Genomic DNA, 288,358 nt, shown 5'->3' with positions numbered 1-288,358 from the left:
TTTAAAAAGGCAGAATTTCACACAGCTCTCCTGTCACTTGTGCAAATTGATGTTATCCTAAAGCTGGATTGCTGACTGAATTTCAAGAGTCCCCTTTCCAACACTTACACTCTCCATGATCCCTCTTGTCTCCATCTTGCTTGAATTTCCACCCGAGTGGGAAGTGACCTTTAAGAAACTTCAGCAGGTGGGCAGCCCAGAAGACATTCAGTTTCTCCTTCCTTCTCAAAATCTTTCTGCTGCTCAGCCATCTAGTCCACTGCAGTTTCAGGGTAGCTGTGTGGCCCAAATGAACAAATCCACTGCCAGAGGCTCTCTACCTCGCTGCACTCCCAGCATCCCCAATGCCCAAGGCTGTCTCCCTTCCCCAAGGACAAGGCTTCTCTTCCTTACTCCAGCCTTGCCAAGAGAAGTTGCTTACTTTCCAGGAAAATAAGGCATTGCAAATGCATTCTGTGGCTGCAGGGCCAGGAGTCAGGGTTGAAGGCTGACCCCTGGTGAGGTGCAGTTGCAGAAGGGAAGATCAAGAGCTATGGAACAGCAGCTTGATTGAAGGAGGTTCTCCTCCCCCTCTGCTCTGCCCTGCTGAGACCTCACCTGGAATATTGCATCCAGTTCTGGGCTCCCCAGATCAAGAAGGACAGGGATCTGCTGGAGAGAGTCCAAGGGAGGGCCGCATGGATGATTGAGGGACTGAAGCACTGCCTGGTGAGGAGAGGCTGAGAGCCCTGGGGCTGTTTAGTCTGGAGAGGAGAAGACTGAGAGGGGATCTGATCAATGTCTATCAATAGCTGAGGGCTGGGGGTCAAGAGGGAGGGAACAGGCTCTGCTCAGTTGCACCCTGGGGTAGGACAAGGGGCAATGGATGGAAACTACAGCACAGGAGCTTCCACCTCAACATGAGGAGGAACTTCTTCACTGTGAGGGTCACAGAGCAGTGGAACAGGCTACAGAGAGAGGTTGTGGAGTCTCCTTCTCTGGAGACTCTCAAGCCCCATCTGGATGTGTTCCTGTGTGACCTGTGCTGGATTCTCTGGTCCTGCTCTGGCAGGGGGGTTGGACTCGATGATCTTTGAAAGTCCCTACCAACCCCTAACATCCTGTGATCCTATGATCCTAAGAGGCATCTCCTGGTGGTGCTGGGGATCAGCTCACTGTATCCTGTCTCTGCTCCTCTTCATCTCTGCATGGTGAATTGCTGTTGATGTTCCAGCTAGCTAGAAGAAAAAAGGTAGACAACTCAATTAGAGTGTTTGAAGAGACTCTTCATAAAGAGAGTGAATGTGGCTGAAGGCTTGAGATAGACCATATTCAGACCTGGATTTTACTGTTATTTTGCTCAGGATCCCCCAGTGCTTTCTATCTCCCTGAGCACAGCTGTTGCTGGAAACATAACAGTGTTTACCTTGTTAAAAGCAGCATGTGTCAGCTGCAAGGAGGAGCAGAGTGGCTGTGGAGGCTCCTGAAGGAGATGTCCACCATGCATGGCTCTCTGCAGCTTGTAAGGTGAAGGAGAGGGCACCCTTGGCTCCATGCCTGGATGTGGTACAAAGCACTCTTGGCAAGTCATGGCCTCTTGATTAACCACAGGAGGACTGGTCTCCATCTTCCCTGAGGAGGGCTAAAAACTAAGCTGTGAAAGCACCTTACATCACTCCTTTGGCAAAGCAGGGCTTTCTTCATCTGCTAAGGAAGTGTGTCTAACCCATGAAACCTTCTGATCACAGCAGATCTGCTAGGCAGGTCTTGGCTTTCTCTGTGATTTTCCAGTGTGATGGAAATCCAGTGATTTTCCATCCCCATGATGGTGTCATTTGGCTAGATGGTGGCACCCATGATGTTTTCATGGCTAGATGAGAACATCATAAATGACAAGCCACCCACAAGAGCTATCCTGGGTTTCTGCAGCTGCATCTATTCTGCCCAGCGTTTCAATCTTTTTAGTCACATTTGTTTTGCCTTCAAAAATCATCTTTATTATGACCTTTGCTCAGGCCAAGTGGAACCAGCCTGAGACATGAAAACTCTTAACATATATCTGGTGATGTCAGCTCACACTTCTCTGCAAGCCTCCTCCAGACTGAGTCACAGCAAGAAAGGTTCAAAGTGAATAATTAATAGCATTAGCTTAAAGACATACTGCCAGGGGGCTGATTTATCAGGAACTGAGAACAGAGGGAATTTTCCTGACTGGTTGGTGCTGCCTTGTCTCTCTCCCAGTGAACATGCAACAGGATGCCCTTCCCATATCTCACATCAGTAACGAGCTTGAGATGGTTTTAATTTACAATCACAGCTGTGGTATTTGCTTCAGTTATTTCCTAGCACACGCTTTACACCCTTGTGCAGTGTTAGGTATCTAATTTGGAATTAAAAAAAAGTACACAAGGAGACTCTGTCTGTGTTTAACATGCTCAGGCCAAGCTGCCTTCTGGCTGGTGTGCATCCCAAAGCCTTGCTCAGCAATTGTAGATCCTCCAAAGTGATCCTAAAACCAATTGGAATACTAAGCTGCCTCAGTACAGTAAAACTCAGGTCACATGCTGGTTTTATGGCCTTCTGAAAAAGACCTTAGAGGCATCAAGTCCATTAGGATCTCCTGAACAGATGCCACACACATACCAAAACTTCTAAATGAGTTGTCCCTTGCACCAGCACCAGTCATTAACAGCTGCCTAGCACACCTATTGATCCATCAGTCTTTCAATACACAGTCCACTCCTTAGACTGGCTGCTCTCACAAGCAGCAAGCACTTCCTAAGCAGCTGATGCTCCTTTCTGTCTCTGCAGCCCTGTTGACTCAGAATGCCTCTCTATAAATCTCTTGCTCTGCCTTGGCTCTGAACAGAGTGGTGTCAGCAGACATCTGCAAAACCAGCTTCTGCTGTAGGTCCACTGTGAAATTTGTGGCACCACTCACAAGTGGCCAATATCTCTCAGCTGACTTAATGAGCTTCTCTTAAAAAAAAACAAAACAACAAAGCAAACATTCTGCTTCACCCCAAAGAAGCCTCTGATTGATGCAATCTGCAGCATTTGTCTCTTGTCAGCTCCTGCTTGCCTCGTGGTGCTGTGATAAATCACAAAGGCTGTGATGCAGGAGCTGGTTTCACTGCAGACTGAACCCATGGCACATATAGATTTAAACAGTTACTTGGAAACTTAAACCCTTTTTTCCCAGCTTTCTTAACAGAGGCATGTTCCACAACAACCAAAGTCTGCTTTCTCTCACACTTTGTTATTATCAATTAGCAGGGTCAAAGAGCTCCCCTTAAGAAGGTTTTTCCCCTTGGGTTTTAATGCCTCACACCAGTTTCTGTGCCATCTACTCTGTAGCAGTATACCTTCCACTTGCCCTTGTGATCCTCAGTATCTGTGCCCTGATTCATGGCTGGGGGCATGCAGCAGCAGCCAGATCACAGCACTTCCATGCAGAACCTGTTTTAAGGAGCTCAATGGTATCCATAAAAAAAAAAAAAAAAGAAATCTCTTGTCTCAGAAAAACACACACACACAAAAAAACCCACAGCAACTTGGTATTACAGTCTGCAGCTAAATCTGAAGCTGTAGAGACCCCAAACCAAAATGTAATCCCACTTTAGGGAAAATGGTATAATGTGTGCTGTAACTGCAAGCTTCCACCACAACAGCAGACCTGCAGAGCCCACCAAAAGGTGAACTTGTTGGTCTGTATTGGAAGTGAGGATTTGGGTAGGTTTCTTGAGCTGAAATTTCTTCTTTCCTTTAAAAGAAGCCTTTCCTTATCACTTCTCACCAAAATGGCAGTGGATGGACCTCTAGATAAGCCATCAGCTGAGGTTAGATTCATAACACAGATCTCTTTTCTCTGAGCTAGTGTTTTATTGGTGGATGTAATGCCAGTTTTGGTGCCCTCAACACAGGAAGGACATGGACCTGATGGAGAGGGTCCAGAGGAAGGACATGAAAATGATCAGGGGTTGGAGCAGCTCTGCTATGAGGACAGGCTGAGGGAGCTGGGGGTGTTCAGCCTGGAGAAGAGAAGGCTCCAGGGAGACCAAGCCTGCCAGTACCTGAAGGAGGCTACAAAAAGGATGTTTCCAAAGGCCTGCAGTGATAGGACAAGGAGCAGTGGTTTAGAGAAAGGCAGATTTTGATTGGATATTTGGAGGAAGTTTGTTCATATGAGGGTTGTAGAACACTGGGACAGGTTGCCCAGGGAGGTTGTGGATACCTCCCCCCTGGAGGTGTTCAAGGTGAGATTGGAGGAGGCCTTGGACAATCTGGTCTCATGGGAGGTGTCCCTGCCTTTGGCAGGGGTTTGGAACTATGTGATCTTTAAGGTCCTTTCCAGCCTAAATCATTCTATGAATCTATGAACCTATCAGTTCAGCTTTGAGGTCACTTCAGAGACACACAGGGTGTAGGAGCACAGTGTGAGCTTTAGCCTTGGAATTCCTTCAGCAGTCACAATCACACATCAAAAGGAGTTAGCCAAACTAACTTGGGTAGGAAGGGACCTCAGAGATCATCTACTCCAAAACCCCTGCCATGAGTCCCCTCTCAGCTAGACTTGCTTGCCCAAGGCTTCATCCTATCTGGCCTGAAAACACCTCCAGGGAGGGGGCAGCCAGACCCACTCTCAGCAGCTTGTTCCAGAGTCTCACCACCCTTGTACTTAAGAACTTCTTCCTAAGATCCAGTCTAACTCTGCTCTCTCTCAACTTCAAACCATTCCCTCTAGTCCTGTCACTTATGAAAAGTCCCTCTGCAGCCTTCCTGCAGGATCCCTTCAGCTATTGGAAGGCAGCTCTAAGGTCCCCCCAGAGTTTTTTCTTCTCCAGGCTGAACACCCCCAGCTCCCTCAGCCTACCCTCTCAGCAGAGGTGCTGCAGCCCTTGGAACATCTTTGTGGCCTCCTCTGGACTCATTCCAACAGCTCTGTGTCCTTCTTCTGCTGGGGACACCAGAACAGAATGCAGTATCCATGGTGGGTTTCTCAGAAGTGAAGCTTGCAAATGCAAAGCATTTTCTCTCTAGCTTGGGAAATGCTCATCTCTGTATATCAGCAGCTATGTACACACCTCCAAATGCACGTAATTCCCACTTGAATCTTCCAGCATCTTTTGTGAAACACAGACACATGTCCATCACAAAGCCAGCACTGTAGCTGCTTCCCCTTTTCTGATTCAGTGATTACATTGGAGGTTTTGCAACAGCTTGGGATTTGGAGCTCTCTTTGAACTCTTTATCCATAAGACCTCTACTACTTTTGGAGCCATTGCTTGCCAGATCTGCTGCTGTGAAAGTCTGCCACCATTCTTACTCCCTCTTCATGTCTCTGCCTTTGTCTGTATCCAGCTGCATTTTCCTTGGCTTCCCCACTTTGCCAAGCTGCAGGTATCTCTCTGTCTGACTTTCTTTCCCTTGTCAGTGTTTTGTTTTCTGTCTACATCTCCATCATCTGGTAAGGTTGCCAGCAGTCACTTCATGAGTACAGAATGAGCACTGAACTTCAAAATAAATATACTTACAGAGTGGCAGCAGTTGGTACGTATTTGCAGTCATGTTGTGTTGACTCCCAGACCATTTGTGAATGGTCTGAACAGCACAGGATGACTCAAAATGACCCTTAATTAGACAGCTTCTCAAGATCTCTGAGACCTTAGTAACTGATCTTCCATGGGGCTCCTTTTTCAATTAAAACACTACTCAGCAGTAAGGCAAAAGCTCAGTAAAATTTGTCTGTTGTCAAATAAACTCAGCCTCACAGGATGAGAGCTGCAGTGATGAACAGCAGTGGTGCTGAGCACAGACCTGCTGGCCATAAAAACCCTCTGGTGGTGCCTAGCAGTCATTCTGTGGTGCTGGTGATAAAAATCTTGTAACAGACTTTAGAGTTTAGTGCTCTGGGTTGTTGACAAGGATGTTAGACACCAGTCACTTCAAAATTATTCCTTACCCTTGATGAACAGAAATTATCCCTGCCTTTGGCTCCTAATTAAATCTGTAAGCCTTATCATCTATATTATTTCCTTGTTTCTACATATTAAATATTGGAATTTTGGTTTTGTTGTGTTTGGCTTTCTTTTTTTTTTTTGTTTTTTGTTGGGGTTTTTTGTTCTGCTTTTGGTTTTAGCCTGGTTTCATTTGGTTTTTGATCTTGGTTTTGTTTAAATCTCTAGTTCTTGCTTTCTTTTCATCAGAGCCAGATGGATTTTATGGACAATTATCATCTTTCTTGACTGGAAAATAGCAAACTTTCTAGTCCTCTGACAAGCTTCTCTGAAGGAAAAAAACCTCTCAAGTTTCTTTTCCTGCAGTGAGTTTCACAGGTTGTTATCTTTCACTTTAGGAAATCAGTGTTTTGAAGTGTCAGATACGTTGTGGGTTGAGGTTGTTGTCCATTTGACCACATAAAACCTACCAAGGAGGTGAAATCTGGGACATCAGTGAACCCTGATTGTAGTCCAGCAATTCATTTTATTCAGGAATGAGTGCTCCTATTGGCTAAAAAAACCCAAACCAACCCAAACCAAACCCTACTCTAACCCAACCTTTCTGTGCCAGTTTGTTGAGATCTCCTTCATGTGTGTGTTAAGTGAAGGTCTCTGCAAGTTGAACACTAAGATGCTGAATGTGCCAGCTGTGAATGTGGGGTGTGTAATGGATTCCAGACAACACCTTCAGCAAGTTTTGGTAGTTCACAGAATTACAGAATTTTAGGGGCTGGAAGGGACCTTCAGAGATCATCTAGCCCAACCCCCCTGCCAGAGCAGGAGCACCTAGAGCAGATTACACAGACACACATCCAAGTGGGTTTTGAATATCTCCAGAGAGGGAGACTCCACACCCTCCCTGGGCAGCCTGCTCCAGGGCTCTGTCACCCTCATAGGGGAAAAATTCTTCCTCCTGTTTCCATGGAACTTCCTATGCCTCAACTTCCACCACTGCCCCTTGTGCTGGCATTGGGCATCACCCAGCAGAGCCTGGTTCCAGCCTCTGGGCACTCCCCCTGCACATCTTTATCAACAGCAATGAGGTCACCCTCAGGCTCCTCCTCTCCAAGCTACAGAGCCCTCAGCTCCCTCACGCTCTCCTCATAAGGAAGATGTTTCACTCCTTTTATCATCTTTGTGGTTCTGTTCTGGACTCTTTCAAGCAGTTCCCTGAGGTCCTTCTTGAACTGAGGGGCCCAGAACTGGACACAATATTCCAGATGTGGCCTCACCAGGGCATAGTAGAGGGGCAGGAGAACCTCTCTGGACTTACTGACATCTAATCACAGCCCTTCTAATCCACCTCAGGATGCCCTTGGCCTTCTTGAGCACCAGAGCACATTGCTGGCTCATGGTCAACCTTCCATCCACCCCCGGGTCCTTTTGACCTTCACTGCTCTCCATCAGGTCTGTCCCGAACCTCTACTGCTCCATGAGGTTTTCTTTCCCAGGTGCAAGACTCTCCCCTTGCCCTTGTTGAGCTTCATTCCATTTCTCCCTGCCCAGCTCTCAGCCTGTCCAGGTCAGGCTGAATGGCAGCACAACCCTCCTGTGGCAGACACTGCTCCCAGTTTGGTGCCAGCAGCAACCTTGCTGCCAGTGCTCTCTGTGCCCTCATCCAGGTCATGATGAACATATTGAACAGCTCTGGTCCCAGTACTGACCCCTGAGGGACTTCACTAGACACAGGCCTCCAACTAGACTCCATCCCATTGACCACAGCTCTCTGACTTCCTTCCTTCAACCAGCTGCCATCCACCTCACTCCCTGATCATGCAGACCACACTGCCTCAGCTTCTCTGCAAGGATGCTGTGGGGGACAGTGTCAAATGCCGTAGTGAAATCAAGACAAACCACATCCACCGCTCTACCATCATCTATCCACCTGGTTATCTCCTCATCAAAGGCTATCAGGTTGGTCAAAACATGATGTCCCTTTGGTAAAGACATGTTGAGTGCTCCTAATGACCCTCTTGTCCTTGATATACCTATGGACAGTGCCAAGGATGAGTTGCTCCATCACCTCCCCACACGGCAACCAGGGACCTCTGGCAACGCTGACATGCTGAGGTTTGCAAAGCAAAACTCTTCAGTGCTCTCCAGGTACCTGACTTCCCACTGCATTGCCATTTGTAAATAGAGGTTTTTAACATCACATCCAAGGCACAAAGCCCAGAGACTTCAATAATGACAGTTACTTGCAATTTTGCCTGATCCAGCAGTATTTGATTATTTTCCTCCTTCACTGATTTCCTGCTGTTGGCCTCTAATCAACTGAGAAATGTTTCTGTCTGTGGTTTCTAGCTCACCAGCACAGTCTATACAGAGCTGGAGTTCAGAGCACCCATCTCCCTTTGTGTTGGTGATTCTACTCACCACTGGGAATAGTCTCAAGCTATGAATGCGTAGGTTTAGACAGGACAGTAAGAAAAAACTATTCCCAACAAGAGTGGTCAGGCACTGGAATGTGCTTCCCAGGGAGGTGGTGGAGTCCCCAAGCCTGGATGTGTTTAAAGGTGGTTTGGATGTGGTGCTTGAGGATATGGTTTAGGGGTGAGCTTTGTAGAGGAGGGTTCTGGCTTGGACTTGGTGACCCTGAGGGGCTTTTCCAGCCTGAATGTTTCTGTGATTCTGTGATTTCTGTGATTGCTTGCTGCAGCTATTTTTGCAGAGGAAAAGGGAGAGATCCCAAGTCCCATAGTCCAAACCCATACAAATTGGGTCAAATTTTAATGAGAGGTGGCCAGGCAATACCACAAAAAGCCAAGACCTCCAGATACCTGCAGCCCACATGTTCACCAACTCATCCTTGGCTGTTCTTCAGCTGAGCTCTCCTCCTGTAACTGATGCCTTAGAATCATAGAATTGTTAGGGTTGGAAGGCATGGAAGGCACCTCAAGCAATTTCTGAGCAAGTGAAACAGCAGCAAAACAAACCAGCATCCTAAAAAGCTGTGAACTGAATTCAGTAGAAGAAACTTTTCCCTTACAGTCACAGAATCATAGAATTGTTAGGGTTGGAAAGGACCTCAGGGATCAGCCAGTTCCAACCCCCCTGCCATGGCCAGGGACACCTCACACTGCAGCAGGTTGCTCACAGCCACAGCCAGCCTGGCTGCAAAAACCTCCAGGCATGAGGCTTCCACCACCTCCCTGGGCAACCTGTTCCAGTGTCTCACCACCCTCATGGGGAAGAATTTCTTCCTAACATCCAATCTGAATCTCCCCATTTCTAGTTTTGCTCCATTCCCCCCAGTCCTATCACTCCCTGACACCCTCAAAAGTCCCTCCCCAGCTTTCTTGGAGCCCCCTTCAGATACTGGAAGGCCACAAGAAGGTCTCCTCAGAATCTTCTCCTCCCCAGACTGAGCAGCCCCAACTCTCTCACTCTGTCTCCATAGGAGAGGTGCTCCAGCCCTCTGATCATCTGACCAGTTAAAGAATCTTTGGAATAAAGTCAATAATTACTTGTGGAAAAAAATATCTTCTAAGACAGAAGTGGAACTGCTTTCCTTTTTATTATTGCAAAGCTGTGTTCTCCACTCACTTGCTATGTAGTATTAACTACTTCTTATTAACCACAATCTTGCCTTTGAGGAGCACCACCACCACCACCATGAGCTTCCGAGATGACCTATGATCACAGTAGCCACTGCAGCCTCACCACTCTCCTACCTTGGCTGAGCAGCTGAACCAAAGCCAAGAGCCTCACAAACTCTATGGAGGTCTGCACTAGCAGCTTGGCTTTGGCCAAAGCATGATATAATAAGTGCCTTCCTTCAGGCCATGCAGGTGCCATGACTACAGAGCATCTTGAGTGCACTTTGGAGAGCTTTAATCACAGCATGCAGGCCTTTGAAATACACAGATCATAGAATCATAGAATCAACCAGGTTGGAAGAGACCTCCAAGCTCATCCAGTCCAACCTATCATCAACCAGGTTGGAAGAGACCTCCAAGCTCATCCAGTCCAACCTATCATCAACCAGGTTGGAAGAGACCTCCAAGCTCATCCAGTCCAACCTATCATCAACCAGGTTGGAAGAGACCTCCAAGCTCATCCAGTCCAACCTATCACCCAGCCCTAAGCACTCAACCAGACCATGGCACTAAGTGCCTCATCCAGGCTTCTCTTGAACATCTCCAGTGATGGTGACTCCACCACCTCCCTGGGCAGCACATCCCAATGGGCAATCACCCTCTCTGTGAAGAACTTCCTCCTGATACCCAGCCTAGACCTCCCCTGGCACAGCTTGAGACTGTGTCCTCTTGTTCTGCTGCTGGCTGCCTGGGAGAAGAGCCCAACCCCCACCTGGCTACAACCTCCCTTCAGACAGTTGTAGACAGCAATATTAACTAAGCCCAGACTTTCAAAGTACCTGAACAGCAACAATTCCACTTTGGGTGGATTTTTATTTATATAGGTATTTCTAACATCTCCTGCAACTTTAACACAGGTTTTTCCAGGAACACCAGGGTAGACCAAGACTGAATTTCTGATGTAATAAACAAAAAAAAAAAGTGAGTATTCCAGCCCCCTCCCCCCCCCCCCCTTTTTTTTTTTTAAACACCATAAAAGAAGAAAGAACAACAAGCCCATTTCCTCACCTTTTGCCGGTCTCCTTTAAGAAAACATCACTTAGTCAAGGCAACTGAACAAACGTGCTATGAATATTATTTCTCATAGACCAGAACCTCTCATGAAAATGGCCAGGAGGACTTCAGATCATCCTAGGTAGCTGCCAAAAAATGAAATAAAAATACACTCAGAAAAATGATCCTTTGGTGTTCTCCTGCCCTAACTGCCAGGCAGCACTGCTGTCTTCTGTGCATGTCCCTGGGACTACCCTAGGCACCTCTACTGCTATTTATTCTTACTGTCAGGCTAGGAGGAGAATGGGAGGCTTTTGCTTGAGAGAAGAATTTATTTAGCATATGTATTCTAGAAATGCATTCAAATAGGACAGAAATAAAGTCAAACATAACCAGAGCTTTCAGGGGAAAAAAAGAAAAAAGGAAAGAAAAGAAAAAAGAAGACAAAGAAAGGAGACATCTTCTTTGTGCCCAGCTATTTATCAGCAAAGGACTTTGTAACCTATTTTATTTCTGCAACTAGAAGACTTGTTTCAAAGTGCTCCCATTTAATTAGCTCACATGAGAGAAGCATGCAGCAGTTACAAAAATGCCCAAATGATGCCCATGCTCTTCTCTCCCTCCTTTGATGAATATGATTTCATTTCCCACGTCTCCAGTCTGATGTTCTCCCTCTCCCCCTCCGAAACACCTGTGCTGGTGGGCTCAGGATAGGATCCCTGTTCAGTGCTGCTGCAGAAGCAAAGAGGAACAGCTGGGCTTGTACATCCCTGATACCTTCTGGCAAGCGTTGTTCCACACATGCCCATTTCACACTTTCCTCTTCCCAACCTGGTGGGGGGTTTCTGAGAGCTTTTCACTGCCTTGCTGAGGGAAAACAGGGACAAGCATTTGTCCGTAGGCACTGGAGGGGTGATTTTCAGTAGCTGATAAGCAGAGCAGCTTTCCTGAGATGGGTGGCTCAGATTCATCCCTGGTACAACTCTGCTGGCTCTAATGGCTTTTTTTGTTCCACCAGGGGCTGAATTTGGCCCCATGTTGCTAGATGTGTGCAGATTAGAAAGGGAGTCGTTTGCTACAAGGGAAACAGTCAACATCTTATTTGCATCCATGCATATCAACAATGCAATTAGGGCAAACTTCTTTGAGAATTGGATTCAGATGGTAATTAAAGAATTGTGTTATGAATTTTAATTTGACATTAGTGGAGTAAATTATTCTGTATTGCTCTGTTCTAGCAGTTTGGGCAGAATACATTATGCTTTGCTTACTGAGACCTTTGAATTACAAAAAAAAAAAAAAAAAAAAAAAAAAAGAAAGAAAAAAGAAAGAAAGAAAGTAAAAAAAAGTGCCTAGTCCCTGTGTCCTTAGAATCTAATTGTGTGGAAGAAAATGAGTTGCATAAAACGTTTGCCAGGATTCAAAGTCAAACAGCAGCAAACATCATTCCTTTGATTCCCACCCACAATTTGGGGACTCAGTTGGGTGGGCTGGGGAGGAAACTCAGCAATAATAGCTAAGATGTCATCAAAAGTGAAAGCACATAAAGGTAGCTGCTTTGAAAAGACAGGTGAGGAAGAGACATTTAAGAAAGAATCAGTGTCAAGTTCTGTATCACTGCTGACATCTTCCTTATGAGGAGAGCCTGAGGGAGCTGAGGGCTCTTTAGCTTGGAAAGGATGAGCCTGAGGGTGACCTCATTGCTGTTGATAAAGTGCCCAGAGGCTGGAGCCAGGCTCTGCTGGGTGATGCCCAATGCCAGCACAAGGGGCAGTGGTGGAAGCTGAGGCATAGGAAGTGCCATGGAAACAGGAGGAAGAATTATTTCCCTGTGAGGATGACAGAACTCTGGAACAGGCTGCTCAGGGGGGTTGTGAAGTCTCCCTCTCTGGAGATATTCCAAACCTACCTGGATGTGTTCCTGTGTGACCTGCTCTAGGTGCTCCTGCTCTGGCAGGGGGGTTGGCCTGGGTGAGCTTTGGAGGTCCCTTCCAGCCCCTAACATTCTGTGATTCTGTGATTATATATGGCCAGCAGGTAGGACCTTAGAAATGCTGGGTGGACATAGAAAATCACATTTGGTCTCTATCATACATTTGAGAGTGCATTCCTATGTATCATAGACTCATCATAGAATGCCTTAGGTTGGAAGGGACCTTGTAGAACACCTACTCATGTGTGTGCACTTGTGTCTGCAGTTTTGAAGATCTGACCTCCTAAGAAGCACAACCCCAAGGTTTTAGCTACTTTTTCTCGTGCACTGCTATTGTGTCCAGTAATTAGGTGCTGTTCTTTGTGTCTCAAACTCTATGCCAGTAGTTGGCAGAGAGTTTTAAAGGAAGGGCAGTCACAATTCTGGCATAGATGTTTGTGAATGGAAGCAATGTAGGTACATGCCTGTGGAAGGAAAGGAAGCATTGCTTTTAGTAGCTGTCAGAGCAGTGTTTAATGGAGGCAATGAAAGTGACCCTCCCTGTGCAAGATGCTCTGCAGGTTTGCAGTAAAAATGATTCTTTCTCACAGCATTTGCCCTCCAAGCTGGTAAGACACAGGACACTGCACAGGGAGACCAGGGAGGGGGATGGCACATGAATCTCCTTGCTTCTACATTTGGGCCTCATGTCATGGGCATGGCATGCCAGGATGCTGGCAGGGGAGACCTATGAGGAGCTGAGGAAGTGGTCTGAGAGCTGTGTACAGGGAGATGTGAGGTTATGGTTGTGGTTGGACTCAATGATCTTAAGGTCTCTTCCAGTCAGCTTATTCTGTAATATCATTTGTCTTTGATCCAGGCCTCCAGGCTCCTGAATCAGCAGTGCTCAGGCACTATCAAAGGTTGTCCCACCTAAAGGGTCTAGAAAAAGCAAGAGTTAAAAAAATTGGTTGTGTTCAGCTCTTCCTTCCTGAAAATAAGTAAACAGTCAAACTGCCTTTAGAGGCTGGAAGATCTGGTGCCCATTCTCAGCTGTGATGCTGCTCCCCACCAGGATGCTCAGAGAGAGTTTGCATTATGGTGAGGAAGCAGCTCCTCTTCACTCCCCCATGTTCACAGATCTACAAATTGCATCAGGTTGGAAGGGAGCCTCAAAGGGCATCTTGTCCAACACCCCTGCAGCCAGCAGGGACACCTCCATCTGGATCAGGCTGCCCAGGGCCACATCCAGTCTGAGCTTGAATGTCAGCACGGACAGGGACAGGTGGTTGCCTAGCCTGCTCTTGAGGACTCTGGTGATAAAGATGCCACATTTAGGCAGTCCATCCCAGTATTTCACTGTCTTGCTGTTAAAGTCATCATTTGATCATATTCAATGGGCATCCTGAGTGCAATCACACAGAACCTACAGGATGGTCTAAGGATCAGGCCCAGCCAGCATGGATTCAGGAGGATCAGGTCCTGCCTGACCAACCTGATCTGCTTTTATGATCAGGTTACTGCCTGGTGGATGCAGGGCAGGCTGTGGATGAGGTCTGCATGGACTTCAGCAAAGCCTCTGACACCCTCTGCCACAAGAAGCTCCTGGCCAAGCTGGCAGCTCGTGGTTTGGTCAGATTCACTCTGAAATGGGTCAAGAAGTGGCTGGAGGGCAGGACCCAGAGAGTGGTGCTGAATGGTGCCACTGCCAGGTGGCAGCCAGGCACCAGTGGTGTCCCCCAGGGATCAGTGCTGGGCCCCATCCTGTTCAGTATCTTTATTGATGATCTGCATGAGGGAATTGAGTCCATCAGCAGTAATTTTGCAGATGACACCAAGTTGGGAGAAGGTATTGATCTGTTGGAGGGTAGGAGAGCCCTGCAGAGGGACCTGGACAGGCTGGGTGGGTGGGCAGAGGCCAAGGGCATGAGACTGAACAAGGCTAAGTGCAGCTTCTACACACTGGCCACAACAACCCCAAGCAGCTCCAGGCTGGGGACAGAGTGGCTGGAGAGCAGCCAGGCAGAGAGGGACCTGGGGGTGCTGGGTGACAGCAGCTGAACAGGAGCCAGCAGTGTGCCCAGGGGGCCAGGAGAGCCAATGGCATCCTGGCCTGGATCAGCAGTAGTGTGGCCAGCAGGACAAGGGAGGTTATTCTGCCCTGTGCTCAGCTCTGGTCAGGCCACACCTTGAGCCCTGTGTCCAGTTCTGGGCTCCTCAGTTCAAGAGAGATGTTGAGGTACTGGAAGGTGTCCAGAGAAAGGCAGCAAGGCTGGGGAGGGGTCTGGAGCACAGCCCTGAGACAAGAGGCTGAGGGAGCTGGGGGTGTTCAGCCTGGAGAAGAGGAGGCTCAGGGCAGACCTCATTGCTGTCTACAACTACCTGAAGGGAGGTTGTAGCCAGGAGGGGGTTGGTCTCTTCTCCCAGGCAAGCAGCACCAGAACAAGAGGACACAGTCTCAAGCTGTGCCAGGGGAGGTCTAGACTGGGTGTTAGGAGGAAGTTCTTCACAGAGAGAGATTTGCCATTGGAATGTGCTGCCCAGGGAGGTGGTGGAGTCACCATCACTGGAGGTGTTCAAGAGAAGCCTGGATGAGGCACTTAGTGCCATGGTCTGGTTGATTGCTTAGGGCTGAGTGATAGGTTGGACTGGATGAGCTTGGAGGTCTCTTCCAACCTGCTTGATTCTATGATTCTTTCTTGCAGCAGCTGAAGTCAATCAGGCCTTTTATTGACCAGTGAGAAAACTCTTCAGGTCCATTTCAAGTCACTGAAGCCACACCAGTCTCTACCAGCTTGAAGGTGCTTGAATTTTTTTGTTGCAGGGGAGAAGTGGAAGTAATTTTGTACTCTGGGTTTCCTGACAGCAAAAATAAGCAGCTAAAATTCCAGGGCATCATAGTATCATACAAAGGGCTGTACTTCCACTCCTTCTCCTTTAGATAGCTGAAGAACCAAACGTTTCACAAGGACTAAGCACCCTCACAAGAAGGAATTTCTCCATTATTGTCATTGTAGATTAAAATGTTTAACAGTTAAATAATCTTTGGATGAGGTCCTAACCTCTTGTTTGCATAAATATGGACTTGTTCAGCTGAAGTCTATAAAGCTATATAAAAATAACACCAGAAGAAGAGAGGATCCAGCCCAGAATATGTCAGCATATTCTCAGCTCCATGATATTGCCCAGCACCAGCACCATACTGGCTGGCCCCATATGCTTCCAAGTGTCCTGACAGAGGTATTTGCAACTGCTGCTGGAGCACGCAGATCTGTGCTACAATATGAACCAGATGGTAGAGCTATGTAAAATAATATCTCCAAAGGTACCCACTGCAATAACCCTCCCTGTATTCCTGTCTTTGAGGTAAGCTTACTACAGATGTTAGCCAGAGGACATACTAAGCTTATTCAGCAGATGTCTTCAGGGAAGGTAGATGCTTCACTCCATAGGAAATCAAAAATATATTACCCTGTCTTTCTTTCTTTTTTGTTTTTCCTTCCTGGGATGTGTGTGTATCTTCAGATGCTGTGTGCCAGCTCATCACGAGCCTGGGTGCTCCATCTTCTGCCAGCCAGCTGCAGTGGGGGCAGCACCCTGCCTGCTGTGGGTGCCATGGCAAGAGGGCAGAGCCCACAAGGGATAACATCTTCTGTCAGTGGCACAGCATAACAAAGTCTCAGCAGCAGCAGTCTGTGGCCAGCCTGCCCAGCTGCCCAGTCCTAAATGCTGCAGAACATTAAAAAGTAACAACAACAACAAGAGCAACAACCCTACCCTGTCCCTCCTCATTAAGCTTTTAAAGCTGCTGCTCCCTTTGTGGAATCACCACTCTGTCTCCTGGTCAATAATGTATGAAATGAAAAGCTCCTGTCCACCCTGAGATGGAAAAAAGGAAAAAAAACAAAAGGCAGAGAGAAATTTACAGCAACTGCTTAGTGCTATTTTTGGTAGTCCTGGGTTGATACCCAATAAAAACAAGTTGAAAATGGAAAAAAAAAGAAGACCAAAGGCAAGAAAATTAAATTAAAGAGGTGATCAAACATTTTAAAGACAGTTGCAGTGAGAGGGATTATATTTTCTCTTGCTTAATTTCTTTTACTCTTTGTCACCTGCTCACAAGAGAGCCACAGGCTGGAGAGAAAGCAATGCCTTTGTTTTGCTCCATTTCTTTTTTTTTTTCCCTTTCCTTTTTTCATGTGAATTTGTTGCTCCTGGAAGGAACTTGTCTCTGCTAGCCCCCAAGACTCAGCTAAGGAGTAAATGTACATCTTCAATCCATCCTCCCATCACTAGCAATCTCCTTGACCTATTAACCATCTCACTGTTAGGCTCAGCTGAAGCATCTCTCCAGAGGCAGAACCTGGCAGGACTTTTCACAGAATCAATAAGGTTGGAAAAGACCTCAAGGATCATCAAAGTCCAACCCGTCACCCAAGACCTCATGACTACTAAACCATGTTTTCTGACTATGTTCAGCACTCCAGGGCTGGAGAAATACTTTGCCCTATGCAACAAACACATTTATGTAGAGAATGGAGAATGATGAAGAAATCCCTTTTTAGCCCTTTCTTTAGGCACTAGGGAGTGGTAAGGGTTGGCAGGACAGGACAACTGAAAGAGGGCAAGTGGCATTTTCAGAAATAGGTTAAAACTCTGCTTAGCCATGATGGCATGCTGTCTGTCTCCAGCATGTCCTTCCTGCTGCCACTACCACTGAATGCTCTTGCAGAGGGAATGGCAATGCCAGATCCACATACAAAGCATCTACAAAATTAAACAAACAAGCTCCTTGAAGCCCTCTGCTAGGAGGACAGGCTGAGACAGCTGGGGTTGTTCAGCCTGGAAAAGAGAAGGCACTGGAGAAACATAGTAGTGGCTTTCCAGTACTTGAAGGGGGCCTACAAAAACGATGGAGAGACTGTTTGCAAAAGCCTGCAAGTGACAGGATGAGGGGCAATGGCTTCCAACTAGAGAAGAGGTTTAAATTGGATGTTAGAGGTAAGTTCTGCGCCATGAGGGTAGTGGAGCACTGAAACAGGTTGCCCAGGGAAGTGGTTGGGACCCTGTCCCTGGAGATATTCAAGGTGAGGCTGGACAGGGCTCTGGGCAGCCTGATCTAGTGGAGGATGTCCCTGCTGAGTGCAGAGGGGGTTGGGATGACTTTTGGAGGTCCCTTCCAACCCAGATCATTCTATGAGATTTCATTCACTTCCAGACTGAGCTAGCCTGGTTATTGTTGGTGTGGGAGGAATTTCAGCTCATACTGACACATTCCATGATGCTATGATTCTATGATGCAATGATTCTATGATGTTATGATTCTATGATTCTATGATGCAATGATTCTATGATTCTATAATGCAATGATTCTATGATGTTATGATTCTACGATTCTATGATGCTATGATTCTATGATGCTATGATTCTAAGATTCTATGATGCAATGATTCTATGATGCAATGATTCTATGATGCAATGATTCTATGATGCAATGATTCTATGATGCTATAATTCTATGATGCTATGATTGATTCTATGATTCAATGATTCTATGATGCTATGATGCAAATGATTCTATGATGCTATGATTGATTCTATGATGCTATGATGCTATGATGCTATGATTCTATGATGCTATGATTCTATGATGCAATGATTCTATGATTCTATGATGCAATGATTCTATGATGCTATGATGCAATGATTCTATGATTCTATGATGCTATGATTCTAAGATTCTATGATGCAATGATTCTATGATGCTATGATGCAATGATTCTATGATTCTATGATGCTATGATTTTAAGATTCTATGATGCAATGATTCTATGATGCTATGATTCTATGATGCTATGATGCAATGATTCTATGATGCTATGATGCAATGATTCTATGATTCTATGATGCTATGATTTTAAGATTCTATGATGCAATGATTCTATGATGCAATGATTCTATGATTCTATGATGCTATGATTCTAAGATTCTATGATGCAATGATTCTATGATGCTATGATGCAATGATTCTATGATGCTATGATTCTATGATGCAATGATTCTATGATTCTATGATGCTATGATTCTAAGATTCTATGATGCAATGATTCTATGATGCTATGATTCTATGATGCAATGATTCTATGATGCTATGATGCAATGATTCTATGATGCTATGATGCTATGATTCTATGATGCAATGATTCTATGATTCTATGATGCAATGATTCTATGATTCTATGATGCAATGATTCTATGATGCTATGATTCTATGATTCTATGATGCTATGATTCTAAGATTCTATGATGCAATGATTCTATGATGCTATGATTCTATGATGCAATGATTCTATGATGCTATGATGCAATGATTCTATGATGCTATGATGCTATGATTCTATGATGCAATGATTCTATGATTCTATGATGCAATGATTCTATGATTCTATGATGCAATGATTCTATGATGCTATGATGCTATGATTCTATGATGCAATGATTCTATGATGCTATGATGCAATGATTCTATGATGCTATGATGCTATGATTCTATGATGCAATGATTCTATGATTCTATGATGCAATGATTCTATGATGCTATGATGCAATGATTCTATGATGCTATGATGCAATGATTCTATGATGCTATGATGCTATGATTCTATGATGCTATGATTCTATGATGCTATGATGCAATGATTCTATGATTCTATGATGCAATGATTCTATGATGCTATGATGCTATGATTCTATGATTCTATGATTCTATGATGCAATGATTCTATGATGCTATGATGCTATGATTCTATGATGCAATGATTCTATGATTCTATGATGCAATGATTCTATGATTCTATGATGCAATGATTCTATGATGCTATGATGCTCTGATTCTATGATGCAATGATTCTATGATGCTATGATGCAATGATTCTATGATGCTATGATGCTATGATTCTATGATGCAATGATTCTATGATTCTATGATGCAATGATTCTATGATGCTATGATGCAATGATTCTATGATGCTATGATGCAATGATTCTATGATGCTATGATGCTATGATTCTATGATGCTATGATTCTATGATGCAATGATTCTATGATTCTATGATGCAATGATTCTATGATTCTATGATGCAATGATTCTATGATGCCATGATTCTATGATGCTATGATTCTATGATGCTATGATTCTACGATGCTATTATTCTATGATTCTATGATACTAATGATTCTATGATGCTATGATTGGTTCTATGATGCTATGATGCCATGATTCTATGATGCTATAATTCTATGATGCTATGATGCTATGATTGATTCTATGATTCTATGATGCTACGATTCTATGATTCTGTGATTATACTCTTGCTAAAGTGGCTTTCTTCATTGCTGGGGCTACTTCCCCTAGCCAGCTCCAGCTTTAGTACACAAGTTAGAAAATTCAGTGTGGAATAGCAGCAGCAAACATCTTCTTCACCTTATGACAACTCACAGCAAATTGGTGTAATCTACATTTGCAGCTACAGGAGATTTTGAGCAGAATTAATTGTGAATTACTTCTAGCCTAGTTATAATCTCCAAGACCATTTCGTTTTGGCAGTAGAAAGGAGCTGCACTTTCTGCATAAAGCCAATGCCTGTAAAACAGAAGAAGGCAAAGCATGATCAGTGTGGTGAGCAGGAGATAAAACAAGCTCCTTGGCACTGGGCAATGGCAGAGGAAGTCTGTTTCCTCCCTGATAGCTGGTGGAACATTGTTACCCTAAGCTGGGCTGGTTCTCCTCCCACCAGGCTGTTCATAGACCATCTGTCCATGCTGAAAATTATCAGGAGCATTATGTTGCATCTTCACTTATTAAAAGGCTGAATGCAAACTTTCCAGAGCATACAGAGTGTTACAGCTTACTGCACTGGAAACTTTATACCATTCTGCCTAGCGAGGCCCCTGAGTCTCTCTTTTTAATGCCTTGGAAATGCGACAAAGTAGAGCCAAGAAAGGGCAAAGCAAAACATGAAACTTTAAAATCTTTTCTCCTGTTTCCCTCCTTCTTCCACCTGAAACTAGAAACAAAAGAAGTTTGTACTTATATTGCATTTTCAAACCAAGAGCAGGACAAAACCTTTCCCACAAGCATTTTGTCACTTCTGCCTTTGAGGAGTAGAAAAACATTCAGAAGAAAACTACAGTTCTGGCAGTTTTTTTCTCAAGATCCCTGTCAAAACTTGCTTTCAGTAAAATGTAAACAGAAAACCATCTTCAGATACCATAGAATCACAGAACTGTCAGGGTTGGAAGGCACCTCAAGGATCAGCCAGTTCCAACCCCCCTGCCATGACCAGGGACACCTCACACTACAGCAGGTTGCTCACAGCCACAGCCAGCCTGGCTGCAAAAACCTCCAGGCATGAGGCTTCCACCACCTCCCTGGGCAACCTGTGCCAGTGTCTCACCACCCTCATGGGGAAGAATTTCTTCCTAACCTCCAATCTGAATCTCCCCATTTCTAGTTTTGTTCCATTCCCCCCAGTCCTATCACTCCCTGACTCCTAAAAATTCCCTCCCGAGCTTTCTTGTTGCCACAATACTGGAAGGCCACAAGAAGGTCTCCTTGGAGCCTTCTCTTTTCCAGACTGAACAACACAAACTTTCTCAGTCTTTCTTCATAGGAGAGGAGCTCCAGTCCTCTGGTCATCCACCTAGATAAGAGGTGAAATGCAATTCTTCCTGTTAATCTTTAAGTCTCAAATATATCCCCATGTATTAACACACTCTCTCCCCACTCTCAGGGCCCACCTTCCTTTGATGGGCAAGCTGGCAGTTCCTGCAGTAATAAGAGGAGGATGTGCTGACTTGACCCAGATCTTAGATATTCCTACAACAAAATGTAGTGGGTTGGGCAATTAGAATACTGCATCTCTTGAGTGTAGACTCACATTTCCATGTACACCTCCAAGACAGACAGGGGAATATAGAAAGAGTACAGAAATTGCTCCCTTCTGCTCACCCAAACAGAAAGGCAGCAAATGCTGGGCATAGGCTTGAGAGTTCTGGTATTCAGAGCAATGCTTCAACTATTGACTCTTATTAGTATTTTATAGTTCCAGAATTAAAATCTCTCACTACTCAGCAGCTTCATGTAACTGAAAAGAGGAAATCCAGCAAAATGCCTGTAGTAACTCTTGAGCAACTTTTTACAAGGGCAAATAGGTTTATTGAAATCTGCCAGTGATCACTTCGGAAAATGAACAACAGATCTCCTCTCTCTTAAATACTGCTTTGAAATATTCTGCTCTATGTAAAAATGGGATTTTATTTACATTGACAGAAGTGTTTATCCATTTATTACTTACCCATTTCACCCTCCAAAGTCAGGAAAAGACATATTTTCTGTAGCATAGATTTATAGATTCACAGAATGGTTTGGGTCAGAGGGACCTTCAAGATCATCCAGTTCCAACCCCCTGCCATGGGCAGGGACACCTTCCACCAGCCCAGGTCACTCAAGGCCTCATCCAGCCTGGCCCTGAACACCTCCAAGGAGAGGGCATCCACTGGGCAACCTGTGCCAGTGTCTCACCACCCTCACTGCAAAGAATTTCTTCCTAATATGCAGTCTAAATCTGCCCTCCCCAAGCTCAAAGCCATTGTCCTTCATCCTGTCACTTCAAGCCCTTGCAAAAAGTCCCTTCCCATCCTTCCTGTAACCCCCTTCAGGTATTGCCAGGCTGCTCAAAGGTCTCCCCAGAGCATTCTCTTTTCCAGGCTGAACAGCCCCAACTCTCTGAGTCTGTTCCTATAGGGGAGGGTTTTCCAGCCCTCTGATCACCTTCGTGGCTCTGCTCTGGACCTGCTCCAGCAGTTTGATGTTCCTTTTATGCTGGGAGCACCAGAACATGGAAGAAATCTTGTTCTGTAAGTATTTTGTTATGGACTTAACGGAGAACTCCTCTCTGTGGATAAACTTCCCTAAGGCTCCAGTTAAGGGTGAGGTTTTAGAAGGCATCTAGGCAGGGCTGAGGCAGTGCCTTGAAGGAGCCTCACTTTACTCTGCACGTGCAGGAGCCTGAGCAGCCAAGCAACGCCTGCAAAAGGCTCATCTTCCCTAAAGCCTTCCGTTTTTGCTTGTCTCCCAGATCTGCCACACAAGCAGATGTCTTTCTAAGCCAGCCTCCATTATTTTCTAAAACCTCCTGCAAACCCTTGATTGTGGTAGCTGTCAAGCCTGAAAGTGATTCAAGCTCCTTTGCCCTTTCCTTCGCTGTGTTTTGGGGTGTTACGTAAATACAACAGGCAATGTAAAATGCAGGTTAAGGAAGTCATTCTCAACACTTCTGGGGGTTTTTGGGTTGGGTTGGGGTTTTTTTTCCTGCTTTGTGCCCTGTGCTGGCACCCTTTTTTTTTTTTCTCCTTGAAACCACATTCAGCTAAAGTTGGAACATTTGGGGGTTTGAAAGCCAAAACAATAGGTTCTGCTGCGAGTGTTACCATCTTTGTCAAAATCAAGTATTGAATCAGAACCAGGATCCACCCAGGTTCATCAAAAACCATCCTAGACACATTCCTCATTAGGCATCTGTTTATTCCAAAACACAAACACACAGGGGATAGAATTAGATAACACTTTTCTGGCTTACTAAATGGGTTAGACTTAGTAAATATGGTACTCGATTTTCAACTGATTCTACCATCTGTCAGCAAACTTATTGCTTTTAGCAGGGGTTTTTCTTGTGGTAATTTCTAGGATTTCCCACCCCCCCCCTCTCCCCCCCCCCCCCCCTTCTTTTCATGAATAACATTGCCTGCAAAGTTTAAGGGAAAAGTAATACAGAAAAATGAATTAATCCACAAAATCTGAATAGCGCAGGCTGGGTTATAATCAGCAGGTACAAAGGGACTTGCAAATTGTGATTAACAAGCTGCACAGGGGAAAAAAAAACAAAACAAGAAGAAAAAGAAAAGTCTCATGTGTGGAAGAAACCTCATATTGTTTTCCAGGTGTGAATAAGTCCTGCAGTCAGCCAGAGGTGTGAATGGTGTGTGTGACATGGACAGCATGGTAGTGTGTGCATGGGCAGAGGCTGGTGTAAGAAGAGCAAAGAGCTGGGGTGAGGTAACCCACCCAGAAAACTGACTGCCTGGGACCCAATTTCATGAAAGTCTAAGCATAACATTTCTGCTGTGTTTTCACACTCAAAAAAAAAAAAAATAATGATCAATATGCTCAGGCCTGTTCTGATGCTAAGCAGAGGCAGAGATCATAGAATCATAGAATCAAGCAGGTTGGAAGAGACCTCCAAGCTCATCCAGTCCAACCTATCACTCAGCCCTAAGCACTCAACCAGACCATGGCACTAAGTGCCTCATCCAGGCTTCTCTTGAACATCTCCAGTGATGGTGACTTCACCACCTCCCTGGGCAGCACATTCCAATGGCAAATCTCTCTCTCTGTGAAGAACTTCCTCCTAACACCCAGCCTAGACCTCCCCTGGCACAGCTTGAGACTGTGTCCTCTTGTTCTGGTGCTGCTTGCCTGGGAGAAGAGACCAACCCCCTCCTGGCTACAACCTCCCTTCAGGTAGTTGTAGACAGCAATGAGGTCTGCCCTGAGCCTCCTCTTCTCCAGGCTAAACACCCCCAGCTCCCTCAGCCTCTCGTCTCAGGGCTGTGCTCCAGACCCCTCCCCAGCCTTGCTGCCTTTCTCTGGACACCTTCCAGTACCTCAACATCTCTCTTGAACTGAGGAGCCCAGAACTGGACACAGGGCTCAAGGTGTGGCCTGACCAGAGCTGAGCACAGGGCAGAATAACCTCCCTTGTCCTGCTGGCCACACTACTGCTGATCCAGGCCAGGATGCCATTGGCTCTCCTGGCCCCCTGGGCACACTGCTGGCTCCTGTTCAGCTGCTGTCACCCAGCACCCCCAGGTCCCTCTCTGCCTGGCTGCTCTCCAGACACCCTGTCCCCAGCCTGGAGCTGTTTGGGGTTGTTGTGGCCAATGTGTAGAAGCTGCACTTAGCCTTGTTCAGTCTCATCCCCTTGGTCTCTGCCCATCTGTCCAGCCTGTCCAGGTCCCTCTGCAGGGCTCTCCTACCCTCCAACAGATCAACATCTGCTTCCAACTTGGTGTCATCTGCAAACTTACTGCTGATGGACTCAATTCCCTTATCCAGATCATCAGTAAAGATATTGAACAGGATGGGGCCCAGCACTGATCCCTGGGGGACACCACTGGTGCCTGGCTGCCAGCTGGCAGTGGCACCATTCACCACCACTCTCTGGGTCCTGCCCTCCAGCCGCTTCTTGACCCATTTCAGAGTGAATCTGTCCAAGGCACAAGCTGCCAGCTTGGCCAGGAGCTTCTTGTGGCAGAGGGTGTCAGAAGCTTTGCTGAAGTCCATGCAGACCTCATCCACAGCCTGCCCCACATCCACCAGACAGTAACCTGATCATAAAAGCAGATCAGGTTGGTCAGGCAGGACCTGATCCTCCTGAATCCATGCTGGCTGGGCCTGATCCTTAGACCATTCTGCAGGTTCATGGCAGCAAATCTGGCAGCATGTAGTCGTGCTCCTGACTTTGGTGTAGTCACAGAATCACAGAATCATAGCATAGTAGGGGTTGGAAGGGACCTCTGTAGGTCACTGAGCCCTACTGCCCTGCCAAAGCAGCCCTGTGTCTTCCAGACACCAGTGCTAGAAAAAGTAAGAGTCACTCACAGAGACCCTGGCTGACCCACCAGGACCAAGTCAGTCCTTGGAGATGTGAGCTTAATTCTGTTATCCCCACTAGAAACAGTCCAGCACATCTTGTGCACACCTTGCTTGTTTCCATACAGCACTGCATGCTGATGCCTCTTCTCCTTGGAGCTTGTACAGGTTCCACCAGTTTGAAGGTCCAAGCTGTGTTGCTGTTGAGAAGCTTGGTCCGTTTTGCTAATTGGAAAGAAATCTTGCTCTCACCCAAGAGAATGAAAGTGATTTTCACTGTTCCCAGCAGGTTTCTAGTCTCACTGGTTTGTTCAGGAAAGATCTGAACTTTTGGAAGGAAGGGGTAAAGGAGAATGAAGATCCAGTGAGAAATGCTAGTGGAGATGGTGGCTTTAGCAGCGACTCTCTCCAAGGCATTCTTGGCACATGAGGATATTCCTCTCCTCCTCAGGAGACTCCAGCACCAAAACTCCATTGCCACCATTCCCCTCATTTGTAAGAAGAGGATGGTCTTGAGGGGGAGAGGGAACAACAGGGAGATCTTGTGCTTCCCCTCCCACTTTCAGCCAGTCCTGGTGCACTGTTTGTCAGACAACAGCACCCTGCCCTTTTTGCATTCAGAGTTTTAGGCCCAGTTTGTCTCCCTGACCAAAACAACCTTTCTAGCCCAGGAATAAACCAAGAAGATGGCAAGGCATGACTAAACCAAGAAGATGGCAAGGCATGACTAAACCAAGAAGATGGCAAGGCATGACTGAGCTGTAGACAGCTTATTCAGAGGAGTTAATCTACTGGGATCTGAGAAATTATTAATGGCAGGGAAATTAATTTGGAGAGGAAATGGCAGATAGTCAGAGACTATAGGCAGGTGCACTAAGCACTGTTGGAGCAGGTAAGCCCAAAGCTTACCTGAAACAGAAGGTATAAGAAAATGGTTAGCACTGGGTACAAAATACCAGCACAAGGGAGGAGTGGGAAGATCATGGAAATGATCATGGGACTGTAGAAAAATGATAAGAAAAGGCAAGGTGAAGAGTGGGCAGAGCTGTGAAGGAGATGTGAGAAGACATGTTTTGTATACATAAAGAAATAAGAGATAGCAGAAGAGGTGGGATGAGAGATAGAAGAGGTAATATATGGTGCTCCTTGATAGCTCAGGGGGTAATGGATATAAACTACAGCACAGGAGGTTCCACCTCAACATGAGGAGAAACTTCTTCGCTGTGAGGGTGACCTCTAACATCCTGTGATGCTATGATCCTATGATGACTCTGTAAAAAAAGTCTTCACAAAATGTGATGGAGAAATAATCAGATATTTATTTTCTATTAGAAAAAAAAAACCCAAAAATTACCATAATAGGGCTACATCCAGGATGAAGTCAACACAAGGAAGATATCAGAAGGCTTGAATTTACTGCCAGTATCCAAGATTCACACCCTACTCAGAAAAAAAAAGGGAGAAAGATAAATGCAGATATGTCAGTAAATGTATTGCATTAAAAAAAGCTTTAAAACAGAAAGGAAAAAAATAGAAAGCATCAAATATAATGCCTGCACTTTTAAGGAGGGATTTGATCTGACAGCAAGAAATCATTCTTCTTATTCAAAAGAACTCTGAGAAAAGTAATCAGGTGAAGATAACATTGGATGAAAGTGCTGTCAGAGAAAATATTGGGGAAAACTTGCAAGAGAAAGCTGTAGTGAGAGTTCTTGTTTCACTTACAGCAAGCACCATAGACTTAATAAAGACAGCAGAGTGCAAACCTCCCAGCAGGATGCCACGGCCAAAAGACCTCATAGGAATCACTCCTGGGTGAACAGGGAAATGGATAGTAGGGCTATGGATGGTAATTCACCTGTGTAGTTGGGAGGAGCAAAAGCATCACTAGGATGGGCTGCTCCTGCTTACTCCACCTGCGCTTAGAGGGGACAGTAGAGGGTTGGAGAGTGCTTAGATAGCAGGTACAGGGATGCTGTGAGAAGTGGAGGACATCCACTGCAGAGAGGGAGTGAGCAGCCTGTTCAGAAGCTGAAATGATCTTCCCATACTCCTAAACTTTGTAGGCCATTATGTTCACAGGCTCACAGGATGTTAGGGGTTGGAAGGGACCTCCAGAGATCATCGAGTCCAACCCCCCTGCCGGAGCAGGACCAGAGAATCCAGCACAGGTCACACAGGAACACATCCAGATGGGGCTGGAAAGTCTCCAGAGAAGGAGACTCCACAACCTCTCTCTGTAGCCTGTTCCACTGCTCTGTGACCCTCACAGTTAAGAAGTTCCTCCTCATGTTGAGGTGGAAGCTCCTGTGCTGTAGTTTCCATCCATTGCCCCTTGTCCTACCCCAGGGTGCAACTGAGCAGAGCCTGTCCCCCTCCCTCTTGACCCCCAGCCCTCAGCTATTGATAGACATTGATCAGATCCCCTCTCAGCCTTCTCCTCTCCAGACTAAACAGCCCCAGGGCTCTCAGCCTCTCCTCACCAGGCAGTGCTCCAGTCTCTTCATCATCCTTGCAGCCCTCCCTTGGACTCTCTCCAGCAGATCCCTGTCCCTCTTGATCTGGGGAGCCCAGAACTGAATGCAATATTCCAGGTGAGGTCTCAGCAGGGCAGAGCAGAGGGGGAGGAGAACCTCCTTCAATCAAGCTGCTGTTCCATAGCTCTTGATCTTCCCTTCTGCAACTGCACCTCACCAGGGGTCAGCCTTCAACCCTGACTCCTGGCCCTGCAGCCACAGAATGCATTTGCAATGCCTTATTTTCCTGGAAAGTAAGCAACTTCTCTTGGCAAGGCTGGAGTAAGGAAGAGAAGCCTTGTCCTTGGGGAAGGGAGACAGCCTTGGGCATTGGGGATGCTGGGAGTGCAGCGAGGTAGAGAGCCTCTGGCAGTGGATTTGTTCATTTGGGCCACACAGCTACCCTGAAACTGCAGTAATTTATATCCATGTTGTTTAATCTTGCACCTAGAAACATAACAAGAGACAGTGTGGGAGGCTGACACAAGTCAAATTCAAACTGGATTCAAACAGCAAATTAAAAAGTGTATATTTGTCACAGTAATGGTAATTAACCATCACAAACAAATGAGCAGTGGCTGTGGACTTATCACTTGAATTCAAGACTTAAAGTCTTCCTAAGAGACATGCTGTGACCAGATAAAACTCTGTAGTTCAGGTCATCTGAGCATCAATGGGGGTGTGGAAATGTGTAAACCTACGAAACACAAGTCAAAAGCCTGAAAGAATTAGCAAGCTTCCCATGTGGCATCTGCTGACAGGAGATCATGATGGAAAAGGATCAGTTTCTGCAATACTGTGCCCTGAAAAATGCTTCATGCCATAGATTAATCTGGCAGGGAACACAGAAAGAATATTGGAGTTCAGAATCAATTAATGGGAAAGGAGATTATTGCACAGTCAGTAGCTTTAATATTAGGGGCGAGGTCTGTTGTGTTTATTTATTAAAAGGTTGTTCAGTCAGGCAGTGTCCTTTGATGATGATACCAGGCTTGGAGAGAGGCAGTCAATAACAAGGCAGAGTGGATTACAGTTGAAGCTAGTGCTGATATACTACAGACAGCAAGTGAGATAGACAGATCAGTGTCTTGTAATTGATTGTAAAGAAATGTAAAGAGATGAAGGACTAAAAGGGAATGAGTATCTTCAGCAGGAGTAGAAGGAGGAGTGAGGGGAGGGAAAGGCTAAAAGAGAACTAGAAGTTGCACACTAATCCTTTTGACAGTGTTTATTGCAGCTGTTAACAAAGATGTAGAAAAGTACAAATAGCCTTAAGAGAGACATCCTTGAAAGGCATTTTAACAAGCTCACACCCTAAGCCCTGAACAGAGGTGCCAAACAGGTATCCTCCTTAGTAACACAAATGGTGCAGCATCACTTAGTGTCAACATAAGCTGAAGAAATTTAGCCCAGCATGCCTCACTAAGTGCTAAAAAAACCCTGGTGTGTACTTGTGAGAGCCATGGCTCCCATCAGTCAAATGCTGATGGCCAGACCTGGGCTGATGTCACTGCCCTATTGCAGTGACAAGAAAGGTTAATATGCAGAGTGTTTTGTGATGCCTTCTTTCACCAAATGGCTGATATTATGTTCTCCTGAAGTCTTGCTTCCTTAAAGGGCAGAGTCTGGCCAACTGAACCAATTGAAAATACACTAAGGAATATTTAGCATAGATTGTAGTACTAGAAGGGTCTGTGGAGATCATACTGTGACTTGTCATGGATTTCCTGGCAGCATCACATTTCATCCAGTGGTTCCTTCCCAGCAATTCAGCAGTCAAAAGCTGGCTCACGACTGAGAGCAGCCTGGTAGTGGATTTCAACTTCAATCCTTCCTGAGATCTCATAAGCAGTGAATCATAGAATCATCGAATCACTCAGGCTGGAAAAGACCTTTAAGATCATCGAGTCCAACCATAACCCAGCTGCCATGACCACTAAACCATGTCCTGAAGCACCACCTCTGCAGCTTCTTGAGCACCTCCAGGGATGGTGACTTCACCACCTGCCTGGGCAGCCTGTGCCAGTGCCTGACCACTTTCTCAGTAGTTTTTTCTCATATCCAACCTAAACCTCCCCTGGCACAACTCAAGCCCATTTCCTCTTGTCCTGTCTCTGGTTACTTGGGAGAAGAGAACAACACCATCCTCACTCCAACATCCTTTCAGATAGCTGTAGAGGGCAGTAAGATCTCCCTTCAGCCTTCTCTTCTGAAGACTAAATCACCACAGCTCCCTCAGCCACTCCTCGTGGATGCCCTCCAAACCGTTCATAGAATCAGTCAGGGTTGGAAGGGACCACAAGGATCATCCAGTTCCAACCCCCCTGCCATGGGCAGGGACACCTCACACTAGATCAGGCTGGCCAGAGCAGCCTCTTTGCTCTTCTCTGGACATGCTTCAGGACCTCGCTGTCTTTTCCATACTGTGGTGCCCAGAATTGAACCCAGTAATCAAGCTGTGGCTGTTTCCTTCTCATAAAAAAACCCACACACAGAGTCTGGAAGTTAAACCAGAAAATAATTTAGGTCCCTGCTATTTGCAGAGCTCCCTTCCATGAGCAAAGCATCAGTGAAAGCAACCTGAAGCATTGTTTCCAAACAGAAAGGACAAAGCTGGTGGCTGCACTGCAGGTGTTCCTGCAGGAGAAAAGTGTCCCTTCTCCAGGCATTGGGCTGGTCCCACAGGAACTATGGGGCAAATACTGCCTGTGCCTGTAACAGTGTGAGAGCTGAAATTCCCCCACACTGACAATAACCAGGCTAGCTCAGTCTGGAAGCAAATGAAAGCTGTATTTACAAGCAAACCTACCATCTATGATGAAATGTAATGAATATGTACAAATATACACAATTCTTAACATTTACAAATATATACAATCAATAGAAAAAGGACAACCAAGCCCCCTTTGCTTCCCTCAAGGGGCCTCCCCAAGGGGTCTCTTCCCCAACCAGAAGGACTCCCCAGACCCCCCTGGCAGAAGGCAGAGAATTAAGAAGCAGAGAGGCTGTTAGACTCAGCTCATCAAGGTCAGTGTGTTATCTTCAGCCAGAAAAGAAGAAGCAGCAGCCAGACAGAAGCCCAGCAAGCAAGCCAAGTCAGACTCAGACTCCGACTGCCCCAGATTTGTTATGAGTAGTAGTTCTTAAACATTTCTCTCTCTTCAATGGAAGTGTTTAGAATAATCATTATTTTGCTTTCTTACACCCAATAGTGGCTTATTTATATTCTTTTGCTTTCTCTGCTTGAACTTTGTGAAGAAAAAATTAAAAAGACAGTTTCACACCATCACAGTGCCCTGGGCTTACTGGGAGGGTGCAGAAGTAGTTCAGCCCTCACTGTCCTCACTGGTGAACTCCCTGCCTGGGACTTTGCAGGAGAGGAGTTAATTTAACTCCTTGTTTTGCCCCACCTCAAGGACCTTGCATCTGTTTTGTTGGGTTTTTTTATTTTATTTTCATCCTGCCAAACACAGCTTTTATTCTTGTTCAAATTATTTATCCCAACAGACTGAAACTTTCGCTCAGTCCCCTGCTGAGTTCCTGAAAGATAATGAACTAACTGATTTCTAGGTAATTTATGCATAAATTTATATACTGAGCTGTAGTTTAATCAAACTGCTTTGCCTTGTGTAGTATAATAGCAATATCTAATGAAAACATATGAAGTATGTGTTTCATAATTACCTCAGACAGCTCATTTCGATTCGCTTCCTATTTAAATCCCCAAATTCCTATCTTCTTGCATTGTAAACACTTTCCTTCCTATCTCATCAATCTGAGTTATGTAAATGATGTGTGTGTGGTGGGGGGAGGGATAGGGGACAATTAAATTTTCCCCTCAGTGTTATCAAAGGCCCTATTCTTTCAGAGCCATCTGACTTGGGTGCACACAAAACACACTTTTATTTTTTTATTTGACTGGAAAAAAATGTTCACATTAAGTCACCAAGAATGGTTGGCTGCAGTAGAGTGGTATTGCTGGAGCCAGGATGTACAGACCTCTAGATTAATTATTTAGAAGACTGGCATTAGAGGACTGCCTTTGTGATACTATACTATACTATACTATACTATACTATACTACACTACACTACACTACACTACAGAATCATAGAATCAGTCAGGGTTGGAAAGGACCTCAAGGATCATCCAGTTCCAACCCCCCTGCCATGGGCAGGGACACCTCACACTACAGCAGGCTGGCCAGAGCCTCATCCAGCCTGGCCTTAAACACCTCCAGGGATGGGGCCTCAACCACCTCCCTGGACAACCCATTCCAGGCTCTCACCACTCTCATGGGGAAGAACTTCTTCCTCACATCCAGCCTGAATTTCCCCACTTCCAGCTTTATTCCACTCCCCCCGGTCCTATCACTACCTGATATCCTAAAAAGTCCCTCCCCAGCTTTCTTGGAGCCCCCTTCAGATACTGGAAGGCCACAAGAAGGTCACCTCGGAGCCTTCTTTTCTCCAGATTGAACAGCCCCAGCTCTCATTGGAGAGGTGCTCGAGCCCTCTGCTGATCCTGGTAGCCCTTCTCTGGACACCTTCCAGCATGTCCATATCCCTCTTGTAATAGGGGCTCCAGAACTGGACACAGCACTCCAGGTGGGGTCTCACCAGAGCTGAGTATCATAGAATCATAGAATCAAGCAGGTTGGAAGAGACCTCCAAGCTCATCCAGTCCAACCTATCACCCAGCCCTAAGCAATCAACCAGACCATGGCACTAAGTGCCTCATCCAGGCTTCTCTTGAACATCTCCAGTGATGGTGACTCCACCACCTCCCTGGGCAGCACATTCCAATTGGCAATCACCCTCTCTGTGAAGAACTTCCTCCTGATATCCAGCCTAGACCTCCCCTGGCACAGCTTGAGACTGTGTCCTCTTGTTCTGGTGCTGGCTGCCTGGGAGAAGAGACCAACCCCCTCCTGGCTACAACCTCCCTTCAGGTAGTTGTAGACAGCAATGAGGTCTGCCCTGAGCCTCCTCTTCTCCAGATCACCTACTCCAACCCCTCTGACATGGGCAGGGACACCTCTTGGCTAGACTCAGCTGTTCAAGGCCTCATCCAACCTGGCTTTGAACACCCTCAAGTAGGAAGCATCCACAACTACTTTAGGCAGACTATTCCAGAGTCTCATCACCCTCATACAGAAGAATTTCTTCCTAAGCTCCAGTCTAACCCTGCTCTCCCTCAGCTTCAAACCATTCCCCCTTGTCCTGTCTCTAGACACCTCCATGAACAGTCCCTCTGCAGCTTTCCTGTAGGATCCCTTCAGCTATTGGAAGGCAGCTCTAAGGTCTCCCTGGAGTCTTCTCTTCTCCAGGCTGAACACCCCCAGCTCCCTCAACCTCTCCCCACAGCAGAGGTTCTCCAGCCCTTGGATCATCCTTGTGGCCTCCTCTGGACTTGCTCCATCAGCTCTGTGTCCTTCTTCTGCTGGGGACACCAGAACTGGACACAGTTTTCAAGGTGGTTTCTCAGCAGTGCAAAGTCAATGGGCAGAATCCCCTCTCTTGCCCTGCTGCCCACACTCTTCTTGATGCAGCTTAGGATCCACTTTGCCTTCTGGGCAAACCATATTGGTATTGGAGAGTACAGCATTGTGTTCTGGGGTCTGAGACACAGACAGTTTTTCATAGCAGAGAAGGAAGATAGAATAAAAAGTGAAGTAAAAAGATAATTAAAAGCTAAATTACACTGAGTTTCGACTAGTTTAGTAAAACTTCTCCTCAGCAGCCCAGCATGTATTTCAGCATCCACCTGCAGGGATGTGGATACATTTTTGCTGCATCCAGCAAAAGGGAAGTTGTAGTTATATGTAGTGGCATTAATACACCTAAGGAATCATAGAATCATAGAGTTGTTAGGGCTGGAAGAAACCTCAAGGATCATCCAGTTCCAACACCCCTGCCATGGCCAGGGACACCTCACACTACAGCAGGTTGCTCACAGCCACATCCAGCCTGACCACCTCCCTGGACAACCTGTTCCAGTGTCTCACCACCCTCATGGGGAAGAATTTCTTCCTAACATCCAATCTGAATCTCCCCATTTCTAGTTTTGCTCCATTCCCCCCAGTCCTATCACTCCCTGACACCCTCAAAAGTCCCTCCCCAGCTTTCTTGGAGCCCCCTGCAGATCCTGGAGGGCCACAAGAAGGTCTCCTCAGAGCCTTCTCTTCTCCAGACTGCACAACCCCAACTCTCTCAGTCTGTCCTCATAGCAGAGCAGCTCCAGCCCTCTGCTCATCTTTGTGGCTCTTCTCTGGACACCTTTCCAGCACCTCCAGATCCTTCTTGTGCTAGGGGTTCCAGAACCGGATGCAGTGCTCCAGGTGGAGTCTCACCAGAGCAGCGTAGAGGGGGAGAATCACCTCCCTCAACCTGCTGGCTATGCTTCTCTGATGCAGCCCAGGATGTGATTGGCTTTCTGGGCTGCAAGGAAAGGAGAGAGGAAAAGATATCAGCACTGATGCCAAGTCAGTAGAGAAAGCCTTTGTAGTAGAGTAGCTGACAATCTGCCATCCACGTAGCGTTCCTGCGTTGAATTATTCTTTGCTGGGGCTAATTCCAGGCATTTGCAGTATAAGTGTCACTTGGCTCCTTCACTCGTTTTTCCCAAAGACTACAAGTTGCACATGCACCATCAATGAAAGGTAGCTCTCTCTCTGACAAAACTGCAAGGAAATGGTACAAAGCAACCTGTTGCAACAGCAGAAAGATGAAGAGAGCTTAACCAAGAGACCACGAGCTCTGTGATAAGCACAGAGCAGCTGACAGGTTTCAGCAGTTCTGTTACATATACACAGAACAAAGACTTAGAGCAGCTTCTCAGCCAGGAGGAAGTGAGACCCTTTTAGACCAGCTGAAGTCTGCCCTCTGCTATCTGCTCTGAGACAAATATTTTGTATTGAGCAAAACAGGCCTGCTGGACCAGAGAGCAAAAGCACCATTTCCATCTGAGCATAGACATCTTCTGTGTATGAGCTTTCAGTTCTCAAAGGCAGGGGTTTAAAATCTAGAGCTGCCTGCTCCTCATATCTCCCTGATGTCTTTAATTGTGCTTTTTTGCCTCCTTACTTTATATTCTTATTTTTTTCTGAACACTGTATTAGTGGTAGCTTATTTCCTGGTCTGGATCCACTCCTCCTCCATCTCCTGTGGTCAGTGTTTGCTCCTGCCAGATCATGACATCACCATCCTTCATGTCACAAAACTGATGAACAGCTGCACCGCTTCTACTAAAAAAAACCCAACAAACAACAACAAAACAATTCAAAAAGGAACTAAAAAAAAGTTCTCTGTATTCAGTTCTTAGCAGTGGTATGTTTACAGTAAACCACAGAGTTTTGCAATGCTGGGAACAAGCAATTCGTCAGGGGAAAATTAACAACAGAGCATGGCAAAGTGCCTGTAAGGAGATTTTTATCAAGAAAGTATCATCCACTTCTAAATTGGATGATTCCTTCTAAAAATTGCCTGGGTTTTTCCTCCTGGTAAAGAGTTTCTACAGAGTAAACAGTTCAATTAGCTCCATTCCCAAGCTCTTCTGGAGGAGGTGTGGGTGATACAGAGTCCAATCTTGCAACGAAGCTCCCAGGACCGGTCGTGGCAGGACCCAGGAGTTACAGGCATCAATTTTGATACATCTACACTAACAACTCATTCATCCCCTGAATTGTGAGCTAAGTAGGAATAAATCAGACTGCAGCTCAGTGAGAGCAAATGTGTGTAGATGTCCCTTGTGTGCTTTGAAGCAAGACCAGGTCTGCAGAGGGGCCTGGGAAACCGCAGGCAACAGCCACAAACACCAATCCCAGACTCCACAGCAAATATGAACCTCATCAGCTGGCAGGTTTTCAAGTTACTATCAAGCTGGTTGGACATCCCCTCACATGCTATTTCTATCTTAAAATGGGGGTGCCTGCATGTTCAGCTCAAGCTTCTCACCCACCCCCAGACTGCTTTGCTGCAGTCTTGGAGAAGCAACATCCTCCTTCGAGCTGACAAGGTTGCTGTCTTTCAAAAACAGCAGAAATATCAGGGCCTGGAGAAGTCTTTCTGCTCAGGAGCAGTGAAGTCATTTGAAATTCTTGCTAGCTAGCCTAGGCAAGACAACCAAGCAACAACCTGGAAAAAAAGCTGGAAGTGGGGAGATTCAGGCTGGATGTGAGGAAGAAGTTCTTCCCCATGAGAGTGGTGAGAGCCTGGAATGGGTTGTCCAGGGAGGTGGTTGAGGCCCCATCCTTGGAGGTGTTTAAGGGCAGGCTGGATGAGGCTCTGGCCAGCCTGATCTAGTGTGAGGTGTCCCTGCCCATGGCAGGGGGGTTGGAACTGGATGATCCTTGAGGTCCCTTCCAACCCTGACTGATTCTATGATTCTACGAACCTCTCCTTTCAACTAAACGTCCTTCCAGCAAATCACTCAGGGTGGGAGAAAGTGTGAAGAGCAACACTGAGGGAGGATGAACAGCAGGAAGCAGGTTACCACGAAGGGAAGAAGCCATGAATGTTAGTTTGTGTAGTGTGTGTGCGTGTTGTGGAAACAGAGCTGCTGAGTGCTGCCTGCCATTCCCAAGAGAGATGTGATTGTACAGGAGGGGAGGGGACAACAGGGGACAGGTTCAGAGGAAGATATGCAAGCAGAGCTGTGACCATTAGGCCATAATTCCTTATATCCTGGAAGCAAATCTGGTATTCCTCAGCAGCATTCCTTAGTTGTTGAGGAGACAGGTTCTGGCTGAGAAGGACCCATCTGTTAAGGCTTGTCATGCCCAGCAGCCTGAGAGAGGGGAGGCTGCTGGGGGTCCATAGCCCCCGGAGCAGCCAGCAGAGAGGCTGGGCATCTATTGCCCATAAGCTCACTGTGGTGGGTTGGAAATTCCCCCCAACATTAAATTGCCAGACCAGCTCAACTGGAAGCAAATGAAGCTGTGTTTACAAACAAAACTACCATCTAAAATACAAAATGCAGTATGTACAAAATATACAATATTTACAATATTTACAGCTATTTAAAATTGATAAGCAGCACAAGAACCCCCCTGGACAAATCAGGGAAACGAATAGCTTCCCCTTCCCTGCTCCCAACACCCCTCCTTGTACACAACAGAGGACAGAAAGTGCAGAGAGTTGTTTGTTAGACTTAGCCACAACAAAACAATTCAGCCAAGGTCAGCAGAGCCAAGCAGAAGCACAAGTTAGAGTCTCCCAGAGTAAAGAAGCTGAAAAGAACAAAAAGTTAGTTTGCAGATCTAAGTTTTCTGTTATCTATCCAATGGGGTTGTTTAGAACTCATCACTGTTTTCCTTTCTACACCCAATAGTAATTTATTTACATTCTACTACTTTCTGTTCAAGATCTGTGGAAAACTTTCCAGGCACAGCCTGAAACTACCACACTCATGTACACACCATGCATGTAAAGAGACCTGTGACCAGCCACATGGATCCACACAGAAACACAGCACTCAGACACAAGCAGCACCACAGCCTCAGCCTCTCCCCCTCTCTAGCTGATCAGGGTGACAAACTGTTAATGGAAAACCCAGAGCTATAACTCTGTACACACCATATGGATCCCTGTACCAGCTGGGTCTAGACGCTCTGCCCTACAAGTGTCCCTGGATTCCCAGGCTGCATCGGTGCCTCTGGGATGCTGTGTGTCATGAGCCTTTTATCCCATAACCCAACAGCATCCTTCTGTGGCAGCAGGCCCACAGGAAGGGTAACAACCCCTTCCCCTGAACGAAGGCTGGCTCAAGGCTGGGAATATCTGTGACACTCATAGAAAGGATTCAGCCTTCCTGTTTCACTATGCAGGGGGTCTGCCAGGCTGCTTACAATAGCTAATATTTCAGTTGCCTTTTCTAAAGCAAGACTGCATGCAAAACAGCCTCTTAAAGCAGCATGAAGCTTTAAGACACTGAGAAACATGAGAAAAGCAGCTCAGCTGTCACTCTGAACACAAATGTTCACATACCTGTCGTCCCTTGGCAGCAAGGCTTTGGTGGCCATGATGTGTTGACTGAACTGAGCATTTTCAACCAAAAGCATCCAAAGACAAGGGAGATCTCACACTCTGTACTAGTGCTTCTCCTGTGAAAATGAGCAGCTGGGTACTCTCTGACTGCCTCCAAGCAGAAGGCAACTTTATTGTGGACTCATTTATTATGACATGTCAGGGAACCAAAACATGAGAGAGATAATTGTCTCAGTGCCTCATCTACAGAAAAAAACTCCAGTGAGACTTCACCTGGCACAGACACAGAGGACACAGAGCTCCAACACACTTAGCTTTACCAGTTCTGGTGCTGGTTTCACTGGATTGTAGACAGGACTGTGCTCACCACATTCACAGATCGCATTGGGTTGGAAGGGACCCTCAAAGGGTGTCTTGTCTGCAGGCAGCAGGGACACCTCCAACGAGAGCAGACTGAACAGAGCCACATCCAGTCTGACCTTGAATGTCTCCAGGGATGGGGACTCAACCACCTCCCTGGGCAGCCTGTTCCAGTATTTCACCACTCTCACTGTGCAGAACTTCCTCCTGATGTCCAACCTAAATCTACCCTGCTCCAGTTTCAAACCCTTGTTCCTCATCCTATCGCTAAAAGCCCTTTTGAACAGTTCCTCCCCCGCCTTCCCTCAATTTCAGATGTTGAAATGCAGCTCTAAGGTCTTTCTGGAGCCTTCTCCTCTCCAGGCTGAAGAGCCCCAATTCTTTCATCCTGTCCCCATAGCAGAAGTGCTCCAGCTCTCTGAACATCCTAGTGGCCCTCCTCTGGATCTGCTCCAGCAGGTCCACATCTCTCTTGGGGGGCCCCAGAGCTGGATACAATACTCTGGACGAGGTCTCACCAGAGCAGAGATCACCACATGCAGGATCACCTTAAGTTGTAGTCCTCTCACTCAATGCATGGCCCCAGGCCCTTTCCCACACACCCCATCCAATCCTGGTGCTGAATACACAGCTGGCATTTTACTTCAAGACTTGTGCAGAGCACTTGGTACTGCAGCATCTAAAAGATCACTGGTTGAAAATCTTTAATGACTTCACCTAAGTGAGAACCTGATGATGGAGAGAGGTATAATTATCTCGTTTGACTAGTGAAGAACTTAAAGAGTTTAGTAAAAAAAAAACGCCCCTTAATTTTAGGTGCCCACTTTAGGATATCTAGGAATTATTTTTTTTTTTTTTGAGTACTCAGCATAATGTAGCTGCATACACTCAAGGACCTCACTGCAGTTTTAAGTGCTTGATGCTTTTTATATGGAAACCCTAATCTAAGTTGAGCATTTTCAAATGGAGGAACATGCAATAATTGGCCAGCTGTGAAAGAACATAACCCAATGTCACATCAGCATTTGGCAGTGGGCTGAAGGAAAGAAGAGAATTTTCAAGGGTTTCTCTGAGCTGCCTTCCCATTAAATTAGCATCCTTCTCTTCTCATGACATCCTGAGAGCAGCCACAAACAAAGCCAAAGCCCTGCAGGTAAGGCATCATTTCCCACACAAATCACAGAATCATAGGATGCTAGGGGTTGGAAGGGACCTCCAGAGACCATTGAGTCCAACCCCCCCTGCAAAGCAGGACTGCTTAGGACAGGTCACACAGGAACTCATCCAGGTGGGTTTGGAAGACCTCTAGAGACAGAGACTCCACCACCTCTCTTGACAGCCTGTTTTCTTTCGTTGAGATGGAATTTTCTGTGGTTGGAAGGGACCCTCAAAGGGCATCTTGTCCAACTCCCCTGCACTCAGCAGGGACACCTCCAACAAGAGCAGGCTGCACAGGGCCACATCCAGTCTGAGCTTGAATGTCTCCAGTGATGGGGCCTGAACCACCTCCCTGGGCAGCCTGTTCCAGTATTTCACCACTCTCACTGTGCAGAACTACCTCCTGATATCCAACCTCAATGTCACCTGCTCCAGTTTCAAACCATTGCCCCATCTCCTATCACCACAATCCCTTCTGAACAGCCCCTCCCCAGCCTTCTTGCAGGTCCCCTTCAGAGACTGAAATGCAGCTCTAAGGTGTCCCCAGAGTCTTTTGTGTGCTATAGTGATTCCTGGCTATGGAAACTGAGAATAATACTTCAGTAAGAGCTAGGATTTTCTCAGAGACTCCCAGCAGTAATTCAAGACAGAAAAACTGTGCTGCAAGCTAGATGAATCTTTGTGTGGACCACCATCAGTGCTTGAAAAAGTCAACAACTCATCACAGACCAACCACCTGGGGCAATGGTTTGAAACTGGGGCAGGGGAGATTTAAGTTAGACATTGGGAGGAGGCTCTTTGCAGTGAGAGTGGTGGGACAGTGAAGCAGGTTGCTCAGAGATGTGGTTGAGGCCCTTTCCCTGGAGACATTCAAGATCAGACTGGATGTGGCCCTGGACAGCCTGCTCTGGTTGGGGATATCCCTGCTCACTGCAGGGGGGTTGGAAAAGGTGACCTTTGAGGGTCCTTTCCAACTCAATGCAATCTGTGAGTCTGTGATCTTAGAAGCTTGAGCACAAGTTACACATAGGCCATTTCTGCAACACGAATCATCTATAGCTAGCACCATCAAACACAGGAGACCTGCCTCCCACAACAATAACACTGTCTACAACATTTGTCATGTTTCCCAGGATGGGAAATGCCACTGAAAAGATAAACATGACAGCTTGGGAAATAGCCAGAGCAACTCTTACAAGTTATGCCTATGTCAAGTCATATTTTTTTTTTGACCTGATTTGCAGAGTGTGGCTGAGAAAAATAAATATTTTAGTTCAGAAGTTTGCTGAAATAATAACGAAATGATCCAAAACAGATCTGCAAGTGATAGTCTGCTAATTTCAAAGCACACTGACTGACAGGAAGCATCTTCTTCAATTAGCCAGCCCTGACTGCACCCTAGTTTGAGAAGACTGAGGCAATACACTAGCCTGGGTTTATCCACCTGGTAATTCCTTGAAAGAAACAGCCACCAATGATCTCACACAGCTTTACAGAGGCATGCTTTGGCCATTGACAAGGGCTTGACAGCAGGCTGCATGGTTCTGGCTTGTACCAGGCATACATCCTGATACAGCTAACTTACAGAAGAATCACAGACTTCCCTCTTTCCCAGAATGAATGCATTTGGAGTTAAAATGTGCATCTAGTCTAAAGCCAAAATATTTCTAAGCATATCTTACTAACTCCACAGAAGTGGAAGATCATGCACACCACTAGAGGAGAAAAAGGAAAAAGTGTTTGTAGGCCAGAGTCATTTCTGGTTGCTCTGTGTGTGTGTTTGTGTGTATCTGCATCTGGGTTGGGCCAGCTTCAGGCACAAATCCAGGCTGGGTGCAGAGTAGGTTGAGAGCAGCCCTGAAGAAAGAGCCTTGGGGGTGCTGGTGGCTGAGCAGCTCCCCAGGAGCCAGCAGTGCCCTCCTGCAGCCCAGCAGGCAGCTGTGTGCTGGGCTGCAGCCAGAGGAGTGTGGGCAGCAGGGCAAGGGAGGGGTTTCTGCCCCTGGACTCTGCTCTGCTGAGACCTCACCTCCAATCCTGCCTCCAGTTCTGGTGTCCCCAGCAGAAGAAGGACACAGAGCTGCTGGAGTGAGTCCAGAGGAGGTCACAAAGATGATCCAAGGGCTGGAGAACCTCTACTGTGAGGATAGGCTGAGGGAGATGGGGGTGTTCAGCCTGGAGAAGACTCCAGGGAGACCTTAGATCTGCCTTCCAATAGCTGAAGGGATCCTACAGGAAGGCTGCAGAGGGACTTTTCCTGAGGGTGTCTAGAGACAGTACAAGGGGGAATGGTTTGAAGCTGAGGGAGAGCAGGGTTAGACTGGAGCTTGGGAAGAACTTCAGTATGAGGGTGATGAGACTCTGGAACAGGCTGCCCAGGGAGGTTGTGGATGTCTTATTCCTCGAGGTGATTAAGACAAGATTAGATGAAGCTTTGGGCATCCAGGTCTAGTTGAAAGACATTCCTGCCCATGGCAGGGGGTTGGAGTAGACCCTTCCAACCTGAGCCATTCTCTGATTCTATGATCTATGCAGAGACACACACATGCCCTTTCTCTTACAAATCTATGCCTATACAGTGGATATTGTTATATCCAGGAATCATTTTAGGAAGATGGAAAGAAACCATACAAAACAAACCAAAATAAATAAACCAAATAAACCAAAAAGCCCTACCCTTTCTTTACCAGGGGTGTGATACTTCTTAAGAAAGGAAAACCAAAAAAAGGCCAAATAAACACAAAAAACCACAAATCCCCAACACTGCCACTGGAGAAGGGTTAAAAAACAACTGAGGGACTAGTCAGTGCAACAGAAAGCAATGTCTGTGTGTATCAGGACAATAATATCTAATTAGGTTAAGTGTTCTGTTTAATAATTCACTGTGTAATGAGATAGAGTAACAGAGAGTAATGGGATTTATCAAAGCCCAAGCCAGGGCAGTATAAAACATGTTAGATGTTTAAAACACATTTAGAATAACAAGATCAATTGATTTAAAAGCCACTTATGATGTTGTGCTGTTGTGAACTGCCACAACTTCTGGGCTGTCTGAAGGGAAAGCTGTTTACTTGACCTTTGAAAACTTTTTCTTTTTCTTTTTCTTTTTCTTTTTCTTTTTCTTTTTCTTTTTCTTTTTCTTTTTCTTTTTCTTTTTCTTTTTCTTTTTCTTTTTCTTTTTCTTTTTGTTTTTCTTTTTCTTTTTCTTTTTCTTTTTCTTTTCTTTTTCTTTTTCTTTTCTTTTCTTTTTCTTTTTCTTTTTCTTTTCTTTTCTTTTCTTTTTCTTTTTCTTTTCCTTTTCTTTTTCTTTTTCTTTTTTCTTTTTCTTTTTCTTTCTTTTCCTTTTTCTTTTTCTTTTTCTTTTTCCTTTTCCTTTTTCTTTTTCTTTTTCTTTTTCTTTTTCTTTTTCTTTTTCTTTTTCTTTTTCTTTTTCTTTTTCTTTTTCTTTTTCTTTTCTTTTCCTTTTTCTTTTCTTCTTTTCTTTTTCTTTTTCTTTTTCTTTTTCTTTTTCTTTTCTTTTCTTTTTCTTTTTCTTTTTCTTTTTCTTTTTCTTTTTCTTTTTCTTTTTCTTTTTCTTTTTCTTTTTCTTTTTCTTTTTCTTTTCCTTTTCTTTTCCTTTTTCTTTTTCTTTTTTTTCTTTTTTCTTTTTCTTTTTCTTTTTTCTTTTTCTTTTTCTTTTTCTTTTTCTTTTTCTTTTTCTTTTTCTTTTTCTTTTTTCTTTTTCTTTTCCTTTTTCTTTTCTTTTCTTTTTCTTTTTCTTTTTCCTTTTTCTTTTTCCTTTTCCTTTTCTCTTTTCCTTTTTCCTTTTCCTTTTTCTTTTTCTTTTTCTTTTTCTTTTTCTTTTTCTTTTTCTTTTTCTTTTCTTTTTCTTTTTCTTTTTCTTTTTCTTTTTCTTTTTCTTTTTCTTTTCTTTTTCTTTTCTTTTTCTTTTTCTTTTTCTTTTCTTTTTCTTTCTTTTTCTTTTTCTTTTTCTTTTTCTTTTCTTTTCCTTTTCCTTTTCCTTTTTCTTTTTCCTTTTCCTTTTCCTTTTTCCTTTTCCTTTTCCTTTTTCTTTTTCTTTTTCTTTTTCTTTTTCTTTTTCTTTTTCTTTTTCTTTTTCTTTTTCTTTTTCTTTTTTCTTTTTCTTTTTCTTTTTCTTTTTCTTTTTCTTTTTCTTTTTCTTTTTCTTTTTCTTTTCCTTTTTCTTTTTCCTTTTCTTTTTCTTTTCCTTTTTCTTTTTCTTTTCCTTTTCCTTTTTCCTTTTCTTTTTCCTTTTCCTTTTCCTTTTTCTTTTTCCTTTTCCTTTTCCTTTTTCTTTTCTTTTCCTTTTTCTTTTTTCTTTTTCTTTTTCTTTTTCTTTTTCTTTTTCTTTTTCTTTTTCTTTTTCTTTTTCTTTTTCTTTTTCTTTCTCTTTTTCTTTTTCTTTTTCGTTTTCTTTTTCCTTTTCGTTTTCTTTTTCTTTTTCTTTTTCGTTCTCTTTTACTTTCTCTTTTTCTTTCTCTTTTTCTTTCTCTTTTTCTTTCTCTTCTTTTTCTTTTTCTTTTCTTTTCTTTTTCTTTTTCTTTTTCCTTTTTCTTTTCCTTTTCCTTTTCTTTTTCTTTTCCTTTTTCCTTTTCTTTTTCTTTTTCTTTTTCTTTTTCTTTTCCTTTTTCTTTTTCTTTTTCTTTTTCTTTTTCTTTTTCTTTTTCTTTTTCTTTTTCTTTTTCTTTTTCTTTTTCTTTTTCTTTTTCTTTTTCTTTTTCTTTTCTTTTTCTTTTCCTTTTCTTTTTCTTTTTCTTTTTCTTTTTCGTTTTCTTTTTCGTTTTCTTTTTCGTTTTCTTGCCAATGACTTTCAGGAGGAGATTATCTCTGTGCACAAGTCAAAATGCATGAAAGCAGGAAACTCTGCAAGTATATATTCTTAAGACTTTCAGAGACAGGAAAGGGGGGGGAGTGGGGGGGAGGAATAAAGAAAGGGAAAATATACCTCCTTCTAAACTAGCCAGCACATAATCTCAGAAGTTCATTATAGCCTTGAGCACACTTGTTTGCATCCCAGATTAAAGGATTTTCAAAAGGAACTGTGATTGTCTTGTCACGCTTCAGCTGGATATTAGTTGGCTGAGCTGAGTATCAAATATGGGAAATTAGTTGCCATTAAAAGCTAGCTCCAGGCACTTCCTTTCTCATCAGGCAAGCTGTGTGAGCCTCCTGCTGTGGACAGTGAACATTAGCTTACTAAATACTTTTGCTAATCAGACACTGCTTACTGACAGAGGTGCCCGAATTTAGAGGGGAGGAGCTGGACAGCAGCTACTGAAAACCAGCCTGAGATGAGATGAGATTAACAAGCTTCTGCTTTGTCAGAAGCTTCAACCTGCCTTTTTTCCAGGCTTCTATTCAATAAAGATAAACCCCAAATGCTTCCCTGGACTTGTTTCTGCTTTTTGAACCATTTTTTTAATGGTTATTTTCAGCAAATAGAGGAGGGAAATGAAGTCAAGATAATTTTAAAGGCAGGCAGAAGGAATTTGTTGTATTCTGTGGTACTTGTAGGAACTTGCTGGCTAGGAGGAAGAAACAATAGGTTCAGACTAGAACACAGAAGATTTCAGCTCAACATGAGGAGAAACTTCTTTACAGTGAGGGTGACAGAGCCCTGGAATAGGCTACCCAGGGGGGTTGTGGAGTCTCCTTCTCTGGAGACTTTCAAACCCCACCTGGATGCATTCCTGTGCAGACTCCCCTAAGTGATGCTGCTCTGGCAGGGGGTTGGACCTGATGATCTCTGGAGGTCCCTTCCAACCTCTGATATACTGTGAGACTGTGATGGTGTGAGGATGGCAACTGCTGTGTTCCTTTCATGTAACAAATAACCTACTTTTGACACAGTCAGAACTGCATCTGACCTAGCCACAAATTTCTTTTTTATTTTAGTATTTTTTTTAATTGCACTGTTGGTTTTGAAACATTAACAGCATTCTTCTTCTCTTAGCATGCTCCTTTGAATTTATTTCACTGCTATTGCCACACATCAAAGGAATAGTATCTGGTTTTACTGGGTTTCCAGGATTTCTAGATCTTGAGAAAGCTCAGATAGCCTGCAAGTCAATGTGTCTGACCTGAAATAAACCTACAGATATCCACATCAGCAGCAACATTTTGTGGTTGCTATGAAGACCTTCAAAAGTAATGCTAGAAGTTAGAGGCCAGGCAGGGACTGGCTGGAGAGCAGCCCTGAAGAAAAGGCCTTGGGGGTGCTGGTGGATAAGAAGCTCAACAGGAGCCAGCAGTGAGCACTTGCAGCCCAGAGAGCCAAGCAGAGCCTGGGCTGCAGCAAGAGAAGTGTGGCCAGCAGGGCCAGGGAGGGGATTCTCCCCCTCTGCTCCACTCTGGGGAGACCACACCTGGAGCTCTGTGTCCAGTTCTGGAGCCTCTATTAGGATCTGGAGGTGCTGGAAGGTGTCCAGAGAAAGGCCATGAGGATGAGCAGAAGGCTGGAGCTGCTCTGCTCTGGAGACAGACTGAGAGAGTTGGGGTTGTTCAGTCTGGAGAAAAGAAGGCTCTGAGGAGACCTTCTTGTGGCCTTCCAGTATCTGAAGGGAGCTCCAAGAAAGCTGGGAGGGACTTTTGAGGGTGATTGGGGGGAATGGAAGAAAACTAGAAATGGGTAGATTCAGACTGGATGTTAGGAAGAAATTCTTCCCCATGAGGGTGGTGAGACACTGGCACAGGTTGTCCAGGGAGGTGGTGGAAACCTCATCCCTGGAGGCTTTTTTTCAGCCAGTCTGGATGAGGCTCTGGCCAGCCTGCTGTAGTGTGAGGTGTCCCTGCCCATGGTGGGGGGTTGGAGCTGGATGATCCTTGTCGTCCCTTCCAACCCTGACTGATTCTATTCTATGATTCTATGATTCCAGGTCTGTAGCCATTGTTTCTGTCAGCATTCTGTGCTTCAGGTTATCGTAGCACTTTGTGCCTTGCTTCCTGCCCTACCAGTCAGCTGCTGCAAAGACATGCTGTTAAAAGACATTTTGACTGTATGGGCTCCAAAGAGGATTACAGCTTCTCTGGGTTAACTGATCACATGAGGGAGGGGAAGCAGGTCAATTCAGCTTCCAAACTCAAGGAAGGTGTTTTATCCTCTACATATGGTGAATGTAAATTTTATTGAAAGCCCCTGAATTAACTGCAGGCTCCTGCTGTAGCTATACAAATAGTGTCATATGTGCCCTGAAAAGAGAGGCTTCATTGTTTGTCTTCTGGTGGCACTCTGTTTTCTGGAGCCTAGAAGACAATTACTTCCTTGCAAACACAGGCAGATTAAATAAGCCACATTTTGTCCTTTTTGCCATCTGCCCCTTGCTTACTTTATTTTAAGCTGCATGACTAAGCTTTACTATCTGCCCTGTGAAGGTGGGACATGCTGGTTTTCTGCTCAGCTCCTTGAGGCTTGTAATGAATCCAAAGGAGCAGAACTGATCTGCAAAGGGGTGAATCAGAAAATCAGCAACTGTACAACAATTACTTGCTGTGCCAAATAGCAGGACTTGGATGGTAACACAACAAATTCTCCTCGAGGAAGTTTTGTGATGGAGGAGAAATAGATATTTATTAAAAAAAAAAAAAAAGAGCTAGTGGGCCTGATTCTGATCCTAATGCAGCTACACCAGTGAAAGGGAAACAAGAGGATCTACAGAGACCTCTTCTGCAGATAACTCTCAGAGTAGATGAAAAGGAAGTGAGGGAGAAGGGATACTTACACTTCAATCCCAGAGTCATTCTTATAAAACAAAATCCATTCACCAAAGCTTTCCCTCACAAAGGACAGCAAGGAAGGGAAAGCCTGAAGTGCCTATACTGTGTGGGGAGATGTCAGGGGCAAAGCAAAGCCCTCTGCAGTGTCCAAGACATGCTACCTGGTGGGAGCTTCTGCACAGCCCCCAGTGCTGGGATTTGGAGTGGGGACTAAGAGGAGGTGAGTGGTGAGTCTCTCATCAGCAGCACAAAGGGCTGTCACCTTGCCAGTGGAGAGATGCATCAAAGCCTCTCTCCAGCCTTGAGCCAGCAGGGAGCCTCCTTATTCTGCTAAAAATGGGCAACTGTGGCATTTCAGCAGCCTGGGTTTCACATGGCCAGGGGTCTGGAACAAAACTGAATGGAAATTGCTTAGAGAAGGGAAGGGTGAGACGACTTCTGCTGTCTGTAAGACTTCCAGAAGTGTAGGAGCTCACATGATGCCACATCAGGATACCTCTTGCTGATGAGGATTATTACCTAGTGTAGATGTGTGGTGTGTTTTCCTCCTTGTTTCAAACTATTGGAGCAAGGACTACACTTGAGTGGAGTTTGGGTTTAGCTACAACTATAGGCTTGTATACTTCCATATACTTCCTTAGCATCCTGATGTCTTTTTCTAACAACAATGGAGAGGTTTCCCTGGTGACAGACCCCCAAGAAGTTTGAGATCTCACTGTTCAGTGTAATCAGGCATAGAGCCATAGAATGGTTTGGGTTGGAAGAGACCTTAAAGATCATCCAGTTCCAAATCCCTGCCATGGGCAGGAACACCTTTCACTAGCCCAGGCTGCTCAAGACCTTATCCAACCTAGCCTTGAACACCTCCAGGGAGGTGGCATCCATCATCTTTAACATCCTCAGTGCCCTGGAGCAGTGAGTCAGGAGCACTGGAGCCCAGGATAAGAGCAGTCTCTGTCCCACTGGCCAGTGGTTCCCTGCTTTGCTGGGCTAAAATATTGAAATGAATAGTTTAGAGCAACTTCAAACTAAACCTTTGTCCTGTGAGGAATGTTGGATTGTTTAAAGGTCAGTGCAACCTTTATTGCATTTGTTGGCCTCTTCTCTAAAGAGCAAACCAGCCATGGGCAATTCTAGTCTTGCACCTTTCCATTCCAGTGGCCAGGGCAGCAGAAGCAGGATGGCAAAGACCACTCATGTCTGTGTGAGGGAGTATCACAGCATGACAGGGACCATCCACCCTCTGGCAGGGAGAGCATTCCTGCACCTTTGCATGTTGACACAGCATATCAGAGGCTGGAAGGGGTCTCCAGAGATCATCCAGTCCAACCCCCCCTGTCAGAGCAGGGTCACCCAGGGTAGTCCACACAGGAATGCATCCAGGTAGGGTTGGAAAGGCTCCAGAGAAGGAGACTCCAACAACCTCTCTGGGCAGCCTGCTCCAGGGCTCTGGCACCATCACTGTAAAGAAGTTTCTCCTCAGGTTGAGGTGAAATCTGTGTTCTAGTCTGAACCCATTGTTCCTTGGCTTATTCCTGTGCACCACCCAAAAGAGCCTGGCCCCCTCCACTTGACCCCCACCCCTCAGCTATTGATAGACATTGATCAGATTCCTCTCAGCCTTCTCTTCTCCAGACTAAACAGCCCCAGGGCTCTCAGGCTCTCTTCACAGGGGAGATGCTCAAGTTGTTGTTGCTTTGGAAGGCACTGAAGTGGGAAGTCTTGTTACAGCCAGAACAGTTGCTGACTTTGAGTCACTTCTGATCACAGGCTCACAGGATGTTAGGGGTTGGAAGAGACCTCTGAAGGTCATCGAGTCCAACCCCCCTGCCAGAGCAGGACCAGAGAATCCAGCACAGGTCACACAGGAACACATCCAGACAGGGCTGGAAAGGCTTCAGAGAAGGAGACTCCACAACCTCTCTGGGCAGCCTGTTCCAGTGCTCTGGGACCCTCACAGTGAAGAAGTTCCTCCTCATGTTGAGATGGAAATTCTTGTGCTGCAGTTTCCATCCATTGCCCCTTGTCCTATCCCAGGGCACAAGTGAGCAGAGGCTGTCCCTTCCTTCCTGACCCCCAGCCCTCAGATATTGCTAGACATTGATCAGATGCCCTCTCAGCCTTCTCTTCTCAACTTCCCCACCTTGTCATCCACACAGCATTCTCTACAGTGTGCACATATCCATCCTATCATGAAGTTAATGTAGATTTCAATGTAGCTTTTGTGGTAAGCACACAAGAGGAAGGCTGGAGGATGGAGAGGGGAATTGGGAAAGGTTTGCATCTTTTGGAGGTGCAGTCCCTTGAGAAAAAGCTGCACCCAGCCAACAGGCTAGGTGTTTGTGTCCAATCTTTCTAGGTTTCCTCTTTGGTCTTAAGAGGACCAGGCAGCTCAGATGGGTGATTCAACGTTTAAATGGATAAAAATGGCTTTGGAGCTGCTTCCATTGGCTACAGAGAACACACAGAGAAGTGTGGTCTGTATTTCAGGGGCTTAACCACAGACTGAACACAGGCCTCTACCTGAACAGTGATGACAGCTTACTAGGTGAGCAGGAAAATCACAGCAGACAAGACAGGGTTTTGCAAGAGCCCTGGGTGCTCAGTAAAGACAGAAAGGTGCCAGCTCTTTGGTATTTTCTTTCCTTTTATTCTAGCCACTGACTTAAACCCTTCACTCTTTGTGTGACCACTGATGCTGTAAAACATCAACGGTGCTCAATGTGTTAGGACCTATTTCCATAAGTCTGTTTTAATACACAGGAGAAGTTGCTCTAGAAATTATGTGCACTGTTAAAATATTATTATTATTATAGTTGTTATTGTATTTATTATTATGGTATTTATTATGTTATTTATTATTTTATTAAATATTATTATTATTATTATTATTATTATTATTATTATTATTATTATTATTATTATTATTATTATGTTATTAAAAACATCTTCAGAGGTGATCTTCAGAGGTCCCTTCCAATCTCTACCATTCTGTGACTCTCTGAAACTAAAGGATTCTTGTATTACACTATCAGAGGAACACCATCTAGGACAACTCACAGAGAAGTTATTCACCACAAAACTATCAAAAGATCTTAAAGGCTTCTTTCTTTTATTACCTTTTGATAGTGGAAGATTTGTTTATATCTTGGGAGGCCAGCATGTGCTGTGATAGATGCTCTGATGGTGCGTGGGATCTTAGGGCTCTGAGGTTTAACATCTCCACAAGCCAACACACATAAGAGCAATCTGAGAAGACTCTGCTGTCACACAAGGAACCAAGAATAACAAAACCCAGGCAGAGCTAATGCAGAGTTTCTGCCTCGTTTGAAGTGCTGAAGAAGTGCAGGTCAGGGCTATAAACAAAAAAAGGGAGGAAGGGAAAAAACATTTCTGTCATTCCTTCAGGAGCTGTTGCTACTCTGATGAACTTGGGTAACTGGAAAGCTCTGTGCAATTTTTCTTTTGTCTAGGTACATGGGCTCTTACTATGTAGGTCAAAGGCCTTTAATACCCAGCAGCAAAACAGGATTCCCATGGGATTAGCAATTGTATTCAGATAATGCTTTTACCTTTTCCCTCCCTTTTCCAACTCGTGGCAGTCAGCTTTACCTTTGCAAGCACTATTGCAAGCATACAGCCCTGGCTCACACAGAGCAAACTTCAGGGATTCACAGATTCACAAATTCATATTGCATTGGGTTGGAAGGGGCCCACAAAGGTAGTCTTGGCCAATACCCCCTGCAGGCAGCAGGGACACCTCCAACTACAGCAGGATGCACAGGGACACATCCAGTCAGAGCCTGAAAGACTTCAGGGACAGGGCCTCAACCACATCCCTGGGTAGTTCCAGTATTTCACCACTCTCACTGTAAAGATCTTCCTTCTGATGTCCAACTTAAATCTGCCCTGCTCCAGCTTCAGACCACTGCCCCTCATCCTATCCCCACAGGCCCTTCTAAACAGTCCCTCCCCAGCCTCCTGTACGTTCCCTTCAGATACTGAAATGCAGCTCTAAGGTCTTCCTGGAGCCTTCTCCTCTCCAGGCTGCACAGCCCCGATTCTTTCAGCCTGTCCCCATAGCAGAGGTGCTCCAACCCTCTGATCATCTTGGTGGCCTCCTCTGGATCTGCTCCAGCAGGTCCCCGCCTCTCTTGTGTTGGGAGCCCCACAGCTGACACAATATTCCAGGTGAGGTCTCACCAGAGTAAAGTGGCAGAATCCCCTCTCTCGCCCTGCTGGCCATGCTGCTTTTCATGCAGCCCAGGATGCCATTGACCTCCCAGGCTGCAAGTGACCATTGTAACCTCCTCCTTAAGCAGGTTTCCAGGTCTCAGGTAAATCCTTCCTAAGCTTCCCTGTTGCCATGTGTTGCCACTCTCGAGCTCACACAGAGTCCCCATGTGAAGGGTGCTGAAGGCAGTCATGGTCCAGTGTGCATCCTTTTACATCTGAGGTATAGCTGTGCCTTTGTTTTATGCAGCTCTCCCCTAAGACAACTTAGATATAGTGAGAACCCCCCTGCCATAACCCTGCAATGACTGGCAACAGCTCTGCTGTCCTGTGACACACCACACCCAGCCTGGGGCTGAAACCCCTCTCTGTGCTGTGACTGATGGACCACCTTGCAAGAGCACACAGCTTCAGAAAGAAGCACTCAGAGAATGACAGAAAAATAACAAATTTCCTGTGGGCAAGCCTTGGTAATTTTTGTCTGAAGTTCAGGGGGTTTATAACAATTATGAAACTGAACTATTTATTATTTGTTGTAAGCACCTGGTTTTAAGCAATCGAATGATTTGCTCCTACAACAGGTATCCAAAGGGTTTCTTCTTGTGGTTGCCCTGCATTTATGCATCCTCTCCTGGCTGGGGCACAGAGATACCAACAACCAGGATTGCTGGGGAAGACAGTGCATCTCAGCAGCTGACTTTACCTTCACTTCCCATTGCCCCAGGCATGCTAACATCACCACATTCTGGGAAACAGATCCTGTTACAATCTAACAGAAGTTTGGAGGCTGGTTGCCTTTAAGTCTCTTTTTTAGGATAGCAGGACAGTGCTTAATGCTCTCCTGAATGAATTGCTGAGCCAGTGGGTGAATGATCTGACCTCAATCAAAGTCAAATGAAATTCCTTGCCACCAACAAAGCAGTGAAGTATGTTTGCACAATAAGTTGTTCCATAGTGAGGAACAATCCATCAACATTCCTTGTTACAGCCCTCTCCTTAAGAAGTGCTCAGGCTCTGAGTTGCTGAGTCTAGTTGAGAGGTGTCCCTGAGAGGTTTAATGGTGGGGAGGTTGCAGAAAGGGACCTGGGGGTACTGGTGGACAGCAGCTGAACATGAGCCAGCAGTGTGCCCAGGTGGCCAAGAAGGCCAATGGCATCCTGGCCTGGATCAGGAATAGTGTGGCCAGCAGGACAAGGGAAGTCATCCTGCCCTGTGCTCAGCACTGGTTAGGCCACACCTTGAGTGCTGTGTCCAGTTCTGGGCTCCTCAATGCAAGAAAGATATTGAGATGCTGGAACATGTCCAGAGAAGGGCAACAAAGCTGGGGAGGGGTCTGGAGCACAAGGCTGGGAAGGGGTCTGAGCACAAGGCTGGGAAGAGGTCTGGAGCACAGCCCTGTGAGGAGAGGCTGAGGGAGCTGGGGGTGTTTAGCCTGGAGAAGAGGAGGCTCAGGGCAGACCTCATTGCTCTCTACAACTACCTGAAGGGAGGCTGTAGCCAGGTGGGGGTTGGTCTCTTCTCCCAGGCAAGCAGCACCAGAACAAGAGGACAGAGTCTCAAGCTGTGCCAGGGGAGGTCTAGACCGGGTGTTAGGAGGAAGTTCTTCACAGAGAGAGAGATTTGCCATTGGAATGTGCTGCCCAGGAAGGTGGTGGAGTCACTGCCCCTGGAGACGGTCAAGAAAAGCCTGGATGAGGCACTTACTGCCATGGTCTGGTTGATTGGATGGGGCTGGGTGATAGGTTGGACTGGATGAGCTTGGAGGTCTCTTCCAACCTGCTTGATTCTGTGATCTCTGAGGTCCCTTCCAACCTGAGCCATTCTATGATTTAATTATCCCCAAACACTTCCAGTTTGAATCTTTCTCAGTTTCAGCTGCAGAGTATTGCACAGAGTGAAGGTGCTGATCAGCTGGGCCAGACCATTTAAGTTTATAAAGGTCAATACCATCACCTTGAATCCTACCCAGGATAACACAAGGAATTGCTGTGATTTGTGCCAGGGTGGTGTGAAGTGTTCCCCACCTTTGATAAGTGGGGTAGCTCCTGCTTTTACATTCCCTCCAGGAACAGCTGCAAGGAGAACTCCTTGCAGGTGTCTGATCTCAGAGTAAGAGGGATAAGCAGAAGAGGATTCATGCCTGAAACACTGAGAGAGCACAGTGACAGAACTACAATTCTCAACAAAAATTCTTTCTCAGGCATCCACTGTCTCAGATAATGCAGGTCTAACCTAGGGGATTTCAGACCCCTCAAGCCTTGAAAATCTGATTTTAGGTGATGCTTTGATACAACACTGATTAATAACGCAGATAAATTCTGGATGACTTCTGTGTTGACTACGGCGATCTCACCCAAGCCTGGTCGTTCATCAATTGGATCATTTGTTCCCATGGAATGAGCCATAAAAGGGACATTGAGAGGTGCACCTTCTCCACCCTGCAGAGACTGTAATCCTATCTCTTAACTAGCCCCTGCAGTCGCCCCGTGTTCGTCTGAATGAGGAGGGAAACAGAGTGAAGCTTTGAGCTGACCTCTCCGCAGAGCCCTTCGAATGGATAAATATACTGACCTTTGAGCTTTTGCAGTATAAAAAAGCAGCAAAGGCACTTCAAAGCGAGTGCCAGCTAGTACTACAAAGAACCACTGGCTTGTGAAAAGTACTTTAAGATCAGCTCAGGCTGACATTTCCAGTGAAATCATGTAGGACATGTTTTACTCATGTTTGCACTCAATGTTATATGCAGAGTTCCCTGACCAACGATACTGATGCAGTTTGTGACCCTTGTCCAGGCACAAAATTCCCCAATAGTCTCTCCCCTCCACCCCAGAAAAGAGATCTGATGACAACAGCTGTTAAGATTGTGGCTATCAACATCCAATAATGTGAGCAGAGGCCTCACCAGACCCCCTGGGAGTCCGCTTTGCCTCCGTGCCTCCAGGGACAGTGGCAACCCCCAGGGACAGCAGCAGCCCCCAGGGACAGCACAAAAGATGTCTGGATGAGGTCCTTAGGGACATGGCTCAGGGGACACCTTGTTGCTCTCTACAACTACCTGAAGGGAGGTTGTAGCCAGGTGGGGGTTGGTCTCTTCTCCCAGGCAGCCAGCACCAGAACAAGAAGACACAGTCTCAAGCTGTGCAGGGGGAAGTTTAGGCTTGATCTTAGAAAGAAGTTCTTCCCAGAAAGAGATTGGCCATTGGATGTGCTGCCCAGGGAGGGGGTGAGGTTGATATCCCTGGAGGTGTTTAAGAAGAGCCTGGATGAGGCACTCATTGCCATGGTCTGGGTGATTAGATAGGGTTGGGTGATAGGTTGGACTTGATCTTGGAGGTCTCTTCCAGCTTGGTTGATTCTGTGTCTGTATAATTCTGTGTCTAACAGTTGTGTACAGGGAGAGGTCAGGTTATGGTTGGACTTGATGACCTTAAGGTCTTTTCCAAGCAGCCATTTTATGGTTCTATGAAAAGCCATGACATGAAGCCATCCAGGTAGAGTCAAAAATCCAGACTTCACATGTAGATCTTGCTACCCTCTCCCTCATGAGTTAGCCATGATGTCCCAATACAAATGATGAATCCATTGGAAGGGTGAATCAGAGGATTCACAGCAACAGGAACCCTTTCATTTGCTCTGAGGCAGACTTTATGATCTAATCTGTTTCATTTGACAAACATTTGTGCTGTTTTGCTTTGCCAATACACTATTAAATCACTCTCTGTGCCTGTCCACAGTTTTCCTCACATAGCCTTAAACAAAGACCTCACAATTTTGTGGTTCTGAGATGATCACACTTCACCATGAGCATGAGATGTTCACAACAGGAATTTTAGCTTACTTCTTCCTGTGCCATCATTTATGAGCCATCTGTAAACTAGCAGGACAGCTGAGCAAAACCAGGGGGAAAGGACTTTAAAAGCCTTTCTGTTTGCAGAGAGAGAGAAAAGTTCTCCATTATGAGCCACCAGTTTCTGTGTGGAGAAAGTGATGACCACATGCTCTCCTTCAGATTTCTCAGGCTATCAGCTTATTAGGGCACTTACACCTTTGCTGAATTCACAGCTTCACAGATTGCATTGGGTAGGAAGGAAGCCTCAGAGGGCATCTTGTCCAACCCCCCTGCACTCAGCAGGGACATCTCCAACTGAAGCAGGCTGCCCATGACCACATCCAGTCTGAGCTTGGATGACTTCAGGGACAGGACCTCAACCACATCACTGTGCAGTTCCAGTATTCCACCACTCTTACTGTGCAACCTCCTGATGTCCAACCTAAATCTGCCCTGATCCAGTTCCAAACCATTGCCCGTCATCCTATCCCCACAGGCCCCTCTGAACAGTCCCTCCTCAGCCTTCCTGTAGGTGCCCTTCAGATACTGAAATGTAGCTCTAAGATCTCTCCAGAGCCTTCTCTTCTCTAGGATGAACAGCCCCAACTCTTTAGCCTGTCTTCATAGCAGAGGTACTGCAGCCCTCAGATCACCTTGGTGGCCTCCTCTGGACCCAGGCAAGCAGATCCATGTCTCTCTTGTGTCCTCAACGCAATTTTAATCAGAGATTAAGGTATCAGGTATGATGGAAAGAAAGGAATTCTGTTTCTCCCAGCACAACTAGCAGGCCACAAAAGAACTAAGTTAATAAAGCAGTCTTCTTATCCTGCTACCACACCATGTGAAAATCTCTAATCCTGCAAGAATCCCAGGAATTCTCAGTGTGAAATCAGAAGGGTCAAGCAGCTGTTTCTCAGGACACTTTGGCTAAGTCTGGTACCATCTGGGCATTTAGTCACTTCAGATTGGCTAGGGATTGAATACAAAACTTTCCACTTAACTCCTTTTTTGCATGCTCTAATAAACTTTCTGTATGAGCTCACATAAACTAAACAAGTGCCACTGATCTGAACATGAAAGCCAAGTACTAAGTAAAATGAATGAAACTCCTTTTTTCTTTTCTCACTGTTCTAAAGCAAAAGTCCAACCACTCTCTAATATTTCCTTAGCATTTGCTCTCTGGTTATTGCAGAATTTATAATCTGGCATTGCAGAAAATCTTCACAAACATTGCAAAATTAAATCACATAATGAAATGTCTGATACAAATGATTTGATAGCCGTTTTACCAAACCAAAAAAAAAAAATTATTTTTAATATAAATACTTACTTTTAGACATCTCCCCCTGCCTGAGGTAATGTGAGATAGAGATTGCCTATTAAAAATACACCAAGAGTGGAACTGGCATCCTGTTGTAAGCAGGACATTAGTTCTGATAAGTGAAGCTCAGAATCCCCGAGACAAACTTAGCACTCTGGGTGTAGAATTCAAGATTACTCCTGGGTAGGCAGCAATCTCTTCCTGAAAATGGACCACACTAAATAGAGTTATGAAGGAAAAAAAAAAAATCCTCAGGGGAATCAGGGAAAGCAACAGTTAATGCCACTGTGAAATTCCTGTTCCGTGAAAAAAAAAAAAAAAAAAAACCTCTAAAAATCAATGCAGTTCTTAATGAGTAGAACAGAGAGAGGGAGAGAAGGTAGAGTGAGAGCAATGAGAGATGCTGAAGCCACTATGTAGGTGAGTGAGGAATCCATCAGGACCTATGCTGCTACTGTACTGAAGAGGACTTAGAAGTACCTTAAAGCATTCATAGAGGTCAGAAGAAAGCTTAAGCAGTTCTCTCTTTTTAAGACATCAAAGCAAAGCTCAGCATTCATTTTCTAATTACCCTCTACAGTAAATATTGGTTTAGTCAGGTACTCACATGAACACTTTTGATGGACCAGGAAACACTTCTCTGTTTGCCTGTATTCCTGCATCCCTGCACTGATAAAGCCTTGTGGGTCCATACTCAGAATGAAACCATGCTCTTGCAGCCTCACCAGTGGCTGAGCAAAGCAGTGCTCTTGTTGGTACAAGGATGTGTCTTATTCTCCACTCCCTATATTGCTTAGTCACAGCAAGCACAGAATTACAGAACTGTCAAGGTTGGAAGAAAGCTTTGAGATTATCATGTCCAAAACCTGGCCTGGAGCTTACAATCTACTGAGACCTCACCTGCAGTGCTGTGTCCAGCTCTGGGGTACCAAACATAACAGAGATGTGGACCTGCTGGAGTGGGTCCAGAGGAGGCCACCAAGATCATCAGAGGGCTGGAAAACCTCTTCGATGAAGACAGGCTGAAAGAGTTTGAGCCATGCAGCCTGGAGAAGAGAAGGCTCCAAGGGAGACTTTACAGCCTCATTTCAGTATCTGAAGGGGACCTACGGGAAGGCTGGGGAGGAACTGTTTAGAAGGGCTTGGAGTTGTAGGACAAGGGGCAAGGGTTTGAAATTGGAGCAGGGGAGATTCAGGCTGGACACCAGGAGGAAGTTCTGCACAGTGAGAGTGATGAAATACTGGAACAGGCTGCCCAGGGAGGTGGTTGAGGCCCCGACTGTGAAGTCATTCAAGGTCAGACTGGATCTGGCCCTGTGCAGCCTGCTGTAGTTGGAGGAGTCTCTGCTGACTGCATGGGGATTGAGGGAAGGGACTTTGAGGGTCCCTTCCAGCCCAATGCAATCTGTGAATCTGTGAATATTGCTAAACCACTGCCACTAAACCATGATGGAGTTTGCTAACTCACAGAACCATAAAACAGTTTGGGTTGGAAAGGACCTTTCAAGGTATTCCAGTCCAGCAGTGAGCAGGGACACCTTCAGTTAGACCAAGCTGCTCAGAGCCCTGCGGAACCTGACCTGGAATGCTTCCAGTTGTCTCAAGACAGATTCTTAAACATCTTTTAGGTGTGGTACTACCTAAAGAAGACTGAAAGAGAAGATGTTGATTGGGTTTTTTTAGCCAACAAGAAATAACATTTTTTAGTCGGACACAACTTACTGAAAAAAAGAGCAGCAATCTGCAGGCATGGGTAGATACAGATATGCATGTGAGAAGTATGCAAAAGCCAAACTGAATATTTACAGTCAGTCAAAACCATAGCTGAGAAAAACAAATGCTGAGGACACACTGACTAACCGAAGGTTATAAAAAACAAAATGCAGAGCTAATGTAATTCCTCCTTAAAATGCCATCTAACCTAAGCTAAGATGCCAGAAGGAGGGAGATGAGGCAAGAAACTGGACAAATATTCCAGTGCTACTCTGGAAGGTACTTTTAAGGAGTGGTATGAAGCTGAAGAGAATGTCGAAAGTGCTGGAAGCATGAAAACCTCAGTATGTTGGGAAGAGAAACAGGAGGGCTGCAAGTCACCAAAGCAGAGGGGAGGAAAAGGGAATGATGAGGGACTGCTTTGGTTTGAACCTGAAGTTAGAGATATACAAATTGTGCTGCAATATAAATAATGCTGGCTCTCAGCTGGCTTCTCTCAGTGAAGTAGGGAGAGGAGGACATAGATCATGGTAACCATAATCCATCAGTCCTCAAACTGGAAATTGGCTTATTTGGCTTTCCTACTGCCAGAAATTTTTACTTCTCCTATGCTACAGCTTTGTTTCCTACCACATTACCCTCTTCAGTACTCCAGATCCAAAGCAAATCTTATGAGCAAAGTTAGGCAAAACATAAAGGCATTGCCTGTGTTGCCTGTTGAGGAAATTGATCATCAGGTCTACTGTCATCATATCCCAACCTGTTTCCTTTGCTAGGAGCTGTAAGCCCTTACTGGAATTAACCCCTTGTAATCTTCTAACCACTCCAAAAAGCAGATGAAAGATATTCCTAAAAGATACTGCAGACATTCCCACTGCCTTCAGAGAGGGAATCAAAGGAAGAGTTGAAGGAGGAGACTAAACAGCACGGGTAAACAACACATCCCTAGACCATGGAAACGACACAGAGGGTAGAAAAAGGTAGCAGATGGATGTTTATTCTCCTTTCTAACACCAATGTGCAGCCACACTCAGGCTGCGCTGTCTCTTTGCGTTCTGGCCAAGGATTCTCACCTCTCCACACAGCAGAGGAAGGCAGCAGCATGGGAGTAGGCAGAACTTGCTGTTTCTCAAAACTCAGGGTTAGCCTTCACATTAATTAAGGCATCAGGCTCCACTCTCACCCTCCACCCTTATTTCTATCCTTGGATTTTATGCTATATTTAAAATCCTGCCATTTCAGAATCCTGTATGAAGAAATATAAATGTCAGGACCTGTGTGCATCTCTTCTGCACACAAGACAGTACAGCACATCACATACTCCCAGAATCTTATTAAATTTCTCTGAGACACATAATCCTGTGAATCTCATTCTGTAAACACAGGCAGCAGTTGCACTTCATTTCACTCCTCTATCCTTCACAATCTCCCCTCAGCTACCTTCTCCCTCTTAGTCACTAATCAAGCACCAAGCACCCACCTTTGTACGTGGCTAGGGCACCTGAAGATATTGTGTTAGGTAAAGGACTAAAACTTGATCAGAGAGGAAAGAGTGCATTAAAGGTTAAACAGTTACTTAACGGTACTTGGGAACTAAAGATGAATGCAGAAGACAGAAAACAGTTCAGAAGGCCCTGTTTGGGTTGAGTGGTTTGTACTTTTAAGTATTTTTAAAAATAACTACTTCAATTGTTCTAAACGCTGAGGCTAAAACTGAATGGGTAAGCATGCCATTTTATGGGAACTTCACTTTTACAAGCCAAAAGAATCTCTTGTGGATATGTTTAACATGTCTGCATGGATTGAACATGGCTTGAAGCTTGAGGAGGGGAGATTGAGACTGGAGATTAGGAAGAAGTTCTTCACAGTGAGGGTGGTGAGACCCTGGAATAGGCTGCCCAGGGAGATCCTGGAAGTCCCCTCCTTGGAGATGTTCAAGGCCAGGTTGGATGAGGTCTTGAGCAACCTGGGGTAGGGGCAGGTGTCCCTGCCCATGGCAGGGGGTTGGACTAGTGGATCTCCAACCCAAACCATTCTATGAATCTATATATTTGATTGCTCACCCTTCACAGTTAACCTGTCAATAACTGTAGCACCAGTGTGGGACAGTTCTGCCCATGGAGGTTTCCTGGCTGTAGGTATAGCATGGTACAAGAGCAAGCTCAGGTGAACCAGGACTAACCAGGCAGAAGAACACTTAGCCTCTGAAAGGAAAACTGCCCTTGGTAAGTTTTGCACTTGCTGGTCACTGGTCTTTACATTGCATGAGGAATGCTGGCACCAAAAAGCCAGCCCCCAGAAGAGAGGCTGTGGCAGCTCAGCTCAGAGCCCACAGTGGAGATGCATGCTCCTGGGGGAGCAGGTCAGGACACTTTGGTGGTGAGTGAGAAAGCCTTCAAAGGCAGAACATCCTGCCTGGAGTAAAGAGAGAAACAAAACCAGCAGGCTAAGATTGTTTTGCTATCAGCTCAAACCTGACACCTAACAGGGATTTAGGCTGAGTTTGGCTGAGCATTCACACACCTGCTTAAGCTTCAAGACAGGCATTGTCCTGCTACAACAAGTGACACCAGCAGCCTTGAAGTAAGATCCACACTTCAGCATCACAGAGAACAGGCCCTGAAGGTAGCCACAATCTACCTCTCCATGGGAGCCACACTTGTGCTGGCTACAAGAACGGGAGAGTTCCCTTGCAGCTCGCAGAACAGGAGCTTTGCTCTTGGGGGCGAGATGTTGGTGCCAGGGATTATGACACCTCAGAAACAGGCCCTAAAATTTCACAGCTCAGCCTGGAAATTCTAATTGTCATTGATTAATAATGAATATGCTGCATTTGGACCTGAGAGGGGAAGGAGAAAAAAGGCCTGCAGGGATGTGTGATCTGCTGCCCCACAATAGGAGTTTTTTTCCTTTCTTCAGGGATGTGTGATCTGCTGCCCCACAATAGGAGTTTTTTTCCTTTCTTCAGGGATGTGTGATCTGCTGCCCCACAATAGGAGGCTTTTTTTCCTTTCTTCAGGGGTGTATGATCTGCTGCCCCACAATAGGACTTTTTTTTTTTTTATTTCTTCAGGGATGTGTGATCTGATGCCCCACAACAGAACTTTTTATTTATTCTTCAAGGATATGTGATCTGCTACCCCACAATAGGACTTTTTTTACATATTCTTCAGGGATGTGTGATCTGCTGCCCCACAATATGCAGCTCCTCCAGCACACTGGTTACAGTGTAAGGGAACCCAAAAGACATTGGTTTCATTAGTTAGCAGCAATGACCTTTTGTTTTTGATTATTTGTGCATTAACAGCGTGGGCATGGGGACGTGCTATGTAAGGAAGTTATTATTTGCTAATTTGCAGCTTTTAAAAATACACAGCAGACTATCTATTATGCATCATGCATTACAAATTCCAACAACAGTTTAATTAATCACCAGCACCCTGTTTTGTACCAGTCTGCAGCTGAATTCTGGGTAATGGTGTTGTTTACCATTTAGCAAGTAGCAACATTTCACTCTGTTTCACTACATTAAACTGCTCAAATAAAGCAAACGGATATTGCAAAGAGTTGGCCATCTGCCTTTATTTTCTTTTACTTTTGTTAAGGAAAGGGGGAGGGGGAAAAAAGAAAGAAAGAAAGAAAGAAAGAAAGAAAGAAAGAAAGAAAGAAAGAAAGAAAGAAAGAAAGAAAGAAAGAAAGAAAGAAAGAAAGAAAGAAAGAAAGAAAAGAAAGAAAGAAAGAAAGAAAGAAAGAAAGAAAGAAAGAAAGAAAGAAAGAAAGAAAGAAAGAAAGAAAGAAAGAAAGAAAGAAAAAAGAAAAAAAGAAAGAAAGAAAGAAAGAAAGAAAGAAAGAAAGAAAGAAAGAAAGAAAGAAAGAAAGAAAGAAAGAAAGAAAGAAAGAAAGAAAGAAGGAAAGAAAGAAGGAAAGAAAAGAAAGAAAGAAAGAAAGAAAGAAAGAAAGAAAGAAAGAAAGAAAGAAAGAAAGAAAGAAAGAAAGAAAGAAAGAAAGAAAGAAAGAAAGAAAGAAAGAAAGAAAGAGAAAGAAAGGAAGAAAGGAAGAAAGAAAGAAAGAAAGAAAGAAAGAAAGAAAGAAAGAAAGAAAGAAAGAAAGAAAGAAAGAAGAAGAAAGAAAGAAAAGAAAGAAAGAAAGAAAGAAAGAAAGAAAGAAAGAAAGAAAAGAAAGAAAGAAAGAAAGAAAGAAAGAAAGAAAGAAAGAAAGAAAGAAAGAAAGAAAGAAAGAAAGAAAGAAAGAAAGAAAGAAAGAAAGAAAGAAAGAAAGAAAGAAAGAAAGAAAGAAAGGAAGAGAAGAAAGGAAGAAAGGAAGAAAGGAAGAAAGGAAGAAAGAAAGAAAGAAAGAAAGAAAGAAAGAAAGAAAGAAAGAAAGAAAGAAAGAAAGAAAGAAAGAAAGAAAGAAAGAAAGAAAGAAAGAAAGAAAGAAAGAAAGAAAGAAAGAAAGAAAGAAAGAAAGAAAGAAAGAGAAAAAATAAACCCCGCCGCAGCCTCCTGAAAGCAGAAAGAGCACAGCCATGAAACTGATAGTGACAAAAAACACCCTTTTTTTTATCAGGTCAAAATCTCATCTAAATGCAGTTCTGATGAATGGTAAAAAGCTTGCTTTGTGGATTTGGAGTGGGTCTCAAGACCAGCAATGAAGTCTAATGATTATTTAATGGTGCCGCACTTGAAGCAGGATTATGTGAGACTCTCTCCCCCGTTAAGAGTTTGATGAATAGGTTTTGTGACAGCCATTTAGGAATAAACAAGAATTCATCAGTCTGCATAAGAAGAAGCCAGTTTATAGATTAAGTTTCTTGAGGTAATTCATGAGGTCAGTCCCATTTAGATGTAGACTATTAGGGCTCAGCTTTTGAGAGCGGCCATACAAGGGAGTTACTCCAAATGGACCCCGCTAGTACAAAGCCCCCTTTCAGAGGGAAGCCTGAAATTTTTATGACCCTGCTGCTAGGAAGCACATCAACTTGTCACTGTGAAGATCTGCTGGGGCAAGACCTCATCACTCTATTAAAGAGCTCTGTGACCCTATTGATTTGAAGTATTTAAAGCAGGGGTGAAGTTCAAAGCAATTTCTTTTCTATACTATTACTCAGCCTCTCTGTGTCTTGGCTCTAAAACATCTGCTGTCAGTTCCTCTCTGGTGTCTGACTCTGGAATCTGTCACTGGAGAACAGAGTAGTTTTATTTAGAATAAATTGGATTCCTTTTCAGTTTTCAGCATTTTGTATTGTGATCAATGGTTTGCACTCCTTCATGTGCCAGGAGACTTAACTGCCACTGTACCCTTTCATGTCTCTCATGACTCAGCCAGAGCTTGCTCCTGATGCTCTGCAATCAAATCTTCTCATTCTAACAGGTAAGCAGGCAAGAGTTTCTCTAATTGCCCAATCAAGAAATACAATAAACTTTCACTCTCAGAAAAGAAAAACAGAAAACAAAAAACCCAACCCAAAACAAAACAAAACAAAAACCATAAAGAAGAGGAGAAAAAAAAATCCCAGAATGTCACTCTGGAAACAAAAACCCTGACAGGACCTTTTCACAATTATTTGCTCAGAGAGAAAAAACAGACTTTGAGTAAACAACTCCATTATTTTTAAATGTCAGCAAGTAAACCTGGCAGAGGTGCTTCTTCAGAATCACTCAGGGTCCTCACCTTCTCTGCAGAAATTGCAGGCATTGGGGCACCTTCTCCAGGCTTACTAATAGGTCAGATCTTGTGTATTCATTACTGATGAGGCTTCTGAGGCCAAGGTGGCTATTTAAGGATGTGTGGAGCACGAGATTAATATTCAGTTTGATGATGTCAGACAGAACGATTGAGATAAAAGAAAGAGCAATGGGATGGAAATGGCAATGAAATGGTTACCAAAAAAAAAACCTCCAACCCCACTTAAGATAATGATGCATAGCAACAGAAAGAAATGAGGTAGGATTTTCATGGAGAGATAATTATGTATGGAATTGCAGCAAGCAAACTTATCTGTTATCTGCATCAAGGGAACTAACTTCTGAGGTGGTGAAAAATGTCCATTCTCTCAGGGGCTGCTTTGTCAAATCACTGCCACCTCCCTACCCTACCTGTTCTCTTTAGACACATTTGGTCACAGGCTCTAACAAATTGCCTCCTATGACTGAGATAAAAGGGCTCTGTGTTAGCAGACAGAAATGTGTCCCTTGTTTTCAGCTGATTTGTACTGATTTCCATCTGCCCCACAATATATGCTGTCATAGTTTTATTAACGCTGCCTTTTTACACAAAGCTCCTTTTACAACTGAATGTGCTTCTGGGGAGGGAAGGAATGAATTATGTTTATTGCAAGATGGCAACTGCAAGGTTTATTCAGCAGGATCTCTATGAAGCTGGAAGCTTGAAGACAGATGTACCTATTGCTTGTCAATCAAAACCCATGTATTTTGCAGCTCTGTGTTTTCTTTAGTCAGCAAGGAAATCATGTTACTGCTGCCTGAGGTCAACAGTAAATGCACCAACAGGATCCCTGCCTGAGAATTCCCAACAAAGAAAGCACCAAAGATGAGGAAGGAAGATAATGGTGTGTATTCTGCTCCTCTGAGGGAATGGGTGATAAACCACATTCTGAGCCATTTCTTCTCTCTTTCTATTTCTCAAAAACTGGAGCTGGCAGAAGTCACTGGCAGCAGAGCACCATCACAAGCTGATAGTGTCCTGAGTTCGTGCTGCTGAATATGTTGGCATTTATGGCACATTCTCCAGGGGCACATTTCAAAATGAAACTGAAACTTGATGGACCAACTGTAGTCCATTAAAAAAAAAAATACCAAACACCACTGAAAAAAGGTAGGTTTTGTTTCTTCCCTCCTCCCCCTAAGCCTAAAGAAATGGAGAGTTTCAAAGCACTGTTTTCTGCCATTTAAATCTACATGCTGAAGGTCAGTCCAAAGGCAACAAATCAAAGTGTGGGTTGTTTTTTTATTCCCCTCATCTTTTATTTTAGATTATGAATGATGCAAGAATTTATAGAGCGTGCAAATTTATGGCCGTGTTAATAGGGCCCCCCTGTTTATATCCAGCAACATATGTTATATCCAGGATCACCAGGAAGCAGCAGCGGTTTTAGGCATGGAATGGGGAGGCAATTAAAGAATTAGGCCAAATTACTGTGAAAATCTCTGGGAGAAATATACAGAAATCTTTTGAGGAAACAACGGGAAAAAAAAAAAGAAACAACACTACAAAGGGAAGGCAGGGAAATATTCCTTAACCTGTCTGCTGTTGTCACCTGCATTCCTAATCCATGGATTGCTAACCAAAAGGCAAACACCATCTGAACTCAAGAGTAATGAAGTGAAAATAGAGAAGGAATTTCTGCTTGTGTAGAAATTTTCTCTTTCTCAGGGTCTTTGTGGACAACTTGTATTCTAAAAGCTCAGTGTGTACAGAACTAAATACTCGCTAGACAGCAACCAGCATCTTCTTTAACAAGGGCTTCAGTCCCAGCATGGCAGCAGAATCAGTTTGCAGTTGCTGGTAAAGGGACAAGAGAAGAAAAGTGGAAATGGCTAATAGAGAGGTGACTGTGCTGCATCCAGGGAGTTATTCAAAGGCACTCAAATCTTTTGAGAAAACAAAACAAAAACCCCACCACAAAGGGAAGGCAGGGAAATATTCCTTAACGTGTCTGCTGTTGTCACCTGCATTCCTAATCCATGGATTGTTAACCAAAAGGTAAACACAATCTGAACTCAAGAGTAATGAAGTGAAAATAGAGAAAGAATTTCTGCTTGTGTAGAGATTTTCTCTTTCTCAGGGTCTTTGTGGACATTTTGTATCTAAAAGCTCAGTATGTACAGAACTAAATACTCACTAGGCAGCAACCAGTATCTTCTTTAACAAGGACTGCAGCCCCAGCATGGCAGCAGAATCAGTTTGCAGTTGCTGGTAAAGGGACAAGAGAAGAAAAGTGGAAATGGCTAATAGAGAGGTGACTGTGCTGCATCCAGGGAGTTATTCAAAGGCACTCTCCAGGATCCCAGGCTGTGTCACAGAAGTTTGGTAGGAAACTGAAAATCACAGATTCACAGATTGCATTAGGTTGGAAGGGATCCTCCAAGGGCATCTTGTCCAACCCCCCTACACTCAGCAGGGACACCTGCAACTAGAGCAGGCTGTACAGGGCCACATCCAGTCTGAGCTTGAATGTCTCCAGGGGCCTCAACCGCATCCCTGGTCAGCCTGTTCCAGTGTTTCACCACTCTCACTGTGCAGAACTTCCTCCTGATGCCCAACCTAAATCTGCCCTGCTCCAGTTTCAAACCATTGCCCCCCATAGGCCCTTCTAAACAGTCCCTCCCCAGCCTTCCCATAGGTCTCTTTCAGGTATTGACACATAGCTCTAAGTTTCTCTTGCAGACACCTAAAACTGCACTTACAAAAAGTTTATCTTTCAGGTAATAAACAAACAAGCAAGTCAGAATCTGGCAGTCTTAGAAGTGAAAACCAAGGTGTTTGTAGGAGGAAATTCAGATGCATAACCCATTCCTTTGTGTTCCTGTTCTTCTTCATGGGCCAAGCTGGCAGCTGAGCTCACCTCCACAGTGTACTCTCCTGAAAAGGTGAAAAGATCTTAGGTGCTGTGAGAAGCACAGAGTCAGAGTACAAGCACAAGGTAGCCAAAGGCTGGCTATGTAAAGCATCACAGTGAAATTCCATATTCAAAACCTTAGGACTTTCAGTTTCTTTGGGAAATAAAACATAACAACTTTTCAGGAGGTAGCATTATGACCAGCTGTACAATCTCTCTTCCTATTACAAGACAGAAAAGAGATGCAGGAAGCAGAGCAGCTTCAAGCTGTGGAATCAAGCATGAATATTAGGCTTTGGACATTGGTTGCCATGACCAGAAACCAGGCCACTGCTGTAACAGAAGAAATGTTAGCTTTGCTAAAAGCATTCACGAATTCAGACACTCTTGAAATACAGAAATCAAAGGCTGAGTGTAGCTTTGGTAAAGCTATGTATGACCCTGGAGTCTTATCAGGGGAGAATCTGCCCATGGATGGTTAGGTCCATGGCTTTCCACAGACAGATCCTGAACCCACAAGGCCAGGGTGGATGCTAGTTGAAAGGCATCCCTGGCCATGGCTGAGAGGTTGGAGTAGATGATCTTTGAGGTCTTTCCAAAGTTGAGGCACAGGAAGTTCCATGGAAACAGGAGGAGGGATTATTTCCCTGTGAGGGTGACAGAACACTGGAACAGGCTGCCCAGGAGGGTCATGGAGTCTCCCTCTCTGGAGATATTCCAAACTCACCTGGATGTGTTCCTGTGTGACCTGCTTTAGGTGACCCTGCCCTGGCAGAGGGGGTTGGACTGGAAGAGCTTTTGAGGTCCCTTCCAGTCCCTAACATTCCAGATTCTGCGAGTCCAACCTAAGCCATTCTATGATTCTAGGACAGGAGGATAACTTGCATGTCAGCCTCACTTCAGCAAGGATTGCTTGTGCCAGAGCAAGTTCATTGGCCCAGGCTCTTAAGTTTGTTTATAACTTCAATATTGATCTGTTTTATCTATGTGCTGCCATTTCCATCCTCGTCTTTAACCATTCTTCCTCTACAGGTGGGTTATCATTTTTTCCAATTCCTGCACATTATGAGTTTTGCCACCAACAGAGATAATATCTCCCCATTCTAGGCTGTTTAATGTGAATCCTTCACATCCTGAAGTATTATTAATCATGTTGTCATCACTTAAAGAAATAATGATCATCAACAATTATTTCTATTTTCTCAAAACCACTAAAATAATAATAAAAAAGCAAAGCTGATATTAATTATTAATAAATAAGAAGGTGGTTTGTTGAGATTGAATTTCTACCTTTCGTCTGTATTACAGTGTCATCTAGAGGTGCTGAAAATGATGGGGGTATCCCTGGTTAGGTGCTGCAGAAAATCCAGATTAAATGACCCAGCTAGACAAAGAAGTAGATATGAAGGGGGTAGGTAGAGTCAGGTCTAGAAAGCAGACCTTCTGCCTCTGTTCAGCTCTCTGTGGTTACGCAGAAGAGTGACCTGGTGAGAGAAAGGCTTCTGCTTCAAAAGACAGGTGCCCATCAGGTCAAGAGAGGTGATTCTGTCCCACTACTCTGCTCTGGTGGGACCTCACCTGCAGTGCTGTGTCCCAGCTCCCCACACAAGAGAGGCATGGACCTGCTGGAGTGGGTCCAGAGGAGGACCACCAAGATGATCAGAGGGCTGGAGCACCTCTGCAATGAAGAGAGGCTGGAAGAATTGAGGCCATTCAGCTTGGAGAAGAGAAGGCTGCAGGCAGGCCTTAAAGCTGCTCTTCAATATCTGAAGGGGACCTACGGGAAGGCTGGGGAGGGACTGTTCAGAAGGGCCTGTGGGGATAGGATGAGGGGCAATGGTTTGAAACTGGAGCAGGGCAGGTTTAGGTTGGGCATCAGGAGGAAGTTCTGCACAGTGAAAGTGGTGAAATACTGGAACAGGCTGCCCAGGGAGGTGGTTGAGGCTCCATCCCTGGAGACATTCAAGCTCAGACTGGATGTGTCCCTGTGCAGCCTGATCTAGTTGGAGGTGTCCCTGCTGAGTGTAGGGGGGTTGGACAGGATGCCCTTTGAGGGTCCCTTGCAACCCAGTGCAGTCTGTGAGTGTGTGACATGAAGTCCTTGCAGCTCATGTCTGTCTGTACCTCTCTGTGCAGGGGTTTTTCTCCTTTGCTGGCCATTTCTAAATCCATTTGCCACATTAAACTGTATTTGGCAGTGAGGCTGAGGTTCAAAGATATTGCCTTTCTAGAGAGAAACACCAACCTTCTGCTCAGGAGAAGAAGGGAGCTGAGATGTACCTTCAGCTCAGTGTCTGCCAAGGAGCATGTTTCTCACCCAGCCCATCATATAAAGGATTGAGGAGAGGAATGCAGGACACTGGAGTGATGGAGAATGGAAAGGGTGCAAATGACTGGGTAAGCACCTCCTTCAGCCCTGCTGCTCAGAGAGTGATTCATTTTGTGGGGATCTGAGTGACTTGCCTGTGTTATGTCCAAATGCAATTGGATACCTTACAAATTGCTGCTTGTAAAAAGATACAAAAGAAAATAAAGAGGGAATGCAGCTTCCATAATCCTGAAAGACAGCTCCTGCACTGGCCCACCCAATGCAGAAGCAGAAGGTGATGCAGAAACAATGTCTTTAGACTGCTGCTCAGCAGCAGAGCAGAGCATGACAACAGTGAGTGACTTCACTCTTTGGTGATGTCCAGTCTGAGGGTAATGAAGAGAGCAGAGTCCAGGCTCTGCAGTTTTAATCAGAAGGAAGAAGTCTTCTGCACAGTCAGTTGCCCTGACACAGGGCAAGAGTGAGAATCACAGAGTGGCTTGGGTTGTAAGTGACCCCGAAAGGTCATGGAGTCCAAATCCCCTGGAGTGAGCAGACCTCCTCCACTAGATCAGCCTGTTCCTGTATTTCACCATTCTCATTGTAAAGAACTGCTTCCTGATGTTCAACCTAAATCTATTCTGCTCCAGTGTCAAACCATTGCCTCTCATCCTTATCCCCACAGGCCCTTCTGAGCAGTCCCTCCCCAGCCTTCCTGTAGGTCCCCTTCAGAAATGTAGCTCTAAGACAAGCTCTGGAGCCTTGTCTTCTCCAGGCTGAACAGCCCCAATTCCTTCAGCCTGTCTGCTGTCTGCTGCAGCCCTCTGATCATCTTGGTGGCCTCCCATAGAGCTGCTCCAGCAGGTCCATGTCTCTCTTTTGTTGGGGGCCCCAGAGCTGGACACAGCACTGCAAGTGAGGTCTCAGCAGAGCAGAGCAGAGCAGAGTGGCAGAATCATCTTCCTTCACCTCCTGGCCATACTACTTTTGATGCAGCCCAGGATGTGATTTGCCTTCCAGGCTTCAAGTGCCCATTGCTGGCTCCTGTCCTGCTTCTCATGCACCAGCACCCCCAAGTCCTTTTCTGCAGGAATGCTCCCAATTCTATCATCCCACAGCCTGGACTAGTATCAAGGACTGCCTTATCCTAGGTGCTTCCTGAACCTAGGATGCTCGAAGCATGGCAAAGGAGCATGAATAGAGATGCCTAACAATCCAGGTAAGGCTGGATGTAGCTGATGATTTCCAAAGTTTATCACCACATCAGCAAATATGAAGTGCAATTGTGAAACCATACATTTCACCTTTATAGTGGTTTTAATAAAAAAATGAAATGAAATTGGAGATTAGAAGAGAAAATCAATGGGAGTGCATGCAGAGGTATAGAAAGGAGAAATATTTAATCCCACATTACTCTCACAGGTGCTCACAGCTCGTCCTGTAATGTCATCATCAGAGTGGATTCAAGTCCTGGTGTCTCATTTCTGTGTACACACTGACTGATGAGGCTCTGGAAGGTTCTTGCTAGCTGTAAGGGCTTAAGGGACACGAATTTCAAATTAAGACTTGTCTTGGAGCTGGTTTTCATATAGTCAAGAGCCAGGTTTTCTTTCTTTGTATCTAATCTGTTCTAGTAGAAGGAGGGTTTCTGTGCCTGACTGCATGAGCTGAATCTTTGCACAGGCCTTTAGGACAAATCCTTGCCATGGGTGGGTTGGAAGTTCTTCAGTCAAAGTGTCTGTCTTCTTTGAGGAGGGGAGATTCAGACTGGATATTTGGAAGAAATTATTTCCAGTGAGGGTGGTGAGACACTGGAACAGGTTGCCCAGAGAAGCTCTGGGTGCCCCCTCCCTGGAGGTGTTTATGGCCAGGTTGGATGACGCCTTGAGCAACCTGGGGTAGAGGAGGGTGTCCCTGCCCATGGCAGGGGGTTGGATGATCTTGAAGGCCCTTTCCAAGTCAAACCATTCTTTGAATCTATGAATCTTTGCTTCTACCATTTCCCTCATTTACACTTGCTGTGCATTGCAGCACTACCTTGGGTGTTGTGACCTGGCTTATTTATACATTAAACTGAGCTGTAAGATGAGCTCTAGAAGAGCATTTAATGCCACCAACAGTCTTCCAGTTGCACACAACCAGACTAGAGCTATTTTAGTGCAAGGTGCATGCTTTGGACAGCATCACGAGTTTACCTCTACAAGACCTCTCCCTTTGGGCCATGTTTGTTAGTGAGTGGAGAGAGCCCAAGAGAATTAGACACCTCCAGCGATGCAGGACCCTGGATTGCTGCAGAAACACCTGAGTAAATAGATGAAATGAGAGGAAACACAGACAATGCTGAATGTCCCTCCCTCCCTCCCTGCAAACAGCATCTGCTGTTTAAATTATTAGATGTCTTATAGCCTTGGGTGTTGTTGGTGAGGTCCTATGATGCACCTGAAGAGGAGCACTAGCACAGAATAGCAGTGGGAGAGCACAGATGTGCACCAATCCTCCACTGCTGAGGACATGAAGGCTAACTCCCCTTAGGCAGGCTGTGGAAAACAGGCTCAGCCATTTACAGGGTCTGGGCCCAAAATATTTCCCAGGTATGCGCTGATGTTTCTCAGGAGTTCTTTTGTATGCTCAGCTTTCCATCCTGGGAAGTCTGAGTTTATTAGACATCCATTATAATTGACACATTGTTGCAGTAGGGGTGAATAGATGCATTAGACAGATGATCTTAATTGGCCTCCATCCAAGAGAATTAAAATAAAAAGACAGCTGAATTTCATTCACATTTTCAATTAGCAAAACTTCCTTTCACTGTTACAATGCTTGCTGGAACAGCAGCCACATCAGGGTGACAAATCCCGTTATCATGCTTTCTGCAATTGTCTCCCAAAAAGGCAGCCATTGAAAGCATTGTCTGAGCCTGTGTATAATGCTGACAATCAAGCTCTGCTCCCAGAGCTGGGGGAGGAGGGTGTCTGGCTGTGATCTCCGCAGAGCTGCATTTCTCTCCCCTGCTGCTGGCTCTTCCGCGCGGTGTGTGCCTGCGCCGGGGCGCTGTGCTCTGACAGGCTGTGCCTGCTAACAGGATCCATCAGTAGGCATTAGTGGGATTCTCAGGCTTTGCCACCTATTCTCCTTCCCTTTGTTTATTGAGCATGATCCTCTGCAGGTGTCAGTTGTTTGTCAGACTGTTACACAGCAAATGTGGGTATAATTTCTCCTTTTAGGGAGTAGCTAACAGCTGAACTCCTACTGCAGACAATGGTTTCACACTGAAGTCCTAATGGAAAAGAAGGTGAAAATAGTTCTTTAGGCATCAGACGAGGAAATAATTGGCTTCTTGGGGGAGGGGAGCAAACAAAGGGGTGTTAGGGTCTTGGGGTTTTAAATCCTTTCAGAGCAGCTAACCGACCTAATACGCTCATAATGGCATCCCAGATCCTTAACTTAGCCAACTCACATAACTTAACCAGACAAAATGATATTATTTATTTGTTCCATATGTGACACTGAAGAGGAACATGTGGATAACCAAGAAAAGCAGCTCATCTGGGACCTGAGTTATCCAGTTTCCTTTCATTGAGTTATATGGCAAGAGCCAAATGTATTGCCTGAGGGTTGTTTTCCTCTTATTTATTTAACTATTTACTTGTTGAATTGTTCCAACTTGCAGAATTTCCTCCACCATCTAACTTTTGACACTCATGTTCTCTGCTGTCATCCCACCACACTACACATATGGAGCACTACCATCGAGTTAGGAGATGATGTTCAGTTTTCCACATGCAGAAGCTGGGGTCCATTGATTTCAAATATCCTAACAAGACGTAGTCAGTCAACACCAGAAATCCAGTTAAGAGGCTCAAAACTTGGCACTCTAATGCCACAGAATTTCTGCAAGGGACAATCCATGCATGGATGAGGGGCATTAACACCCCTGCTGAGGCCTCCTTTAACTTTACATGAGGATCTCAAAGCTCTGATCTTTTGGAACTGTCTGGATCATGGATTCCTCAGGGTTTTGGACACCACTGAGAACTGAGCACTGCTCCCCTGGGACCTGGCTTGCCCCCTCAGTGTTAAAAGTAGTGCTGTAGAAAGCTCAGGCAGGAACACATCACTGAAGCAAGGATGGCTGCAAGGCAGCAGAGCAAGACAGCAAGTGGAGAGACTTGTTATCAACTACCTGCTTCCTCTGCAGCCTTCAGTTCCCAGTGCCAGCATCCACCTGCCCCTGGTTGTTACTGTGTGGCAGTTTGGGCTGGGTGCCCCCTGCCACTGCTGCATGAGATGCACCTCTGGTGTCCCCGGTGCCCGCCCAATAGGGGTGGACACAGGAAACGGCGTATTTCTACCCAAAAATCCTGCGCCCTATAAGGCCATCTGCAGAGTCATTCTCTTCCTCTTTCTTCCCTCTCTGCTCCCACGGGAGATGTCCTCTCTTATCGGGTAATGCCGGGGGGGTATCTCAATGCCAGGAGGAGAATGGAGGGGGGGCAGTCTCAGACCTGGCCAGCCTGAGACTTGCCTAGCAGTGGGAGGGGAAGGAAGAGCCCTGAGGGATTGGGTAGACCCTCAGGTGGGAGGAAGGGAGGATTGGGAAGCTTTTGGGAATTCTGTGAGGGGATTCTGTATGCTTTGGGATGTTCTTTTCCACTATGCTTTGTAGTTTGTAGTTCTCTGTAGCTTCACCAATTGCTTTTCCATTTAAACTTTTCCATCACTCTCCAATCCGTTTGTGTGAGTGTCATTCTTTTGTCCCTCTCGGGGCAAGAGATGTTCTGGCTGGCCTCAAACCAGCACATACTGCTACATACATTTTCACAGAGGTGATTCCCAGAGCATCTATGAGACTCTTCAGCACAGAATCACAGAATTAACCAGCTTGGAAAAGACCTTCGAGATCATCAAGTCCAACCTCTCACCCAACGCCATCTAATCAAATAACCCATGGCACTGAGTGCCTCATCCACTCTGCTTTTAAACATTTCCAGGGACCGTGACTCCACCACCTCCCTGGGCAGCTCATTCCCATGGCCAATCTCTCTTTCTGGGAAGACTTTCTTCCTAGCATCCAGTCTAAACCTCCCTGGGAAGCTTGAGACTGTGTCCTCTTGTTGCTGCTTGCCTGGGAGAAGAGACCAACCCCCACCTGGCTACAGCCTCCCTTCAGGTAGTTGTAGACAGCAATGAGGTCTCCCCTGAGTCTCCTCTTCTCCAGGCTAAACACCCCCAGCTCCCTCAGCCTCTCCTCACAGGCCTGTGCTCCAGACCCCTCCCCAGCTTTGTTGCCTTTTGCTGGACACGTTCAAGCAACTCATTGTTTTTCTTGAATTGAGGAGCCCAGAACTGGACACAGCACTCAAGGTGAGTACTCAAGGTGAGTACTGTGAGCATGCTTCCCCCTCTCCTTCACAACACCCTCTTTGAAGAGATCAGCTGCAAGCAAAGCGGGAGGAATCCTAATTACTGTCCATAGGAAAAAAACATCAGAAGAGAGAGTGGGGTGAGGGACCTGGAACACAAATCCTATGAGGAGAGGCTGAGGGAGCTGGGGGTGTTTAGCCTGGGGAAGAGGGGGCTCAGGGCAGACCTCATTGCTGTCTACAACTACCTGAAGGGAGGTTGTAGCCAGGAGGGGGTTGGTCTCTTCTCCCAGGCAACCAGTAGCAGAACAAGAGGACACAGTCTTAAGTTGTGCCAGGGGAGGTCTAGACTGGGTGTTAGGAGGAAGTTCTTCACAGAGAGAGAGATTTGCCATTGGAATGTGCTGCCCAGGGAGGTGGTGGAGTCACCATCACTGGAGATGTTCAAGAGAAGCCTGGATGAGGCACTTAGTGCCATGGTCTGGTTGAATGCTTAGGGCTGGGTGATAGGTTGGACTGGATGAGCTTGGAGGTCTCTTCCAACCTGCTTGATTCTATGATACTATGAAAAGATTGGGAGGAGGAGGGGCACCTTGCAGGGGTGGCAAGAACTAGGCTTTGTTCAGCCTCCTGCAGAAAAGCAGCTCCTTTTCTGTTGGACATGTTGCCCCTCTCACTGACACCTGCATCTGTCAGGGATGAGGCAGCTTGCAACAGGCTCCTGCTATCCCCAGTTATGCTGAGGAGTATTTCCCCTGGCAGACTCTTCCCAATGACATTTCTGATCAGCAGGTTTGCTGTCACCTTATTTATACAGCTCTGCTGGGACACGTCATTCATTTTCATACAGTGTTGTGAGTTCTTCAGCTGGAAGATGCTAGGTAAATGCAGTTATTGCCTGGAGAAATGAACTTCACATTATTTGCAAATTAGTGCACTTGCTGCTTTTTCTTTCCTTGGATTCTTTTGGTCTTTGTCTGTAAAACTCCAACACAACGAGGCCCTACCAGACTGGGAAAAGTCCTCACTCCTGGCCCTACCAGTTTTGTTTTCCACTTTTTTTTTTTTTTTATCTGGCTGGCTGTCTCCAAAGGATTAATTAAGCATTAATTTAATATCTGTCAGCATTTCTGTTAAGTAAAACCAAGGCAATTTTGCTCTTGGTCAGGTTTCTGGTAAGGAAGAAAATGTGTTTATTTTTTAATGATGCACTGAAGCTCTTGAAGTTGCTATAAAAGCATTCTTTATAAAGTGTGAAATGTAAAAAAAACAAAACCAACAACAACAACAAAAAGAATAAACCAAAGCCTAAACCTAAACCCACTGAGGAATAATGATGAAAAGGGAAGAAGGCAAACCATTTCTCATCCTTCCTACTAGAGATGCATTTTATAGCTAATGCATTTAATGAGTCAACACTGACTTATACTGCCTGAAAGCTCACTGAATTATTGAGTATCTGTGGTATGGATTATATGGGGGGGAATTGTTTGAAATGGCTTTTTCCTCTGTGCAAATTTCATTTTATTTATATGCAGCTACAGTTCTTTGCCAGGGTTGTCATTGGAAGAGTTCATCTTTCCTGTATGTTTTAAAGAGCTGGTGTAGTTTAGGGGGAAAAAAAAAAAAGAAAGAGAAAGGAAAAAAAGAAAGAAAAAAAGAAAGAAAAAAAAATTGAGACTTTTTACAAAACCTTTAGAAGCTCTGGGGTTTGAAAAACACCTGAGGAAAGCTTAACTGAAAGAGAGACAAAAGAATAAATCAACAGCTACAGCATTTCTCCAAGACACATGGCTACTACTTTACCCTGAATAAAGGATCTGCCCTATACTGGGATATTTTTTTTTTTACTTTTCTTTTTCAGATGGATAAATATTGACTTGGTTTGAAATTTGGGGGGTGTGTGTGTGTGTGTGTGTGTGTGTGTCCTCTAAATAAATAATAACAACCTGAATATTTTACTTTTTTCCCCCTGAGTAACAGGAGGGCACACTGCTGGTGAGCACAGATGAAGAAGAAGCTGCTCCAGGAGCAGGTACCTCCTACCCTGTGTATCAGGTTTGCAACTTCCAACCTTAGGTTGGTGGATTGCTTTGGCAGGGATTACGTGGGAGGCAGAAAGGAAAGCTGTCTTGTTAATCATTTCCCATATGATGGTTTAACATTGACTTGGCACTGTTCTTTAGTGCCCTGCAAACAGACAGTTCTCCAAGAGAGATGATGTCTGCAGCTCATATGCAGAGCTTTCTGATAGCTCTGCACAACAGACAGCTCTCTGAAAAGCTGGCCATGGATGAGCCACCAGCAGGAGCCATATTAGCAATATCATGCTTGTCAAACACAGCTCTGAGCAATATTATTTATAGGGCTGGCTAGTAAACAAATCCAGGGAGTGAAAAAAACCCTGCAGGTTTCAGAATGTGAGTTTGGTGCACATCAGAATGAAAATGAGAGCTGTCAAACTCTCGCTCTCTTTTTTTTTTTTCCTTCCCCACCTCCCCCCTCCCTCTTTTACTTTTGTGGAGGAAAATAAAAATCCTGGGGCCTGGCCAATAAGGGGATTGTCAGGGTGTGCTCCTGGGATGCAGAAACACTAGAATGCAGTCTGTGCTTCTTATGAGTCTGCAAAAAACTCTTGATTCAGAAAAAAAAATAAAATATTTTCTCATTAAAAAACTTGTCACCAAGGCCTCTGCTGCCAGCTTCACAGATTGCATTGGGACCCTCAAAGGGCATCTTGTCCAACCCCTCTGCAGGCAGCAGAGACACCTCCAACTAGACCAAGATGCCCAGGGCCACATCCAGTCTGATCATGAATGTCTCCAGGGATGAGGCCTCAACCACCTCCCTGGGCAGCCTGTTCCAGTATTTCACCACTTTCACTGTGCAGAACTCCCTCCTGATGCCCAGCCTAAATCTGCCCTGCTCCAAGCAGGAGCAGTGCATAACCACATCACACTGTAGATGGTAGCTATTTGGATTGGATGGACAACCAGTTAATGGCTGGTTCCTCTGCTCTGATGAGACCTTGCCTGGAGTATTTTGTCCAGCTCTGGGGCCCCCAGCACAAGAGAGACATGGACCTGCTGGAATGGGGTCCAGAGGAAGGCCACCATGATGATCAGAGGGCTAGAGAACCTCTCCTAAGAAGACGGGCTAAAGGAATTGGGGTTGTTCAGCCTGGAGAAGAGAAGGCTCCAGGGAAACCTTAGAGCTGCATTTCAATATCTGAAGGGGACCTACAGGAAGGCTGGGGAGGGACTGTTTAGAAGGGCTTGGAGTGATAGGATGAGGGGCAGTGGTTTGAAACTAGAGCAGGATATCTTGAGGCTGGAGGTCAGGAGAAAGTTCTTTACAATGAGAGTGGTGAAATAGTGGAAGAGGATGTTTTCCAAAAAGAAAGCCCCAAAATGATTGCAGTGCCTTACAAAGGCATGAAAAGCTGCTCTTTGCTATAGCAGCAAAGGTAGACATTAATTCTGTGTGCACCACATCGCCCCAAAACTCATCGTGTCAGGGACAGCTAAACATCCACATTTCAAGCATGAATGACAGCAGGCAGCCCTTCTTTCATCCATGCAATAGGGGATTTACAATACTAGCAAAGAACAAAAGTAGTAGGTGGCATCATGGTCCATCATCTGGCAAGACTCTTTTAGACCTTGCTGCCCGAAGGTGTCTGCAGTGGTAGCACTTCCTGAAGGCAGTGTGCACAACAAGCCACCAGTCAGAAGTGGAGCCAATGGATTCTGGATGTAGTCTGCCTGGACTGCAGTAAGGCCTTTGACATCATCTCCCACAGCAAACTCCTGGCCAAGCTACCAGCACATGTCCCAGACAGGAACACTCTGTGCTAGGTTAGGAACTGGCTGGAGGGCAGGACCCAGAGAGTGGTGGTGAATGGTGCCACTGCCAGCTGGCAGCCAGGCACTAGTGGTGTCCCCCAGGGATCAGTGCTGGGCCCCATCCTGTTCAATATCTTTATTGATGATCTGCATGAGGGAATTGAGTCCATCAGCAGTAAGTTTGCAGATGACACCAAGTTGGGAGCAGGTATTGATCTGTTAGAGGGTAGAAGGGCTCTGCAGAGGGACCTTGACAGGCTGGACAGATGGGCAGAGTCCAAGGGCATGAGATTGAACACATCTAAGTGCCAGGTGCTACACATTGGCCACAACAACCCCATGCAGAGCTACAGGCTGGGGACAGGGTGTCTGGAGAGCAGCCAGGCAGAGAGGGACCTGGGGGTGCTGGTTGATAGTAGCTGAACATGAGCCAGCAGTGTGCCCAGGTGGCCAAGAGAGCCAATGGCATCCTGGCCTGGATCAGCAGTAGTGTGGCCAGCAGGACAAGGGAGGTTATTCAGCCCTGTGCTCAGCTCTGGTCAGGCCACACCTTGAGTGCTGTGTCCAGTTCTGGGATCCTCAGTTCAAGAAAGATGTTGAGATGCTGGAAGGTGTCCAGAGAAGGGCAGCAAGGCTGGGGAGGGGTCTGGAGCACAGCCCTGTGAGGAGAGGCTGAGGGAGCTGGGGGTGCTTAGCCTGGAGAAGAGGAGGCTCAGGGCAGACCTCATTGCTACAACTACCTGAAGGGAGAGGGTTGGTCTCTTCTCCCAGACAACCAGCAGCAGAAGACACAATCTCAAGCTGTGCAGAGGGAAGTTTAGGCTCATCTTAGAAAGCAGTTCTTCCCAGACAGAGAGATTGGCCATTGGAATGTGCTGCCCAGGGAGGTGGTGGTGTCGACATCCCTGGAGGTGTTTAAGAAAAGACTGGGTAAGAAATTTAGTGCCATGCTCTAGCTGATAAGTAGGGTTGGTGATCAGCTGGACTTGATGATCTTGGAGGTCTCTTCCAACCTGGCTGGTTCTGTGATTGTATGTGTGATTGTGTGTGTGATTGTGTGTGTGATATTTTATTATAACTTGATGTATCAAATCCTGGATAGGCTGCAGTGCTGCTTTTGCCTTTTTTTGCTGTTATCAGGATTCATTTAGTTGAATATTAAACCCTTTGTGTTTCCCCTGGTTTCTTTATCACCACTGATACTGTTTTAGGGAGGCATATTTGGTTGTGATGCTCTCTTTTTTTGTGTGAGGAGCACATGATGCTGCTGTTTCATCAGCATAAGCGCTCAAACTGTGTCCAATGCCTTTAAGCAATTTATACAAATTGTAATCACTTGAGAATTTTATTCTGAAATTAATGCTTTAAGAGTTCTGATTAAGTCACTGATTTCAAGACATCTACTTTAGCTACTTCAGCAGTGTGCATTAGCAATCTTTGCCATCCCTGGTATACCGTGCATGTGGCACTCATGAAAGCTCAGCACTGAAATCCATCCACACTTTAATCTGACACCCACCACCAGCCATGGGGGTGGACATGACTCCAGGTTCTACAGCACGTAATGATGATTTTCAGTCAAGGATCCTGTGAAGACTCTGTGCTGGGGCACACCCATCCTGGACAGGTGGACAAAAGAAATTTAATCTGGGGAGGGCTTGGCCCCTCCCCTGCTGGGAGAAGGTGGTCCCCTGACTCAGAGGTGGTCTATTCCACTTCCCCTTCCTGTCCAGCAAGCCTATAAAAAGGGGGGACATCTTGCTGCTCTTCCCTTTTTTCCTGCCTCGTCTGCTCGAGAGGACTTCCTGCTGCTGTTGCTGTCTCCTGCACCGGACCACGTGGCTGGGGCCCTTTCTCTCTCTCAGCTGAATCCACCGACATCCAGGAGAACACAAGGCCATCCAGGCTTGGTTTTGTATATTTTTCCTTCCCATTTACCCTCATCCCTCACCTCTGTGAGCCCCCCCTGTTACTGACATATATATATATATATATGTTTTTCCTTTCCCTTTTGTGAAAAAAGAAAAAAAAATTACTCCTCCTACTTCCAAACCAACTTCAGAATATTTCTTTCACGAGTTGTTTTTTTTTTTCTTCTTCTCTCTCTCTCCACCCTGCCGAGAAAAAAGGGAGAAGGGCTGGGGGAGGAATTTATATCTATTATCATTTGAGCTCCTAAACTCAGAGCCCAAACCACCACAGACTCTGAGTCTCATCAGTCCTCAACCTCAGTCCCATAGAAAAGCAACTAAATCCACCAGAAATTTACAGAAACATTAAGTTTACCCTGCAGTACAGGTCACAGGTCACATATACCTCCATACATGTCCACATCCTGCTGCTTCACTCTCATTTGACCAAGAACAATCAGCCAAAGGTTGGTAGAAACTCTTTGGTGTTCTGGCTGGTTATTCACAATTATGGCAGCAGCTGTCAGTATCCCTCACACAGGGACTGCTCTGCAGCACAGGGAATGCAGTGGGAAGAGCTGTAAGGAGATGTCATTCTTGCTCCAGCTATAGCACACAGCCCTCTGGGGAAATGACAAGTGTAAGGGAGATACCTCTCAAACACTAGTGAGGATCCTGAGTTGTCAGAGGAGAGGCCACCATGGACAAGCCACATAACATCCATGGCTGACATGCAGTGAAAGATGCAGTTTGTAGTCAACAGATCAGGCAGAAGAGGAAACTATCACTCATAGACTCACAGATCCATAAAATGGGTTGAGTTGGAACTGTCAAGATCATCCAGTTCCAACTCCTCTGTCATGGGCAGGGACACCTCCCACCAGCCCACGTTGCTCAAGGCCTCATCCAACCTGGCCTTGAACACCTCCAGGGAGGGGACATCCACCACCTCCCTGGGCAACCTGTTCCAGTGTCTCACCACCCTCACTGGAAAGAATTTCTTCCTAATTTCCAGCCTAAATCTGACCTTAAACCCGTTGCCCCTCATCCTATCACTACCAGCCCTTGTAGAAAGTCCCTTCCTGGCTTTCTTGTGGCCCCCTCCAGGTACTGGAAGGCTGCTCTAAGGTCTCCCCAGAGCCTTCTCCTCTCCAGGCTGAACATCCTCAACTCTCTCAGCCTGTCCCCACAGGAGAGGTTCTCCAGCCCTCTGATCTTCTTCATGGCCTCCCCTGGAGCATCTCCCTCACTCCAGTGTCCCTTTTCTGCTGGGGGCATCAGAACCGGACACAGTGCTCCAGATGGGGTAAAACTACAACCAAAAGAATATTAATGATGCCTCCTTCCACTTTTCTGCTACGGGTTTTCCAGGTGTGCACCTGAGGGGTTGTGTTTTGCCCACCAGAGCACGTACCCACTTGGTATATGGATGGCAGCGGGCCAAGGACGGAGTTAAAATTCTGCCTTCTGCAATCTACGATCTCCAGAGATGCGTTTGAAATGACTCAAAGACCTCCAAAAGCACCCAAGAACCTAGGAAATAAAAACTGTACAGCAGTAGTCATAAAGAGCAGCACATGTGGTTGAACTGAATTTGTCTGGAGTCCAATTAAGCCCTGGCACACGACAGGGTGTGCCGTACGGCCGCGCCGCTCCTGCAGCTCCGGGGAGCACTGGAGGCACAGTGCCAACAAGAACGCCATTGATGGCCTGCTGTTACATGCTTGGCCATGGCCAGTGCCTTTAGTCTGTGAGAAGAGAATCACAGAAGCACAGAACGTTAGGGCGTTGGAAGGGACCTCAAAAGGTCATCCAGTCCAAGCCCACCGCCTGAGCAGGATCATCTAGGGCAGGCCACACAGCAACGCATCCAGGCAGGTGTTGAAAGTCTCCAGAGAAGGAGACTCCACAACCACTCTGGTTTCAGGACTCCATCATCCTCACCAGAATGAAGTGTCTCCTCATGTTGAGGTGGAACCTCCTGTGCTCCAGCTTGTACCCATTGTTCCTTGTCCTATCACTGGGTGCCACCCAAAAGAGACCATCACCTTCATCGTGACATCTACCCCTCAGGCACTGATAGACGTTGATAAGATCCTTTCTCAGCCTTCTCTGCTCAATACCAAACAGCCCCAGGGCTCTCAGTCTCTCTTCACAGGGGAGATGCTCAGGTCCCCTAAGCATCCTCGTGGCTCTCCCTTGGACTCTCTCCAGCAGGTCTCTGTCTCTCCTGAACTGGGGAACCCCAAACTGGACACAGGATTGCAGCTGTGGTCTCGGCAGGGTAGAGTAGAGGGGCAGGACAACCTCCCTAGACGTGACCACACTTTTCTTGCTGCACCCCAGGATGCCCTTGGCCCTCTTGGCCCCAAGGGCATATTCCTGTACCATAGAGAATTGCTGTCCACTGGGACTCCGAAGCCTTTCTCCATGGGGCTGCCTTCCAGCAGGATGACTCCTAGTCTGTACTGGTGCCTGGTGTTATTCCTCCTCAGATGCAGGACTCTGCACTTAGTCTTGAACTTCATGTCTTCTGAAAAACAAGAACAAGAAAACACTCTTGACACATCTGGAAATCAAATCAAATTTTCATGTGAGTGCTAAGCAGAAAGGAAGAGCTGCACCTGCATGCCATAAACTGGGAGATGTGGGATGGAAGACTCCACTGTCTGCCTAGAGTTTCTCATAACACTTCAGACATCTCACTGACGACCAGGTGGGGAATCACTTCCTAACCTCTAAGTTCACTTGGCTTTTGAGTAGAACAAATATGAAGCCCCTGTTTTAGGTGGGGAGGTGGGGAATAAAAGGCAATTTATAGTGCTGAATATTTTTTTTTTCAAAAACAGGTGGAAATATAGAATCACAGAATTGTCAGGGTTGGAAGGGACCTCAAGGATCAGCCAGTTCCAACCCCCCTGCCATAGGCAGGGACACCTCACACTACAGCAGGTTGCTCACAGCCACATCCAGCCTGGCTGCAAAAACCTCCAGGGATGAGGCTTCCACCACCTCCCTGGGCAACCTGTGCCAGTGTCTCACCACCCTCATGGGGAAGAATTTCTTCCTAACATCCAATCTGAATCTCCCCATTTCTAGTTTTGTTCCATTCCCCCCAGTCCTATCACTCCCTGACACCCTCCAAAGTCCCTCCCCAGCTTTCTTGGAGCCCCCTTCAGATCCTGGAAGGCCACAAGAAGGACTCCTCAGAGCCTTCTCTTCTCCAGACTGAACAACCCCAACTCTCTCAGGCTGTCTCCAGAGCAGAGCAGCTCCAGCTCTCTGCTCATCCTCATGGCCCTTCTCTGGAGACCTTCCAGCACCTCCAGATCCTTCTTGTAACAGAGGCTCCAGGACTGGACACAGAGCTCCAGGTGTGGTCTTATGTTGAAGAGAATTTAAAAAGAAACAAACCCAAATATACAACTTTCTTAATCACTACATGCACATAATACACTGCTAGGTGTTTCCAAATTGCTGGTCCAGAAGATCAAGTAATTGACTGGTTGTTTGGGTTTTTTTTTTTTTTTTGTGGGATACCTGAAGAATAGTAGAGGACTACTGGAAACCTCATGTTAGAGCAATAGCCACATAATCTGGTTAGTGACATCAAAACTTAGGCAAATTAATGGACCAGCAAATGAGGGCTTCAGTCAATACAGATTTAAATGATGGTAAGAAATAATTATGCCAATCAATATGGTTTCATGGAAAATGCATCTTGTCAAATTCATTTAATCATGTGTTTTGATGAAATTACTCTATACCTTCATTGACTTAATATGTTTAGGCTGAATGCACTTTATCTTAGTACCACAAGAATGTTCTGATTAAAAATCAGCGTCATACAACATCAATATTTCCAATATTAATTTGATTTTGAACTGACTACATAACAGAATCCAGGGAAACACTCTTAATGGGCTTTTCTGTCCATCCAATTTAGAGGGCCTGCAGTGGGATCTCAAAGGTGCTGAGTGCAATGATGTGGTTAAATATTTTAATAAAGAAGTTGGGGAAATAACAGGGAAAAAAAAATTTAGGCAGCTAAATAAATACTGCTGAGGAGAATTAGTAACAAACTAGAGAATAAAACAAGCTAGAACACTTGGTTAAACTGAAATAAATTGAAGGTTGTGCTTTAATCAAGTCAGAGATACCTAAAGCTTCCAGAGAATGACCTGAATGCCTGCACTCAATCTTCCAGGTATGAACAGAAATGTCTAAGCTGAGTGCCAAGTGAAGAGACAAACAGAGAAATATCTAAGGGCCCAAGGCTGCCTGACCTCTTTTGCTTTTGTCTACAGCCTGTGATAAACCTGAGCTTCCTTCCTCCATGCCCACTAAAGGTGGTTTGCTACATTCTGCAAGCAAGGCCAACGGTACCTGCCAACAGGAGAGGCTGCTTGCAGTCCCTGCTATTCTGCATGCACTCTCTACAGAAACCATGCCTCTTCTGCACATACTGACTCAATAGAAAACAGCTCTTACTCTCACAGCTGATCTGGGCTGGCTTTGACCCTTATTATTAACTCCATTTCTTCATTTTTTACAGTCCTGGTCTCCCCTTACCTTCCTCAGCACAAAGACGGGGACTGAGACAGCTAAAGTGGGAATAGCAGGAACTGTTGTGTTTGAGAGTAGAAAGGTAAAATGTGACCAAAGATCACCTCCTCCACTGCAAAGCCTTTCATTGACACTCCCTTTTTTGTCCCTGTGAAAGCCACAAATGGGTGCCTTGTCTGATATATCAAGATGTGACAGCGTTTGAGCTGCTGTTAATGAAAAAGTCCAACACTCATCTGACACCATCACTCTGACTTGCTTAACAAACTCACATCTAAGTCTGGCACTAAGGTGGTGTGGTGGGTTAAAATCACATACACCCCCCCGCCCCCAGGTAATTTGGAGAATACCATCCCCAAAATAAATTACCGGATCAGCTCAGTTTGGAATGGAAGCAAGGGAAGCTCTATTTACAAGCAAACTAAAAATCTAGAAATATGAAATGCAATGAATGTGCACAAAATATACAGAGATGTACAATATAGATATAGATACAATTAATAAACAACACAGACATGCCTCAGACCCCCCTGGACAGATCCAGGGGACACATTCACCTCCTTCCCCACTCCCTCCTTCCTTCCCATTACCCCACACAGTAGTCAAAACAGAGTTCCCCTGCAAGGCCACCAGAGAGAGAGAGAGAGGAAATTTGCAAGCAGAAGCGATGGAAGAAGAAGAGAGAAAGAACTGTTTCTACCTCTGCTGTACATTCCCATTAACAATGGGAATTCCCATTAGACCTTAGCAGCCCTGAAGAAAAGGCCTTGGGGGTGCTGGTGGATGAGAAGCTCAAGAGGAGCCAGCAGTGAGCACTTGCAGCCCAGAGAGCCAAGCAGAGCCTGGGCTGCAGCAAGAGAAGTGTGGCCAGCAGGGCCAGGGAGGGGATTCTCCCCCTCTGCTCCACTCTGGGGAGACCACACCTGGAGCTCTGTGTCCAGTTCTGGAGCCTCTGTTACAAGAAGGATCTGGAGGTGCTGGAAGGTGTCCAGAGAAGGGCCAGGAGGATGATCAGAGGGCTGGAGATGCTCTCTCATGAGGACAGGCTGAGAGAGTTGGGGTTGTTCAGTCTGGAGAAGAGAAGGCTCTGAGGAGACCTTCTTGTGGCCTTCCAGGATCTGAAGGGGGCTCCAAGAAAGCTGGGGAGGGACTTTTGAGGGTGTCAGGGAGTGATAGGACTAGGGGGAATGGAACAAAACTAGAAATGGGGAGATTCAGATTGGATGTTAGGAAGAAATTCTTCCCCATGAGGGTGGTGAGACACTGGCACAGGTTGCCCAGGGAGGTGGTGGAAGCCTCATGCCTGGAGGTTTTTGCAGCCAGGCTGGATGTGGCTGTGAGCAACCTGCTGTAGTGTGAGGTGTCCCTGGCCATGGCAGGGGGGTTGGAACTGGCTGATCCTTGAGGTCCCTTCGAACCCTAACAATTCTAGGATTCTATAATTATTTTCCTTTTACATCCAATGGCAATTTATTTTACTTTCAACCTTTGCAGTCAGGATCTAGGCAAGACTTCCCCCTTCAGACTGTAGCAGGTGGGAAGGATTTGGAGTGACATGCTCAGCAATCTCAAAACACTCAAACATTAAATCCTCAGTATTTCCAGTCCTATGGAGAAAAACTCTTTTGAAGTCGGGCTCCAGTGTCTTCCTCCACGAACCTAATCAAGATCTAAACATTTCTGAGTCAAGCTTGTCTCCATACATCACCTGGTTTGGGATTACTCTTGGTTTAAGAGGAGCACAACAGGCATGTTTAGATTTCTAGAATTACAGGGCTTTTTTTTCATAGATTGCTGACATCTAGCTGTAAGGAAATCAATAAAGAAACTAATATCTCTTACAGGTACACTCAGAGAAACATTTCCACAAGATGTATCTTTCTTTAATTTTGGCTCTTAAAGGAATTTGATCATCAGCTCCCTTCTGGATTCCCAGCAAGCCTCGGTTACTTTGGATTGCTGCCTTCTAAGATCCAATTACTGCCTCTCATTTTCACTGCAAGTTCTCACTCTCTGCAAATGAAATCTGGAGAATAGACTAGGACTGAAAAGCAAACATTATTAAGGAGGGAGACATAATCAAATTCATCCTGTACAAATTAGACCTGCCAATATAAAAATCCTGAAGTCAGTTTTGGCACTGAAAATGAAAGATAATAAGTACATGGGAAGTGGAAATTGCTTTCACCTGTAAAAGAAGAGATCAGTGAAAAGGAAAAAAAAAAAAGAGGAAACTGGAGTGTAAGAGAGTGAAGGTCTTTCCCTGCATGCCTGCCTTCACGTGTGTGTGTACACAGCACTCAGCATAACAGCACTGGCTGCCCACTAGCACTGGCTCAACTTTCTGATTCTGGTTTTGGGATTGGTACCTGGAAAAACCCAAAGGTTGTCTGTAAAGATCTCAACATTGTTTTAAAATTTCTCACTGAAGTGGGGTCTTGACTTTTCTGCTCTCTCAAGGAAGAAAATAGATGGAAGAACAGAAGAGAAATATCAATTCTCCATCACATTACTTAGAGTATTAAATGGATACACTGGTAAACTGCAGCAGGACAGCCTGGGAAGTGATCTGCTGGAGAGCAGCCCTGTGGAGAAGGACCTGGGAGTGTTGGTGGACAGCAAGTTCTGCATGGGACAGCAATGTGCCCTGGTGGCCAAGAAGGCCAATGGGGTCCTGGGGTGCATTCAGAGGAGTGTGTCCAGCAGAGCCAGGGAGGTTCTCCTCCCCCTCTACTCTGCCCTGCTGAGACCTCACCTGGAATATTGCATCCAGATCTGGGCTCCCCAGTTCAAGAGGGACAGGGATCTGCTGGAGAGGGTCTAATGGAGAGCTACCAGGATGGTGAAGGGACTGGAGCACTGCCTGATGAGGAGAGGCTGAGAGCCCTGGGGCTGTTTACTCTGGAGAGAGGAAGAAGGCTGAGAGGGGATCTGATCAATGTTTATAAATATCTGAGGGCTGGGGGTCAGGAAGGAGGGGACAGGCTCTGCTTGGTTGCACCCTGGGATAGGACAAGGAGCAATGGATAGAAACTACAGCACAGGAGGTTCCACCTCAACATGAGGAGGAACTTCTTCACTGTGAGGGTCCCAGAGCACTGGAACAGGCTGCCCAGAGAGGTTGTGGAGTTTCCTTCTCTGGAGACCTTCAAGCCCCATCTGGATGTGTTCCTGTGTGAGGTGTGCTGGATTCTATGGTCCTGCTCTGGCAAGGGGGTTGGACTTGATGATCTTCAGAGGTCCCTAACATCCTGTGGTGCTGTGATGCTGTGACCCTGTGACGTATGGCTGTACATATCCATACAGAAACCCATGCGGATAGAAACCACAGGGCGACCTTGCAGTGTGGACTGCTGCCTGAACCTGTTAGCACAGACCCACACCACATGTGAACATGCACACACTACCTAACTTTGGTTATGTACTTGAAATCACTACATGAAAATGTGCAGTTCAGAGCTGTTTCCATGGGAATATCGGGGCTTGCACAGCATTGTGAGGAAACATCTGTCCTGACTTGGGATTTCACAGAGGTACCTTTGTTTTACTTGCTTAATGTTGGTTGAGATTTTACAGTCAAAAGCCCTCAGGCAAATTAAACTAGCCATGTACACCCTCAGGGAAATGAGACTTCAGTTACATGCCTGCTACCCACTGATGCCAACTAGAACTTTGTGGTATTAATGAATGCTTATAATTAAAGAACTCTTAATTGAAAGGAGTTAACCACTCCACTGGAAATCTCATATTATTCTTTTGAACCTGGCTTTCTGATGTAATTGTATTTCAAGACTCTAGGAATCACTTAGCAATTCCTCAGTGCATTTTGCAAGGGCTGAGCAGAGTTCTGGCCATCCTGCTGATGGATTTTGATGGCAGAACAAGCACCAGCCCAAGTCCCAAGAAGAGCTGAGAATTTTCCCTCTTTAAAAACTCAGCTAAGCTTTTCACTTATATCCATCACCCTGCACATGGTTATTTAGTCAGATAAGCCAACCAAAAATGCTCTAGAATAATATCCTGGCCTTTATTCTTTAGTGTAAATCCATTGTAAATACTTTGGCAATGCAATCATCAGTGAATTTACTTTAGATCGACATCAGCATAAGGGAGAGCCAAATGTGGATGAAAAGATGCCTTCATCTTTAAGCTTAAAGTTGGTTTGTTAAAGAGCATTTTGTTCCATCCATGATTCAAGCACAATGCATTTTGAAATAGGTTGTTGTGAAATCCAGGCCTCTCTGTACATATTTTCTGTCTCTTATCTCTTTAGAAAGATCATCCTGGGCTGCATCAAAAGAATTGTGGCCAGCAGATCAACAGAGGTGATTCGGCCACTCTGCTCTGGTAAGACCTGACATGGAGTACTGTGTCCAGCTCTGGTGCTGGACATGGACCTAATGAAGGCCCTCCAGAGGAAGGCCACAAAAATGATCAGGGGGCTGGAGCACCTCTGCTGTGAAGACAGGCTGAGAAAATTGGGGCTGTTCAGCCTGGAGAAGAGAAGGCTCTAGAAAGACCTTAGAGCATCCTTCCAGTACCTGAAGGGACCTACAGGAAGGCTGGGGAGGGACTGTTTGCAAAGGCATCTAGCACTAGGACAAGGGACTATGGTTTTAAACTAGAGAAAAGTAGATTTAGGTTGGACATTAAGAAGAAGTCCTTTACTACAAAGGTGCTGAAGCACTGGAACAGGTTACCCAGGAAAGTGATGGAGGCCCCATCCCTGGAGACGTTCAAGGTCAGGCTTGATGGAGCTCTGAGCAACCTGATCTGGTTAGGTATGTTCCTGCACACTGCAGGGGGGTTGGACTAGATGACCTTTAAAGGTCCCTTCCAACCCAACGTATTCTATGATTCTATCCTATGATTATGCATTTGCAGGTTAAGGAGCACTTGTACAGCAGGCTCTTTTTATTTCCATTGCCAGTTCTGAAGGGCTTTCTAAATGCAGACACTGTTTTCAATATCTCCTTAGGAAATGAGACATCCATTGTTTTCTAACACAGTCTGATTTAGGGCAAGGAAGCAATGAGCTGCTTGCATAAACTGCTGTGGTGCACTACCAGCTCTATCCCATACTCACAGCATCAAAGGCAGGTTGGAAGGCCCATTAGCAGCACTGCCAGTTCTCACTGGGAGCTGTGCACTTTCATCAGGTACTGAGAGCTCCCACTTGCTGGAATCAGGTGGGGGTGTTAATGTTAAAAGCTCTGATTCTAACTAAAAGAATATTTCTAGCTCATACAGTGGTAAAAAGGCTGAGAATAGCTCACAAAAGCTGCTTCAAAATCCTCAAATAAACTAAGGGTTAACCCCATTCAAATTCAGTTCCTGATGTCAAAATGATGGGACTGGCTAGTACAGTTTGCTTACCTAAGAAAAGTTAGACTCCAGGGAAGTTTAGACCATGGTAGAGCAGGCAGTCTGAATACAAAGCCAATTAAGTTCATAGCCCTACCAGTTTACTGCTCAGAACTTAAAAAGTTTGATGGTGCTTTAGCAGTGGTTTTTTTAAGTTGCTTTGCACAAATAATTTGTCACAGTGTCACAGTCTCAAAGTATATCAGAGGTTGGAAGGGGTCTCAACAAATTATCTGGTCCAACCCCCCTGCCAGAGCAGCATCACCCAGGGGAGTCTGCACAGGAATGCATCCAGGTGGGCTTGGAAAGACTCCAGAGAAGGAGACTCCACAACCTCTCTGGGCAGCCTGCTCCAGGGCTCTGGCACCCTCACTGTAGAGAAGTTTCTCCTCATGTTGAGCTGAAATCTTCTATGTTCAAGTTTGAACCCATTGCTCCTTGGCTTATCACTGTGCACCACCCAAAGGAGCCTGGCCCTCTCCCCTCGACACCCACCCCTCAGCTATTGATAGACATTGATCAGATCCCTCTCAGCCTTCTCTTCTCCAGACTAAACAGCCCCAGGGCTCTCAGTCTCTCTTCACAGGGGAGATGCTCAAGTCCCCTACTCACCATTGTGTTGCTTCACACAAATAATAGCCAGGTGCCAGCACCCTTAGCACACTGTGGCTATTATATAGAGATTTGCTTGGGATTTGCTCTTCTGTTTGGCTTGCTGAAATACTTCAACATCAGCAGAGAAAATTAACCATAATGCTTCCAGGACAATACCTGCTTGGGCAAACTACGAGAGTCTTCCTCAAACTCAGAGGAAGGTCTGCAGCCTTTCAGACTGAGGTCAGCTGTAGGGCAGGGAGCAGCAAGGTGCGTTTCAAACTGGAGAGATGATTTTGAGCTGCACTTTGAGCCTTCAGAATAAAGTGTGACAAAGAATCTCCCCCGCCCATCTCTAACAGTAATCCAGATAATTAATTCTGCAATAGCAGCAATTTTAAGGCTTAGTTAAGGCAATTCTCAAGTAACAAACATGAATTTAAGACACAAAAATAATTAAACATGCTATGGAACAGATGCTGCACAAACAACAGCAATCAAATGATTCACACGTAGCAGACTTTACCTAGCACCTAGTTTACAGGAGTTCTGAGTGACTGAAAGAGGGAAGCAGACATAATGTTTGTAATTTCAAACACAAGACACCTGACTGGCACCACTTAGGAAAATTCAATCATTTAAATCCATTTTCATGTTGTGAGTCCCTTTCATTCATGTGAGTTTGTACTTTTATGCATGCATGTATTCAGAGACACATACACATACACTCCATCCCCTCAGCAGTTTCATCAAAAGCTGTTCCTGAAACCATCATTTTCTATTTCAGCTTAGCAGCACACTGGTAAAAATAAAAGGACAAGGAAAAAGGAAAAGGAAAAAGAAAAAGGAAAAAGAAAAAGAAAAAGAAAAAGAAAAAGAAAAAGAAAAAGAAAAAGAAAAAGAAAAAGAAAAAGAAAAAGAAAAAGAAAAAGAAAAAGAAAAAGAAAAAGAAAAAGAAAAAGAAAAGGAAAAAGGAAAAGAAAAAGAAAAAAGAAAAAGAAAAAGAAAAAGAAAAAGAAAAAGAAAAAGAAAAAGAAAAAAAAAAGAAAAAGAAAAAAGAAAAAGAAAAAAGAAAAAGAAAAAGAAAAAGAAAAAGAAAAAGAAAAGGAAAAGGAAAAAGAAAAAGAAAAAGAAAAAGGAAAAGAAAAAGGAAAAAAGAAAAAGAAAAAGAAAAAGAAAAAGAAAAAGAAAAAGAAAAAGAAAAAGAAAAAGAAAAAGAAAAAGAAAAAGAAAAAGAAAAAGAAAAAGAAAAAGAAAAAGAAAAAGAAAAGAAAAAGGAAAAAAAGAAAAAGAAAAAGAAAAGAAAAAGAAAAAGAAAAAAAAAAAGAAAAAGAAAAAGAAAAAGAAAAAGAAAAAGAAAAAGAAAAAGAAAAAGAAAAAGGAAAAGAAAAAGGAAAAGAAAAAGGAAAAAAGAAAAAGAAAAAGAAAAAGAAAAAGAAAAAGAAAAAGAAAAAGAAAAAGAAAAAGAAAAAGAAAAAGAAAAAGAAAAAGAAAAAGAAAAAGAAAAAGAAAAGAAAAAGAAAAAGAAAAAGAAAAAAAAGAAAAAAATGCAGAGAACTCAGAGTCAGGTTTTAACATGGCTTAGGTGCACTTGCATGTGGAAAAGACACAACCATGTGCCCATGGAAAGCTCTCATGATTATTCATTCAAATTCATCAACTCTAAGCCAAAAGAGCAATCTGGTGTTTTTTTATATATAAAAAAACCTGTTCATGGATCATGCAGAAAAAAAAAATAGAGAGAGAGAAGGGGGCCTACAAGAAAGCTGGGGAGGGACGTTTTAGGATCTCAGGTAGTGATAGGACTGGGAGGAATGGAACAAAGCTGGAAGTGGGGAGATTCAGGCTGGACTTGAGGAAGAAGTTCTTCCCCATGAGAGTGGTGAGAGCCTGGAATGGGTTGTCCAGGGAGGTGGTTGAGGCTCCATCCCTGGAGGTGTTTAAGGCCAGGCTGGATGAGGCTCTGGCCAGCCTGATGTAGTGTGAGGTGTCCCTGGCCATGGCAGGGGGGTTGGAACTGGATGATCCTTGTGGTCCCTTCCAACCCTGACTGATTCTACGATTCTATATGCTTGTGGGTTCAGGACACTTGTTTTCTAGCAAGCTATGTTGTCAAGGTATGTTCATTCTGTGTCCTGGCTACCTTCCAGGCACTGCAGTGATAGGTTATGAATTTATATTACTCATAATATAAATTATGAATAAAAATAATAAATAAAATATTTATAATAATAATTAGCCCAAGTTTGAGGCTTCTAATCTATTTTCTACCTTGCCTAAGTGAGGGCTGAGTCAGCTAGAAAGAAGCCAATCAACTGCCCTAATAATCAGGGGGAACTGCAAATAAAAAGAATCAGGCAAGAGAACTGAAAAAGAAAAGGGCAGCTGATTTCCCTGGAACTTTCAGACTGACTGAATGTGCACAGCTCCCGAGGAAGTTCCAGGGCCAAATTCATCAGCACCCTGAGCAGTGGTGTAAGTTAGCTAGGTGTCAATCACAAAAAGAGTGTCAACTGGGAGAACTGGCAGCAGCCTTTGGTGGCACTCCCGTGGCGTGGCTTGATGCTGGGTGGCTGAGTGCTCTAAACTGTAATTTATGCGCTGTGGCAACCGACGTGGAGGTTGGCAGTGCAGAGAGGAGATGACAGGGGTGAAAAAATAAAACAGGCTTTCACCTTTAGTGACAATATCCTCATCCTTCCCCCCCCACAAAAAAACCCCACCACCACCACCATGTTGTGGGTATTCCAACCTGCTTTCAGCAGGGCTGAACCCAACTACTGTGGGGTCAGCCACGGGTGTCAAAATATTACACTGATTTACTAAATGATGTTTCACACTGCTTTTTTTCTGATTGATTTCACCTGAATTGGCTCCAGTTTATTTCAAGGGGTGGGGAGAGGGAATCTAAATTGGAATATTCAAAGTTTTAAAGCAAATGTTGCAATTCCTTCCCTGCTTACTTGCCTGGATGGCTAACGTTGTGTGTGCCTGCCTGCCCACCACCACTCGAGGCCATCTCCTGAGGATGGATGTGATGAGCTCACACTGGCACAATGGACAAAAGCTCACCACCACCAGACAGCACCACTTCTTTTGTTCTGCAAGGCTCTTGCTGTAAGAGGAATGTCTCTGACACTGCCTTATGCCAACCTGTTCCAGCTAACACAGGAAGAGATGAATCAGCCAGAACTGTCAGAGTTGAAGAGACAGAGAGCCACCAGTAATTCTCACCATTAGTGATCCTTTGTAGAGTTGCCAAAATTCTGCAGTAAAGCTACTTTTTGGACAGAAAATGGAATTTTTCACATAAATCAATGTTTGTGTTAAAGGAATATCTTCTTTTTTTTTTTTTTTCATCTTTTCCTTGGTTATTTGAAGCTTTCACTGAAACACAAAGTACTTCCATTTCCAAGGAGTTTTGTTGCCTTTTTTTTTTTCCCACATCTCAGGCACAGCATAAGTCAAAATCAAAGCAGTTTTGATGCAGAAATGCTGCTGTGATAGCTGATTCCTGGTCAGACACTTCATGACCTTACTGACCAGCACTGACTGGCTTCCCTAATGAGCTCAGGCTTTCCATGATGCATTGCAGCCAGAGCAATCCCCAGGCAGTTCTGCTGTGGCTCCAGACAAAGAGAAGCTATGGTGCATTGTGTGGTCTGCTCAGAAAGTCAGGACCTCAAAACAGATGAAGGATTGAGCTATAACCATAACAGAAATTGCATAGTTTAGCTTTCCACTGCAAAGTTTTCTTCAGCAAAAGCCCTAAGCTTTCAGTCTTGACACTGATTTAAGGGCTTGCAGTGACAGGACAAGAAGGAATGGATTTAAGCTTGAGGAGGGCAGATTTAGACTGGAGATTCATGGATTCATAGAATGGTTTAGGTTGGAAGGGACCTGAATGATCATCTAGTTCCAAACCTCCTGTGATGGGAGGGACATGTTTCACTAGCCCAGGTTGCTCAAGGCCTCATCCAGCCAGGCTTTGACCACCTCCAGGTAGGGCGCATCCACAACCTCCCTGGGCAACCTGTTCCGGTGTCTCACCACCCTCACTGTATAGAATTTCTTCCTAATCTCCAGTCTAAATCTGCCCTCCTCAAGCTTCAATCCATTCCCTCTCCTCCTGGCACTACAAGAGGTCCTTTCCCCATTAGGAAGAGAATCTTTGCACTGAGTGTAGTGAGACACTGCAAAATTGAGCCTTGACTTTGAAAAGCTGTTTCTTGAATCAGTGTTTTGCAATGCACAAGGGTACAAGATGCAGTTTGCTCTTGCTCCTGTAAATTGGCTTCAGTAAAGCTTTGGATACTGTCTCCCATAACATCCTTATAGAAAAGCTCAGGAGATGTGGCATAGATGGCTGTCAGTGAGGTGGATTGCAAACTGGCTCCACAACAGAGCTCAGAAGGTTGTTATCAGTGGCACAGAGTCACCTTGGAGGCCTGTGGCCAGTGGTGTTCCCCAGTGATCAGTACTGGGTCCAGTTTTGTTCAATATCTTTATCAATGACCTGGCTGAGGGTATTGAGAGTACCCTCAGCAAGTTCTGATGATACCAAACTGGGGGGGTTGGCTGACACCCCTCAGGCTGTGCTGCATCCAATGTGACCTGGACAGGCTGAGAGCTGGGTGCAGGCAAACCTCATGAAGGTCAATAAGGACAAGAGCAGGGTCCTGCATCTGGGGAGGAACAACAGCAGGCAGCAGGACAGGTTAGAGGCTGCCCTGCTGCAAAGCAGCTCTGCAGAGAAAGACCTTGGAGTGCTGGTGGACAGCAAGTTCTGCATGGGACAGCAATGTGCCCTTGTGGCCAAGAGAGCCAATGGGATCCTGGGGTGCAGCAAGAAAGGTGCGGCCAGCAGGGCTAGGGAGGTTCTGCTGCCCCTCTGCTCTGCCCTGCTGAGACCACAGCTGCAATCCTGTGTCCAGTTTGGGGCTCCCCAGGTCAAGAAAGACAGAGACCTGCTGGAGAGAGTCCAGGGGAGAGCCATGAGGATGAGGATGCTTAAGGGACTTGAGCATCTCCCCTGTGAAGTGAGACTGAGAGCCCTGGGGCTGTTTAGTCTGGAGAAGAGAAGGCTGAGAGGGGATCTGATAAATGTCTATCAATATCTGAGGGGTGGGTGTCAAGGGCAGGGGGCCAGGCTCCTTTGGGTGGTTCACAGTGATAAGCCAAGGAGCAATGGGTTCAAACTTGAACATAGAAGGTTTCACCTCAACATGAGGAGAAACTTCTTTACAGTGACGGTGACAGAAACCTGGAGCAGGCTGCCCAGAGAGGTTGTGGAGTCTCCTTCTCTGGAGCCTTTCCAACCCCACCTGGATGCATTCCTGTGCAGACTCCCCTGGGTGATGCTGCTCTGGCAGGGGGGTTGGACTGGATGACCTCTGGAGACCCCTTCCAACCTCTAATGTATTGTGAGACTGTGAGACTGTGATTCAGATAAGGCACTTCATAAACACATAAAAAGGTGTGATTGAGAAATTGAGGTGAAAATAGAGAGAATTTACTACCATAAGAAACCAGGCAGTTGCCTGACCTAGTTGGAGGTGTCCCTGCTGACTGCAGGAGGGTTGGACAAGATGACCTTTGAGGGCCCTTTCCAACCTGATGCAATTTGTGAATCTGTGAGCAGGCTGATGAAGTACAGTGACAGAGAGGGTCTACAACATCTTGTATTAATAAAAAAAAAAATACAAATTTAAAAGGATTTGTAAGCAGTTTCAGCAGTGCAATAATGTAAGAGTTTCCTTATATACATTATTAAAATAAAAACAACACTAAAATTAAAATTAAAAATACATAAAATATCTTTCATCAGTTTTACAGTTTTAGCAGTGTAATAAATGAAAGAATTGCCTTATATAGATTAATAAAATAAAAAGAATACTAAAATTAAAAATATAGAAAGTGTCTTTCATCTGAAGATGGAAGATACCTGGGGAGGGGACAGACCCTTCTCAGTTGCACCCTGGGATAGGACAAGGGGCAATGGATAGAAACTCCAGCACAGGAGGTTCCACCTCAACATGAGGAGGAATTGCTTCACTGTGAGGGTCCCAGAGCACTGGAACAGGCTGCCCAGGGAGGTTGTGGAGTCCCCTTCTCTGGAGACTTTCAACATCTATCTGGACGTATCACAGTCTCACAGTATATCAGAAGTTGAAAGGGACCTCCAGAGATCATCAGGTCCAACCCCCCTGCCAGAACAGAATCACTTAGGGTAGTCTGCACAGGAATGCATCCAGGTGGGGTTGGAAAGGCTCCAGAGAAGGAGACTCCACAACCTCTCTGGGCAGCCTGCTCCAGTGCTTTGTCACCCTCACTGTAAAGAAGTTTCTCCTCCTCTTGAGGTGAAATCTTCCATGTAGAAGTTTGAACCCATTTTTCCTTGTGTTATGTGTTCCTGTGTGACCTGTGCTGGATTCCATGGTCCTGCTCTGGCAACGGAGTTGGACTCAATGATCTTTGGAGGTCCCTTCCAACCCCTAGCATCCTGTGATCCAAGGTGAAGGTGAGTGGTTATTATATGCCAGCAAGTAAAGACCTGCAAGACTTCAGGCCAGTTAACAAAGGCCTTGACTGTCCTCACCAGCTTGGAGCAACCAAGTGGCAGCCCAAAACTGATGGCACAGGATCTTGCTGGAGCAGTCCTTCCCCATGCCTGGGGAGAAGATCTCTCTCTTTTTGCTTTGCACAATTCCTTCAAACCATCGTTCGGAATTTTCACCTCTGACATACGTTCACCAAATAGAAAAAAATTAAAAAGTAATGAGGGAGAGTTCCCAACTGCTTTGAGAAGGTTCCACATATGTGCTAATTACTGATTCTCTCTCAAAACATTCCCAGGAAGCTGCAGGGTGCAGCGCAGCCTGGGATGAATAATGCACATGCCCCCTGGCACCGTCACAAACACCACAGTCAGTACTGTGCGCATTTCACTGAGCCCCTGCCACTGCTGCACCTCCCACTGAAAGATTGATCAAGTCAGGCTGGAGGAGACAAACCTACAGCCCACGCCCCCACCCACGGCCGGCACACCTGAGTGCTCACACACACCCCCAACACACACACCCCAACACACACCCACCCCCAACACACATCCACCCCCAACAAACACACCCACCCCCAACACACACACCCCCAACACACACACCCACCCCCAACACACACACCCCCAACACACACACCCCCAACACACACACCCCCAACACACACACCCGCAACACACACACCCCAACACACACCCACCCCCAACACACCCACCCCCAAAACACACACACACCCCCAACACACACACCCCAACACACACCCACCCCCAACACACACACCCCCAAAACACACACACACCCCCAACACACACACCCCAACACACACACCCCCAACACACACACCCCAATACACACACACACCCCCAACACACACACCCCAACACACACCCACCCCCAACACACACCCACCCCCAACACACACACCCCCAACACACACACCCCAACACACACCCACCCCCAACACCCCCACCCCAAACACACCCACCCCACACCACCCCACCCCCAACACCACACCCCACAACACCACCACCCACCCACACCCCACACACCCACCCCCAACACACCACACCCCACACACCCACACCCCACACACCCACCCCACACCACACCACCCCCCACACACCCACCCCCAACACACCCACCCCCAACACCCCACCCACACCCCACCCACCAACCACACCCACCCCCAACACACACACCCCCACACCACACCACCCCCACACCCCACCCCCACCCCACACCCCCACCACACCACCCCACACCCACCCCACCCCAACACACCCCCACCCAACACCACCACCCCCACCACACACCCCCACCACCACACCACCACCCCACACCCACCACCCACCACACACCCACCCCCAACACCCACACCCCCAACCACACCCCACCCCAACACCCCACCCCCACACACCCACCCCCACACACCCACCCCAACCACCCACCCCCACCACACACACCCCCAACACACACCCACCCCCAACCACACCCACCCCCAACACACCACACCCCCACCACACACACCACCCAACACACACCCCCACCCCAACACACCACCCCCACACACCACCCCAACACACACACCCCACAACCACACCCACCCCCAACCCACACCCCCAACACACCACCCCCAACACACCCACCCCCCAACACCCACCACCCCCACCACACACCACCCCAACCACACACCCCAACACACACCCCCACCCCAACACCACACCCCAACCACACACACCCCCAACACACACACCCCACCCCCACACCCACACCCCCCCACCACACCCACCACCCAACACACCACACCCCCAACACCACCCACCCCACACCCCAACACCACACCCCCAACCACCCACCCCAACACCACCCCCACCCCAACCCACACCCCCAACACACACACCCCCAACACCACCCCCCCAACACACACACACCCCCAACACACACACCCCCAACACACCACACCCACCCCACCACACACACCCCAACACACCACCACCCCCAACACACACACCCCAACACACCACCCCACACACCACACCCCCAACACACCACACCCCAACACACCCACACCCCCACCACACACCCACCCCCACACCCACACACCAACCCCCACACCACACCCCCCAACCACACACCCCCAACACACACCCCCACCCCCAACACACCCACACCCAACAACACACCCACACCCCAACAACCCCACCCCCAACACCACACCCCCACCCCCAACACACCACACCCCCCAACACACACACCACCCCAACACACCACCCCCCCAACACACCACACCCAACACACACACCCCCAACACACCACCCCAACACACACCACCCCCAAACACACACCCCCCACCCCCACACACACACCCCCAACACACCCACCCCCACAAACCCCAACACCCAACACCACACCCCCAACCCCACACACACCCCCCCAACACCACACACCCCCAACACACACACCCCCACCCACACACCCCACACACCACACCCCCAACACACCACACCCCAAACACCACACCCCCACCCCCACACACCCACCCCCAACACACCACCCCCACCACAACCCCACCCCCAACACCACCCACACCCCCAACACCACACCCCCCCAACACACACACCCCCACCACACACCCACCCCCACACACACCCCCCCAACCACACACCCCAACACACCACACCCCCCAACACACCCACCCCCAACACACACACCCCCAACACACCACACCCCCACCACACACCCCCACACACCCACCCCCAACACACACACCCCCCAACCACAACCCCAACACCACACACCCCCAACACACACCCCACCCCACCACACACCACCCCCAACACACCCCCACCCCCAACACCACACACCCCAACACACACACCCCAAACACACACACCCCCAACCACACCCACCACCCACCCCCAACCACACACACCCCAACACACCACACCCCCAACACACCACCCCCAACCACACACCCACCCCCAACACACCCACCCCCACACACCACCCCACCCCAACACCACACACCCCACAACCACACACACCCCCACACACACCACCCACCCCCAACCACACCCACCCCCCACACCACACCCCACACCACCACCCACCCCCAACCACACACCCCCAACACCACACACCCCAACACACCACACCCCCCAACACCACACCCACCCCCAACACACCACACCCCCACCACACACCCCCCACAACACACCACCCCCAACACACCACCCCCCACCCCCAACACACCACACACCCCCAACACCCCAACCCCCACACACCCACACCCACCCCCAACACACACACCCCAACACACCCACCCCCAACACCACACCCCCACCACACACACCCCAACACACCCCACCCCCAACACACCACCCCCAACACACCACACCCCACACACCCACACCCCCAACACACACCCCCAACCACACACCCCCCAACACACCACCCCCCCACCACACCACCCCCCAACACACACACCCCAACACCACCACCCCCCCAACACCACACCCACCCCCAACACACACCCACCCCCAACACACACCACCCCCAACACCACACCCACCCCCAACACCCCACCCCCAACACCACCACCCACCCCCAACACCACACCCCCCACACACCCACCCCCCAACACACACCCCCCCAACACCCACACCCCCAACACACACACCCCAAACACCCCACCCCCCCAACACACCACACCCCACACACCACACACCCCAAACACCCACCCCCACACACACACCCCAACACACACACCCCCAACACCCACACCCACCCCAACACCACCCACCCCCAACACACACACCCCCAACCACCACAACCCCAACACACACACCCCCAACCCACACACCCCCAACACACACACCCACCACACACCACACCCCCAACCCCACCACCCCCAACACACCCACACCCCAACACACCACCCCAACACACCACAACCCCACCACCCACCCCCCACACACACCCACCCCACACACACCACCCCCAACACACACACCCCAACACACCACCCCAACCACCACACCCCCAACCACACCACACCCCCAACCCACCACACCCCCAACACACACACCCCCCAACCACACACCCCCAACACCACACCCCAACCACACACACCCCAACACACACCCCCACCACACCACACCCCCAACACACACCCCAACACACACACCCCCAACACACACACCCCAACACACACCCCCCAACACCCACCCCACCCCCAACACACACACCCCAACACCCACACCCCAACACACACCCCCAACCACCACCCCAAACACACACACCCCCACCACACCACCCCCAACACACCACCACCCCAACACACACCACCCCAACACCACACCACCACCACACACCCCCCCACACACCACCCCCAACCACACACCCCCAACACCACCCACCCCCAACACCACACCACCCCCACACCACACCCCCACCCACACCCCCCAACACACCACACCCAACACACCACCCCCACCACACCACACCCACCCCCACACCCACCCACCCCAACACACACACCCCCACCACACACCACCCCCAACACCACACCACCCCCAACACCCACACCCACCCCCAACACCCACACCCCCAACCACACCCCCAACACACACACCCCCAACCCACCACACACCCCAACCACACACCCCCAACACACACCACCCCCCAACACCACCCACCCCCAACCACCACACCCCACCACACACCCCCACCACACCACCCCCAACACACCACACCCCAACACACCACACCCCAACACCACACCCCCCACCCACACACACACCCCAACACCACACACCCCCCACACCACACACCCCAACACCACACCACCCCAACACCACACACCCCCACACCACCCACCCCAAACACACACACCCCCCACACACACCCCCAACCCACACCACCCCAACACCACACCCCCCAACACCACACACCCCAACACACACACCCCCAAACACACCCACCCCCAACCACCACACCCCCAACACACACCCCACCACACCCACCCCCAACACCACACCCCAACCACCACAACCCCCCACACACCCCCACCCCCACACACACACCCCCAACACCACCCCCCAACACACACACCCCAACACACCACACCCCCCACACACCCCCACCCCCAACACCACACCCACCCCCAACACACACACCCCCAACACCACACCACCCAACACACACCACCCACCCCCACACACACCCCCACCACACCCACCCCAAACCACACCACCCCAACCACCCCACCCCAAACCACCCACACCCCAACACACCACACCCCCAACACACCCACCCCCAACACACCACACCCCCACCACACACACACCCAACACACACACCCACCCCAACACACCACACCCCCAAACCACACCCCCCACACACACACACCCCCAAACCACACCCACCCCCAACACACCCACCCCCAACACACACCCCCAACACACACACCCCAACCCACACCACCCCCAACACACACACCCCCAACACACACACCCCCCACACCACACCCCCAAACACACCCACACCCCCAACCACACACACCCCCAACACACACACCCCCACCACACACACCACACCCCCAACACCACACCCCCAACACACACACCCCCAACACCACACACACCCCAAACACACCCACCCCCACACCACACCCACCCAACACACACACCCCCAAACACCCACCCCCAACACACACCCCCAACACACACACCCCCAACACACACACACCCCAACCACACACACCCCCACACACACACCCCAACACACACACCCCCAACACACCCACCCCAAACACACCACACACACCCCAACACACACACCCCCAACACACACACCCCAACACACACACACCACCCAAACACACACACCCCCCAACACACCCACCCCCAACACACACACACACCCCAAACACACACACCCCCAACACACACACCCCAACACACACACCACCACCCCAACACACACACCCCCAACACACACACCCCCAACACACACACCCACCCCAACACCCACACACCCCCAACACACACACACCCCCAACACACACACCCCCAACACACACACCCCCAACACACCACCCCCCAACACACACCACCCCCCAACACACACCCACCCCCAACACACACACCCACCACCCCCAACACACACCCCCCCAACACACACACCCCAAACACACACCCCCACCCCCAACACACACACACCCAAAACACACCCAACCCCAACAAACCCCAACCCCCAACACACACCCCCACCCCCAACACACACACCCCCAACACACACACCCCCACCCCCAACACACCCCCCCCACACACACACCCCCCAACCACACACACACCCAACACACACCCCCCCAACACACACACACCCACACACCCACCCCCAACACACACACCCCAACACACACACCCCCCAACCACACACCCCCACCCCCAACACACACACCCCCAACACACCCACCCCCAACAAACCCCAACCCCCAACACACACCCCACCCCCAACACACACACCCCAACACACACACCCCAAACACACACACCCCAAACACCACACCCCCACCCCCAACACACACACCCCCAACACACACACCCCCAACACAAACACCCCCAACACACCCACCCCCAACAACCCCAACCCCCAACACACACCCCCAACCCCAACACACACCCCCCCAACACACACACCCCAAACACCACACCCCCAACACACACCCCCCCAACACACCACACCCCCAACACACACACCCCCAACACACCACACCCCCCAACACACACCCCCCCAACACACACCCCCCCAACACACACCCCCCCAACACACACACCCCAACACACACCCCCCCAACACACACCCCCCCACCACACACCCCCCCAACACACACACCCCCAACACCACACCACCCCACACACACACCCCCAACACACACACCCACCCCCAACACACACACCCCCAACACACACACCCCCAACACACACACCACCCCCAACACACACACCCCAACACACACCCCCCCAACACCACCCCCCCAACAACACACCCCAACACCACACCCCCAACACACACACCCACCCCCAACACACACACCCCCAACACACACCCCCAACACACACACACCCCCAACACCACACACCCCCAACACCACACCCCCCAACACACACCCCCCCAACACACACCCCCCAACACACACACCCCAAACACACACACCCCCAACCACACACCCCCCACACACACACCCCCAACACACACACCCCCAACACACACACCCCCAACACACACACCCCAACCACACACACCCCCAACCACACACCCCCAACACACACACCCCCAACACACACACCCCCAACACACACACCCCCAACACACACACCCCCAACACACACACCCCCAACACACACACCCCCAACACACACACCCCAAACACACACACCCCCAACACACACACCCCCAACACACACCCCCCCAACACACACACCCCCAACACACACACCCCAACACACCACCCCCAACACACACCCCCCCAACACACCACACCCCCAAACACACACACCCCAACACACACACCCCCAACCACACCACCCCCAACACACACCCCCCCAACACACCACACCCCCAACACACCCCACCCCCAACACACACACCCCCAACACACACACCCCCCAACACACCCCCACCCCCAACACACACACCCCCAACACACACACCCCCAACACACACACCCCAAACACACACCCCCCCAACCCACACACCCCAAACACACCCCCACCCCCACACACACACCCCCAACACACACACCCCCACACACACACCCCCCACACACACACCCCCAACACCACACCACCCCCCCAACACACACACCCCCAACACACACACCCCCACACACACACCCCCAACACACACACCCCCCACACACACACCCTCCACACACACCCCCAACACAAACACCCCCAACACCAAACACACACACCCAACACACACACCCCAAACACACACACCCCAACACACACACCCCAACAACACACAAAACCAACACACACACAACACAAACACACACACCCTCAACACACACCCCAAACACACACACCCCAACACACACACCCCCAACACACCCCCCACCCCCAACACACCACACCCCCAACACCACACACCCCAAACACACACACCCCCCACACACACCACCCCCACACACACCCACCCCCAACACACACACCCCAAACACACCACACCCCCAACACACCCCCACCCCCAACACACACCACCCCCCAACACACACACCCCCAACACACACACCCCCAACACACACCACCCCCAACACACACCACCCCCAACACACCACCCCCACACACACCCACCCCCAACACACACACCCCCAACACACACACCCCCAACACACACACCCCCAACACACACACCCCCAACCCACACCACCCCAACACACCACACCCCCAACACACACCACCCCAACACACACACCCCCAACACACACACCCCAAACACACACACCCCCCAACACCCCCACCCCCAACACACACACCCCCAACACACACACCCCAACACACACACCCCCCACCACACAACCCAAACACACACACCCAAATCACACTCCCAACACACACACCCCCAACACACACACCCCCAACCACACAACCCAAACACACACACCCCAAACACACACACCCCAAACACACACACCCCCAACACACACACCCCCAACACACACTCCCAACACACACACCCCCAACACACACACCCCCAACACACACACCCCAAACACACACACCCCAACACACACCCACCCCCAACACACCCACCCCCAACACACACACCCCCAACACACACACCCCAACACACACACCCCCAACCACACCCACCCCAAACACACACACCCCAAACACACACCTCCAACACACACACGCCCAACACACATCCCCAACACACACACCCACCCCCAACACACACACACCCAACACACACCCACACCCAACACAAACACACCCCCAACACACACACCCCCAACACACACACCCCAAACACACACCCCCAGCCCCAACACACACCCCCAACACACACACCCCCAACACAGACACCCCCAACACACACACCCCCAACACACACACCCCCAACACACACACCCCAACACACACACCCCCACCCCCAACACACACCCCAACACACACACCCCCAACACACACACCCCCAACACACACACCCCCAACACACCCACCCCCAACACACCACCCCCAACACACACACCCACCCCAACACAACACCCCCAACACACACACCCCAACACACACACCCCCAACACACACACCCCCAACACACCACACCCCCAACCACACACCCAAACACACACACCCCACACACACACCCCCAACACACACACACCCAACACACACACCCCAAACACACACACCCCAAACACACACACCCCCAACACACACACCCCCAACCACACAACCCAAACACACACACCCCAACACACACACCCCCAACACACACACCCCCAACACACACACACCCAACACACACACCCCAACACACACACCCCAACACACACACACCCCCAACACACACACCCCCAACACCACACCCCCAACACACCACACCCCCAACACACACACCCCCAACACACACCCCCCCAACACACACACACCCCCAACACACACACCCCCAACACACACAACCCCAACCCCAACACACACCCCCAACACACACACCCCAAACACACCCACCCCCAACACACCCACCCCAAACACACACACCCCCAACACACACCACCCCAACACACACACCCCCAACACACCACCCCAACACACACACCCACCCCCAACACACACACACCCAACACACCACCCCACACCCACCCCAACACACACACCCCCAACACACACACCCCCAACACACACACCCCCAACACACACCCCCACCTCACACCCAACCAACACACACACACCCCCAACACACACACCCCCAACACACACACCCCCAACACACACACCCCCAACACACACACCCCCACCCCACACACACACCCCCAACACACACACCCCCCACACAGACACCCCCAACACACACACCCCCAACACACCCACCCCCAACACACTCACCCCCAACACACACACCCACCGCCAACACAGACACCCCCAACACACACACCCCCAAGACACACACCCCCAACACACACACCCCCAACACAGACACCCCCAACACACTCACCCCCAACACACACACCCCCAACACACACACCCCCAACACACACACCCCCAACACAGACACCCCCAACACACTCACCCCCAACACACACACCCCCAACACACACACCCCCAACACACACCCACCCCCAACACACGCACCCCCAACACACACACCCCAAACACACTCACCCCCAACACCCCCACCCCCAACACACACACCCCCATCACACACACCCCCAACACACCCATACCCCCACTGGCTTTCCTGGGAGGGGATCAAAAGTGGTTTCTGAAGATGAGGGCTGATTTGTTGATGTTTCCTTTGTCCATAAATTGCTCCTTCCCCCAGCTCCTGCAGGAGGCATCTTTTCATACTGGACTGGAGCCCACTCAGGTCTTTGATGCTCGAAATGGAAGGAGCATTGCTGCATGTTGATAACAGCACCAGCAGGGCCTCTGCAGCCTGGACTCACCATCCAGCATGGATGAAAAGAGGGCTCAGAGGAGACCTTCTTGTGGCCTTCCAGTATCTGAAGGGGGTTACAAGAAAGCTGGGGAGGGAATTTTTAGGGTGTCAGGGAGTGATAGGACTGGGGGGAATGGAAAAAAATAGAAATGGGTAGATTCAGATTGGATGTTAGGAAGAAATTCTTCCCCATGAGGGTGGTGAGACACTGGAAGAGGTTGTTCAGGGAGGTAGTATAAGCCAGGCTGGATGCAGGTCTGAGCAACCTGATGTAGTCTTAGGTGTCTTGCCCATGGCAGGGGGGTTGGAACTGGCTGACCCTTGAGGTCCCTTCCAACCCTAACAATTCTGTGATTCTATGATGCTAAATCCAAACAAACCAGTGGTGGACACCTCTTTCCCACCACCACCCACCCACGGTATCACAGAATCAACCAGGTTGTAAGAGAACTCCAAGATCATGTCCAGCTGATGACCCAACCCTAACTAATCAATTTAACCATGGCACTGGGTGCCTCATCCAGGCTCTTCTTAAACACCTCCAGGGACGTTGACCCCACCCCCTCCCCGGACAGCACATTCCCATGGCCAATCTCTCTGTCTGGGAAGAACTTCTTTCTAAGATCAAGACTGAACTTCCCTCTGCACAGCTTGAGACTGTGTCCTCTTGTTCTGGTGCTGGCTGCCTGGGAGAAGAGACCAACCCCCACCTGGCTACAACCTCCCTTCAGGTAGTTGTAGAGAGAAATGAGGTCACCCCTGAGCCTCCTCTTCTCCAGGCTAACCACCCCCAGCTCCCTCAGCCTCTCCTCACAGGGCTGTGCTCCAGACCCCTCCCCAGCCTTGCTGCCCTTCTCTGGACACCTTCCAGCATCTCAACATCTTTCTTGAATTGAGGAGCCCAGAACTGGACACAGCACTCAAGGTGTGGCCTGACCAGAGCTGAGCACAGGGCAGGATGACTTCCCTGCTCCTGCTGGCCACACTACTGCTGATCCAGGCCAGGATGCCATTGGCTCTCCTGGCCCCCTGGGCACACTGCTGGCTCCTGTTCAGCTGCTGTCACCCAGCACCCCCAGGTCCCTCTCTGCCTGGCTGCTCTCCAGCCACTCTGTCCCCAGCCTGGAGCTGCTTGGGGTTGTTGTGGCCAGTGTGTAGAAGCCAGCATTCAGATGTGCTAAACATCATGCCATACAGATCCCCCAGTCTGCTGTACAGCCATAGGGCTAGCAGAAAGTTGCTGTTGTAGGCAAGAGGCGAAGTGCAGACATGCTTTGTTCTGCTCTGACTGAGTCAGGGAGTAGATTAGCATCCCACAAAGTCCCCAGATTGGCTCTGCAAGTCCATAATGCCACACCACAGGTTCAGGATGCCCACAAAGACTATCAGCACACGAGACAGGCAATGGTGGGGCATGCCAAGGCACAGAGCTCTCATTGCATAAAGGGCCAGACAGATATAAAGATACATCTGGCATGCTCTCCCCTCAGACAAGCAGGAAAATCAGGTCTGAGTTGTAATTTAATATCTACTTTCCTCAACTATAAAACCCAAACTCAATCTGGAGAGGTTGCCCAGGTGAACTTCATGAGATTCAACAAGAACAAGTGCAGGGTCCTGCAGCTGGGCCAGAAAAATCCTCACTAGCAATACAGACTGGGGATGAGGTGATAGAAAGCTGCCCTCTGGAAAAGGACTTGGGGGTGCTGATGGATGAGAAGCTGGACAGGAGCAGGCAGTGTGAGCTTGCAGCACAGAAGGCAAATCACAGCCTGGGCTGCATCAAAAGCTTTGTGGCCAGCAGATCCAGAGAGGTGATTCTGACACTTTGCTCTGCTCTGGGGAGACCTCACCTGGAGTGCTGTGTCCAGCTCTGGGTCCCCCAACTCAAGAGAGTCATGGAGCTGCTGGAGCAGGTCCAGAGGAGGGCCACCAAAATGATCAGGGGGTTGGAGCAGCTCTGCTATGAGGAGAGGCTGAGGGAGCTGGGGGTGTTCAGCCTGGAGAAGAGAAGGCTCAGGGGAGACCTAAGAGCAGCCTTCCTGAAGGAGGCTACAAGAAGGTTGCAGAGGGACTGTTTGCAAAGGCCTGTAGTGATAGGATGAGAGGCAATGGCTTCAAACTAGGGAAGAGCAGATTTAGATTGCATGCTAGGAACAAATCCTGCACCATGAGGAACACTGGAACAGGTTGCCAAGGGAGGTGGTTGAGGCCCCATCCCTGAAGATATTCAAGGTGCAGCTGGACAGGGCCCTGGCAACCTGATCTAGTTGAGGATGTCCCTGCTGACTGCATGGGTAGTGGACTGGATGACCTTTGGAGGTGCCTTCCAATCCAGACCATTCTGTGATTCTGTGATCCTGGAGAGGGACACTGCACACTAGAGACACAAATTCCACTGATCTTCAGTGCAGATTGCAAAGGTGCCTAAGTACCTGAAATGGGTCAAGAAGTGGCTGGAGGGCAGGACCCAGAGAGTGGTGCTGAATGGTGCCACTGCCAGCTGGCAGCCAGGCACCAGTGGTGTCCCCCAGGGATCAGTGCTGGGCCCCATCCTGTTCAATATCTTTATTGATGATCTGGATGAGGGAATTGAGTCCATCAGCAGTAAGTTTGCAGATGACACCAAGTCAGGAGCAGGAGTTGATCTGTTGGAGGGTAGGAGAGCCCTGCAGAGGGACCTGGACAGGCTGGGTGGGTGGGCAGAGGCCAAGGGGATGAGATTGAACAAGGCTAAGTGCAAGGTTCTACACTTTGGCCACAACAACCCCAAGCAGCTCCAGGCTGGGGACAGAGTGGCTGGAGAGCAGCCAGGCAGAGAGGGACCTGGGGGTGCTGGTTGACAGCAGCTGAACAGGAGCCAGCAGTGTGCCCAGGGGGCCAGGAGAGCCAATGGCATCCTGGCCTGGATCAGCAGTAGTGTGGCCAGCAGGACAAGGGAGGTTATTCTGCCCTGTGCTCAGCTCTGGTCAGGCCACACCTTGAGTGCTGTGTCCAGTTCTGGGCTCCTCAATTCAAGAGAGATGTTGAGGTACTGGAAGGTGTCCAGAGAAGGGCAACAAGCTGGGGAGGGGTCTGGAGCACAGCCCTGTGAGGAGAGGCTGAGGGAGCTGGGGGTGTTTAGCCTGGAGAAGAGGAGGCTCAGGGCAGACCTCATTGCTGTCTACAACTACCTGAGGGGAGGTTGTAGCCAGGTGGGGGTTGGTCTCTTCTCCCAGGCAACCAGCACCAGAACAAGAGGACACAGTCTCAAGCTGTGCCAGGGGAGGTCTAGACTGGGTGTTAGGAGGAAGTTCTTCACAGAGAGAGATTGCCCATTGGAATGTGCTGCCCAGGGAGGTGGTGGAGTCACCATCACTGGAGATGTTCAAGAGAAGCCTGGATGAGGCACTTAGTGCCATGGTCTGGTTGAGTGCTTAGGGCTGGGTGATAGATTGGACTGGATGAGCTTGGAGGTCTCTTCCAACCTGCTTGATTCCATGATTCTATGACTCTAAGCAGTGCTCTCCAGCTCTCTAGGTACATTAGGAGCTGCCACTGACTTCTGAGGAAGTTAAGTCTTTAATCTCTTTAGATGCTTTGGACAATACTGCTCAATTAAGTGCCTAAGCCACTTCTGAAACAACAGCCAAGATGTTAAAGCTGCAGAGAGGCTTTAAAGAATTTCCCATGGTATTCTCCTGGCTGTGCAGATGCATCTCTGGAGTTAAATTTTGCTTTCGTACAAACACAACTTCTCTGACAGCTGTATCACAGCTGTTTCAGAGGTGTGACCAGCCAGAGTAAAATACAGAGTGGATTTCAAGCCCTAATGACTGCTCACAAGCTATTGTCCAAGTTACAAATGCCCAGTAACCTGTCCACTCATATTTTAGTCTGTGGGCTCATACTGCAAATCATTCCTCCTGAGATTACAGGGACTGCCTATTTCTTTTATGAAATCACAGCCCTGCTGTTTTAGCTCAGTGTTACAATATCTGCCCACACTTCCCAGCACAATTCAGCACCAGAAATGTCAGTCCATGAACAGCATCTAGTAAACCTGGTGGGAAAAAAATATAACTCTTGCCAGTTTGATAAATGAAGGATAAATAGCACCAGTAAGGGAGTTTCAAGCTACACAGAAATCTACTCAGAACTTGAAGGTTTGAGACAAAGCTCTCAGCTACTCCAGACTGCACCCAATCAGTCCTCAGACCTTCTTTTGGCCATGAGATCCTTGAGCTCTGGTCTGCAGAGTGGCTGTGCATGCTTGCCCTCTGTACTCAAAATCCTTCCACACTGCCTGTCCTCGAGTGGCAGCTCTCCAGCTGGAGCTTGAGGATCCTGGGACACTTATCAGATGGAAATCAATATCATATTTCCTTGATTACTCCTGCTTGACTCCATAAATGAGGAAGAAGCACCCAAGATTGTGCTCAGCTACACCAAAAGCACCAGAAGGTTGCACAAAAGAACTATGGCCAGAGAGGGGATTCTCCCCCCTGCTCCCCTCTGGTGGGACCTCACTTGCAGTACTGTGTCCATCTCTGGGGCCCCCAACACAAAGACAGACATGGACCTGCTGGAGTGAGTCCAGAGGAAGCCACCAAGATGATCAAAGGGCTGGAGCACCTCTCCTACAAAGACATGCTGAAGGAATTGGGGCTGTGCAGCCTGGAGAAGAGAAAGCTCCAGGGAGTCCTTAGAGCCATATTCCAATATCTGAAGGGGACCTACAGGAAGGCTGGGGAGGGACTGTTCAGAAGGGTCTGTGGGGATAGGATAAGGGGCAATGGTTTGAAACTGGAGCAGGTTGGACATCAGGAGTTCTGCACAATGAGAGTGAAATACTGGAAGAGGCTGCCCAGGGAGGTGGTTGAGGTCCCATCCCTGCAGACATTCAAGCTCAGACTGGATGTGTCCCTGTGCAGCCTGCTGTAGTTGGAGGTGTCCCTGCTGACTGCATGGGGGTTGTACAAGATGCCCTTTGAGGCTCCCTTCCAACCCATGCAATCTGTGAATCTATGAATCTCTGTGAGTCTTCCAGCACATTTGAAATTCCCTTTAAAAAAACCAAAGTGTGGCCTAGAGTAGCCCAACTCAATGACAAATGCAATTTTGCTGTGGCTTGAGCTGCATTAATGAAGCCTGTGTTCAACAGACTGTTGTCACCTTTCATCAGCCTTCCCTACCACTGCCTCCCTGCCTGCTTTTCCCTCTCCCTCAAGTACCTCCTGAATGCCTCCCAGCCCAAACCATGCCTGCAAAATATCCCTGTTGTATAGCTGGCTTCTTAACCTCATTTAAATTCTTCCTTCAAGCTACCTCCACCACTCTGCCCTCAAATTACCACCACCTTTTAATGAGAAAGATGCTATGCATACCCATTTTGTCCTTATTGTATTATCTCAGCCCAGCTGCCTTCCAACCCTTAGCTCCTGCCTGCTATGCAGATTGCAAGCTCTCTGGGGTGCCAACTGCTCTCTTCCTTGCATGTCTTCACAGTGTGTACCAAGAAGGAGCCCAGATCCTGGCTCAGGGTCTCATAACACAAGCAACTAGATAAAAGAATAATTTGTTAGCCTGGGTTGCAAATCCTATGCAAGAAAAAATACAAAACAATTTCCCCAGGCTGTCAGAGGCACTTTCATGTGTCAGTAGCATAGCTCTCTTCTGGTGATGACAATGGTGCATCCAATTCCCAGGCACAAGGGGGAAGGTTTGCTGTGCTGATGTGAGCTCTGTGTGTTGCTGCTCTACATCTACCTATGCCACAGGGAAACAAAGAGCTTGCAGGGAAGGGACCTGCTATTGGGAAGGAGACTTTCTAGGGGATGTTATTTTTAGTGTGAGGCAAACAGGGAGGGCAGTCTTTGATAGGATTTTTTTCCCTGAGTGCTGGGATCCCTTTCCTTTCAAGGACTGTGCTATCTGACTTGTGTTTTGATTTGGTACCTCGTGATGACAAAGGGAGAGGCTGTACAAAGTTTGTTTGCCAGGATTTATTATTGATTACAAAGCAGCACTCGGGGTTACACAGGCTGAAGTGAAATCACCACTGCAGGTCTGGCTGTGAAGCAGCCAATTTATACCTGCATTCACAATTCATACAAAGAATATTAGATTATGAGGAGGTGTGTGATCTGTCTTCCTCCTGTCTAGAGCAGTCTCAAAAATATTCAACTGCTCTACCTTTTCTTTCCCCCCTGCCCCAGCTCACTCCTCAGGTAATTGAATCCAACTATTAGCAGCCAGGTACTAAAGTTTTTGTCCCATAAGGATTTCACTTCTTGGTACAAAAAAAGGTCAGCTCAGTCAGTAAGAAACAATGATCTATACTGTCAGCACCTTGCATCAGTGATTTCAAATACCCCAGGGTCTGACCATAAATACCTTTTCAAACAGGATGTAACCAATGACATCTCCTCCTCCTTCTGCAGAAAAATATAACAGCCTCCACTCCACAGACACAACCCCAAGAGTTGTCCTTATCTAGTGAGAGACAAGTTATAGCTATGGAATATCTTACAAATAATCCATACTTCATTTAAGGTTCTCTTGGTGCTGCCTTGACATGCTACATACTTCACTTCATAATTTTTAATCCAAAATATGAAGCTCAAGCAGGTTCCAAATAAAATCTTGGCTCTCTCTCACCTCTAAAGCTTTCTAAGTTTCCTTTCCCACTTCTGACCACTACATAATCATTACACCAACTATCCAAGCCTGTAAATAAGGATTGCTTGTTTGGCTTCTATGTTAACATACTTCAGATTAAAATAGAATTGATATTGAGTCTCATTCCCTGGAGAATTTCAAAGCCAACCTGGAGATTTTCCTGTGTGGCTCTGGCAGGGGGGGGGGGGGGTTGGGCTGGATGAGCTTTTGAAGTCCCTTCCAACCCCTAAAATTCTGTGGTTCTGTGATTATTTTCTTAATATTTAAACCATACCGCTATCCTGGAGCCATCTCAGCAACCCAATTACATTTCTCAGTAAAACAGGAGTTTAAAAAGTAACTGATTTAGCTTTGCAGAGGACAACATTGTCCACAGGGAAAAAAGGTTGGGCAACTCTGTCAAGTGAAGGGCAGATGGAAGTGGTTCACAGTCCATCAGCCTCAAGTGTGAGACTTAGAGACCCAGTGATACCCCTGAGACTCTGCACAACTGACATCTGTCAGGCAGGGGATTCCATCTGTCCTAATATTTTGTCCTAGCTTTATACATAAAAACCTTTCCAGTCAGGTGTGCACTGACATCAGGAACAGTTGCCTTATCAAATCAAATTCTTTAGTTCATTTTCCACCTACTAACCAGGATGTGATCATTACCTTGCTTGTTTTAAAACACAAGTTTGTTAGAGATATTTAAGCTTTTGCTACTGTATAATCCACCAACTGTGCCCACACTGTTTCACAGATCCAGAATGGTTTGGGTTGGAAGGGACCTTTAAACATCATCCAGTTCCAACCCCCCTGCCATACCCAGGGACACCTCACACTACAGCAGGTTGCTCACAGCCACATCCAGCCTGGCTGCAAAAACCTCCAGGGATGAGGCTTCCACCACCTCCCTGAGCAACCTGTTCCAGTGCCTCACCACCCTCACTGGAAAGAATTTCTTCCTATTATCCAGTCTAAATCAGCCCTTTTCAAGCTCAGAGCCACTTCCCCTCATCCTACCACTACAAACCTTTGTCAAAAGTCCCTTCCCAGCTTTCTTGTAGCCCCCTTCAGGTACTGGAAGGCTGCTCTAAGGTCTCTCTGGAGCCTTCTCTTCTCCAGGCTGAACAGCCCCAACCCTCTCGGCCTGTCCACATAGGGGAGGTTCTCCAGCCCTCTGATCAACTTTGTTCCCTCCTCTGGACCTGCTCCAGCAGCTCCATGTCCCTCTTATGCTGAGGGCACCAGATCTGGAGGCAGTGCTGCAAGGTGGGGTCTTAGCAGAGCAGAGTAGAGGGGCAGAATCCCCTCCCTGTGCTGCTGGCCACACATTCCTTAGTCTCTGAGTGATAATACAAATAATGACCTCTGTGAATGTCCCTCTGTGCTCTCATTTTCACACAGAGGCACCCCCAGGTTGCATGATGATATTTCCAGTCTGTAGAAGCCTTGCTGGAACAAAATTCCATTAGTCCATGCAATGCTTTAACTGTGTGCTCCAGTTTCAAGTGCCATTGCTCCACTCCACTGGCTCTTCCCCAGCTGCTGGTACTTTGATGACCATTGGACCTTTCAAATACATGACTGCTAGACAGAAATTAGGCCACACATTTCTTGATTCAATTTGGGAATTTTTCAATTCACTTTCAAAGAATGGGAAGTGGGTCAGTCATTCTGTATCCCAAACATGGAAGAGGCACGGCAGATGTCTCTCTTCTGCCTGCCCAGAGCTCACCCCAGCTTACATTTGCTTGAAAATTAGGCTAAAATTCAAAGAGGACAACCCATGCTGTTCATGCTGCAGAGTGTGGTATCCTGACCTCAGAGATGGCAATGTCAAAAGTGGGCACAAGGTGAAAATAAATGGCCCGGGTCCTGCCCTGCCTCCCCATATCATCTACCCATCATCTTGAGGGTGATGTGGTTGATGACTGAGGATCTCATACATAGCCTCTCAGATCAGCCTTGTGTGCCTACTGCAGCAGTGGCAAATCAGGAACAGATCTGTTTATTTCCTAGTGGTGCCAAGGCTGTGCTCAGTGCTCCTGTCCTCTCCCCCAGCAGGAAGGCACTCTGTAAGGTCTCTGTCCTTCCTCCTCCTCCCCCAGCAGGAAGGCACTCTGTAAGGTCCCTGTCCTTCCTCCTTCCCCAGCAGGAAGGCACTCTGTAAGGTCTCTGTCCTTCCTCCTCCTTCCCCAGCAGGAAGGCACTCTGTAAGGTCTCTGTCCTTCCTTCTCCTTCCCCAGCAGGAAGGCACTCTGTAAGGTCCCTGTCCTTCCTCCTTCCCCAGCAGGAAGGCACTCTGTAAGGTCTCTGTCCTTCCTCCTCCTTCCCCAGCAGGAAGGCACTCTGTAAGGTCTCTGTCCTTCCTCCTTCCCCAGCAGGAAGGCACTCTGTAAGGTCTCTGTCCTTCCTCCTCCTTCCCCAGCAGGAAGGCACTCTGTAAGGTCTCTGTCCTTCCTCCTCCTTCCCCAGCAGGAAGGCACTCTGTAAGGTCTCTGTCCTTCCTCCTCCTTCCCCAGCAGGAAGGCACTCTGTAAGGTCTCTGTCCTTCCTCCTCCTTCCCCAGCAGGAAGGCACTCTGTAAGGTCTCTGTCCTTCCTCCTCCTTCCCCAGCAGGAAGGCACTCTGTAAGGTCTCTGTCCTTCCTCCTTCCCCAGCAGGAAGGCACTCTGTAAGGTCTCTGTCCTTCCTCCTTCCCCAGCAGGAAGGCACTCTGTAAGGTCCCTGTCCTTCCTTCTCCTTCCCCAGCAGGAAGGCACTCTGTAAGGTCTCTGTCCTTCCTCCTTCCCCAGCAGGAAGGCACTCTGTAAGGTCTCTGTCCTTCCTCCTTCCCCAGCAGGAAGGCACTCTGTAAGGTCTCTGTCCTTCCTCCTCCTCCCCCAGCAGGAAGGCACTCTGTAAGGTCTCTGTCCTTCCTCCTTCCCCAGCAGGAAGGCACTCTGTAAGGTCTCTGTCCTTCCTCCTCCTTCCCCAGCAGGAAGGCACTCTGTAAGGTCCCTGTCCTTCCTCCTTCCCCAGCAGGAAGGCACTCTGTAAGGTCTCTGTCATTCCTCCTTCCCCAGCAGGAAGGCACTCTGTAAGGTCTCTGTCCTTCCTCCTTCCCCAGCAGGAAGGCACTCTGTAAGGTCTCTGTCCTTCCTCCTTCCCCAGCAGGAAGGCACTCTGTAAGGTCTCTGTCCTTCCTCCTCCTCCCCCAGCAGGAAGGCACTCTGTAAGGTCTCTGTCCTTCCTCCTTCCCCAGCAGGAAGGCACTCTGTAAGGTCTCTGTCCTTCCTCCTTCCCCAGCAGGAAGGCACTCTGTAAGGTCTCTGTCCTTCCTCCTCCTTCCCCAGCAGGAAGGCACTCTGTAAGGTCCCTGTCCTTCCTCCTTCCCCAGCAGGAAGGCACTCTGTAAGGTCTCTGTCCTTCCTCCTTCCCCAGCAGGAAGGCACTCTGTAAGGTCCCTGTCCTTCCTTCTTCCCCAGCAGGAAGGCACTCTGTAAGGTCTCTGTCCTTCCTCCTTCCCCAGCAGGAAGGCACTCTGTAAGGTCTCTGTCCTTCCTCCTTCCCCAGCAGGAAGGCACTCTGTAAGGTCTCTGTCCTTCCTCCTTCCCCAGCAGGAAGGCACTCTGTAAGGTCTCTGTCCTTCCTCCTTCCCCAGCAGGAAGGCACTCTGTAAGGTCTCTGTCCTTCCTCCTTCCCCAGCAGGAAGGCACTCTGTAAGGTCTCTGTCCTTCCTCCTTCCCCAGCAGGAAGGCACTCTGTAAGGTCTCTGTCCTTCCTCCTTCCCCAGCAGGAAGGCACTCTGTAAGGTCTCTGTCCTTCCTCCTCCTCCCCCAGCAGGAAGGCACTCTGTAAGGTCCCTGTCCTTCCTCCTTCCCCAGCAGGAAGGCACTCTGTAAGGTCTCTGTCCTTCCTCCTTCCCCAGCAGGAAGGCACTCTGTAAGGTCCCTGTCCTTCCTCCTTCCCCAGCAGGAAGGCACTCTGTAAGGTCTCTGTCCTTCCTCCTCCTTCCCCAGCAGGAAGGCACTCTGTAAGGTCCCTGTCCTTCCTCCTTCCCCAGCAGGAAGGCACTCTGTAAGGTCCCTGTCCTTCCTCCTCCCCCAGCAGGAAGGCACTCTGTAAGGTCTCTGTCCTTCCTCCTTCCCCAGCAGGAAGGCACTCTGTAAGGTCTCTGTCCTTCCTCCTCCTTCCCCAGCAGGAAGGCACTCTGTAAGGTCCCTGTCCTTCCTTCTCCTTCTCCTCCCCCAGCAGGAAGGTACCATGTAAGGTCTCTGTGCTTCCTCCTTTGGCACCTCAGCTGGATTGTCCCTACACCCAGACAATGTTCTTTGACTCCTTTCATCCTCTTGCTCACCCCTCCCACTCCCTGATGGCTCCAGCAAAGGGAATGAGCAAAGGAATTGGTGAAGGATCACTGCAGGAAGAAAGAGCTCCCCAGGGGAGTGCTCAGAGTTTGTGGGGAGCCCATGGCTGAATGGAACAAAAAAAAAAAAAAAAAAAGGGGAAAAAACAGAGGGAGAGAGGATTTGTCAGGGATGCAGTTATGCATGGGGGATGCTGACTTGGGATGATGAATGTTAATGCTGGGACTAGCTGGGACATGGCAAGCTCTGGGTGTAAACGTGGCTCTATTAAGGAGGGAAGGCACCCTTGAGGAGCTGTGGCAGGGAGAAGCAAGGGAGCTGAACTTTCCAAGCAGGAGCTTGAGCTGTGGCCTGCATTTTCTTCCCCACACACACTGCAGCACTTATTTGCTGCTGGGGCTTATTAATTTTTCACTTCTACCACGCTAAAAATAGTTAATTATTGAAAATGCAGATCTGTCTGATGATGAAAGGCTGTCTCTTCCAAACAGGTGACTGCTTCAGATAACCCCAGAAGGCACTTCTGGGGCTTCTAGACCCTTGATCAAAATTTCCTTTCTAATTTGGAAAGAACAGAAGTGATTAAAGCTGAAAATAATGGTAAGCCTGATGAAAGCTTTGTTGTGCCTTCTTTCTTTTGTTTCTTTCTCTCTCTTTCCTTCTCTTTCTCTCTTTCTTTTTTTTTTCTCTTTTTCTTTTCTTTTTTCTTTTCTTTTCTTTTCTTTTTCTTCTTTTCTTTTCTTTTCTTTTCTTTTCTTTTCTTTTCTTTTCTTTTCTTTTCTTCTTCTTTTCTTTTCTTTTCTTTTTCTTTTTCTTTTATTTATAATTTATTTATTTCTTTTCTTTTCTTTCTTTCTTTTCTTTTCTTTCTTCTCTTTTCCTTTCTTTCTTTTCTTTTCTTTTCTTTTCCTTTTCTTTTCTTTTCTTTTCTTTTTTCTTTTCTTTTCTTTTCTTTTCTTTTCTTTTCTTTTCTTTTCTTTTCTTTTCTTTTCTTTTCTTTTCTCTTTTCTTTTCTTTTCTTCTTCTTTTCTTTTCTTTCTTTTCTTTTCTTGTCTCTTTTCTTTTCTTTTCTTTTCTTTTCTTTTCTTTTCTTTTCTTTTCTTTTCTTTTCTTTTCTTTTCTTTTCTTTCCTTTTTCTTTTTTTTCTCTTACATATTTTTTCTTTCCCTTCCCTTCCCTTCTCTTCCCAAACCTTCCCAAACCTTCCCCTCCCAAACCTTCCCTTCCCTTCCTTTCCCAAACCTTCCCAAACCTTCCCTTCCCAAACCTTCCCAAACCTTCCTTCCCAAACCTTCTCCTCCCTTCTCTTCTCTCTGTTTTTTTTTTTTTTTTTGGTTCCCAAGTGTATATTTTCATTGTATACATCACATTTTAATGTAGACATCTGATTTTGGAAAAAAAAATAAAGTCAGATGCAGAGCTTCTGCTGTAAGAATAGAGTGAATGTGTGTGGATAATATTACTCACAGCACTGGGGAGAGTTCAAAGGCTGGAATGTCCAGACTAAATATACAGCAAAAAGATCAGTTCTTTAACATTTCAATTAGACAGAAACATGAAACAACAGGGCAGTGACTTCAGCTTCTCCAAATTAAACAGTTTGACACTGCACAGAGCACACATCAAAATTCATTAGCTGTCACAGCTTAGATCTTCTCCTGCTGAAATAGTGGTGGGAGCCATTCCTTAAGCATTGGAGCCACTTCATAAGTGTAGTGGGCCCTGTCCTCACCTGGAGGAGGAGGTTATCCTTCTCATGGCAAAATGTAGATCAAGAGCCTCTTTGCAAGAAACAAGTCCCCAAGGATCTTGTTGTGCTGGGGAAGGGCTGGAGCCTTGCCTCTCCTGGGTAAGCAGCAGAGCCAAGGCAGGGGCAGTGTTCTTGCCACTGCTCTGTACCTCTGTGGTACCTGGCAGCCCTGCTACAGGGTGGCAGATACCCTGGTGCAGGCAGCAGGGTGTGCTCATGCCTATCCAGCCTGCTCCCATCCTATCCTGCTCCCATCCCATCCTGCCTAATTTTTCCCACCATGGTTCATACCTGAGCCCATTGGGACCAGGAAAGAAGGAGATCCCTCCACTGGGGCAGCCACATCACCTTCCTTTAGGGAAGGACAACAGCATGGTTGGGACAAGGGTCTCCACGTCTGCACCTCAGCTGGAGGTGTCCCTACTCACTGCAGGGGCATTGGACAAGATGATTTTTGACGGTCCCTTCTAAAGCATCACCAGAAACACAGCCTCCATGGACAATATGCAGGTTTTGATCTTCCATGCCAAGGAATCCCTCACTCATCTCCAGTTCCAAGGTTAGCAGCTCACACCTTCCTACCTTCCACCCCAGCTTTGGCCAGAGTGTCACAGCAGAGTATCACTGCATTTGTAAGAAAAAAAAAAAAAGGTTAAATTGTTTGTCTAAGGAACCAGAGGGACCCTCCACTATCTCCACATCCACAGACTGACTGGCTGTGTTACTAATTCAAAGTCCAGTGGGTGTGTGTCTCAGGAGTAACTGCCAACGCAGCCCCTGCACTGTGTCAGCCCAGTTTCACATACTCCTCTGACATGTTTTCAGTGGCCACTGAAACATCAGAGCTCCCTGAGAAAATATTTCTGTTTTAAGGTACACACACAGATATTCACAGCCTGAAAATTGCTTTCATCTTGGAAAGAGCATTGTGGAGTTTGCAAGAGGAGCAGTGATGTGAAGAGAAAAGAAAGCAAGGTGTCTAGAAATGACCCAGTTATCTCAAGAGAGTAAGTTCTCAACTACTATCATTGTTGTTTTATGAGCCCTACTCATGGGCTGTTTGTGGTCTATGTCCCTAAGAGTTTCCAATACTCCACCCTGCTGAGGCCACATCTGGAATATTGTGTCCAGTTCTGGGCCACTCAGTTCAGGAAGGACCTCAGGGAACTACTTGGAAGAGTCGACTGCAGAGCCACAAAGATGATGAAGGCAGTGGAACATCTTCCTTATGAGGAGAGCCTGAGGGAGCTGAGGGCTCTGTAGCTTGGAGGAGATTAATTCCTGTTGATAAAGATGTGCAGGGTGAGTGCCCAGAGGCTGGAGCCAGGCTCTGCTGGGTGATGCCCAATGACAGCACAAGGGACAGTGGTGGAAACTGAGCCATAGGAAGTTCCATGGAAACAGGAGGAAGATTTTTTTCCCTGTGAGGGTGACAGAACACTGGAACAGGCTGCCCAGGGGGGTTGTGGAGTCTCCCTCTCTGGAGATATTCAAACCCCACCTGGATGTGTTCCTGTGTGACCTGCCCTGGGTGACCCTGCTCTGGCAATGGGGCTGGACTGGATGAGCTTTTGAGGTCCCTTCCAGCCATTCTGTGATTCTGTAATGAACACAGAGGTAAGGGAACTAAAAGAGGTGGGGGAGGGGGGCGTGGGGGGGGGAAGAAAACCCTGGTCATCTTATGAAGCTGGAGTTCTAATTCTCTCTTGAAGTCTTGAGCATATTTTATAGACAACACAAGTAGGGCTTTTGAAGATGAACACAAGACAGACCAAAGAGAAGACACTGAGATGTGGAAAGTGAGTTCCTTCCCTATTGGGAAGGAGAAAGAAGAAAGCTATTCCCTTCAAAATTTAAATGCTTTAGCAACCAGAGTGTGGAAGCTGACACATGTGATCTCCTTTCCTCAGGCAAATCATTCACAAGGCCATCCCAGTTCTTGAGGATGCATTGGAGACACCTGGAGAAACATGTCCAGCTGCACAGATGGTTCACACATTATTTCATCCAGGCTCTGTGCCTAGTAACCTCATCTACACAGCATCAGTTTGGTTCCAAACACGTTGAATGAGAGAATTATCTAATGACAAATCGTGACAGATAAATGTCAAACAGCTCTTGTTCTCACAGGGCTGTGGATATGTAGCTGTGCCAAATCTTTGTTTTCTCCTTCCAGTAGCCTCCTGGGAATACTGAAGTAAATTTGAGGATGTGGTCATAGAGTTTAAGTCAAGCTTTCAGGCAAGTGGTCTCATTTCAGGTTTTCTTGTCTTCACCAGAGCTCAGACATGGGCAGGCACATCCTGAGTGCTCACACAAAACCTGGCCAAGTGTTCCTGCTATGGGTCTCATTTCTAAAGGATCTCAGCCTGCCAGGGCTGGATGTCCTCTGGATGTAGTGTAAACCCATTGCTTCGCTTGAGCTTTTCCCCACAGAGCACTACTGCTGCACACACCAAAAAAAACCCCACACAGACTCCAAAGAATTAAGACACAATTACAAATGCAAGAGATTTTTGTGGATGGTTCCCAAATGACAGCCCAAGCTCTCTGCCTAGCCAAGCATATTACCTCTTCACCTATTGTATGACACTCCAGCCTGGTGGAGAGACTAAACCAACAGGCAGGAAGGCTTAACTCCCCCATGCTGACAGCACAATGTCACCAATTATTCACAGCATCGTGTCAGCACTCCACTTCTGCTTCCTCTTCAGGAGGAACCAAAGATAAAAACCCTGCCTTAACTACTCTACCAGGTACCATTGAGGTGAATTGGTTTTCCAGCCATGGGAACCACTAACCACTACGTTTTACCATGGCAATCTCCCTGCTCCCCCAAATTCTGCCTCCACCAGACTGTCTCCTAAACCCCTCACTTCTTTCTGCTATGAAAGCACTCAGAGCAAACTGAAGGTCACTCATCCTAGCAGCACAGTAGAATTCCAAGTCGTGTTCCTCTTGCTAGAGTGCTCCCACAGAAGGTAACAACTGTTGAAACAAAAATGGAACCGGAGCTAATTCAGCAGTTAGAAGTAACCACACTTCAGCTTCACACTCTCACATATTTCACTGTCTCTTGTCATCCACATCAGACAGATACCTAACTATATTTGCCAGAGTACTCTTATGTGGTACATAGCCCATGCTATAGTCAAAGCCATCTGCTCAGATATGTTCTCCTGAAGAACTGAAGACTGGAGAATGAGAAGAGGCAATTAAAAGCAATTCTGTGAGTAAAATTTGCTTCTTTAACCTGACCCTTCACATAAAAAAAAAAACCCAAAACCCACTGAGACAAGGATGGGAGTGAGGTATTATCTTGGTTTGCCTACTTTAAAAGAAGCCAAGTTTAGATCCAATCATATCAATCTTATTTCTAACAAGCCCCACTGTGATCATCCACACCAACTTGTTGGTTACTGGTGCTCCATAACACATTAGCTTTCACTTGGACTATGTGCACAAGTAAAAGCTTTACAATATCCACCTCTCAGAATACTTTTAGTTAGCAGTGGAGAACAAGAAGTGGGCACAGAGGAGAGTTTATGCTAGCCAAGATACTCCAGTTTTCAAATGTGGAACTTCTTGGGGGAAAATTAAGGGACTGTGCCAGGACAGATGTGAAGTCCTGGAATTTGAACCTAATCTCATCAGATGCCCCATTGCAATCCAGTGAGACACATTCATGTGAAGAAATGTGATCAGCCTGGCAGCACTCTCATGCAAACAGAAATGCTGGTTTCCCGGGAATAATGAACAGCCCTTTCCTGCCACTGGGCTAAACAAAGAGAAAAGAGAAAGACCATGGTGAGATGAAAAGACACAAGACAGATAAAGAGGATACAAACATGACTTTGATAGTGACAAATTTCTAGAAGGACCTGCACTGAAGAGAAGATGAAGAGCAGTTAAACAAAGGAAGTATCATGAAATTAGTCGAAACAGGATTTTGATCAACCAAGAAAGAAAATACAATGGAAGAGCCAACCACAAGAAGCTGAAGAGCACATACAAATTCCAGACTAAAAGACTTGGGCTTCTACACTCTTTCCTAGGTGGAGGAAGATAGCCTGAGACAGAACCAAATGCCTTCAGCTAGCCATCTGCTGTCAGCAGTCTGACAAAGAACTGACTTAGCTCCGTGATGGGTGTAAAATTCTTTTATAAAGTTTTCCATATGTACATGTCCTCCCCTCCCCTGAAAAAAAAAAAATTACTTATCCTACAATAAATTAATGAGGTTCATGCTCCTTCTCCAACAGAGAGATTCCCATTAGTCCCACACCCCCCTGCTCCCCGCCATGCTAGTGCCAGACTGGTAAGTGCCCAGCTTCACAGGGACCAGAGCGGGTCAGTGCCTCAGGCACAGCCTTGCCAAAGCCTCCACACCGAAAATCCTCACAGCCAGGTTGTAAACTTCTGCAAAATATGGGTTCATAATGCAAATACTAACACACTAAATCCTACAATACTCACATTTGCTGCATGGAGCTTTATATTATCCCATAAAAATAAATAAAGCACATCAGCTATCACATAACCACGGGGACTTCTTGGGGTTGTTTGTTTTGGGTTGTGTGGGTTTTTTTTTCACTCAGATCTCTGTTTTGCATAGAGAGGAAAGGACTTATTTTTGTTTTATCTCAGAGTTTAATGTTTTTCTCTTCTATTTTTTTTTTAACAGACTTTTGCTGTGATGTCTGTAATCCAGCTCTCAGGCTACATAGTTCCCTCTGATATACTGTGATCAAATCCCAACTGATTGGTCTAGTTTCTTCGCATGCATCTCTTTAGATAAAGCCTTGGCAGGAGGGATAAGATAGGAACAGAGCTGCCACAAGCCTTGGATTTGGCTAGTTTATCTTGCACCTTACTCCACTTTGCTGAAGGACATTATTTGTCCTGAGGTGTCTGTGGCCTGCACCTTTCCCCCCCTCCATTTTTTCCCCTTTATTATCCTCCAACCAGCAGAAATCACAACCGTGTGAGCAGCAACTGCCAGAAGGCAGCAATCCATAATCAGCAGAGTGATTACAAAGGAGCCAGCAGCAATGCTGAAAGTTTACAGCACTCCCTGAGCACAAAACTGCCTGGTAAAAATATTTGCAGCAGAGAGTAAACAGGCTTAATGGGCTCCAGCCTAATTTCTTTTTTATATTCCTGGAGTGAGTGTACATGGTGCTTAGGAAAAGTGCTGTGCTGACAGCACAGGAGATGCAAGCACTCTGCTTAGCTGCACAGCACCTCCAGCACAGGCACCAGAAAGTGCCCAGGTTGTGTTGGGCATTGCTCAAGGTCACAGCTGCAAGGCTGCCAGCCTGATTTCAGCAGCAGCCTGACTTCAGCAGCAGCCTGACCCCCACCCCTGGGAATGTCACAGCAGCCACCTTGGACACTGCAGCATATCTGCACTATTGAAAAGGAAACAGGAGCAGTACAACAGCACTGAGAAGCTTCAGTGATTTTCCTACTCTCTTTTGAACAGACTGCCTTTCCAGATCCCAGGCACAGAGGATGTTCCCCGTCTGGAGCTTCACATATGCAAGAGTCAATGTGTTTTTCTCTTATCCTCCCTGCGCTTCCTCAGAGCTCCCACAGCCAGGGAAGATTCCCAGCTAGGCTGGCTCCAGTGTGGACTAGCTACTGGGAGGAGTAACAGGTTACAGAAGGCTAAAACCTTTGAGTGATTTGACATAATTAGGGGGGGTGGAAACACAGCTCATCCTCCATATCCATTGCCCAACTCAGTTTTTACTCTGGATATATCAGGCTGCCGAGGAAAACTGCTGGCATTGGCAAGTGGCTGCCTTCTACATAGCAGCAGAGAACCATGGAGAAGATAATGACATCTCCATCACTGATCTTAGTAAGTGCATCCTCCCTCACACTTTTCACACAGAATCATAGAACTTTAGGAGTTGGAAGACCCCTCAGAAGATCATCCAGTCCAACCCCCCTACCAGAGCAGGATCAGCCAAAGTGGGTGACAGAGGAACACAACCAGGTGCATTTTGAATATCTCCAGAGAAGGAAACCCCACAACCTCTCTGGGCAGCCTGCTCCAGGGCTCTGGCACCCTCACAGTGAACAGGTTTTTCCTTATGTTCATGTGGAACTGCTCTGCTCCAGCTTGCACCCATTGTCCCTTGTCCTGTCAATGGCCATTTGCCAGGTACAAAAATGAAGCATGCAAAAGGAGACCCAAACCCAACCCTCAAACCCATCCATTTCTACAGGAGGGGAATAAAGAGGTATCAAAGGGAGAAAACCCCAAACACACATCATGCTCTCCATAACACAGATACACTTCAGCTTTTCACAGCTGCAAAAATACTTCTTTGTCAAACAGGCTGCAAGGGATTCCCAAACTCTTTTTATCTTCTAAGGTGAAAAGACTACAAAACCTCTCTTTCAAAATGAAGACCTTTGCCACAGTCTAGGTCTGCTTTTCCAAGAAATTTATACTCATGTGATGATTGTGGAGCTGCTTAACTCTAAATACACCTGGGACTGGGAGCTGGATTCCTTATGGCCTCATTAACTGTTCAGGGCTGCCTTGACATCCTAGCCAGGGGATGGTGAAGAGAGTATGGAGGGGCTGGGTGACTCTTTCATCCAGCCTTGTAAATACAGAAGTCTTCAAATTGTGTTTTGCATTTCCATTGGGAGACATGGCCTGATCCTTAGAAGGCAGCGGGGATGATGGATGGTTGGCCTCAGCTTCCCTGGGATCTGATCTGGTGCCCTCAATACAGGAAGGAAATGCTCCTGATGGAGAGGGTCCAGAGGAGGGCCATGAGAGTTATCAGGGGGTTGGAGCAGCTCTGCTGTGAGGACAAACTGAGGGAGCTGGGGGTGTTCAGCCTGGAGAAGAGGAGGCTCCTGGGACACCTATTAGCAGCCTGCCAGTAGCTGGAGGGGGCTACAGAAAGGATAGAGAGATAATGTTTACAAAGGTCTGTAGTGATAGGATGAGGGCAAATGGTTTGAGATTAGAGCAGAGCAGATTTAGATTGGATGTTAGGAACAAGTTCTGAACCATGAGGGTGGTGGAACACTGGAACAGGTTGCCCAGAGAGGTGGTTGAGGCTCCTTCCCTGGAGATATTCAAGGAGAGGCTCAACAGGGCTCTGAGCAATCTGATCTAGTTGGGGATGTCCCTGCTGACTGCAGGGGGAGGTTGGACTGGATGAGCTTTGGAGGTCCCTTCCAAGCCAGACCATTCTGTGATTCTAAGAGACAAAAAAAAAAAACAAACAAACCCTCTCAGAATAAGAAATGAGTTTCTGAAGCAATAAAAAGACTACCAGGAACACTTTAACTCTCAAACAAGGCATCCAAAAAAGAAATTAATGTTCTAGGCATAACATAGTTATACTCTGTGGGTATTACTAAAGCTGAGAGGCTCCAGTTTGTGATATTTTTTAAGTAATATTTTACCTGCAGTGTGAGTGGGAACAAAGGTTGACAATAAGCTTAGGGTTTTTTTCTTTTAGACTCCAGCTTTCATGACATTGAGATGTCTTCATTTACAGATGTGGAAGGTATCTGCACAATCAGATCACTATGGTTTATATACTCTTTTTTTTTTTTTTTTTTTTTTTTTTTTTTGTAGCAGTTTGACACTGCTTTAGTTTAGCATTCACAAAATTGTTGCTTCCTCATGAAAAAAAAAAAATCAGGACTGATTTTTTTTTTATTATTGTTGACCACTACAGGCCATCATCAGAACATGAGCCCAGATTTACCTGGACACTCAGCCTGCCCTGGGAAGATGTTAAAAGTCACAGGCATAGGATGAGCCTCATGACTGACATCAGGATAGCTCAAGAGTTGTTGACAATAACTCTGAGGGTTCATAACCTTGATGACATCCTGGGGTGCTTGCTTTCAACAGGTGCTAGCTTCTGGCAGCTGACTAACAGAGAAATAGACTGCGGGTTCATTTCCTTTGCTAGAGGAGACAGCCCTGCAGAGAGGTGACAGGAATGAGGCAAAAGCTGAAAACAAACAATAACAACAACAGCAACAACAAGTCCACCAAAACAAGTGGGGAGAGAGAAAAGAATGAAAGAAAGGAAGACAGAAGGGAAGAAAGAGAGAAAGGGAGAAAGGGACGAAGGAAGGAAGGAAGGAAGGAAGGAAGGAAGGAAGGAAGGAAGGAAGGAAGGAAGAAAGAAAGAAAGAAAGAAAGAAAGAAAGAAAGAAAGAAAGAAAGAAAGAAAGAAAGAAAGAAAGAAAGAAAGAAAGAAAGAAAGAAAGAAAGAAAGAAAGAAAGAAAGAAAGAAAGAAAGAAGAAAGAAAGAAAGAAGAAAGGAAAGAAAGAAAGAAAGAAGAAAGAAAGAAAGAAAGAAAGAAAGAAAGAAAGAAAGAAAGAAAGAAAGAAAGAAAGAAAGAAAGAAAGAAAGAAAGAAGAAAGAAAGAAAGAAAGAAAGAAAGAAAGAAAGAAAGAAAGAAGAAAGAAAGAAAGAAAGAAGAAAGAAGAAAGAAAGAAAGAAAGAAAGAAAGAAGAAGAAAGAAAGAAAGAAAGAAGAAAGAAAGAAAGAAAAGAAAGAAAGAAAGAAAGAAAGAAAGAAAGGAAGAAAGAAAGAAAGGAAGAAAGAAAGAAAAAGAAAGAAGAAAGAAAGAAAGAAAGAAAGAAAGAAAGAAAGAAAAGAAAGAAAGAAAGAAAGAAAGAAAGAAAGAAAGAAAGAAAGAAAGAAAAGAAAGAAAGAAAGAAAGAAAGAAGAAGAAAGAAAGAAAGAAGAAGAAAGAAAGAAAAAAGAAAGAAAGAAAGAAAGAAAGAAAGAAAGAGAAAGAAAGAAGAAAGAGAAGAAAGAAAGGAAGAAAGAAAAGAAAGAAAAGAAAGGAAAGAAAGAAAGAAAGAAAGAAAGAAAGAAAGAAAGAAAGAAAGAAAGAAAAGAAAGAAAGAAAGAAAGAAAGAAAGAAAGAAAGAAAGAAAGAAAGAAAGAAAGAAAGAAAAGAAAGAAAAGAAAGAAAGAAAGAAAGAAAGAAAGAAAGAAAGAAAGAAAGAAAGAAAGAAAGAAAGAAAGAAAGAAAGAAAGAAAGAAGAAAGAAAAGAAAGAAAGAAAGAAAGAAAGAAAGAAAGAAAAGAAAGAAAGAAAGAAAGAAAGAAAGAAAGAAAGAAGAAAGAAAGAAAGAAAGAAAGAAAGAAAGAAAGAAGAAAGAAAGAAAGAAAGAAAGAAAGAAAGAAAGAAAGAAAGAAAGAAAGAAAGAAAGAAAGAAAGAAAGAAAGAAAGAAAGAAAGAAAGAAAGAAAGAAAGAAAGAAAGAAAGAAAGAGAGAAAGAAAGAAAGAAAGAAAGAAAGAAAGAAAGAAAGAAAGAAAGAAAAAGAAGGAAAGAAAAGATTCCTGAGAACCTTCTTGTCAGCACTGCAGAACAGTAATTCCAGCACCTGTTCAAGAGCTTAGACTGCATCATCCAGCCTGTACCTAGATGCACTTCTTGCAAAGTTGTAAGACCTGCAGCATGCAAAGTACTGTGCCCAGATGCACAGGTTGTGGATGTCCCCTCCCTGGAAGTGTTCAAGGCCAGACTGGATGAGACCTTGTGCAACTTCATCCAGTGGAAGGTGACCCTACCCAAGGCAGGGAGATTGGAACTAGATGATCTTTTAGGTCCTTTCCAACTCAAACCATTCTATGAAGAGAACACTGCAAATTATGATTCACATCACAGCTTCTAGCAGTCACACTCCAGGGTGACAAGAAGTTGATTAAGAAGTGCCCATTTTTAAGGCATTCTAGAGGCTGGATTAATTCACATACAGGGTTTTTTCTGTAATTCATGCCTGTAGTCACTGGTGAAAAGAAAACAGAGAAAGCTAGGAGCTGTTATTTTGGGGCAGGAAGGGGAGAAAATTGCTCCATTTGAAAACTTCTGCATTCTTTGGCCTAATGCCTAAACCAGCAGTCACAATATGCTGCCTGCTTTTCTCCTGAATGAGGGAAGGGATAGTAGAAATGTCCTGCCCCACAGCACCCCACTTCTGGCTGCACACAGACATATCCATATTGCTTCCATGTCTAGAGAGTAATGGGACAGTGGGAAGTAGGAAGAGGATAAAGGTAGCAATTATACCAAAATATCAGCCTTTTTAAAGTTAAGTGTCTGTACTTAGGAGGGGAAAAAAAAGTCTTGAGTTGCAAAGATGCTGTTGTAGGCTTTTATACTGTATGCAATAACACTGAGAGGCTATCAAGCTGAAGATGCTGTGCAAATGTCTTTGGAAGGATTTTATTCAGCAGATCTTATTCTGTGTATGTATGTTTGTGTCCTCTCTAAAACTTCCCATGCTGTGGTATTATGTTATGAGAGCTCGTCAGAAGGTAGTGGAATGGTGAACACTCATCCATCACTTCCCAATGGACCACTCAGAAGCCTCTCTGTTTATGACAAGGTAAAATCATTTTGCTGTTTTCCAGACAGCAGCAAAAAATAAAATAGAAATTAAAAAATGGAACTCCATAGTGCACTTGCATTTGTAGACCTGCATTTTTCAAAAATGCTAGGTTAGATGCCCAGTGTGAGAAACTTCCTCAGAAGTCACTTCATCTTCTCCTCAGAGTTGGAGGTCTACTCTGTCTTCTAAAAAGCAGACCCTTTCTAAAGGTTCTGGGGGGGTTCCAAACCAGATCTTTTCACAGAATCACACAGAATATATCTGGTTGGAAGAGACCTCCAAGATCATTCAGTCCAGCCTTTGACCCAGCACTGAAGGGTTAACACTAAACCATGGCCCTAAGCACCAGGTCCACACACTGCTTGAACAGCCCCAGGGATGGTGACTCCACCATCCCTCCACCATCACCATGGTTGAGAACCCTTTCAGTAAAGAAATATTTCCTGATATCCAGCCTGAACCTCCCCTGGTGCAGCTTGGAACCATTTCCTCTGCTGCTGTCTCTTGTCACCAAGAAGAGGCTGCCCCCTCCTCACTCCAACCTCCTTTCAGGGAGTTGTAGAGAGAGTGTAGAACCCAAAATCCAGACAACTGAGGTCAGTTTCATTCTGTTGCCTCTTCATCACCACATTTTTCTTAGAGAAATGGAAAAAATCAAACTAACCTACAGTGAACTATCCCATTATCACTAAGTAAGAACATGTGAAAAACAGAGACAGCTTTACAAAGCCTACAATATTTGTATCCACACAGGAAAAAGAAAAGAAAAAAAATATTATAAAGGAAATCTTTATCATGAAAACTGCTTGGGATCTGAGATAATATTTTTTAATCAGGGAATCTATTATCAACCTCACTATTTGCCTTTGGGCTCAGGTAATTTTCTCTGAATTTCCCAAAACCGATAACAGAATCATAGAATCATAGAATCACAGAATCACAGAACTATAGAATCACAGAATCATAGAACCATAGAATCATAGAATCACAGAATCATAGAACCATAGAATCATAGAGTCACAGAATCAGAGAATCACAGAATCACAGAATCACAGAATCATAGAATCATAGAATCACAGAATCAAGAATCATAGAATCATAGAATCATGGAACCATAGAATCATAGAGTCACAGAATCAGAGAATCATAGAATCACAGAATCACAGAATCACAGAATCATAGAACCATAGAATCATAGAGTCACAGAATCATAGAATCATAGAATCACAGAATCACAGAATCACAGAATCACAGAATCATAGAATCATAGAATCAAGAATCACAGAATCATAGAATCACAGAATCACAGAATCATAGAATCATAGAATCAAGAATCATAGAATCAGAGAATCAGAGAATAATAGAATCACAGAATCATAGAATCATAGACTCATAGAATCGTAGAATCATAGAATCAAGAATCAGAGAATCATAGAATTATAGAATCACAGAATGATAGAATCACAGATTCACAGAATCACAGAATCATAGAATCACAGAATCAGAGAATCACAGGATGGTCTGGGTTGGAAGGTACCTCCAAAGGTCATCCAGTCCAACACCCTCTGCACTAATCAGGGGCATCCTCCACTAGATCAGGTTGCCCAGAGCCCTGTTGAGCCTCACCCTGAATATCTCCAGGGAATGGGGCCTCAACCACCTCCCTGGGCAACCTGTTCCAGTGTTCCACAATAATCTTTCTAAATTTCTTAATTTGTTCTGGCAGCTAACTTCAACCTATCTATTTTCTTCAAATTTATGTATTGAATGCAAAAGGACCTTTGAGAGGCAATTTTTGTTTTCCCAGGTGTTTTTGGAGGTTCCAGCAGTAAATTGAAGATTCTAGCCTATTATGCATATAAGAAAGTAACAGAACTTGGAAAGGGACACGCTTAAAAACATTAGCAGCTAAGGACATAATAAAAATTAATAATGGAAAAGGCCCAAGATGTTGTGATGCTTCCTCAAGGCTGGTTTTCTCATTTCAGAAGCAGCCAATATTGAATGCTCTGGAGAGCAGAGCAATTCATCTATTTCTACAGTACTTTGCTGGAAAGCAAATGTTGGCCTGACCCCAGCTGGTGATTAGGTTATACTGAGGAGTCTGAGGATTGATAGCCCTTGTCATTTTAAATTAGCACTAAATGTAGTTGAGGATGTTCCTTTTATTTGGGTAAATAGTGCATTCTTGGTTTTTTGTTTGTTTGTTTGTTTGTTTGCAAATCATCTATATTAAGGTATTTGTCCCATAAAATAGATTAAGGACCACTGTTAAACTGTGTGCAGTGTGAAAAATAGCACATGGAATTCAGCTTTACATGTGTTGCCTTTAACTTTCAGCAGTAAGAGCTCTTGACAGGCCATTCAAGGTTTTCCAAGCCTCTTTCAGTTCCTATCCGTTTCTTCCTTCCTCTTTCCTTACTAAACAGACAAGACTGATCTAACACCAGAAAATGACAACAAGCATTCATCTGGTTTATGTTTAGAGGCTGGAACACCCTTCACAGAGTTTTCTGTTTTGTTGGATGATTTGCTGTTATTTTCCATTTCTCCAAAAGAAATTATGCCAAATATAATCCACACATAGATGTCTCTTTGAGAGGACACCAATCCACCTAATCTTACTTTGAATGTTAAATACTTTGAAGTAGTTTCTTCCCAGGGTGTGCAAGGTGGGGGTTGTTAGCAGTTTTCAGCCATCAGCTTTGTTTTGTATTTAAGTTTCAACTTATATGAATAAATGGAGAAGAGAAGTCTTTGAGGAGACCTTCTTGTGGCCTTCCAGTATCTGAAGGGGGCTACAAGAAAGCTGGGGAGGGAATTTTTAAGGTGTCAGGGAGTGATAGGACTGGGGGGAATGGAGCAAAACTAGAAATGGGGAGATTCAGATTGGATGTGAGGAAGAAATTCTTCCCCATGAGGGTGGTGAGACACTGGCAGAGGTTGCCCAGGGAGGTGGTGGAAGACTCATCCCTGGAGGTTTTTGCAGCCAGGCTGGATGTGGCTGTGAGCAACCTGCTGTAGTGTGAGGTGTCCCTGGCCATGGCAGGGGGCTTGGAACTGGCTGAGCCTTGAGGTCCTTTCCAACCCTGACAATTCTAGGATTCTAACTGTAGAGAACCATATTCCTCTTCATTAACTTGATCGTATCCCCACAAGATGAGGAGAGCTTTTGTCCAGTTGTGCTAAGTGCAAACCATCACCACCCCAGGAATGAGATAATTCTTCACAAGTAACCCTTAGTCCAGAGGAGGCCACGAAGATGATCCAGGGCTGGTACACCTCTGCTGTGAGGATAGGCTGAGGGAACTGGGATTGTTCAGCCTGGAGAAGAGAAGACTCCAGAGGGACCTTAGAGCTGCCTTCTAATAGCTGAAGGGATCCTCCAGGCAGGCTGCAGAGGGACTTTGTACAAGAGTGTCCACTGACAGAACAAAGGAAAATGAATTTAAATTGAAGGAGGACAGGTTTAGATTGGCTCTTAGGAAGAAATTCTTCACTACAAGGGTGGCAGGACTCTGGAATGGATTGTGGATGCCCCCTGCCTGGAGATGTCCGAGGCCAGGCTGGATGGGGCCCTGAGCAACCTGGGGAGGTGTCCCTGCCCATGGCAGGGGGTTGGATTAGATGATCTTTAAGGTCTCTTGCAGCCTAAGCCATTCTGTGATTCTGGCTCTGTATGATACTTAGAGACTTCTTAGGTGCATTTGGTGTGACTGGAGTGTCCTCAGCTCATCCTCCAGCAGGTTTTGCTCATGACTCCAGGGGAAGTATAGCACTTGACTGAGACTGGCTACACTGGCATTTATCTTGTGCTCTAATAAAAGCCTGGAGAAAAAGCTTAATTTTAAGCACTGGAGTAATTTCATTGTCTTCAGCAGCAGAGCTATCTGTGTGCTTAGTAGAAACTAGGTGTAGAAGTGTTGTGTTGTATTTGGGCAATAAGAGGCAGACACTGAGGCATTAGATGATGGAGATGAAACATAAAAGCCAATCCTCTTCCAACTTCCTTCCCTTGCAGTACAGTTTCAGATGTTGTGGCTGATGCACAGCAGACAGGGAACTACAATGAGGAAAATGTCACACATCTCCTCAGAATTGCTAAATAACTTCAGCTAGCTTTTCCCTTTCTCTTTGCCCCTTCAGAAACACGTAGGCCTACTAATTAAGCCAGGACTGGAGACTTGTCAAGATTATGAAAGTATGGCCATGACATAACCATAATTCTTGATGACATTTCACTTTCCCCATCCAGAAAAATCTATCACACTTTCTGAGACGTGACCTTCATCTTGTTAAATGAACACTACAGCAAAGAGCTCGTTTGACCTCTTACCTGCCCTCCCCTCTCCACCCTCTGCCTGCTCTCAGTGAGTCTGTCAAGCTTGTTTGCTTCACACTAATCAGCTTCTTTTCTTTGGCTGTTTTTACTGAGTACATTGCCATTGGTTTGGTTGTGGGGTTTTGTTTGTTTGTTTGTGTTTGTTTTGTTTTGTTTTGGTGGGTTTTTTTTGTTTGGCTTGTTTGGGGTTTGATGGGGTTATTTGTATGTCTTTTCACTTTGCATGTAGCTCTTTGAACCATAAGGTTTCTCCTTTCCAGCTGTCCAACTTGCTCATCAGATTGCTCTCTATTTTTTTCCCTTCAGCCTCAGTGTGAAGCTCCTTTTATAGCCACATTTCTCAGTACACTCAGCAGAAGAGCACTCCACACAGTTTTTCTCTCTCTAGTCTTTAGCTCTTGGGATTTTCTGTTCCCTTAGTCCCACCTCCCTAGACCATTTGGTTTTTATGACTGTGTAGCTCATTCTCCGGAGAAACACAAGCCTGACTGCAGCATCTTTTTGTTCTCCTTGTGCTCATTTAGCATTCATTTTTGCTGCAGTCTCAGACCTAATGAGATCGTGATCAATGCTTCCCAAGTTGCCCCCTGCCTACATGTCTTCAATCATACCTTGGCTGTACAATCTCTTCTTTCTGCCAGTTGGTGAACATAGAGAGTTAATGTTAAAAGCAATGTGTAACCACAAAACAAAGCTTTCTCTTCCCCCTCCACTTAATAAAGTGGAATCTACCTTGGTAATTACACAACTTCCTTTGCATCCTTTCTCATGTGAACGCTGTGATTTATCTGTTGGGTTTTGGTTGTTTCTTTTTTGGTTGGCTGTTTTTTTGTGGAGTCACTTTAGAGCCCAGCTCTTTCTATTTTGGAATCTCAATACATTCCAGCTTTCAGCCTACTCAAGGGAAAAAAAAAAAAAAAAAAGAAAAAAAAAAAGGCAAAACAAGTATGACAAAATACCCTTTCACACACAATTATCTACCAGGCAATCACTATCCCATAATATTATCCCACAAAATAACCATCTCTCAGGCACCATTAGTTTATGCCTGCAATGTTTGTGGATACGTCTTTGTTTTACAAGATCCCCTGGATTTCACAGGTGGTGGGGGGCACCTTGGGATGCTGTGGTTGGTTACCATTGTAATTAACCAAATTTAATCAGTGCCTGCATGGAGGGCTGGAGCAGAAACAAAAGCACTCTGATGCCAAGTTAAAAACACTGAGCCTCCTCTCTGCCAGGTGGAAATCCAAAGCTAGAGCTCCTTGAGCTGTGCTGATTTACAGCAGCAGAGGACTTCTCTGCTTTACCTGTTTAAGAGGAGGATCTTCACTTGACTCGTTGACTGTGATGATAAACTGTCTTCCTTCAAAAGAAACTAAGCCCATGCAAAATCACAGAATCACAGAATGTTAGGGGTTGGAAGGGGTCATTGAGTCCAACCCCCTTCTTCCAGAGCAGGATCACCTAGGGCAGGTCACACAGGAACACATCCAGGCAGGTTTTGAATATCTCCAGAGAAGGAGACTCCACAACCTCTCTGGGCAGCCGGCTCCAGTATTATGTCACCCTCCCAGCAAAAAAAGCTTTTCCTTATGTTCACATGGAACCTCCTCTGCTCCAGCTTGCACCTATTGCATCTTGTCCTATCAATGGACACCACTGAGAAGAGCCTGGCTCTGTCCAAAGGCTTCCATATAGTTTATAGAAAAGAAAATTTGGGATTTTGCTAACCCCTTCATAAACAAATTAATTTTACCCTGAGGATTAGAAAGAAAGAAAGAAAGAAAGAAAGAAAGAAAGAAAGAAAGAAAGAAAGAAAGAAAGAAAGAAAGAAAGAAAGAAAGAGAGAGAGAGAGAGAGAAAGAAAGAAAGAAAGAAAGAAAGAAAGAAAGAAAGAAAGAAAGAAAGAAAGAAAGAAAGAAAGAAAGAGAGAAAGAGAGAAAGAGAGAAAGAGAAAGAGAGAAAGAGAGAAAGAAAGAAGAAAGAAAGAAAGAAAGAAAGAAAGAAAGAAAGAAAGAAAGAAAGAAAGAAAGAAAGAAAGAAAGAAAGAAAGAAAGAAAGAAAGAAAGAAAGAAAGAAAGAAAGAAAGAAAGAAAGAAAGAAAGAAAGAAAGAAAGAAAGAAAGAAAGAAAGAAAGAAAGAAAATCTTGAGGTTTTGACTTGTTTTTAAGCCTTATCATCTCTGCTCCATCATGTGCCTTTCCCTTTGTACATTACTTGTCTTAGGCTGGTAGCTCTTTCTGACAGCCTGTGTGTTATATTTGAATGTGTTTTCCACACTGTACAAGCTACGACAACACAAATCATCCAGACAGATTACAGGGGAATGGCAGCATTCATCCTCTTCACACCACAAAGCAGGGGCAGAGGGGCTATGGCCAAGGGGAAGCTGCTGGAGCTCTCCTCCAGGGTGTTGCCCAACCTGGAGCTCTGAGGCAGCAGGGAGGAGCTGACGTCTCACTCCCAGGACTTCAGGGGCTTTAGGGATCCGCACAGGAGATGAAACCAATTTATGATCAGACCTCTGCACATCTGTGCCATTATGGAGAGGTAATAAATATCAGGGAAGGAAAGGATATCACACACTCGATTTGAGAAAAACTGCAAGTCCTATGCCACAGGCCAAATATAGAACTCCATTAACCATTGTGAAGCACTGCTGATGAGGAGAGGAAAAGAACAGCCCAGGAGGAAATTAATAATTCTGTATTAAGTGCAGGGCTTGGATGGTGTTTGGTAAATAAAGCCTGAGGTCATGAATTGACTGATGGGGGAAAAAACAAAATATTGAATAACTACCAGTTCAGCAAACAACATCCATTCTGTGTAGGACAAAAAAAAAAACCCAAGTATTTTGTCTGTGGATTAAAGAGAATATTATCACTCGATCCAAATTACATCAAAACATTATGCACACAAAGGGGGCAAATAAATTTCCACAGCATCATCTGGGGACTCTTCAGAGTTTTCTCTGGCTGGAATCCTTTAATGTAGTTAAACCCAAGCAGCCTGCATGAACGTAGGTCAGCTTCAGCATTATGCAAGTTTACAGCCAGTCCTAAATCTTTTGGTTACAGCAAGCCTTGTAGGCTAATTTTAGAGTATACCAAGGTTGGGAAAGACTTGGATCTTTGTGCTGAAGGATGGAGAAAGGTTGTCTCTAGGCCTCTAATGACTTAGAGATATCTGAGTCAAGCATCACCTTTCTCCACCTTCATGATGGAAGAGGGAAAACTGATCCAGCACTGCTTACAGCAGGGTGCAGATAGGCTCCATCTCCTCTTCTGCAGAGACCGTGTCCTGATGCTCCTGCTGCAGCCTGAGCTTCTGCTGCTGCTCCTGCTCCCGGGGTAATCATGTTCAGTCTTTCCAGCACCACAAACTCAGATTCAACACAGGAACACAAATTTTTCAAAGCCTGTATCTCAGCCAAAGCTCTAGCTGGCAATTTGGAAGGGGTGGGAGGGAGCAAAAGGAAAAGCAGCAGCAGAATTCCCTCTGTGTTGAGCCTTTCCCCTGCCAAATTTCAAGTCTTTTGCACAAGATAGACACCTTAAAACTTCTAAAGATGAAGACAAAGATGACAAAGAAGAGGAAGGAGATGCTTGAGGGGGAGAAGGAGGAAGAAGAGGTTATCACAGAGAACCAGAGGTTGTCACAGAAAACCTTTAGCCAAGCTACACAAATGGTGTTTCACTTCTTGATTCACCCCAATTTTCATGCAAATCAACAGGACTAACTGCTTAAATTGGGCTTTATAGAAGCAAAATTGCACATAATCAGTGACTTGTGACGGAAAATTAGAAAGACATATTAATAGAGAAGCCTCTGAGGTGAGTGTGAGAGACTGATAAACAGGTGTCAGGGGTGAAAAGAGTTGGTGAAAGGAACTGAGGCAGTGCAGGACTGGAGAGCTGGGAAACACAGGCGGACACCAAGCCATGAGAGTCACGACAAGAGACAGAAGTCTGCCCCAGGACAGCTGCTAAGATCAGAGAACAACTCAGGATTTTAGGATTCCAGGGGATGATTTTAGGATTTTGCTACATGAGTAAACTACTTGGAATTAATAAGATCCTACAAGGGACAATGGCATTCGACATAAAGATTGGAAGCAGCCAGCAGCACAAATCTGTGCCTCCTCTTTCAGAGAAGGGATCACACAAGCTGAGGAAATGCAGAAGAGTGCATCAGGTTCTCCTCTTTTTGTGCATCCTCTTATCCTGCCATTGAAAGAACTCAAAACCAGTCTGAGCTCCCTTAAGTGGCAACACTGTCTTTAACGCTTGCTCCGTTTGTTGTGGAATACAGTCAAAATAATAATTTGAAAGGGAAATTTGATAATATCAGACAGCAAACGCATATTTTACTTATTTTAATGTTTGTTGATTTGAGGCTTCGAGGGCAACATAGTAAATATTCGGTTTGGCTGGCACAAACTGTGCAGGAATCTAATAGAAAGCAATATTGTTGAAAATGGATATCAATTGAAAACAGAGAGCAGTGTCAACTATTCCCCACTGGGAGCAGACAACAATAAAACCAGTCAAGCATTACACAGTTGAGCCTGCCAAATGTCATTAGAGTGTAGAAAAAAAGTAAAGGCACATACAAGGAGAGGGAAGGGGGGGAGGGAGAGGGGGAGGGGAGAGGGGAAGGAAGGGAGAGGGAAGGGAGGGGAAAGGGGAAAAAAAATAATAAAAAGTAAGCATTCCCCTTGTTTATATTTTCCCCCTAGACAATATAGTAAAATGAAACAGCATGGGGGAAGGACAGACAGACACCAAAGTTTAAATTTGTTATAATGGTGCTGTCAGGTAATTTGAGGAGATAGATCATCCTGTTTGGAACTGAGAAACAGAGGAAGATAAAGAAACGTGCTTTAATGTCTCTCCGTTGCAAACACATCACCCAACAGTTGCACAGGAAGCTACAGGAGAGTACAGTTTGAATTTTTTAAATACCTTTTCACCCTAAGCCTTAATAGAGAGATTACAATATTAAGCAATAATATTAGCAAAGTTATTTGAAGCTCTGTTGAAATCAACAATTAAAAAAAATTAAAATGCTACAAAATAAAAATAAAATAAAAAATAAAATAAAATAAATAGAATAAAATAAATATATAATAAATAAAATAATAAGATAAAATAAAATAATAAAATAAAATAAATAAAAAATTGAATTAAATTAAATTTTAAAAATTAAAAAATAAAATAAAATAAAATAAAATAAAATAAAATAAAATAAAATAAAATAAAATAAAATAAAATAAAAATAACTAAAGGAAATAGAAAAAAAGGAAAAACCCAGGAGGAAAGGTGTTTTATACCCCATCGTTAAAGGAAAGATTCATTGTCTGAAGTGACTCTGGGTGACAGAACTACCGGAGAAACAACACCCCGCTTCCCACCAGCTCCCAGAACCAAGCCCGGGCCCGGGCCCGGCTGCGGCTGCGGTGCGGGCGGACAAAGGGCGGCGGCGACGGCGGCGGCGGCAGCGGCTCCGACTCCGGGCGCGGGCTGCAGCTCCACCTAGTGCAGGACCGAAGAGGGCTGTGGCAGCACAGCACATCGTCCGAGCGATCTGCGGGATTGCAAAACAAAAATTATATACATATCTATAAAATGAGCGGCTAAAGCACGTGGACCTCACGGAACTGTGCAAACAGATCACAGAAGGAATCAGAACAGCTTCGGTTGGAAAGGATCTCAGAGATCATCCACTCCAAACCCTCAATCGTGGGCAGGCACACCTCTCAGCTAGACTTGGTGGCCCAAGCCTTCGTCTAATCTGGTTTTAAATACCTCCAGGGAGGGGGCATTCACGACCTTCCTGAGCAACCTGCTCCAGAGTCTCACCACCCTCATACTGAAGAACTTCTTCCTAAGATCCGCTCTAAACCTACTCTCCCTCAGCTTCAAACCATTCCCACTAGTCCTGTCACTAGACACCCTTATGAAAAGTCCCTCTCCAGCTTTCAGTATTGGAAGACAGCTCTACGGCCCCACCAAAGTCTTCTCTTCTTCAGGCTGAACAACTCCCAATCACCCACAAAATCCAAAAAGCCCCAGAAGATCATCTTCTGCCATGCTGTGCTCCCAGATGAGCAACAGCACCAGAAAAACACACTCAAGCCCTTACAGAAATACAGTAAAATTAACATGTTTTAATTTTAATTCTGATTCCTGTTGTAGGCACTGAGAGCAGAAGTGGACTTCTTTGGAAATAACCTTCTCCAAGACTCTCGGATTTACAGGTCTCAAGGATCACATAATTTGTTAGCTCAGGCCTCAGATTTTGATGCCTGTTTTCACCTGCCATACAGATAAGCAGTTCATCACTGGGATCACCCTTGCTTTCTTACCTGTGTCCATGCACACTCCCTGCAGATCCAAGTTTTCTCCATTAATCAGTATCAAACAACCTTCCAAATCAGGAGTTTCTGCTTCAATGACTGAGGCTGAGTTTGAACAAAGGACCTGGTGCTTCAGACATACTATTTTTTTTACTTCTACCTGGTCATAGGCACAGTCTAGTGAAAGCTTTTCTCTGCTTCATCTAATAACAAAAGGTGAGCTCATCCTCCCCCATCTCTGCCCTGCTGCAGATCCCCTCTGATTTCCCTGCAACTCAATCTGTAAAGCCTGCCTCAAGCTCATACTGATCTGCTACTGCTCCTACCTGGGAGTCCCTGATCTGTGACTTTATTGCTGCATTTGGGTCTTTCTGAAATACCTGGCAGCAAGATAACATATCACTTGGGGTACCACAGCACTGAAGTCAAATACAATCATTGCTCCAAAAGAACCTTAATGGTTTACTCGATTCCAAGACTTTATAAAGAGAAATTACAGTCCTCTGAGAACTCCTATGTAGATTTGCATAGTCAATGAGAGCTGTAGTTGCACAGTGAAATTGGTTAATCACAGGTCAGAATAGCTGCATCCCGGTCAAGCCTGTAAAGCAGAGACCAGAAATACCTTTACCATGTGTTAATGCAGTTGATAGATCAGAACCGCTTCTCTGCAACTAAAAGAGGCTGCGTCCTGTTAAAATTCCCACATCCCCGTGGCAAATTTTATTTCCTTTTGAATCCAGTTGTAAAACTTGGAAGCAAGAAAATTCACAGGCCGCAACACTGTCGAGATAACATTAAGGGGCATGTTGCTTCCAAAGCCGTGCGTGGGTTTTAGCCACATGGCTCCCACCGATTTTAATGGGATTTGCATGGCTACAATCCTCTGCAGTGCTTTGAAAACGTATCCCTAAGGGTCTGTCATGAATTCAAAAAGCCCCAGAATTTCTGAGTTAAAACCAAACTACAGTGTTGGCTGATTTTAAAGGCTCGTTACCACTCTCCTAATTAAAACACAGTTTAGTTTGGTTGGTAAAAGCTCTATTCCAGCCTGTGTATGGTGTGCCTGTGTATAATACAACTCCAGTCTGCGTGTAATGCAAATGGTGGTGTTTTTACACTACAAAAGAGCTGTGTAGTGTGCACTTTCTAATTTTCACAAGACTTCCATCACACATTGTGTAGCAAGCCCCAAACAGTGAATGAAATTACTACCGTTCCCTCCACGAGCTCGTAAATGTCACCGAAGAAATTGCTGTCATGGTAAGGCTGAGTTGGTTTTGTGGTGCACTTACTCCACTTATCGACAGAACAGTCTGTTCCAATCTGAGATGGCTACATTTTTATTATTTGTCTTTTATTCTTTAAAATGTTTTGCATAGGGTTGCATCACTAAGGCTCAAGCAAACCAGGCACACCAATCAATAAGTAACGAAATGCTGGGGTTCTGACAGATGCACAAAATTAAGGGAAGTCACCATGGGAAGGCTGTTTCCCTTCCATTCTAGTGCCTCACAGGAAGGATCTCAGGTCAACATTGTCATTACATTAAGTGGCCCATGAACAACCAGTATGGCAGGTCAGTGGGAGCAAACTGGTGCTAGAGACTGCAAGCTAATTTCTTAATGCTTTGCATCACAATGCTCACCAAATTCTCAGATGTTCTTAGCTGCATTTTCAAAACTCCAATCTGTTCTTGCATGCTGTCTCTCCTTCCACCCACACTCATTAGTGCTGGATAACGTTATATTTGGCGACTGCCAGATAGAAGGAATGCCATAATCTCATGTAGCTGCATGGACAGGCAGGCATTTTAGCATCTCCTCATTTGTCAGATTAGATATTCGGTAGGTGGTTATTGAACACACATAAAGAAATCTGATTTGGGGTGAGCAAGCAAACAGAACCTGAAATACCTGCCAGCAAAATCGGTAGGTATACAGAATCAGTCTCTGGAGACTTTCAGGACCCATCCGGATGCATTCCTGTGCTGGATTCTATATAGGGTCTTGCTCTGGCAGGGGGGTTTGACTCGATGATCTTCAGTGGTCCCTTCCAACCCCTAATATCCTGGGATTCTCTGTACAAAATCAGTAGGTATAAAAAAAACAGTAAGTATACAAAATCAGTATATATATCTATATCTATATAGATACAGGTAGAGAGATAGAGATAGAGATAGAGATAGAGATAGAGATAGAGATAGAGATAGAGATAGAGATAGAGATAGAGATAGAGATAGAGATGATAGAGATAGAGATATAGAGATAGAGATATAGAGATAGAGATAGAGATAGAGATAGAGATAGAGATAGAGATAGAGATAGAGATAGAGATAGAGATAGAGATAGAGATAGAGATAGAGATAGAGATAGAGATAGAGACAGATAGAGATGATAGAGATAGAGACAGAGAGATAGAGATGATAGAGAGATCAGTATATATATGTATATGTGTGTGTATATATATGTGTGTGTGTGTGTGTATATACATGTATGTATGTATAAAGGTACAACCAAGTTTTGTAGTTGTATCCATTTTTAATATCAAGCGTTTTAAAAATCACCAAAACCATCTTTGCCCTTGCTACAAGATAGATAAAGTCTTGGGAGCATTAGTTTCAGGAACAGGTTCAGGAAAGGAGCCAGCTTTCCAGACTCTGACTTAAGCAATACTAGAGCACAAAAAACTTTCTGAACATTGTCAGCTGAACTAGCCCAAAGCACTGCAGCAAATGACCCCCCAGCAATCCAGTCCTGTTTAAATTTCTTATTTCAGATTTTCCTACCAACAGGATTCTTAATATATGGAAGTTACCCTGAAGGATGAATAATCCCTGGCAGGTGTTCTTTAATGAGCACTGGTTCCATAGCTCAGTGGTCCACAAACTGTAGCCTGTGGCTCTGTAGTGGCCCAAAAGCCTCAGATAAATAGTCACAACTGGACTGTAGACTATAATAAAGAGAAAAAAATACACAAACTTACATTGTATTCAAGCATTCTGTGGTGCTATTTCCCATGTAGCTTTTCTGGTTTGCCAGGAGGAAGTTTCCAGCACAGTGCAATTTGCAGAGTTGCTCTGGGCCTTGCTTTGAAAAACGCCCTGCTAAGTTCCTCAAAGGGCACATGGCAGCCTAGGGTTAAAGGTGGTTCACTGGTCCAGAAGAGCCTCGGGGGCCATTGCCTCAGCTAATTCTGGGCACTGCATTTTCTCTGAAATCCCCAGTCCTTGCATTTTAACTCTGATACTCATCACCGTTCTTTTTAAATACCATAAAAATTAAAGATAACAGTGCATGAACCCTGAAAGGCAATATCCCTTGGCCTTGCATATCATAAGACTTCTCCTCCTCTCCTTTTTTCTTTCCCTTTCTTCCTCCCCTCTAATCTCCCTTCTTGTTGATTGGTCTTTGATAAACAATAACATACAAGATGGGAAACTCACACAGGCAATCAAACACACAGGAATAAAACCATACAAGAAGCAGTGTCTGTGCACTGCTGTGAGTTGCCCTCTGCTCTTCTTGTTTTATTCCTAATTTGGATCCCTGAGGAATCTTTCTATTTGCCAGAGACATATTGGACATTTCTGAGTGAATGTGTTTTTATTCTTCCAGAAAAAAAAAGAAAGAAAGATAGGAAGAAAGATAGGAAGACAGATAGGAAGAAAGATAGGAAGACAGATAGGAAGAAAGAAATGAAGAAAGAAAGAAAGGAAGGAAGGAAGAAAGGAAGAAAGAAAAATAAAGGAAGGAAGAAAGAAAGAGAGAAAGAAAGAAAGAGAGAAAGAAAGAAAGAGAGAAAGAAAGAAAGAGAGAAAGAGAGAAAGAGAGAAAGAAAGAAAGAAAGAAAGAAAGAAAGAAAGAAAGAAAGAAAGAAAGAAAGAAAGAAAGAAAGAAAGAAAGAAAGAAAGAAAGAAAGAAAGAAAGAAAGAAAGAAAGGAAGAGAAAGGAAAGGAAGGAAGGAAGGAAGGAAAGGAAGGAAGGAAGGAAGGAAGGAAGGAAGGAAGGAAGGAAGGAAGGAAGGAAGGAAGGAAGGAAGGAAGGAAGGAAGGAAGGAAGGAAGAAAGGAAGAAAGGAAGAAAGGAAGAAAGGAAGAAAGGAAGAAAGAAAGAAAGAAAAGAAAGAAAAGAAAGAAAGAAAGAAAGAAAGAAAGAAAGAGAAAGAAAGAAAGAAAGAAAGAAAGAAAGAAAGAAAGAAAGAAAGAAAGAAAGAAAGAAAGAAAGAAAGAGAAAGAAAGAAAGAAAGAAGAAAGAAAGAAAGAAAGAAAGAAAGAAAAGAAAAGAAAGAAAGAAAAGAAAGAAAAGAAAGAAAGAAAGAAAGAAAGAAAGAAAGAAAGAAAGAAAGAAAGAAAGAAAGAAAGAAAGAAAGAAAGAAAGAAAGAAAGAAAGAAAGAAAGAAAGAAAGAAAGAAAGAAAGAAAGAAAGAAAGAAAGAAAGAAAGAAAGAAAGAAAGAAAGAAAGAAAAAGAAAGCAAGCAAGCATAAAAATAAAGTAAAAACACCCCACAACAAGCCCCCAAAGCAAAAAGGCAAACCACCAAAACCAACCCTCTTTGATTTTGGAAAGAAAATTGTAATCTCTGTTGTCATCTCTGAGCCTCTCTTTGTTAGTGAGGCTGGAAGAATATTCTCTGATCAAATATTTGGGTGTGTGCTTTTCAGTCTAGAGCTGTGGACCTAAGCTCCATGACATCTTGGATGGTGGCCAAGTTTAGATCCCTAATAATTTAAAACAATAACCACCTGCTTTACAGGGGTGGGGTGGGGGGAAGACATTTCCTTCTTGCTATTTGCTAGTTTAGGATCAGTAAAATCTTTTACTGCATCAAATTGAAATATAATAGCTGTAAGGTTCAGAACTGAAATCTTACACTGAGCAGTTTATTGCTCTGCAGGCTTTTGATTTATTTTTTTTCCTTCTGTTTGAAACAGCCATACAAAGCCTTTGCAGATCTCTGAGCTAGAAGCTTTGCCCCACAAGATCTACTCCTTAAGGAGTGTGGCCAGCAGGGCAAGAGAGGGGATTCTACCCCTTGACTCTGCTCTAGTGAGATCCCACCTCGAATACTGTGTCCTATTCTGGTGTCCCCAGCAGAAGAAGGACACAGAGCTGTTGGAGAGAGTCCAGAGGAGGCCACAAAGATGATCCAAGGGCTGGAGCACCTCTGTTGTGAGGACAGGCTGAGGCAGCTGGGGGTGTTCAGCCTGGAGAAGACTCTGGGGGCAGCTCTTAGAGCTGCCTTCCAATAGCTGAAGGGATCCTACAGGAAGGCTGCAGAGGGACTTTTCATGAGGGTGTCTAGAGACAGGAAAATGTGGAATAGGTTGAAGCTGAGGGAGAGTAGGGTTAGACTGGAGCTTAGGAAGAAGTTCTTCAATATGAGGGTGGTGGGAGTCAAACAGGCAGCCCAGGGATGTGGTTGAGGCCCTTTCCCTGGAGACATTCAAGATCAGACTCAATGTGATCCTCTGCAGCCTGATGCAGGTGTCCCTGTTGATTGCAGGGGAGCTGGGCAAGATGACCTTTGAGGGTCTCTGCCAACCCAATGAAATCTATGAATCTGTGAATTGCAGAAGGAAAAAAGTGCTTTTACAGGCTCATGAGATGACATCTGAGTGAAGGCCATCCTCAGAGAGCTGTGTTGCTCCTTGAGGTGCTTTTGATTCCACACAAGCTTCACAGAATCACAGAAACATTCAGGTTGGCAAAGACTCTCAGGGTCACCAGGTCCAACCAACGAATCCAGTTCCCCCAATACAGTTTCACACCAAATACAGCACATCTCCCATGTTTCCAGCAGGGCCATCAGACTCTTCTGTTCTTCAGGTGAAATAAGATTCTTGGGTGCCCACATTGTGAGTGTTCTTCAAGGGCCCAGCAGGCCAACAGCTGGGAAGATGGTTTGATGGTTTATTTCAGGCCACCAACAGGTCACAGGAGATGGAGTGAGAAGCATCACGTTGGACAGGGTGAGCTGGGTTCAGGTGCTTGGCAAACCATGAGAGTAAAGCTAGTTGTGTAGGTAGAAGGGAGGAGGGTTTAGTGCAGCAGCCAGAGGGACAGCAGTGGGACACAGACCCATCCCACAGGGAAATTTGGAGGAGAAAAAAGAGCTGGAGGGTGGCGCCGGGGGCTGCATTGCTATGCCTGGGGCAGGAGGGCTCAGTTGCAGGTGGGGCAGTGGGACCAAGCCCTCCAAGGGCAGGAGGTGCAGGTGTAGCTTCTAATTAGAGTTTTCTGCCTTGATTCAGTAAGGCATTGCCTGAGGACTGCCCTCACATGGTCTGCTTCACTGGCAAAGGGTAGTATCTGCGGCAGGAGCTGGCAGCTTTCTGTGCTTCTCCAAGCAAAGTGAGAGACTCAAGCTTCTTTCAGCTCACCCAGGAGACTCCAGCCTGACAACCCCTGCACTTCCCTAAGCAAAGGGATTATCTCCATCTTCCCATCTTTGGGTAACAGCTCTGACTTGAATGCTTTTTATTTATCCTTCTAAAATGCCAATATTGCCTTCCTTTACAATTCTTTAGGCAAAAATCGAGTTCTGAGGAAGGAACAATGAAAGAATACTAAAAGAGATGTCCAAAGATGTAGGATTTGCTTCTTTTACATGCTCAAAGTCATTTGCTGGGCAAAAAAAGAGGGAAAAAGATTCTCTTTTGCCCCTCCATGGAATGTAGAGGTCATGCCTCAGAACTAGTCCAAAAGAAATTACAACAGAAGAAGAGTTTATTGTGGCTTCATGTTTTTGAGGGCTTTCATGAAGAGAGATTGTCCATCCATGTAGATTCAAAGACAAGCTTTTTTTTTCCTCCCCTTTAACTGCTCCTTGAGCAGCATAGTCCATATTTGACAAGTTAGAAGCATTAGAGAATAAATTCACAGAGATGAAAATAGAATTTCCAAAAGAAAAAAAAAAAGTTTTCCTTAGACTTCAAAGCAGATAAAAAGGACTCGAGGAAGTTTGATCTTTATTTTATAAGTATGTACAAGAGAAGGAGAGAATGAAGGCAACAGTCAAAGAAAAGTCTGTCTTAATATTTCTCTTGTGGGCATACATAATGAGAAGAGGAACACCACAATTCCTCAGTGCTCATAGGGTAGCAAGCCACCACCATGAAATTATATTTGGCTTCTTAGAAAAATCCTTCACTTCTCCAAGCTTGGTTGAGGTATGACAACTTCCTCTTGAAGCTTGCAGACGTTGAACTGTAGTGGATGGATTATTGCTAGAAAAACTAAAGCCTAACAGAGATGTAATCAATTTTATTTTAATTTTTTTCTTAAGGTTTCCACTGTATTTTTCCCCCATCTGGGGAAAAAAAAAAAATTAATTTTTAAAGCAAATCCTGGTAAAGTCTTCCAGTTTATAAGAATTCAAACAAACAAAGAAACAAAAAAAGGGTGAATATGATTTCATTTAAGCATAAGAGCATTTCAAAAGTTAAGTATTTGAAAAACAAACAACCCCTCCCAAAAAAAGAAACCTGATGTGAATGAATGTGGACAAAGTAGTGAACGATGCACAAAGAGATAATGCCACATAACACACTAAAAAAAAAAAAATCAGAATTAAACAGAATGCTTTCTTATCAAGTTTTACTTTGAAAACTGGACTTTATTCACAATTCAATGTTATTTCAAATTAATTACATCCATTCCAGGAAACTAAATAAGGACAAAGGCTGTTTCCAGCCATGCCATTCCATCCTCTATATGGTCAAATTGTGCCTAATAGCCCCACGGAGAAAGATCTTGGAGTCCCAGTGGACAGCAAGTTCTCCAAGGGACAACAATGTGCTCTGGTGGCCAAGAGGGCCAAGGGCATCCTGGGGTGCATCAAGAGAAGTGTGTCCAGCAGGTCTAGGGAGGCTCTCCTGTCCCTCTACTCTGCCCTGATGAGACCACACCTGCGATACTGTGTCCAGTTTTGGACTTCCCAGTACAAGAGAGTCAGGGATGTGCTGGAGAGAGTCCAACAGAGAGCCACGAGGATGCTTAGGGAACTTCAGCATCTCCCCTGTGAAGAGAGACTGAGAGCCCTGGGGCTGTATAGTCTGGAGAAGAGAAGGCTGAGAGGGGATCAGATGACACCAAACTGGGTGACACCAAACTGATGACTGATGACACCAAACTGAAAAACTTTGGGAGTGTAATGAGAGCCCTGGGGCTGTTTAGTCTGGAGAAGGCTGAGAGGGGATCTGATCAATGTCTGGCACTAGCTGAGTGGTGGGTGTCAGGATGAAGGTGATGGTTTCTTTTCAGTAGTGCCCAGTGACAGGACAAGGAACACTAGGTACAGGCTGGAGCACAGGAGGTTCCACCTCAACATGAGCTACTTCTGTATGGTGAGGGTGCTGGAGCCCGAAGCAGGCTGCTCAGAGAGGTTGTGCAGTCTCCTTCTCTTGAGACTTTCAAAACCTGCCTGGATGTGTTCCTGTGTGACCTGCCCTAGGTGACCCTGCTCTGGCAGGGGGGTTGGACTGGATGATCTCTGGAGGTCCCTTCCAACCTCTAACATTCTGTGATTCTTTTTTTGCTGTGTGAGAGCTTGGTTCTGGAAAGCACATGAAGTAAATGTTATCAGGTCAGTTATCCCATCAGACTCATTCAACTAATGAAGTATTTGGGGACTGAGCCCTGATTTTGACAGCTAATTAAATATCTAATTAATAGTTCCATTGACTCTAATACTTACCAAAATGCAAAGGTGGTGTTGTTTATGCATTTAAATGTATAAATTCTGGTGGGTTGAAAATTCCCCCCAACATTAAATTGCCAAACCAGCTCAGTTGGAAGCAAATGAAGCTGTATTTACAAGCAAAACTGCAATCTACAATGAAATGCAATGAATATGTATAAAACATGCAATATTTACATATATTTAAAGGTGTTTACAATCTATAGAATCATAGAATCAGTCAGGGATGGAAGGGACCACAAGGATCATCTAGTTCCAACTCCCCTGCCATGGGCAGGGACACCTCACACTACATCAGGCTGGCCAGAGCCTCATCCATATAAACTGCACAACAGCCCCTCTGGAGAAACCAGGAGGGGCTACTCATAGCTGCCCCTTCCCTGCTCCCTTCCCTATGCCCCTGTACATGATAGAGGAGAGAGAAGAGCAGAGAGTTGTTTGTTAATACTCAGCCACAACAAAACAATGCAGCCAAGGTCAGCAAAGCCAGAAGAAGCCAGAGCTGGTATCTGCCAGACTGAAGGAAGGCAAAAAGAGAGAAAGTTAGTTTACAGATCTAAATTTTATGTCCAATGGGATTATTTAGAGCTTATCATTATTACCCTTTTTACACCCAATAGTAACTTATTAATGGAGAGAGTTGTTAGCCCTTGGAATGTGCTGCCCAGGGAGGTGGTGGAGTCACCATCCCTGGAGGTGTTCAAGAGGGGATTGGACATGGCACTTGGTGCCATGGTTTAGTAGTCATGAGTTCTTGCGTGACAGATTGGACTTTGATGATCCTTGAGGTCTTTTCCAACCTTACTGATTCTGTGCTTCTGTGATTTACATTCCACTACTTCCTATTCAAGACCTGTGGACAATTTTGTAGGCAGAGCCTAAAACTACCACAAAAGTACAACTAAAGAAGAATGAAGACTCGCTCCAGCGAGTCTCGGACTGCTGTCCTAGCTGCATCAGGACAGAGCCCCTCAGATCTTTTGTTGGTGGCAAGGACTTTGGGGGTTGTATGTGCTGAGCAGCTCTGTCTGTGCAGCTCTTTTGCTGATAGATGCATCACTCACCCAACTTGCACGAACCACCGAGGGGCTTTTTATTAGGCAGATTGAAAGTGAGTGTTTTGAGCCCTGGTGCTTTTTTAAGGCATGATGGTAGGGTCCCATCCACCCTAATCAACTTTGCATAGCTGGGGCTCAACTCCCAGTGTTGTCTTTCATCAGTGCAAGTGTCAGTCATTGGCCAAGACGTTGCCCACAGCCCTCTGCCCTCATTTCTCCATGGCGGGATGCATGTTGTTCTTTCAGGACAATTTCTTTTCGCCTGCTTTCCCAGCTTGCTTGGCCATGACAGGTCTGCCCTGGTTATGGCATTCACCATATGGCTGGGCTTGGCTCCACCCTGTCTTTTAATAATTCCATCTCACTGCCCCATCCCCCCTTGCATTACTATCACCGAGGGCATTTCAGAATTCAGCCCCAAACTATTGGTTCTGACGAGTTTACCCATGGTAAATCTGAAAACATTAGCATCCATTTTCCACTCACTGATAGCCCCTGAAGTGACCTTAGTAGGTTATGTCTCATTTCATATATTTTCCTCCTATGGTAAAGTGATACAGTGTTGATACAGCTACAGCTATTAAGTCACAGCTTGAATTCAGATAAATGCATTTCAAAACACAGTTCTAGAACATCTCCTAATTCATAGCATTTTGTTCTCCTCTCTCCCTTTTTCTGTGTGTTTATGGATCAAAAATACATGATTTTTTTTTTTATACCTACTGCAAATTTTCCAGAAAACAAAAATATGGAAGATATAAATACAGTTACAGAATGGACTACAAACCTCCTGCTGTTCTGAGTGCTTGAGGAAGATTCACATTCCAGATTAAAAACCAGGCTGGCTAAGTATTTGTAAGAAACTTCTGCTCTTTTTTTTTTCTTTCATATGAACCTTAGAGTTTTTTTTTTAATTCTGTTGAAAGACACAGAGGGAAGTACTGCTTACTTATTTTCTTCTGTGACAAAGAAGAGCACCTTTAGAAAATAATCAACATTATTTTTGTGTAATGTAAGTTGCATTATAACTTTTTTACTTACTGCTTTTACGTGTCATTGCTTACATGCTTAACCAAATGGCATTTTATTCACTAAGCCCATGTCAGTTTTATTCACAAGCCCATGACTACACACATGGGGTTGTCCCTGCATAGTCTGGGGAGACTGGGGAGAGACTCTTTAGAAGGGCTTGAAGTGATAGGCAGAGGGGCAATGGATTGAAACTGGAGAAGGGGCTGATTTAGGTTGGACATCAGGAGGAAATTCTGCACAGTGAGAGTGGTGAAATACTGGAACAGGCTGCCCAGGGAGGTGGTTGAGGCTCCATCCCTGGAAACAGTCAAAACGAGACTGCATGTGGCCCTGTGCAGCCTGCTCTAGCTGGAGGTGTCCCTGCTGAGTGCAAAATGGCTTTTGAGGGTCCCTTCCAACCTAATGCAATCTGTGAAGAATTTTGGAAGAGTGGCCTATAGCCATATTTCAGCCTGCTTAGCCTTATTCAGCAGTGTGGTTCTAGTCACCTCTGTAGGTGCTCTTTTCCATAAGGCTGTGACCCCAGCGAGCACAGAGGCTGAGCAGCAGTCCCCAGGTTAGTGGCTGTTCACTGTTTCCAGTCCCTCACTGAATGTATCTTGTCAAACAAGAAGACAAGGAAAGGTTTGTTTCCTTCTGAGCTGTACCAGGGCTCTGATCAAGCAAAGTGATAAACTAGAAAGGCAACAGCACAGCCCCTCTTAGGTGGGGAAGGACAGAGAGTATCTTACTCCTGTGTGCAGGAGGGAGGTGCAGATGGATTAAACAGGATCCATCAGCATAGAGTGTCTTGTTTGTTACACTCAAGACCTCATCTTACAGAATCACAGAATGTCAGGGGCTGGAAGGGACCTCCAGAGATCATCCAGCCCAACCCCGCTGCCAGAGCAGGGTCACCTATACCAGGTCCACAGGATTTTATCCAAGTTCACACACATTACCTGCCAAAACTCAGCTCCTGCCCACAGCTGGTCCCCAGGATGGTGTTGCCAACTCCTTAGTTTCTCCTGAGAAACAGGAGGATGACAGGGACTGCAGCCAGTCCTCTGGGGTGTAAAGGTTGAAATTCGCAGCCAGGAGCTTTGGATGGAATGAGAAATCTCTTGCCTTGTCTCCCTGCCCTAATTTGCTCACTTCCCAGGGACCCATAGCCTGCTAGGGGTGCCCAGAGACAAAAATGCTGCTCAGGACTCTTCTCTTCCCACTCCCTTGTGGCAGAGCAGAAGGAAGGAGGTTCTCCTCCTGTTCCTATCCCTTAGATCCTGGGGAGAGGCAGCACTGCCTGAGGGGGCAGGAAGCAGGCAAGAGCAGCCCCATCACTGTAAAAAGTCCTATCACCAGTCAGAACAAAAAAAACCCAAACACCTCTTTCTCTTTGTTCTTAAAGATCACTGAGCTGTTTCTTCTGGGACAGGCTTTTCCTCTAAAACAATTTTTTTTTTTACAGTCTCTCTTTTAACTCTCCTATTCTCTTTTAACTGACAGAAAAACACTGATCTGTGCCAGCATTTGAAGTCTGCCATAGTTAAAGTAAGTAGTGATAATGATAATAATGATAATGATGATGATAAAAATAGTAAATAATAATAATAAAATTAAGTTTAAATTTAAATTTAAATTTATTAGTTAATGGGGAATATAAAGACCCTGAAATCACTGCAGCTCTGTGGATATAGCTACAGGTATATGTACAGAGAGAGTGCACCAGATATCCAGTCAGGCAGCCAAAATTCTTATACCTATGTGTTTAGAACTTCACTGTACAGTATTCTGAGAACCTGCAGAAGAACCATCTGATTTTTATCTGGCACCCACTTCCCTGCAAGTGTTTCCTGTTCTGGTTTATTGCAGAGCAGCTAATCGCATAATTCGGCTGGATGCATACTAAATTGAAGTCCAAATGCTGCTGCTCACCACAGTGTAATCCCTCTGGATAAATGAACACTCAGCATACCCACTGGACTGCATTCCTCCACAACTGCTACCTAAACAGCTGTTAGCCTGTGCTGTAAAAGAGAAGGCAAAAATCTGTTACTGCTGCACATCCGAACCCGGCTGCTACGTTAAAACCTTCACGGCAGTTGTGAAGAGGAATGTGTAAAACATGAAAATGAGCTGAGAAAGCACTGAAATGCTCAGTCTTTGCTGCAGCAGCCTCAGCTAAAGGGCAGATGCTGCTCCAAGAGTGCAGGTAGCAGAAGCATTAGGCTGATAGGGAGTAAGGGAAGTCCAACCAGGGATTCCTGTAGACCAAACCACAGCTGTAATGAGGTCTTGGTAGTCTGGAAGGACAAAATATAGCACCTGGAAATGTTTTCTTGGTTTGTGCGTGTTCAGAGGATGAGAAAAATCAAAGGGAAGCAAAGCAAGTGAAAATAAGGTGTGGTTTGGTTTTTTTTTTTCCCATTGGAGGCAATGTTTTCCTCATGCCTCTTTGTCTAGGCAGGCAGGAGGAGGCAGGTAGCAGTTTAGGGCAGGGGTGAGAAGGTCATGGTAGCCAGGGATGTGGACAAAGGGGAAATACACTGAAACCAGCACACAAGCTGGGTCTGCCCACACGATGGGAGGGAGCCCTTGTGTGGCAGTTTAGGCTGGGTGCCCCCTGCCACTGCTGCATGAGATACACCTCTGGTGTCCTGGGTGCCCACCCAGAGGGGTGGACACAGGAAACGGCGTATTTCTACCCATAAATCCTGCGCCCTATAAGGCCATCAGCAGAGTCATTCTCTTCCTCTTTCTTCCCTCTGCTCCCATGGGAGATGTCCTCTCTTATCGGGTAATGCCGGGGGAGTATCCTCAAGGCCTCTTAGGCCTGTCTAGGCCTAATGCCAGGAGGAGAATGGAGGGGGGGGCAGTCTCAGACCTGGCCAGCCTGAGACTTGCCTAGCAGTGGGAGTGGGGGGAAGGAAGAGCCCTGAGGGGTTGGGTAGACCCTCAGGTGAGAGGAAGGGAGGACTGGGAAGCTTTTGGGAATTCTGTGAGGGGGTTTTGTATGCTTTGGGATGTTCTTTTCCACTATACTTTGTAGTTTGTAGTTTTCTGTATCTTCACCAATTGCTTTTCCATTTAAACTTTTCCATCACTCTCCAATCTGTTTGCGTGTGTCATTCTTTTGTCCCTTTCGGGGCAAGAGATGTTCTGGCTGGCCTCAAACCAGCACACCTTGCCTGCTTCAATCCCCAGTCTTCAAAGCATTGTGCTGGCCAAGAGGCCGTGGGCTCCAAGCCTTCAGGCTGCCTTCTCTCCAGGGATGCCTTCAGGCAAAGCTGGCTGCAGCAGCATCCTTAACAGCAGTGTGAAAGTCTGAGTAACTGATCATAATGACCCCCTTCTGGCCTGAAATGTGATGAAATGTTTGCAATTCTGTCCTTCTTAGCCAAGGGACATTGCACAGCAGCAATCAGTCCCAAAGCACTCTCCCAGATTTGAATCCTTGTTTTAGTTTTGATTTTCCTTTGATCCCATGACCAACCAGACTTTTCTTTTCTTTGTTTTTCTATCCTCAGTTTCTATTTTTTTTTCATCCTCACTTTCTTTTTTTTTCCCCCAAACTTAGTAGACTTTATTCTTGGAGCCAAATTTGAGGTATCTGGAGCCAGAGTTTTCTCACCCTGGAGCATGGGAGGGCTGAGGCAGCCCCCCCGCTACACTGCATGAGGTCACTACTCCTGCCCCTTCTCCTGTCTCTTTCTGAGGAATTGCCAAAGGGTCTTCAAAACTGGTTTAAAACCATGGCAAATAATACACAGGTGTTCAAGTAGGTGTGTTACAGGGCTGTTATTTTACCTTACTCCATATTTGCTATCAGCACGTCAAAGCTGAATGTGACACCAGAAGCCTCTCTTCATTGCTTAGGCTAACAGACTCCATTGAGGCAAGGGAGGGATATGAGGTGAGATTGCTGGAAATGAGCTTCTTGTCACTGAGGCAGTGTGGTAAGATTAGGTGAAAAAAAAAATGAAAGAGTTATGCACTTCTGGAAAATGGAAATAGCCACACTGATACTAGACAAGACAAAAAATATCAAGGGAAAGACATTTCCATGCTTCAGGACAATGGTTACAAAGGTGGATAAGAAGAATCCTTCCCTAAAGTTAGATCATTTGAGAAGATTTCCTATGCCCTACTCTGAAATATCTCCTACAGCCACAGTGGCCTCTGTCAGGAAGCAGGATGGGAAATCTTCCTCTACTTCTGCTTTTGAGGTGGTCAAGTTTATCTTGGAAATCAGCTGTGTGCATTCCCTGTAATTTGCTTTGCTTCAAGGATGTTCACATCTCCATGGTTCTGTTTCAATGGCAGGACAGGAAATTAGCTGACTGTCAGGAAAGCTCATTAAAAGTGTGAGATTTACAGGAAAATCAGGGCTTTGGAGAAGTCTGCTGGAAGTTGTGACTTAGCTGCCTGGGCAAAGCCAAGGGGAGCATCCTGAAATGTCACACACTGAGCATTGCCAGTAAGCTGCTTTACCCCCCAAGATGTGGGGAAAACTGGGAAAAAGTCCCAAATACCTTGGAATTTACTCAAACATCACTTCAAAATAGGAACATGGATTGCATTTTTCAAAGGCACTTTTTTTTCTTAGGCATAGTTTGTTCTGTCATAAAATGCCAAGGAAGATTTTTAAGCTGTAGCCCAATCTTTCAAGATGCCCACCTTAAAAACTGCATTAAAATAACAAAAGTGACCAGGAAAAAAAAAATCCAGCCAGGAATTCTCTTGTAATTTTCATGCAGCTGTATTATATATCCCATGTCTTGCACAACATGCAACCCTAGTTCTGCAGAGAGCTAACCATGTGTTTAAATTTATACAGTTTGAGTTTTAATGAGAACTCACAGAGTGTGAAGTTAAGCATAAGTAAAATCAGATTAGGAGTTAGTGTTAACACTGCAAGTGGTACATTCAAATATTGAAGGGAGCTAAAAAAAGATCATGTGCTGCAGAGGAGGGAAATTTGGTCAATTAACTTGAAACTTCAGATGCTTTTTTTATGTTTTAGAACACACTGCTCAACCCCAGAACTGCACTAATACCAGGCTTCCTTACTGGATTCCCCCTGTATTGCAGCAGAGGTTTTGGATACAATCACAGAATGTTAGGGAATGGAATGGAAGGGACCCCAAAAGATCATCCAATCCAAGCCTCCTGCCAGAGCGGGATCACCCGGGCAGGTCACACAGGAACACATCCAGCTGGGGTTTGAATGTCTCCAGGGAAGGAGACTCCACAACCTCTCTGTACTGCCTGTTCCAGGGCTCTGACACCCTCACAGGGAAAAAGTTTTCCCTTCTGTTCCTGTGGCACCTCCTCTGCTCCAGCTTGCCCCCATTGCCCCTTGTGCTGTCCTTGGACATCCCTGAGCAGAGCCTGGCTCCATCCTCCCGACACTGCCCTGCACATCTTTATCCCCAGCAATGAGGTCACCCCTCAGGCTCCTTTGCTCCAAGCCCCAGCTCCCTCAGCCTGGCCTCACAGGGAGATGTTCCACTGCCTGCATCATCTTTGTAGCTCTGTGCTGGACTCTTTCAAGCAGTTCCCTGAGGTCCTTCTTGAACTGAAGGGCCCAGAACTGGACACAATATTCCTGGTGTGACCTCACCAGGACACAGTAGAACAGGAGAACCTCTCTTGATTTACTAACCACAGCCCTTCTAATCCAGCCCAGGATGCCCTTGGCCTTCTTGGCCACAGGGGCACATTGCTGGCTCATGGTCATCCTTCTGCCCTCCAGGACCCCCGGTCCCTTTCCCCTGTGCTGCTCTCCAGCAGGTCATTGCCCAACCTATACTGGTTCCTGGGGTTGTTCTTTCCCAGATGCAAGACTCTGCACTTGTCCTTGGTGTATTTCATTCAGTTTCTCACTGGTCAACTCTCCAGCCTGTCCGGGGCTGGCTGAATGACAGCACAGCCTGAGCTGGGAGCCTTCAGACAATCTGCTGAAGCCACTTTTTCTCCTCCATCCCAGCTCCACCTGTGGCAGGTGCACAGGGAGACCCACCCCCAGGTGATGGTGTTTTCCAATGATACCTCATCCTTATCTCTCCACCACCTCCACCATGGGGAGGTTAACACCCAATTTAGGTTTCTTCTCTTTGAAAACATCCTTCTCCAGGGAGCTTTGTTATCTTGCTTCAACCACACACAACCCAGGCAGATTCACCCCTTCGTGGAGTGCAGAGCCAAGCAAGGGGTGGGTGGGGTGGGGTGGGTTGGGTTGGGAGGAGGGATGATCTTGCTCCAAGTATCACAGTCTCACAGTGTATCAGAGGTTGGAAGGGACCTGAAGAGATCACCAGGTCCAACCCCCCTGCCAGAGCAGGATCACTTAGGGGAGTCTGCACAGGAATGCATCCAGGTGGGGTTGGAAAGTCTCCTTCTCTGGAGTTCCAGGGCTCTGTCACCCTCACTGTAAAGAAGTTTCTCCTCATGTTGAGGTGAAATCTTCTATGTTCTAGTTTGAACCCACTGCTCCTTGTCCTATCACTGTGATCCACTGGAAAGAGCCTGGCCCCCTCCACTTGACACCCACCCCTCAGCTATTGATAGGCATTGATCAGATCCCTCCTCAGCCTTCTCTTCTCCAGACTAAACAGCCCCAGGGCTCTCAGTCTCTCTTCACAGGGGAGATGCTCAACTCCCCTAAGCATCCTCCTGGCTCTCCCTCGGACTCTCTCCAGCAGTTCTCTGTCTCTCTTGAACTGGGGAGCCCCAAACTGGACACAGCATTCCAGGTGTGGTCTCCGCAGGGCAGACTAGAGAGGTAGAAGAACCTCCCTAGCCCTGCTGGACACCTTTCTTGCTGCACCCCAGGATCCCATTGGCTCTATTGGCCACAAGGGCACATTGCTGTCCCATGCAGAACTTGCTGCCCACCAGCACTCCAAGGTCTTTCTCTGTGGAGCTGCTTTGCAGTAGGGCAGCCTCTGACCTGTCCTGGTGCCTGTTATTATTTCTCCCCAGATGTAGGACCCTGCACTCATGGGCCACTGGAGGATTTCACTGCCTAGGTAAATAATGAGTGACAAGGGTGAGTATGTTAAACATGCCACATTTTCTCAGCAAAATATTTCCTGTCTCGAGGAGATAATGCTGATCTTACCAACAGGGTGTGATCTCACATCCCCTGCCTGGCTTTTAACTCTGGCTAATAATTCAGTTCACCCATTTATCCCTTTAACATAACATTTAGGTTAAGCAGGAGGCCTAAGGGGAACACGTTATTACTAGCCTGTTTGGGGGGGGGGGTGGGTGTTATTTATTTATTTTTCTTTGATGTCCTCGATTCCATTCTCATTCATGAATTGGGGTGCGCAGCAAATGAACCTTGAGCATTTATTTTATTTACTAATTTTGCTTACCAGCATTATCAAAAGAGTGGAGCAGCTGCGAGCTTCACAGATTGAGCATACATCTGAACATTTAACAGCCCCAGCTTATCCTGGCTCCAAGGCATCACAATATAATATTCACTGACATGAAAGCTGAAGAAAGGATGTCATGGGAAGTCTGAGCATCCTGCTGTGAGAGGGTATGTACTGCGAGACCCTCACTCCATTGGCTTCTAATAGGCTAAGTATTGATATGCAAATAAGAGAGGAGCTTCTGTGTGGCCTTTTAATGCAGTCACTAAACATTAGTTCAGGGAAAAAATGAAAAAAAAGGAAAAAAAATCAGTAAGGCTTCTCCTCTTATATTTCTAACTACAGATGCACAAAGTACCCAAATGGATGCACTTTTCCTCAGCTGTTTTGAAAACAAAAGAGGCCAATGCTGAAAAATCAGAAAGCTGAAAAAATTCTGCTCCAGATTTCAAACACCAAGTGCTGAGGCAGGCTGATAAGCAGAAGTGGACTAACCCATGGGAAGGCAAAGAAAAAAATCATCAGTTCCTTCCTTCCTAACATGCCTCCCTGGGAGAAGTGCATGTGCCTCTGGAAGATTAGGTGCTGGGTTGCCACCCCTGGAAACAGAAAGATGTTTGCAAGGTAGCAGAAAGAGAGGCCCAAAGGGCACCTCCAAGGAGGCTTTGACTCTTCTGGTTGTGACATGCACAGATAATTCCCATTCCATGTTCCAAACAGGGCCAGAGGATGAGAGGAAAGCAGCTGCTACTTTATCTTGTAAACAACCCCAGTGTGCCACCAGATTATGACAGGGCTTCAGGTTGGAGACGGCCCTAGACAGCTAAAAGGGTGTTTAAAAAATGAGTCTGTGCTTCTGAGAGCACAGTTGCCCAGGTAGTTTGGCTCCTCAAACACTCTGACTGGCCTGAAGGCCTCAGGGCAGGAAGGATGTGGGAAGCCCTCAGTCCCATAGCTGGCAGAACACATGTGATCCTGGAATCAGGGATGGCCCCATGTGGAAGGGACCTCAGAAATCATCAAGCCCAACCCCCAGGCCATGGGCAGGGATACCTCTCAACTATACCTGATTGCCCAAGGCCTCATCCCACCTGGCCTTGAACACCCCCAGGAAGGAGGTACCCACAACCTCCCTGGGCAGCCTGTCCCAGAGTCTCACCTCCCTCCTACTGAAGAAATTCTCCCTAAGCTCCAGTCTAACCCTGCTCTCCCTCAGCTTCAAACCATTCCCCTTTGGCCTGTTTCTAGACAAGTCCCTCTGCAGCTTTCCTGTAGGCTCCCTTCAATTATTGTAAGCAGTTCAAAGGTCCTCCCAGGGTCTTCCCTTCTCCAGGCTGAAGAACCTCAGCTCCCTCAGCCTATCCAAGAACCAACCACTGAAAAGAAACATAGTCCAAGAACTCTTTTATGCTCTGAACACACCTGCTCCTAGCAGGCTGTCCCAAAACAGTGCTTTCTGGAGAAAAGGCACAGCTGGTACCATGCTTGCTACTCTGTCACAGTGTGAACCTCACACAGCACTGAGCAGAAGGCTCAGTGGCCAAAGGATGCCCTGCAAAATTCATTGCCACTGGGCTCTTTGTGCAGCAGATCGGTGTGGCCTAGATCATGCCCAGATGTTAATGGCTATTAGCATGTATGCAGATGTTATGGTTATTAGCACACATGCAGATGTTGATGGCTATTAGCATGTATTGCAGATGTTAATGGTTATTAGCACACATGCAGATATTAATGGTTATTAGCATGTATTGCAGATGTTAATGGTTATTAGCACACATGCAGATGTTAATGGCTATTAGCATGTATTGCAGATGTTAATGGCTATTAGCACACATGCAGATGTTATGGTTATTAGCACACATGCAGATGCTGATGGCTATTAGCATGTATTGCAGATGTTAATGGTTATTAGCACACATGCAGATGTTAATGGTTATTAGCATGTATTGCAGATGTTAATGGTTATTAGCACACATGCAGATGTTAATGGCTATTAGCACACATGCAGATGTTAATGGCTATTAGCATGTATTGCAGATGTTAATGGTTATTAGCACACATGCAGATGTTAATGGTTATTAGCATGTATTGCAGATGTTAATGGTTATTAGCACACATGCAGATGTTAATGGCTATTAGCACACATGCAGATGTTAATGGCTATTAGCATGTATTGCAGATGTTAATGGTTATTAGCACACATGCAGATGTTAATGGCTATTAGCATGTATTGCAGATGTTAATGGCTATTAGCACACATGCAGATGTTAATGGCTATTAGCATGCATGCAGATGTTGATGGTTATTAGCACACATGCAGATGTTAATGGCTGTTAGCATGTATGGAGATGTTAATGGTTATTAGCATGTATGCAGATGCTGATGGCTATTAGCACACATGCAGATGTTAATGGCTATTAGCATGTATTGCAGATGTTAATGGTTATTAGCACACATGCAGATGTTAATGGTTATTAGCACACATGTAGATGTTAATGGTTATTAGCACACATGCAGATGTTAATGGCTATTAGCACACATGCAGATGTTAATGGTTATTAGCACACATGCAGATGTTGATGGCTATTAGCACACATGCAGATGTTGATGGCTATTAGCATGCATGCAGATGTTAATGGTTATTAGCACACATGTAGATGTTGATGGCTATTAGCATGCATGCAGATGTTGATGGTTATTAGCACACATGCAGATGTTAATGGCTGTTAGCATGTATGGAGATGTTAATGGTTATTAGCATGTATGCAGATGTTGATGGCTATTAGCACACATGCAGATGTTGATGGCTATTAGCACACATGCAGATGTTAATGGTTATTAGCACACATGTAGATGTTAATGGCTATTAGCATGCATGCAGATGTTGATGGCTATTGGTGTATGTTGGCTCCTGCTGCCCACATGCCCTCCCGTGGCTGGAGCCAGGGGTATCAGGAACAGCCCAGCCTTATTTTATCCACTTGCCTCTGGGCTTGTCTGTGTAGGAGCCCATGTACTCAGCTCTGCTGAGGCCACACCTTGAGTGTTGTGTCCAGTTTTGGGCACCTCGATACAGGAGAGTTGCGGAGGTGCTGGAGCCAGGGCAGAGGAGGGCAAGGAAGCTGTGGAGGGCCTGGAGAATAAATCTGATGGGGAGTGACTGTAGGAGCTGGGGATGGTTAATTTGGAGAAGAGGAGGCTGCGGAGAGACCTCATTGCACTCTACAGTTACCTGAAAAGACCTTGTGGAGAGGCTGCTGCTGGAATTTTCTCACAGGTAATTAGTGATAGAACAAGAGGGAATGGCCTCAAGCTACCACTGGGTAGGTTTAGACTGGACACTAGGAAAAAAATTTTCCCATCAAGAGTGGTCAGGCACTGGAATGTGTTACCCAGGGAGGTGGTTGAGTCACCAAGCCTGGATGTGTTTGGATTTCGATGTGATGCTTGGGAATATGGTTTAGGGATGAACTTTGTAGAGCAGGGTTAATGGTTGGATCCTGAGGGTCTTTTCCAACCTGAATGTTTCTGTGATATGATAAGATACTAAATTTATATTGCTATAAGGTCCTCACAGATTTACATTCCAGGATGAGCACTCCAGCATTCCAGCTTAACTCTTGATGCTTTGGAAACTCTATATGCTTGCTCAAGCTAAGCAGGAAACTGTCATCCTTTATTCCTGAAGAAGCATGTCCCACATCAACACAACTGCCCAGTTGCTATTCAGCTCTCTGATTTTCCACACAAAAATGAAGAGGAGCAGCAGGGCAGTGCAGTGCTATGTCTGCAGATCCTTGTGCCAGCCACCAGACTCTCCCAAAACCTCTCAGTGTGTGGGTTCCATGGTGACACAGAACCAGAGAACCACAGATCAGAATCAGAATCAGAATCAACCAGGTTGGAAGAGATTCCAAGAGACTCCAAGAGTCCAACCTATCACCCAACCCTATCTAGTCAACCAGACCATGGCACTAATGGCCTCATCCAGGCTCCTCTTAAACACCTCCAGGGACATTGACCTCACCACTTCCCTGGGCAGCCCATTCCAATGGCCAATCTCTCTGTCTTTCTAAGACTAAGCCTACACTTCCCCCTACACATCTTGAGACTGTGTCCTCTTGTCCTGTCCCTGCTTGCCTGGGAGAAGAGACCAACCCCCACCTGACTACAACCTCCCCTGAGCCTCCTCTTCTCCAGGCTAACCACCCCCAGCTCCCTCAGCCTCTCCTCTCAGGGCTGTGCTCCAGACCCCTCCCTAGCTTTGTTGCCCTTCTCTGGACATGTTCCAGCTTCTCAACATCTTTCTTGAACTGAGGAGCCCAGAACTGGACACAGCACTCAAGGTGTGGCCTAACCAGTGCTGAGTACAGGGCAGAATGATTTCCCTGCTCCTGCTGGCCACACTCTTCCTGATACAGATCAGACACTCCTGCTGATTCCAGTTCTTCCTGAAGCTCCTTTTCAAATGGGTGCATGCACTCAGCCTACAGCAAGCACTATACCCCCAATGAAATTCACCTCCTTTCCTCTATCCACAAACCTACAGACAGGATTCATCTTACCTTCCATTTGCCCCACTGACAATAAACACGTACAAGCAGCAGCAAGGAAAAAGAAATATATACCCCATGGATATAAACTGGGGAGATGCTGTAGCTTTATACCCCATGGATATAAACTGGGGAGATGCTGTAGCACATACCTGCACACACACATACACACACACTCATCCATCCATAGGAATCTCTCTAAGAGGAGAAATCATTTTGATGTCTTCCTATCACAGAATCACAGAACTTGGAGGGGACAAACACAGAGCTTGGAAGGGACCTCCAGAGACCATCCGGTCCAACCCCCCTGCCAGATAATAATTCCTATTATAAAACAATCAATTAAAAAATCCCATTTTAAAACACATTTCCCTTTGGCCACGACCAGTAAGTAAATTGCTTAATAAGGAGGACTTGAAGTTCTACTCTTATTACTCTATACTTTAAATGCTCAGATCAGCTCTATATTGTGGACATCATCCTTTCTGGCATGGAAGGCTTTAAAGGATTCCCAGAGAGGCCATTAACATTGCTTTTTAATTGGGTCAAGGGATGGATGCTGATGGCATCTTGGCACAACCTTCATTTCCCTGTGCGTCACTCCAGCTCCCTGACAGTTCAAAGAATAGAAAATCAGCAGAAAAACTTGAGGGTGGTGCTTAAAATCAAACCTAGAACTTCCTTAGCCTGGAAAATTGCAGGTCAAAGATGGGCATTTTACAGTGTTCCTGGGAAAATACTGCTTTGATAAACCTAACAAAGACATTTGATTAAAGCTTTTAATTCTGAATTGGTGTCAAGGTGGTTAACCTCTCTCTTACCAGTGTTCCATCTCAATACTGTTTTAAAATGTGATTAAAATGCATTTTCCCTCCCCCTGTTCAACTGAGCAATGCTTGAAGAGGAAAGCACATGCAGGCATACAGAAGCATATTGTACACCCTAGAGCTGCTTGGGGACAAAACTGGTACCAGCAACAACAACTGAACCCAACTCACCTCAGCTCTGCTGTGTCAGAGCAGGCAACTGCCATAAATCACCTGGTGCCCCACTCTCCACAGCACAGGGAAGATTAATGGCAGCAGATACCCAAGCTGCCAGCTTGGAAGGCTTCTGTGGCGCAGCAGGGACAGCAGTGCACAAGGAATTTGTTACCAGAAGCTATACTGGGACTATAATAAAGTGCTGGAAAGGCTACGAGGTCCTCTTCCATAATGCAGACACATTTAGGTCTTTCCAATTGTGGTGACAGACAGGTATTTGACTGAACACACTGGCAGCTGTTAAAAAAAAAAAATTAACCAAAACAACCCAGTAGCTAAAAATTAATGTCAAAAAATGGATGTAGGCCTGTCAAATGCCATCAGTAATAATTTTTGCTGTGGTCAGTCGCTGGTAAGGAGGTCAAAGGAAGCAATATTGTTGCTGACTGCAAGGGACCAGCCACCTCTGATTTGTGAGCTTCAGAGACAGAGGGTCCAGTGCCACCCTCCTGACAGAGAGATTTATTGTCTCCACTGTTTTCCATTGGCTTGGTTAGAGCTAAAACATTGATGAGGAAGAAGGGGAAGAAGACACCAGGAATATGTTGCATGGAGGCAAGAAGTACCTAGAGTGGTATATTGCATAGGTGTGAATGCGTCAAATGGCAACTTACATAGAGCCAAAGGACTACTGCAGCCTTTATCAAGGGTGCAGAAGTGCTGCTGGGCAAGCAACATTTTGCAGCACAAGTTTAGCATGAGCTATTTAGCAGGAAAAACAAGGAAAGCAGCAAAACAGCCCTAGGCCTTTCCCTTGCTTTGGCTGTGCCAAGAGGTGTGGTAGGAGACAGGTGGCCCTGGTTGGTCACTGCTCCTGTCCTGCTTGCTTCTGGTTCCTCAGCAGCAGCACAGCTCTGGCAGGGAGAGGAAAGCCTGCACTAAAGAAAGAATTCCCAGGTGGGACTTGTTTTGTGACCAGCTCTGCCCCTGCGTGGGTATGAAAGTGCCCTGAGCTTACCGAGTCACCCTTACCCCCAGCCACAAGAGAGAGGCCATAACCAGGCATGTGTCTTCTTCTGCAGGAGGAGGTTTGAACCTCTGTCCCTCACTCCCCAAGAGAGGGTGTCCCAGCAGTGTTGACAGGGTGTCCTGGCTGGGCTTGCTTCCAGCAGAACTCCTGGGAGTGGTGATTGAGAGCTCAGGAGTTGCATCTCTCAGCCTGATCTGCCAAATGTTGAAGTACAGTTGCAGTGTCAACATTTTCTGTGTTCATTCAATAGAACATTTTAATTTCAGGCTAGACACTTGTAATAAAAATGTGTATTTTTATATATTTTATAATGACTATTTCCTGGTGGTGGCATCTTCAAACACCACTGTAGCTTATTTACCAAATCAATTCACAGGTTCAGTTATTCGGTGGTGGCTTTTACACTGCACATCTAAAGACAGTTCCATGATTTAAGCACAGATCCAGCCTTTCCAATACAGCAATCCAAACTGGACATACAGGTGCTGTCATCTGTGGGTTTCCCACCAATGGGATTCCATGGCAGATTGGCTGGGGACTCACCACTTGCTCCTCTGTCTGATATCTTCCCAGGTGCTGTGGCTATGATTTAAGTAGCCCTTGGCTCAGAGAGGGTGTGGGGGATTGAAAATTCCCACCACCACCACCCTTAACTTTGCCAAACCAGCCCAGCTGGAAGCAAATGGAAGCTGTATTTACAGGCAAAACCACAATCTGGAATGAAATGCAATGGATATGTACAAATATACAATATTTACAGGGATCTACAATTAACAAACAGCACAAGGACGCCCCTGGCCAAAAGACCAGGGGAGCTGCAACAGCTTCTCCCTCCCTGCCTCCCCCTTACACCCCTGTACCAAAGGGACAAGAGAGAGAAGCAGAGATATTAGATTTAGCCAAAATAAAAGCAATGCAACCAAGGCCAGTAGAGCCAGTTAGCATCCATCCAGTGAAGAAGTGAGAAGAGAGAGAAATTGTTTTGGGAATCAAATCTTATGGAAGATATCTCTCCAGTGGAATTGTTTAGAATAATCATTATTTTCCTTTTTACACCCAATAGTGTTTTACTTACATTTTTACTACTTTCTGCTCAAGATGTGTGAAAAACTTTAAAGGCATAGCCTGAAACTACCACAGAGGGCAAGAGGAGGGCTCTCTGTTGTCATGCCCAGTTCACAGTCTGGAGCTTGCCTTTGGCTCAGAGAGGGCTAAGGACCTCTCTCTTGTGTGCTCCCTTGCTGGTCTGTAGCCTCTTCTGGGATTCAATACCCTTGGAGCTTTTTCGCTTTCTGCCTTGGTCCAGGTGCAAGGCCTAGGTGCAGTTGTTGCCTGTTAGGACAAACCTTTCACCTGCTACTCAGGCAGCATTTGGCCCTTATCTCTTTGTGGTAAGCAACCCTCAGCTGCTACTCCAGCAGCATTTGGCTCTTGTTGCTGTCTGCTTGCACAAGGCAAGTTGCCTGACTTCTTGGCTGGTTTAAGTACTGTCCCAAGACAATTGGTAACACAGAACCCTGATAACTGGACCTATGGGATGGGGCATATCCAAACATGGCCTGGGGCATATCCAAACATCTCCTGGGGCACACACAGTGCACAGCTGTGTCACAAAGTTAATCAGAGGTGGTCCATGTTTATCTGGACCCCAGGAAGTGTCCAGGTTTGCACACTCAGAGGTGCTTACAAGGTTAATCACACATGCTAGACATTTGCCTTGGCCATCTGGACCCCAGGAAGTGTCCAGGTTAGCACATTCACAGGTGCTTAGCCTATTGTCTGGGCTAGGGCATGTTTAGGGGTTTGACCCTTCAGGACAACACTGCATCTCTGTGTCCCAAAAGGCTTCAGGTTTTTTTGTGTGGTTGGTTGGTTGGGGTTTTTTTCCCTCTGCTAAAGCATCCATTCCCTGCCAACAACCACCTGCTGCCATTTATTTTTATATCCTATTCCTCATGCATAAAGAAGGGTGCAGCTTTTCTAGGACCAAATTTCACCACTGAAAAAAAAAAAAAAAACAAACAAAAGATACAACCAACAAAAAAAAAATCCCAAGAAACCAAAACCAACCAACCAAATAAAAAAAATTTCCTCCAACTTCAGATTTAAAAACAAGGAAACTTCCAGCAGGGATGAAAGCTAATCATCTGCTGCTTTTAAAGCTGGTGAGGCTTTCTGCCTTGCCAGCAGCAGATCTCCAAAGAGCTCGTTGCAGAGTAAAGCAGCAGCAGTGCTTGGTGGCTCAGTGAGACAGATCCAAATGTGTCCTTGTCTGTCCAGAGGGGGCCAGCGGCTCACAGCAGCTGTCGAGCTGCTTTGTAAACAAGTGGGGGACAGAGCTGTTTAACCTAGAATCATGCATCTGAAAATATGCTTCGCCTCTCCAAGGATTTTGCTGGAGATGCTTCAAAGGATTCTGTTGAGTTTTTTGGTTTTGTTTTTGTTTCGTTTTGTTTTTTCCCCAGAAAGCTCCATCGCGTGGTGTTTATCGACTCCTAGAAAGCACTCGCAGCCTTCTCTTCCAGAGGAGAACTGCACTTTGCAGTTTGACAGTGAAATCACACATGACTTGCTAAGCACAACTTCCTAATCTAGCTCTCTGTCTGTTGCAACAATTTCCCTGGTGGTAAAAAGCAACAACAAGAAAAAAAAAAAAGGAAATCAGTACGTTACACTTGCTAGAGCAACTGTGCCAGCAAGATGCAGATGATGTGACCAGATCTCTCCCCGGCATCTAAAAAAGAAATACGGACTTGAGCATAGCTGCTACTCTTTTCACAGTCTCTTCTCTCCCTTCACTTCATCCCAAAATCTCTCTGCTTTGCTTGAGTCCAACAACAGGGCTATGAGGATGATGAAGGGACAGGAGCGCTGCTCTGTGAGGAGAGGCTGAGAGCCCTGGGGCTGTTAAATCTGGAGAGGAGAAGACTGAGAGGGGATTTAATCAATGTCTATAAACATCTGAGGGCTGGGGGTCAAGAGGGAGGGGACAGGCTCTGCTCAGTTGCACCCTGGGATAGGACAAGGGACAATGGATAGAAACTCCAGCACAGGAGGTTCCACCTCAACATGAGGAGGAACTTCTTCACTGGGAGGGTCACAGAGCACTGGAACAGGCTGCCCAGAGAGGTTGTGGAGTCTCCTTCTCTGGAGCCTTTCAAGCCCCATCTGGATGTGTTCCTGTGTGACCTGTGCTGGATTCCATGGTCTGCCCATCTGTCCAGCCTGTCAAGGTCCCTCTGTAGAGCCCTTCTACCCTCTAACAGATCAATACCTGCTCCCAGCTTGGTGTCATCTGCAAACCTACTGATGATGGACTCAATCCCCTCATCCAGATCATCAATAAAGATATTGAACAGGATGGGGCCCAGCACTGATCCCTGGGGGACACCACTAGTGACAGGCTGCCAGCTGGATGTGGCACCATTCACCACCACTCTCTGGGCTCAGCCCTCCAGCCAGTTCCTAACCCAGCACAGAGTGCTGCTGTCCAAGCCACAGGCTGACAGCTTGGCCAGGAGTTTGCTGTGGGGGACGGTGTCAAAGGCCTTGCTGAAGTCCAGGTAGACTACATCCACAGCCTTTCCCACGTCCACCAGGCTGGTCACCTGGTCATAGAAGGAGATCAGGTTGGTGAGGCAGGACCTGCCCTTCCTAAATCCATGTTGGCTGGGCCTGATTCCTTGGCTATCCTTCAGGTGTGCAGTGATTGCCCCCAAGACAATCTGCTCCATGATTTTCCCTGGCACTGAGGTCAGGCTGACAGGCCTGTAGTTCCCAGGTTCTTCTGTTCGTCCCTTCTTGTGGATGGGCATCACATTGGCCAGTTTCCAGTCTTCTGGGACCTCTCCAGTGAGCCAGGACTGGTGGAAAATGATGGAGAGAGGCTTGGCCAGCTCATCTGCCAGCTCTTTCAGCACCCTAGGATGAATCCCATCAGGTCCCATGGACTTGTGAATATCCAAGTGACTCAACAAGTCTCGAACTAATTCCACATGGATTTCAGGAGTACAACACTGCTCCTTGACCCCATCAACCAGCTCAGGAGGCCAGTTATCCTGAAGTCCTCCTGCCTTACTGTTGAAAATGGAGGCAAAGAAGGTATTTAGAATCTCAGCCTTCTCCTCATCCTTAGTTACAATGTTACCCTCCACATCCAATAAAGAGTGGAGGCTCCTCTTGCCCCTCTTTTTAGCATTAATATATTTATAAAAATGCTTTTTGTTGTCCTTCACGGAAGCGGCCAGTTTAATTTCTAACTGTGCTTTTGCCTCTCTAATTTTTCTCCTACATGATCTAACAACATCCTTAAACATATCACTAGTTGCCTCCCCCCCTTTCCAAAGGTGATAAACCCTCTTTTTTTCCCTTAAATCCTTCAGGAGCTGCTTGCTCATCCAGGCCAGTTGTCTTCCCTGCCGGCTCGTCTTACGGCATGTGGGAACTGCCAGTTCCTGTGCCTTTAGGAGCTCCTGTTTGAAGTAGGTCCAACCATCCTGGACCCCTTTCTTCTTAAGGGCTGTTACCCAGGGAACTTTCGAATAAGTTGCCTGAACAACCTGAAGTTTGCCCTCCGAAAGTCCAAAGTGAGGGTTCTGTTACTGCTCCTCCCTATTTCCCTGCATATTGAAAACTCCACTATCTCATGGTCACTGCACCCTAGACAGCCTCCAACCATCACATCTCCCACCAGCCCTTCTCTATTTGAGAACAGCAGATCAAGCAGAGCCTTACCCCTGGTAGGTTCACCTAAGAGCTGCATCAGGAAGTTGTCATCCATGCACTCTAGGAACCTTCTGGACTGTCTCCTCTCTGCTGAATTAAGTTCCCAGCAGATGTCTGGTAGGTTAAAGTCCCCCACAAGGACAAGGTCTGATGATCTGATTCAGCAGGACCAGGTTGCCCAAGGCCTCATCCAGCCTTGAATACTTCCAGGGAGAGGTCATCCATGACATCCCTGGGCAACCTCTTCCAGGTGATACATCTTTTAAGAAGATATATGGACTGTTTGCTTAAAATTTTATTGTTAGATGAGGCAGAAGAAAGGGTAGTAAAGAGAGTGGGAAGTATGTCAACAAAGAGGAACAGTCTGCAAATGAGGTCAATGGTTTTGTATTAAGTAGTCATTTGCAATTTGAGAAGAAAGAAATGTTTCCCTGCTTCTTTATCAGTCTCATTTAGAACCCAGTTCCTTCTCAGGCTCTGTACCTGCTGGACAGAAATCCTGGTTTACATGCACATGAAGAAAGTGGAGGAAAAGGAAGGGAAAGTGTTACCAGTTTGTTTCTTTTTAAATTAAATTGGGCATTGTTTAAGTTAATGTGAACTTGAGGATTAGGCTGGGGTTTGGCAATGCAAAACTAATCTTAAGAAGTATGGATTTTTGTATTTTACTCAACTTTTTTTTTTAAGTACAAAAATAGGGCAACATTTTTAAAGAATGCTGAAGGAAAGAAAAAAACTTCACAGGCTTTCCTACATTTTTTTTCCTAGCTCTTCTCTGAGGAAGGAAAGGAGATTTGTTCACTTTTACATGTGTTAACTCCATACTTCTGCCCTCCACACTTCATTTGCCATTTGAAACGAGTGGGATGAGACAATAAGAAAATTGATAGATGAAAAGAAACCCCCAAACTAGCTAATTTTCATTTCATGAAAATGGAATTGCTGAAATCTTTGCTCGTGTCTGAAATCTTTCATGTCATATATTCCAAGCATGACATAAAAAAATAGATATATAACCTGTTTTAAAAAAAGGGTTTTGACACCACGTCTTCAGAAATGAATTGTTTTGGACAAAAATTTCCCCTCCTTTTGCAGCAGTCATTGGCACTGACCTTCTACATGGAGATTCAAAGAGATTAATTAAAAGCAAGAAGCACTGCTAAATTGTTAGCAGCTGGGGGATGAAAGCCATTCTGGAGAGTAATTCTCCAGTGGCACTGTGGGTAAGGCAGGACATTTAGTGCCTAAATTATCTCCCTCCTGAATTTAAACCAAGTCTGGTGAAATGGTAGTTTCCTGCAGTTCCCTTTGTGGTCAGATCCTATTGCTGTTGGCATGACTTTTTGTGTAAAGCAAAGCCAAAATATAAAAGCAATGCTTTGGTTAACGTTGGATGGTGTGGGTACACAGGAGGTGCTGTGCACCAGGCACTAGAGAGGAAATGAACTTTATTGATTTTACATTTCAAATGTATCACAGAATGGCTTAGGTTGGAAGGGACCTCAGAGATCATCTACTCCTACCCCCCACCATTAAAAGGACACCTCTCAACTAGGCTTGGTTGGACAAGGCTTCATCCAATCTGGCCTTGAACACCCCCAGACAGGAGGCATCCACAACCTCTCCAGGCAGCCTGTTCCAGAGTCTCACCACCCTCATACTGAAGAAATTCCTAAGATCCAGTCTCACCCTACTCTCCCTCAGACACCCTTATGGAAAGTCCCTTTGCAGCCTTCCTGTAGAATCCCTTCAGCTAGCTCTAAGGTCTACCTGGAGTTTTCTCTTCTCCAGGCTGAGCAACCCCAACTCCTTCAGCCTGTCCTCACAGCAGAACTGCTCCAGCCCTTCAATTATCTTCATGGCCTCCTCTGGACTCACTCCAGCAGCTCTGTGTCCTCCTTATGCTGGGGACGCCAGAACTGGAGGCAGTGTTCCAGGTAAGGTCTCAGCAGAGCAGAGTCCAGGGGCAGAATCCCCTCTCTTGCCCTGCTGCCCACACTCCTCTTGATGAAGCCCAGCACACAGCTGCCTGCTGGGCTTGTTGAGCACACTGCTGGCTCATGGGGAGCTTCTCATCAATCAATTTATTTTTTTCTCCTTTATTTCTCAATATGTTTCACTGGCATGCAGAGAACAGGAATAGAGATCCCTTGTGCTTAATTTAACCCTAGGAAATTCCCCAGAGCATAATGAAAGATTGCACTGGGGCTACCATTTATCTCCTGTTTCGAAGCTAATGAAGTTAAATCCTGCTAGCTAAGACAGTATTTCTAAAAGTCCATTAGACTTTGAATAGAGTAACTGAGCAGACATCAGTCATACCTAGAAACTGCATTTTTTACCACCTGTCTCAAAGAGGCAACAGAGCCAGGGGAAGACCTCATCCCTGGGTTTCAATCAGCCTCATTATCACCTATGAATTAAATTGAAACTGCCAAAAGTCACAGCAGTGAATTCAAGACGTGACAGTCAGACCATTGTCCATGACATGGGGGTCAAATGTCTTCCCTAGGCCTGGCCTGGGATTTACTTTATTCATAGCTCCTCACATGGGAATAACCTACATCAAAGGATGCTGAAGTGGGTCATGGGCACAAGAAATCTGCATATCATAAGCAATTAGGACTGCTGGAAGTAGTCATATTAAGGAGTAAGTCACTGTTTAAACCATGTTGCTAAGAAGAACATTGAGGGGACAAGGGTGAGCAAAGCAGTGGGAACCCCAACAACACCCTGGTAAGCATCTGAGCTCTCCATTTTTGTCATCATTTGTGTTCCTCTTGACTCCAGGATACCTCCTCAGAGTATATTTGGTTGGAAGAGACCTTCAAGATCATCCAGTCCAGCCTTCAAACCAGCACTGAAGGGTTAACAGCAAACCATGTCCCTAAGCTCCAGCTCTACTCACTGCTTAAACACCTCCAGGGATGGTAACTCCACCACTGCCCTGGGCAGACCATTCCAAAGCTTGAGAACCCTCTCTGTGAAGAAATATTTCCTAACACCCAGCCTGAACTTCCCCCGGTGCAGCTTGGAACCATTTCCTCTGGTCCTGTCTCATGCCACCAAGGAGAAGAGGCTGCCCCCTCCTCGTTCCAACCTCCCTTCAGGGAGCTGGAGAGATCCAGAGGTCTCACAGGGAAAAGAAAAATGAGAAACTGATAGACATGCATTTTGCACAGATATTTGTGCATATTTGTGCAACTACTCAAACTTTCCATTCTTGTGGGGTGGGAATCATCCAAGCAAGGAGTAGAAGCACAAAGCAGCAGTCCCCACCAGACAACACACAAGTAAGGCCAAGAAAACTCCTACATGTGCCAGGGCAGTAAGTGGTTTAGGTACTGTCCACTTAACATGACTAGATTTGCAATAAGGATGGAAATAAGAAAATAAATAGAAGTAGTTCATTTTGCAAGAAAGAGCAAGGTAAATGTATTAGAATTCTTTTTTTTTTTTTCCTCTTAAAAAAGATCACTCTTGAAGCCCTTGGAAGCAGATTTGTTGGTGGCTCTGGGCCACTATTCTCTTTAGTGAGTGCTGCAAACATGTCTCATAACTGACACCCCTTAACTTAAACTTTATTTTTTTTCTGCTATTATTTGAAAGCCCTCTGCAAAGTGGCTAGGAGGAAAAAAATAAGAAAATAAGTTCCTTCTGATTCCTGTTCAGAAGTGCCCCAGCTCCTTCATCTGCTGCCTTTTCATCGGTCGTATCATCACAAATTAAGCCTGAATTACACAAAGATCCAAAGTAAGAAGCACTTGACAGTTCCCAAGATTTGTTCTCAGCCTGCTTCTCTGGGGAGGGACAAGGTTTTCCTGTGTTAATACATTTCTTCCAGTCCACTTCTGCTGCCCTTTTCTCCCATATCATCAGTAATTGGATTAAATCTTGACAGATGCTTCCAGTTCATTAATAGTGGGAGGAAACGACACATACTGGGGCAAAACAATCCCTGCCCTAACTCTAGCAAAACAAACCCAATATTATCACAGATTAATTTGTCTCCCTCTCTCTTAATCTAGTCAGTGACCTCTCCACTCCACCTAGCAGCAGAGTTGTTACACATTTTTATACCAAGGAATTTTATAATTGGAGAGCCAATATCGTCATCTTCACCCACTGCTGAGGCAACTGGACTATGGCAAAGCCAAGTGAGCAGCTGGGGTCAGGGCAAGTGGAGTCACCAAGTGACACAAAACAAAACTGAGAAGCAGGCAGCTCTCAGCTCATGCTGGTCCCACTTTCTTTTGCGCCACCAACTTACACAACAGGCTGTTTGCAGTGGTTGGGTTTCATACACAGATTAAACACTTCCCAAATTACATCCAAGCAGGGGCTTGGTGGAGCCTTTCTGAAGGACTTTTTCTTTTGTGTTAGCTGGTTTCTATTGTTTCTTGGGATACTCTGTTGATATCACATTCATCAAAATGCTTCACCCTTGCTGCAGTAATTCATTACAGTGTTGTGGGCTGGAGAACACAGAAGTATTTAGTGGTTTTGTAAAGCTCTTGAGAGAATTTTCAAGTAAGCAGCTTCTAACACATTTCCTGGAAATAAACAGGGAGTAGCAAGAGGCTTCTCTGGCTACAGGTACTTGGAGGAGTGCAGACACTGCACAGTTATTTTTCCATAGATTTCTCAAAATTGTTGCACTCCGAAAAAAAAAAAAAAAACAAAACCAAAACCCAAACCCAAACAAACAAAAAAAACCCAACAGCAAACCTGGGGAAGGCCAGAAGCAGGTGAGTCCAAGGTGCTATGCAAATGCAGTGGGAGTGCATCTCATGGAGTGCCTGCATGTGGGTAGAGCAGCAGGAGAAGATGGGACCCCAGCAGGGATGCATGCATGAGAGCACAGGGATCAGGAAGAAACAGCTCTTCATGAGGAGTGTTCTGACAGAACTCAGCCCCCAGCTCTGTGCCCACAGCCTGTGCCAGGGCAGCTCTCTCTGCTGCACTGAAGTTTCTCCTACCCTGGAGCACTGCCAGCACCTCTCTTTCCCCCATACTGTGTTCCCCACCCTATATTCCTCTTTTCACCACATCCTTTGCTTCAAACACACAGCACAGTGCTTCAAGCTCCTCCCTGTTCACCAGGACTGAAATCTGGGAGGCAAGATAAGGGACCTGACATATCTGGAGTGTGTGGAGAGGAAAGGAGTGTACACAACAGTCCAAGTCTGGGGTACCTGGTATTATGCTTTAAGCCACATCCTGAGCCAGTGCCAAGCCAGTCCAGAAGACAAGAGAAAAATCTCCTCACTATAAGCAAGGACCTACATTTTCCCACGTGTTCTCTGCAGGAAAACATCAGCCTGGGTTGTAAAGATCTAAGAACTGCACTTGTTTGCTGCAGGAGAGCACTTGGCAATGAAATAAATAGGAGGCTTAGTTTGCTTTGGGGAGAGTTGTGCTGTATTTGATTTGTTCTGAATTTATGACTTTCACAAAACCAGTTGCTAAGGGACACTGGTGTAGGAAAGGACAGAGGAACTGATGACATATTTCATCATGTTTAAAAATAAAATAACTTAATTGATCCTGTTTTAGAGCCCCTGCACTGTGCCAGGGATTTTGCTCAGTTTGTGTACACCACAACAGGCAAGTTTCAGCAGAATCATAGAAATGTTTTGGTTGGAAAAGACCTCTAAGATTTGTTGAGCCCAAGCATCAACTTAACACCACCATGGCCATTAAACCATGTCCCAAAGTGCCATACCCACCCATTTCTTGAACACCTCTAGTTATGGTGGCTCCACCACCGCCCCCCCAAGCAGCCTGTTCCAATGCCTCACCACTCTTGCAGCAAAGAAATTGCTCCCAATATCCAACCTAACCTTCCCCTGGCACAACTTCAGGTCATTTCCTGTCATCCTATCACCTGGAGAGAAGAGACCAACCCCCACCTCACTCCAACCTCCTTTCAGGGACTTTTAGAGAGCAATGAGGTCTCCCCTCCGCCTTCTCTTCTGCAGACTAAACAATCCCAGTTCCCTCAGCTGCTCCTCACCAGCCCTGTCCTTCAGACCCTTCACCAGCTTCGTTGCCCTTTTTTGGATATGTTCCAGCACTCCAGTGTCCTTCTTGGAGTGAGTGAACCAAAACTGAAGTCAGTATTTGAGGTGCAGCCTTGCCAGTGCTGAATACAGGGGTGCAGTCACTTCCCTACTCCTGCTGGCCACGCTATTGCCAGGATGCAGCTGCTTTTGTTGGCCACCTGAGCACACTGCTGGCTCATCTTCAGGCAGCTCTCAACCAACACTTCCAGGTCCTGTCTCTCTCCAGTTGCTCTTCCATGTCTTTAAATGCCACCATCAAGAAGGCCAATGGGATCCTGGAGTGCATTAAGAGGAGTGTGTCCAGCAGGTCGAGGGAGGTTCTCCTCCCCCTCTACTCTACCCTAATGAGACCTCACCTGGAATATTGCATCCAGTTCTGGGGGCCCCATTTCAAGAGGGACAGGGATCTGCTGGAGGGAGTCCAAGGGAGGGCTACAAGGATGCTGAAGGGACTGGAGCACTGCCTGGGGAGGAGAGGCTGAGAGCCCTGGGGCTGGTTAGTGTGGAGAGGAGAAGACTGAGAGGGGATCTGATCAATGTCTATAAATATGTGAGGGCTGAGTATCAAGAGGGAGGGGACAGACCCTTCTCTATTTCTCCCTGGGATAGGAGAAGGGACAATGGATAGAAACTACAGCACAGGAGGTTCCACCTCAACATGAGGAGGAACTTCTTCACTGTGAGGGTCCCAGAGCACTGGAACAGGCTGCCCAGAGAGGTTGTGGAGTCTCCTTCTCTGGAGCCTTTCCAGCCCCATCTGGATGTGTTCCTGTGTGACCTGTGCTGCATTCTATGGTCCTGCTCTGGCAGGGGGGTTGGACTCAATGATCTTCGGCAGTCTCTTCCAACCCCTAACACCCTGTGACCTGTGATCACACACCTTCCATTGCACCTGGGCTACAGTTAGATCAATTTGTCTCCATCATTAGCTGTCTACTTGCCAGGGATCATCTCCTTGCAAGCCCTTTGGTTCTGTAATCATTTCAAACTCCACAGAGCAAGTTTTTCTCAAATCATTCTATCCATATACTGCTGTAGGGCTTTAATTGCATGAAAACAGGTGTTCTCCTGGATATTTCTTTCTCCCTCCCCAAATAATTTAGCTGCAATTGTTAAAACCTGCATTAAACCCCCAGATTTCCATATTGCATAGTGCAGTTTTTAAAACAATGAGCCTGAACCTGGAAGCTGAACAGAGTGTGAGCTGCAATTTTTCAGATCTGCAAACCAATAAATTAACATAAAGGAGAAATCTGATTACAGGAAATTGCCAGCCAGATGCCAAAAATGCTGTCAGAATTGTTTACAAATATTCACTATGGTTGTGCTTCTACTCTAAAAGTAATTCTTTTTTTTTTTTCTTTCTTTTCTTTTCAGTATTTCTACTTTTCTAGGAACTCTGAAATGACTTCCTGGCATAAAACTCAGAAGCAGACACGACAAGGGCAAAAAAATGTCTCCAATGACAGTTCCTGTGTGATTCCTTCAGAGCTGGTTGCCACACCAGCTGGGGCTTCCCCAAAGGTGTGAATGGAGTTGGATGAAATCTTCAAGGCAAGTAATTTACTGGCTGAAAAAAATGCAAGGCAGGGTCAGTCAAAGCATGTTACACATTTGTGACAAATAGAGTTGAAGTTTGGGTTTTAAAAGTTGGAAAATGTTGAAGTAGTCTAGGATTTCAGAGGGCTGGAGCACCTCTGCCATGAACACAGGCTGAAAGAACTGGAGCTGTTCATCCTGGAGAAGAGAAGGCTCCAGGGAGACCTTAGAGCTGCATTTCACTATCTGAAGGGAACCTACAGGAAGGCTGGGGAGGGACTGTTCAGAAGGGCCTGTGGGGATAAGATGTGGGGTAATGGTTTGGCATTGGAGCAGGGCAGATTTAGGCTGGACATCAGGAGGAAGTTCTGCACAGTAAGAGTGGTGAAATATTGGAAGAGGCTGCCCAGGGAGGTGGTTGAAGGCTCCATCCCTGGAGACAGATTCACAGAATCAATAAGGTTGGAAAAGACCTCAAGGATCATCAAAGTCCAACCTGTCACCCAACACCTCATGACCACTAAACCATGGCACCAAGTGCCACGTCCAATCCCCTCTTGAACACCTCCAGGGATGGTGACTCCACCACCTCCCTGGGCAGCACATTCCAACAGCTAACAACTCTCTCTGTGAAGAACTTTCTCATCACCTCCAGCCTAAACCTCCCCTGGCACAGCTTGAGACTCTGTCCTCTTGTTCTGCTGCTGATTGCCTGGGAGAAGAGACCAACCCCCTCCCGGCTACAGCCATTCAACCTGGCTACAAACATTCAAGCTCAGACTGGATGTGTCCCTGTGCAGCCTGCTGTAGTTGGAGGTGTCCCTGCTGAGTGCAGGGGGATTGGACAAGATGACCTTTGAGGGTCCCTTCCAACCTGATGCAATCTGTGAATGCCATCTCAAGGAAAGAACTCAACAGCAGCATCCCAGGGCTGCATGAGACCAAACACTGCTTCTTTTCTTCTTTTCTCTTCCTGAGGATTTTAATACTTTCCCTTGTGAATGAATTGAGCAAAAGCTTTTTCAGTCCAGCAAAATATTAGGTTCACCCCCAAATTATTACCCTTCCTTGTATTTTCTGACTCCACCTCCAATCTGAACAATCAGTACTGTCCATGCCATACTCATGGCTTACATTAAAGCAGAAACATTTAGAAATCCACCTGGATTGAAGGGGCAGTAGCAGAAGACAGCTTAAAAAGACAGCCTCAGGCTGTAAGGCAGATTTTAAGTTTTTCCATGGCAGTGCTGAACAGACAATGAGGACAAACTCTGGGCAGCAGACAGAAATTCCACTTTCATGCCCAGAAGAGTGTTGTCACACACTTCCCAAGAGACAGCCTTCTCTGACAGGAGCAGCATTTTCAAGAGGAGAAGGCTCAAAGGAGACCTCAGTGCAGTTTGTATTGGAGGGTACAGAGAAGATGGGAGCCAGACTTTTGTTGGAGGTGTGCTGTGATAGGATGAGCAGCAAGGGACACAAGACAAAGCCAGGGGAAATTCTGAGGCAATATCAGGAGAAATTTTTACTTGAATGGTAGCCAAACACTGTAACAGGCTGTGCAGAGAAGCTGTGAGCCTCCATCCTTGAAAGTGTTCAAGACTAGAGAGGATGCAGCCCTGAACAATCTGATCTGATTAGTCCTGCTCTAAGATGGCCTCAGAGGTCATTCCTACCAAAATCACTCCATGTTTCTATGTTTCTGTGATTCTAAGACTGAATGATGATGGTGCATATGGGCAAAAATATTTCTCAGCTCAGATTTTTAAAGACCCCCCACTCCAGGGAAAGTTCAAGGGGGGAAATGTTTGTGCTCTGCTCACCAGGTCTTCCTTCCCAGGACTTTCATTCCTGGTTTGACTACAGCCCTGCATCTTCTTTGGGAGTCAAAGTATAAATGGAAAGAAATCTCATGGAAAGTCTTTTCTCCAGAGGAATTTGAGGACTTCAGCAGCTCTTGGGCCTTTGTGTATCTCCCCTCCCTCATTCACTGGCTTGGGAAGCACACAGCACATTGTGAAACTTGTTAGGAGGTACAGACTCTGTCTCTCTCTCACTCCTTTTCATCATGTTTGCATAAATAAGGAATTCACTCCATGTAAAGAGCATTAAAAGGATACAATTACTTGCTTTATTTTTTTTCCCCAAGCAGAAAAAAAAAAAAAAGAAATAATAATCCCCATTAATTGGGCTCTGTTACAGTAAAGGATTAGGATACTACTTTGAAACAGATTTCCCTGGAAGAGGGAATGACATGAGGTGTCCCTGCCCATGGCAGGGGGGTTGGAACTAGATGATCCTTGAGGTCTCTTCCACTCCCAACAATTCTGTGATTCTATGATGTCTGAACACTGCATTTTTTTGGCACCTGAAGTGCCAGAGCTTCAATGTGCTTAAACAAACTACTTGATGTCATCACATCTTTCAAATCCTGTTGCACTCCAGTCCTGACTCCAGCTATTGACATAAAGCAGACATTGTGTTGCCTTATACCAATACCCAGGTAGAGATGAGTACATTATAGAACAAGGTATCTCTCTGAGGCTAAAATCCAATTTATTGAATGGTAAATGTGCTAAAACTTGTCTGCAGCTCTCTGTGTTCATTGAGTGGTTGAGACAAGTGATTTATACAGCACCCTCGAACTTTGAGCCTTTCTCTCCTTGCTTTTTTCAGGAAATTCTGAGGAAAAAAAAAAAAACCAACACTGTCTTCACAGCTAGAAATGCACTAATTGTGCATGGCCTGGACAAGGTCTTTGAATTCTCATCTCTCCTAGAACTGTATTTAAGCATGAGGAAAACATTTTTTGTCCTGTGAGGGTGCCAGAATACTGGAACAGGCTGCCCAGGGGGTTGTGGAGTCTCCCTCTCTGGAGCTATTCAAAGCCCACCTGGATGTATTCCTGTGTGACCTGCCCTGGGTGATCCTACTCTGGCAGGGGGGTAGGACTGGATGAGCTTTTGAGGTCCCTTCCAACCCCCAATATGTTGTGATTCTGTGCTACTGTTTTTTAAAGAGAAGAAAGCTGTAATTCAGCTTCTTAACTCTTTCCCCTTACACACCAGTACCTGCTCACATGCAATCTGACTCTCCCATGGTACTCTCTGGTGATTGTGCTTGGCATTGGTTTGCCATGGAGTGGATTCTGGAATAGCAGAGTGGTTCCTATTCATTGGAGTTTCTCTGTAGATGTAAATGCACCATCTGGCTTATGGTGAGACTCATCCTAGGTTATTTCAATCCTTTATTCCCCTGTCACCATTGGCCTTCCATTATGTTGCCTGTGTTATTCCATCAAATACTTCCATCACTGATGCAGATCCAAATTCTAGTGAATGCAACAACCTTGCATATGGTATTGCCACAACAGAAAAAAAATATCCAAAATCCTGAATTTCCCAGGTATAGATCACAGAATCACAGAATGTTAGGGGCTGGAAGGGATCTCAAAAGCTCATGCAGTCCAACCTCCCTGTCAGAGCAGGAGCACCTAGAGCAGATCACACAGGAACACATCCAGGTGGGGTTTGAATATCTCCAGAGGGGGAGACTCCACAACCCCGTGGGCAGCCTGTTCCAGTGTTCTGTCACCCTCACAGGACAAAAAATGTTTTCCTCATGTTTCCATGGAACTTCCTATGCCTCAACTTTCACCCATATCTGTTGATATATATATATGTTGATATATATATATGTTGATATATACCCAAACCTTTTGACAAGCTCTGCTATTTGTCAGGAAAGGGCACTGCAAAATGTTCTTGCTGAGGAAGTATGGATTTTATTCATTTATTGTTGGTTTTCAAGTCAAACACACACGCCCAGTCATTTTTGTAATCTTGAAGATGTATTTTAATTGATTTCCCAAGTATTTTCAGGCCTATTAATTCCATGAGTCTTGCAAAGGCTGCATTTTCTCCATTCCATCTGCTGTTCTCATCATGTTCATTAACAGAATTACTTTTCTTTACCTGCCAGCCAATATTTCACATTGCATTAATAAATCTTCTGTTTGAAATCAGAACTGAGTGGACAAATACAATCAAATACCCAACAGTTTCCACATGGGTCTACCACTGTTCTGTGCTGTCATTCTACCAAGGGATTTGACCAGATTCTGAGCAGAAGGGGAGCAACATGAAAAATGTAGGACTATTTTTAGAACTTTTACATTTTTAACAGTATTTCCACATTTAAAAAATTAACTTTTTTTTTTTCCCCAACTCCTTCTGCTTTGTTATAGTGAAAATCTTGTGGAAAGTCTGCTTTCTCCCTGAGTCCTATCATTCCCTCCCATACTCTATGATCAACTCACCTCCCAACATTTTAGGAGCAATATAAAAAACAACCCTCCAACATAAAAATATTAAGAAACAGATTACAGCCTCCCAACTTTAGACTGCCTAGCCCTTAACAGCCAGCAGAAAGACCCTGCTAAAAATTGTCTGCAGCTCTTTTTTGTTCACTGGGTGGTTGAGACAACAGTGATTTATGCAGCACCCTCCTTGAACTTTGAGCCTTTCTCTCATTGCTCTTCTCAGGAAATTCTGAGGAAAAAGAACTGTCTTCACAGCTGGACATGTGCTAATTGTTCATGGCCTGGACAAGAGCTTTGAATTCTCATCTCTCCTGGAAGTATATGTAAGCATGAGGAAAAAATTTCCCACAGTGAGGATGACAGAACACTGGAACAAGCAGCACAGAGAGGTGGTGGAATCTCCTTCTCTGGAGACATTCAAAACCCAGATGGATGTGTTCCTGTGTGACCTGTGCTGGGTGATCCTGCTCTGGCAGGGGGCTTGGACTGGATGATCTCAAGAGATCCCTTCCAAGCCCTAACATTCTGTGATTCTGTGGTGATTCTGTGATGATTCTGTGATGACTCTGTGATGATGGTCAGGGGATCAGGCCCAGCCAGCATGGATTCAGGAGGGGCAGGTCCTGCCTGACCAACCTGATCTGCTTTTATGATCAGGTTACTGCCTGGTGGATGTGGGGCAGGCTGTGGATGAGGTCTGCATGGACTTCAGCAAAGCCTCTGACACCCTCTGCCACAAGAAGCTCCTGGCCAAGCTGGCAGCTCATGGTTTGGTCAGATTCACTCTGAAATGGGTCAAGAAGTGGCTGGTACCTCAACATCTCTCTTGAATTGAGGAGCCCAGAACTGGACACAGCACTCAAGGTGTGGCCTGACCAGAGCTGAGCACAGGGCAGAATAACCTCCCTTGTCCTGCTGGCCACACTACTGCTGATCCAGGCCAGGATGCCATTGGCTCTCCTGGCCCCCTGGGCACACTGCTGGCTCCTGTTCAGCTGCTGTCACCCAGCACCCCCAGGTCCCTCTCTGCCTGGCTGCTCTCCAGCCACTCTGTCCCCAGCCTGGAGCTGTTTGGGGTTGTTGTGGCCAATGTGTAGCACCTGGCACTTAGATGTGTTCAATCTCATGCCCTTGGCCTCTGCCCATCTGTCCAGCCTGTCCAGGTCCCTCTGCAGAGCCCTTCTACCTTCTAACAGATCAATACCTGCTCCCAACTTGGTGTCATCTGCAAACTTACTGCTGATGGACTCAATTCCCTCATCCAGATCATCAATAAAGATATTGAACAGGATGGGGCCCAGCACTGATCCCTGGGGGACACCACTAGTGACAGGCTGCCAGCTGGATGTGGCACCATTCACCACCACTCTCTGGGCTCTGCCCTCCAGCCAGTTCCTAACCCAGCACAGAGTGCTGCTGTCCAAGCCACAGGCTGACAGCTTGGCCAGGAGTTTGCTGTGGGGGATGGTGTCAAAGGCCTTATGGTCACATGTTTGTAGTGTGAGGAAGCTGAAAGCTCAGCATTCCTCTTTTCTGCACTATGAACAGCAGTAGAAGTCAAAATTATTCATCCTGTTGTAATAGTTATCATGGAAATTAATGCTGAGGGAGCTGGGGATGTTGACCCCAGAGAAGACTCCCAGGAGAACTCATAGCAGCCTTCCAGTACCTGGAGGGGGGCTACAAGAAGCTTGCAGAGGGACTGTTTGCAAAGGCCTGCAGTGGCAGGGAGCAATGGTATGAAACTAGAGAGGCCACAAAGATGACTGGGGTGATGGAGAACCTCTGCTGTGAGGAGAGGCTGAGGGAGCTGAGGTTGTTCAGCCTGGAGAAAAGAAGGCTCTGGAGAGATCTAACAGCAGCTTTCTGGTACCTGAAGAGGGCTAAGGAAGGCTGGAGAGAGACTGTTTGCAAAGGCCTGCAGAGGGGCATGGCTTCAAAGTAGAGCAGAGCAGATTTAGGTTGGATGTTAGGGACAAGTTCTGCACCATGAGGGTGGTAGAACACTGGAACAGATTGCCCAGGGAGGTGGTTGGGGACCCCATTCTTGGAGATATTCAAGGTCAGGCTCTACAATGTTCTGAGAAACCTGATCTATTGGAGGGTGTCCCTGCTGAGTGCAGGGGGATTGGACTGGATGACCTTCAGAGGTCCCTTCCAACCCAACCCATTCTATGATTCTGAGTATTAAGACTTCAGACCATGGCACCATGGCACCATGGCAGTGCAGCCTGAAACTGCAGAGCTGACTGAGACATTTGTTTTGCCCATCTGATGAGCATCCCTCAGAGTTTTTTCTGCATTTTATTCTCTGCATAATGAAGGTTTGGCAACAGAGATGCAGTATTTCCTGAAGAAAACATCCTTTCATTGTTCTCCTACTCTAAATGTGGGTTTTATTTGATGGGAAGGGTTGGACTGGAACATTGTCACTCAGTCACATGGACACCAAGCAAAGTTCAGTGGCAGTGCAGCTTTCATTAAGGATTCATTAATAGACACTTCACATAAAATGCTACCACACTCTCATTTTTTTCCTTCTCCCTACCCCCCTTCTTTTTTTTTTCCCCGTTTTTTCCCTTTTTTTTTTTTGCAGCTGAGAATAATTAACTGTTCTTTTGTGAGTGTCATTTGTTCTCAAGGAATTAAATACCACCTTATTTCTCAGAACAAGAATTCAACTGTCATAATTATAGCTTCATTTCAGGAGGAAGGGGAAAAAAATCATAATTTATTACAGATTGTTCAGCATGTGAAATAGGCTTAAATGTCTTTGAAAGTAAATTGTGGCATGTCACAAAGGGCTTTTGCCATCACTGTAATTGATTTATAATTTTGCATTTAAAATTAACAACATTCATCCATTGTTCTCCTATTATATAAGGCTCTGGCAGGCAGCTTAGAGGTTTGTCTTCAGTTCTGGTCACCACATTACTGTAATGATAATAATAAAGTTGTAGTAGATTAAGAGATAAAAAATGAGATGAAGAAGTGAAGCCAATACCAGCATTAAAAACATGGTTGAGGCTGAAAATGGTTTTAGAAAAAATCCACCATGTCTGAGGAAAAAAAAAAAAGAATTAGCAAGTGAGGGGTTTCTTTGAATTGCGTTAACTTCAAGAAAGCTAGATTTAATTCTAGTTAAAATTTACATGAAAATTGCCTACCAAACAAAGAGAAAAGACTTAAAAATTAAGTTTGAAACAACTGGGCAAATCTACTTCAATAGAGTTCCTACAGGTGAAACCATTGCTCTGTTCCTCTCCTTAGAAAGCTTCAGACCAGAGCTGCAGAGCTGTGTCCTCCTATTCTTGCATTTCCAGATTCCCCTGCAGTTGGAGAAGAATCACATAACTGTCAGGGTTGGAAGGGACCACAAGGATCATCTAGTTCCAACCCCCCTGCCATGGCCAGGGACACCTCACACTACATCAGGCTGGCCAGAGCCTCATCCAGCCTGGCCATAAACACCTCCAGGGATGGGGCCTCAACCACCTCCCTGGACAACCCATTCCAGGCTCTCACCACTCTCATGGGGAAGAACTTCTTCCTCACATCCAGTCTGAATCTCCCCACTTCCAGCTGTATTCCATTCCCCCCAGTCCTGTCACTACATGATAGCCTAAAAAGTCCCTCCCCAGCTTTCTTGTAGCCCCCTTCAGATACTTAGCACAACTGGACAAAAGCTCTCTTCATTCCTTCCTCATCTTGTGGGGATATGATCAAGTTATTGAAAAGGAATATGATTCTCTACAGTTAGAATCATAAAATTGTTAGGGTTGGAAGGGACCTCAAGGATCATCCACTTCCAACCCCCCTGCCATGGCCAGGGACACCTCACACTACAGCAGGTTGCTCACAGCCACATCCAGCCTGGCTGCAAAAACTTCCAGGGATGAGGCTTCCACCACCTCCCTGGGCAACCTGTGCCAGTGTCTCACCACCCTCATGGGGAAGACCTTCTTCCTAACATCCAATCTAAATCTCTATCCTGGATCTTTTCCCCTCATTCCTGTCACTCCCTGACACCCTCAAAAGTCCCTCCCCAGCTTTCCTGTTACCTCCCTTCAGATGAGGTCTCCTTGGAGCCCTCTCTTCTCCAAACTGAATAACCCCAACTCTCTCAGCCTGTCCTCATAGGAGGATAGGATAAAGAAGAACTGCAGTCAGTTCTGGGTGATGTTAGTGTTGTGGTGCAGGTAAGCATCCTCCATTTTTCTGAAGTGGCTGCATCCCTGGGATAAAGGCATTGAGCAGTGCAATAATGGCCTTGAGCAATGACAGAGCTGAGAGCATGACATTGAGCAGTGCAACAAAGGAGGCCTCTAGCAATGCAGAGGGAATGCAAAAAAAAAAAAAACAAACAAAAACCAGAAGACTCTAGATGCTGGATGAAAGATTGCATTTATTGGTTTTCAAAGACTCTCTGTGATTCTGAGCTCAGCAGTTTCTCCAGGTTTATTTGATTTCATTGATCTCATCAGGTATCTCACACATAATGACATTAGTGTAAATGAAAACAGAATTAGTCCCATTAGCCAATTATTCTTCAGACAGTCATGGGATATAAGGAGAAATTAACAAAGGGAGATGAGAAGACTGATCTTGTCAGTTCTGCCAGGTCCACAACAGGAAACAGAGTCCCAGCTGGTGTGAAGATTTGTGGTGTGGTCTCCACCCTTTAGAATGCACTTCTTCCATGACACAGTGAACATGGATGCTAGAAGTAAAAGACTGGTTAAGTTCTTTCAAAAGAGGCAAAAATGGTACCTGGAGACCATCACATCAGAAAATTCTAAGATCCCTTAGGTAAGAGAGACTTTTCCCCTCAAAAGCTCTTACACCCATTTAAGGCTGACAAAGGTAATTTACACTCTGACTTTGTCCCAGAAAAACAGCTTCTAATAATCCACAGAATGGTTTGTGTTGAAAGGGACCTTACAGATCACCGAGTTCCAATCCCCCTGCCATGGGCAGGGACACCTCCCACCAGCCCAGGTTGCTCAGGGCCTCATGCAACCTGGCCTTGAACACCTCCAGGGAGGGGACATCCAGGATCTCCCTGGGCAACCTGTTCCAGTGTCTCACCACCCTCACTGGAAAGAATTTTTTCCTAATCTCCAGTCTCAATCTGCCCTCCTCAAACTTCAATCCATTCCCTTTTGTCCCATCACTAAAAGCCCTTGTCAAAAGTTCCTCCCCAGATTTCTTGCAGCCTTCCCTTCTCCAGGCTGAACAGCCCCAACTCTGTCAGCCTCTCCCCATAGGAGAGATGCTCCAGCCCTCTAATCATCTTTGTGGCTTTCCTCTGGACCCACTCCAGCATAAGAGGGACATGGAACTGCTGGACATAATTTCTACCTTTTGGTTGCTCTTTTTCCTCTGCCTCATTTACAGAATCACATTTCACGAAGCTTTAAATTTTCCAAAGACACTTCAACTTCATCATTGACATCTTCAGCAATTAAGTAATGTTAAAAAAACATTTGATGTTGGCTTCTGGTTGGGATTTTTCTCTAATTAACAAAGCAAAAGGTGTAATATCAAACTGGAGTGTGGAGAAGCTAAGACAAAGCTGTAAAATGTGACCCAGCTGTATTAAATCTGAATTGCAACAAATTAAGTCCTGTAGGAGTCCAAAGGAGTTTGGTTCTGATGGAGGCTGCAGCAAAGAGGGGCAACACAGACTGCACCAGCTGAACAAAACAGATTATCCCCTTCTAATGAAGCAGAAAAAGCTGAAGGGCATCAGTTCTGCCTCCTCCTCCCTGAAGTTGAAAATCTTTCTCAACCAGCACTTTGCATATACAGCCTATGATGGTCACTGACCCTTCCTCAGGCCAGTAAGCAAGAAATGGTCCCCAGGACACTTTATTATCCACCCACACATGCAAAGACAGGTCACAATCTAGCAGATGCCAGGAAGGCCATGAGATCATAAGTGATCTAAATAAGTTAAGACTGTGGTACAACCTCTGAGGCCAAGGGCAAATGAAAGACCAGGGATGGAAAGGGGAGAGGTAATTATGCCAACCATATCAAACATTTTCCAACTCTACAATAATCAGAACAGGACCATGCTGTCACAGGATCACAGAGGCACAGAATCAGCCAGGTTGGAAGAGACCTCCAAGGTCATCAAGTCCAACTGATCACCCAACCCTAACTAATCAACCAGACCATGGCACTGAGTGCCTCATCCAGGCTCTTCTTAAACACCTCCAGGGACATCGACCCCACCCCCTCCCTGGGCAGCCCATTCCAAAGGCCAATCTCTCTTTCTGTCCTCGTGCTGCAGGGAAGCCTGCTGGAACCTAAATATTGCTTGGAAAATCAAGGTCAGCTTGCTCCATAAAAATATTGTCATGTGATGTTGGCAAGGTCAGTGTCAGCTTGGATTACCTGCCATGCAAGTGCCAGTCATGCATGCTCTGCTTGCCCTGGGCTAGTCTGACTCTAACTTTCCAGAGTGGTTTACTCCTGCATCCTCACTGGCTGACATGGGGCCTCTGTATTTCGTTGTCTAGCAGCTGGGTTTAGTAGCTGGAACAGCAAACCTGTTTCATCAGAAAAAGGTTTTGCTCCCGTGGTAAAGCACATGCAGCTTTACTCACACTCCAATGCAGTCAGGCAGTAGTGTGCTGCTTCACACTGAAAACCTGCACAGAATGTCATCTTGGGGCTGGATAACCAATTTCCCTGCAAACAGTGGCTCTCCCTCCCTACTTTCCCCCCAGTACATGCTTCTGGAAGTTGCTGTGCTGTCTCACCTCAGCGTGCGGAAGTGGAAGCAACAGATTCTTTATCTGACATATTCTTTCTGGGCTTCTCTCCTGCTGCAGGTCTGCTATAATGAACTGTTGCCTCTAGCAAGCATCTTTTCTGCCTGCCCATCACCCATCTTCCCCCAGTGGTGCCCTGGGGCTCTGTAGCACAGAGCTGACAAAGACAGGTTCCAAAACCAGCCCTGCTTTCCAGGGCTTCACAGCTCCACTTCCTTAACCCTTTTTATTCAAGGGGCATCATCACACCCAACCCACCCCACTTCAAAAGCTGGGCAAGAACAGCAGCAAAAGCTGGCAGTCTCCTATGAAGGAAGCCCCACACATGCTTTTTATTCTTCTTTCTTTCCTTCCTTTTTTCCCTAGGGCCTTGTTCAGGTCCTTGGAATTACTCAGGAGTTATTTTCAAGGTCAGTATGTGTTTGCCACTAACATTTTTGTGGTTTAGACAGTTTGCCTGACCCATGATGATGTCTCAGCCACAGCAGAGCCTGGGGACACAGGGAAGGGGAACAGGGACGAGGCTGCTGCAGCTTCACCACAGGGTGGGAATTGTGTCCAGGAGCCAGGCTGGAGGTGAGGAAATGGTCTGCAGCAAGGGGCTGGGGGACTGTCTGAAGGCTGAGCCTACCAGGTACCTCTCACCAGTGTCTGATATCAGTGTAAGCAATTGTGCTGATTTTTATTGGAAGCACATAGAAACAGTCAAGCTCAACATCTATAGCCACTGAATGAAAAGGAGCCTGCCACGACCCAGGACAAAATTGCCATCCTTTCAAGTAGTCATCACATTGTAAGGAAACCAAACCAGGTCATATCTGAAGCAGCAAGCCAAGCAAAAAGCTCTTTTTTTTTTTCCTTGCTGTTATCTGTGATCACTTCTGAACTTCACTGAGTTTGTAAGAAGGTTTGACAGAGATCAGGTTTATGTCGTTCCATATTGGAAAAATCAACGGCTGTGCGACGTAAGGTGCATGACAGCAGTGCCCACACCTTATCACCAGTTTATCAGCCATGCTCTTTACTCTTTTATTTTACAGGAGAAAAAACAATAGCAGCAACTTCTCAGAAAGTGAGGGATTTGTTACTGCCCTTGTCTGGAGCAAAAATGCACTGTGATGGGGCATTGGGTTTGTAGTGATCAGCATCAAGTGCACCCTCGGCAGGTTTGCTGATGACACCAAACTGTGTACTGCAGCAGACAGGCTGGAGGGAAGGGATCCATCCAGAGGGACCTGGACAGGCTGAAGAGCTGAGCCCAAGCCAACCTCATGAGGTTAAGCAAGACCAAGTGCAAGGTCCTGTGCTGGGTTGGAGCAATCCCAAGCACCAATACAGGCTGAGCAGGGACTGGCTGGAGAGCAGCCCTGAAGAAAAGGCCTTGAGGGTGCTGGGGGAGGAGAAGCTCAACAGGAGCCAGCAGTGAGCACTTGCAGCCCAGAGAGCCAAGCAGAGCCTGGGCTGCAGCAAGAGAAGTGTGGCCAGCAGGGCCAGGGAGGGGATTCTCCCCCTCTGCTCCACTCTGGGGAGACCACACCTGGAGCTCTGTGTCCAGTTCTGGAGCCCCTGGTACAGGAAAGATCTGGAGGTGCTGGAAGGTGTCCAGAGAAGGGCCATGAGGATGAGCAGAGGGCTGGAGCTGCTCTGCTATGGAGACAGACTGAGAGAGTTGGGGTTGTTCAGCCTGGAGAAGAGAAGGCTCCAAGGAGACCTTCTTGTGGCCTTCCAGTATCTGAAGGGGACAACAAGAAAGCTGGGGAGGGACTTTTGAGGGTGTCAGGGAGTGATAGGACTGGGGGAATGGAGCAAAACCAGAAATAGGTAGATTCAGATTGGATGTTAGGAAGAAAATCTTCGCCATGAGGGTGGTGAGACACTGGCACAGGTTGCCCAGGGAGGTGGTGGAAGCCTCATCCCTGGAGGTTTTTGCAGCCAGGCTGGATGTGGCTGTGAGCAACCTGCTGTAGTGTGAGGTGTCCCTGCCCATGGCAGGGGGGTTGGAACTGGCTGATCTTTGAGGTCCCTTCCAGCCCTGACAATTCTATGATTCTGTAAAGAAGATAGTTTTGTTTTGTTTTGTTCTATCTCAGACAAAGTTTATAACCTCCCCCAGGTTATGCCTATCATAATCCTAACACATGCCTTCTCTGTTTTGGTCTTTTGTTGTTGTTTGGTTGGTTTGCTTTTTGTTTGTTTGTTTTTTCATCTTTGGTAACATGGAATTACCCCATTTGAAAGACCTGTTTGGGTTCCTTGCCCAGAAGAGGTGTGGGACTGTGTCATGTGTGATGTATGGTGCATTTAATTGCTCTGTGCAGCTCTTCAGAAAGCATTCAGAAGTAATCACTTAGCATTAGTATCCTGGGGCAAGCCAAGGTCACAGTACATTAAAAACCAATTTGGGGTAGTTCTAGAATGCATTTTTCACAGACAGTAATACATAATTCTTTGGTGATAAAAGTGACAGTGGGCATTGCAGCAGGAGGAGGGGACAGGGGGGTTCTAAGTATCTGCTGCTGGACTTATTGTAAAAGCAGAAAGAGACCTTTCCACCATTACTCAACAACTATTAATTCCCAACCGACTCAACAACTCCAGGGAAGCGCAGCTGAGAGGGACCTGGCAGTGCTGGGTGACAGCAGCTGGGCAGGAGCCAGCAGTGTGCCCAGGGGCATGGAAGGCCAATGGCATCCTGGCCTGGGTCAGGAAGAGTGTGGCCAGCAGGAGCAGGGATGGAATTCTGCCCTGTCCTGGGCACTGGGGAGGCCTCACCTGGAGCACTGTGTGCAGCTCTGGGCACTCACTGCAGGAAGGATCTTGAGGTGCTGGAGCAGGTCCAGAGGAGAGCAACCAGAGTGGGGAGGGGGCTGGAGGGAAAGGCTGATGAGGAGAGGCTGAGGGAGCTGGGGGGGTTCAGCCTGGAGAAGAGGAGACTCAGGGGGGACCTTAGCACTCTACAACTACCTGAAGGGAAGCTGTAGGCAGGTGGGGGTCAGGCTCTGCTCCCAGGCACCTTGTGACAGGATGAGAGGGCATGGCCTGAAGTTGTGCCAGGGGAGGTTTAGGTTGGATGTTAGGAAGCACTTCCTGATGGAAAGGCTGATTAGGCACTGGAATGGACTGCCAAGGGAGGTGGTGGAGTCACTGTCCCTGGAAGTCTTTAAGCAAATCTTGGCTGTGGCTCTTGGTGGCATGGTTTAGCTGATGTGGTGGTGTTAGGTCATAGGCTGGACTGGATGATCTCAGAGGTTTTTTCCAGCCTCATCAATTCTGTGATTGTGTTAAAGAAAAAAAAATGCTTACAAGAGCAACCCTAAAAGTTTGACTTAGACACATTTTTAAATCAAGGTGTCTGCTTTCTCTTTTGTTATTCTTCCCAAGAGTCAAGCTGCTGAACAGACTTTCAGGGACACATCAGCATGAAATAAGTCTAATGCATCCAGAGCTACTTTTGGATGCGATGCAGAAAACCAAAATAAAACTGTTCTTCCCTTACAGTCATTTATTTTAGATTATGGAAAAGATGAGGAAACTGAAAAACTCAGCATTGCCTTCAGGGGTCACAGGGTTAGTCCTTAGAGTCTGGAGGACAGCACAGTCACCCTCCTCTCTTGGGGAGAGGAAATTCCCTTCAGTTAAAAGCACACAACACAGAAATCACAACTATCAAACACACAGTCTGCCTACTTCACAACACCATTAGGTGTAAAATTATTCATACCCACCCTTGTCACACTCATGCTGTTACCCACACACTGCACAGGGGAGCTTTTGACAACCTACAAGACAGATCTCATAATGGAAGGAGAAAACAAACAAGCGATTAAAAACACAATGTTGTATTCTTCACAGCATCACCCAGCAGCCACCTTCTGCTGTCTTAGAATGCCCTTAGAACTTAGATCATGGAATCATAGAAACAAAGAATGCTTTGAGTTGGAAGGGACCTCTAAAGGTCATCCAGTCCACCCCCCTCTGCAGTCAGCAGGGACATCCTCTACTAGACCAGGTTGCTCAGAGCCCTGACAAGCCTCCCCTTGACTGTCTCCAGTGATGGAGCCTCAACCACCTCCCTGGGCAACCTGTTCCAGTGTTCCACCACCCTCATGGTACAGAACTCATCCCTAACATCCAATCTAAATCTGCTCTGCTCTGGTTTGAAGCCATTGCTTCTTTGCAAGCCTTTGCAAACAGTCTCTCTGCAGCCTTCTTGTACCCCTCCTCAGGCACCAGAAGACTGCTGTTAGACCACAGTATCACAGTGTATCTGAGGTTGGAAGGGACCTCCAGAGATCATCCAGTTCAACTCCCCTGCCCGAGCAGCATCACCCAGGGGAATCCACACAGGAATGCATCTAGGTGGGCTTGGAAAGACTCCAGAGAAGGAGACTCCACAACCTCTCTGGGCAGCCTGCTCCAGGGCTTCAACACCCTCACTGCAAAGAAGTTTCTTCTCACGTTGAGCTGAAACCTTCTGTGTTCCAGTTTGTCTCCATTGCTCCTTGGCTTATTGCTGTGCACCACCCAAAAGAGCCTGGCCCCCTCCACTTGACACCCACCCCTCATCTATTGATAGACATTGATCAGATCTCTCCAGAGCCTTCTCTTCTCCAGGTTGAACAACCTCAGCTCCTCCTAGCAGAGGTGCTCCATCACCCCAATCATCTTTGTGGCCTCCTCTGGACCTGCTCCATCAGGTCCATGTCCCTCCTGCTCAGGAAGATGAGAAGCCAGTCAGGCTGCAAAGCCTTTGGGAAAATTACTCAGGCATTTCCTTTTGAGGCAACAAGACCTCAACTTGGGAGGAAGAGACTGAAGTGAGTTGAGGCACAGAACAGCCTCCTCCCACACAGGCTGCATGAGCCTTCCTTCATGCAGGGAGGCTGCAACTGGTGCTGGAAGCTGGAACTGGAAACTGAGCTCAAAGCTGAGTCCCACAGGTGTGTAGCAGCTGCAGTCACAGCCAGCACTTCTGCTCCCCAGATATAAAACTTGTGCTGAGCAACCAGCATGTTTTAGCTCTGAGGATGACAGAGGGTGAAACACAATTCCTGAGCACCAAGAAGTGAATATTGCCCCCCCACTGGTGCACACTGCATTACAGCACAGGCAAAGGCAGAGGCTCTCAGGGCTGCCTTGGTCAGGCAGCAGATTTTCTATTTCTGTCCAAAAGGTTGGTTGCAAAGGGAGTGGTGAACAGAAACATTAGTGCAGGCAAGAGCTCAGGAGTGAAGTGCTGCAACTGCAACACATCAGGTGCTGCTTTCACACTCCTTTCTTCCATGTTTTTTCTAACCACTGAAGATTCTAATAAAGTAGGCACTGAAATCATCCGTCTCTGAGTGTGAGATCCACTGATGAGCAAGCAGAATATATCCCTCAGTATCAGCACTGCTGACACCAGCTGCATCAGACTGAAGCTATTTCATATTCTTAAGGCTTTATCTAACCCCTGTTTCCTTTTAATAGAAGTCCTAAAACCCAAAACTAGCACCCTCAAGACAGTCACAAGGAGCAAGCCAGGGGAAGAGCATCCTCTGGGCACTCTCCTTTCAGGCAGCAGTAGAGAGCCAGAGGTCTCCCCTCAGCCTGCTCTTCTCCAGACTCTAAGGCAGCAACTCCTATAGGAAAAAAAGAAAGTTTAAAAATAAAGGTGCCAAATACAATATACCCAAACAAACAGAGGTTGACAAACAAGGGTTGGTTTGGGGTTTGGGGATTTTTGGTGGTGGTGGGGTTTATGTTTGGTTTGGGGTTTTTTTTTGCAGGAACAAAGGGTCCAATGATAGCTTTTCAGTCCAAATGTCATTATTTCAGTCCCAAGACATCTCTTGAACTTTAAAGATCTCAGTCTTGCACAGACCTCTTTTCTCCTTCGGTCTTTCTCCTCTACCATGCTACGATGTCCTGTGTCTGGATTGTGCACAACACCCTCACAAGTGCTCCACAACCACAGAAGCATAGAATGGCTTAGGTTGGAAGGGACCTCAGAGATCATCTCCCGCAATCCCCCTGCCATGGATACCTCTCAGCCAGACCTGGCTGCTCAGGGCCTCATCCAACCTGGCCTTAAACACCTCCAGGAAGGGGGCATGGACAACCTCCCTGGGCAACCTGTTCCAGAGTCACCATCCTCATACTGAAGGACTTCTCCCTAAGCTCCAGTCTGAACCTTCTCTCCCTCAGCTTCAAACCATTCCCCTGTGTCCTGTCTCTAGACACCCTGATGAAGAGTCCCTTCTCCAGTTCACCAGTAAAGAAATGAATTGTGGAAATAATGTAATGAAAATACAATTTTTTAAAGTTTTGTGACTTTCTGAATTTTGGGACAATAATTGAGCTTTTTGGGAAACTATAGAAACCCAAGCTTGGCTCTCAGTTTACAACATAAATTTCAGTAACAACATTCTATTTTCTTTAGATTTTGATTCATTATTCATTTAGAAGCTTTTCAAAAGAAAAATGTTGACAAACATAACATATTTCTACAATAAATTTTTCATGCTCAAACTGTCTGTGCACTGAAAAAGTTATTTTAATCAAGGATATGATGGAGTTTTTAATTGCTCTCAATTATTGGGTGTACCATCTGATGTAAGTGCAGAGTAGAGATGAAAGAAAAGGGTTATTCACAGATCACAGGATGTTAGGGGTTGGAAGGGGCCTCTGGAAATCATCAAGTCCAACCCCCTGCCAGAGCAGGACCATGGAATCCAGCACAGGTCACACAGGAACACATCCAGATGGGGCTTGAAAGGCTCCAGAGAAGGAGACTCCACAACCTCTCTGGGCAGCCTGTTCCAGTGCTCTGGGACCCTCACAGTGAAGAAGGTCCTCCTCATGTTGAGGTGGAATCTCCTGTGCTGGAGTTTCTATCCATTGTCCCTTGTCCTATCCCAGGGTGCAACTGAGCAGAGCCTGTCCCCTCCCTCCTGACCCCCAGCCCTCAGATATTTATAAACATTGATTAAATCCCCTCTCAGTCTTCTCCTCTCCAGACTAAACAGCCCCAGGGCTCTCAGCCTCTCCTCCCCAGGCAGTGCTCCAGTCCCTTCAGCATCCTTGGAGCCCTCCCTTGGACTCTCTCCAGCAGATCCCTGTCCCTCTTGAACTGGGGAGCCCAGAACTGGATGCAATATTCCAGGTGAGGTCTCATCAGGGCTGAGGAGAGGGGGAGGAGAACCTCCCTGGCTCTGCTGGACACACTCCTTTCAATGCACCCCAGGACCCCATTGGCCTTCTTGGCCACCAGGGCACATTGCTGTCCCTTGCAGAACTTGTTGTCCCCCAGCACTCCCAGGTCCTTCTCCTTGGGGCTGCTCTCCTGCAGATCCCCTCCCAACCTGTCCTGCTGCAGTTTATTCTTCCTCCCCAGGTGCAGGACTCTGCACTTCTCCTTGTTGACCCTCAGTAGGTTCCTCTGTGCCCAGCTCTCAGTCTGTCCAGGTCTCTGAATGGCCTCACAGCCTTCAGGTGTCTCAGCCAAGCCTCCCAGTTTGGTATCATCAGCAAACTTGCTGAGAAGACTCTGTCTGTCTGTCTGTCTGTACCCTCATCAGTGTCATTGGTAAAGATGTTGAAGTGGACTGGACCCAGCACTGATCCCTGGGGGACTCCACTGGGTACAGCTCTCCAGCTGGGCTTGGCAGCACTGAGCAGCACTCTTTGGACTATGTTGTGTAACCTTCTCTTTAATGATTCAGATTCTTGTTGAGCACCTTCACTTGTGTTAAAACTGTTTGTCACCAAAAGCTTGGAATCACCTCTCTGCCCTTGAGAGCTGATACCTGAATATAAAACTCAATTTGAAAGCCTAAGGAACAACTGGACATGAAGGACAATCAGGATAATAGTTAAAATCACAATGGCATATAGGGAGATGTTTGTGTTTTGACTTAACTTTGCTGTCTAGGTGACCAATCTTAAATGGCTCAGCAGTCCAGATAAACACCTGCCCAAGAGAAATATTGGAACAGGCTTCAGGTTAATTATATATCCACAAATACTCTGCTGTTTTAAGAAATTCTTAGACATGCCTGATGCAGACCTAGCCAGAAACTTGTTACTGTCTGCTCTGCCACTACTGTTGAAGTATACAGAGACCTTGTGCCCACAAAAAGTTTCTTCAAGCATTACTTGCTTGCTTGCAAATGGACTAAGAAATGTTTCCAAAGGAGCATTTATTCTGATTTCATTGATTTTTCAATCAGAGGACAGTCAGAAATCCATCTCTGTGGCAACAGGTGAAAAGTGAACATGCCAGACCAATCAGTATGTGGAGTCACAAAATCTGGTCACATAAGGTAATGAGGGAGCTTTTCAGCTCAGGTCAGCCAGGGCTCACAGTGAGAACCTGAAAAGTCTCTGCATTCCCACTTTTTACCAACAGGTATGGGATCATCATGCTGAATTTACTCTGATGCTCTTTTTTCCATGGTTTCCTACCATGCTTCTTTTATCCCAAGTCCCTGGAGTACATGGGAGCCAACAGTCTCCAGGCTGGGAAAGTGAAGGCTGCAGTGCCTTAGATTTCTCCATCCCTGTTTGTCACAAAACCAGCTTCAAGGCATGAAGCACAGGGCCAAGCTCTGTCCAGCTTATGCTTGGGTTCCTCGTGATGGAGTCCACACAGAGCTCTCTCTCTAGCCAACAGCTCTGCAGAGCCAGCCAGCACTGCCAGCCATGAGGAATGCTCCTATCCTCCACTTGAGGAGGCTCAGTCATGCCTTCAGCTGTTTGTGGGACCGCTATGCATGCAAAGGAACAAATATGACACAGGACAAGGCAAAGTCCTCTTGTTCTGTTTCACAGTCACATACATCATCAGAATAGATTTACCCTGTAAAGTCTACCCATTTGAAATCCCAAATGTGAAGAAAACAAATGCTTGATCTGCTGTTCTCAAATAGAGAAGGGCTGGTGGGAGATGTGATGGTTGGAGGCTGTCTAGGGTGCAGTGACCATGAGAGAGTGGAGTTTTCAATATGCAGGGAGATAGGGAGGAGCAGTGACAGAACCCTCACTTTGGACTTTCGGAGGGCAAACTTCAGGTTGTTCAGGCAACTTATTCGAAAGTTCCCTGGGTAACAGCCCTTAAGAAGAAAGGGGTCCAGGATGGTTGGACCTACTTCAAACAGGAGCTCCTAAAGGCACAGGAACTGGCAGTTCCCACATGCCGTAAGACGAGCCGGCAGGGAAGACGACCGGCCTGGATGAGCAAGCAGCTCCTGAAGGATTTAAGGGAAAAAAAGAGGGTTTATCGCCTTTGGAAAGGGGGGGAGGCAACTAGTGATATGTTTAAGGATGTTGTTAGACATGTGGAAGAGAAATTAGAGAGGCAAAAGCACAGTTAGAAATTAAACTGGCCGCTTCCGTGAAGGACAACAAAAAGCATTTTTATAAATATATTAATGCTAAAAAGAGGGGCAAGAGGAGCCTCCACTCTTTATTGGACGTGGAGGGTAACATTGTAACTAAGGATGAGGAGAAGGCTGAGATTCTAAATACCTTCTTTGCCTCCATTTTCAACAGTAAGGCAGGAGGACTTCAGGATAACTGGCCTCCTGAGCTGGTTGATGGGTCAAGGAGCAGTGTTGTACTCCTGAAATCCATGTGGAATTAGTTCGAGACTTGTTGAGTCACTTGGATATTCACAAGTCCATGGGACCTGATGGGATTCATCCTAGGGTGCTGAAAGAGCTGGCAGATGAGCTGGCCAAGCCTCTCTCCATCATTTTCCACCAGTCCTGGCTCACTGGAGAGGTCCCAGAAGACTGGAAACTGGCCAATGTGACACCCATCCACAAGAAGGGACGAGCAGAAGAACCTGGGAACTACAGGCCTGTCAGCCTGACCTCAGTGCCAGGGAAAATCATGGAGCAGATTGTCTTGGGGGCAACCACTGCACACCTGAAGGATGGCCAAGGAATCAGGCCCAGCCAACATGGATTTAGGAAGGGTAGGTCCTGCCTCACCAACCTGATCTCCTTCTATGCTCAGGTGACCAGCCTAGTGGACTTGGGAAAGGCTGTGGATGTAGTCTGCCTGGACTTCAGCAAGGCCTTTGACACTGTCCCCCACAGCAAACTCCTGGCCAAGCTGTCAGCCTGTGGCTTGGACAGCAGCACTGTGCTGGGTTAGGAACTGGCTGGAGGGCCGAGCCCAGAGAGTGGTGCTGAATGGTGCCACTGCCAGCTGGCAGCCTGTCACTAGTGGTGTCCCCCAGGGATCAGTGCTGGGCCCCATCCTGTTCAATATCTTTATTGATGATCTGGATGAGGGGATTGAGTCCAGCATCAGTAAATTTGTGAATGACACCAAGCTGGGAGCAGGTGTTGATCTGTTAGAAGGTAGAAGGGCTCTGCAGAGGGACCTTGACAGGCTGGACAGATGGACAGAGTCCAACAGGATGGCATTCAACAAGTCCAAGTGCTGAGTGCTGCACTTTGGCCACACCAACCCCATGCAGAGCTACAGGCTGGGGTCAGAGTGGCTGGAGAGCAGCCAGGTGGAAAGGGACCTGGGGGTACTGGTTGACAGCAGTTGAACATGAGCCAGCAGTGTGCCCAGGTGGCCAAGAAGGCCAATGGCATCCTGGCCTGCATCAGGCATAGTTTGGCCAGCAGGAGCAGGGAGGTCATTGTACCCCTGTACACAGCACTGGTTAGGCCACACCTTGAGTGCTGTGTCCAGTTCTGGGCCCCTCAGTTTAGGAAAGATGTTGAATTGCTGGAGCATGTCCAGAGAAGGGCAACGAGGCTGGGGAGAGGCCTTGAGCACAGCCCTGTGAGGAGAGGCTGAGGGAGCTGGGACTGTTTAGCCTGGAGAAGAGGAGGCTCAGGGCAGACCTCATTGCTGTCTACAACTACCTGAAGGGAGGTTGTAGCCAGGAGGGGGTTGGTCTCTTCTCCCAGGCAACCAGCAGCAGAACAAGAGGACACAGTCTCAAGCTGTGCCAAGGGAGGTTTAGGCTGGAGGTGAGGAGAAAGTTCTTCACAGAGAGAGTGGTTGGCCATTGGAATGTGCTGCCCAGGGAGGTGGTGGAGTCACCATCCCTGGAGGTGTTCAAGAGGGGACTGGACGTGGCACTTGGTGCCATGGTTTAGATAGTCATGAGGTGTAGGGTGACAGGTTGGACTCGATGATCCTTGAGGTCTCTTCCAGCCTTCTTGATTCTTGATTCTTGAAATGGGAGTTCGGTGTGGTACCCACTGCAGACATCCTGTGTGCAAAATCCAGATTCTGGGCTGCATCAGGAGAAGTGTGGCCAGCAGGTCAAGGGAGGTGATTCTCCCCCTCTGATCCTCTCTGGTGATACCCCACCTGGAGTACTGCATCCAGTTCTGGAGCCTCTATTACAAGAGGGATATGGACATGCTGGAAGGTGTCCAGAGAAGGGCCACCAGGATGAGCAGAGGGCTGGAGCTGCTCTGCTATGAGGAAAGACTGAAAAAGTTGGGGCTGTTCAGTTTGGAGAAGAGAAGGCTTCAAGGTGACCTTCTTGTGGCCTTCCAGTATCTGAAGAGGGCTCCAAGAAAGCTGGGGAAGGACTTTTAAGGATCTCAGGTAGTGACAGGACTGGGGGGACTGGAATAAAGGTGGAAGTGGGGAGATTCAGGCTGGACGTGAGGAAGAAGTTCTTCCCCATGAGAGTGGTGAGAGCCTGGAATGGATTGTCCAGGGAGGTGGTTGAGGCCCCATCCCTGGAGGTGTTTAAGGCCAGGCTGGATGAGGCTCTGAGGTGTCCCTGCCCATGGCAGAGGGGTTGGAACTGGATGATCCTTGTGGTCCCTTCCAACCCTGACTGATTCTATGATTCTATGAAAATAATTTTTTTTTTTAAATATAACTCTGTGACATGAAGAGACTTCTTCAGGGGAAAAAGCCCAAAATCTATCAAGTAAAGGATTTTTAAAGAAAGAAAGGAGCTGAGGTTTCCAAATGAGCCCCATTCATCCTGTTATGGGAACAATTTTTAATATGCTTTGCGAGTTTTGCATCCAACATTTGATATTCCAACCAGGCAGCCTGTTCCCAGAGAACACCACACAGATAACACAGTGACCTTTAGCAGCCCAAAGGCAAGATATTCAAACCCTTTTTTCTGCAGCTGGTGCTGCCACTGAGGACAAAACAGGAAAAGGTTGGGTACAGGGCAATTGTCTTTGCATGTACTCTCTGCTTTCCAGTGACTGCAGGCTTCTACCTTCAAAGGCTTGGAAGTCATTAGAATCCTAGAATTGTCAGGGTTGGAACGGACCTTAAGGATCATCCAGTTCCAAGCCCCCTGCCATGGGCAGGGACACCTCACACTACAGCAGGTTGCTCACAGCCACATCCAGCCTGGCTGCAAAAACCTCCAGGGATGAGGCTTCCACCACCTCCCTGGGCAACCTCTACCAGTGTCTCACCACCCTCATGGGGAAGAATTTCTTCCTAACATCCAATCTGAATCTACCCATTTCTAGTTTTGCTCCATTCCCCCCACTCCTAGCACTCCCTGACACCCTCAAAAGTCCCTCCCCAGCTTTCTTGTAGGCCCCTGCAGATACTGGAAGGCCACAAGAAGGTCTCCTTGGAGCCTTCTCTTCTCCAGACTGAACAGCTCCAACTCTCTCAGCCTGCCCTCACAGGAGAGGAGCTCCAGCCAAGCAGTCAGGGCAGGACTGAGGGCAGACAGAGCAGGTGCAGGGCACTGGAACATCAGCAGCATGGGAAAGGCAAATCCCCTCTCACTTTTCCCAGGTATTACCTGGGGGCTACATAGGGAACTTCCCCCTCACCCCTTGCCAAGCCAGTGCACCCCAGTTGCTGTGCACTGGGTAAGAAGGGGGACAGAACATGGGACAAGGGTTTCCCAGGGAAGTGGTGGAAGCCTCATCCCTGGAGGTTTTTGCAGCCAGGCTGGATGTGGCTGTGAGCAACCTGCTGTAGTGTGAGGTGTCCCTGGCCATGGCAGGGGGGTTGGAACTGGCTGAGCCTTGAGGTCCCTTCCAACCCTGACAGTTCTATGATTCTATAAGGGGAAGAAAACCAGATCTCCTGGGAAGTGCCTCGAGTGCATGTACAGGTAATTTTCATCCACATAATTTAATTATTTTGGTCCTTGCAAATAAATCATTTCAGTGTGGTCCTAGCTAAAGCAGGAAAGGAATCTCCAAGGCTGGGGGTGACAGACTATAGACTAATTTGTTGCACCTTCAACACCCTCCCCCAGCTGTATCTTGTGAGAGGAGTTAACATTTGCTGTGTTCAAAAGCACAGACAGGAATCCTATCACAAAAGAGAGATCAGAACAGCAAACCTAATGACTTAATATTGTACAATATAAAATCATTCCAGCTGAATAACTTTTAATTTATTCTAATCCATAGATGCCAATTATGCCTGATTTATTAAGAGAAGTTCAGCAGTGCCAAGGCCCTGTGTTTGAGTGGTTGCCATGGCACCCAGCTTTTACAAGGACATCTTAAGGACCATTAAAGTGTCAAGGTGATAAGTTTGACACTCAGTGGATTTAATGATGGATGATAATAATGTTACCTCTTCACATTGTGAAACACCTCAGATTCAAGTTAGGAGGTATAAATGTTAAACCTTTTTTATTATTATTATTTTAGGTATTTTTTAGAACAGGCCAGCTGAAGTTGGCATGAAAAATGTGAAGCCAAACTGCACTGCCTTTGGTGCAAATTCCTTAGCCTTAGGCTTTATTGTGATTCAGGTTGCCACCATTCCTCAGAGCATCTCAGCCTTATCAGATTTCACAGATTTACCCCTGACCAGGAACTCCTGAGCAGAGCAGGAAATCATTTCCAGACTCAACACTGCCAATCCAGCTTCCAGCAAGTCTTGCACAACATTTGATGGTGAGAAGGGAATTGACAGCAAAAAATGGGAGAATCTCTGCTATGTACCGTGAAAAAACCTGATGGCAATATGCTCTGCATCTAAGCATCAAAGCTCTGCCCCAGCTGTCAAGCACAACCAATTCCTTTCACATTGGACATGGAACAACCTTAGGCTGCTAATGACTTTCAGTGACTTGCATAGACCTGATTCATGCCAGAAACTCAAATACAAAAGGCTCTGGAGGCATCAGTGTATCCCTGAGCCTTAAAGATGCACACAGAGGAACCATCATGCCATGTTATTCTGTTCTGGGGCAAGAGGACACCCTTCAACAGAGCTGCTGTGGAGGAGTGAGGGCTCAGGGGTGCAGCCTTCTCAATGCCACACACAGCACTCCACCAACTCCCTAACAGCAGCAGTTGCCATGCAGGCTGCTTTTACCTGAGGTATTTTCCTTCTTTGCTATTTTAACCGTATATTAGCTACATCACACCTTCTCTGACAAAAATAGTTGAGTCACTGCCCCTTAACAGCAGGCTGTAAAGGAGTGGGACTGTGCACCCCCTTCAGTGTGATGTTCCCAGGCTGATTCCCAGGATTCTACTGCCATTTCCAACGCCTGGTTCTGCTCAGCATCATATCCTTGGAGCAATTTGCCAGCTTATCCTCACCGTGGATTGGATTCTAACTTCACAAACTCTTCTTAAGAGATTTACTACCCTGATATTGTTTTTAACCTGCCCAAAAGGCATCAGTCTGTCCAGGGGATTACAGAGCAAAAGCCCAAATTTACCACTTGCCTCCAGCACTCCTGCCTACTAAGCTGCACTTCATTGCCAAGCATTGCTGTGCCAGGTATTCCCTGTCTAGTGTAAACACATTTGACAGGCATAATCACAGTTTAGCTGCAGTATCTTCTAGTAAAGCTATCTCACTGACATGAGAATAATAGTCCAGGACAAGTACATAATGACTTCCAGTCCTTCTAAACAATTCCATGCATATTTTGCTCCAGGAGAATGATTTTCTCTGTGCCAACACGGACTCTCTTGCTTGACTTGGCCTGGAGTTTTGGCACAGGATCCAAGCCTTGACAAGTTCCTCAGTGTCACTAATCACGTGGGACAAGCACTGGTCCTTTCTTGGACCTTTCAGTCCCTCGAATAATTTTTGTGTATTCATGCAAATTTATTTTCCAATACCATTGTAGGGAGCAACATGCTAGCACTTCATCATAGGATCATAGGATCACAGGATGTTAGGGGCTGGAAGGGACCTTTGAAGAGCATCGAGTCCAAACCCCCTGCCAGAGCAGGACCAGAGAATCCAGCACAGGTCACACAGGAACACATCCAGACAGGGCTGGAAAGTCTCCAGAGAAGGAGACTCCACAACCTCTCTGGGAAGCTTGTTGCAGTGCTCAGGGAACTTCAAAGTGAAGAAGTTCCTCCTCATGTTGAGGTGGAACCTCCTGTGTTGGAGTTTCCATCTATGTCCCCTTGCCCTATCCCAGGGTGCAATTGAGCAAAGCCTGTCCCCTCCCTCCTGACACCTAGCCCTCAGATATTTATAGACAAGGATTAAATGTCTATTCAGTATAATTGTAATATATACAATTACATATATGTATATATATATACACATATATATATACACATATATATACATATATATATATATATATACATATATATTATATAATACATTTTATATAAATATTATATATTAATATAGAATATATATAATAATACATATAATATATATCATATTTAATATTTAATATATGTAATAATATATAGCTATATATAAAATACATAAATTATAAATATATAATATATGTATTACATGTATTATATATTTTATATATATTATATATTTATATAGAATATATAATTATAATACATATAATGATGTATATATAATATATATTATATAAAATATTATATATATAAAATAATATGTATTTATATATAATATATAAAAATACATGTATTATATATAAATATATAATATATACATTATATATTATATATATATTTTTATATACATATATAAAATATACATATATACATATTTAAAACATATATACATATATCTCTTTTTTATATATATATATATGTGTGCATATATATATATCACAGAATGTCAGGGGCTGAAAGGGACCTTGAGAGATCATCTAGTCCAAAGCAGGAAATAATATATAATAATATATATAATAATATATATTTAATAGAAATAGAAATAATACATAATTGTTAGAAATTCTAGATCTACAGGTTCCTCAAGTTGTGAAATAGGAGTCTGGAGCTTGGGGCCTTGACCACCCTGTGCTAGCAGCCTTTGCTTCCTGCACAAATTGTTCAGTCTTTCTCCAGACTTTACACAGATCCAGGCAAGGACCTGAGGATGCCCTGCTCTGGACCTCTTTCTCCTGCAGTGCTGGTAAGGAGCCCTGAGGGCACGCTGCCACTCCACACTGATTTCACTTTCTAGTCACTAAACCTCAAGGAGCTCAGAGTTGTTATTATTTCGAGATGAGGTTTGCTGTTCACTTTGTCAAAGGCATCATGATAAATGACACCTGGTGAGGTTTCACCAAGCACTGGCTTCCCATGACACCTCCCTCTTTGACCACAGGCAGTGTCAGTGCCTCTTATGTCTCAGCCACCACACTGTGAAGTGACAGCAGTAAATCCTGCTCACATCGGAGGAAGGCTGTGAATTCCTTTGTCATTTTATTTGCCCAAGGAGTCTGTAACTTCATATTACCTGTTGTGTAAACTTCACTTCAATTTGCTGTTATGATACACTTGGGTGGACTTTCCCCAACATGTCTTATTACCACTATGTAGCATCCATTCTTCCTAGGAGAAGTCCAGCCCTGCTGGGTATATTGCTTTACAGAGTCACAGATTGCATTGGCTTGGAAGGGACCCTCAAAGGGCATCTTGGGCAACCCCCCTGCAGTCAGCAGGGACACCTCCAACTACAGCAGGCTGCACAGGGCCACATCCAGTCTGATCTTAGTCTTAAATCCCTGTTATGTCATAGTGTAGTGTAAGGCATTAATTTAGTAATTAATTTAGCTGAAGCTTTGAATTTAAAAAAAATATTCCGAGGAGTTGATCAGATTCTTACTTTAAATATTAAGATTCAGCTTTTTATTCAGACAAACATTTATATTGTAAGCTTAAAATGACAACAGCACCTTGCTTTTGAAAATAACTTAGAGGTGAGAAGATGGATGCAGATTGATTCAGAGATTGCATTGGGTGGGAAGGGAGCCTCAAAGGGCATCTTGTCCAACCCCCCTGCACTCAGCAGGGACACCTTCAGCTAGATCAGGCTGCACAGGGCCACATCCAGTCTGAGCTTGAATGTCTCCAGGGATGGTGTCCTCAAACACATCACTGGGCAACCAGTTCCAGTATTTCCCTGCTCTCATTGTAAGAAAATCACCTGGTTAATGTTTGCCAAACAAGGAGGGAACCCAAATCCGTTGAATCAATTACTTGTTAAGAACTGTTCCCTCTCTTCTACTTATCAGCACCTTTGCCAAAAGCCCTCAGGCTCTCTGACATGTGAGATCACTACTAAATGCATGCTTCATAGTGCAGTGGCTGGAGCAGGGGTAATAAAAACGTACTTAGTGCTGTCAAAATTAATCTGTTAATAGGGAAGTTTGTGGCAAGCATTCTGTAACTCCTGTCTGTGAGGAAACTGGTTCCTCATTGATGGAAAATGGAGCTGTTCCTGGGTAAGCAGCGAGCTGCCTATTGTGCAGGTAATTACAAGGAGGTCTGTGTTGACCTGGCAATGAGGTAGTGTATCTAAATACCTGAAGTGAAGGAGAAAAACAGAAATGAAAGCAGAGGCCCCATCTGCCAGACTCTAATGATTGCGCTATTTGAAGGCAGAAAGGTCTGTCTGAAGCAGCTGGTTCCTCTCCAAGTGACCTTTTAGCATTTCTGCTTTTGCTGTCTGACAGATGTGTCAACTCAATAATTTCAAAAGCCCCTGAGTAAATAACCCAATTGTGAGCAAGGGTGACCCAAAGCCACGACAAAATGGGCACACACTCACAGCACATTAGGGAGCACAATACCCGCTGAAAGAACAGGCAGCATTGTCCAACAGCCAAAACATTGCACTCTTTATTTGGGAGTAAATGGTTTTCCTGCCCACAGATCAGTTGTTTTCGAGGGGAAAAGGAAAAAAAAAAAAAAGGAACTGAGAAGTGAATGGAAGAGCCATTGTAGCCTGCTTGCCCCTGGAGCACGTCTGCAAGCTGGCTGCAAGACTCAGGTGGTGTCTCGGAGCTCGAAACAGACTTCAGCTCCCTCCTTCGGCCCGCGGCAGGGAAGAAGGACTGAGGGCCACAGCTCATTGTCTTTGTGAATGAGTGGAGAGCTGCAGAGAGGTGGATGCAAGCAGGCAAGACCTGGCTGAGTTTAAAGGCTGCAAAAGAGTCGTCTGAAGTGACACAGATGTTGCTTTTAACTGGAACTTGAAGCCTGGCTGAGGGAAACGCCAAAGGAATCGGACAGCCCTGAACACGCTCCAGTTTGGTGATGCACTGCTTACTCTGCTGAGCACCAAGGGGAAGCCATGGCTGACCAACCTGATAGCCTTTGAGGAGGAGATAACCAGGTGGATAGATGATGGCAGAGCAGTGGATGTGGTTTGTGAGCCAGAAACCACGGACAGAAACATTTCTCAGGTGAATAGAGGCCAACAGCAGGGAATCAGTGAAGGAGGAAAATAATCAAATACTGCTGGATCAGGCAAAATTGCAAGTAATTGTCATTATTGAAGTCTCTGGGCTTTGTGCCTTGGATGTGATGTTAAAACCTCTATTTACAAATGGCAATGCAGTGGGAAGTCAGGTACCTGGAGAGCACTGAAGAATTTTGCTTTGCAAACCTCAGCATGTCAGCGTTGCCAGAGGTCCCTGGTTGCCATCTGGGGAGGTGATGGAGCAACTCATCCTTGGCACTGTCCATAGGTATATCAAGCACAAGAGGGTCATTAGGAGCACTCAACATGGCTTTACCAAAGGGACATCATGTTTTGACCAACCTGGTAGCCTTTGATGAGGAGATAACCAGGTGGATAGATGATGGTAGAGCGGTGGATGTGGTTTGTCTTGATTTCACTACGGCATTTGACACTGTCCCCCACAGCATCCTTGCAGAGAAGCTGAGGCAGTGTGGTCTGCATGATCAGGGAGTGAGGTGGATGGGAACTGGTTGAAGGAAGGAAGTCAGAGAGCTGTGGTCAATGGGATGGAGTCTAGTTGGAGGCCTGTGTCTAGTGAAGTCCCTCAGGGGTCAGTACTGGGACCAGAGCTGTTCAATATGTTCATCATGACCTGGATGAGGGCACAGAGAGCACTTGCAGCAAGGTTGCTGCTGGCACCAAACTGAGTGGAGTGGCTGCCACAGGAGGGTTGTGCTGCCATTCAGCCAGACCTGGACAGGCTGAGAGCTGGGCAGGGAGAAATGGAATGAAGTTCAACAAGGGCAAGGGGAGAGTCTTGCACCTGGGAAAGAACAACCTCATGGAGCAGGATAGGTTGGGGACAGACCTGTGCAGAGAAGTGAAGGGGAAAAGGCCCTGGGGGTCCTGGTGGATGGGAGGTTGACCATGAGCCAGCAATGTGCTCTGGTGGCCAAGAAGGCCAAGGGCATCCTGGGGTGGATTAGAAGGGCTGTGGTCAGTAGGTCCAGAGGGGTTCTCCTGCCCCTCTGCTCTGCCCTGGTGAGGCCACATCTGGAATACTGTGTCCAGTTCTGGACCACTCAGGTTGCTCAAAGCCTCATCCAACCTGGCCTTGGACACCTCCAGGGAGGAGACATCCATGACCTCCTGGGCAACCTGTTCCAGTGTCTCACCAGCCTCACTGCAAAGAATTTCTTCCTAATCTCCAGCCTCAATCTACCCTCCTCAAGCTTCAATCCATTCTCTCTCCTCCTATCACTACAAGCCCTTATCAAAAGTCCCTTCCTGGTTTTCTTGTAGGCTCCCTTTGGATACTGGAAGGCTGTTCTAAGGTCCTCCTGTAGCATTCCCTTCTTCACCACAAACAGCCCCAACTCTCCCAACCTGTCCCCATAGGGGGAGGTTCTCCAGCCCTCTGAGCATCTTCCTGGCTTCCTCTGGACCCACTCCAGCAGCTCCACATCCCTCTTATGCTGAGGGCACCACAACTGGATCATAGGATGTTAGGGGTTGGAAGGGACCCAAAGAGATCATCGAGTCCAACCCCCCTGCCAGAGCAGGACCAGAGAATCCAGCACAGGTCACACAGGAACACATCCAGACAGGGCTGGAAAGTCTCCAGAGAAGGAGACTCCACAACCAGTCTGGGCAGCTTGTTGCAGTGCTCAGGGAACCTCAAAGTGAAGAAGTTCCTCCTCATGTTGAGATGGAGCCTCCTGTGCTGGAGTTTCTATCCATTGTCCCTTGTCCTGCCACAAGATGCAACTGAACAGAGCCTCTCCCCTCTCTCTTGACACTCAGCCCTCACATATTTATAGACATTGATTAAATCCCTTCTCAGTCTTCTCCTCTCCAGACTAAGCAGCCCCAGGGCTCTCAGCCTCTCCTCCCCAGGCAGTGCTCCAGTCCCTTCAGCATCCTTGTAGCCCTCCCTTGGACTTTCTCCAGTAGATCCCTGTCCCTCTTGAACTGGGGAGCCCAGAACTGAATGCAATTTTCCAGGTGAGATCTCATTAGGGCAGAGTAGAGGAGAAGGAGAACCTCCCTGGATCTGCTGGACACACTCCTCCTAATGCACCCCTGGATCCCATTGGCTTTCTTGGAGGCAGTGCTGCAGCTGGGCTCTGAGTAGAGCAAAGCAGAGCAGAGTGGCAGAATCCCCTCCCTGTGCTGCTGCTCTCCCTGCTTTGGATGCAGCTCAGCACACAGCTGGCTCTGGGCTACCAGGGACCATTGCTGGTTCCTGGGGAGTTTGTCACCAAATGACACCCCCAAATCCTCCTGGAGACTGCTCCCAAACCTGGATTTTGTGCACTTGTCCCTTGAAGTAGCAGAAGCTTGTCACAACTGAAAATCTTTGAGTCAAGGAGGAACTTTTGCACTTACCTTTTTTTGACTGCTCTCTGAGTGGTTCCTATATTTAGCAAAGCCTCACATCTATCTCCACGAGGTTTTTAAGCAGGTTTTTCATTAGAAACTCGAGGTCAGCACCCACTAAGTCAAGTAATGTAGCAAGCCATTACCCAGATGCAGTGCCTCCCGTTAGCTGGCTTCTGATGCAATTGGCAGTAGGAAGGAACAAAAACCATTAAGAGTGCAACTCCCTCCCTGAGGAGCAAGGTGTGTTTGACACCCCACAGTGCTCATTCACCCAAGCACACCTTCTCAATCATGACCATTTTAGATTAGAAAGAACAGCTACAGCTTCTAAAGCATCCCATCTTTTTTCCAGAGGAGAAACAAATATTTTGATTGCTTTTCTCTTCTGCCTTGACTGTTTTTACTGTGCATGGTTGTTGGGGTTTTTTGCAACACTCTTGTTATGGTTCCTGGAAAACATTATTATTTTTTCTCCACCCTATCAGTTTTGTTCTTTTCTATTTGGCCACCATTGATTTTTTTTTTAATTTCTTTGTTTTTCCTATGTGTTTTCTTCCAAGGTAAAATTAACATGGCTGTTTCTATTCAACACCTTCAGTTTACACAGAACCTTGTCAGAAACAGAAGTATTTTATTTGCTCAGGGCTGTATAGCCACAGGACCAATGTAACTCCAGAGGAGCAGACCAGTGCAGGTACAGTAAAAATACATATCCTTTTTTTACTTACAAATCATTACAGGAGAGCCCTGCTGAGACCACTCCTGCAATCCTGTGTCCCAGTTCAAGAAAGACAGAGAACTGCTAGAGAGAATCCAACAGAGAGCCAGGAGGATGCTTAGGGAACTTCAGCATCTCCCCTGTGAAGAGAGACTGAGAGCCCTGGGGCTGTTTAGTCTGCAGAAGAGAAGGCTGAGAGGTGATCAGATGACACCAAACTGGGTGACACCAAAATGATAACTGATGACACCAAACTGAAAACATTGGGAGTGTAATGAGGAGAGGAGATCCTGAGAGCCCTGGGGCTGTTTAGTCTGGAGAAGGCTGAGAGGGGATCTGATCGATGTCTGGCACTAGCTGAGGGGTGGGTGTCAAGTGGAGGGGGCCAATATTTTTTGGGTGGTGCACAGTAATAAGCCAAGGAACAGCAGGTACAAGCTTGAACATAAAAGGTTTCATCTCAGCATGAGAAGAAACTTCTTTCCAGTGAGGGTGGCAGAGCCCTGGAGCAGGCTGCCCAGAGAGGTTGTGGAGTCTCCTTCTCTGGAGGCTTTCCACCCCCACCTGGATGCCTTCCTGTGCAGACTCCCCTGGGTGATGCTGCTTGGACTGGATGACCTCTGGAGGTCCCTTCCAACCTCTAATGTACTGTGAGACTGTGATTGATTGGCAAAGCTGAGGACTACTCTGCAGTGTGACACTCCTGTTGGCCTTAGCAGGAAAGCACAACTTCCAAATCTCTTAGGCTTGGTGCTACTGGCCAATGCTGCACCTTTCAAATACAATCCCTGGTTCCATAAGGTCTCTTTTATAAGATGTAGCATAATTCACTGTGGTCAGTGGTTGAAATTCCTCACTAAGTGGATTCAGCAGACCATAGCCCATTGCATTTCTCAGAGGTGCTGCTCAGGAGAGATCAGGTTGTGTATAAAGGGGGCCATAAACACTCGTGTGTCTCCAAGGCTTTTGGAGAGCAGACAAACCCATCAGCACAGTCTCTGCTCTATTGAAAACTGTCAGGACAAGTGCAGGGTAGGAAGGAAACAGCTTCCAAGCCTCATCCCTGCGGAAACAGGACTGATAGACTTTCAAGACAGTATGTCATCTGTAAGGCATCCTTACAGCCTTCAGGCTGAAAAGATCCTTGGATTCTATTACTGAACACCACATAAATAAGCATCTTAGAAACTACTTCTCCTTCACCCGCTTTTACCTCATCTGCCCAGTTTAGCTATTTCTAGGTCTCCTAATACAATCCCCAGGTGTTCCCTTGGGTCAGTGTGGCAGCTGGGATATGCTGTTGTGTTTCTAGTGCTGACTCACATGGGATTCACTCAGGGGATAGGAAAGCAGGGTGATCACAGATCATAGAATCATAGCATTGTTAGGGATGGAAGGGACCTCAAGGATCATCCAGTTCCAAGCCCCCTGCCATGGCCAGGGACACCTCACACTACAGCAGGTTGCTCACAGCCACATCCAGCCTGGCTGCAAAAACCTCCAGGGATGAGGCTTCCACCACCTCCCTGGGCAACCTCTACCAGTGTCTCACCACCCTCATGGGGAAGAATTTCTTCCTAACATCCAATCTGAATCTCCCCATTTCTAGTTTTCTTCCATTCCCCCCAGTCCTATCACTCCCTGACACCTTCAGAAGTCCCTCCCCAGCTTTCTTGGAGCCCCCTTCAGATACTGGAAGGCCACAAGAAGGTCTCCTCAGAGCCTTCTCTTCTCCAGACTGAACAGCCCCAACTCTCTCAATCCTTATCAATAGCAGAGCAGCTCCAGCCTTCTGATCATCCTCCTGGCCCTGCTCTGGACACCTTCCAGAACCTCCAGATCCTTCTTGTAACAGAGGCTCCAGAACTGGACACAGAGCTCCAGGTGTGGTCTCCCCAGAGTGGAGCAGAGGGGGAGAATCCCCTCCCTGGCCCTGCTGGCCACACTTCTCTTGCTGCAGCCCAGGCTCTGCTTGGCTCTCTGGGCTGCAAGTGCTCACTGCTGGCTCCTGTTGAGCTTCTCCTCCCCCAGCACCCCCAAAGCCTTTCCTTCAGGGCTGCTCTCCAGCCAGTCCCTGCCCAGCCTGTGTTGGTGCTTGGGATAACAGTCTTACCTTTTCAGGGTGTATCTACTGAGCCCTCACAAGGTCCATATCTGCCCAGCTTTGGGCTGCTGGCTGAGGTCTCTTAAATGAGACTTTCCCAGTTGTACATTTCTTCTGTTTGTTGGCAGGTAAAGGCAGCAGCAGCCAGGCTGCCCATTACATTTTTGGCCTCATGTCCAATTTTGGTATCCAAAGAATCCCCATGGTGGATATCAAGCCTCTGTAATAATTAGTCAGCATGGAAACTGGGAAAAAGAAGCAATCTAGTTATCTAGAACTGGAATCCCATACTGTAATATATGTAAAATGGGAAGAACACCAGTGAAAAAGCATTTAATGGGTCCTCACTAAATGTCTGGAGACCTGCAGAAGGTCACAGTCAGCTGTGATCCATGGATGAGCCATGGATTCTCTTACACAGATGCCATGCTTACAGGCAGACCTGGAGCAATATGCAATGTTTGCAGCCTGCCACAGACTACCCAGGCAGAGCTTTATAAATCTGTAAAGGGCAAGTGTTGGGAGGATAGAGCCAGGCTCTGCTCAGGGATGTCCAGTGAGAGGACAAGGGGCAATGGGGGCAAGCTGGAGCACAGGAGGTGCCATGGGAACAGAAGGAAAAACCTTTTTGCTGTAAAGATGCCAGAGCCCTGGAGCAGGCTGGAAACAAAACTTAAAATCCTAGAAACAAAAATTAAAATCCTGGGAAAAAAACCTTAAAATTCTGGAAACATAACTGAAAATCCTGGCAACAAAAATTAAAATCCTAGGAACAAAACTTAAAATTCTGGGAACTAAAATTTAAATTCTGGGAACAAAAAACTTAAAATCCTGGGAACAAAAACCTTAAAATCCTGGAAACAAAAATTAAAATCCTGGAAACAAAAATTAAAATCCTGAGAATAAAAAATTAAAATCCTGGCAATAAAAATCTTAAAATCCTGGCAGCAAAAATTAAAATCCTAGGAATGAAACTTAAAATTCTGGGACCTAAAATTTAAATGCTGGGAACAAAAACTAAATCTGGGACAAACTAAAATCCTGGGAACAAAACTAAATCTGAACAAAATTAAATCCTGGCATAAAATCTAAATCCTGCAGCAAATTAAAATCCTAGGAAGAACAATTCTGTGACTAAATTAATGCTGGGAACAAAACTTAAATCCTGGACAAATTAAATCCTGGAACAAAACTTAAATCCTGAAACAAAATTAAAATCCTGGCAATAAAAAATAAAATCCTGGCAATAAAAACCTTAAAATCCTGGCAGCAAAAATTTAAATCCTAGGAATGAAACTTAAAATTCTGGGACCTAAAATTTAAATGCTGGGAACAAAAAACTTAAAATCCTGGGAACAAACCTTAAAATACTGGAAAGAATTTCCTGCAGCTTACTGTCCTAGAAGCTGCTTTGATACAGACTTGCAGACTTACAAACGGTTTTAGTGTGGACAAATTTAAAGTGGACCTCAGTGGTTTAAAGCCTAATTTAAATCTTTAAAACAAAACAAAAAAAAAAAAAGTTGACATCTGATTCTGGCATTGTGTAAACCTCTAGTGAATCTCTGGAGAATGGATCTGTGCATTGAGTAACACATGTGGACTTCCAAGGTTCCTAAAGCAGTCATAATTTTTCTACCAAACCATGCCCTAGTGGATTGCAGGAGGCTATGGACAAAATTATAGCCCTAAACTTTTCCTGGAGTAAAATGTATCTGCAGCTAATAAACATCTCCTTTAGACAAGTGCAGCTCTGCAACACTAAAAGCAGGGCTGTCAAGAGAGAAAATGTGTGCAGTCCTGTTGCAGGCTTGCTGAAAGGAGAAAGATTTCAGCAGAAAGGGGGGAAATTAAAGAAAGGAGGGGGGAATAAAGAAAGGTGGAAAAATAAAGAAAGTGGGGGGAATAAAGAAAGGAGGGGAAATAAAGAAAGGGGGAGAAATAAAGAAAGGGGGGGAAATAAAGAAAGGGGTGGAATAAAGAAAGGGAGGAAATAAAGAAAGAGGGAAAATAAAGAAATGGGGGGAAATAAAGAAGGGGGGGGAACAAAGAAATGGGGGGAAATAAAGAAAGGAGGGGAAATAAAGAAAGGGGGGGAATAAAGAAAGAGGGAAAATAAAGAAAGGGGAAATAAAGAAAGAGGGAAAATAAAGAAAGGGAGGAAATAAAGAAAGAGGGAAAATAAAGAAATGGGGGGAAATAAAGAAGGGGGGGGGGAATAAAAAGGTGGGGAAACAAAGTAGTAGTCTACCTGGACTTCAGCAAAGCCTTTGACACCCTCTGCCACAAGAAGCTCCTGGCCAAGCTGGCAGCTCGTGCCTTGGACAGATCCACTCTGAAATGGGTCAAGAAGTGGCTGGAGGGCAGGACCCAGAGAGTGGTGCTGAATGGTGCCACTGCCAGCTGGCAGCCAGGCACCAGTGGTGTCCCCCAGGGATCAGTGCTGGGCCCCATCCTGTTCAGTATCTTTACTGATGATCTGGATGAGGGAATTGAGTCCATCAGCAGTAAGTTTGCAGATGAAACCAAGTTAGGAGCAGGAGTGGATCTGTTGGAGGGTAGGAGAGCCCTGCAGAGGGACCTGGACAGGCTGGACAGATGGGCAGAGGCCAAGGGGATGAGACTGAACAAGGCTAAGTGCAAGGTTCTACACTTTGGCCACAACAACCCCAAGCAGCTCCAGGCTGGGGACAGAGTGGCTGGAGAGCAGCCAGGCAGAGAGGGACCTGGGGGTGCTGGGTGACAGCAGCTGAACAGGAGCCAGCAGTGTGCCCAGGGGGCCAGGAGAGCCAATGGCATCCTGGCCTGGATCAGCAGTAGTGTGGCCAGCAGGACAAGGGAGGTTATTCTGCCCTGTGCTCAGCTCTGGTCAGGCCACACCTTGAGTGCTGGGTCCAGTTCTGGGCTCCTCAGTTCAAGAGAGATGTTGAGGTACTGGAAGGTGTCCAGAGAAGGGCAGCAAGGCTGGGGAGGGGTCTGGAGCACAGCCCTGTGAGGAGAGGCTGAGGGAGCTGGGGGTGTTTAGCCTGGAGAAGAGGAGGCTCAGGGCAGACCTCATTGCTGTCTACAACTACCTGAAGGGAGGTTGTAGCCAGGTGGGGGTTGGTCTCTTCTCCCAGGCAAGCAGCAGCAGAACAAGAGGACACAGTCTCAAGCTGTGCCAGGGGAGGTCTAGGCTGGGTGTTAGGAGGAAGTTCTTCACAGAGAGAGATTTGCCATTGGAATGTGCTGCCCAGGGAGGTGGTGGAGTCACCATCCCTGGAGGTGTTCAAGAGAAGCCTGGATGAGGCACTTAGTGCCATGGTCTGGTTGAGTGCTTAGGGCTGAGTGATAGGTTGGACTGGATGAGCTTGGAGGTCTCTTCCAATCTGCTTGATTCTATGATTCTATTCTATGATTCTAAAGAAAGGGGGGAAAATAAAGAAGGGGGAAATAAAGGGGGAAAATAAAGAAAAGGGGGAAATAAAAAAGGAAAAAATAAAGAAAAGGGGGAAATAAAGAAAAGGAGGAAAATAAAGAAAGGGGGAGGAGGAAAGAAAAGGAGAAAAATAAAGAAAAGGTGGAAAATAAAGAAAGGGGGAAAATAAAGAAGGGGGAAATAAAGAAATGGGGAAAAATAAAGAAGGGGGAAAATAAAGAGAAAGGGAAAAATTAAAGTGGAAAACAGAGAGAAAAAAAAAAGAAACCCTACTATGAGTTTAAAAAAAAAAAAAACAAAAACAAAAAACAAACACAAGACTATAAAAGTGTAAGCAGTCAACCCCCAGCTGAGGAATCAGAATAGAGGAAGGACCATTAGGCCCAGAGATGTCATCTGTGTGCCTCCTCTCTCTGTCTGTGCAGGGGATGCCAGGCAAGGGCAAGGTGCATTGAAGTGGCTCTCCTCCCTGCACACCAGGGTGTTGTGGCAGCAGACCCTCTGGTTTTTCAGGCAGCAGGAAGGCTTCTTAACTTCTCAGTGCCTTCTGACACTGCCTTGTAACATGGGCATTGAGGCAGTACTGCAGCTCGGTTCTCATGACTGAAAGAGCAGAAATTAAGAGTAGTGATGGTTGAGGGGACAGTAACAGCTGAGGGTGATTGATAAATTTGGAGGCTGCACACCATGTCTTAGCACACTCCTCTTCAAGGTTCCAGTCACCAGCCTAGGTCCCAGTGGTGCAAACAGAAGCACTGGGACAGGCTTCCTAGAGAGGCTCTGGAGTCTTCTTCTCTAGAGACTTTCAAAACCCCTCCTGGATGCATTCCTGTGCAGCCTGCCCTAGGTGACCCTGCTTTGGCATGGGGACTTGAACTAGATGATCTCTGGAGATTCCTTCTAACCCCTCAAATTCTGATTCTGTGACTGTGACCCTGTGATCCTGTGATTCTGTGACTGTGATTCTGTGACTCTGTGATTCTGACTCTGATTCTGTGACTGTGATTCTGTGCTTCTGTGATTCAGTAATTCTGACTCTGTGACTGTGATTCTGTGACTCTGTGACTGTGTGATCTGGCTCCAAGCACACTGCTGGGACAGAGGTAGGTAGGTCTGTGTGCATGCAATTGCAATCTTGGGAGTCTTCTGTACTTTTGCCAACTGGAACACTCATGCCATGTAGGCAGTAATCAGTCTGGTTGGGAGAAAATGAAAAAAAAAAAAGAAAAAAGAAAAAGAAGGGGAGGGCATGAACCTTAACAGGCTGGAGAGGTGGGCACAAGCCAACCTCATGAGGTTCAACAAGACCAAGTGCAAGGTCCTGCAGCTGGGTCGAGGCAATCCCAAGCACAAATCCAGGCTGGGCAGGATCTGGCTGGAGAGCAGCCCTGAGGAGAGGGACTTGGGGGTGCTGGTGGATGAGAAGCTCAACAGGAGCTGTTGATGTGCACTTGCAGCCCAGAAAGCCAACCAGATCCTGGGCTGCATCAAGAGAAGTGTGGCCAGCAGGGCCAGGGAGGGGATTCTCCCCCTCTGCTCAGCTCTGGTGAGACCACACCTGGAGTACTGTGTCCAGTTCTGGAGTCCCTATTACAAGAGGGATCTGGAGATGCTGGAAGGTGTCCAGAGAAGGGCTATGAGGATGAGCAGAGGGCTGGAGCACCTCTCCTATGAGGACAGACTGAAAGAGTTGGGGCTGTTCAGTCTGGAGAAGAGAAGGCTCCCAGGTGACCTTCTTGTGGCCTTACAGTATCTGAAGGGCCCTACAAGAAAGCTGGGGAGGGACATTTTAGGATCTCAGGTTGTGACAGGACTGGGGGGAATGGAACAAAGCTGGAAGATTCAGGCTGGATGTGAGGAAGAAGTTCTTCCCCATGAGAGTGGTGAGAGCCTGGAATGGGTTGTCCAGGGAGGTGGTTGAGGCCCCATCCCCCTGGAGGTGTTTAAGGCCAGGCTGGATGAGGCTCTGGCCAGCCTGATCTAGTGTGAGGTGTCCCTGCCCATGGCAGGGGGTTGGAACTAAATGATCCTTGTGGTCCCTTCCAACCCTGAGTCTATGAAAGACAGTGTTGTCCCCAAGCCAAGCAGGGAGCCCCTTCCCTCTCCAGCAGCAGCTCTGCAGCATGTTCCTCCCTGAACACACGCTCCTGCATTTCTGACTGCTAAGTCTAACCACATTCCCTTCACTGTTTGTAACAGTTTTGCTCCCCTTGTAAATCTTTTCAGGATGTGTAAATGCAATGTTTAATATCATGTCTTGTAAAAGCTCCACTCTGCAAATGGGCAGATGTTTCCAGAGAGGTAATGAGTAACATCTTTCTCCAGCTTTCCTGGCAGATGCAGAGAAAACAAATGCATATGCACATATAAGTTACTCTCCTCCCAGAGTAAGGAACTTGCCAGCAGTTTCCTTTCAGTGGCCAAGCTGGTCAAAGAACATTATTTTCTCATAACTTTCAATATCAAGAGAAGTGTGGCCAGCAGGGCCAGGGAGGGGATTCTCCCCCTCTGCTCCGCTCTGGGGAGACCACACCTGGAGCTTTGTGTCCAGTTCTGGAGCCTCTGTTACAAGAAGGATCTGGAGGTGCTGGAAGGTGTCCAGAGAAGGGCCAGGAGGATGATCAGAAGGCTGGAGCTGCTCTGCTATAGAGACAGCCTGAGAGAGTTGGGGCTGTTCAGTCTGGAGAAGAGAAGGCTCTGAGGAGACCTTCTTGTGGCCTTCCAGGATCTGAAGGGGGCTCCAAGAAAGCTGGGGAGGGACTTTTGAGGGTGTCAGGGAGTGATAGGACTGGGGGAGGGGAGCAAAACTAGAAGTGGGGAGATTCAGATTGGATGTTAGGAAGAAATTCTTCCCCATGAGGGTGGTGAGAGACTGGCACAGGTTGCCCAGGGAGGTGGTGGAAGCCTCATCCCTGGAGGTTTTTGCAGCCAGGCTGGATGTGGCTGTGAGCAACCTGCTGTAGTGTGAGGTGTCCCTGGTCATGGCAGGGGGGTTGGAACTGGCAGAGCCTTGAGGTCCCTTCCAACCCTGACAATTCTGTGATTCTTTGAATATCTATGTATCTCCTTTAATTTGGTGAAACCCCATCAAAATCCTCCCCAAAGCAGCTTAATCAAATAGCCATTTCAGCCTGAAGAACAGGAGAGAGAGATACCATTTTCACACTGTGTGTTCTGTAATACAAATCAAATCAGTCATAGCAAGTCATTCTGGTCATGCAAATTACCTAACAAGCAGACATGAAAAAGAGAAGAAGGAACAGGAAGGCTGTGCAGAAAAAGAAACACAATTTATTTAAGTACAGTAAAACCAACATCACAGAGTCACACAATGTTAGGGGCTTGAAAGAACCTCAAAAGATAGAGTCCAACCCCCCAGCCAGAGCAGGATCACCCGGGGCAGGTCACACAGGAACACATCCAGCTGGGTTCTGAATGTCTCCAGAGAAGGAGACTCCACAACTCTGGGCAGCCTGTTCCAGGGCTCTGTCACCATCACAGGGAAAAAGATTTCCCTTCTGTTCCTGTGGCACCCCCTCTGCTCCAGCTTGCCCCCATTGCCCCTTGTCCTCTCACTGGACATCCCTGAGCAGAGCCTGGCTCCATCCTCCTGACACTTCTCTGCACATCTTTATCCCCAGCAATGAGGGCAGCCCTCAGGCTCCAAGCCCCAGCTCCCTCAGCCTGTCCTCACAGGGAGATGTTCCACTGCCTGCAGCAGCTTTGTGGCTCTGTGCTGGAGTCTCTCAAGCAGTTTCCTTCTCTCCAGCTTAGAGAGAAGGATGTTGTGGGGGACTATGTCAACAGCTTTACAAAAGTCCAGATGGATGACAACTGTTGGTCCCCCTTTGTTTGCTGATGTAGTTAAGCATTGCAGAAAGTCACTGGATTGGTCAGGTAAGGACCAACTAACAGTAGGACAAGGGGCAATGGCTTGAAACTGGAGCAGGGAAGATTGAGGTTGGACATCAGGAGGAAGTTCTGCACAATGAGAGTGGTGAAATACTGAACAGGCTGCCCAGGGAGGTGGTTGAGATGTTCAAGCTCAGACTGGATGTGGTCCTGTGCAGCCTGCTCTAGCTGGAGGTGTCCCTGCTGAGTGCAGGGGGATTGGCCAAGATGCTCTTTGAGGGTCCCTTCCAACTCAATGCAATCTGAGAAGCTGTGAAGCAACTCATCCAATTCCACTGTGACTTCTTTTAACTGAAAACTTAAAACTACAGACTTGTGCAGGGAGGTGGCTGGGGTCCCATCCCTGGAGATATTCAAGGTGAGGCTCAACAGGGCTCTGGGCAACCTGATCTAGTTGAAGGGTTGCTGCAGGGGGGTTGCACCAGATGACTTTTGGGGATCCCTTTCAACCCAGACCATCCTGTGATTCTGTGAAACCAAATAACTTCTCCAACATCTTTCTTCTGCTCAGGAAATTGCAGGAGATGTTTGAAATGCACATGATTGTTATTCAGAATTGTCCACCCAGCTAAGCACACTTTCATCTGGCTGCTTGCTGACAGGTGTGGCACAGGATTGCTCATGTCAGACCCTACATTATCATCTCCAGGTGTGCAATGAGCCCTTATGAATTGAAGCCTAAGTGATGTTGGCATAGCCACCCAGTCACAAAGCCTTTCCACAGGCAGTGTATAATCACCACTGTGAGTCTGCCTAGAAAACCAGTGCAGCTTTGAGTTGTTTCAGGATAGTAACTACTTAAAAACCCTTCTTGAAGAGCTGACACAGCTCAACAGCATGAACACAAAATAGGCTTTCACAGGAAGAAAGTTCTGCAGGTTTTTTATCATGTCCTGTGGCATCTAGAAGAGAACTATTTTTCTCTAACGGATGGCTTAAAAAGTTCCATGTAATTGATTTATTTCTTCTGGTTTATTGTGGCATTTTGGAGTTGTTTCTACAGACTGTTCTTGGTTTCCCTCCTGCCAGCTTCACCTGACACTCACCTAAGGGGCTTCTGCATTTGAAATCAACACTTACTGAAATCTCCTTAAACTTTAGTCCTCTGCCTTTATTTTTGCTCTTCTTTTACATTGTCATCACAATAGGCTGCATTTTTGCTTTAAGAAACCTGCTGGGCATGATTTACTTCATTTCCTGAAGTAGGAAAAAGCTGGAACTTCCAGGAACTAGGCTAAATTTCCAAGCAGCACCAAACCATACTCACCTGGCATGTCTCTTAAAAGCCCAGCACAAACCACATTGCTTAGTAAGAGCTGGAGCAGATTTGTTCATTACACCACAGAGACATCAGTGCTGTGCCCACATGCTGGGGGGCACAGGGCTGAGCATCCCCAGTCAGCTGTGCAGGGCAGAAGGAAGGGGGGGGGAGGTTGTGTGTGTGCATCTAAATTGTTTTGTGCACCTCAGTAATGTTACTGCTTGGATATAAAAAATCCAAGTTAACTCCAGCCAGGTATAGGTTTGTGCTGGTGCTGACAGCACCATTTCATTCACAGAGTCATAGAATGGTTTAGGTTGGGAGGGATCTTAAAGATCACCTAGGTCAAACACCCCGTGATGGGCAGGGACACCTCCCACCAGCCCAGGCTGCTCAAAGCCTCACCCAGCCTGGCCTTGAACACCTCCAGGGAGGGGACATCCAGGATCTCCCTGGGCAACCTGTTCCAGAGTCTCACCACCCTCACTCTAAAGAATTTCTTCCTAATCTCCAGTCTAAATCTGCCCTCCTCAAGCTTCAATCTGCTCCCTCTCATCCTTTCACTACAAGCCCTTATCAAAAGTCCCTTCCCAGCTTCCCTGTAGGCCCCCTTCAGGTAGCTGAAGGCTGCTCTATCATGGAAAGAGAAATAAAGGAAATAATTTAGTCTACAAATAAGTTTTGGGGGGGAGGAAATAATAAAGAACATTTAAGGAATGGATTCCAGAGGAAGCTGCACGAAATATGCAGATGTGACTCCTCAGAATAGAGGGAAGATCAGGAGAAGTGTGGCCAGCAGGGCCAGGGAGGTGATGCTCCCTCTCTGCTCCACTCTGGGGAGACCCCACCTGGAGTACTGTGTCGAGTTATGGAGCCTCTGTTACAGGAAGGATCTGGAGGTGCTGGAAGGTGTCCAGAGAAGGGCCACAAAGATGAGCAGAGGGCTGGAGCTGCTCTGCTATGAGGACAGACTGAGAGAGTTGGGGTCGTGCATTTTGGAGAAGAAAAGGCTCCCAGGAGACCTCATTGTGGCTTTCCAGTTTCTTAAGGGGGCTACAAAAAATCTGGGGAGGGACTTTTTAGGGTGTCAGAGAGTAATAGGACTGGGGGGAATGAAACAAGGTGGAAATGGGGAGATTCAGACTGGAACTGGGGAAGAAGTTCTTCCCCATGAGAGTGGTGAGACCCTGGAATGGATTGCCCAGGGAGGTGGTTGAGGGCAGGCTGGATGTGGCTGTGAGCAACCTGCTGTAGTGTGAGGTGTCCCTGGCCATGGCAGGGGGGTTGGAACTGGATGATCCTTGGGGTCCCTTCCAACATTGTCTGATTCTATGATTCTATGATTCTAAGATCTGCTTTTAGCTAAGGTGCAGACCAAGACATCTGTCTGCATCTCCACCTGGATCACCAAGACTGTGTGACTCTGGGAAGTTAAACACCTCCAGCATAACCTTGGCCCTATAAAAATCCACATCATAATTTCCATTAATTTCAGCATTGCTGAGACCTTACCTTCCATGCTTCAGCTGACCTAGGGTCTACCAGCAACTGTAACCAGCACCACAGCCCCTCCCCAGCACACGCAGACAGCACACCGATAAATAACAGAATCATAGAATGACTTAGGCTGGAGTGGGCCTCAGAGGTCATCTCCTCCAACCCTCCTGCCAGGGCTGCTCAAGGTATCATCCAAGGAGGAGAGGCAGGAGACGTCCAGGGAGGAGGCATCCACCACTTCCCTGGGCAACCTATTGCAGCATCTCACTGCTCTCACCCTGAATCACTTCTTCCTAAGCTCCAGTCTAACCCTGCTCTCCCTCAGTTTAAAACCATTTCCCCTTGTCCTTAGGAAAAGTGCCTCTCAGACCCTCTCTCCCCAGTGGCAGTCACAGGTACCTCTGAAGCAAGCTACAGCATTGATTATTATTGGCCTGTCCAAGTGCCCAGTCTCTGTTTCTATGGACAAGGACCAAGATGAGCTCGTCCTGGTGCAGCTGGAGACCTTGCACTCCAAGGGTAAGGTCAGAGGTGGTAACTGACTGTAGAGAAGAGCAATGGCAAAGAGCTAAGCCTGGCCAATGTGCTGAGCCATTTCTCAGGCTAACTGCTGTGAATCTTTGTTGAGGCATCATGGCACACACTGATTTTAGGGAAGGCTTTGGAGCTGCCTCCCAGTGATAGGAGACAGGATGGGAAGCATGAACACAAGCCACTTGTTTGTAAGGACATAGGCTGGAGCTACCAACAACTTGATGAAGCCCAAAGCTCCTCCAGAAATAAAGACACAGCAAAGAATAATGGTGAATAAAACCCTCTGCAAGGACAGCTGCAGGTCCAATGTGGTAAAACAATCAGTGTGTCTGGGCACACAGTGGCTTCTTAGCTTGTGTTCTCTTTGGATGGAGTCTCTAAAAGGGACTCATCCACTGCCAGGAAAGGTTTGAATGCTTTAGGGGTGACTGTGATTTTAAAATGGTAGTAAAAGGAAAAAAAAAAAAACAATAAAAATAAGAAGAAGAAGACAAGGAAGGTAGTGGTTAATTGACCTTCATTATGCCTTCTGGTTCATTTAGAAATGGAAATTAAATTAACATGATAATTCGGTCCTACTGTGTTAAGGCTGCCATAAACCCATTAGATTTTATGGCCACTGATTTAACATTTTTTTCTATTAACTGGGTTTAATTTTCAACACTGTCATGCAGGTCCTGCAAAGTGGTAGCTTGGAAGAACCTGGGTGGCTGAAGCACTGTGTAGCTGCTTTATGCCAGCAGTTCAGTTGCTGGAAAGCAGGAGCCTGAAGTCTCCCAGGCATATGCTGGTTCTGGCACCCACCCTACACAAAGCACAGGGAACTACAGGAGCTTCCATCATTTCCAGAGGAAAACCAAGCCTGTCTGGCATCCAGCAAGCTGAATTTAGCCACAAGAGAAGAAGTTAATTGTCTGGGAATCCTCTCTGTGCTGATTCAGTACACTTCTTTCAAAAAATGTTGGAAGGAGGCTCACGTTTGGTGTGGTGGTTTGCTTACCCCTTCCATCATGTGGAGAAGAAAATGCAGCCCACCACTGCTTCAGGAAACAAAAGTGATCTGCATTTCACAGCCTCTGACCCTGCAGCTGACTTTGTACACCTATATGCTGGTAGCTTCACAAAAGCCTGGATTGTTTTACTCTTTCTTTCTGTTTTCTCAGCTGTGATAGGACAAGGGGCAATGGAAGTTAACTGTAGCACAGAAGTTCCACCTCAACATGAGGAAGAACTTCCTTACTCTAAGGGTCATGAAGCCCTGAGACTGGCTCCCCAGCGAGGTTGTGGAGTCTGTCTGGATGTGTTCCTGTGTGACCTGTGCTGGATTCTATGGTCCTGCTCTGGCAGGGGGATTGGACTCGAAAATATCCAGAGGTCCCTTCCAACCCCTAACACCCTGTGAGACTGTGATTTTTTTATTGTATTAAAATCATTCCTACATTTTTGTGACAATTAAGTAACCAAGTTTCAAGCAGAGTTGGTTGGAAATCATAGAACTGTCAGGGCTGGAAGGGACCTCAAGGACCACCAAGTTCCAACCCCCCTGCCCTGTCCCATGGGCAGGGACACCTCACACTACATCAGGTTGCTCACAGCCACATCCAGCCTGGCTGCAAAAACCTCCAGGGATGAGGCTTCCACCACCTCCCTGGGCAACCTGTGCCAGTGTCTCACCTCATCTTTGAGGAATTTCCATCCTACGAACCCAGAGGTGGAGATTACAACATGACAGAACACCAAATGTAGGGAAACATTTCTCAGGCCCACTGAACTTCAGGAACAAACCTGGAAATGTAAGGGTGATCTTCCAACACTGTAGCTAAGAAAGCAGCAATAAATCTTCTTGTATGCAGGTTGATGGTATTTTTCTGGGTATCTTTTCACCTCTCAGAAAGAGTCTGTGCAATATTGCCACTTAGTTTTATTTGGTTTTGTCATGATAATCTTTTCTTGATTATTTTTCCCTGCAAAGCACTCTTAAAATAATATTTTTAATCCTGTGAGGTAAGAGTTAAGTGGAAGGAAAATGTGATTTCAATAATACACTTCTTCCTGACATCCTATTTGTTGTTCTATGCATATTTTCCCTTGAACAAATGAAGCCAAACTCATCATCTGAGCATTCTGTTTACAGTGCACTTTACCACGGTGCAATGGTTTCTCCTCACTAATTTCTCATGATAAAACACTCACTTGCACACAAAAAGGCACTTCAGTGATGTTAAAAGCATGTGGAAAACCCTCCCTGCAACAATTCATAGGAAGATGAATTCCATATTGCCAACAACCCCCCCAAGAGCAGAAGTGACACCACTCTATGCCTCCTTTTTTGCTGGCTTGCTTGTTTTTAACTCAGTCTAAAGGCATGCACCAAACTCCCCATGTTCTGATATGACACTTGGCTCTTTAACCTGTCAGAGCTGGCAGCAAATAAGGGAATAAAACAGTTTCCTGCTATTGTTGGCAATAAATGCCTGTCTGTGTTAATTACACTTTACACTGCTATTCACTATTGAGTCAACACTGCCTGCCTCACAGCTTCTCCACAAATGACTAAACCTCAACAGCATCTCTACTGACACCAAGATCTAGCAAGGCAGAAGTCCCTGGGAGCAGCAGCATTTGGTGACCAGCCACAGTTATCCATTGTATTTCCAGGAGTAGCTGCACACACTTCAGGGCTGCTTCAAGTTGGAATTCAGTCCAGCAAGGCAGATTTAATGCTGTGTTTTGTTTTGCCTCACATCAAAAGTTTTTGGGACAGGAATAGTGTAAAGAATTCAGTCATCCAATTAAATGACAACTAACAACAAGAATGGAAAAATCAATGTTCCACAAGCAAAGATGGAAAAAGACTTCCAACTAATGTTAGAAGCGAGGAAGATCCTCCAGAAAAGTCAAAAAAGTGAACTGCCAGAATGGGATTTTGGAGAGGAGTGTAAGAGGATAGAGGGGCAAAGAAAAGGAAGGAGAGGGTAGGAAGTGGCTGGGTTCCTGAAACATTCAGGTCACAGAATCACATAGAATCACAGAATTGCTGAGGCTGGAATAGACCTCTGAGATCATCCAGTCCAACCTATGACCTAACACCACATCAGCTAAACCATGCCACCAAGCTTTCCTTAAACACCTCCAGGGATGGTGACTCCACCACCTCCCTGGGCAGTCCATCCCAGTGTCTGATTCCCCTTTCCATCAGGAAGTGCTTCCCAACATCCAACCTAAACCTCCCCTGGCACAGCTTCAGGCCATGCCCTCTCATCCTGTCACAAGGTGCCTGGGAGCAGAGCCTGATCCCCACCTGCCTACAGCTTCCCTTCAGGTAGTTGTAGAGTGCTAAGGTCCCCCCTGAGTCTCCTCTTCTCCAGGCTGAACCCCCCCAGCTCCCTCAGCCTCTCCTCATCAGCCTTTCCCTCCAGCCCCCTCCCCACTCTGGTTGCTCTCCTCTGGACCTGCTCCAGCACCTCAAGATCCTTCCTGCAGTGAGTGCCCAGAGCTGCACACAGTGCTCCAGGTGAGGCCTCCCCAGTGCCCAGGACAGGGCAGAATTCCATCCCTGCTCCTGCTGGCCACACTCTTCCTGACCCAGGCCAGGATGCCATTGGCCTTCCCTGCCCCCTGGGCACACTGCTGGCTCCTGCCCAGCTGCTGTCACCCAGCACTGCCAGGTCCCTCTCTGCCAGGTGCTCTCCAGCCACTCACCCCCAGTCTGCAGCACTGCATGGGGTGATTGTGGCCGAAGTGTAGGAGCCTGCACTTGGCCTTCTTGAATCTCATTCCATTGGCCTCAGCCCATGGCCCAGTCTGTCCAGGTCCCTCTGCAGCATCCTCCTACCCTCCAGGAGATCCAGACTCCCAGTCATCCCAGTTTCCCCCTGCAGAAACTGAAAAGAAAGACTGTACATCTAAATCTGCTTCACAAGACCCTAACACTGATCTGGGGACAAGAGTTTAGTGCCCACAACTGGCATGGCTTTTCTCAGCACCATGTGATTTTTTTATTGTTCTGACATCTTTGAGTTGTGCTGGGTTGGGGTTTGTGGGTTGCAATCAACCAATGACCAAGAGACTGTGGCTGCTCTGGGTGCTTTCATTCCAGCATCTGTGGTGAAATGTTGCAGTGACACCGTTCCCCGTGCAGCCCAATTATTGCTGCAGATGTGTATGCAGCTGAACACAATCAGCTTATAAAGCCCTGCTCTTCATCTGCCTAAAACCAAAGACCAGACAACAAGCTCTGAAGTGTTCAAGATTAAAAAAAAAAAAAAACAAGGAATGTAAAGGGAGTAAGAGAAACCACTGAGAAAGATTTCTCTTTAAATTCAATCCAGATTGGTGTTGCCCAAAAGCTGTTCCCAACAGCTCCTAGCTCTACTATAGCCTTTGCAATAGTAGTTGGTGGCCTCAGTCAGGTTTTGGTGTGTTTTTTTTCTGCAGCATGCCTCCCTTTGATCCATGGGAAGGGGGGCAGAAAGTTAGAGGACCCCCACAGAAGTTACTTCAGGCTTTGGCCCCCAACAGAGGAGCTCAGGAGAGGAGTGGGAGCACTAGAACCTGTCCAGAAAAGGACAACAAGGCTGGGGAGGGGCCTGGAACACAAACCCTATGAGGAGAGGCTGAGGGAGCTGGGGGTGTTTAGCCTGGAGAAGAGGAGGCTCAGGGCAGACCTCATTGCTGTCTGCAACTAACTGAAGAGAGGCTGTAGCCAGGTGGGGGTTGGTCTCTTCTCCCAGGCAAGAGCACCAGAACAAGAGGACACAGTCTCAAGCTGTGTCAGGGGAGGTCTAGGCTGGGTGTTAGGAGGAAGTTCTTCACACAGAGTGTGATTGCCCATTGGAATGTGCTGCCCAGGGAGGTGGTGGAGTCACCATCACTGGAGATGTTCAAGAGAAGCCTGGATGAGGCACTTAGTGCCATGGTCTGGTTGATTGCTTAGGGCTGGGTGATAGGTTGGACTGGATGAGCTTGGAGGTCTCTTCCAACCTGCTTGATTCTATGATTCACTTGATGGCAAATGAGACCCTCAGAATATGGGGATGGAGGATGCAAGGGGGATGCAGATTTGCATCATATTCCCTGACACCTCGTTCAGATTCCACCTCCCATGCAGTTCCACCCTGCAGGCACAGGTGAGTGCTCAGCCTGTGGTGACCTTCCCTGGGCTCTTGGGCACACACTTTTCTAGTCCAGCACCATTACCACATTTCCTGGGCCCACAGTCATTACAGGAAGGCATGCAGTGATATGAATGACTGAAAAGTGAATTAATACTATAATAGCAGCAAGCAATTATTTTAATGATCTGTTCTCACAACTGAATTTTCATGGCAAGCTTGCAGAGCCGAATTGTTTCAGTGGAGACACTGCTGCCTCATTTTGGAAGGCAGCTCTCGGGCAAAAACTTGGCAGTGTGCTGCTAGCAAATCTCACAGATCAATACTCATCTTTTGCCAGACTCAGATTGATTAATCTCCATGACACAATTACTGGAAAATGAGCATGGGGCAATTAACCCTCCCTGTGCAACAGAAATAACCCATCAGCTGCAGCAAAAAACACAGGCTGGCAACACTAACCACGAGCTTAGCTCAGCTGGGTTTGAATCCAACTCTCAGTCCTACATTGATCAAGTTAGTAAAGAACCTGGAGAAGCCACCTGTGCTGGGTGACCTCACTGAGCCCAGCACAGCCCTGTGGGGCATTTCAGGGCTGCATCAGCAGGGTCTCATCCTCACCACGCTGAGGTTGCCTTGCCTGGTCCTGCACTGGGGAGAGGAAACTGCTCAGGAGGGATCTCACTGATTCTCAATCTATGAGAAATTCACCTTCCCAGTGGGCAGACTACACAGTGCTTGATATGGGTCAAAATAGCTTGCAAGTGCAATACTGCCTGTTAAATGGATTTCTGTTCTTACATTCCTGAAGCAAGCAGTTCAGGTAAGAACACTGGTGAAGAGGAGGTTTAAAAGAGGGATGTTTGCACAGGGAAAGACCTAGGGATAGCTGATCACAGCTTAAGCCTTACATCAGAGTTGAAGAAGTGTTTCTTATTTTCATAGAATTGTCAGGGTTGGAAGGGACCTCAAGGCTCATCCAGTTCCAACCCTCCTGCCATGGCCAGGGACACCTCACACTACAGCAGGTTGCTCACAGCCACATCCAGCCTGGCTGCAAAAACCTCCAGGCATGAGGCTTCCACCACCTCCCTGGGCAACCTGTGCCAGTGTCTCACCACCCTCATGGGGAATGTGATGGTTTGAAAGAATTTCTTCCTAACCTCCAATCTGAATCTCCCCATTTCTAGGTTTGCTCCAATTCCCCGCAGTCCTGCAACCATCTTAAGGCATCCAAGGTGTAACTTCCATGCTATAACTGGCCATCACCATATGGACCATAAGCTCCTCACAGCTCTGATGTCTCCTTTTGCAGCTCTGGGTTGCTCAACAAGAGACACAACGAGAGAATATTAAAGATTGAAATCTCTGAGTTCTTGCTGTCTGGAAGCTAAGTTCTGTGCTAAGAAAGCAAAAGGATGGTGAGAACAGTTTCAAGGCTGACCTCAGGAGTTTGGTATTCAGCATCCCTCCCAGCAGCTGCCTGTCAAGACTCCAACCTTCACTTTTGGTGGTACCAGCAATCAAAGGCAAAAAAAAAAAACAGTGAGGAGAATGTCAAGGTGGGGGAAATATCAATACCTCCAAGTACCAGAGTCCAAATACAAACTCTGCTCTAGCAACATGAACAGAGCCACAAGCAAAGGAGTATGGAAAAGTGCTTCCAAACTGCTCCTCTGGGAGTCAGAGAGTGTTTCATTCCCCTCCTATCTTTCAGAAGATAAAAAAAAGGTATTTTGAACCATGTTTTAATATGTTTATCAAAGGAAAGCTACAAATCCAACAATAACATCCCAAATTTCTCACAGATGGGGAGATGGAAATCAAAGGGGGGTTTTGCATAGAAATCTGTTGAAGTCAGGTTTTGTTTAGACAGTAATCCCTGCAAAGAATCAAACAACCTTCCCCTCCAGTTTTAACTTGGATTCAGCACTAGACGTTGGAAGCCATCTGTGCTTGCAAATCCAATGCAGCCAGAAAGCAGAGAGAGAGATTGACTCAAAGCAGAACTGTGTGGCTATTTCAGTACCCATCAAAGGAAAAGGTGTTGAGGTCAAATCATCCCAGGACTCTCTCCCCGTGACTACACCCCGCGCAGACGTTTGTTAAACGCGCGGCTGACAAAGTGCAGATGGAGTTAAAACCTGAGGTTGAGTGAAAGGCAGGTTTCCTGTCACAACTTAGCTAGTACTGCTCACCAGGGTGTGCAGAGCAGCAAGGCAGGGGAGTCCTACCCTTGCTGACTCAGGGAGGGCTGGTGATCAGTTAAACAACAGGGTTGAGAGAGTTGGGGCTGTTCAGTCTGGAGAAGAGAAGGCTCCAAGGAGACCTTCTTGTGGCCTTCCAGTATCTGCAGGGGGCTACAAGAAAGCTGGGGAGGGACTTTTGAGGGTGTATGATACCCTAAAAAGTCCCTCCCCAGCTTTCTTGTAGCCCCCATATTGGAAGGCCACAAGCAGGTGTCCTGGGAGCCTTCTCTTCTCCAGACTGAACAGCCCCAACTCTCTCAGTCTGTCTCCAGAGCAGAGCATCTCCAGCCCTCTGCTTATCCTCATGGCCTCTCTCTGGACACCTTCCAGAACCTCCAGATCCTTCTTGTAACAGAGGCTCCAGAACTGGACACAGAGCTCCAGGTGTGGTCTCCCCAGAGTGGAGCAGAGGGGGAGAATCCCCTCCCTGGCCCTGCTGGCCACACTTCTCTTGCTGCAGCCCAGGCTCTGCTTGGTTCTCTGGGCTGCAAGTGCTCACTGCTGGCTCCTGTTGAGCTTCTCATCCCCCAGCACCCCCAAGACCTTTTCTTCAGGGCTGCTCTCCAGCCAGTCTCTAGTTCTCCAGAATAGCTGCTGGGACATAAAGAAAACATCTCGATGACAAATTGCAGTCTGATCTGATGCGACAAAGAAGCTTCCAGGGAAGCTGGTCTCAGCACCATGGTCCTGAGAATGATCTGATGGGGACTCCTCATGTGGTATAAAAAGCACAATAATGATCAAATGCAGATGCCAGCCAGGTCCTTTCTCTTCTTCATCAAGCCACTCTACTAATAAAGACTAAATAGGCAAAACATTCATTAAAGTATGTCATGTACAAGGAGGCTTTGGCTTTGGTCTTCAGTTAGCTTCCTTTTTTCTTTAGCTTCTTGGGTTTTTTTCCCTGCAGTAGCACCACAAGCACCAGAACCTAGAGCTAGTACATTCTTAAGATATTCAAGATATTGGTACCCAGGGGAAGCCACTTTGCTGTTCAAAGCATACCCCTCAGGGTGAGAAGTCATCACCATGGAGCTGCCTAGTCTGTTAACAGTGTGGTATTTTCACAGTATGGGTGGGGGTGGGAACAGACTTCCAGTGGTCATCGAGTCCAACTCCCCTGCCAAGGCAAGTTCACTTAGCTCAGGCTGCACAGGAACACATCCAGGTGGGTTTTGAATGTCTCCAGAGATGGAGACTCCACAACCTCTCTGGGTAGCTTGGTCCAGTGCTCCAGAGCCCTTAAATTAAAGCAGTTCCTCCTCATCTTTAGATGGAACTTCCTATGTTTAAGTTTCCCTTTGTCCAGTCACTGGGCACCCCTGATCTGCAGGTAAAGGCAACAGCAGGACCTACTTCAGCTCCTGCAGCCTTTCAAACTCTCCTACAGCAACTCCATAACTTAGAGGTAGAAGCACTAAGCACTAAGCTTTAGGCACTTTAATGAAAAAGAAGTAGAAAGGTTTACTGCAAGGGGAAACAAGCAGCTGAGGATGCACAAAGCAAAGCACAGCCTCACTTCTAACCAAAACCTCCTGTCACCTGAGAACAAGAGGGAAGGATCTTCTCCAAGGACAGCTCTCCATCCTGTCACCCCCCTGCCTATTCCCCACCTTACCCTGCCCAGCCACCATCTGTGCTAATCTTCAGTGAAAAGCAGCACTTCTCATGCTTCTTTTTCTCCTGGATCTGGGTGGGCAGTGTGAACATTGTACACTTCCAGAGAGCAAACAATGCCCATAAGGGGAGAGTGTCCTTACTGTGTGACACTTCAGCTGGCCAGAGTCTTGCCATGAAGCAGAGGGTTGGAGGGAAAGGCTGATGAGGAGAGGCTGAGGGAGCTAGGGGGAGTCAGCCTGGAGAAGAGGAGACTCAGGGGGGACCTTAGCACTCTACAACTACCTGAAGGGAAGCTGTAGGCAGGTGGGGATCAGGCTCTGCTCCCAGGCACCTTGTGACAGGATGAGAGGGCATGGCCTGAAGCTGTGCCAGGGGAGGTTTAGGTTGGATGTTAGGAAGCACTTCCTGATGGAAAGGGGAATCAGACACTGGAATGGACTGCCAAGGGAGGTGGTGGAGTCACCATCCCTGGAGGTGTTTAAGCAAATCTTGGCTGAGGCACTTAGTGGCATGGTTTAGCTGATGTGGTGGTGTCAGGTCATAGGCTGGACTGGATGATCTCAGAGGCCTATTCCAGCCTCAGTAATTCTGTGATTCTGTGATTCTGTAGTTGGGCTCCCTGATGACAACTTCCCCAGGTGTCTCAGGGAGATCAGAATGAATGCTGAGCTGTCTTGAGCCAGAAACTGACTAGGATTGTTCAACAAACTCAAATATTTTGATTCGGGGGGGGGGGGGACCCAACATAAAACCAATCAAACAAACAAAACCCCAAAGCAAAACAAAACCAAACCCCAAACAAAAAAACAAAACAAAACAAAACAAAACAAACAAACCGAGCACAAACAAAGCAAAACCATAATCACAAACCCCACAAGCTTTTCTGAGGAAACTTGCTGAATAAGACTACTCATTTTCTGGGATTTTGTGAGGGGAAAGAACAAAAAGAATATCAAGAGGGAAAGAGATGAGGCACATTGAATGAGGGGCTGGAGGGGGAAGTCAGAAGAGAAAAGCATTGCAGGGAGCTGCCAGGTTTTCTGAAGCCTCTGCTGGCTTGCCAGATGAATTAGACCACAGAATATTGAATTAGGAAGATTTATGACTGGGAATTGGAGGAAGTTACCTGTGATAGAAAATATGTTGTGTGAATGAGATCTCTTCTGGTGCACTGACAGAAGGGTGTAATGAGCTGGGAGCAAGATCCCCTCAGCATTACCTTCCTGGAGATGCTCACTTGACTGACAGCTGAGCTGAAGCGAGGCAGCTGCAAGGAAAAGAAGGGCAGCAGGCTCTCAGGAGCTGCAGAGCAGGCTTCTGTGGGAAACTTTCTGAAACCTAGGAAGCTGAACAGGAAAATAAAAAGTAAACCAATACAAACTTTCCTTCTCCCCTTCCCCATCATTAAACCAACACAGGAGCACACACTATGCAGAGGAGCCTCAGAGTCTACCAAACACCTGGGAGGGCTGGAGCCAAGGCCACAGAGCCCACAGTTATTTACCCAGCAGCTGCTGCAAGAAACACAGAAAAGCTCCACTGGCATCTGGCAGCATAAAGAGCTATCAGACCACTGGTTTCACAGAGGCTTCCAAAACCCACTGGGGCACGAGATACTACCCCCCTGCAGCATACCAGCTGAGATGGTCTCAGAGATTCACAGAGTGCAGTGGGCTGAAAGGGATCCTCAAAGAAGAGAAGACTGAGAGGGGATCTTACCTTTCAACCCTGGATGTGTTTAAAGGTGGTTTGGATGTGGTGCTTGGGGATATGGTTTAGGGATGACCCTTGCAGAGTAGGGTTAATGGTTGTACTTGGTGATCCTGAGGGGCTTTTCCAAGCTGAATGTTCCTGTGATTCTGTGACTATCAATGTCTGCAAATACCTGAAGGGTGGCTGTCAGGAGGATGCAACCAGGCTCTTTTCAGTGGTACCCACTGACAGGATGAGGGGCAATGGATGGAAACTCAACCACAGGAAACTCCATCTCAACATGAGAAAAAAACTTCTGTACTGTGAGGGTGCTGGAGCCCTGGAGCAGGCTGCCCAAAGAGGTTGTGGAGTCTCTGTCTCTAGAGGTCTTCCAAACCCACCTGCATGTGTTCCTGTGTGACCTGCCCTAAGCAGTCCTGCTTTGTAGGGGGGTTGGACTCAATGATCTCTGGAGGTCCCTTCCAACCCCTAGCATCCTATGATTCTACAGGATCTAAGAAGACACCCAACAGCCTGCTGATTCCTTTCATCTTAACCTCAGTATTTTCTCCTTGCCAAATACTTACAATTATGAAACTGTTTGCTCAGACATTCAAGTGTTGTGGCTACTAGCTAGGAAGCACCTGAGTGTTTTATATAAGAACAACAGCAATCAAATTTCCTCCTTCAAGTTATATTTCTGTTTCAGAGCCTTTGCAGGAAAAGCTTAACAAACATCTGTGAAATTGCCTTTTGTAATATGACATCAAAAATTACATCCTGTTCCTCTTTGGGCAAATGCATGATGTTACCATGAGCAAATGCTGAGGTGTGAAGGCTGCTGTGAACATCAGTGCTGTCCTCTAGGAAAATCAAACAAACAAAACAACAACAAAACACCAAACAAAACTACAACATGTGAAGTAGTGTATCTTGTACAATCTTACAGGCTTTGTGCATTGCTGCCCCTGGAAAAACAACAGATGGAATGGTGCATTTGGAGACAGGAGGATCAAGGATCACAGGATGCTAGAGGTTGGAAGGGACCTCTGGAGATCTTCCAGTCCAACCCCTATGCCAGAGCAGGACCATTGTGGCCGTTTTAGGCTGATGCCTAGGAAATTTTCCACAGATCTTGAGTAGAAAGTGGTGGAATGTAAATAAATTACCATTGGATGTAAAGGGAAAATAAGGATAAGGTCTAAATGATCCCATTGATAACTAACATAAGGTTAGTTATATAAACTCCTCTTCTGTTCTTCTTCTCTTCTCTTCTCTTCTCTTCTCTTCTCTTCTCTTCTCTTCTCTTCTCTTCTCTTCTCTTCTCTTCTCTTCTCTTCTCTTCTCTTCTCTTCTCTTCTCTTCCTCTTCTCTTCTCTTCTCTTCTCTCTCTTCCCTTCTCTCTCTTCTCTTCTCTTCTCTTCTCTTCTCTTCTCTTCTCTTCTCTTTTCTCTTCTCTTCTCTTCTCTTCTCTTCTCTTCTCTTCTCTTCTCTTCTCTTCTCTTCTCTTCTCTTCTCTTCTCTTCTCTTCTCTTCTTTTCTCTTCTCTTCTCTTCTCTTCTCTTCTCTTCTCTTCTCTTCTCTTCTCTTCTCTTCTCTTCTCTTCTCTTCTCTTCTCTTCTCTTCTCTTCTCTTCTCTCTTCTCTTCCTCTTCTCTTCTCTTCTCTTCTCTTCTCTTCTCTTCTCTTCTCTTCTCTTCTCTTCTCTTCTCTTCTCTTCTCTCTTCTCTTCTCTTTTCTCTTCTCTTCTCTTCTCTTCTCTTCTCTTCTCTTCTCTTCTCTTCTCTTCTCTTCTCTTCTCTTCTCTTCTCTCTTCTCTTCTCTTCTCTTCTCTTCTCTTCTCTTCTCTTCTCTTCTCTTCTCTTCTCTTCTCTTTCTTTTCTCTTCCCTTCCCTTCCCTTCCCTTCCCTTCCCTTCCCTTCCCTTCCCTTCCCTTCCCTTCCCTTCCCTTCCCTTCCCTTCCCTTCCCTTCCTTCCCTTCCTTCCCTTCCCTTCCCTTCCCTTCCCTTCCCTTCCCTTCCCTTCCCTTCCCTTCCCTTCCCTTCCCTTCCCTTCCCTTCCCTTCCCTTCCCTTCTCTTCTCTTCTCTTCTCTTCTCTTCTCTTCTCTTCTCTTCTCTTCTCTTCTCTTCTCTTTTCTCTTCTCTTCTTTCTTGGCTCTTCACTCCACCTGATACCAGCTGGTGGCTTTTGCTTGGCTGTTGCTGACCTTGGCTGCATTCTTGTTGTGGCTAAGTAACTAAGAGCTACTCTCTGCTCTTCTCTTTTCCCTTGTACAGGGGGAAATGGGATGGAGAGGGGGAAGCTGTTGGTAACCCCCTGGTTTTGTCCAGGGGGGTCCTTGTGTTGTTTATAAATTGTAAATACCTGTAAATGTTGTGTATTTTGTACATATTCACTGCATTCCATATTTCTAGATTTTAGTTTGCTTGTACATGGAGCTTCATTTGCCCCCATCCCAAACTGAGCTGGTCTGGCAATTTTGGTTTGGGGTCTAGTTCTCCAAATTAGTTGGGGCTAATTTCAACCCACCACAACCATATGATCTAGCACAGGTTGCACTGGAATGCACCCAGATGGGTCTTGAAAGTCTACAGAGAAGGAGACTCCACACTCTATAGGATGGGAACTTAACCACAGCACTGCTCTGATTGCATAGGAGGAAGATGGATCCACAAGGTGAACATCCCATGCAGTTGTGGTCAGCTAACAGGGCTGGCAGCCCTGGAGGCAGTCATACACCACTCTAAGAATCCAGGAGGGAGGGAGGGAGAGAAAGCAGCCTGCCCTATGCCTGCCACCAAGGCAGCAGGTTGTGCCCAGCTGGAGACGTGGTGTTGCAGGGGCTGAATGCACATGGTGAGAGCACAGCAGCTTGCTCTGAACACTCTTTCCAGCTCTCACTCCTGCCAAGAAACAAGAGCATCACAGGGGAACTGGAGCCAGACAAACCTCACTGCTGTCCTCCACCAGGCACTACAACAGGCTGCCCAGGGAGGTGGTGGAGTCCCCATCCCTGGAGGTGTTCAAAAGTTGTGCAGACATGGCACTTGGGGACATGGTTTAGTGGCCATGGTAGTGTTAGGTTGGAGGTTGGACTTGATGATCTTGAAGGTCTTCTCCAACCAAACCTCTTCTATGATTCTGTTCCAGAGAAGGGCAATGAGGCTGGGGAGAGGCCTCAAACACAAGTCCTATGAGGAGAGGCTGAGGGAGCTGGGACTGTTTAGCCTGGAGAAGAGGAGGCTCAGGGCAGACCTCATTGCTGTCTACAACTACCTGAAGGGAGGTTGTAGCCAGGAGGGGGTTGGTCTCTTCTCCCAGGCAGCCAGCAGCAGAACAAGAGGACACAGTCTCAAGCTGTGCCAGGGGAGGTTTAGGCTGGAGGTGAGGAGAAAGTTCTTCACAGAGAGAGTGGTTGGCCATTGGAATGTGCTGCCCAGGGAGGTGGTGGAGTCACCATCCCTGGAGATGCTCAAGAGGGGACTGGACGTGGCACTTGGTGCCATGGTTTAGATAGTCATGAGGTGTAGGGTGACAGGTTGGACTTTGATGATCCTTGAGGTCTTTCCAACCTTATTGATTCTGTGATGTGCCAGTCGGGAGCCCTCTATCTATTCCCCAGACACAACAGTGTCCATTACTGCTGGCATCACAAGGCAGGCAAAAAGGAGGAAATCACAGAATGTTAGGGGCTGGAAGGGATCTCCAGAGATCATCCAGCACAACACAGGGCAAGGCTAAAGAGGCACCAAATCACAGAATGACAGAATGGCTGGGGTTGGAAGGGACCTCCAGAGACCATCAAGTCACAACCCCATGCCAAGAGCAGGGTTACCTAGGGCAGGCCACACAGCAGTGTATCCAGGAGGGTTTTGAAAGTCTCCAGAGAAGGAAACTCCACAACCTCTCTGGGCAGCCTGCTCCAGGGCTCCATCAGCCTCACAAGAAAGAAGTTTTTCCTCCTGTTGAGGTGGAACTTCCTGTGTTCCAGGTTGCCCCTCATCTTACCACAGGACACCAATGAAAAAAGATCCTGCCCCTTCTTCTTGACAGCCACCCTTCAGATACTTGTAAACATTGATGAGATTCCCTCTCAAACCTTCTCCAGACCAAACAGCCCCTCGTCTCTCAGCCTTTCCTCATCAGACAGATGTTTCAGTCCCTTCATCATCCTCACAGCCTCCATTGGACACTCTCCAGTCTAGCCCTGTCCCTCTTGAAATGTGGTGTTAAGCACAATGTGAGCAAATCCTTCCTGATTTATTAATTATTATGTTGCATCCAACATTTTCTTTTTATGCCAGAAATGTCACACACTCCTCCTTTTTTTTCCTTTTTTGTTGTTTTATTTTGGTTTGTATGTTTGGGTTTGTTTTGTAAAAAAAAAGAGTTATTTGTTTGTTTCTGTTGTTCCTGGCAAGTGTAAATACAATGTACCCTACTATTTTATGTTTTTAAAAGGTGACCTATACTTTCCAGTTCCAATGAGGGGCTCTTTAATGAAAATATTGTAATGTCAGTCCATGCAAAGCAAATGCATATTAATATGCCTTTACATCTGTCTCATATTAATATTCATGCCTGAATCCACATCCCTACACAAAGCCAATTTTCTGACCATCTGTGTGATGGCTGGTGGATGCAATGAATAAATTTTATTTGTGAGGGGAGTGATAAATCATGTATCTTCAGTTTTTCACCCACAATCTCTCCTCTTAGGTGCTAAAATGTTTTCATTGTGGTGAGGAATTTTTAAGTAAACCACACAGATTAACCCCTTAGCAGGTCTTCGTTTTGCCAGGTGAAAGTCCACAACATGCATGCAAGGTGGGGTTGCATGGCTGAGAAAGGGGTATTGAAATTTAAGGAGGTTTAGTTCTTCTCTTTTCTTCTTGAATTGAGCCCCTGAGTTGAGCCCCTATTACAAGAGGGATCTGGAGGTGCTGAAAGGTGTCCAGAGAAGGGCCAGGAGGATGAGCAGAGGGCTGGAGCTGCTCTGCTATGGAGACAAACTGAGAGAATTGGGGTTGTTCAGTCTGGAGAAGAGAAGGCTCCCAGGAGACCTTCTTGTGGCCTTCCCATATCTGAAGGGGGCTCCAAGAAAGCTGGGAAGGGACTTTTGAGGGTGTCAGGGAGTGATAGTACTGGGGGAATGGAACAAAACTAGAAATGGGGAGATTCAGATTGGATGTTAAGAAGAAATTCTTTCCCATGAGGGTGGTGAGACACTGGCACAGGTTGCCCAGGGAGGTGGTGGAAGCCTCATCCCTGGAGGTTTTTGCAGCCAGGCTGGATGTGGCTGTGAGCAACCTGCTGTAGTGTGAGGTGTCCCTGGCCATGGAAGGGGGGGTTGGAACTGGATGATCCTTCAGCTCCCTTCCAACCCTAACAATTCTTTGATTTTGACTCTCATCATTCCTGTCTCAGAGTCACATTCAGTTCTATGGTACAAGCCAAATTTCTCACAATGCTGCTGAGGAGAACCTCAGTTTGCAAACAGTCTGACTGCTTGCAGCAGGCTTGTCTTTGGAGTTAAATACTACTCAAAGCACGAGGATTGTAACTTGAACATCAATGAAAACTGACTTTATTAGTGCTGAGTAACTGGCTCAGCACAGCCACAACACCCTGACTGCTGAAGTACTAGCAGGTTCTGCGCTGACTCTGCCTTTACCCTGCAGAACAAGTCTGCTCCTAAATTCTCAAAGGGTAAGTTTTGGCCTCAGTCACACTAATGCCCATCCAGAGTAAATTTGCTGCTGGTGAGAACAGCTTTCTATCAGAAGCTCATTGATTCTGTGATTCTCAGACAGTTCATACTGTGACTCTAATACAGTCCAACAACACAACTGCACAAAGCCAAGTGCAATAACCTGCACTTGTAGAGCATAAATAAAAAAGATGAAACTCTCAGCTAAGCTTGGGACCCAGCGGGCAGTCAGCCTAGAAACAGGATTTAAAAGCCTTGTTTTCCAGTCCTTTCTGCCCACACTTTCTTTTACCTTTTAAACAACGTTTTTTTTTAACTTTACCATTACCCAAAGCCCTAACCACAGCCACTTGCTTTCATCAGAAGCGCAAGATCTGAACAGCCTCATTCCTACATCCTGCCTGAGCGCTGCTGCAGCTCAGAGTGATGGTACAAGAGGTGCTGTGGCTTCTTCTGCATGGGGTAAACAGACCACACCTAATGCACAGCTGGGGCCCTGAACACACCAGCCCTGGGCACACTGACTGACAAGCATGCTGGGGTAAAAAGTGCCAGCACCAGTCACCTTAGGCATGGCTAAAGCGTTCGCTCGAACAGCGAGAGCCTTGCGTCTGCCTCTTTTTCCAGTCTGCAGTATTCAAACCAATGGCTGCTACCACCCCAAGGGAATTCCCTGTCCTTCAGGCTGCTGACTAGTCCTTTGGAATCAGCTCCTCTGAAGGACACATGTGCACACACACATTTCAGATTAAAACATGTTTTTGCCAATGCTAGACTATGTTATTCCCTTGTACCTCTGCAGCCAAGTCACTGTCATGTCAGTTACCAGGAATCATGAATTCACTTTGGCCTGGCATGCCAAATTCTTTCCTCAAAGCTGGACTTTGCACATTTTATAGACACAGATTGTGGAACCAACAAAGAAGGGAGAGTTTATTCTTTCCCCCTTCTGACGTAGATCAAATAATGTCAGCAGTAAATAACCTACTTCTACCTTGACAGTCCAGCCGTAGGTAGTTTGATCATTATTGTGCACTGAACTGGAATATGAAAAAGGAATTGTGAATGAGCTTCACACTTCATCAGCATAATTGGCAAGAAATTACATACAATTGCTGAAAAAGAAGCCCAAATAGCACTACAGAAAATAAGCAAGGTAGTTAGTCAATCATCATTTCCAAGGAACAGGATTTGTGAGGAAACTCTACCTGAAAATGCATTTGCATCTAATATCCTTTTGTCTTAGTAAATTGCCTCCTATTTACAACCCTTCATAATGGGAAGCAGGACACTTCCAGACAGTGTCAAATCCAGAGGTCTGAATCTCTGTTGCTTCGTTCCTCCTCACGAGGCAAAGACAGGACAAAGCAGGAAGTGGCACCTTTCATCATGACCTTGCCACTCAGGGAATGTAGTGGTCCTGAAAGATATTGCTGTTCTTATAAGTGTCAAGGGACCTATGAGGGATGAGCTAAGTTTCATCAGAGTTCCCAGAGGAAAGCATCTGTATTACAGATTACTGATTGGTTTCCATGACTAATGAAACTCATATGGAAATATTGCTCCGAACACTCCCTTTAGGGTTATGCTTAAAGCATCTCAATAAATATATTTAACACAAATACATAGGACATTTGATATTGATTCCTAATAAGATTTAAAGCCTAAGAATTGACTGGATACGTGTACCTTCTACTCACTTGGAAAAACAAATTCCAAAAGTGCTTTTCTCTTCTCTTATTAGTTTCTTTAATTGCTTTGTATCTGCTGCTATTCACAAAACCAGCAAGACTAAGAAAGCTCCTGATGTTCACAGGGGCTGCTCACAGGCTAGAAGATATGAATGTTTCTGGATGCTTTGTTAGGCTGTGGCTTGAATCATCATTGTCACTTCCGAGAGTGCAGCTGGCCTGTGTGAAGGCTGTGTGCACACAGAAAGTGCAGAACGAGCCAGCGGTGGGGGCAAAAAACCACCAGGGCTTGCCCAGCTTTCTGTACCTTCCCATTGCACATCCCCCACCCACTTCAGCTAATGGCATGAGCAGAAATTTTATAGAGGCAAAAATCAATTCCCTAACCAGAGGGTTCCCCAAATCAAGCCCAAAGGGGAATGTTCAAAATCCCTGTAAATCCACTGAAACAGAGAAAAGCTGCAGAACCACCCTGGGACAAGCTCCCAGTGCCAACATGCTCCCAGGGCTGCATTCAGCTCCAAATGTCCTCTCTTTAGTTACCCTCTCGTTGTTTGTCCACAGCTCCCAAAGCAAATAAGCAGCAGCAGCCTTGTATGTTCTAAGCTTCCAGAGATCATTTGTGTCTAAAGGTGAATAAAAGAATTATTCAGAGAACATTTCAAGGAATGCCAACACAGGAGGGGGTTTCCCCTCGTGCTTTGGGCAGTGAGCATATGCACGCTGCTATTCCCCCCAAGACCTTCTCAACAATTCCAGCACCTCTCAGTGAGACTAATTACAAGAGAAACAGAGAAGAAGCTGCTGTTAGATCAGAAATTAAAACCCAAGTGAGAGAGCTCGATTTTTTCATTCCTATTCCCAGTGCAAAGCAGGACAAAGCAGGCACTGGAGCTGTGCTTGTACCCCAGACACTAAGTTCGTGTCTCATTTGGTGGCAAAGCACAGAGCAGTGCTCACTGAAGCCTCATGCTGAAGTTTCCACTGTATGGAAAGGCAGCTGTAGAGAGGGCTGGTGGCTGCCAAGCTCCTGGCTGAGTATCAGTGAGGTCACTGATACTGTGAGCACAGCACTAGACTCTGCACCCCCATGGGCAGTGTCCTCTGGTAGGGGAACAGCAAGCCCAGGCTGCAGCCACAGAAGTGAAAGAGGGATGGGATTGGTAAAAGAGTTCCCTGTTGCACTCCTTTATAGTCTTTCCTCTCCCCCATGCCCTTGTGGGCTGTTACTGCATCCCCCAGAGAAAGAATTTTAATTTTAAAAGGGCCTCCAGTGGATAATGTGAGAAGAAAACTCTTCCCACAGGAGCTGCTGTGCTTGCAGCAAGGATATTCATCCTCCAGGCTGAAAATACTGACAGTCTGAGCTAGGTCCTCTATTTCAGTGCAAGCTGCTCATCACTCCAGGGAGGCTATCCCCTGTCCACTGTAATCAGTATCTAGGAAGCTGCCCTAGGGACTGCAAAGACAGTTGAGGAGTTTAAAAGGCAGTTTGCTGAGATAAACTGCTAATTTAATTGACTCATCCCAAGTCAACTCTGTCTGTTGTGGGAAGCTGATTTTAAAGAGCAACCAGGAATTTCTGGGTTCCCACCAAGCCTTTGCTTCATGAGTAGGCTGAAAGACCCACCAAGGGGAAGAGGAGTTGAAGTGAAAACTGTCATTGACTTTCATGGGTTGGACTAGATGACCTCTAGAGATCCCCTCCAACCCCTAACATTCTGTGATGCTGTGATTCATAGGCTCTGAATGCAGTTTTTGCTGGTCCTTCACATGCACAAATCCACTGTCAGCCTCCTCTAAGTCTCCAGTACCCTGCTATGAAATCAGGTTTAACTGGAAGCTCTCTGGCAGAGGAACTGGAAAACACTGCTTCATCTACATAAAACACTTTTTGTGGAGTGGATCTGAGTGCCAGCAAATCCTTTTCAGCAGCAGGATGTAATTTCTGGTCAGTCTGAGAGACAACTCTGTGCTTGTAACAGGGACACCAGGAATTGTGCAAAACTTCCAGCTCCCAGACCTGCTCTGCCTGACCCAGAAGATAGAAAAGCACTTAAAAAAAGCTTTAGAGCTGAATTTTTCATGCACCAGGAGTAGCCCTGGTGGCTGAGAGCCTCTGTTTCCCTCACTGAAGATGCTTATAAAACAAGCTGAATATTCAGAAGTGTGAAATACTCCCTAAACCACTGCGGGAAGGGCAGCCCTGTGGTTCAGGCTCTCAGCTGCCAGCCTGGCACCACAGATGGGTGAATGTGGGCTTCTGCCAGCCACACACAGTGCCCTGAACACCTTTCACAGGCACATATGTCTCCTGTTTTCCCCAGAGGTAAAAAAGTTTGAAGAGCTCTTGTTGCATCCAGCACAGAACTGCAAACTCCTTTCATCTGCAGAGGTCTTGCAGACCAAGGAAGAGTACCAAGGAGCTGACAGATATGGGTTTCCCCTCTCACCTTCTGCTCCACCAGGAGCTCCTGATCTACATGCATCCTAGTTCCACCATGCTGTTTTAATTCTGTGGTTTTCCTTCTTGCCATTTGATCTTTCCATCAGCTCCAGCTTTTTTTTTTTTTTTTTTTTTTTTTTAATTGGGAATCAGGAGAACCTTTGAACTACCTTCCAATAGCTGAAGGGATCCTACAGGAAGGCTGCAGAGGGACTTCTCAAGGGTGTCTAGAGACAGGGGAATGGTTTGAAGCTGAGGGAGAGCAGGGTTAGACTGGAGCTGAGGAAGAAGTTCTTCAGTATAATGGTGGTGAGACTGTGGAACAGCCTGCCCAAGGAGGTTGTGGTTTCCTCCTCCCTGGAGGCAGGTTGGATGAGGCCTTGGGCAACCAAGTGTAGCTGAGATGCATCCCTGCCTGTGACAGGGGTGTTGGAGTAGATGAGCTCTGAGGTCCCTTCCAATCTAAGCCATTCTATGATTTTGTGATGATTATATCTTCCCTTCTGCTGGGCTTTCATTATGTAATGACAAGTATCTCTGTCACTACATGAGCTACAAGTTCCTTGGAACAAGTGGTCTTCCTTGCTACATTATTGGCAGCTGATGGCAGAGTGGGGGGAGTGATTTGTTTGTTTTGTGAGGCTGGCTTTCATTGTCCTGAATTTCCACACTAATATCTTGCTAATCCCACGTTTAAATCTACAGACACTAATGCTCTCCTTTTTGGATTTCCTCACTGAAGTATCAAAGGCTTAGAAAGCCTAACAATAATTTCTCCATCTGCAGGGCTCACAAAAAGCTGAGGATTAAAATCTTTGTAGTGGATAGGTTGTAAATTATGCATTTCTCTGGACATTACTATGAGTAATTCTGCTTTACTTGGAGTGCTGTGATGCAAATGTTGAAAAAGATTAATGGATTCATTTCCTTCTTGATTCATTATTGCACATTTTGTTCCTTTTTTTCGCTCTTATTTTTCTAGTCTATTTATGTACTAAAAATGTTTTATTCATGGATCCTTACATAATTGTCCATGACCATGGTACAAGACACATTCAAATGCATTGACACTTGGAACATACATCTCATTTTATACTGTTTAGGATTACACAGACATTAACTGCACCATGTTCTTTTATTCTGATGGTCTGACATCAAAACAGTTATGAGTTAACCAGTTCAAATGTTGCAGCATAGCACTGACTTTCCAGTTTTCAGACTGGAGAAGAGAAGGCTCCCAGGAGATCTTTTCTGTGGCCTTCCAGTATCTGAAGGGGGCTACAAAAAAAGCTGGGGAGGGACTTCTGAGGGTGTCAGGGAGTGATAGGACTGGGAGGGAATGGAACAAAACTAGAAATGGGGAGATTCAGATTGGATGTTAGGGAGAAATTCTTTCCCATGAGGGTGGTGAGACACTGGCACAGGTTGCCCAGGGAGGTGGTGGAAGCCTCATCCCTGGAGGTTTTTGCAGCCAGGCTGGATGTGGCTGTGAGCAACCTGCTGTAGTGTGAGGTGTCCCTGCCCATGGCAGGGGGGTTGGAACTGGCTGATCCTTGAGGTCCCTTCCAACCCTAACAGTTCTAGGATTCCATGATTCTGTTGCAAAATGCACAGTGGCAGGACTGGGCCAATTGCTTTAGAAGGCTCTGTTTGGGACTGACTTTTGCCCAGAGCTTTTCCACTTTTCTTTCTTCCATACACAAAGTTTAAAGGGTTGGGGGCAGGCTAAAATACTGTAAAAGGACTTTTCATAAGGGTGGTTAGCAATAGGACAAGGGGAATGGTGTGAAGCTGAGGGAGAGAAGGGTTAGACTGGAGCTTAGGAAGTTCTTCAGTACAAGGGTGGTGAGAGTTTGGAACAGGCTGTCCAGGGAGGTGGTGGATGCCTCCTCCCTGGGGGTGTTCAAGGCCAGGTTGGATGAGGCCTTGAGCAGTTGAGTCGTGTTGAGAGGCATCCCTGCCCATGGTGGCGAGGTTGCAGTAGATGATCTCTGAGGTCCCTTGCAATCTAAGCCATTCTGTGACAACTTACATCACCATTTTTAAGAGATTGTAATACCTCTTATTGGCAGCTTTTTCATCACACCACCAGTTATGATCAGGAAGAAAGCTCTTTTTTGCCTGGGTGAGAGTCTGCAGTGCAGTTGGAATGGCACAAGAATCTTCTAATGCACTGATGCAAATGTATAGCCATAAAACCTCTAATGAGTTCAGGTCTGACATTGCTCTCTATTCCAGTTTACTAGTCAAGTTAAGGGATGGTGTGTGCTGGTTTTGAATACATTAAACACTTTGTTCTGATTAGATTCTGTGCACATTTCACAGAGGAAAATACATCTGCTCCATCAGTGGTATAAAATGGGTATTTCCTCAGGGGTGTGTGTAAAGTGTGTATAAATCTCTGCATCTGCCTGAGATTTGCATAGATGCTAGCACGTAGGTCACTTGTGCACTTGGTTTTCTTTGTGGTCTGGGAGCAGTGCTGGTTAACTCTCGATGCTGTGATCAGATCCCAGACATTTTTTGCTTGGATGCACAGAGCTTCACCCTGTTGTGCTGCATTCCTGTGCTGCTCCTGTGTTTTTTACATATTTAGAATGAAAAGCCTGCTTTGAATCCCTGGCTAGTATTTATACAGCCCGATCACTTTCATCTCTCATGTTACATTAATAATGCACATCTTTCATTCAGCAAGTCACAGTAACAAGTCTGTATGTGGCAGACAGTCATCAGGGCTCAGAGAGCAGCACCCTCTTCTATAGCCTATTGTCTCCTATTAACTCACTGCTTTTTTTTTCCTCCAGGAATTCCCCCTTCAGCAATCCCCACTGTAAGCCATTAGCTGAGCACATCTGCCCACTCTAATGACCACTCCAGTGTACACATACCTGCCTGCCATCTAATTTAGACATCACCCATAGGAAACCAATACCAATGTCTCCTGGGCCAGCTAAGGCCTGGCTTATCGACTAGCTACACTTATCACTTCATTTGGCCTTTGGAGGTGAACCAAGTGCACCTGAGGTCACAAAAGGGTCAAATGATTATACAGCTTGCTGAGGAGCCAACTGGTTTTCTTAGCCTAGTAAGAGCCAAAAATACACTTGGTAATTTGTTTTGACAGTGACTCCAATTGCTTTGCCTTTATGCAATGCCCCCTTTGTGTAGCTACAAAAATGCAGCCAATTAGGCACAACACTCTTTCTTTTTTGCTTTTTTATTCCCTCTGTATGAGAAGCAAGTCAAATAAATTGATGCCATTCAAAAGGAACACACACACAGAGCCCCAAAACAAACAAAAAAAAAAAAAAAAGTGGCAACAGCAAACACCTGATAATCAACCTTTTATTTTTTAAAGAAAAGGGGAAAAAATGGAGAAATCAGGGCTGCTATTTCTAATTGAAATAGTAAATAGAGATGTGGTAAACAATGAGGGTTATGATTGCTGCCTATAAATGTGTTGGGGGGAGGTAAACACACAGGGAAGAGCGAGCTGTTTAAGCTGTGGGAAAGTGCTGATGTGAGAACAAATGGGTATAAATCCTTCCTGACTATGCAAGACTGGGTTTAGATGAAGATTTTGAGCCTTAGGATGAGTGGGTTCCTGAACACCTTCTAATATCACAGTGTGGCAATAAAAAAAAAAAAAAGCAAAGCAAAACAAAACAAAACAAAGCAAAACAAACAAAACAAACAAAAAAAAACAACCACAAGAAAAACCCATAACTGAGATATTTTGGAGCCTATTCTGCAACCCATTTTCATCTAAGAACAGGGCACTGCACACAGCAATCCAGGCTTTGCAAACGTTGTGTTTGCACACCAAGACAAATGCAGATCTGCTGCAGGAAGGACAATTCAAGAGATATTTGTACCACTGCATACTTGTAGACTGAAAGAAAAGCCTCTCTAGATAGGCAAGGATCCATTTCTTCCCAAGCTCCTGGCCAAGCTGGCAGCTTGTGCCTTGGACAGATTCACTCTGAAATGGGTCAAGAAGTGGCTGGAGGGCAGGACCCAGAGAGTGGTGCTGAATGGTGCCACATCCAGCTGGAGGCCAGGCACCAGTGGTGTCCCCCAGGGATCAGTGCTGGGCCCCATCCTGTTCAATATCTTTATTGATGATCTGCATGAGGGAATTGAGTCCATCAGCAGTAAGTTTGCAGATGACACCAAGCTGGGAGCAGGAGTTGATCTGTTGGAGGGTAGGAGAGCCCTGCAGAGGGACCTGGACAGGCTGGACGGATGGGCAGAGGCCAAGGGGATGAGATTGAACAAGGCTAAGTGCAAGGTTCTACACTTTGGCCACAACAACCCCAAGCAGCTCCAGGCTGGGGACAGAGTGACTGGAGAGCAGACAGGCAGAGAGGGACCTGGGGGTGCTGGGTGACAGCAGCTGAACAGGAGCCAGCAGTGTGCCCAGGGGGCCAGGAGAGCCAATGGCATCCTGGCCTGGATCAGCAGTAGTGTGGCCAGCAGGACAAGGGAGGTTATTCTGCCCTGTGCTCAGCTCTGGTCAGGCCACACCTTGAGTGCTGGGTCCAGTTCTGGGCTCCTCAATTCAAGAGAGATGTTGAGGTACTGGAAGGTGTCCAGAGAAAGGCAGCAAGGCTGGGGAGGGGTCTGGAACACAAACCCTGTGAGGAGAGGCTGAGGGAGCTGGGGGTGTTTAGCCTGGAGAAGAGGAGGCTCAGGGCAGACCTCATTGCTGTCTACAACTACCTGAAGGGAGGTTGTAGCCAGGTGGGGGTTGGGCTCTTCTCCCAGGCAACCAGCACCAGAACAAGAGGACACAGTCTCAAGCTGTGCCAGGGGAGGTCTAGGCTGGGTGTTAGGAGGAAGTTCTTCACAGAGAGAGATTTGCCATTGGAATGTGCTGCCCAGGGAGGTGGTGGAGTCACCATCACTGGAGATGTTCAAGAGAAGCCTGGATGAGGCACTCAGTGCCATGGTCTGGTTGATTGGATAGGGCTGGGTGATAGGTTGGACTGGATGAGCTTGGAGGTCTCTTCCAACCTGCTTGATTCTATGATTCTCTGATTATAAGCCTGATAAACAAATTGGAGATAATCCCAGTTCTGCACTTGGCCCATGGTGGGGCAGACTCAAATGTTCATGCTTATAATGGGAGCTGCCCAGGACAGAGCCCTCTGGGGTAAAGACTTCATTGCAGCAAGTAAAAGGGAGAGAATGGCAAAGTCTGGGGTTTTATTCTGTGCACACTTACACACACATTGCTCTCTACAACACAACCTCCACTCCAGAGGAAAAAACATGAGGCATGAAGGACCACATTAGGATGCAGCCTGGATTTCAACAGCTGTGGATTTATCAGAGAAGATGAAATACCTGCTTAAGAAACAGTTTAGTTTTGTACAGAAAAGGGAGTGGGTGAACAGAAGAGAACATGCTTGTGAGTTTTCATGTAAATCAGCAAATCTACACAACAGCTGACTGCCCTTGATCCATCACCTCACCTGTATTGGGTTGGAAGAGACCCTCAAAGGGCATCTTGGCCAACCCCCCTGCACCCAACAGGGACATCTCCAACTAGAGCAGGCTGCCAATGACCACATCCAGTCTGAACTTGAATGTTTTCAGGGACATTCAACCACCTCCCTGGGCAGCCTGTTCCAGTATTTCACCACTCTCACTCTGTAGAACTTCCTGTCCAACCTAAATCTGCCCTGCTCCAGTTACCTTCAATGTGAGCCTGACATTTCCAAGCAATGCTTACAAATGGATCTGTGCCATTACAAATGGCATTAAAAACCATATTAGGAGACATTTTTTTGATAACAAAGTACGAGATAAATAAATAAAGAAAATGAACCAACTCTTCCATCTCTTAGTTTTTGTTTGTTTCAGGATAAAAAGCGGATGCATGGCCTTCTTCAACCAAGTTGCCACAAAAACCTGCATGGCAGCAAAAAAAATGTCACACCTAGGAGTGTGTCCAGCAGATCAAGGAAGGTTCTCCTCCCCCTCTACTCTGCCCTGATAAGACCTCACCTGGAATATTGCATCCAGTTCTGGGCTCCCCAGTTCCAGAGGGACAAAAAGAGTCCAAGGGAGAGCTACCAGGATGCTGAAGGGACTGGAGCACTACCTGATGAGGAGAAGCTGAGAGCTCTGGGGCTGTTTAGTTTGGAGAAAGAACTGAGAGGGCTGGGGTCAAGAGGGAGGGGACAGGCTCTGCTCAGTTGCACCCTGGGATAGGACAGGGGGCAATGGATAGAAACACCAGCACAGGAGGTTCCACCTCAACATGAGGAGGAACTTCTTCACTGTGAGGGTCACAGAGCACTGGAGCAGGCTGCCCAGAGAGGTAGTGGAGTCTCCTTCTCTGGAGACTTTCCAGCCCTGTCTGGATGTGTTCCTGTGTGACCTGTGCTGGATTCTATGGTCCTGCTCTGGCAGGTGGACTGGACTCGATGAACTTTCAAGGTCCCTTCCAACCCCTAACACCCTGTGATCTGTGATCCTATGACTTACAAAGGGATATATTTCCCTTTACAAGGAAGTTACTTTCACCTGATATTATCAAGTGTTGTACTGAACATTGTGTAAAAGCCTGGGAAAGGAGAATCATTCAGAATCTTTTGTGAGGTGTTTGTCACTGCATGAAGCGTGAGTGGCGATCTGCTCCTCGCCTGCCTTTGAAGCCCAGTGGAAGCTGGTGATGGCTAAGTGTCTGCAGGAGGAAGGGGGAGAGGTGGAGGGGGGGATGAAGGTGGCCCCTGCCTGTCCCTCTCATCCTTGGCAGAGTCAAATAAGCTGTGTTAAGACACGGGGGACTGCTCCAAAGGTGCAAAGCTCCCTTGTTCTCATCACACGTAGCAAGTACAACAATAAATGGGGAGAGATGAGGCTTTAAAAACAAAGCAGAAGAAGAAGAAGAGGAGGAGTAATATTGTTCCAAATAGCAGTGACATCCCCAGAGTACCACTGCAGCTCACAGAACTGTTGCTCTGGGAATGCCTCTGCTATTAGTGCTGAAAATTAAGCAGTCTCACTAGATGCAGCTAACAGTTTTTATAAACTGTCAAAGTGTTTCATGTACAGTGTCTCTGTTTCCCAGTTCCATTTCCTCATTAACAAAGCCAGGGGAAAAAAAAAAAGACTGCAGTAATTAGTTCTCCCTCAACTTTTTTTTTCCTTCTCCATTTAAATACACTGGCTCCCCTCCCCTTGCCTTTATATATCACTGGAATACTGCATCCATTTCTGGGCTCCCCAGTTAAGAAGGGAAAGAGATCTACTGGAGAGAGTCCAAGGGAGGGCTCCCAGGATGCTGAAGGGACTGGAGCACTGCCTGGGGAGGAGAGGCTGAGAGCCCTGGGGCTGGTTAGTCTGGAGAGGCGAAGGCTGACAGGGGATCTGATCAATGTCCATCAATATCTGAGGGCTGGAGGTCAGGAGGGAGGAGACAGGGACAGCCTCTGCTCAGTTGCACCCTGGGACAGGACAAGGGGCAGTGGATGGAAACTCCAGCACAGGAGCTTCCACCTCAACATGAGGAGGAACTTCCTCCCTGTGAGGGTCACAGAGCACTGGAACAGGCTCCCAGATTGGTTGTGGAGAATCCTTCTCTGGAGCCTTTCCAGCCCTGTCTGGATGTGTTCCTGTGTGACCTGTGCTGGATTCTCTGGTCCTGCTCTGGCAGGGGGGTTGGACTCGATGATCTCTTTGGGTCCCTTCCAACCCCTAACATCCTATGATCCAGTTGTGGTGCCCTCAGCATAAGAGGGATGTGGAGCTGCTGGAGTGGGTCCAGAGGAAGCCAGGAAGATGCTCAGAGGGCTGGAGAACCTCCCCCTATGGGGACAGGTTGGGAGAGTTGGGGCTGTTTGTGGTGAAGAACGACCTTAGAACAGCCTTCCAGTATCCAAAGGGAGCCTACAAGAAAACCAGGAAGGGACTTTTGACAAGGGTCTGTAGTGATAGGAGGAGAGAGAATGGATTGAAGCTTGAGGAAGGCAGATTGAGACTGGAGATTAGGAAGAAATTCTTTGCAGTGAGGCTGGTGAGACACTGGAACAGGTTGCCCAGAGAGGTTGTGGAGTCTCCTTCTCTGTAGACTTTCCATCCCTGTCTGGATGTGCTCCTGTGTGACCTGTGCTGGATTCTATGGTCCTGCTCTGGAACAGGGGGTGGACTGGATGATCTTTGGAGGCCCCTTCCAACCCCTAACATCCTGGGATCCTCTGATTCTGCTTGGGGTGGGGGCAGATATATGAAAGCCCTGGCTTGGGGATCAGGATCATTGCCAGAGCAAACATTGAGTCATTCTTTCTCCTACACCACAGGAGTACCAGGGATGCAACACAGGAACACTAATTGGAGACAAAGCAGGGGTGTAGCATCCTGAACCACTCATACTGGTTTTGACTGGGATAGTTTTCTTCATAGTAGTTTATATGGGGCTGTGTTTTGGATTTGGGATGAGAACAGTGTTGGTAACACAGGGTGGTGCTTGCTGGGTGGTGCTTGCTGAGTGGTGCTTGCACAGCATCAAGGGCTCTTCTGCTTCTCACACTCCTCCACCAGTGAGAACTGGGATGGGACACATCTGGGACAGATGACCCCCAACTGTCCCAAGGGATGCTCCAATCCATATGACTTCATACTCAGGAATAAAAGTGGGGGGATGGAGGTTGTTGGGGGCTGCTGTGGCTGGTGGTGAGAAACTGTTTTCTTTTGTATCACTTCTTTTTCTTGTTGGCTCTTTTTCCTTCCTTTTGGTATTGGTTTTTTGGTTTTGGGTTTTTTTTCCTTTCTTTAAAAGAAGAAATAAATGAATGAAACTGTCTTTATCTCAAGCCACAAGTTTTCTCTTTCACCCTTCCAGTTTTCCCACACAACCCACTTGGAGGAGCAAGTGGCTGTGTGGTGCTTTGGCTGCCTACTGGGGATAAACCACAGCACCACCACCATCATTCCCAGGGTTTTGCTCCTTGTCACTATCCTGCATTTTCCCCCAGTTACATTTTGCTGATGCTCAGGACAATGGTCATGGCCAGGGTGCTGGAAAGTGATGCAGGAGGGACACTGGCACCTCCATCAGCTCCTGCCTTCTTGCCCAGCTGCAGCAGCAGGTGTGCACAGGATGTCCACAGGATTGCTGCTAAATTTTTTTCTACACAGACTCCAGTCTTGTTAAGGCTCTTGTTAACACCAGGGTAAAATAAGAATAATGTCCCTTCATCACTGCTTTCACCAAGCTTACCTTCCTTCCTTGCTCCCCAACCACAAAAATACCTGTTCTTCAGACACTACTTTTGTCACTTGGCATTTTCCAGGGGAAGAAAGTGGGAAGAAATTGTTATTATTTTACCATTACCTTTACAATATGGTGAGCACGTGCAAGGTGAAAGGCTGAGCAACAGCAGCAGTACAGCTGCAGCTGCTGCCTGTGCCTCACATCCCCCATACAGCCTGAACTCAGGCAGCCTGCTGCTTTGAATTCAAAAAAAATCATCCCATTTAAATAACTACATGAGGGGGAAAAATCCTCATTTGCACCATACAACACAAGGAGAGACAATGGTTTGAAACTGGAGCAGGGTAGGTTTAGGTTGGGCATCAAGAGGAAGTTCTGCACAGTGAGAGTGGTGAAATACTGGAACAGGCTGCCCAGGGATGTGGTTGAGGCCCTTTGCTAGAGAAAATTCAAGATCAGCCTGAAGGTGGCCCTGTGCAGCCTGCTGTAGTTGGAGGTGTCCCTTCTGAGTGCAGGGGGCTTGGACAAGATGCCCTTTGAAGGGTCCCTTCCAACCCAGTGCAATCTGTGAAGCTGTGAATCCTCATCTCCATCTGAGGGCATTTCTTGGGTGCACCCAAACCCAGCCCCCCTTCAAGAGCAGATGCAAGACAAGGCCTTTGCTCTGTGCCAAGTCACTGCTGGGAGAGTGCAGCCTGTGCCTCCAGTTCTGCCATCTTCCCTTGCCCTTGATCCTGCCTGCCGGGACCCTCGCCCCAGGAAAAGGGAGAGTAAAGGAGAGGTGTCACAGAGGACATCTTCAGGGAAGAACAAGGAAACCCTGTGAGCACGCCTCAGCCTGAGCTGAGCCCTCCTTCCCAGCCCATGCTGGGGCAGTCACTGGTCATTCACTTCTATTTACAGTCACTGCATGTGTCCTCTGCTGCCCTGCCCACGGGCATGGCTAGCCAAGTCCTCAGCCTTTGGGCAAAAGATGTGACAGAAAGCATTAGCTTCCAATAGAAAAGCCTCTTGATTGAGTTCATTGTGAAACTTGCAAAAGTTTTTAGAGGAACAGTCATGCAAGCAAAGGAACAGACCTCTGACAGAACATAGAATATCCTCAATTTGCCACTGGCTTTGGAAATATCCTTCTAGGAAAGTTACAGATCTCAGCTTAAAAAAATACAGATCCCTCAAGAAAAAATACAGGTCTTTCAAGAAAAAAAATACATGTTTAATTTATTTTCTCTTTATAGAATCATAGAATCACAGAATTGTCAGGGTTGGAAGGGACCTCAAGGATCAGCCAGTTCCAACCCTCCTGCCATGGGCAGGGACACCTCACACTACAGCAGGTTGCTCACAGCCACATCCAGCCTGGCTGCAAAAACCTCCAGGCATGAGGCTTCCACCACCTCCCTGGGCAACCCTCAAAAGTCCCTCTCCACCTTTCTTGTAGCCCCCTTCAGATACTGGAAGGCCACAAGAAGGTCTCCTTGGAGCTTTCTCCTCTCTGGACTGAACAACCCCAACTCTCTCAGTCTGTCCTCACAGCAGAGCAGCTCCAGCTCTCTGCTTATTCTCGTAGCCCTTCTCTGGACACCTTCCAGCACCTCCAGATCTTTCCTATAACAGGGACTCCAGAACTGACACAGTACTCCAGGTGGGGTCTCAGCAGCCTGTAGTAGAGGGGGAGTTCTTGTAGGCTCCCTTCAGGTATTGGAAGGTTGCTATTAGGTCTCCACAGTGCCTTCTCTACTCCAGGATGAACAAGCCCAGCCTCTCCTCATAGGAGAGGTGCTCCAGACCCCCAGTCATCTCAGTGGCCTCCTCTGGACCCACTTCAGCAAGTCCATGTCCTTCCTGTGTTGAGGATTCCAGAGCTGGACACAGCAGTGCAGGTGAGGTCTCAGCAGAGCAGAGTGGCAGAATCACCTCTCAGCCTGCTGGCCATGCTGCTTTGCATGCAGCCCAGGATGTGATTTCCCTTCTGGGCTGCAAATGTCCATTGCTGGCTCATGTCCAGCTTCTCATCCACCAGTACCCCCAAGTCCTTTTCCACACGGCTGCTTTCTATCATCTCATCCCCCAGCCTGTATTGATAATGAGGATTGTTCATGCAAGTACATTTAAGTTTTTCCTGGGTTCCTGTCTGCAGAAATTATCTATGGAGTGGAGCAATCTATTAATCTCTGTTCACTGATTCAGCAAGAGCAGGAAGGGTTCAGATTCTTGTTTCCTACATGGAATAGATTTACTCTCAGTTGTACCACTTTAACACAAATCACAAAGCCTCACCTGAGTATGTTAGCACCTCAGGAGAATCTGGAACACAAAAAAAAATCCAAAGAAGAGCTGGCTTTCCTCCAAGAGGGAAGCTGAGTGCCAAAAGAACAGCAATATTACCACCATTAACATGTTTATAGCTTTTTATATGCTCAGCTGTGCCCAGGATCTGCTGGGTGTAGCTAAGGAAAAGCTGCTGCACAGAAATCAGTTTTGACTCCCTGACTCTCGATCTACTTCTACCCCACTTCCAGTTCTGTTAGAAGACTTTTAGGGTGACTCAGATTTTATATCTGTTGCCCTAAGACCTAAGTGAACATTTGCAAGGCATGGGCAAAGCCAGCACAGCAGAGCCTCCTCTTTCACCCCTCATAATCCTGTCTCTGGGAGATGGGGGAAGTTGGTCCAAACTCAAGAATGTTAATCCTACACCTCTAAGCCTGATGTCATCCCAGGTGAGGGCCACTTTCCATACTGCTGGGGCAAAGCAAGGTGCCCAGATCCTTGTGAAGGAACACACAAGAGTCTCCCCTGGCAGTACAGGTGGTCCATTAGATGGGTCACAGAAGGCTGCTGAAAGCAGAAATCACTCACCAATGTCAGGATCTGCATCCAGCTCTGGGGGACATGGAGCTGCTGGACCAGGCTCTCAAGATGATCAGAGGGCTGGAGAACCTTCACTATAGGGTCAGGCTGAGAGAGCTGGGGGAGTTCAGTCTGGAGAACAGAAGACCTCAGGGGGACCTTAGAGCAGCCTGCCAGTACCTGAAGGGGGCTACAAGAAAGCCAGGAAGGGACTTTTTATAAGGGCTTCTAGTGATAGGATGAGAGGGAATGGATTGAAGCTTGAGGAGGGCAGATTGAGACTGGAGATTAGGAAGAAATTCTTTCCCGTGAGGGTGGTGAGACACTGGAACAGGCTGCCCAGGATGCTCCCTCCCTGGAGGTGTTTGAGGCCATACTGGCTGAGGCCTTGAGCAATCTGCTCCAGTGGAAGGTGTCCCTGCCCTTTGAGCACCTTGGTGGCCCTCCTCTAGACCCACTCTAGCAGGTCCATTTCTCTCTTTTGCTGGGGGGCCCCAGGGCTGGCCACAGTAGTGCAGGTGAGGTCTCAGCAGTGCAGAGCAGAGTGGAAGAATCACCTCTCCACTTGGTGCTCTGTGATGTTACTAAGCAAAACTTGGAGCAAAACTAGAAATGGGTAGACTCAGATTGGATGTTAGGAAAAAATTCTTCCCCGTGAGGGTGGTGAGAGACTGGCACAGGTTGCCCAGGGAGGTGGTGGAAGCCTCATCCCTGGAGGGTTTTGCAGCCAGGCTGGATGTGGCTGTGAGCAACCTGCTGTAGTGTGAGGTGTCCCTGGCCATGGCAGGGGGGGTGGAACTGGCTGATCCTTGAGGTCCCTTCCAGCCCTGACAATTCTGTGATTCTGTGGAATTCACTGGGGAGATTCCACATCCATTAAAGGCAATACTATTCCCTTGCAGCACAGATGGCTTTTCATGGGGTGAGCTTTGATACAGTCCATGGTTTGAAAGTTATCCAGCCCCCCAACCTGAAAAGTAGAGCTGAGGACAGGCACAGAAACCATGTACCTGTTACTGCTGCACATGATTCAATAAACCTCTAGCACTGCAGGAGAACACCTTTATAAATATTTTTCCACAGAATAATACAACATTCTTACAAGTGATTCCAAACCTTTTCATGTTTAAATGATATAAATTTGAAGTAATTCCCCTGGAATCCATGGAGCTCCAGGGCTGTAAAATCTGTATCAGTGATCACAGACTCCAACTTATTCAAGTTTTGGCATCTCTACCACGTTTTATGTTTCTGACTAGACTTCTAGGTGTAATTTAACCAAGAGAATAAGCATTATTTGAATTTGTAGGCTGAATGATTGAATGTCCTGGGAAATACTTCTAGCAGGTGCACTTTCATCTAAAACAGATTTAGCAGGGGCATCTTTGCTAAGATTGTTGGCACCTGGGTCTTTATTGTATAAAAATCCAACAGGACTTGTGGCAAAAAAAAAAAAAAGTGAATCAATTTTGGGGCAGACAGTGTGCATTAGGCTGTGGGTATGTGCAAACCCAAGAGATGCAGCTGCATTCTAGGCATTAAAGAGTTATCTATACCCACTGGAAGTGCACAATGGTTCTGGCAGAAGTTCAAGGATCTCTGAACTTAAATAACCCCCCAGAAGAGTTGGTTAATAATCAAAGGGGGAGGGAAGGGTTAGCATATCAGTCATTTTTTGTTCTTATATAACATTGACTTTTTTTAAGCAATTAAACTGAATTTCACCATGAAAGCCCTAAATTACCTTTCAAAGATGAAACTTGCAGAAAAACCCACGCTGGAACAATCCCAGGAAGAAACTGGTCTGAAAGGCAAAGCATGAAGTTAGTAAGTCAAAGAGAAAGAAAAATACATAGCAATGGATATAAAATCAAATGTATTCAAGAAGGGACATAACCCCAAGAGTAAACCAGAGACTGCAAAGCTGACAGAAGACAGAAAACAATAAAAGACAAAAGCACAATAATTAGTTTGTGCATCCAGTAAGTTACCAAGTACTTCACTGGCATAAACTGCCAATTCCCAGCACATGAATTGAAATCTCTTCCAAGGATGAGAGGGACAGGCAGGGGCCACCTTCATCCCCCCCTCCACCTCTCCCCCTTCCTCCTGCAGACACTTAGCCATCACCAGCTTCCACTGGGCTTCAAAGGCAGGCGAGGAGCAGATCGCCACTCACGCTTCATGCAATGACAAACACCTCACAAACGATTCTGAATGATTCTCCTTTCCCAGGCTTTTACACAATGTTCAGTACAACACTTGATAATATCAGGTGAAAGTAACTTCCTTGTAAAGGGAAATATATCCCTTTGTAAGTCATAGGATCACAGATCACAGGATGTTAGGGGTTGGAAGGGACCTTCAAAGATCATTGAGTCCAACCCCCCTGCCAGAGCAGGACCATGGAATCCAGCACAGGTCACACAGGAACACATCCAGACAGGGCTGGAAAGTCTCCAGAGAAGGAGACTCCACAACCTCTCTGGGCAGCCTGTTCCAGTGCTCGGGGACCCTCACAGTGAAGAAATTCCTCCTCATGGCGAGGTGGAACCTCCTGTGCTGGAGTTTCTATCCATTGCCCCTTGTCCTATCCCAGGGTGCAACTGAGCAGAGCCTGTCCCCTCCCTCTTGACACTCAGCCCTCAGATATTTATAAACATTGATTAAATCCCCCCTCAGTCTTCTCCAGACTAAGCAGCCCCAGGGCTCTCAGCCTCTCCTCACCAGGCAGTGCCTCGGTCCCTCAAATCATCCACGTAGCCCTTTGTTGGACTCTCTCCAGCAGATCCCTGTCCCTCTTGAACTGGGGAGGCCAGAACTGGATACAATATTCCAGGTGAGATCTCAGCAGGGTAGAGTAGAGCAGGAGGAGAACCTCCCTGGATCTGAAATGATCACATTCTGTGCTGGAAACTCACTCAATATCCTCCTTATATCACAAAAGTTAGCAGAGCTGATACAACACAGACTCTGAAATCCAAGCACAAATACATGCTGGGGGCAATAAGTAGATCGAGATTGTCCCTGTAGAGAAGGACTTTGGAGTGTAGGTGGGTGAAAAACTGCATACAAGGCAGCAGTGTGTGCTCACAGGACAGCAAATCAAGTGTATCCTCAGCTGCAGACAAAAAGCTGTGACCAGCACATCATGGGAGCTCATTCTGCCTCTCTACTTCACTCTTAGGAGACCTCATTTGGAATACTGCATCCAGTTCTGGAGTCCCCAGCATAAAAAAGACATGGAGCTGCTCAAGATGGTCCAGAGGACAGACACAAAGATCACCAGGGGCCTGGAGCACCTCCACTGTGAGGCCAGGCTGAGAGAGCTGGGGCTGTTCAGCCTAGAGAAGACTCCAGGGAGTTCTAAGAGCAGTCTTCCAGTACTTCAAAAAGTACATCCTGGAAAGATGAAGACTTCTTATCAGGGAGTGTAGTGACAGGACAAGTGGAAGAGGATAGATTTAGATTAGACATAAGGAACAATTTCTATACTGTGAGGGTGGTGAGATACTGGAACAGGTTGCCCAGGGAGGTCATGGATGTCCCCTCCCTGGAGGTGTTCAAGGCCAGGTTTGATGAGGGCTTGGGCAACCTGGGCTGGTGGGAGGTGTCCCTGCCTGTGGCAGGGGAGTTGGATGATCATTAAGGTCCCTTCCAACCTGAACATCCTATGATCCTACAATTCTATGATCCTATAGTATGACCTACTCTGTTCTGACTTTTTTATGCAGTCTCAAGTGTTTTTGAGAAATGAAGCAGCCCTTGCTGCTAAAGTGGTACATCTGTGCAGTGGGCACTACACACTTGAAATCAGGACAGATTAATTTGTAAGATACATTCACTGCCCTAAGCCAAGCACTGCCTTGTAGGAGATCTCACAATTTCTTTCTGAAACATCCTGTGAGTCTTGGCTGCCTGGCAGTGCTTACCTGCAGGGATCCATGTGGATTCAGCTCCTTTAAGTTCAAAGTGTTCAGCGCTTCTTTCTTCTGGACACTTTTTAACTTTCTTCCCAGTTCTTTCTTTGAGGCTCACTTGCCTTTCCTCTCTCAGATGTGACTTTATGTTCTCTCTCTTTTCTAAGGACATTGTCCCCAGATTTCCTGCTTTGTTCCCTGTGTCACATAACAGCACGTGCCAGCGCCTATGCTTGGCTTTGCAAAAGAAAAATGCTCAACAAAAGGTTATTATGCTAACTATAGCCCATGTCAGCTACCACCTTTTTGTCCCACCTCCTCTTCTTATTAGAAGAGGAGCATTATTAGGACTGATTATATGAGACCATTCTCAGCATCAAGGCCTGGCATGCCATGTGTCTGTGCCATGTAAGAATTACTAGGTGGTAGCCAGCAATGGAGCCAACACTTCTTGGTGGCCAAGACAGAGTCTTGTCTTTGGTAAGAGGCACCTGTCCAGCCTTAGTTTGTGAGACAGGCTGTCACACTGGTCAGTAATGAGACATTCTGCATCAGCAGACACATTATTAGCACCCTTAGCACTGTTTGTAGGAGCATGATGAGATCCTGCAATGATGCCTTTGAGTTTCCAGCAGCTGTGGGTGATCACTCAAAGACAGCACCATCAGTGTTGTTCTTCCTTCATCAGTGATGTTCTTCCTTCTTTCACAGAATCACAGAATCATGCAGGCTGGAAAAGATTCTTGGGATCACCAAGTCCAACCATTAACCCTGCTCTACAAAGTTCACCCCTAAACCATATCCCCAAGCACCAATACACTCCAGTATCTGCCACTGTGACATACAATTTCCAGCACCATTCTAGCCATTTCCATGGCATTTTTAATAGGCATGGAAAATTTCTTATGTTCTAAAATTTCTTTCACATGAGCCAGTTCTATGTCAGTTGCTTTTGGTGTTATATTTTGATAGTGGGTACAGCATTTTAAGAGTAATCAGCAAGAAAACACAGGTGGCTTATACAAAAAAAATAAGATGGCATCCAATAACAGCTACGTTGGAGTCAGTAAACACAGCCTGACTGGAAATGTCATTAATTAAATCATGTTCACACATTGTTCTGAAACACAAATCCTTTTCATACATAAGCTACTGCTGCTTGCTTGCACTTCTGCAGAGGGATCTTAAAATGACACTCCACGCAGTCACTCAAAGCCTGTATTTGCCACTCCTCATCTGTAGCTGAGTCCAGCACAATCTTTCTGATCTCAGTGGAGAATCATAGAATCATAGAATGGCTCAGGTTGGAAGGGACCTCACAGATCATCTACTGCAATCTCCCCTCCACAGGCAGGGACACCTCTTAACTAGACTCAGCTGCTCAAAGCCTCATCCAATCTGGCCTTAAACATCCACAGGAAGGAGGCATCCACAGCCTCCCTGGGCAGCCTGTTCCAGAGTCTCACCACCCTTACACTTCTTCCTAAGATTCAGTCTAACCCTACTCTCCCTTGGATTAAAACCATTTCCCCTCATCCTATTGGTATTGAAAAATCCCTCTGCAACCTTCCTGTAGGATCCCTTCAGGTATTGAAATGTAGCTCTAAGGTGCCCCTGGAGTCTTCTCTTCTCCAGGCTGAACATCCCCAGCTCCCTCAGCCTATCCTCCTCGCAGAGGTGCTCCAGCCCTGTGGACTCACTACAACAGCCCTGTATCCTCAGTGCATCTTCTGCCCCCACCATATGCAATCAAGAACAAGAGACCTGGTGGGATTTTTTTTTTCACTTTCTACTAATATTTTTAGTAGCAATTGATCTTTTCATTTGTTTTATTCCTCACAGGCAACACATCATCTACCAACCACTGTTCTGGTGCTATAGCCTGGCTACTGGTTAGTGAGGAGGACTTAGAGATCTTCCACAACACTACAGCCTACACTTACTTTGCAAGTCCTCCAGCATTCATGCTGATGATTTGCCTGAGTTCCTCACTTCTTGCTCCTCTCAACACCATGGTCAACAAGTAGATTCAGCCAGACTTCATATATGAAGCAGATGTGAAGCCGAATCAACCATGCTCTGCCTAAGGCAGACAGAAAAGATGAGTCATGCAGCCTAATTTTAAGGTTCTTTTTAGATTTTATTTTTGTGTTTCCAATATTTTGTCATGGGGGGCTTCATATCTTGGCCAATCTGTGCCAGTCTTCATCTGTCTTCTCTTTAAATATGCTCTGGACTCTGACTCCTTTGTCAGGGTGTCTTTCCAACTGGGAACTATGACCTCTATGCTTCTCAAGGCTGTGCAAGTTTAGTCAAGTGAATCCTAGACTCAGTGCTACACATCCACCACCAAAGGAAACCCTGAAACCACAGCTTTGAAAGTGTTTGTACTCAACAAGACCAGAGGTGCTCTGAGGTTTATCATTTTCTCACACTCAGGCTCTATTTTCTTTATTTATTTTATTTTTTTAAATAAAAGTAATATCCTCAGTCTTATTCATATCTTTTCCATGCATTTAAATTTGAAATGTTTACTTTTTCTTTTTTTTCTCTTTCTCATTTTTACCTGCTGAGGGTAGCCTGCTAGATATTTTGAAGAGGTTTCATCCTCTGAAGTCTCAGCATGTGTTTTTTTTTTTTCTTCTGGCTCTCTGTTACCCAGACTCTAATATTTCATTCTCCCAGATGCAGTAAGCATTCTACTTTATCCATTTTTTGAACATTTACTTCCATTGTATGTCTGAGTCTGACTACCTGGTGGTGTGTAGCTGACACTGTCTTGAACATGCCTTGAATCCATCTGTCTGTTGGACCATATGGCTGCAATTGATTTGGCAGCCTCACTCCTAATCACAAATGGAGCATCCTCAAGTGTCTTCTATTCCAGGAGATGCAGCAATTCCTCATTCCAGCATTAGGATTGTTGGGAGATTAATTTCTCAGGCTTTCCCTTGCTGCTTTACAACTTCTCTCAGAGCCATCTTCAGCATTCAGCTCTCCTTCCTGGGGTTGTCCAGCACTGCAAAGCCTTTCTGCAAACCCTCTTGCCAGATGCAATCATTTGTGCTTTTCCCTGTGACACACAGGCCAAGTCATAGCCAGTTTCTGTTAGAGAAACATCTGTTCTACTGGCACTCAAGCAGCTGTGCTGGCTCTCTTGATGTAAGCTGGAAATACTTCTGTCAATTGGCTAAACTATCCCAAGTTTTGGATAAGAAGGGACCATCTTATAACCTGCTCCAAAGTCCAGGAACCTTCTAGTGAATTTATTATTTTTGTATGTGGTCTTCTGGTCACGTAAGTTATACTCTTCCTAACACACATCTCTACATCTTCTCTTGTGCTAGGCCATCACACACCACTCTGTCATCTTGTCAAGGCTTTGTTCATTCCTGAATTTCCCTGAGGATGAGCTCATGCTGTCAACCTGATTTGTGTGTGTTCAGGCAGCGTCCAGCTTTTATGACTACAGACTTGTAACACTGCACCACTTTCCATCTCAAACATTCCTCTTCTTCCACTAAATCAGGAGGAGTTAGACCTTGTGCTTGCAATGCTGTTTTGTCCAAGCTCTCTATCCTTCCTACTTGAGATGATGGATCAGGTCATGTGTTAAAGACTTTTTGGGCATGCATGCTGAAGCTAAAGGAGATGTATTCTCTGCTGACTGCATGCACTTTTACTCCAGATTAAGAGCCAATTCCAAATTACACAATCTGAAATAGCATCCTGCCAGTGGCTGATCCATCAGTGTGTCTTTTAATGCTGCCACCTGTCAGCCTGTGCAGAAAGTGACAGCAACTTTCCCAGGATCAATTTGCTTCTACTTATACTCACCATCACACAGCAATCTGGCCCACCTGTAAACCAACCAACATGCCCTCTGCTTTTTGGGCTCTGTCACTTTAACAGTGACAACCCAATAGAGTTGTTTCTGTGGTTCTGATTTGGCTAGGAAGCCTTCATGGTCTTTATTGCCTTTTCTTTATCTATCACCAAATCAAAGAAAAGGCAGAGATGGAGACAGATCCTGACCTCCTACTATGACCCCTTTGTTCATCTGAGGCAGTGATGACTTGGTTAACTCAGGGTTTGATGCATGACCCCTTATCAGCATTTCCTGACAACAGATGCATCACCAGGTATGCCACAAGTATGCCTCCTGACAGGCCAGAGGTGACTAAATGGGAGGGATTTACATTGGAAGCATGAATTGCTAACTTCCAGTTATTTCCAGTCCCTTCCATAGTAATGTATGAGGAGATAACCACTCCTCTTTCAAAACAAAGTTATCTTACCCCTTGCATCTTCCTTACATTCAGAGTAGCAAACTGTGATCCATCAAACCTCTAGTCCTGGAAGGTTATCTCTCTCAGCTCACTTAAGCTTCAAGCCCACCCAGAGACGCCAAATCCGTTGCCAAAGTGATAAATGTAGGTAGAAGGCAGTCAACAGCTGAGATAAAAAAGTCCATCTTCGAAGGGACAAGCTTCACTGCAACACACAGAAGTATGCAGGGCTAAGTGGTGACATGCAGCCTCTGTGAATAAAATCTCACCAGTCTGCTGGCCAGATGTCCTGTGAGCCTGCAGAATCTGGAGATGGTCTACAGCAGAGATCACGTGGATTTAGCTCCTTTAAGTTCAAAGCATTCACAAGTTCAAAGCATTCAAAAGTTCTCTGTTCCAGTCACCTTCTGTGATTTTTTTTTTCCAGTTCTTTGTTTAAAGCTGTTAATGCCTCTGCTTACCTCAGCAGTCACTTTTCCCCTCTCAGCTGTTGCATTCCTTTCTTTATCTTTCCAAGGTGGCTTTTTTTGGCTTTCCTTATCTCCTATTATTTTGTTTAAGGACCCTTAGATAACGCAATGGAAGCAGCTACTCCTCTTCATTAGGAGAGGGGAAGGAATGTTCAGCCATAAATTCATTATGTTAACTGTTGTTCATGTCAGCTACAGGCTACTTGGCCTAGTCTACTGACTTAAAATAAATTGCAGCCTAAGTTAAATTTAGTTTTTATAGTTTCAATCTAGCCACATTACTCATCACTAATAACTCTTTACTTCATCAATACTCCAATAGATACCAACAGCTTTTAAAATGCAAGCAAATTGTACCCATGAATTGTGCTTTTCTGGTGAAGTACTTAAAGGATTCCTGCTCCACAGATGCAAGATTGTCCTTGACATAAGCATCATTCATGTCCTGTCATCTGGAGGCTTGACAATTATTTCCAGTTAGCATTTTATTCAGTTCATCTAATATCAGTTTGCTTGACTCTTCTAGGATCACCCCCAAATTTGCTACTATTCTCTTCCTTTGTGTGGTAGCTTTAATCAGTGGCAGTTTCAGTCCAGCCCACATGGAAGCTTTAACCAATATCCTCATTACTGGGTCTCTTTGCAGGGCTGGGTTTCTCTCACAGTCTTGGAGTTGTTTTTTTTTACCTCTTCCTTTGATTTTCTTTTTTCCCTGACACTATTCCATCTTTATCTGACACAAGTAAGACCAATGCAGTGAACTCCCTGACATCTTCTGAAGGGATGACCCACACAAGGAAATTATCCAGGGTTTTGGCATCCTGTTCATCTGCCATAAGCACTTGTTTAATTCTTTGAAAGCTCACTTCCTTTATAGGTTTGATTTCCCTACTAGACTTCAATGTATCTTCTTTGTGCTAATGCCTCTGTGGAGTGATTCACCACATCTCATTTAACTGGGGGGGAAGTAATCTTTAGTTAGTTATGGCCTCCAGACAACACAAGGAAACTATTCAAATATGTAAACACATGCTCAAAAACATGGAGAACAAGAACAGGACTAGGAACAGCCAGCATGGATTTACCTCAGTGAAATTCTGCCTGACTAATATGATGGCTTTGTATGAGGAAATGATGGGCACTGTGGTCAGGGAGAAAGCATTAGGAGAACTCATCCATTGCCTTTAACAAGGCCTTTGCCATGGCCTTCAATGGCCACATTGGTGAGATGATGTCTGGATAAGTGGATGGAGGACAGAAAATTGTTTGGACTGCCCGGCTGACAGGGTTGTGATCAGTGGCATAAAGCCCAATCAGCAACTGGTTACTGGTGGCATCCCTCAGGGGTGGACACTAGGGTCAGTATCAACTTATTGGCCAATGCTTGATACATTTATTAAAGACCTAGAAGACACTCTTGGTCTTTCATGAGATGAGATAAACCTGAGCGGTGCAGCTGATTTGCTGCATTAAAGGACTGAGGCACATATATTCACACTCCGCCCTGGTGAGGCCACATCTGGAATATTGTGTCCAGTTCTGGACCCCTCAGTTCAAGAAGGACATCAGGGAACTGCTTGAGAGAGTCCAGCAGAGAGCCACAAAGCTGCTGCAGGCAGTGAAACATCTGCCTGTGAGGACAGGCTGAGGGAGCTGGGGCTTGGAGCTTGGAGCAGAGGAGCCTGAGGGGTGACCTTATTGCTGGTGATGAAGACGCGCAATGTGGGGAGGATGGAGCCAGGCTCTGCTCAGGGATGTCCAAGGACAGGACAAGGGGCACTGGGGGCAAGCTGGAGCAGAGGAGGTGCCACAGGAACAGAAGGAAAAACTTTTTCACTGTGGGGGTGGCAGAGCCCTGGAACAGGCTGCCCAGAGAGGTTGTGGAGTCTCCTTCTCTGGAGATATTTAAACCCCACCTGGATGTGTTCCTGTGTGACCTGCCCTGGGTGATCCTGCTCTGGCAGGGGGCTTGGACTGGATGAGCTTTTGAGGGAAAACTTTTTCCCTGTGAGAGAGCCCTGGAACAGGCTGCTTCTCTGGTGACTTCCAAAACCCACCTGGATGCTCTCCTTGTGACCATCCCTAAGTGATCCTGCTTTGGCAGGGAGGTTGGAGTCAATGATCTGTAGAGATCCCTTCCAACCACTAACATTCTGTGATTCTGTGTACCAGATGAAAAGGCTGAAGGTCTTGAGGCAGGTTTCAACTGTAAAACTGCTGTGCAAACTGACACAGGTGGGGGAGTTCCTGTAATTGTGCATTGCAAATGCTGTCAGAGTCACTTAAATCTAACTTGCATCTTGTTTGTTTGTACTGATACCTGTCAATCCAACCTAAAATTTAGTCAATGTAAAAAGATACTCTCAAGCAGATTTTCACAGATTATCTAACAGTGTGTGTCTTAAAATTGGCTTGGTTAAATTTATGTCGATTTTGAGGCTAGAAGAGGCATAAATTGCTAGTGTGATCTTTCTGACTGCCAGAGCAGAAAAATTAGATATTCTAAAGAATACTAATCATCTAAAAGAATTCTAAAATTATTCTAAGTGAAAATTATCATCTCCTTGGGAGATGAAAGTTATAGATGCAAGCTTCATTAAAATGCATAATTAGGTACAGGAAATACAAAAGACTGATCATAAAGCAGCACAAACTCAAGCCCTGAACTACTGAAGGTATTCCTGAAGGATTATCTCAGCGTCTTAAAAAGGTGATTTGGATTTGATCAAGAGATTTTATACCTGTGAAGAAAATGAGGAAAATTTAGGCTGCAGTTATGCCAATGGGAGTTTCATAAATTAAGTGTTGTATGAACTTTGTTCTGCATTTATAATATAAAATGAAATATGCAGGTTGGCATTCAGGATGAAAGCAGTGCATGTGCCACTTTCATTTGGATTCATTTGCTTGCCCCTAAATTCACAGATTCACACAGTGCACCATGTTGGAAGGGAGCCTCAAAGGGCATCTTGTTCAACCCCCCTGCACTCAGCAGGGACACCTCCAACTACAGCAGGCTGCACAGGGACACATCCAGGCTGATCTTGAATATCTCCAGGGATAGGACCTCAACCCCCAGAGTATTTCACCACTCTCACTGTGCAGAACTTCCTCCTGATGTCCAACCTAAATCTGCCGTGCCCCAGTTTCAAACTACTGCCTCTTGTCCTATCACTCCAAGCCCTTCTGAACAGTCCCTCCCCAGCCTTCCTGTAGGTCCCCTTCAGATATTGAAATGCAGCTCTAAGGTCTCCCTGAAGCATTCTCTTCTACAGACTGAACAGCCCCAAATCTTTCAGCCTGTCCCCACAGGGGAGGTTCTCCAGCCTTTGTGGCTTCATCTAGACCCACTCCCAGCAGTTCCTTGCCCCTCTTATGCTAGGGGCACCAGAGCTGGACACAGTTCTCCACATGGGATTTCACCAGAGCAGATCAAAGCGGGAGAATCACCTCCACTGTCCTGCTGGTCAAATTTTTGATGCAGCCCAGGACATGGCTGCCTTCTGGGATGCCAGCAACAATTGCTGGCTGACGTTGATTTTTTTTCATCAGCTGACAGCTCCAAGTCCTTTATCCTCCAAACTGCTCTTGAGGAACAACTTGCCCAGATCATAAAACGCTGCACTGTCCCTGCCGCAGCCTGTAAACCTTCACCAGATCCTGCAGATCTGTGCTGAGCTCTGGATGTGCACAGCTGGACATCATGGCAGGGACTGGCTTGAGAGCAGCCCTGAAGAAAAGGCCTTGGGGGTGCTGGGGGATGAGAAGCTCAACAGGAGCCAGCAGTGAGCACTTGCAGCCCAGAGAGCCAAGCAGAGCCTGGGCTGCAGCAAGAGAAGTGTGGCCAGCAGGGCCAGGGAGGGGATTCTCCCCCTCTGCTCCACTCTGGGGAGACCACACCTGGAGCTCTGTGTCCAGTTCTGGAGCCTCTATTGCAAGAAGGATGTGGAGGTGCTGGAAGGTGTCCAGAGAAGGGCCACAAGGATGAGCAGAGGGCTGGAGCTGCTCTGCTCTGGAGACAGACTGAGAGAGTTGGGGTTGTTCAGTCTGGAGTAGAGAAGGCTCCAAGGAGACCTTCTTGTGGCCTTCCAGTATCTGAAGGGGGCTCCAAGAAAGCTGGGGAGGGACTTTTAGGATGTCTGGTAATGATAGGACCGGGGGGAATGGAGGAAAAACTAGAAAAGAGTAGATTCAGATTGTTAGGAAGAAATTCTTCGCCATGAGGGTGGTGAGACACTGGCACAGGTTGCCCTGGGAGGTGGTGGAAGCCTCATCCCTGGAGGTTTTTGCAGCCAAGCTGAATGTGGCTGTGATGTAGTGTGAGGTGTCCCTGCCCATGGCAGAGAGGGTGGGAACTGATGATCCTTGAGGTCCATACCAACCCTGACAATTCTATGACTCTATGATTCTATGATTCCATGGGACTGTCTCTTCACAGTGTGTTAGAAGGCCTGGAGAGAAGCTGTATTTGACTTAAATATCTCTGCTTTATCCTCAGTACAAAGATGCTTACTCTCTCTTTTGTTTAAAATTCTGTCTTAACGAGGCTATTTCTGTTTTGCACTAAAAGTGAGCAATTTCATCCTGCTGCAGAGCTGTCCTTTTCTTTTACAGACATGCATTAGGTCTAATTTGCAAGTCCATATACAAAGTCCTTGGGGATGAAAATCTGTCTTATCTTAAACTCTGCAGTGCACTCCACACATAATATTTTGCTAAGCATCGGTGTGTACTTCCCTATCCATCATTTATTAATAGGCTTACCATCTGTATTCATCTTCCCATTCCCCCAATTAATAGACTCCAGCCTGGAAACGTGGTGGGTGCAGCTTTCACACCGTGCACAATCTGATAAGCAACTCATTTTACACCGAGGAATTTAACCCAGTACCAAAGAGATTGCAAGAACAGATTCATTGCAAAGACTTAAAAGGAACTGATTTAGTTGGATGAGTCAACTTTCACAGGCATCCATTCAAACACTCCACTTCTCTTCCAGCTCAGAGAGTTAACAAATGTGCTACAAGGCTCCTCCACTCCCACAGGGGCTGACTCACACAAGATAACCAAACCATTAGTTCTTGAAAGAACTCTGTATTGGTCTGCATTGTTCCAATAACTTCCCCAGTTTGCAGGGCCACAATTTCCAAAGTATGCGTTAGAGGGAAAGTGATGTTTGGAGATGGATAGGTGACCAGGTTATAAATCAAGGAAAAGAGTCCTGGTGACAAGCAGTTTATGTCACCAACCCAGCTGCAAGATTAATCTGAAACTCAGAAACTTATCCAGCTTCATCCATTATTTTCCCCACTAGCTAGCAGCCTGCTCCAAAGCAGCCACTATCCCTGCCGTTCAGTTCCTTCTTTTCATGGCATCCCCCTCATCTCATCTTTCTTTCTTTTTCATTCCTGTCATTTCAAAACTTGTGCCACATCCTCAGTTAGTTTGCCCACAGTACTCATTTCATAGACACAGAGCATGGTTTAGGTTTTAAGGCACCTCAGAGATCATCTACTCCAACCTCTTTGCCATGGCAGGGACATCTCTCAACTAGACTCAGCTACTCAAGGCCTCATCCACACATGGAATGTGTGCAGCAGATCCAGGGAGGTTCTCCTCCCCCCTCCACTCTTCCCTGCTAAGACCTCAGCTGGAATATTGCATCCAGTTCTGGGCTCCCCAGTTCAAGAGGAACAGGAATCTGCTGGAGAGAGTCCAACGAAAAGCTCCCAGGATGCTGAAGGGACTGGAGCAGTGCCTGGGGAGGAGAGGCTGAGAGCCCTGGGGCTGGTTAGTCTGGAGAGGAGAAGACTGAGAGGGGATCTGATCAACGTCTATCAATATCTGAGGGCTGGGGGTGAAGAGGGAGGGAACAGGCTCTGCTCAGTTGCACCCTGGGATAGGACAAGGGGTAATGGATAGAAACTCCAGCATAGGAGGTTCCACCTCAACATGAGGAGGAACTTCTTCACTGTGAGGGTCACAGAACTCTGGAACAGGCTGCCCAGAAAGGTTGTGGAGTCTCCTTCTCTGGAGACTTTCAAGCCCTCTCTGGATGTGTTCCTGTGCAACCTGTGCTGGATTCTATGGTCCTGCTCTGGCAGGGGGGTTGGACGTGATGAAGTTTGAAGGTCCCTTCCAACCCCTAACATCCTGGGGTCCTGTGACCTCCAGGGAGGAGGCATCCACAACCACTCTGGGCAGCCTATTCCAGAGTCACAGTATCACAGTCCCACAGTACATTAGAAGTCAGAAGGGACCTCCAGAGATCATCAGGTCCAACCCTCCTGCCAGAGCAGCATCACCCAGGGGAGTCTGCACAGGAATGCAGCCAGGTGGGGTTGAAAGTCTCCAGAGAAGGAGACTCCACAACCTCTCTGGGCAGCCTGTTCCAGGGCTCTGGCACCCTCACTGTAAAGAAGTTTCTCCTCATCTTGAGGTGAAATCTTCTATGTTCAAGTTTGAACACATTGTTTCTTGTCTTAGTGCACACCACCCAAAAGAGCCTGGCCCCCTCCCCTTGACACCCACCCCTCAGCTATTGATAGACATTGATCAGATCCCTCTCAGCCTTCTCTTCTCCACACTAAACAGCCCCAGGGCTCTCAGGCTCTCTTCACAGGGGAGATGCTCAAGTCCCCAAATCATCCTCATGGCTCTCCCTTGGACTCTCTCCAGCAGGTCTCTGTCTCTCTTGAACTGGGGAGCCCCAAACTGGACACAGGATTGCAGCTGTGGTCTCAGCAGGGCAGAGCAGAGGGGCAGCAGAACCTCCCTAGCCCTGCTGGCCACACTTTTCTTGCTGTACCCCAGGATCCCATTGGCTCTCTTGTCCACAAGGGCACATTGCTGTCCCATGCAGAACTTCCTGTCCGCCAACACTCCAAGGTCTTCCTTTCCAGCAGGTCTTCCATAACCTGTCCTGGTCCCTGCTGTCATTCCTCCCCAGATGCAGGACCCTGCACTTGTCCTTGTTGAACTCCATGAGGTTTGCCTGCACCCAGCCTTCAGTCTGTCCACATCTGGCTGGATGGCAGCACAGCCTGACAGGTGTCAGCCACCCCCCAGTTTTGTATCATCAGTGAACTTGCTGAGGGTACACCCAATCCCTCCTACTGAAGAACTTCTTCCTCAGCTCCAGTCTAACCCTACTCTCCCTCAGCATCAAACCACTCCCCTTTGGCCTGTCTCTAGACACCCTCATAAAAAGTCCTTCTGCAGCCTTCCTGGAGGACCCTTTCAGCTATTGGAAGGCAGCTCTAAGGTCCCCCAGAGTCTTCTCCTCTCCAGGCAGAACACCCCCAGCTCTCTCAGCCTACCCTCATAGCAGAGGCTGTTTGTGGCTCCAGATGTAAATTACATGCTTTCTAATACTTTTTATCTGATCTACTCTACAGTGAAAGACTCTTTTTTTTCTGCTGGATCGATAAGGACCTGTCAAACACAAACCTCAAGCTCACGATTTGTGAATGTCAAATGTATACCAGATATGGCTTTGTTTGAATTTTGATTTTTGAGGTCATATAATCATTTCTAGGAGCATTGTTTCTTGGCTTTGTGTAAAACATCTGAATGTATCGTTACTAAAAGTGGTGACTTGCAAAGCAGGTGCCACAAAGGCACCTTTGTCTTGTCCTTCTATTTCTGACTTGGGTCCAAATACAGATAAGTAACAAATCCAAAACAGCAGAATCCTTGGGTGTTCTCATCCTTTAGGCTGCATTTTAGAGCACTTCCAGCCTCCTTGGGCTGGAATATGCCCTCCAGAAATTTGGACCTTGATACACACAACAGCAGCTCATTCACCCTGACATCCTCTGTTTCCCTGGAGTGAAAGCCAGAATATGAGTCAGATCTACCCAGGAGCTGAACCATCAGGGGACTATGCCTGCAGGGGTGCTGCTGTACCACACACAAAAAAAGGTTTATGCATAGCATTAGAAAAATAAAGCAAATTGTTGGACCATAAGAGATGGATTAAATCTTGTACAGGTAGCTCTACAAGAAAGTCAGAAATCATAGAACTGTTAGGGTTGGAAGGAACTTCAAGGCTCAGCCAGTTCCAACCCCCTTGCCATGGGCAGGGACACCTCACACTACAGCAAGTTGCTCACAGCCACATCCAGCCTGGCTGCAAAAACCTCCAGGGATGAGGCTTCCACCTCCTCCCTGGGCAACCTGTGCCAGTGTCTCACCACCCTCATGGGGAAGAATTTCTTCCTCACATCCAATCTGAATCTATCTGTTTCTAGTTTTGCTCCATTCCCCCCAGTCCTATCACTCCCTGACACCCTCAAAAGTCCCTCCCCAGCTTTCTTGGAGCCCCCTGCAGATACTGGAAGGCCACAGAAAAGTCTCCTTGGAGCCATCGCCTCTTCAAAGTGAACAACCCCAACTCTCTCAATCTGTCTCCATAGCAGAGCAGCTCCAGCCCTCTGATCATCCTCCTGGCCCTTCTCTGGACACCTTCCAGCACCTCCAGATCTTTCCTATAACATGTGCTCCAGGTGTGGTCTCCCCAGAGTGGAGCAGAGGGGGAGAATCCCCTCCCTGGCCCTGCTGGCCACACTTCTCTTGCTGCAGCCCAGGCTCTGCTTGGCTCTCTGGGCTGCAAGTGCTCACTGCTGGCTCCTGTTGAGCTTCTCATCCACCAGCATCCCCAAGGCCTTTTCTTCAGGGCCGAATAGCAATGCCAAATAGCAATCCAGGGCTTTTCTTTAGGGCTAAATAGCAATGCCAAATAACAATCCAGACCAAAACTGCTACTAAGAGAAAGCCTGCTGTTTTCTTGAAAGGAAAGACAAAAATTGTTCAAGTAAAGGTTTGTGGGAAAGCATCAGTGAGAGGACTGGAAAGTGGGCTCCACAAAAGAGCTAGGCAGAGGAATCCAGGTGGCATGTGATGAGAAGTAGGTGCAGAAATTTCCTGAGGTACCTATCAGGTAGAGAATGAGACAATGGCACATGTGAAATGTGAAAGGAAGATAGGGATGGAGGAAAGAGAAGGCTGAATTTGGATTAAGACTGGATTTGAACTGAGAATGTAATGAGATTTGCTCAAGTCTGGACATCCTTATGGGGAAACGGAGAAGTTATGAAGCTTATGGGGAGAGAAGTTATGAAGCTGATTTTTGAATCTGTCCTGTCATCAAGAATGGGAGTTCCTGGACCAGCATGGATGATGCTGAAGAGAAAGGCACAAAACTCTGTGCTGATCTGTACATTGACATGTAGAAATAAGATTAACTGCAACTACCACTTGATCTATTGATTAGATGCCACCAGATGATGAACTGCGAGCTAATGGCGAACTATTGCCCAGCTCAGTCTAGGAGTAAATCAATACAGAGCAGATACCTGACTTTATTCTGCTGCTTTTGGAGGGAGGGAAACCTCCATGTTGGTACCCTATTTAGGTATGTACCATGCAGATAAGCACAACTCCATTTTGCTGTTAGCTTTCATGGGACAATTAAATGCTTTTTCTCTGCTGACTTCAGTGGACTGACTGGAGCATCACTACAACAGCCTTAATCCCAGAAGTATCAGCAGCTCTATTGTTCAAGCTGCACAATGGATTTCTGCCTGAGGAGTAAAAAGAAAAAAGGGAAGTCTGTGCAGGGGATGCAGATAATACCTGGAATTTTTCCACTGTTGGAAGACCCAGCTTAAGTCAGCTGTGGGATTCTCATCCAAATTCTGGAGCACGTGGCTTTCATCCCGTCCCTTATGCAGAGATGAGACTTTACTGCCCTGTAAATCTAATGAATTCTGACAATGTTTATGCCCTTATTTCTAGAAGGTTGAAGGAATGTATTTGTGCAGTTGTCACTTTGAATATTTAGGGTTCTAGAGCTCTCAAGCTGACAGCTCAAATTGTAGAATCAGCAGTATCAGTGACCAGATGCCCTATACTTCAGTGCTGTGAATGAGGAGATTATTACTTCCAACCTGGCTGATTCTATGATTCGGTGACTTTATGATACAGCACAGGAGGTTCCACCTCAATATGAGGCAGAACTTCTTCACTGTGAGGGTCCCAGAGCACTGGAACAGGCTGCCCAGAGAGGTTGTGGAGTCTCTTTCTCTGAAGCCTTTCCAGCCCTGTCTGGATGTGTTCCTGTGTGACCTGTGCTGGATTCTATGGTCCTGCTCTGGCAGGGTTGGGCTGGAAGATCTCCAGAGGTCCCTTCCAACCCTTAACATCCTGAGACCCTATATTGAGTCTCCAGATTTAAAAACTCATTGAGATGACAGCTGTGAAAAGGGAGACATCAGTTCCAAATACTCTGGCTTCAAACTAATGTATTTAATTGCAATAAACAGTGGGGAAACATGGACAGACTGCAGCAAGGCCAGTGAGGGGCCACCAGTATGGTTGGGGCTGGAGAGCTCATGTCTGAGGAGCAGATGAGAAACCTAGTTTTGATCTACCTGGAGAAAAAAAAAGCTCAGAGAGGCATCTTATTGTTATCTTCACCTACCTGATGGAAGAGTACAGAGAAGATGGAGCCACTCTCTTCCCAGAGGTGAACAGTGATGTGACCAGAGGCAACAGACACAAGCTGGAATATAAAATATCCACATTCATGATTAGGAAAATCTTTTACACTGCAGGAGTAGCCAGACACTGAACCAGGTTGCCCTGAGAGGCAACCTCCATCTTTGGAGCTGTTCAAAATTTGACTGGAAGTGGCTCTGAGTGATCTAATTGGACCTGATGTCCACAAATTTGTCTAATCTATTACGAACCTGCTGATAGTTTCTCCACAGACTTCTGTAGCAAGCAAATCCAGCAGTTCCCTGTCTTCACAGGGAAAATGTATTGTCTCATTTGTTTTAAACTAGCTTCTTATTAGCTTCACCAGGCTCCCTGTATTTCTAATGCTGAGGAATTAGCTAAAAAACAATTCTGCATTCAGCTTATCAACATTTCCAGTTTCACAAAGCTTAATCATACCCACACTGCTTTCTTGTCTCCTGTTTGAAGAGCCTCAGCCTTTATAGTTTCTCCTCATAAGGCAGCTACTCCATCTTCTTAATTATTGTAGCTGTCTTCTTTGTACCTTCTCCACTCTGCCCTTGATATGCAGAGACAAGAATGGCAGTTCAGAATCCAAGGCACAGATGCTACAAAGTATTGTACAGTGAAAAAAACCAGCATCTCCTGCCTTACTCTCAACGATTTCTGATGATTTCCAGCGTTCTATCAGGTATTTCCAGTAAATGAATGAATAAAACCCTTTGGTTTAGTCATTAAACAAAACATTATTAATTCCATCATGTTGCTAAGTCTTCTTGAGCTTATTGATGTGACTCAGTCTTGATGTCACCAAACAGTGACAAGTTTTGAATGGGTTTACAAGTTCCTCATGACAACCAACATACCTTCTTTTCCATTGTGAACTGCTCATGATAACCTGGAGTGAGGATCCCTCATGCCTGCTAGAGCAGAGAGTAGCAGGAGCAGCATGAAGTGTGAATTGCTGCACTTTGGGGCTAATAAAAAGAATTCTTGTTACCAGTTAGTTTACTCATACCAGAAGGAGAGGGGGGAAAAATGAGAGTTTTTTAGCTGGTTATATGCATCCAAAGCATTGACCCTGGATGTGATTTTGGTATGACAAACCATGCAATTTGGGATTCATTGGATAATGCAAGAAGAGGATGGGCACTGCTGCCATTGGTGCTACTGCCAATGGTAATCCTGATTTCAAATGCTGTACAGCACTTTGGTGCTCATTTCCACAACACTTGGAAAAGATGTTGGGATGATCAGAAAAAGAACAACTGGAAGTCAAAGAGCTCAGATTATTAACCCAGCAAACGAAGTCTCATCTGAGATGTGATTATTCTCTAGGGATATAAAAGGAGTAACATCAGGGCTGGAAAGAGCTATATAAAGCAAAGCAAAACACCCACACAAAGGGCCATGAATAAATTTACATGAGAAACTGAAGACCAGAACCTGAAGAAATGGAGTAGTGGGTTACTACATGAGGATTTAATGGGCAAAATTGCCATCTTGTCAAGATCATGCAGATTTACTCAACAGTTCCTGAAAGCAACCACCTTCCTCAGCCAGGGACCTATTTCTCTGTCATAGAAAGTTTAATAACCAAACAGAAATTCCTGCTGGGGGTACTGGTGTCATAAAGAGGCCTCAGCAAACACTAAACCTCTAAATTCTCAGAAATTAGCTAGGGAGGCAGGGGGAAAATCTCCCATGAAAGATTACAAGAGGGTACAAAAGATTTAAAACAAGATGGATCTTTTTAGCTTAAGGACTGTGGATTTTGTCAGTCTGACAGGTTGCAGCTATCTCTTATCTGCCCTGAACTTGCTCTTCTCTCTCTTTCTCAAAGCTGTGGTAGAGGAATTCTGTTCAGCAAGTGATCTGTTCAGTCTCAGGTGGACAACTTTGTTTAACTGCTTTCAAATAGCTGTTGAGAAAGTTCAGAGAGGTGCCATCCACACACACACCCCTGCAGAAAACTAGTTGGGGAAACAGCCTGTCCATCCTGGGGACAGAATCTGACATCTCAGAGATACTGATGACCAGGATGTCATGAAAAGAAAGGCTCTCATGCAGTGAGACAATTCATAGAGTCATAGAATGGTTTGGGTTGGAAGGGACCTGAAAGATCATCTAGTTCCAACCCCTCTGCCACAAGCAGGGACACCTTCCACTAGCCCAGGATGCTCAAGGCCTCATCCAACCTGGCCTGGAACACCACCAGGGAGGAGACATCCACTGGGCAGCCTGTTCCAGTGCCTCACCACCCTCACTGGAAAGAGTTTTTTCCTAATCTCCAGACTAAATCTGCCCTCCTCAAGCTTCAATCCATTGCCCCTCATCCTATCACTACCAGTCCCTGTAAAAAGTCCCATCCCAGACTTCTTGCAGGCCCCCTTCAGGTACTGGAAGTGTGCCCTAAGGTCTCCCTAGAACCTTCTCTTCTCAAAGCCTGTCCCCATAAGGGATGTTGTCCAATCCCCTGATTATCTCTGTGCCCTCCTCTGGACCTGCTCCAGCAGTTCATGTCTCTCCTATGCTGTGGACCCCAGAACTGCATGCAGTGCTCCAGATGGGGTTCTCAGCAGAGTGAGCAGACCTCAGCAGGGCAGAGCAGATCACAGCAGAGCAGAACAGTCTGGTTCTAGCAGTTATCAAATGAAAGACTCAGTATGAGCCAAAAATAAAGGTGAAGCCATGCTTTCCCTTTAATTATTTTCATATTGTCTGCAAAGTTCCTTTTTCTTTCCTATTTCACAGGTCAGGTATGGAAAGCAGCATGAAGTTTGCACTATCCCTCTCCTCATGGCACAGTGCCTTTAAATGTCATGTTGTTCCTTGCAGCTCCTGATGATGTTACAAGTGACACCCTGGAGCTTCTGGGAGAAACAAGCAATTTATTTGATTCATTTTTGTCTCTTATTTTGGTGCCTCTCCTTCCTGTTAGAAGTCATTGCAGCAAAATGATTTCCACTGCAAAACGGCTTCACAGTTATCGTGTCTGAGCTTTTTTAGCACATGCAGCAGCCCTTAGGAAAATGTGGGGAGGCAAATATTGGCCAGTTAAAGGCAATGAAGTGGGAAAGTAACAAGATTCATCCATTTTGGAAAGCCCCATGGTCTCATTTTTATTTATTCAACATTGCTTTATTCATTCTCATTCCAGAGAGCAGAAGAAGTCATGATTTTACATCAGCTAAGTGCTTAAACGGACTCTGTCCCCACGGCCTGAGCAGGAAACGATGACCTACTCTACTAAGAAATTCCACCAAAATCCTTCTTATTGAGAAACACAACTTTCTGAGAACCTGCAGAGTTTCCCATGAATTGGGTAGTCTGCCTCTTGGCAGCTTCTCCTAAGTTAACAACATCAGGCAGAAAGTGCAAGTGTTATGAACTGGATGAGGGCAAGCCCTCCCCAGGAAGGAAGAGAAAAGCTTGAGGACACATGTACATGCCCTACAAGGAAGCTTTCAGACCAAGAGCATTTCTGGTGTCAGCTCACTGTAACTTAATGATCATTCTGATTCTTCAAGAGAAGCCCATGTTTCTCTCAACTGATTATTAAAGCCACATAAAGGCCTGGCTCTGCCACAGGGAGCAAGCAGGTTTGCTGCTCTATCTACATCTCATGAAAGCCCAGGGGGGTTCCTTCAAAGTTACAAGTCTGCCACAGAGACTGCACCTCAGAGGCTCCTCAGCAGGCCCACTGATGTCTCAGGGAGCCAAGCTCAAGTGTGGGGTCTCTAGTCACAGCTTCCCACTGGTGCAGCACTGTGACCAACATAAGCATCAATTAATGTTTTAAATTCACAGTCATAGAACAGTTTAGGTGGGAAGGGACCTTAAAGATCTTTAGTTCCCAAACCCCATGCCATGGGCAGGGACACTTCCCACCAGCCCAGGTTGCTCAAGGATTCATCCAGCCTGGCCTTGAACACCTCCAGGGAGGGAACATCCACAACCTCCCTGGGCAACCTGTTCCAGTGTCTCACCACCCTCACTCTAAAGAATATCTTCCTAATCTCCAGTCTAAATCTGCCCTCCTCAAGCTTAAAGCTATCACTACAAGCCCTTGTAAGAAGTCCCTCGTAAAAAGCAGTCCCCTTGTAAAAAAGCAGATTGAGGGAGATTGAGGGAGGTTCTCCTCCCCCTCCACTCTGCCCTGGTGAGAGGTGAGACCTCGTCTTGAGTACTGTGTTCAGTTTTGGGCTCCCCAGTTTAGGAGAGACAGGGACCTGCTGGAAAGGGTCAAGCAGAGGCCTAAGAGGATGATTAGGGGACTGGGGCATTTCCTGGTGAGGAGAGGCTGAGGGACCTGGGGCTTTTTAGTCTGGAGAAGAGAAGACTGAGAGGGGATTTAATCAATGTTTATAAATATCTGAGGGCTGGGGGTCAGGAAGGAGGGGACAGACTCTGCTCAGTTGCTCCCTGGGATAGGACAAGGAGCAACGGATGTAAGCAGCAGCACAGGAGGCTCCACCTCAACATGAGGAGGAACTTCTTCACTGTGAGGGTCACAGAGCACTGGAACAGGCTGCCCAGAGAGGTTGTGGAGTCTCCTTCTCTGGAGACTTTCAAGGTCTGTCTGGATGTGTTCCTCTGTGACCTGAGCTAGATTGTATGGTCCTGCTCTGGCAGGGGGTTTGGACTTGATGATCTCCTTGGGTCCCTTCCAACCCCTGACATCCTGTGATCCTGTGAGCCTTCCTGCCTTTTTTGTTGGACCTCATGTAGGACCTTCTTATCATGCTCAGAAAGGAACCAGTATTCCTAACAGTTGTGAAATAGTTCTCCTTCGATTTTCTCATCAACTGAAAACTCCTTACATACACAACAAAACCCCCAAAAATTAACTTCACTGGAGCCTAGCTTTAGCAGACTCAGTCTTTAGCAGACTTCTGTCAACTGTCCAAGTATGTTTGCTGTAGGAATGTATCCTCCTGCTGCCTGACTAGAGATAAGAAGGGACTTTCTGACTCCCAAAACAAGCTCACTCATCAACTGAGTCTCCCAGAACTCACTATTTCCAGCCATGCCTATAATTTACTAAAACAACATTTTTTTCTTCCCTCCTCCCTTTGCATTTTCTTCCATTTTTTTTCCATGCAGTGTGGGGTTTTTTTTTGTTGTGAATGCCTAGGGCCAACAATTGTCACAAGCCTTTTGTCGTAACTCACCCTTCAATTAACAAATTCTCTCTTCAGCTTCAGCACACAAACAACCAAATTGGTTTCAGTTTTGAAAATGTATCCACAGAAATCTTTCAGCACATTTGGAAATAAGCAGAAGGAGTAAACTGTCACTGGCAATATCTCTGTGCTTTCCTTATTTTCATTTGTTCCTGGAATAATATAAAAATTGCAGCTGTGCAGTTCGTACCTAGCAGCAATTTATGTAAGATTAAAAAAAAAAACAAACCCACAAAAAACCAAAAACAACAGCTACAACAACAACAACAACAAAATCACTTTCTTCCAATTGCATAACATAGAATTAACCACCTATGCTTCATTATTTCATCATCTTCAAGGCTGACAAAATTAAATCTCCCCTGCAATTCTTAAACTGCTTGACAGACACAGTGCAGCATAAAAAACTTAAATTACACAGCCTGAGGAATAGATAACAATGGAGCCATCACATACGTTGTGTAATACATACACTAAACAATAAGTTGAAAACAAATAACTTTACTTCAGCACTACCTGTAGCAAATGAGCCATTAGCATGGGGATGCATTAGCAAAGTTCAAAGCTGGAGTGTATCTATTAGACACTGCTGATGGGGAGTTACTAGTATCTTGAAAATAATCATGCATTTGGGGGATGGCTCTGCTTTAACCTGCCTAGTTAAAAACAGTTATGGGAAATGTTTCGGAATCTCCAAGATCTGCATGGGACAGCAATGTGCCCTGGTGGCCAAGAAGGCCAGTGGGGTCCTGGGGTGCATTCAGAGGAGTGTGTGCAGCAGATCCAGGGAGGTTCTCCTTCTGCCTCTACTCTGCCCTGCTGAGACCTCACCTGGAATATTGCATCCAGTTCTGGGCTCCCCAGTTCAAGAGGGACAGGGATCTGCTGGAGAGAGTCCAACGAAAAGCTCCCAGGATGCTGAAGGGACTGGAGCACTGCCTGGGGAGGAGAGGCTGAGAGCCCTGGGGCTGGTTAGTCTGGAGAAGAGAAGACTGAGAGGGGATTTAATCAATGTCTGTCAATACCTGAAGGCTGGGGGTCAAGAGGGAGGGGACAGGCCCTGCTCAGTTGCACCTTGTGACAGGACAAAGGTCAATGGATAGAAACTACAGTACAGGAGGTTCCACCTCAACATGAGGAGGAACTTCTTCACTGTGAGGTTCCTAGAGCACCAGAGCAGGCTGCAGAGAGAGGTTGTGGAGTCTCCTTGTGTGGAGTCTTTCAACACCCATCTGGATGTGTTCCTGTGTGACCTGTGCTGGATTCTATGGTCCTGCTCTGGCAGGGGGGTTGGACTCGATAATCTCCTTAGGTCCCTTCCAACCCCTAACATCCTATGATCCATGATTTTAGTTCAAAAGTAGAAAAAAATAAAGGCCCCTACTTTCAAAAGTCTTTGCTTCCTCAACTGAAATAAAAAGCTGAGTGCTGCAGTTGATAACACTGAAGGATGGGATGGGTGCCATCCAAAGGGGCCTGGACAGGCTGGAGAGTTGAGCAAAGGAGAAGTTTATGAAGCTCAGGAAGGCAAAGTGCAAGGTCCCACACCTTGGTTGGGGCAACCCTGGATATCAGTCCAGGCAGGGGCATCACAAAATTGAGAGCAGCCCTGCAGAAAAGGACTTGGGGGTGCTGGTGAATGAGAAGCTGGACATGAACCAGCAAAGGCAGCACAGAAGGCCAATGACATCCTGGGCTGCATCAGAAGCAGTGTGGCCAGGTCAAGAGAGGTGATTCTGCCATTCTGCTCTGCTCTGGTGAGACCTCACCTGCAGTGCTGTGTCCAGTTCTCGGGGCTCTCAAGACACGATAGGACAAGGGACAATGTTTGAAATTGGAGCATGGGAGATTTAGGTTGGACATCAGGAGGAAGTTCTGTACAGTGAGAATGGTGAAATACTGGAACAGGTTGCCCAGGGAGGTGATTGAGGCCTAGAGAAGAGAAGGCTCTGGGGGGACCTAATAACAACCTTCCAGTACCTGAAGGGGGCTACAAGAAGGATGGAGAGAGAGTGTTTGCAAAGGCCTGCAGGGACAGGACAAGGGGCAAGGCTTCAAACTAGAGAAGAGCAGATTTAGATTGGATGTTAGGAACAGGTTCTGCATCATGAGGGTGGTGGAACACTGGAACAGGTTGCTCAGGGAGGTGGTTGAGGCTCCTTCCCTGGAGATATTCAAGATGAGGCTCAGACAGGGCTCTGGGCAACCTGATCTAGTTGGGGATGCCACTGCTTAGTGCAGAGGGGGTTGGGCTAGATGACCTTGGGAGGTCCCTTCCAACCCAGACCATCCTGTGATCCTGTGTGATTCTGTGAGGACTGCATCCACATGCACTCTGTGCAAGATGTTGGATGGATTTTTTAGGCATTTCAAAGCAGCAACAAAGGCTAATTTCACTTATTTCATTCCTGTCAATCTGAGAAACATTTTTTTATTGGCTTCTAAAGACAGCCAGTAGTATTGAAGTAGAAGGACCAATCTCCTGCTTGTTTTCAGCTTTGTGCAATTAACTGGGAACTGATTACAGCCACGTCTCTGTAAGAAATGAAACTATCTCCTGCCCCCAAAAAAAAAAAAACAAACAAAAAGAGGTGTGTTGAAGGCACCTTCAGGTGAGCTGCAGAGATACCACCTCACATCCCTCACTCCCCACACCTCACTGGAACAATGCTTAGAGCCAGCATCATCCTCCACAGCCCTTGCTGCACTTCCAGCTCCAAAGGCAGCTCACAGCAAAGCTGTCTGTTGTGTCCACAGCATAGTTGTGCCCTGATGTAGCTATAAACTGGGATGGTATTGACAGATCTGAACTCAGTCTCAGATCTTCCTTTGTTATCTTGGTCCTTACATTCCCAATTGCCTTGTGATTGAGCTTGTGTCTGTCATCTTCTCATCATCTTCCCTATCAAAACAAAAGCATGGATAGTTTGAAAGGACTGACAACAGAATCCTGTAAACTGAATGAAAGAAAGCAAAACAACAACAACAAAAAACCCTGTCTCAGCATAATGGTCCCTCCATAACATGCAAAAGAAAAAACTGACAGCAATTCCCAGATTTTTAAATTATCCTTATTGATTCATGTTGATGTCATTGCCAAAACATGAGCAAAAGATTGATTGTTCACTCAGATCTGTTCAAAACATTACTGAGAGCTTAACAAATGAAAAAAAATGAACCCTCAGCTGGCTGGAGGTAGGCATCCTGAAAGGTAGGTTCTTAATAAGGAAACACTTTACAGAGCTGTCACAGGACAGTACATTCACCCTTGAATGTACTAAACACATGTCCTGCGTGGAGCTTGAAGAGGAAAGCAGAGTCACAGGCACTGACACTGCTGGTTCTGAACTACTAAGAAAAGGGCAGGTAGGGAAATGTATTTTTGTTTGTAGTCAGTTATGATTCAACCAGCACAAGGAACTTACTTGTTGAATTATCTTTAAATCAGAGATTCGTAGAATGGTTTGGGTTGGAAGGCACCTTCAAGATCATCTAGCTCCAAACCCCTGCCATGGGGAGGGACACCTCCCACTAGCCCAGGTTGCTCAAGAACCCATCCAACCTGGCCTTGGACACCTCCCCAATCTCCCTGGGCAACCTGTCCCAGTGTCTCACCACCTTCACTGTAAAGAATTTCTTCCTAATCTCCAGTCTAAATCTCCCCTCTTCCAGCTCAAAGCCATCGCCTCTCGTCCTTTCAGAGCAGAACCACACATTAAATATGGAAAATACTATTTCCTGTATATGTATTATATTACTAAGCATAATTAAATTGGAAAGCCACAGAGCCACACTCAACACTACTGCAAGAGCACAATAAAGCACCATATGCTGAAGACATCAGCAACCAACTTAATAGCCTAAACTACAGCACGCAGTGGGCCAGTATCTGCAAATATTTCAGAAATGAGTAATGAATAATTATTCTGAGAAACAATGACATCATCATTTCTAGAGATGCAAACTGCCAAAAAGAATGAAACATATAACTTGGAGAACAAAAACTTGCTTTTTGTGGGTGCAAAATTCTACAGTATTTCCATTTGAGGCATCTCAAAGCTACAACTAGCTAAAGTGTTTCACCTCTTGACTTTACTGGAAGTCTTGCTGTGATTTTTTTTTCAGGCACTAAGTCACACAGAATATTCTATGTTTCCTTTGTACACTTCAGAAGTAGACAACAAAAGCTTTTTTTTTTTTCCCTTCTTATGTTATGTTTTATTCATAACCATTGAAAAGGAAAAATTGAAACTATGGTGAGAGTCACTCTTCAGAATTGTCTCCATTAGAAAATTGAATCAGAACTGTAAATGGTTTCAGACACAGATACCTGGGACCAGCACTGAAATTAGAACTACTGCAGCCCCAGAAAAGGCAACTCCAGTACAAGTTTACAAAGTGTGATTGAAATTAGATCTGATTTGCACCAGGGTTGCCACCAGAATTGTTCACTGGTGAAAGAGGCAAGGGCTATCTCTGAGACAAAGACAACAGCTGTGGGCTTCACTAGACTCCAGAAGAGCTGTAGTTTGCAGCATACCTCCTCCTCCCAGCATTTCTAGACTCCAAGCACCCTTCAAGGAATGAACTCCCCCAGGAACGGTCACTGTTGGCAAGGGTGCTGTGAACATGATCCATGATGGCTCTCACTCAACCGAAGCTATCTGATCTGATGCTCTGGGATGTTTCTCAGCCAAAAGAGAGTTTCTCAGTCTCTGTTGGAACAATCCCATTTCTTGACCTACAGAGCATCAAAATTATGACTTCGGTATCTCCTGTAGGCCAGGAGATATCCAAGCCACGTTCCCAGCCAATAGTGCTGGTTGTGCATCATGAGAATGTACCAAACCATGGCTGTTTTCAGCCTTCTACATTCATAAACAGCCATCAGGAATAAGTCGTACAGTAGAGAAGCTCTACAATTTCATCTTGTATCTGCAGCCAGACTGCTCCCTAGGTATGTGGAACACAAAACTTAAGTTCTTCCTAAGCAAAGGGACAGAGAAATAGAGTTGAGACACTCTCTAAAGAAGTTGCTATCTGACCAGTTTCCATCCATCCAGCTCTGCACAAATTCAACTAAGGTAATTTTGAGAAGAAACTGGGGGTAGGGTGGGTGGGTGGGGTGGGTGTTGGGTTTTTTTTTTTTGAGAGCAAAGGAAGAGGAAGCCTAGCTGAAAGTAGCACAAGGGCTACAAAGTTAGAACAACTTTTACAGAGATAGATCAGTGAAAAAGAAAAAAAGAATGGTTATGAAATATTTAGGCAACCCCTCACCATTTATGTACACCACTGGTATAAGCTTGCATGTGAATGTGTGCAGTGCCAGGGTAATGAGGGCTATAGAACAATCTATGCATGAGCAAAAGTGAATTACATTTAAAATGCAATTTTAACTCACCATCTTCCTTCGTTTTGATTGCATTAATAAATATTTGTGAATTCATCAGTAGGGTTTTTTTTTCCAAAAGAGGCAGAAACCCAACTATTTTCTACCAGAGAAAAGAACAATGCATATTCCTTCAAATACCACAAAACAGATTTCAAAAGACACAAACAATGAGCTAATATTTAGATAAATACATTTACAATTATGTCACGTACTTTTTTGTATCTGATTAATTGTAGCCTCAGAATATTAATAAAACCAATAAGGTCTGCATCTATAGTTCAATCTTTAGAACAATGATGACTGCTAACAGGAGTCTGATGCATTTTATGCACTACTATCCACTTAAAAAGCAAGGATGGAAAGACAGAAAAGAAAGCAACAATAAATTATCCACAGGACAGCAATGTGCCCTGGTGGCCAAGAAGGCAAATAGTATGCTCGGGTGCCTTAAGAGGAGTGAGTCCAGAAGGTCGAGGGAGGTTCTCCTCCCCCTCTACTCAGACCTAGTTAGACCACATCTGGAATATTGTGTCCAGTTCTGGGCTCCCCAGTTCAAGTCTGACAAGGAACTGCTGGACAGTGTTCAATGGAGAGCTACAAGGATGGTTAAGGGACTGGAGCATATCTCTTATGAGGAGACCTGGACTTGTTCAGTCTGGAGCAGGCTGAGAGTGGACCTTATCAATGTCTACAAATATCTGAAGGGTGGCTGTCAGGAGGATGGGGCCAGGCTCTTTTCAGTGATACCCAGTGACAGGATGAGGGGCAATGGATGGAAACTCAACCACAGGAAATTCCACTTCAGCATGAGAAAAAACTTCTGTACTGTGAGGGTGCCAGAGCCCTGGAGCAGGCTGCCCAGAGAGGTTGTGGAGTCTCCTTCTCTGGAGACTTTCAAAACCCTCCTGGATACATTCCTGTGTGAGCTGTCCTAAATGGTCCTGCTTTGCAGGGGGCTGGACTCGATGATCTCCAGAGGTCCCTTCCAACCCCTAGCATTCTATGATGATTCTATGATTCCATGGTCCTAACTTTCTTCCCATCAAAGAAAATGGGAAGTTTGCCATCAACTCCAAGATGCTGGATTGTGCCTTTGGTTTGCTGGCAGACCTCGAAGTGAATTCTGTGTTTTCGGTTGTGGCTCAATCACGGTCATTTGCTGCCCTCTAGAAGCAGACTGAGGCACATCCTTTGGTTTTCCTCAATAAGCTCCTGTTCCCAGCTGTAATTTTGTAAATCTGTGTAACAGCAATGCAGAGCAGTGTCAAAGGACTAGAGAGCTGTGGTTAGCTTTGAGGTAAAGAGAATTCTGAAGTGGTGTTCGAATTCATAGTCATTTGATGACATGACTGATTATTTTGGTGGACATATGAAATTCTGTCATGTATTGCTCCTGGGATTATCAAAGTTAACTTCCAAGGGTATTATTATAAAGATTCTTTTTGGACCCTGTTAAATAAAAGTGAAAATTATCAAAAGAGGATGAAAATTGCATTTTTGTAAAGTGCAACCCCAGGTCATAAAAAGGAATGGGAGAGTCATCAGGTTGTGCTGAAAAAAAAAAATCCCACAAAATGAGTCAGCAAGTTTCAATTGTTTGTAGTGCTTTGATATTTCAAATGTTTATTGCCTCCAGAAGTAGCAGCAATCTCATTTATTTGCTTATCAAGCTTTTAGAAATTTTTGGTCATTTTAGTTTTGTTTTACTAGTAGGAAAAAAAAAAAAATCTTAAAAAAGTCCTAGGAAGGGCCTGGTTTCCACTAACTCTCCAATGACCTAGGAACAGTTACTAAAATGTCCTT

This window comes from Indicator indicator, chromosome 12 (genome assembly GCF_027791375.1).
Source record: "Indicator indicator isolate 239-I01 chromosome 12, UM_Iind_1.1, whole genome shotgun sequence".
NCBI classification, from domain to species: domain Eukaryota; kingdom Metazoa; phylum Chordata; class Aves; order Piciformes; family Indicatoridae; genus Indicator; species Indicator indicator.
Note: the sequence above shows the minus strand (reverse complement) of the source record.